This window comes from Lithobates pipiens, unplaced genomic scaffold (assembly GCF_037356315.1).
Source record: "Lithobates pipiens isolate NorthernLeopardFrog02 unplaced genomic scaffold, aLitPip1_a1.2 Scaffold_23, whole genome shotgun sequence".
NCBI lineage: Eukaryota > Metazoa > Chordata > Amphibia > Anura > Ranidae > Lithobates > Lithobates pipiens.
The window spans coordinates 249,899,456-250,187,813 of NW_027507785.1; the positions used below are offsets into that span (position 1 = coordinate 249,899,456).

The 288,358-nt window shown below is 44.2% G+C and overlaps 3 protein-coding genes and 1 long non-coding RNA gene across 6 annotated transcripts; all 4 read left to right on the plus strand.

Annotated features, from left to right (window-relative positions):
* The first annotated feature begins 61,448 nt into the window (after nucleotides 1–61,448).
* Nucleotides 61,449–218,187, plus strand: LOC143928251 (dimethylaniline monooxygenase [N-oxide-forming] 2-like). Of its 3 annotated transcripts, XM_077453013.1 has the most exons (11): nucleotides 130,921–131,063; nucleotides 131,179–131,346; nucleotides 134,476–134,521; nucleotides 138,006–138,145; nucleotides 138,230–138,418; nucleotides 173,402–173,564; nucleotides 175,959–176,101; nucleotides 182,313–182,509; nucleotides 184,927–185,282; nucleotides 186,450–186,522; nucleotides 212,573–218,187. In XM_077453013.1, exons 4-11 carry the CDS (start codon nucleotides 138,014–138,016, stop codon nucleotides 212,916–212,918), a joined length of 1,599 nt encoding a protein of 532 aa, XP_077309139.1. In that variant the 5' UTR covers nucleotides 130,921–131,063; nucleotides 131,179–131,346; nucleotides 134,476–134,521; nucleotides 138,006–138,013; the 3' UTR covers nucleotides 212,919–218,187. The 3 variants fall into 3 exon arrangements, with proteins under 3 accessions (XP_077309140.1, XP_077309139.1, XP_077309138.1); XM_077453014.1 differs by lacking the exons at nucleotides 130,921–131,063; nucleotides 134,476–134,521 and adding an exon at nucleotides 61,449–61,653; XM_077453012.1 differs by lacking the exon at nucleotides 134,476–134,521.
* Nucleotides 138,976–142,963, plus strand: LOC143928252 (uncharacterized). Its single transcript, XR_013262386.1, has 2 exons — nucleotides 138,976–141,937; nucleotides 142,040–142,963. It is a non-coding gene; the product is annotated as an uncharacterized LOC143928252 (long non-coding RNA).
* Nucleotides 203,048–208,488, plus strand: LOC143926781 (uncharacterized). The gene is made up of 2 exons (XM_077450827.1): nucleotides 203,048–204,683; nucleotides 207,887–208,488. Exons 1-2 carry the CDS (start codon nucleotides 203,816–203,818, stop codon nucleotides 208,486–208,488), a joined length of 1,470 nt encoding a protein of 489 aa, XP_077306953.1. The 5' UTR covers nucleotides 203,048–203,815.
* Nucleotides 218,188–225,556: 7,369 nt separating the features above from the next.
* Nucleotides 225,557–260,051, plus strand: LOC143928253 (dimethylaniline monooxygenase [N-oxide-forming] 2-like). The gene is made up of 9 exons (XM_077453015.1): nucleotides 225,557–225,694; nucleotides 229,563–229,699; nucleotides 232,158–232,346; nucleotides 235,558–235,732; nucleotides 236,338–236,480; nucleotides 239,018–239,217; nucleotides 242,084–242,430; nucleotides 256,373–256,445; nucleotides 259,139–260,051. The coding sequence occupies exons 2-9, from the start codon at nucleotides 229,568–229,570 to the stop codon at nucleotides 259,569–259,571; spliced, it is 1,692 nt and encodes a 563-aa protein (XP_077309141.1). The 5' UTR covers nucleotides 225,557–225,694; nucleotides 229,563–229,567; the 3' UTR covers nucleotides 259,572–260,051.
* Nucleotides 260,052–288,358: the final 28,307 nt, after the last annotated feature.

The window sequence follows — 288,358 nt, forward strand, 5'->3', positions numbered from 1 at the left end:
AGCTCTATTTGTGGGAAGAAAAGGACGCAAATTTTGTTTGGGTACAACATTGCATGACCGCGCAATTACCAGTTAAAGCAGCGCAGTGCCAAATTGTAAAAAGACCTCTGGTCATTGACCAGCAAAATGGTCCGGTCTGAAAGTGGTTAAGGTTTGAATTATCGGAGCCATCAGATGTGCACACACTAGCAAAAAGACAAAATATGAGAAATGTGCTGGACGACCCCTTCATCAGAGCATGGAGGAGAAGTTGAGATTTTCCCTCAGAAGAGCTAGAAAAATCTTCTCTGCACAAGCAAGGAAGAAGTTGATCCTCTTCAAAAGGTAGGACCTTTCTTGAGCTATACTTGGGATGCGTTTGGAATTGAGAAGGTGGGGTGTGGATTTGCTGTGTCAATGTGTGTGGATTTGGGAGGGGAGGTGAGGGAGGTTGGGTTTGCTGTGTGTTTCAGGGCTGGCTTAGTCCTTCCTTCTCTGGGTTGGCTGCTCAGCTGTCGGCTAATTGCCAGCTCTCATTTCTCTCCACAGTTACCAGCTGTTCCTGATCATGCTCGTCTGTCCTGCCTACTTAAAGCTGTCCAGCTCACTTCACCTTTGCCTTCGCATTGGTCACATCACAAGAAACCATCTCCTGCGATTCTGTTTAAAAACTGGCTTGCTGACATCTCTTCTGGCTCCTTATCCTGCTTGCTGTTGCTTTACTTGGATCCCTGATTTCTGGCCTGGCTGATTACCCGATCTGGTTATTGAACTCTGGCCTGGCTGACTATTCGATCTGGTTACTGGACTCTGGCTAAGCTTTGACTACGCTTTTTCTATTTACCTTTTTATTTTTTATTTTAACCACTTGCTTACTGGGCACTTAAACCCCCCTCCCGCCCAGACCAATTTTCAGCTTTCAGCGCTGATGCACTTTGAATGACAATTGCGCGGCCATATAACACTGTACCCAAATTAAATTTTTATCATTTTTTTCCTACAAATAGAGCTTTCTTTTGGTGATATTTAATTACAGCTGGGAGTTTTATTTTTTGCTAAACAAACAAAAAAAGATGCAAAAAAATAAAAAAATCATGTTTCATAGTTTGTTATAAAGTTTGGCAAACAGGTCATTTTTCTCCTTCATTGAAATGCGCTGATGAGGCGGCACTGGTGGGCACTGATAGGCTGCACTGGTGTGCACTGATAGGCACAGTTAAGGTGGCACTAATAGGCACAGATAAGGTGGCACCGATAGGCACAGATAAGGCAGTACTGATGGGCACAGATAAGGTGGCACTGATGGGCAAAGATGGGCACAGATAAGATGGCACTGATGGGTGGCACAGATGGGTGGCACGGATGGGTGGCACTAAGGGGCACTGATAGGTACCACTGATAGATGGGACTGATGGGCACTGATAGGTGGCTCTGATAGGTGGCACTGCTGGGCACTGATGGGCGGCACTGATGGGCACTGGTAGATGACACTGATGGGCATGGATATGTGGCACTGGGGTGAAGCACTGTTGTTGAGGCAGATTGTGGGCACTGATAGGTGGCACTGTGGGCACTGATAGGTGGCACTGTGGGTACTGATGGGTGGCACTGTGGGCACTGATGGGTGGCACTGTGGGCACTGATGGGTGGCACTGATGGGGGCACTTTTTTAATATGTAGGTGGCATTGGCAGGGGGCAGGTGGGCACTGATGAGCTGGCCGTGAACGGGACTGAAGTCCCTCTCACGGCCACCGGTGATCAGCTTTTTTTTTCTCCTCGCGCTGTTAGCGCGAGGAGAAAAAATAGCTGATTACCGGCTCTGTTGTGTCACATGATCAGCTGTCATTGGCTGACAGCTGATCACGTGGTAAGGGGTCGGGATCGACCCCTTGCTCCGATCCGTGATCAGGTGAGTCTCATAGACTCGCTGATCACAGAGTGCGCCGCGTGCGCCCCTCAGGGGGTGCGCAGGCCGCTCGTGCACAGGACGACGTCAATAGACGTAGTCCCGGCAAAGCAGGTCCGCGCTGTAGCCGTCATTCGGCTATAGCGCGGATCTCTAGTGGTTAAATTGTATGTTTTAGTGAAAGATTTCAAAATGACATAGAAAAGTGCAACATCAAACACTTGTCAGTGTCATCGATGTAACAAACAAAACAAAAACAAAAAAAAGCAAAGAAAGCAAAGGCCGGAGCCAGACAAAATCAGGTCACAATTTCACCAGTTGCACAAATTTGCACTTTAACGTTGGTGGGGATCAGGGAGATGTAGCAGCAAAAAGGGGGGTCAAGTGTATTAACATATCACATCATAAGAATAGCCACCCATTGGAGCTGGGATACATGGGGTCCCAGAAGCACCTATACCAGACAGATGTACCTCGGGGGGGTCCCACACGGGGGGGGGGGAATGTAAGGGAGCACCAAGGGATCCATATGAGGAATGTAGGCAGGGTCAGGGGATGTACTCCAGCCACACATCTATTCAAGAGGGGAGTTCACTGCTGGAGGGGGCTTGAGGGAACCCTGGGTTAAGATTTGAATGGTCCCATAGGTCCCAAACCCTGGAAAACCTAGGCAGAATGTCATGAATAGTAGCTGTAAGGTGCTCCATTCTGCAGAGACATCGCAGAGGTATGGCTCGCTTCGTCGCCAAAATAAGGAAACCCGCTAGTTTCCGGGCATTTGTGGAGATATCAGGAAAGGGTAAACCTAAAAGGAAGTGGATCGGGGTCAGAGGGAGGTTAGTGTTGAAAAGGATTTGTAAATATGTATGAATAGAGGACCAGAAAGGTTGAATGATGGGACATTCCCAAAAGATGTGAAAAGGGAAGCCAATATTATCCTGGCATCTCCAGCACAGGGGGGGGGGGGCCCAGGATTGTATTCATGCAGGACCTCCAGGGTTCTGTACCAAAACATTAAAATCTTATGTATTGTCTCCCTCTGCTCCATGCAACGTGAAGATTTGGAAGCAACTTCCCATATTTTCAGCCATTGGGGAATGGGAATGGTCTGCTTAATGATCTGGGACCACTTGTGCATATAGGAGTGACTCCTGGCGGGGAGAGAAGGAATGACATGCAGGTATTTGTAAATTTTGGAGATGAGGTGAGTTTGGTATGGGCCTTGGGCACATAGGAGTTCAAAAGGGGTAGGTTTGTCCAGGGTAAGGGTAGGGGTTTTGGAGCTAAAATAGTGTCTAAATTGGAGATAGAATAGGCTTTGGGAACCTGGAATTTCCGTTGGATGTCCTCAAAAGATAGGAGTGTATGAGTGATTGGGTGCACCGTGTTACGGAGTTGGAAGATTCCAGCTTGCGTCCAGGGGAGCATTCGAGTGTAGGACATACTATCTGGGATATCAGGGTTAAACAACACATTTAATAGTGGTGGACATGGGGAAGACAGAGAGAAACGCTGGGAACATTTCTTTCATATGGAAAGAGAGAAGAGCATAGGATGTAGGCAAAGATTTCTAAGCTGGTTTATGGAAGTGTTTAGATTTGCCCAGACCATCGAGCAGGGGTGGACCGGGGTAGTAATACTCATTTCAATGTCTGACCAAACGCTGGACGCCATCCTGTGCGACCAAACAATGATCGGTTTCAGATGTGTAGCAGAGTAGTATTTTAGGAGATCAGGGGCATCCGATCCATCCCCGGCTCTAGGAGTGAACATAACCGAACTGGCTATCCTATGAGCTTTAAAGGTGCCAGATAAAATTAAGAAATTACCTTTGGGTCACTTTAAGTTGGGACATGGGAACAGGGATTGGCAAAGTTTCAAACAAGTAGAGAAGTCTTGGCATGACAGACATCTTCAAGACATTGATGCAACCCAAGAGAGAAATGGGGTAAAGGTCCCATTGTCGCAAGAGTCGGTCAATGTCCCGGAAGAGTGGAGGAAAATTGGCCTGGTAAAGGCTTGAATAGGAGGGCGTTAGATTAATCCCTAAGTATTTAAGGGAGTCTGTGCACCAGTGATAAGAGTAGTTTTGCAATAGGGTAAGAAGATCTGAGGGCGGAATAAGGATAGGGAGGGCTTCCGTTTTGCTAGTGTTGATCTTATATCCGGAAAGGGAGCTGAATTGCTGCAGTAGGGCATGCAGGTTGGGAAGGGAAGTGTGGGGTCTGGTCAGGGACAGCAAAATGTCATCTGCATATAGGGATAGCTTGTATTCACTTTGACGTAAAGTCACTCCCCGGATATATGGGTGATTGCGGATGGCACAGCCAGGGGTTCCAGCCAAAGAATGAAAAGTAGGGGAGACAATGGGCAGCCCTGCCTAGTACCATTACTTAAAGAGAAGGAAGGCGATAGGTAGGAGGATAATTAGACCTGTGAAGAGGGTCGGGAATACAGAGCATGCAAAGCAGCAACAAAGGGACCTTCAAAGCCAAAGCTGGAGAGCATGGCAAACATAAAGGGCCAGCTAAGCCTGTCACTTTTTGAGTGTTGAGGCTCAATATCAGAGCTGGGCAGTTTGTTTTATTTAGTAAATCGATTAAATCTATGGTGCACCTTGTATTATCACCTGCATGTCTGGCCAACACAAAACCTACTTGGTCATTATGAATAAGCTGGGGTATTAAATGGGATAATCTGTTAGCCAGAATCTTTGTAAAAATGTTGTAGTCGGAATTGAGCAGTGCAGTGGGCCTGTAGTTTACCTTTTTATTTTTATTTAATAAACAGGTGTGATTTAATTGTACTTTTGTCTCTGACTCTGGTTTCTGACAGTGTGTGGATTTGGGGGGGAGGTGAGGGAGGTGTGAAGAATCTAGAAGAGTCTTCTCTGCTAAAGCAAGGAAGAAGTTGATCCTCTTCAAAAGGTAGGACCTTTCCAGATTTATACTTGGGTTGTGTTTGGATTTGAGACGGTAGGGTGTGGATATGCTGTGCCAGTGTGTGGATTTAGGGAGGGGAGGTGAAGGAGGTTGGGTTTACTGTGTGTGTGGATTTGGGGGGAAGGGGAGGAAGGGTGGGTTTGCTTTGTGTCTGACTTTGGGCTATAGGCCACAAAGTATTTCTCCTGTCTGATAGCGCATTGTTGCGCTATAAAAGAAAATGGAGGACAGGGAAGTGTTGTTTACCCCTACTCTGCAGAGGAGTGAAGCCAGCACTTCATTAAAATTGTGCGTATCACTGGCCAGCTGAATGTGGCGGCTGAGCGACCAATGGCTCAGACATTAAGCTTTGGATTATCGGGGGCATCAAATGTGCACACACAAGAAAAAGACAGAAAATGAGAAAAGTGTTACACAGACCCCTTCATCAGAGCATGAAGGAGAAGTTGAGATTTTTCCTCAGAGGAGCTAGAAGAATCTTCTCTGCACAAGCAAGGAAGTTGATCTTCTTCAAAAGGTAGGACCTTTCCGGATCTATACTTGGGTTGTGTTTGGATTCGAGAAGGTGGGGTGTGGATATGCTGTGTCAATGTGTGTGGATTTGGGAAGAGTAGGTGAGGGAGGTTGGGTTTGCTGTGCATGTGGAATTGTGCTATCAACCCTTCCCACTGCTCCTAGCAGCTTCAGTTTTTATTTTGCCTAGCAAGGAGAATGACCTAGGAAACCCTGCGGGCCTCTCGGTCCATGCTTTTGCTGCAGGTTTGCTGCTTTTTGCGCAAGATGAAAGATCCTGAGATCTTCTATCAACTGCCGGCTGGGTGAGGGCAGGCCACGACATGCCTCAGCTCCAGAGGTGGTCGGTGAGCTTCAATGCTCCGGGGTATACATATGACCGAGCTACTGATGTCTGGATCACAGTGTACCGAGGCCAGCAGCCACCCTATAACTGCACAGGAATGGGTCTGTGATGGAATGTCTCCCAGCTCTTCAGGACTGTTAAGTACGGCTCTCCCTGCTTCAGTCGGGTGAGCAGCTGGGCATTCCCTTGGGGGTCGATTCAGGGGCCACCTCACCTCCCTATCTTCTCTCCCAAGTCCCTATCACCCATTCTTCCCCCCTTTGAGGGGGGTGGCTGCATGTGCTGAAGGCGGTGAGTGAGTGTGTGTGTGTCGCTGTTTCTCACCTGTGGGGGTCTGTGCAGCTGGCGTTGGTTCTGGTCCAGGTCTGGGGGTCCCAAAACATGTTTATGGAGTTTGTTCTGACTGTCAGCAGGCAGCACGTTTTTATTTTTTGCTCTGTCACTGCATAGCGCCATTCCGGCGGCCATATTGGATTTGGGAAAGCTATAAATTCCCCTGGTGAGCTTCAGCAGCCATTTTGCTTAGGATTCCTATTCATTACATTGGCGGGCATTTTCTTAAAGCCTGAGAGCTTTTTTCACTGCTGGCCTCTTGTGGCAGCATTACATGTGCTTTCTCTAGCTGCTTCCTGTATCCACTGTGTGTGTGCAGAACGCTGGGTGGCTCTTGCTGAACGCTGAAGCTGCTCTGCAGATCGTTGCACCGCTGGTGGGAGTTGCTGCTGCTGACACAGTTTTCTCCTCTCTGCAACAGGGAACCTCCTAGGGACTACAGGCACTGCTGTGGCTATCAAAGAATGCCCCAGGGTGGTGAGTCTAGCACTAAGTAACCCCCCCATGCGGCAGCAGCAGGAGGGTGGGACCTTCACTGTCCTAAGTCCCCTTGCAGGTGGCAGACAGGCTAGGGTCAGCATGGCTTCAGAAACTGGTGTTTCTTCCCCCGAAATCCAGGCTATAGCAACCGGGTCACCTGCAGTTAGCGCGGTGCACATGGACACCCTGACGGCGGTCCTTGACTCCTATGTTGCTAAGAGAGGCGGCACGTAGCAGGAAAGGTGCACACCCTGCCCCCCCCCCGTCCTCTGGGGAGAGCTCTGATGCAGACTCGGGCCCTGCTGCGGCTGGAGGCCCCTGCTCTGACCTATCAGACGTGGCTGACCGGGACCGTTCGGACAGTGAGGATGATTCCCCGTCCGGGTCCGGGCACGACAAGGTGCTTGTTGGAGCACTTATCACAGCTGTGTGTGATACCCTGAAGATTCAGGAGCCAGCGGATTCCTCTGCTGATGTACCGGTCCCTTTTGGGTCCCGCAAGCCAGCACGTTCACCTAAGGTGTTCCTGTATTTGACTTATTTTGACAAATTCATCTACAGGGAATGGGGTCACCCACAACGGACCTTTTCGGTCCCCAAAAATTTGGCAGTGCATTATCCCTTTGAGGAAAGCCTTCTCAAAAAAAGGTTGGCTCATCAGGAAGGGCAGTGGCTCGTTCCTTGTTTACGGTTGTGGGTTCAACCGTGCGACCTGTCGCTCAGGTGTGTAAGGCGGCGACCTGGTCGTCTGTCCATACGGTTACCAAGTTCTACAAGGTAGACATCAGTGCATCGGCTGATGCCTGTTTTGGCCATAAAGTGTTGCAGGCGGCCGTGTAGTTGCAACTGAATTTTTTCCTGGTTTTTCAATAAAAATGCAGTACTTTTTGGTTAACGCACTGTTGCATTACTTCCGCAATGTTGCAGTTTTGGGGATCACTCCTGTTGAGGATACCCGGTTATATAGTGGCGTTTTTCCACACACTGCTGTTTTTTTGTGGGTTTAGTTTCACTAGTTCCCACTTGCCATGGTGGATGAAGTTTTTATGCTGTTCTTCCCACCCCTCGTTTGGCACTGCTTGGGGACGTCCCATTTAGTTACAGAGAAGAGCTGTGTCGGTCGGTGAATATAAGAGAAAATAGTATTTTTTGTACTCATCGTAAAATCCTTTTCTCTGTAATTCACTGCTCGACACAGCACCCGCCCCTCCTTTTTTTCTACGTTGTTGATGTACTGAAGCTGCTAGGAGCAGTGGGAAGGGTTGATAGCACGGGCCCCCCCCCCCCCCCCCCCCCCTCCGGGCATGATTAAAGTTCTGTGTATTGTGTTACAATTTTGCCTAGTTTCTCCTAATGGCAGGCTATACAACCCATTTAGTTACAGAGAGGAGCTGTGTCAGTCGGTGAATTACAGAGAAAAGGATTTTACGGTGAGTACAAAAAATCCTATTTTTTCACAGATCCCTCCTTCCAGCTCTCTCACAAATCCTCCCACCCCCACACACAAAGCTATCTCACCTGTCACAGATTGTCCTCCTTCCCCACAGCTCTCTGTCACCTCTTGCAGAATGCAGCCATCATGGCTCAGTTAGTTGTGCCCGGGCTTTATTTTCTACACAGTGACCTTCCTGCAGCTCTGTCTATTAGCAATGCACCACAGAGCAGGGGGGGGGAGTTTCACACTTTGCTCTTCTCTGTGCTACACACAGTTGTAACAGGCTGCAGGTGGAGAAAAAAGCTGCCTCTCCAAGCCCCATATTTACAATCAATGTGGGTGATTGAGACCTGGGACATCTATTGGTAAACATCCAGCATCATGTGCCCTGGATGCAGTGCCGACACTACTACACAGGCGCTGGTGGAGGAAGTGAGTTCTTTACTTTTCTGTGTTACTGACAAGAGGGAGAGGACAGGGCTGCCGGAGGTGGCCGAAAGAAGGAAAGCCCTGGGAATGTACATGCCAAAGTGATGGAGAAAACTTCGGGGGCAGGCCTGTTCTGGTGACAGGCTGAGCATAGGAGGGGGCAGGGCCTGCTCTAGTGACAGGCTGAGAGTGCGCCCTAAACACAGAGGATGGTGGGGGCGTGGCTTGCACTGTGACAGGCTGAGAATAGGATGGAGGGGGCGTGGTCTCCACTGCTGACGTTAGGGCAGAACATTGGAGATCACCATGTACGGAAGTGTGTCATTCCCTCAAAGGCAACACGGGGAGGTGACCAGGGAGAGAAGCTCAGCGCATTGGATGGTCTGCTTACACAGAAACACGCCCACCGATAACAGTATTTACAGTGTCTCTAGAGGTGAGTCACGGAAGGGGCGGGAATTTTACCGAGGCCAAATCGGCCATTTTAGATATGGGATCGTAGGAGAGGTACACTATAAATCAAGACAACAATCATGTCATCGTGTTCTTCTATGGGCAACTAATATTACATGATGGGGAGGGGCTTCAAGGCTGTTAGGCCACGCCCATCCTGTGTTTCCATAGCAACGCGTTCGCCAGCTGGGAAGCGTTCTATCGGATTATCTGATGGGTAGTGGTAATCTGTTAGAACAGACCCCTACGTTATCACATATGTGCTCCATACATGCTCCATATCAGACGGTAATTACATTACACATTATTCTTATATATTGTAATGTACATGCCAAAGTGAAGGGGAAAACTTTGAGGGGTGGGGCCTGCTCTGTGACAGGCTAAGCATAGGATGGAGGGGGCAGGGGCCTGCTCTCTGACAGGCTGAGCATATGATGGAGGGGGCGTGGTCTGCTCTGGTGACGTTGGGGCAGTGTGTGCGGGATCACCGTGTACGAAAGTGCGTCATTTCCTCAGGGGCACAACGGGGAGGTGGCCAGCGAGAGGAGCTCATTGCATTGGATAGTCTGCTTACACGGAATCACGCCCACCGATAACAGTATTTACAGCGTCACTCTAGGGGTGAGTCACGGAAGGGGCGCGAACGTTACCGAGGCCAAATCAGCCATTTTATATATGGGATCGTAGGTGATCTGAGTGAGTGTCAGGTACCCTGGACAACAATCATATCATCGTGCTCTTTTATGGAAAACTAGGGGCTTGGCTTCAAGACTGTCAGGCCATGCCCACCGTGTGTTTCCATAGTAACGTGTCCGCAGCTGGGAAGCGCTCGTTTGGATTATCTGATGTGTGGTGGTAATCTGATAGAACAGACCCCCATGTTATCACATTCTCCATATCAGACAGAGATTACATGACAAACTATTCTTATATATTTTACATCCAATGGGGAACAAAAAAACTGAGGGGGCGGGGCCTGCTCTGGTGAGAGGTTGGGCCGCCCGCCCGCACGTGCTGAACACTTAGAACTGAGAGGGCGAAGCCTGCTCTGACCACTGTCACTCAGAGCCGCAGTATGAAGCTGGTCACCAAGCTGAGCCCATCCTTTGGCTTTTAAGTTTGCACGAAAATAATCCACGCCCATCCCTAATGTTTGTATAGCAACGTGTCCAGTGCAGAGACAGCAATAGGGGGGGATTGCTGAGGCCAAGTCGGCCATCATAAATAGGGGTAAATATAATAAATGAGCTTGTTACATTAAAGGAACCTTATTTGGTAGCTGGCCAGTAGGGATGAGCTCAAGCATATTCACATGGACCATGTGCAGAGCCCGCCAGGAAGTCGGTGCAGTGCTGCACTCATCCCTACTGGCCAGCCAGAGGAGCGGCATAATACAACTACTGTAGATGGAAATTTTGGTTTGCCAATGTAGTATAATTTCAATATGGTATGGAAAATGTGTATATCAAATGTGCATTGCACAAATCTTTAAATACAGTAATGTTACTTTTGTATGTCATTTTACCGTGTAAATAAAGTTTTATCTTTTTTTGAAAAATCAGCTACTCTGCCTGTGTTTTGTCAGATTAAGCGACCCGGTAGAATGTGGGACGGAAGTGATTTTCATTGCCGCCATCTTGTTACACCCCGCACTCGTCCACAGTAAGAATCGACTGAGAAGCGGACATCTTTTTACACCCACCGGAGTTTTGTACTTTACACATTTTTTTCTTTTTAACCGGAAACTGAGTTTATATAGTGAAATATAGTACTTAGAACTCTGTGTGAATGTTTACTTGTTGAATTTTAAAAGCAGCGGTGTTCTGTCAGATTAGCAAACCTGTGAGATCAGCAGGCTTGCCACAGCTTTTAAAATTCAACATCTAAGCAGTAAGAGGGAGTTCAAAGTACTGTATTTCACTATATAAACTCAGTTTCCTGTTTAAAAAAACGTGTATATCGCAAAACTCCGGTGGGTGTAACGAGATGTCCGCTTGTCCCCTTCTCACTGTATCCTTACTGCGGACGAGTGCGGGGTGGAGCAAGATGGCAGTGACGAAACGTCACTTCAGTTACACATTCTTATGGGTCACCTAATCTGATGAAACACCAGCAAGGAATTAAATCATGCTTGCTAGAAATGTGTTTATACAGGAAATGCATCCGGTGTTGTGTAAAAATAGCCAATTCATTGAGATCTCCAATCACGTCTCTTCCGGGTAAACCATCAGTAAAGTTGCTGTTTTGACACAACACCGGGAAGCGCGTACACTCCGGTACACAAACCGTTTGCTGTTTTGAGAGAACAGCAGGTAAGGCAATCATTTTGTTGGTTAGTATCGGCCGGACTAACAATGTCCGGTCATAATATCGTGTATCAGAGTTTATACGGTTGCGGGTGTTGTGTCAAAACAGCAGCTCTTCAAAATCTCCAATTACTGATGGTTTACAGTAACTGGAAGTGATGTGATTGGAGATCTCAATGAACTGGCTGTTTTGATGGAACACCGGTCGCTTTGACAAAGGAGAGTGGAGACGGTTGCTAGGTGACTCAGAGGAGGGGGAGTTCCTTTGCCAAGGCTGTGGCGCCAGGGGCGTACCTAGAGCATTTGGCACCTGCACCTCTGGACTCCTTTACATTACACAGCACCCTGCACCTCTGGACCACTTTACATTACACAGGACCTTGCACCTAAGAACCTTTTTACATTAGACAGCATCCTGCACCTCTGGACCCCTTTACCTTACACAGGACCTTGCACCTAAGGACTTCCTTACATTACACAGCACCCTGCACCTCTGCACCCCTTTACATTACACAGCCCCTCACAGCTCTGGACCCCCTGCATGTTACACAGACCCCCTACAGTGCAGACCCCCCTCCCTACCGTACAGACCCCCCCTACAATGTAGACCCCCCTACAGTACAGACCCCCTACAGTACAGAATCCTCCCCTACAGTGCAGACCCTCCTACAGTACAGACTCCTCCACCCTACAGCGCAGACCCTCCTACAGTACAGAATCCTCCCCTACAGTGCAGATCCTCCTACAGTACAGACCCCTCCACCCTACAGCGCAGACCCCACTACAGTACAGACTCCCCTACAGTACAGACTTCTCCCCCCTACAGTGCAAACCCCCCTACCGTACAGAATCCTCCCCTACAATAAGAGCTCCCATACAGTACAGACCCCCCCCCTACAGTACAGAATCCTGCCCTACAGTACAGACCCCCCTACAGTGCAGAATCCTCCCCTACAGTACAGAACTCCCCTACAGTGCAGACCCCCCTACAGTGCAGTATCCTCCCCTACAGTACAGACCCCTCCCCCTACAGTGCAGACCCCCTATAGTGCAGGACCCCTCCTACAGTGCAGACCCCCCTACAGTGCAGGACCCCCCCTACAGTGCAGGATCCCCCCTACAGTGCAGGATCCCCTACAGTGCAGGACCCCCCTACAGTGCAGGACCCCCTACAGTGCAGACCCCCCACAGTAAAGACCCCCTACCATGCACAGACCCCCCTACAGTAAAGAACCCCCCTACAGTAAAGAACCCCCCTACAGTGCACAGACCCCCCTAATAATACAGCCCCCCCTACAGACCCATACCTTGGAACACACACGGAGAGCCCAAGGCAATGGCATTGCAGGGGGGAGGTGCGAGCAGCACCTGAGTGACATCTCTTGGCTCAGTGAGACGGGACCCGGTGAACAATCCCCTTCTCTCTGTGGTCGCGTCGTGCCGTTCTGATCACTCTCGGCAGAGGCTGTCACTCACAGCCGAGCAGAGTGATGCTGCCTCCCCCTCCTCCTGCATGCACAGCGCTGTGTAGACATAAAGGAGGAGGTGGAGGTGGCTTCACTCTGCTCGGCTGTGACAGCCGCTGCCGAGGCTGATCAGAAGGGCGCGGCGTGACCACAGAGAGAAGGAGATTGTTGCGCAGGGTCCCGGATCACTAAGCCGACAAATGTCACTCGGGTGCTGCTCGCACCTCCCCCTGCAATGCCACTGCCAGTGCCTCGGGCTCTCTCTGTGTGGTCTGTCACCGCACCACTGCCTAACCCGCGGCGTGGTCTCCTCTTCAGTTGAAGAGGGGCAGGGCGCTGGCCTGACACCCCCCAGTGTGTGGCACCCGGGGTGGCCCGCCCCCCCGCCCCCACTTAGTACGCCACTGTACTCAGGTACTCTGATGGGCTGGTGACAGGTACTTGGTTACTCTGATGGGCTGGTGACAAGTACTCTGGTACTCTGATGGGCTGGTGAAAAGTACTCGGGTGCTCTGATGGCCTGGTGAAAAGTACACCGGGGGCTCTGATGGCCTGGTGAAAAGTACTCGGGTGCTCTGATGGCCTAGTGACAGGTACTCAGTTACTCTGATGGCCTGGTGACAGGTACTCAGTTACTCTGATGGCCTGGTGACAGGTACTTGGGTACTCTGATGGCCTGGTGACAGGTGAGAAAAAGAAAATAGAGGTAGGTGTGGCGCTGTTCATTTAAATAGCTTAAATAATTAGTGATATAATGATGTGCCTAATACAATTAATTAATATAGCTTGTGAAAAATAAAAATAAGAATAAAAATAAAATCTATTGTATGTAATGATATAGATGTAGAAAATGCAGAAAAAAATGCACAAAATTATAGTATAAGATGTGATACTACACACAAAATGCATAAAATGAATCCATAGAAAATGGTGAATAAATATAAAAAAAGCCCATGACCTGCGTGAAAAAATGCAAAATGTATTATATATCTCCAACGCAATCAGATGTTTACAACGTAAATATACTAATGCAATTAAAAATGTTAATATAAAACAATTATAAAAGTTCATAATCCCAAAAAGAAGTAGATGAAAGTGCTTTGTGCTGGTGAAGGAAAAAAAAAACCCAGCTGCTCTAGTTTCTCTTGGAAGGTGCACACAGCATACGTGATTTATTTGTGCTCTTATTGTGACTGCCCTCACCAGAGATCATTCCCCCTCCCGGGGGAAGTAGCATTCACAGTTTATGCCACTGTGCAGCACTCTGGAGAATTATACAATTATACAATCCTAGATGTCCTGGTAATGTTTCCCTTCAGCATTCAGGGTCTTCCAACTCCATGAGAGGCTGAACATGGAGGGGTGGGTTCGGTGGGACAGGTACTCGGGTACTCTGATGGGCTACAGATAGGTACTTGGGTACTCTGATGGGCTGGTGACTGGTATTTGGGTACTATGAAGGGTGGTGACAGGTACTCAGGTACTTGGTACTCATATGGACTGTGACAGGTGCTCGGGTACTCAGATGAACTGTGACAGGTACTCAGGTAATCTGATGGACTGTGACAGGTACTCGGGTATTCTGATGTACTGTGACAGGTACTTTGGGTGGTGACAGGTCCTCTTTAGTGTGATTTGTGTGCACTGTAGGCGGTAACGAGATGTTACTGCAATCACCCGGTAACCTCTCGTTAACGCGGTTTGTTAACATTTAGTGATCTCACAGCCGATCACGTGGTAAACAGACGCCGGCCAATGGCTGTTTACCACTGTCGTGACGAGCAGTGTTCCCGAGAACACACCGCCACTGACGTGCATGAGCATTGAGCTCCCGATCGCTCGCATGTGCCATGCAAATAGGGGCGGTATCACCTGTGATCAGCTGTGACTTCATCACGGCCGATCACATGGTAAACAGCCATGCCCAATGGCTGTTCCCCCCCCTCGGTGGCGAATGGTGTCTCTGTGACACGGTGCCACCGAAGGGACAGGGATGCGCACGCAATCCTACGTATTACCTGTTTAAATGGGAGGCCGTCATATGACGCCCTCCCAGAACTAGAGCCGCTCCGCTTGGCAGCAATCGGTTAAAGTGATTCTAAAAGGCAGAAGATTTTTCAAGGCTTCTTTAAAGGCTGTCCAGGGACTCTGCATTCTCATTGGCTGAGACAACAGCGGGCACTATTGGCTTTCGCTGCTGTCAAAGTAAGTCAGCCAATGAGAGAGAGAGAGAGAGGGGACAAGGCCAAGCTGCAGCTCTGCGTCCAAATGGACACACATAGCAGAGGAAAGGAAGCGAGCCTACTCGGGTGCCCCAACAGCAAGCTGCTTGCTCTGGGCAGGAGGGAGGGGCCAAGAGTGCCAGCAGGGGACCCATTAAGAGGAGGAACATTTCTGCTCTTTGAAAAATGACTTCACAGAGCATGTAAGTATAACACATTTAAGAAAAATAAAAAAAAAGCCCTTAATATCACTTTAAGGATAAGTCCACCTTTGAGAAAACGTTCCACAGGTTTTTGGGGTGGAACATGTAACATGTTCCCAATGCTGCAGCTGCTGCCCGATTTCCCCCTCCCTGTGACAGCAGTATGGGGAGAAGTTCCACGTACTAGTGGTCAGTTTTTCAAATTAGCGTGGCTGTGCGGGGCTCTGCCCACACAGCTGCATCATTTATTCTTAGAGTTCTGTGAATTTAACCACCTTTGCCAAAACTAAATTTTACACTTTAAAAATCAAATGATGGTGTCCTCTATCTCTCAATGACCCCAAGTGTCCCCAAGGGGGGCAGAGTGGAGAGAGTGTAAGTTGGAGGGGGGGGGGCAGAGTGGAGAGAGGGAAAGATGGCTGGGGGGCAGAGTGGAGAGAGGGAAAGATGGCTGGGGGGCAGAGTGAAGAGAGGGAAAGATGGCGGGGGGCAGAGTGGAGAGAGGGAAAGATGGAGGGGGAGCAGAGTGGAGAGAGGGAAAGATGGAGGGGGGGGGGGGGCAGAGTGAAGAGAGGGAAAGATGGAGGGGGGGGCAGAGTGAAGAGAGGGAAAGATGGAGGGGGGGGCAGAGTGGAGAGAGGGAAAGATGGAGGGGGGACAGAGTGGAGAAAGGGAAAGATGGAGGGGGGGCAGAGTTGAGACAGGGAAAGATGGAGGGGGGGCAGAGTTAAGAGAGGGAAACATGGAGGGGCAGAGTAGAGAGAAGGAGAGATGGAGGGGAAGCAGAGTGGAGAGAGGGAAACATGGAGGGGGCAGAGTGGAGAGAGGGAAACATGGAGGGGGGCAGAGTGGAGAGAGTGTAAGATGGAGGGGGGGCAGAGTGAAGAGAGGGAAAGTGTCAGGGCTGGCTTAGCCCTTCCTCCTCTGGGCTGGCCCCTCAGCTGTCGGCTAATTGCCAGCTCTCTTCTCTTTCCACAGTTATCAGCTGTTCCCGATGATGCTCGTCTGACCTGCCTATTTAAAGCCTTCCAGCTCATTTCTCCTTTGCCTTCACGTTGGTCACATAACAAGGAACCATCTCCTGCTGTTTGTTTCAAGACTGGCTTGCTGACATCCTTCCTGGCTTCTCATTCTGCTTGCAGTTGCTCTCCTTGGATCCCTGACTTCAGGCCTGGCTGATTATGCGATCTGGTTTATGAACTTTGGACTGGCTGACTACCCGATCTGGCTACTGGACTCTGGCTATGCTTGACTACGCTTTTTCTTTTTACCTTTTTATTTTTATTAATAAACAAGTGTGATTTGATTGTACTTCTGTCTCAATCTGATTCATGGTTCCTGACAGTACGTGAAGACCATGAATTCAGAAGATACAGTCAATCCACTTGTTGGTAATATTTTTTCCAGATTGGATGAGCAAGATCACTGCATGGATCAGTTTGCCTTGGCATTACAAACGCTCCTGAATCGCACGGCTCACCTGGAATCCCCCACGGTGGCTGCTTCGGTACAACCTGAGTCACAGGCCGTCCCTGCTGCTGTGTCAGTCTCTGTGCAGGCACCTGCCTTGAGTATTACCTCTATAAGAGGTATGTCTGGTTCTGCTCCACTTCCCCAGCGATTTGGGGGGCGATCCAGTTCAATGCAGAGGGTTTCTCAATCAGGTTGAGATATACTTCGAAATGTTGCCCCAGGCGCTTCCCACGAACATAAGCAAAGTAGGTTTCATGATATCTTTGCTTTCTAAAAAAGCTTTGCCGACGGTAGAGCGGTTTAGGAGCGGTGAATACACTGCTCCTTCACCGCTCCAAAGATGCGGCTAGCAGGACTTTTTTCACCGTCCTGCTAGCGCACCGCTTCAGTGTGAAAGCCCTCAGGCTTTCACACTGGAGTGAAAGGGGCTGTTTTTTTCAGGCGCTACACAGGCGCTATTTTTAGCGCTGTAACACCTGAAAACCGCCCCAGTGTGAAAGGGGCCTTAAGGAGCGCTTGCGGAAGCCTCCTGTACGTTTGCCTCCGAGCTTTGTAGTCCCACCCAAGCCTCCCTCACCTCCCATGCCTCCTGGTACCAAGTTGGTCAGTGAAGATGAACCCATGCACCTGGGCTTCACACGTCTCTCTGCGGATGAGAGAGCCTTTAGGAGGAGGGAGAGATTGTGCCTTTATTGTGGCCAGGCAGGTCACTTTTTGAAGTCTTGTCCTACCCGTCCAGGGAACGCCCGAACCTTGAGGTCCTGTCATGGACAGACCTTAGATGGCGTTGTTTCATCCCCAGTTATCCAGAAGGATAAGCCCCTGGTTTTGGTCACCCTTTCTTGGGCTGAGTCGTCCATCGAGATACAGGCTCTAATCGACTCTGGGGCTGCAGGCCTGTTCATTGATGCTGCTTTTGTTTCGCAGCACTCGATTCCGCTGCAACTGCGTGACACTCCACTTGCCATTGAGGCTCTTGATGGGATACCTTTACAGCCTGCCCATGTGACTCATGAGAACGGTTCCATTGTCCATGGCCGTAGGGGCTCTTCACCATGAGATAATCCAATTCCAAGTTATTTCCTCACCCAGATTTCCGCTGGTTATCCTTGGTTACAGAGGCACAACCCCTCTTTTGATTGGTTCCATGCTGAGGTTCTCTCCTGGTCACCACAATGCAGTGAGACATGCTTCCTGAAGGTATCCAAGGTTCTGTGCACCACTTCACTCCCCTCCCTGCTGGAGGAGTACCGTGATTTTGGCAATGTCTTTGATAAAGGTCAAGCCGGTAGTTTGCCTCCACACCAGCCTTATGATTGCGCAAGTGACCTTCAACCTGGTGCCATACCTCCTTGTGGCCGGGTTTACCCTTTGTCAGTCTTGGAGGATAAGGCCATGGAGGAGTATGTTGCTGATGCACTTTCTCAAGGTTTCATCCGCAAATCCTCGTCTCCTGCTGGTGCTGGTTTCTTCTTTGTGTAAAAGAAGAGCGGTGAACTGAGACCTTGTATAGATTATAGGGGTCTCAATCGTGTCACGATTAAGAATGCCTACCAGATTCCATTGATTACTGAGTTATTTGACCACTTCATGTGCATTAAGGAGGGCGACGAGTGGAAAACCGTGTTTAATACCAGAAGGGGCTATTATGAATACCCGGTAATGCCTTTTGGTCTTTGTAACGCCCCGGCAGTTTTCCAGGAATTTATTAACAATGTCCTCCGAGATTTGTTGCAATTGTGTGTGGTGGTTTATCGCGATGATATCCTCATATTTTCCAAGTCCCTGGAGAGCCACCACACAAATGTCTGTCGTGTACTTCAGAAACTAAGAGAGAACAATCTATATTGTAAACTGGAGAAGTGCGAGTTCCATCGTGAACAGGTTACATTCCTGGGCTATGTAATTTCCACTGCTGGTTTTACGATGGACCCAGAGAAACTTTCGTCAGTCCTACAGTGGCCTCAACCCATGGGTTTACGTCCCCTGCAGTGTTTTCTGGGCTTTGTCAACTACTATCGGAAGTTTATTCGTATCTTCTTGTCTCTGGTCAAGCCTCTGACTGATATGACCAGAAAGGACGGTAACCCACAGAGTTGATCTCCGGAGTCCATTAAGGCCTTTGAGACTCTCAAGGCTGCCTTTGTTTCTGCTCCTGTGTTGGCACATCCTGATCCTATGTTACCTTTTATCCTAGAAGTTGATGCTTCTGAGACTGGAGTTTGGCGCCCTTCTGTCTCAACGTCCTAACTCCGAGAGCGCTATGCATCCGTGTGGCTACTTTTCTAAGAAATTGTCACCTGCTGAGTGCAATTATGAGATTGGTGACCGAGAGCTGTTGGCGATCATTTTAGCCCTGAAACAATGGAGACATCTCCTTGAAGGTACCACTGTGCCCGTTCTTATTCTTACTGACCATAAGAATCTTACATTCTTGTCTGAGGCTAAGCGACTCTCTCCCAGAAGGGCGCGATGGGCTCTTTTCTTGTCGAGCTTTAATTACATTGTCTCATTCTTACCCGGAACTAAGAATGTAAGGGCTGATGCCTTGTCACGACAATTTTCCTCCACTTCCAAGTCGGAGTAAGTTCCGGTACCTATGATTCCTCCTGATCGTATCTTGGCTACGGTTCGCACTAGTCTTACTTCTCCTTTGGGTGACAAAATTCTTGCTGCTCAGGTCCATGCTCCTCCTGATAAACCTTGTGACCGCTGCTTTGTCCCAGAGTGTCTCCATACTGCAGTGCTCCAGACTTATCATTCTCCCAAGGCAGCTGGCCATCCTGGGAGGAATCAACTCATTTGGGCCATCTCCCAAAAAATCTGGTGGCCTAGTCTACGGGCTAATGTTACTGCTTTCGTAGCTGCCTGTCCCGTGTGTGCTCAGAGTAAGACTCCACGACACCTTCCAGTGGGCCTCCTACAACCCATACCCAATGGAGAGAGGCCCTGGACTCACCTGTCTATGGATTTCATTGTGGAATTGCCTAACTCCCAAGGCAACACTGTTATCGTTATGGTGGTTGACCGGTTCTCAAAGATGTGTCATTGTATTCCACTTTAAGAAGTTGCCCACCTCTAAGGAACTGGCTTCCATTTTTGCTCGGGAGATCTTTCACTTACATGGGCTACTCAAGGTGATTGTCTCGGACAGGGGCAGTCAGTTTGTCTCCCAGTTCTGGTGAGCCTTTTGTGCACAGTTGGGAATCCAGCTTGTGTTCTCTTCTGCGTATCACCCGCAGTCTAATGGGGCTGCAGAACGAGCCAATCAGTCCTTGGAGCAAATCCTACGTTGCTATATTTCTGACCATCATAACAACTGGTCTGACCTATTACCTTGGGCAGAATTTGCTCACAACAGTGCCTTGAATTCTGCCTCCCGATTGTCTCCATTTATGGCGAAATATGGTTTCCAACCTTCCATATTGCCTTACTGGTTTGTTCCGCAGAGTATTCCTGCGTTAGAGGAGCATCTCCGTGGTCTTCGTTCCACTTGGGTACAAGTCCAGGAGGCTTTGCGCCATGCTAATGATAGGTACAAACTCCATGCTGACCGCAGACGCCTGCCTGCGCCTTCCTACCAGGTTGGGGACAGGGTCTGGCTGTCATCTCACGTTCCCTCACTGAAGTTTGCACCTCGGTTTATTGGGCCTTTCCGTATCCTTCGCAGGATTAACCCAGTAGCTTACGAGTTGGACCTTTCTTCTAGTATGCGCGCCTCAAATGTGTTTCATGTCTCCTTATTGAAACCGTTGGTCTGTAACCGATTTACCACCTCGGTGCCACGTCCTCACCCTATTCAGGTTGAGAACCATGAGGAGTATGAGGTACAATCCATTGTTGACTCCCGTAGGTTCCGTGGTCGCATACAGTACCTGGTGCATTGGAAGGGGTACGGTCCGGAGGAACGCTCCTGGGTTTCATCCTCTGGCGTACATGCCCATGTCCTCCTCCGCAATTTCCATAGACGGTTTCCCCTCAAGCCTGGTGGCCCTCCGAAGGAGAGGGGTTATTGGGGGGGGGGGGTACTGTCAGGGCTGGCTTAGCCCTTCCTCCTCTGGGCTGGCCCCTCAGCTGTCGGCTAATTGCCAGCTCTCTTCTCTTTCCACAGTTACCAGCTGTTCACGATGATGCTCGTCTGACCTTCCTATTTAAAGCCTTTCAGCTCATTTCTCCTTTGCCTTCACGTTGGTCACATCACAAGGAACCATCTCCTGCTGTTTGTTTCAAGACTGGCTTGCTGACATCCTTCCTGGCTTCTCATCCTGCTTGCAGTTGCTCTCCTTGGATCCCTGACTTCAGGCCTGGCTGATTACCTGATCTGGTTTATGAATTTTGGACTGGCTGACTACCCGATCTGGCTACTGGACTCTGGCTATGCTTGACTACGCTTTTTCTTTTTACATTTTTCTTTTTATTAATAAACAAGTGTGATTTAATTGTACTTCTGTCTCAGTCTGATTCATGGTTCCTGACAGAAAGATGGAGGGGGGCAGAGTGGAGAGAGGTAAAGATGGGGGGGCAGAGTGGAGAGAGGAAAAGATGGAGGGGGGCAGAGTGGAGAGAGGGAAAGATGGAGGGGGGCAGAGTGGAGAGAGGGAAACATGGAGGGGGCAGAGTGGAGAGAGTGTAAGATGGAGGTGGGCAGAGTGGAGAGAGGGAAAGATGGAGGAGGGGGGCAGAGTGGAGAGAGGGAAAGATGGAGGAGGGGGGCAGAGTGGAGAGAGGGAAAGATGGAGGAGGGGGCAGAGTGGAGAGAGGGAAAGATGGAGGGGGTGGAGTGAAGAGAGGGAAAGATGGAGGGGGCAGAGTGGAGATAGGGAAAGATGGAGGGGAGGCAGAGTAGAGAGAGGAGAGAGGGAGTGGAGTGGAGAGAGGGAGGGAAAGATGGAGGGGGGGCAGAGTGGAGAGAAGGAAAGGTGGAGGGGGGGGCAGAGTGGAGAGAGGGAAAGATGAAGTTGGCAGAGTGGAGAGAGGGGAAGATGGAGGAGGGAAGAGTGGAGAGAGGGAAAGATGGAGGGGGGCAGATTGGAGAGAGGGAAACATGCAGGGGGGCAGAGTGGAGAGAGGGAAACATGCAGGGGGGCAGAGTGGAGAGAGTGTAAGATGGAGTGGAGAGAGGGAAAGATGGAGGAGGGGGTAGAGTGAAGAGAGGGAAACATGGAGGAGGGGGGCAGAGTGGAGAGAGGGAAAGATGGAGGAGGGGGGCAGAGTGGAGAGAGGGAAAGATGGAGGAGGGGGACAGAGTGGAGAAAGGGAAAGATGGAGGAGGGGGGCAGAGTGGAAAGAGGGAAAGATGGAGGAGGGGGGCAGAGTGGAGAGAGGGAAAGATGGAGGAGGGGGGCAGAGTGGAGAGAGGGAAAGATGGAGGAGGGGGGCAGAGTGGAGAGAGGGAAAGATGGAGGAGGGGGGCAGAGTGGAGAGAGGGAAAGATGGAGGAGGGGGGCAGAGTGGAGAGAGGGAAAGATGGAGGAGGGGGGCAGAGTGGAGAGAGGGAAAGATGGAGGAGGGGGCAGAGTGGAGAGAGGGAAAGATGGAGGGGTGGAGTGAAGAGAGGGAAAGATGGAGGGGAGGCAGAGTAGAGAGAGGAGAGAGGGAGTGGAGTGGAGAGAGGGAGGGAAAGATGGAGGGGGGGCAGAGTGGAGAGAGGGGAAGATGGAGGGGGGGCAGAGTGGAGAGAAGGAAAGGTGGAGGGGGGGCAGAGTGGAGAGAGGGAAAGATGAAGTTGGCAGAGTGGAGAGAGGGAAAGATGGAGGGGGGCAGATTGGAGAGAGGGAAACATGCAGGGGGGCAGAGTGGAGAGAGTGTAAGATGGAGTGGAGAGAGGGAAAGATGGAGGAGGGGGTAGAGTGAAGAGAGGGAAACATGGAGGAAGTGGGCAGAGTGGAGAGAGGGAAAGATGGAGGAGGGGGGCAGAGTGGAGAGAGGGAAAGATGGAGGAGGGGGGCAGAGTGGAGAGAGGGAAAGATGGAGGAGGGGGGCAGAGTGGAGAGAGGGAAAGATGGAGGGGCGGAGTGGAGAGAGGGAAAGATGGAGGGGGCAGAGTGGAGAGAGGGAAAGATGGAAGGGGCAGAATGGAGAGAGGGAAAGATGGAGGGGAGGCAGAGTAGAGAGAGGAAAGAGGGAGTGGAGTGGAGAAAGGGAGGGAAAGATGGAGGGGGGGCAGAGTGGAGAGAGGGGAAGATGGAGGGGGGCAGAGTGGAGAGAGGGGAAGATGGAGGGGGGCAGAGTGGAGAGAAGGAAAGGTGGAGGGGGGGCAGAGTGGAGAGAGGGAAAGATGAAGGGGGCAGAGTGGAGAGAGGGGAAGATGGAGGAGGGCAGAGTGGAGAGAGGGAAAGATGGAGGGGGCAGAGTGGAGAGAGGGAAACATGCAGGGGGGCAGAGTGGAGAGAGTGTAAGATGGAGTGGAGAGAGGGAAAGATGGAGGAGGGGGTAGAGTGAAGAGAGGGAAACATGGAGGAGGGGGGCAGAGTGGAGAGAGGGAAAGATGGAGGAGGGGGGCAGAGTGGAGAGAGGGAAAGATGGAGGAGGGGGGCAGAGTGGAGAAAGGGAAAGATGGAGGAGGGGGGCAGAGTGGAGAAAGGGAAAGATGGAGGAGGGGGGCAGAGTGGAGAAAGGGAAAGATGGAGGAGGGGGGCAGAGTGGAGAGAGGGAAAGATGGAGGGGGGCAAAGTGGAGAGAGGGGAAGATGGGGGGCAGAGTGGAGAGAGGGAAAGATGGAGGGGGCAGAGTGGAGAGAGGGTAGGATGGAGGAGGGGGGCAGAGGGGAGAGAGGGAAAGATGGAGGAGGGGGGCAGAGGGGAGAGAGGGAAAGATGGAGGAGGGGGGCAGAGTGGAGAGAAGGAAAGATGGAGGAGGGGGGCAGAGTGGAGAGAGGGAAAGATGGAGGAGGGGGGCAGAGCGGAGAGAGGAAAAGATGGAGGAGGGGGGCAGAGTGGAGAGAGGGAAAGATGGAGGGGGGCAAAGTGGAGAGAGGGAAAGATGGAGGGGGGTAGAGTGGAGAGAAGGAAAGATGGAGGGGGGAAGAGTGGAGAGAGGGAAAGATGGGGTGGATGTGTTTATATTATAAAAGTAATGGGTGGGGTGAGTAAAAAAAAATGGTTCTCTTGTTACTTGTCCTGGTGGGGGGGGGGGGATGTCATGAATTTACAACAAGGGGATTACAGACACTATAATGTTTATTATAATGAGATCTTCCTGGATTTCTCCCCTACAACCTTTCCTCCCCGAGCAGCGAAATCTCTGCTGCCTCTGAGCCCGAACCATGTAAAATATAACACAATAAATACAGAAACAAACCAGTGGCATGCTTTTGCTGCCCCCCCCCCCCCCCCAGTTGCCCCCGTAGGGTTAGTGTAGGACTGGGGTATAGAGGACACTCTGATAGTCACTGATGTTCTATGGCAGAAATCCCCACACTGCCCCCTATAGTGCTAGGAACATACTGCAGCACTTTCTCTGATCACATCTACCCAGAGGCACTAGGAAAGGCTTGCTGAATTAAGTATTTGTGGTGGTGACTGAGCACCTTCTCCCTCAACTTTCCCTCACCACACATCATAATACATATCGACGCATGCGCAGTAAAGTCCCGAAAAACAGCCTCCTAGTACGCATGCGTCAGATTCCCGGGCGACGCATGAGCAGTAAAGTCCCAAAAAACAGCCTCCTAATGCGCATGCGTCGGATTCCCAGGTGACGCATGCGCAGCACAGTCCCGGAAAACAGCCTCCTAGTACGCATGCATCGGATTCCCAGGCGACGCATGCACAGGAAAGCCCCGAAAACAGCCTCCTAGTACGCATGCGTCTAAATCCCGGGCGAAGCATGCGCAGCAGAGTCCCGGAAAACAGCCTCCTAGTACGCATGCATCAAACTCCCGGGCGTAGGATTCCCGTGCGATGCATGCACAGTAAAGTGCCGAAAAACAGCCGGCTAGTACGCATGCGTCTAGAATGGACAGTCCAACTTTTCTGCTGTCTGTTTCTGTCAGCTCTATGATCAGCAGGCTGTATGGGGTTTCTCAGTAAACACAGTGCGGCAATAACATTATTCAAGGCCTTTATTTTTAAACCCAGGGGAGAGCAAGAGAAGATAGGCCGATGATAGCTAAAAAAAAGCTAACAAAAATAAAAAAGGGAGATTCTGTACCCCCCCCCCTAAATTTCCATGCTGGAATCTTCCTCTTCAGCATCCACACAGTTCACTGCGCCCCCTTGTGGTGGTCCCGATCCTCACATCCCCTGTGTACATTCAGATCTATGTGTATTCCTAGGTACTGACACAGAACACACCTGAAAGGTGATCACAGGGTGGGGGAGGTCAGATTCATCATTACACTGATAAGAAGAGGGATGTGGAGTGTAGATTGGGGGAGGGGCTGTGTTATTGGGCCTGAGATGTATATCCCTTATTATCCCTAATATTATTTCTTCACTCAGAAAACCTCCAACCATTGCATTCCCCCAGTGCTCAGCTCCACATCACATATAGTATGACAGCAAACCTCAACTTCTACATCCGTGGGGGACACACCCGGTGTTCTGTCCAAAAAAGTCTGCCTATCAGATAGTGTCCGCCCCGTACTGCGCCGTGAGTCCAGGTGAAAGTATGCAAGTTGGTCCAGGTGCAAGTTGGATAGTGGACATAGGGCTGCGCATAGTTAAAGGGCCCCTTGCGGGCTTGCTTCGCTCACCACGCTTCGGGCACGGCCTCTTGGTGGGGCTCGAATCTGGACTCATGGTGCAGGCGCCGTTCTTCTTCGGATATTTTCGGATATTTTCGGAATCTGCTTGTCATGTGTACTGCGCATGCACAGTACACAGCGGACACTTTCCGACAGGGGACAGTATTTGACAGGACACCGGCGCTTCCTGAGTGTGGAAGAGAGAGCCCCCCCTCCCCCCATGAGATCAGAAGAAGATGGAGGAGAGGTGTGTGACATCGCAGGAGGAAAACAATTACATCACTGGGAGGGGAGTATGAGAGTTCCACAGGAGAAGAAAATCATAAAAAAAGCTTACAGTTGGTTAAGGTACAAGAGACGGATGAAGAATCTTACCAGGGAGGATACTGAAGAGCTGACAATCTATTGTGGTATAAGGGAGGATACAGAGGGCAGAAGAGCTTGCAATCTATTGTGATATAAGGGAAAAGAGAAGCAACACGGCGATGAGCTAATCTTTCACGCTGCTTTCTCCTCCTAACATTCTTGTTAGTACATGAACCGATTGGCTGCTTGTGCTGCTTATTCTTATCGCACTCCATACTTAGTGTACAGAAACTGCAATAGGCTGACACCAGCTCAAATTTAAGTCCTTACACTAGTTGAAATTTTAAAAATACACTTACTAATATATTACAGAACTGCATTCATGCTTGTATTTAATATCTGCCTAGATTTAAAATTTTAAATTAATCTAACCTTTGTTTTATTTGGATAAAGGCTGAAGAAATCAAAGTGCCTCATGTGAGTTCCTTTTGCCTGTTGCCAACCCTCCAAATGCCATTGTATCTTCATGTGGCTTACACAGTGCATGGCACTTCTAACACTGGATAACATAATGACATATTATCTATACATTACCAATATTTTAAGTGGCAAACTGTTACAGATGGCTGTGACGTGCATTTAAAAGAGAAGTATGGGGTTTGGGGTTTTTGTAGATTTATACTTACCTAGGTGGATGATGCATCGGTCCCCTGCCAGCTCTAACACTGAGAACTGAGTGATCTAACACCGCAGATTGCTCTTTTCTCACAGCTCCCTGAGCAGAGAGCTGGTGACTGTCAGTCACCGCTCACTGGAGTGCTGGGCTGTGGAGGGGGAGGGAGCGGCCGGCTCAGGCTCTAAGTGGTTTGCCGAGAGGCTAAGCCAGGTGCCGGTCCAGGTTTGTGGGCGGATCCCAACTCCAGTGTCGCGATCTTGCCTGGACCGGTTCTGCAACGTCAGGTGACAGCGGACTTCAGCCCACTGCTAAAAACAGGTTACAGGAGTGCAGAACGAACTGCAATCCTTAGATCCACAGGAGAAGTACAGCCAAACAAGCTTTGGCCGTACTTCACCTTTTAAAATATTCAGCTTGGAAGAAATCTGAAGATTCGGCCAGATGCTGTGTACTTCTCTTTTTAAAGTTGGACTTGTGGCATAGACATTTGTTTTTAAATATGTTCCTCAATAGCTGCTTTGTGTGCACCAAAGGTCTTTGCAAACGTCAATATTACCTTGTAAAAGTAGTGCTGGCATCATCATTGTACTGCATGTATCCTGTACAGATAGCAGAGCTGTGGGAGGGGCCCAGCTGTCCTTAAAGTGGTTGTAAACCCTCCCCCACAACTTTGTCCCATGTAAATCAGCATAAAAAACCCTAATGAACACTGCTTGTAGATATCTCCTTACTTGCTTAGTATTGTTGTAATCCTTGTTCTGTAGAATGAAGTCACAGAGCATGCCCAGATCTCCCCTGATTTAAGGCACACTATGTGCTTATCTATCTGCTATCAGGACTTCCTACGGCACAACACTGAACTCTGCTAATCACTCAGAGCTTCCTCCTACACACCATGTGATCATGTGACATGACATACAGTCTAAACTTGCCCATTACTGCAGTCTTATCAGCTGAAGTTTGATAAGTCTGACAAAGGGAAACATTAGACATCGGCACAAGTAAATACTATGAAATAAACAAGTAAGCTATGAACAGGGAAGCAGGGTTGCCATAGAAACATTGGATTGAGAAGGAGGCTTGGTTAACAGTACAGGAAGTGCTCAATGTAAGGGTGGAAATACACTCCACTGTGGATTCAGAAAACAATACTTAAGATGGCACTGCCTAACCCCTGGAAACAAGTTTTTTAAAGTTTCTTTAAACAGTAAATAATATGCGATTTGGGCTGGATTACAGTGGCTATAGTCTGATAATTACTTATTATAATGGACTAAACGAAAAGAAGCATCAGAGTGGGAGAGTTTACTTCCTCTTTAAAGTGGTTGTAAACCCTTACAGACCACTTTTACCTACAGGTAAGCCTAGATTAAGGCTTACCTGTAGGTGCAAGACATATCTCTTAAACCTACACAGTTTAGGAGATATTTTCAAAAGACAGGCACTGCTGTCAGCGTGCCGCTGCTAATGGCGATCATGGCGTTAGTGGCAGCTCCTGTGCGCATGCGCGGGAGTGACATTATCGCGGCTCCGGCCAGTCACAGCACCGGAGCTGCAATACCTGGAAATCACTCCAGGATAGAATGTATTATTGGAGGAGGAGAACAAGGGTCGCTTCGGGGGCTTCCATCTCCATGCCTTTGCCTTGCAGGGTGTATTTCTTTTTTTTTGGCTTTACTTCCTCTTTAACCACTTCCCGCACAAGGCCTTCATATGATGTCCTGGACTTTGAGTGGAGATATCTGAATGATGGGTGCAGCTGCAGGCATCATCCAGATATCTTATTTTATTTTTTTCTGCCAGTGATTCACTGCATAGTAAAAACAATCATAGTGGCTGTTTTTACAGGAGGCAGGAGGGGCCATTTACCATAGAGCTGACCAAGGACCAGATGGTCCCTGGCCATCTCTATGACCTTCGGAGGCCGGGCGCGACGTTAAGATGTCACTTTCGGCCTCAGCAAATGTAAACACTACCGTGTTTTTAGCAGAAAAGGCTGAATACCACATGCGTGGTATTCAGGGATCCGACACACCCAGAAGCATCAAATGTCAATGAGAGTGACATTAGGGAGGAAATAGTCTTTGTAGGTGAACCAGCCCTAAATTTGAGCAAAGAGTGGTCCTATTGGCATCCCCGTCCCCATACCTCCCAACATTTTGAGATGGGAATGAGGGACACCTACTAGCAAATGTATGTAAGCATAGGACACGCCCCCGTCACACCCCCTTAAAGGAGAATTAACCAAAACAAAAGGTTAATTAACCACTTTATCGCCGCACAACGATATATACGTCGACAGAATGGCACGGGCAGGCATATGGGCGTATATATACGTCCCTGCCTTCCCGCGGGTGGGGGGCCCGATCGGGCCCCCCCCGGTGCCTGCGGCGGTCGGTATTCGTTCGGGAGCGATCCGGGATGAGGGGGCGGCCATTCATTCATGGCCACCCCCTCGCGATCGCTCCCGACGAATAGAAATGCTCCGTGACATCACTTCCTCTCCTGTAATGTAAACACAGGAGAGGAAGTGATGTAATCTCTCCTCCGTGTCGGTATTTTTCGTTCCGGCACCGAGGAGAGAGGATCGGTGAGTTGCACCAACGCGACACTACACAGTAGAACATGCCAGGCACACTCACACCCCCCCTTCACCCCCCGATCACCCCCCAATTACCCCTGCCCCCCCAGTCACAGTGACACCAATTGCATTTTTTTTTTTTTGCATTGGTGTCATTTGTGACTGTAATAACTGTTAGGGCAGTTAGGGTTAGCCCCCTTTAGTTCTAATGTACCCCCCTAACCCCCCCAATAAAGGTTTAACCCCGTGATCACCCCCCGTCGCCAGTGTCACTAAGGCTGGGTTCACATTGCAGCGGTTTATGAGAACGAATGTGATTCGCACCGCACTGCAGTGCAAATCACATCCGATCTCTGTGCGATTCGAGTTCAGCCATACAGATAGTATGGCTGAATTCGCGCCGCACCCGCCGCACCCGCCGCAAATTCGCATGGGACCCTTTTTTTGGTCCACAGCAGAATCGGATCGCATGGGTGTTCACACCATGCGATCCGAGTTTGCAGATCGCACTGCGATATGCGAACTGATATGGGGGTGTCATTAACATTTCACTGACACTCCCAGCAGTTCGCATAGGGCAGTGTGAACTGCCGCCGGGAGGCATGCGATGCGGGAACCCGCCGCGGATTCGTGGCGTTCCCGCATCGCTCCAGTGTGAACCCAGCCTAATAAGCGATAATTTTTCTGATCGCTGTATTAGTGTCACAGGTGACGCTAGTTAGGCAGGTAGGTATTTAGGTTCGCCGCAACTTTTTATAGCGCCAGGGACCCCCATATACTACCGCATAAAGCCCCCTGATTGCCCCCTAGTTAACCCTTTCACCAGTGATCACCATATAACTGTTACAGGTGACGCTGGTTGGTTAGTTATTTTTTTATAGTTTCAGGGCACCCGCCATTTATTACCTAATAAAGGTTTAACCCCCTGATCACCCGGCGGGTGTCATTTGTGACTGTAATAACTGTTAGGGCAGTTAGGGTTAGCCCCCTTTAGTTCTAAGGTACCCCCCTAACCCCCCCAATAAAGGTTTAACCCCGTGATCACCCCCCGTCGCCAGTGTCACTAAGGCTGGGTTCACATTGCAGCGGTTTATGAGAACGGATGTGATTCGCACCGCACTGCAGTGCAAATCACATCCGATCTCTGTGCGATTCGAGTTCAGCCATACAGATAGTATGGCTGAATTCGTGTCGCACCCGCCGCACCCGCCGCAAACTCGCACGGGACCCTTTTTTTGGTCCGCAGCAGAATCGGATCGCATGGGTGTTCACAGTGTGAACCCAGCCTAATAAGCGATCGTTTTTCTGATCGCTGTATTAGTGTCACAGGTGACGCTAGTTAGGCAGGTAGGTATTTAGGTTCGCCGCAGCTTTTTATAGCGCCAGGGACCCCCATATACTACCGCATAAAGCCCCCTGATTGCCCCCTAGTTAACCCTTTCACCAGTGATCACCATATAACTGTTACAGGTGACGCTGGTTGGTTAGTTATTTTTTTATAGTTTCAGGGCACCCGCCATTTATTACCTAGTCTCACTAGTGTACCCCTAAATTTAGGGGTGTCTACTTTCCAAAATGGGGTCATTTGGGGGGGGGTTTGTGCCATCTTGGCATTTTATGGCCTTCAAAACTGTAACACCCTTAGAAAGCCTGAAGACTGTGCTTGGTTTTCGGGGCCCCGTACGCGGCTAGGCTCCCAAAAAGTCCCACATATGTGGTATCCCCGTACTCAGGAGAAGCAGCAGAATTTATTTTGTCATTTCACATATGCCCATGGCATGCGTGAGCAATATATCATTTAGTGACAACTTTGTGAAAAAAATAAATAAAAAAAAAGTTTGTAATTTTCCCGCAACTTGTGGCAAAATATAAAATATTCCATGGACTCAACATGCCTCTCAGCAAATAGCTTGGGGTGTCTACTTTCTAAAATGGGGTCATTTGTGGGGGTTTTGTGCCATCTTGGCATTTTATGGCCTTCAAAACTGTAATAGATAGTGAGGAGTGAAGTCAAATATTTACGCCCTTAGAAAACCTGAAGGCGGTGCTTGGCTCTCGGGGCCCCGTATGTGGCTAGGCTCCCAAAAAATCCCACACATGTGGTATCCCCGTACTCAGGAGAAGCAGCAGAATTTATTTTGGGGTGTCATTTCACATATGCCCATGGCATGTGTGAGCAATATATCATTTAGTGACAACTTTGTGAAAAAAAAATAAAAAAAAATTAAAGTTTGTAATTTTCCCGCAACTTGTGGCAAAATATAAAATATTCCATGGACTCAACATGCCTCTCAGCAAATAGCTTGGGGTGTCTACTTTCTAAAATGGGGTCATTTGTGGGGGTTTTGTGCCATCTTGGCATTTTATGGCCTTCAAAACTGTAATAGGTAGTGAGAAGTGAAATCAAAAATTTACGCCCTTAGAAAGCCTGAAGGCGGTGCTTGGTTTTCGGGGCCCCGTACGCGGCTAGGCTCCCAAAAAGTCCCACATATGTGGTATCCCCGTACTCAGGAGAAGCAGCAGAATTTATTTTGGGGTGTCATTTCACATATGCCCATAGCATGTGTGAGCAATATATCATTTAGTGACAACTTTGTGTAAAAAAATAAAAATAAATTTTTTTTGTCATTATTCAATCGCTTGAGGCAAAAAAATAAAATATTCAATGGGCTCAACATGCCACTTATCAATTTCCTTAGGGGGTCTACTTTCCAAAATGGGGTCATTTGGGGGGGTTTTGTACTGCCCTGCCATTTTAGCACCTCAAGAAATGAGATAGGCAGTCGTAAACTAAAAGCTGCGTAAATTCCAGAAAACGTACCTTAGTTTGTAGATGTGACAACTTTTGCGCAAACCAATAAATATACAGTTATTGACTTTTTTTTTACCAAAGACATGTGGCTGAATACATTTTGGCCTAAATGTATGACTAAAATTGGGTTTATTGGATTTTTCTAATAACAAAAAGTAGAAAATATAATTTTTTTTCAAAATTTGCGGTCTTTTTACGTTTATATCGCAAAAAATAAAAATCGCAGAGGCAATCAAATACCATCAAAAGAAAGCTCTATTTGTGGGAAGAAAAGGACGCAAATTTTGTTTGGGTACAACATTGCATGACCGTGCAATTACCAGTTAAAGCAGCGCAGTGCCAAATTGTAAAAAGACCTCTGGTCATTGACCAGCAAAATGGTCCGGTCTGAAAGTGGTTAAATCCACAAGAGCTTTTTTTTTTTTTACCACTACTATTCTTTTATATTGACTTTTAAAATTTACAAATGCACCAATTTAGAATTTGGATGAAAGGTTTAGCTCTGGGAAACACTTTTTGAAAGATAAAAATGACATTTTATAGACAACTATATGGATCCGACCAAAATGAGGGACAAATGAGGGGGAACGAAGGACAATTTAGGGACAGTCCCTCAAAATCAGGGACAGTTGGAAGCTATGCCTTCCCCAACATTCTTCGATCTGAAAGTTAATGGAGCCAGGTGGAAAATAGTCAACCAAACAGCATCTGGATCAAAACAGATGCAGCCATTGTTTGATTATTTGGGTATTCTGATAACTGTGGGTGCCAGCTGTCAGATCACAATAGCCAGAAGGTGAGAGACCTCCACTTATGCTGTGGAATGGGAGACTCAACAGATTTCTCTTGTTCAGCCCACAGTGTTGAATGAGAGAAAACTTACAGTGTATGGCCAGCTTAAGACAGCTGTCTCCATAGAGCAATAAAAGAGGGTGCTCAACCTGTGACCCTCCAGCTGTTGCAAAACTACAAGTCCCATGAGGCATTGCAAGGCTGACAGTTAAACCATGACTCCCAAAGGCAAAGGCATGATGGGACTTGTAGTTCTCCAACAGCTGGAAGCCACAGGTTGAGCACCCATGGTCAAACCTATCCGGCAGTGGCCAGCAGTAGGGATGAGCCGAACACCCCCCGGTTCGGTTCGCACCAGAACTTTCAAACGGACCCCAAATTCGTACGAACTTTAGAACCCCATTGAAGTCTATGGGACTCGAACGTTCAAAATTAAAAGTGCTAATTTTAATGGCTAATATGCAAGATACTGTCCTAAAAAGGGTTTGGGGACCTGGCTCCTGCCCCAGGGGATATGGGTCAATGCCTAAAATGTTTTTAAAAATGGCCGTTTTGGCGGGAGCACTGATTTTAATGACGATTAAAGTGAAAATAAAAGTGAAATATTCCTTTAAATATGGTGCCTGGGGGGTGTCTGTAGTATGCCTGTGAAGTGCCACGTGTTTCCCGTGTTTAGAACAGTCCCTGCACAAAATGACATTAAACGGAAATAACATCATTTAAAACTGCTTGCAGTGCAAACAAGACAGGGACTGTGTAGGTTTGTTGTGTTAAGTTGAATCTGTTTGTAATTTTCAACTGGTACATTTTTAAAGTGTAGCTCCAGTCAAAAAAACTATTTTTAAGCTTTTCGGAAAACATAGGGAAGGGTTATCACCCCTGTATAATTTGTTTTGTCGTCCATCTTTTTTCATCTCACTTGCTGTTGTCTCCTTCCGTTTGCAAGTAGGAGATGCTTGTAAGTTGGATGTTTGAAAGTAGGGGCCTGCCCTATATTCTCTGCAGAAATGGCGGAACAAGGTGTTTGTTTTGCCACAACATTGTAAGCCCTCAAAGTGACTCTTGGTGGGCGCTGGAGCGCCCTGCTGTGAACGATTATATCAAGAATTGTAATTACATGCCATTGTTGAACAGTGGTAGAAAAATTGACCTTTGGTGGTTGTGCTGCTGGTGCCACAACACTATAAGTCCTCACAGTTACTCTGGGTGGGCACAGGAACGGGCCCTCCTGTGAAATATTATATCAAGAATTGTAATTACATGTCCCTGTTAAAGAGGGGCAGAAAAATTGGGCCTTAGGCACTGGTGCTGGTGCCACCAAACTGCAACCTCTCCCATATACTCTAGTTTTATTGCAGGAATTTACCCTGCTGCAAAGCATTGCATCAAAAATTGTAATTAAACGCCCCTGTTAAACAGGGGCAGACAAATTGGGCTGATGGCATCACCCTGAACCAGAAATGTTCTTCCAACATATCAGCGGAGGAGGAAGAGGATAGACAATCAACATAACAGGACAGTCACTCAGCATCAGCATAGGCAGTCTTGAAGGGATGTGATATTTCAAAAAAAATTATTCGGTTACATCAGCTTCAGGTGCTTGGTAGCTGTGGGTGATCCAAGACTGATTTATCTTGGTGAAGGTCAGTCGATCAACTGATGGACAGGCGCACCCCGCGATCGGTAACAAAGCCACCAGCAGCACTGAAGGTGCATTCCGAAAGAACGCTGGATGCAGGACAGGCCAGTAGCTCAATTGCATACTGTGCAAGCTCTGGCCAGTGATCCATCCTCAAGACCCAGTAAGCCAGAGGCTTTTCGGTGGGAAAGGTGTCCAAGTCTGACATTGCCCCTAGGTATTCCTGCACCATGTAAATCAGACGCTGGCGATGGTTACTAGAACCGATCATACCTTGGGGCTGCGGACTAAAAAATTGTCTGAAAGCATCAGTCAGACGGCCACCTTCTCCACCGCTCCTTCTGACCGATGCCTCAGCAACACGTTGTCCAGGACCAGGAGTTTGTAACCTCCCAGTCTCTGGGAACGCGTTGCACAGACCTTTCTGCGAGGCCTCCCGGAGATGTCTCATCCTCTGCTCCCTCTGTGATGGCAAGATAAGGTCGGCAACCTTACCCTTGTACTGTGGATCAAGGAGAGTGGCCAGCCAGTAATGGTCCCTCTCCTTGATCCGAAGAATACGAGGATCCTTCCGTAGGCTTTGCAGGATCAGGGAGGCCATGCAGCGTAGGTTAGCTGAGGCCTTCGGTCCGGAGTCCTCTGGGTCACTAAGGACAACATGATCCGCAGCTACCTCCTCCCAGCCACGTACAAGTCCACGTGTTTCTTGGGACTGTAAATCATCCCTACAAGACTGCTGCTGCTGCTGCTGATGCTGAGTGCCAGCCTCCACCTCCATGCTGACACAATCATCCTCCTCCTCCTCTTCCTCCTCCTCATCCTCTTCCTGTGTGATGGGTGGCACAGCAGGAACACTGTCTGGATAAAGGGGGCCTTGAGAGGCAAGGAAGTCCTCCTCTTCCTGCCTCTGTTCGGCCTCAAGTGCCCTGTCCATTAATCCATGCAGCGTATGCTCCAAGAGGTGGACAAGAGGTACAGTGTCACTGATGCATGCACTGTCACTGCTCACCATCCTTAAAAAAAGAAAATATTTTATATTGGGACTTTAAATGAAGCATAGCTGCAAAGTGGGTATGCAAGGACATGTCTGAAATTGATTGGTTTAGTTATAAGATTCAGAAAGTTTGAATTAATAACATCATAAACAGTAAGTATCAATAGGTTATATTTACATATAGATATATATACAAGCGCATATTGCAACATAATTTACAATAGTAATCAACATCTTGATGAAATCCATAATTGTAAAAAGAACAGGAATAGTCTTCCATTAATTGAAGCATATGACATTGTAGATAAAATAAGGGGAGGGGAAATTTCAGACAGATGCTTGCAGATGGTAGCATAAAAGCGCTCTACGCGTTTCGTGGAGTTCATCCACTCATCAGGAGCAATTCCGGGGGTTAAAATTATCTACAAAGAGATAAATAAACGCATGAGGATCAAACAGGAAAAGCACAAAAGGGCAGAGGAACAGAGGGGGGGAGAAACTCAGCTCCCCCAAACACTCTTACCTACAATGAGAATGTGACTTCATAAGACAAAACCATTAGCAAATAAGGACGCTATGAGGACAAGTCTTCTCCGGAGCTGAGGCAGAAATCTCAAAGACCACAAGGCACCACAGTTAATCGAAGGTGACGAGCTCTATAGCACTGTAATCCCAGAGTGACCATGTGGGGAAATACCGAAGGACCTCTGTAGAGGAGTGAATTAATTAGGTATGAGGATGTGTCTATACATAAATGGGTTAATCTAAAATTAACAGTGCAGGGGGTGATAGAGTCGCTGAATAAAGTGAGGGGAGGCATATCGCCCAACCCGATAGATTGAGTACACTGGGGGTGAACACTAGATTAATGTGTACAGTGAAAACAGATAAACAAGGACGAAAATTATACTATACCAGACAGCCCATAATTGCCAATAAATATAGCAAATAAGTGTCAAACAAAGTGCAAAGAAGTTGTGAAGGAAACAACTCAAACTGCGTGTATCAACTAGTGGTGCGATGCGGCCCCAAAGACCACCTACATCACGCTGCAAAACCTAAGGAAGAGGCGGTGTCGGCGTTCAAACAGCTAACAGCGTTCGGCGGCCGACAGTCGCACTTACCCCAGATTTATAGCAGATGGACACTCGCCACGCCAGCCGCCCGGCGCCAAATGACGTCCGGCGCACGGCGTGCGGGGCGTGGCGTTGATGCGATGAGGGACCCGTCCACAACCCTACGACCATAGAGGTGGAGAGAAGAGGAAGGGGCCCTGAGCGCATCACAGCTCCGGAGATAGAACTGAACATTAGCAGCCAAAACGTAGCAAAAACGATATAATATATGCGATATATAGAAAATGAAAACCCAAGGTGCTGACCCGGTCCAAATGCAATCAAGAATAATGAAGATAGTAGTTAAATGCTACCGCAGGATTATGCTTCCATCCCTAGTGTCATTAGACAAACAGAGAGGGAGAGGGGAAGGGTTGGGACTTTAAATGAGGCATTGAATATATCAATTCAACTGCCTCCATCCCTGGTTCAATAAAAAAAGAAAATATTTTATATTGGGACTTTAAATGAAGCATAGCTGCAAAGGGGGTATGCAAGGACATGTCTGAAATTGATTGGTTTAGTTATAAGATTCAGAAAGTTTGAATTAATAACATCATAAACAGTAAGTATCAATAGGTTATATTTACATATAGATATATATACAAGCGCATATTGCAACATAATTTACAATAGTAATCAACATCTTGATGAAATCCATAATTGTAAAAAGAACAGGAATAGTCTTCCATTAATTGAAGCATATGACATTGTAGATAAAATAAGGGGAGGGGAAATTTCAGACAGATGCTTGCAGATGGTAGCATAAAAGCGCTCTACGCGTTTCGTGGAGTTCATCCACTCATCAGGAGCAATTCCGGGGGTTAAAATTATCTACAAAGAGATAAATAAACGCATGAGGATCAAACAGGAAAAGCACAAAAGGGCAGAGGAACAGAGGGGGGGAGAAACTCAGCTCCCCCAAACACTCTTACCTACAATGAGAATGTGACTTCATAAGACAAAACCATTAGCAAATAAGGACACTATGAGGACAAGTCTTCTCCGGAGCTGAGGCAGAAATCTCAAAGACCACAAGGCACCACAGTTAATCGAAGGTGACGAGCTCTATAGCACTGTAATCCCAGAGTGACCATGTGGGGAAATACCGAAGGACCTCTGTAGAGGAGTGAATTAATTAGGTATGAGGATGTGTCTATACATAAATGGGTTAATCTAAAATTAACAGTGCAGGGGGTGATAGAGTCGCTGAATAAAGTGAGGGGAGGCATATCGCCCAACCCGATAGATTGAGTACACTGGGGGTGAACACTAGATTAATGTGTACAGTGAAAACAGATAAACAAGGACGAAAATTATACTATACCAGACAGCTCATAATTGCCAATAAATATAGCAAATAAGTGTCAAACAAAGTGCAAAGAAGTTGTGAAGGAAACAACTCAAACTGCGTGTATCAACTAGTGGTGCGATGCGGCCCCAAAGACCACCTACGTCACGCTGCAAAACCTAAAGAAGAGGCGGTGTCGGCGTTCAAACAGCTAACAGCGTTCGGCGGCCGACAGTCGCACTTACCCCAGATTTATAGCAGATGGACTCTCTTTGTAGATAATTTTAACCCCCGAAATTGCTCCTGATGAGTGGATGAACTCCACGAAACGCGTAGAGCGCTTTTATGCTACCATCTGCAAGCATCTGTCTGAAATTTCCCCTCCCCTTATTTTATCTACAATGTCATATGCTTCAATTAATGGAAGACTATTCCTGTTCTTTTTACAATTATGGATTTCATCAAGATGTTGATTACTATTGTAAATTATGTTGCAATATGCGCTTGTATATATATCTATATGTAAATATAACCTATTGATACTTACTGTTTATGATGTTATTAATTCAAACTTTCTGAATCTTATAACTAAACCAATCAATTTCAGACATGTCCTTGCATACCCACTTTGCAGCTATGCTTCATTTAAAGTCCCAATATAAAATATTTTCTTTTTTTATTGAACCAGGGATGGAGGCAGTTGAATTGATATATTCAATGCCTCATTTAAAGTCCCAACCCTTCCCCTCTCCCTCTCTGTTTGTCTAATGACACTAGGGATGGAAGCATAATCCTGCGGTAGCATTTAACTACTATCTTCATTATTCTTGATTGCATTTGGACCGGGTCAGCACCTTGGGTTTTCATTTTCTATATATCGCATATATTATATCGTTTTTGCTACGTTTTGGCTGCTAATGTTCAGTTCTATCTCCGGAGCTGTGATGCGCTCAGGGCCCCTTCCTCTTCTCTCCACCTCTATGGTCGTAGGGTTGTGGGCGGGTCCCTCATCGCATCAACGCCACGCCCCGCACGCCGTGCGCCGGACGTCATTTGGCGCCGGGCGGCTGGCGTGGCGAGTGTCCATCTGCTATAAATCTGGGGTAAGTGCGACTGTCGGCCGCCGAACGCTGTTAGCTGTTTGAACGCCGACACCGCCTCTTCCTTAGGTTTTGCAGCGTGACGTAGGTGGTCTTTGGGGCCGCATCGCACCACTAGTTGATACACGCAGTTTGAGTTGTTTCCTTCACAACTTCTTTGCACTTTGTTTGACACTTATTTGCTATATTTATTGGCAATTATGGGCTGTCTGGTATAGTATAATTTTCGTCCTTGTTTATCTGTTTTCACTGTACACATTAATCTAGTGTTCACCCCCAGTGTACTCAATCTATCGGGTTGGGCGATATGCCTCCCCTCACTTTATTCAGCGACTCTATCACCCCCTGCACTGTTAATTTTAGATTAACCCATTTATGTATAGACACATCCTCATACCTAATTAATTCACTCCTCTACAGAGGTCCTTCGGTATTTCCCCACATGGTCACTCTGGGATTACAGTGCTATAGAGCTCGTCACCTTCGATTAACTGTGGTGCCTTGTGGTCTTTGAGATTTCTGCCTCAGCTCCGGAGAAGACTTGTCCTCATAGCGTCCTTATTTGCTAATGGTTTTGTCTTATGAAGTCACATTCTCATTGTAGGTAAGAGTGTTTGGGGGAGCTGAGTTTCTCCCCCCCTCTGTTCCTCTGCCCTTTTGTGCTTTTCCTGTTTGATCCTCATGCGTTTATTTATCTCTTTGTAGATAATTTTAACCCCCGGAATTGCTCCTGATGAGTGGATGAACTCCACGAAACGCGTAGAGCGCTTTTATGCTACCATCTGCAAGCATCTGTCTGAAATTTCCCCTCCCCTTATTTTATCTACAATGTCATATGCTTCAATTCATGGAAGACTATTCCTGTTCTTTTTACAATTATGGATTTCATCAAGATGTTGATTACTATTGTAAATTATGTTGCAATATGCGCTTGTATATATATCTATATGTAAATATAACCTATTGATACTTACTGTTTATGATGTTATTAATTCAAACTTTCTGAATCTTATAACTAAACCAATCAATTTCAGACATGTCCTTGCATACCCCCTTTGCAGCTATGCTTCATTTAAAGTCCCAATATAAAATATTTACTTTTTTTATTGAACCAGGGATGGAGGCAGTTGAATTGATATATTCAATGCCTCATTTAAAGTCCCAACCCTTCCCCTCTCCCTCTCTGTTTGTCTAATGACACTAGGGATGGAAGCATAATCCTGCGGTAGCATTTAACTACTATCTTCATTGTTCTTGATTGCATTTGGACCGGGTCAGCACCTTGGGTTTTCATTTTCTATATATCGCATATATTATATCGTTTTTGCTACGTTTTGGCTGCTAATGTTCAGTTCTATCTCCGGAGCTGTGATGCGCTCAGGGCCCCTTCCTCTTCTCTCCACCTCTATGGTCGTAGGGTTGTGGGCGGTTCCCTCATCGCATCAACGCCACGCCCCGCACGCCATGCGCCGGACGTCATTTGGCGCCGGGCGGCTGGCGTGGCGAGTGTCCATCTGCTATAAATCTGGGGTAAGTGCGACTGTCGGCCGCCGAACGCTGTTAGCTGTTTGAACGCCGACACCGCCTCTTCCTTAGGTTTTGCAGCGTGATGTAGGTGGTCTTTGGGGCCGCATCGCACCACTAGTTGATACACGCAGTTTGAGTTGTTTCCTTCACAACTTCTTTGCACTTTGTTTGACACTTATTTGCTATATTTATTGGCAATTATGGGCTGTCTGGTATAGTATAATTTTCGTCCTTGTTTATCTGTTTTCACTGTACACATTAATCTAGTGTTCACCCCCAGTGTACTCAATCTATCGGGTTGGGCGATATGCCTCCCCTCACTTTATTCAGCGACTCTATCACCCCCTGCACTGTTAATTTTAGATTAACCCATTTATGTATAGACACATCCTCATACCTAATTAATTCACTCCTCTACAGAGGTCCTTCGGTATTTCCCCACATGGTCACTCTGGGATTACAGTGCTATAGAGCTCGTCACCTTCGATTAACTGTGGTGCCTTGTGGTCTTTGAGATTTCTGCCTCAGCTCCGGAGAAGACTTGTCCTCATAGCGTCCTTATTTGCTAATGGTTTTGTCTTATGAAGTCACATTCTCATTGTAGGTAAGAGTGTTTGGGGGAGCTGAGTTTCTCCCCCCCTCTGTTCCTCTGCCCTTTTGTGCTTTTCCTGTTTGATCCTCATGCGTTTATTTATCTCTTTGTAGATAATTTTAACCCCCGGAATTGCTCCTGATGAGTGGATGAACTCCACGAAACGCGTAGAGCGCTTTTATGCTACCATCTGCAAGCATCTGTCTGAAATTTCCCCTCCCCTTATTTTATCTACAATGTCATATGCTTCAATTCATGGAAGACTATTCCTGTTCTTTTTACAATTATGGATTTCATCAAGATGTTGATTACTATTGTAAATTATGTTGCAATATGCGCTTGTATATATATCTATATGTAAATATAACCTATTGATACTTACTGTTTATGATGTTATTAATTCAAACTTTCTGAATCTTATAACTAAACCAATCAATTTCAGACATGTCCTTGCATACCCACTTTGCAGCTATGCTTCATTTAAAGTCCCAATATAAAATATTTTATTTTTTATTGAACCAGGGATGGAGGCAGTTGAATTGATATATTCAATGCCTCATTTAAAGTCCCAACCCTTCCCCTCTCCCTCTCTGTTTGCTCACCATCCTTGTGGCCTCCTCAAACGGTGACAGGACAGTGCATGCATCCCTGATCATGCCCCACTGGCGTGGTGAGAAAAAAACGAGCTCCCCTGACCCTGTCCTGGTGCCGTAGTCGCACAGGTACTCATTGATGGCCCTCTGCTGCGTGTGCAGCCGCTGCAGCATGGCCAACGTTGAGATCCACCTTGTGGGCATGTCACATATAGGGCGGTTCTTGGGCAGGTTCAACTCCTTTTGGAGCACAGGCATTAAATGATCGGCGGAAATGCACACAGAATTTCCTGGCCTGCTTCAGGACATCCTGTAAGCCCGAGTACCTGCCCAAGAACCGCTGCACCACCAGGTTAAGGACGTGAGCTACACAGGGCATATGGGTCAGTTGTCCCTGTCGGAGAGGAGGTTGGTGCCATTGTCACAAACCACCATTCCTGGCTTAAGCTGGCGTGGCGTCAACCACCTCTTGGCCTGCCCCTGCAGAGCTGACAAAACATCCGCCCCAGTGTGGCTCCTGTCCCCCAAACAAACCAGCGCAAGCACGGCATGGCATCGTTTTGCCTGCGTACTTGCGTAGCCCCTAGAACGCCTACGGAGCACCGCTGGTTCTGAGGACAGAGCACTGGAAGAGGCCATGGAGGAAGAAGAAGAGGAGGGGGTGGAGGAGAGAGGTGTGTCACAACCAATAGTAGCATTTTGGAGGCGTGGTGGCGGAACAACCTCCACCACTACTGCACCTTGTCCTGCATCCTTCCCAGCTGCCAGAAGAGTGACCCAATGGGCTGTGAAAGACAGGTAACGTCCCTGTCCATGCCTGCTGGACCATGAGTCAGCGGTAATATGCACCTTACCGCTGACCGCCCTGTCCAGCGAGGCAAGGACATTGCCTTCCACATGCCGGTAGAGAGCCGGAATCGCCTTCCGTGAGAAAAAGTGGCATTTGGGGACCTGCCACTGAGGAACCGCACATTGTACAAACTCACGGAAGGGGGCTGAGTCTACCAACTGAAAAGGCAGCAGTTGAAGTGCTAGCAATTTAGCCAAGCTAGCATTCAACCGCTGGGCATGTGGATGGCTGGGACTGAACTTCTTTCGCCAGTCCAGCAGCTGGGGCAGGGACATTTGCCTGCTATAATCGGACGTGGGTGTACTGCTAGCAGAGTGCCTGGAAGCACTTGGCTGTGACACACCTAATTCTACACCTTCATTCCTCTCAGAGCAGGTTTCAGAGAGGACTGAAGGTCTAGTGAGGTTGGAGATGCCAGCTGATGAGGAGCAAGGAGAGGTCCGCTTTGTTCTTTGGTGTGGGTCTTTGAGGTATGCTTGCCAACGAGCTGCATGGCAGGTCAACATATGTCTGGTCAAGCATGTGGTGCCCAAGCGGCTGATGTTTTGGCCACGCGAGATACGCTTGAGACATATGTTGCAAATAGCAGTGGTGCGATCTGATGCACTCGTCTCAAAAAAGGCCCACAACAAAGAACTTTTAGAATAACGCGCAGAGGCAGCGCCCTGCACAGGCGGAGCTCTGCGGTGTGATTAATTCGATGTGCTGCCCCTAAGCTGGCCCCCGGAGGGCATCCTGCCTCGTTGGACATGTGCCTCCTCCTCCTCTCTCCTACCAGGCACCCACGTGGAGTCAGTGCATTCATCATCCCCTCCCTCTTCATCGCTGTAGCAAACCTGGCAATATGCTGCAGCTTGTGGAACATGACTGCCAGATTGCTGTCCTTCTTGAGCATCCCCTCTCTCTGCATTCACGCTACTGCCTTCCTCTAGCTGAGTGTCATCATCAGAGCCTACAAAACACTGGGCATCCTCCTGGAGCATGTACCCAACACTGTGCTCAAAGAGTTCAGGAGACTCCTCAGGAGGACGTGGTGGTTCTAGGGAAGGAGTCACTGATGATGACATTGAGACGAGGGAAGACGATGCATTGGCAGCTGCTTTGCTAGTACCCTGAGACTGGGTGAGAGAGGATGAGGAGGATGAAGAGGGCTTGGTCATCCACTCTACCAAGTCATTGGCATGTTGCTGTTCAACATGTCCCGCTGCCGAAAAGGAGAAGCGTGTCCCATGGCCACGTGCTGATGACAATGCACTGCGTCCATGACCAGCACTGTTGTCTCTAGACACAGAGCCTGCTTGCCCTCTTTTATCGGCTCGCGCCTGTCTGCCTCTCCTTGCTGGCCTTCCAGACATGGTAATGGCCTGAAGGGAGTTGGGTAAAACAGCAGTTGGGTAGTGTATATTGTGCTGGAGGCACACAACACCCATTAACTCCTGCAGATGCCTTTTTTATAGAACACCAGAGATAAAGGGGTATACTGTACTGGAGGCACACAACACCCACTAACTCCTGCAGATGCCTTTATTATAGAACACCAGAGATAAAGGGGTATACTGTAATGGAGTCACACAACACCCACTAAGCCCTGCAGATGGCTCTATTAGAGAATAGCAATAAAGGGTAGATACAGGTGTATATTGTGCTGGAGGCACACAACACCCACTAACTCCTGCAGATGCCTTTATTATAGAACACCAGAGATAAAGGGGTATACTGTAATGGAGTCACACAACACCCACTAAGCCCTGCAGATGGCTCTATTAGAGAACAGCAATAAAGGGTAGATACAGGTGTATATTGTGCTGGAGGCACACAACACCCACTAACTCCTGCAGATGCCTTTATTATAGAACAGCAGAGATAAAGGGGTATACTGTAATGGAGTCACACAACACCCACTAAGCCCTGCAGATGGCTCTATTAGAGAACAGCAATAAAGGGTAGATACAGGTGTATATTGTGCTGGAGGCACACAACACCCACTAACTCCTGCAGATGCCTTTATTATAGAACAGCAGAGATAAAGGGGTATACTGTAATGGAGTCACACAACACCCACTAAGCCCTGCAGATGGCTCTATTAGAGAACAGCAATAAAGGGTAGATACAGGTGTATATTGTGCTGGAGGCACACAACACCCACTAACTCCTGCAGATGCCTTTATTATAGAACACCAGAGATAAAGGGGTATACTGTAATGGAGTCACACAACACCCACTAAGCCCTGCAGATGGCTCTATTAGAGAACAACAATAAAGGGTAGATACAGGTGTATATTGCGCTGGAGGCACACATAAAGGGGTATATACAGATGTATACTGTGCTGTGCCGGAGGCACACACAACTTCCAATAACTCCTGCAGATGGCTCAAATAGAGAAGAGCTATGTAGGTGGATATAGCGGTGTGTACTGGGTACAGAGCACGCAGACAGCACGCACAAACTCCTAACACTACTGACTGCAAGCTCTATTATAAAAGATAGATCACTAGCTATAAAGGTGAGGTGAATATAGCGGTGTATACTGCGCGCAGGGCACGCAGACAACAACCACTACAAAAGGGCAAGATCGAAAATTGGCCGATAACAATCGGTGTATACTGTGTTGAAGGTACACAGAACTGCTTCAGACGCCAACACACTACACAAGGCCGCCGCGCTGGCGGCCTTATATAGTGTGGGGCGTGTACTACACAGCCTGAGCTATGATTGGCCACAGGCATCCTGCCTGTGGCCAATCATGGCTCTCCTCGCTGCTGGCGTTGTGATTGGCCAAGCATGCGGGGTCACAGTGCATGCTTGGCCAATCATGAGCCAGCAATGCACTGCTATGACGCAGTGCATTGTGGGCCGTGAGCGCCACATGAATTTGGCGCGAACGGCCCATAATGTTCGGAATTCGACTCGAACACGAAGCTCATCCCTAGCCAGCAGCACTGAGGATGGAGTGTCTGGTATGGATACTCTGGTCTCATTCCTATTGCTTCATGAGTGTCGTCTGAGGAGGTGGTCTTAATTAGCCTCTTTGGCAGCATGGGCCTGTGTGTATAGCATAATGAACAATGTTTGCTGTATAGTAGGATCTAATAAATAGTTTCACATAAAAAAGTATGAATGACAGAACAATAATAACCAGCATATGTGCAATTCTAGATGATGAATGTAAAGGATGACATATTGTCAAGCGTCCCTGGACACCCCATCTGGGAGCAAACTGTGCCATGGGGGAACACTAATATTTTTTTTTTATCTTTATAGCTGTGTGCACGGCAGTTTTTCCACTGGTCAATGATGCTTGAATGTCCTTCTCCAACTGGCCCTTCTCCCTTTGACCACCAATGTATGGGACCACTACACTGAATACCAATATAAGAAGGCACTTTTCCACTGACCACCAGGGTAAAGAAATACTACAATTTTAACCAATGGTGTTTTTTTTCCCGGCCATTATTAATATTTGTAACATTTCATGGTTGTTACTAAAACATTTTGTTCTTACAGAGCAAGTTAGTGTTAAAAACTTTCTGCTCTGGATATCAAATATGCTACACAATACATGATTCTTTATTCACTTATTTATTATTATATTTACAACGTACTGACCATGCAAATGTGCCATGGGCTAGAGATGTAATAATTTACCAGGGGCTCCCCATGGCATGCATTTTAAAAAGGTTGAAAAAAGCTATTCTATGTTATGGACAATAAGAAAGTGGCAGGGTTTTTTAGTCCTATCTTCAATCTTTTGTCCTGGTAAAGAAAGACACGTGATTGTTGTCACCCTAGGACTAGAAGTGTGTTATGTGTAGCACTATCCCTACCGGAGTCACTGGTAATTTGGGTCTATTTGCCTGACTCACAGCATACAGAAAGCATTATCAGCATTAGAGTGTCTCGGCTGCCCAGGACTCCCTTCCTCATTGGCAGAGACATCAGCATGATGCCACTGGCTTCCTCGCTGCTGTCAAAGTCAGTCAGCCAGCCAATGAGGAGAGAAAAGGGGTGGGGCAGGCCACGGCTCCATGTCTGAATGAAGCTGTGGCTCGGGTTGGGTGCCCCCCATAGCAAGCTGCTTTCTGTGGGGGGCACTCAACAGGAGGGAGGGGCCAGGAGCACCGACAAGGGACCTGAGAGGAGGAGGATCTGGGCTGCTCTGTGCAAAACCAACTGGAACAGCAAGGAAGTATAACATGTTTTTTTTTTCTAGTTAAAATAACAAACAAGACTTTACAATCACTTTAATGCTGACGCAGTTGGTGTGGTATCTCAGTAACCAGATTTCAAGTGTCCTCTTTCCTGCATAGATTAGAAAGTAAGGCCTCTTTCACACGAGGCGGATCTGTCCAATCACAGGGGGGTCCAGGGTGATCTGGGCTCAGAAGAAGTGGGTTGAATGATGCTGGACATCAAACTCGGTATATATTAAAAGAAAAAAAAACAAACGTTTATACTTACCTTTTATGCTGCAGCATTGGTGGGATTTAAAACAGAGGTCCACCCAAAAGGGGAAGCTCCATTTGTTTGCATCCTCCACTGCCACATTTGGCACTTTTTTGGGGAGGTGCCTGGGCGCCCCCCCATACACACAGGTCCCAGAAGGCTATGGGACCGTTCACAAGGCAGAGTGCGACTCACGCATGCACAGTAGGAGACGGGCTGTAAAGCTTCACTTCCTGTTTCCATTACCAGAGGTGTCGGCACCTGCACACAAAGCCAATTGAAGAATTGTCTCAGGAGAGGAACTAGCTGACTCAAAAAGAGGCAGCGTGCTTCAAATGTGCAAAAATGTATATGCAAATAATAAATAATAAATAAACAGGTTTGTTGGTGGCGGTTAGGGATGAGCCGAACACCCCCCGGTTCGGTTCGCACCAAAACTTTCGAACGGACCCCAAATTCGTACGAACGTTAGAACCCCATTGAAGTCTATGGGACTCGAACGTTCGAAATTAAAAGTGATAATTTTAACGGCTAATATGCAAGATACTGTCCTAAAAAGGGTTTGGGGACCTGGCTCCTGCCCCAGGGGACATGGGTCAATGCAAAAAAAAGTTTTAAAAACGTCCGTTTTGGCGGGAGCACTGATTTTAATGACGATTAAAGTGGAAAAAAAAAGTGAAATATTCCTTTAAATATGGTGCCTGGGGGGTGTCTGTAGTATGCCTGTGAAGTGCCACGTGTTTCCCGTGTTTAGAACAGTCCCTGCACAAAATGACATTTAACGGAAATAACGTCATTTAAAGCTCCTTGCGGTTTTAATGTTATATCTGGTTCCTGCAATATGGTTGAAAACCATTGAGAAAAATGGCATGGGTAGCCCTCCCTGCCCATTACCAGCCCCTTTGGGTCTTGTACGCATATTAAGGGGAACCCTGTACCCATATTAAAAAAAGGAAATGCGTGTGGCCCCCAGGCCCTATATACTCAGAACAGGAGTATACAGGCGGTGCAAACAAGACAGGGACTGTGTAGGTTTGTTGTGTTAAGTTGAATCTGTTTGTAATTTTCAACTGGTACATTTTTAAAGTGTAGCTCCAGTCAAAAAAAATTTTTTTAAGCTTTTTGGAAAACATAGGGAAGGGTTATCACCCCTGTATAATTTGTTTTGTCGTCCATCTTTTTTCATCTCACTTGCTGTTGTCTCCTTCCGTTTGCAAGTAGGAGATGCTTGTAAGTTGGATGTTTGAAAGTAGGGGCCTGCCCTATATGCTCTGCAGAAACGGCGGAACAAGGTGTTGGTTTTGCCACAACATTGTAAGCCCTCAAAGTGACTCTTGGTGGGCGCTGGAGCGCCCTGCTGTGAACGATTATATCAAGAATTGTAATTACATGTCCCTGTTAAACAGGGGCAGAAAAATTGTGCCTTAGGCACTGGTGCTGGTGCCACGACACTGCAACCTATATTGTGCTAGAGGCACACAACACCCACTAACTCCTGCAGATACCTTTATTATAGAACACCAGAGATAAAGGGGTATATACAGATGTATACTGTGCTGTGCTGGAGGCACACACAACTTCCAATAACTCCTGCAGATGGCAAGTGGGCTCAAATAGAGAACAGCTATGTAGGTGAATATAGCGGTATGTACTGGGTACAGAGCACGCAGACAGCACGCACAAGCTCCTAACACTACTGACTGCTAGCTCTATTATAAAAAATAGATCACTAGCTATATAGGTGAGGTGAATATAGCGGTGTATACTGCGGTCAGGGCACGCAGACAACAACCACTACACAACAGCAAGATCGAAAATCGTCCGAAAACGATCGGTGTGTACTGTGTTGAAGGTACACAGAACACCCACTGCTTCAGACGCCAACACACTACACAAGGCCGCCGTGCTGGCGGCCTTATATAGTGTGGGGCGTGCACTACACAGCCTGAGCTATGATTGGCCACAGGCATCCTGCCTGTGGCCAATCATGGCTCTCCTCGCTGCTGGCGCTGTGATTGGCCGAGCATGCGGGGTCACAGTGCATGCTTGGCCAATCATGAGCCAGCAGTGCACTGCGCCATCGCAGTGCATTGTGGGCCGTGAGCGCCACACGAATTTGGCGCGAACGGACCAAAATGTTCGGACTTCGCCGAACGGACGAACAGCCGATGTTCGAGTCGAACGTATGTTCGACTCGAACACGAAGCTCATCCCTAGTGGCGGGGGTCCTCTGGGCTTGTATGGCCTTCTCTATATCTGGGTATATACGGGGATTCCGGTCAGTCAGATTCATGCTCTTTACTCGGCTCTGCCCCTTTCTCCCCCATGCCTGTCCAGGGGATTGGCAGGAAAGCTGCAGGTACCGGGAACAGAGAAGAGGAGTCTGCAGAGCCAATCCAACAGATTGGGTTTATGTGGGATGATGTGAAGAGCGCTGTGTATACCATTGATGGTTTGGGAAGTTTGCAATAAAGAGATCAGTGGGAGCATCCGAAGGCCCAGGAGATATATTATCAGCATATGCTTTCTGTCACCCTCTGTAATGGGGGGTCATACAGTTCCGGTAAGAAGTGAATCTTTACACACTGGTGGTGGATCACACGTTTTACAGTTGAAGATTGGATTGGTCTTTCCTTCATTGATGGACTTTGATATATAAACTATCGTGTATAGTTTGCACGGGTGTGGGTTTTTATGTTTACATTCACATATTTGTATTTATTTTTAGGGGGTTAACTTTTAGTGTATATAAATTTGTCTTCCATTATAAATTTGTTGTGAGGACTCCTAATCATTATTTAATGTCAACATTATCACTAGCATATGCATGTTATATTTAACACTTGTGTTTGATTATTTGAAGAGCGCTGCCTCTTTTTGAGTCAGTTAGCGTGGCTTGGATCAATGGTAGTGTCACAAACACATTTGTGATATTGGTGTGTCATTGGTGTAGTGCAACTTTTTATTTTTCTTCTATTTGGGCACTATAATTATGTTTTATAGCAAAGTTGCAGCTTCTAACAGGTCTGTATAGGCATTATTTTCCCTTAGCTGTATCTGCAGTGTGAACACATTTATATACCGTAGCGCAGTTTCTTTTCTATTTTTTCATACCTGTAACTTCCCTGCCATGTTCGCTGACAGCGACAATAGCCCAAAGCCGACTTCGGGTCACAGGAGTGCAAAAGTGAGTGCACTCTTGTTAACCACAAGAGAATTTTGGCCGAAAAAGCTTTTATTGAATTATGAAACAGAAAATTTTAGTGAACTGTGCTAAAGTAATACTATTGTTTATACATTAGATGTCATAGCAAGCAGCCCAGGTTTCCCAGTAGCTTTGGCACTGAAAAACTTTGGTGATGTGCTGCCACCTGGTGGAACTGGAAAATATCAGCTTTGATCTTTCCTTTTTTAAAGCCGTGTTTCAGCTGTAATTATTTTTTTTTAAAGTCAGCAGCTAAAATAAGTAGCTGCTGACTTTTAATAAGCAGACTTACCTTTTCAGAGGCCGTCATGTCCCTCGGCTCTCGGGTCCCAGCGCCGCCATCCTCACTAAGGGAAACAGGAGTGGAGCCTTGCGGCATACACAATCTTTTGTACTGGTTTCGATCTTACAATGTGATTATGTTTTTTTATGCTTGTGTTTAAGATTTATTTCTTAGGCATTGTATAGTGGTTTTGTATGTATTTTATTTTACTTAATATGGACAAAAAAAATAAAAAAAAAGCGGAGTTCAACCCAAAAGTGGAACTTCCGCTCATTTGTCTCCTCTCCCCCTCCAGTGCCACAATTGGTACCTTTCGGGGGGGGGGGGGGGGCTCAGCACTTTGCGAACACACCTGAGCCCATCATTAGGCCCCTTTCACACTGGGGTGGTTTTCAGGTGCTACAGCGCTAAAAATAGCGCCTGTGTAGCGCCTGAAAAAAACGGCCCCTTTCACTCCAGTGTGAAAGCCGAATCTCCCTGTACATCCTCCTCCTTGCCCAGCCACTACGGTCACTTCTCCTCTCGTCTAATTGAGTCTCATGACCCACTTCCTGACTGGCTGGGAAGGAGAAGCATGAAGACAATAGCGAATATTATATCATAGAGATGATCAGAGATGATCTGGAATTTGGTCCACCTCTATGGCCAGCGGTGCAAACTGCCAGATTGTTTCCTTGGCTTGTCGGTAAGAGTGGTAAGCCCGAGTAACAACAGCTAATGCATCTAAAAGTGATCTAGCAGCTAGTCAGCCGCTTGGATCACTTCTATGAGAAACAATAACAGATGGAAAAAAAAAAAATACCGGGGTTATAGCTGATGGCTTCAGTCATAACCCTGGTAAACCACTTCAAAGCTGCAACGTAAATTTACATTACGTGCGGTCGGTGAGTGGATGATAAATAAGATATCCAACAAAATGACATGTGGGGACCTGCTGTGGGGCCAATGACCTCCCCACAATAAGAGATCTTGACCTTGGAAGTCTGGTCCTTTTTCTTACACATTTCATAGTGCAAAACATAAACATATAGTTTTCTATATATTAAAGAGGGCGTCCACCTGAATTTTTTTTATTAAAAGCCAGCAGCTACAAATACTACATCTGCTGACTTAATAAATGGACACTTACCTTTCCTGGAGTCCAGCGATGTCGGCAGCCGAGGCTGATCAATCTTTGACAGGTATCTGCACCCTCCTCCCCCTTGAAAAATGCCAATTGTGGCAATGGGGGGGGGGGGGGGGAGGGTTCCGATGAGCAGAAGTTCCACTTTAGGGTGGAACTTCGCTGTAAAGGATAAGTTTGCTTTTAGGAGCATATTGAGGGTGTAACATGTTCCCATGTACCCACCTCGCACCAACGCTTCTGTGACAGCTGACTATTCTCCCCATACTCACTGTCACAATTTGAAAACAGCGCGGACATGTGGGGTTCCACCCACACAGCGGGGTCCTTCATTCACAGTTTTCTGTAAATAAAGACTACAAGTACTGTCAGCCATTGCAGCTGATGGATTGTAGTTCTCAAACAGCTGTGAGAGTCCTGATGAGCGCTCCTGTAGTCCATAGCTCTTTCTGCTTTTAGGTAATATCACAGTAGAGTGTAAGCTCCTCTGTCTTCTGTATTCTCCCGTCTGGCTCAAAGATCAGTCTATGGGTTTATTTTCCTTTTTTTTTTTAGAAGAGTAACTTGGATAGGGATGGGGAGCATGGGATAGCTTAGAACTGTAGGCTGCTTGGTTTCTGGCTGTTCTGTACAAAATTGCAGGCTGTGTTGCACATCCTCTGGCTACACTATACTCTCTTGGCTGTCTTGCACAACTTCCTGGCTGTACTGGGCAAATTTCTAAGCAGTATTGCATGCTCCTGGCTGTTTTACGCAACTCATAACTGCACTTACTTGGGGGTGTTAAACTGCCCCACAGTTACTTCTCCTCTGTATAGCAGGATCAGTTACGCACTCACTGTCATCTGCCCGCCCCCCCCGTGTTCTCTCATCTGCCCCCCCCCGCCGTGTTCTCTCATCTGCTCCCCCGCCGTGTTCTTTCATCTGCCCCGCCATGTTCTCTCATCTGCCCCCCCCCCTTCTCTCATCTGCCACCAGCCGACATCCCACCCCCCTAGTCTGTCTGTGCCAGCCAGTCCAATACCCCCCCCCCATCCCACCTTTTCTGCCACAGACATCTAATGTAAGGATGGATAAATGACACTTCCATGACTGCTGATTTAGGGGTTAAAGTGGTTGTAATGAAATATATGATCAAAGCATATCCCTCTATAGTGTGTACTTGTCTCAATCAAGAGCAGTAAGTGCTTTTTTTTTTTATTTCTAGCGCAAAACATAAAAACCGCAGAGGTGATCAAATCCCACCAAAAGAAAGCTCTATTTTTGGGGAAAAAAGGACGTCAATTTTGTTTAAGTACAGCGTTGCACGACCGCACAATTGTCAGTTAAAGTAACACAGTGTCATATTGCAAAAAATGTCCTGGTCATGAAGGGGGTTAAACCTTCCGGAGCTGAAGTGGTTAATACTGTACTTAGAAGTTCTGTCCTCTTCTCCCCTCCCCCAGCTCAAGCCTCAACTCTGAACTACAAGTACCGACATTCTTTGCGGATGTCAGCTTGTAATTCTCAATGAACAACCATGGCGCAGTGGAGGTCTCTAGGTAGTTAATTGATTCTACCTCTCAGTGTATCTGCATTGCCCACATGGGATGTACGGGCACACAAATGCACGGACAGGTTTGCAGGAGATCTGCTGATCGCTAGTGCAATGTTTTACAGGCTCAAAAAAATTTTTTTTTTTTAAATGCACTTTTACCTGCAACCTTTTTTTTTTTAAAGTTAACTTATTTTAACCATTTCCAGCCCAGGTCTATTATGGCATTCCTACATGTAAAACATAATTATTTTGCTATAAAACTACTCAGAACCCCCAAACATATATATTTTTTAGCAGACACCCTAGGGAATAAAATGGCGGTCAGTGCATCTTTTTATGTCACACGGTATTTGTGCATTTTTTTGGGGGAAAAAATTTTCTTGACTAAAAAAAACAAAAAACACACACACACACACCAACAAGCACTAATGTTAGCCCAATTTTTTTGTATAGTGTGAAAGGTGATGTTATGCCGAGTAAATAGATACCTAACATGTCATACATGTCAAACTTCGGTACTTAAAACCCTCCATAGGCAACGCTTTAAAAATATTTACAGGTTACCCGTTTAGAGTTACAAAAGAGGTCTTGGGCTAGAATTATTGCTCTCACTACAACATTCGTAGCAATATCTCATATGTGTGGTTTGAACGCAGTTTTACATATGCGTTCACTTCTGTGTGCGAGCAGGCGGGAACGGGGTGCTCTAAAAAAAAAATCTTTTTTTTTTTAAATCTTTACACTTTTCCTTTCAATTTCTTTTTGAATCTTTTTAAACATACTTTACTAGTGGAGGCATTTTTTCTCTCTTCCCTCCACTGTATATGCTGTGCTGGTATAGGAGCAATCTAGGATATATTTGTGGAGTATTCTGAAAGGGAGAAATGCCTATGACTCTACCTACACTACATATCAACCTAATAGGACCCTGATAAAAGAATTTGGATAATACCAATTATTTATTGATGCAAGATACTACATAGTTACTAGGTGAGAGTTCTGTGAGACCGTAGTCTGGGAGAAAATTTATGGAAGTTTATATGGACAATATTATTCACCTATTATACCAACAACACTAAGTCACATATTTTGGAATTTTCTACAAATATATTATTTTGATTTGGAGTACCTTTATACACACTTTTTCTAGACATTTAATCTATCACTTATAATATTTGAATAAGTTAAGCACTCTATTTTTATTCTTTATTTGTATTATTCATAATTTTTTATAGTTTTTTTTTTTTTTCTTATATTTGATTGAGACACTTTTTTGACATTTTTTTATTATTGTTTGCATTGTCACTTTACATACTGGTATTTCATCCATTATCTGCACTGTGACACTTTATTCATTTTTATATTATTGCACAAGATATTCCTGCACTATTATTTATTTATTAGAGGATTCTATTTCATGTTTTTAGGTGATTTTTCTATTATTGGACGAGATCACTTCATGCTTTTATTATCTGTTTTGTGTTATTGTGAACACTATTCGATTTTGCAGCAATCACTTGAATTTATCACTATATGATATTTTGTAGACAGGCACTTTCACTATTTACTCTTAGTAGCGTGAAGGACACATACATTCCAATTTTCTGGGTCCCGAGTGTTAGTGAGATCTGAGCCCGATCTAGGAGCATGCTGTGTGGCTGTTTCTAGGCCTTATTATGGGTACAAACAACAACTAATATAAACTTCAGGTATCCCTGTGATCATTGGCAACAGGAGAATTTATTTTGGGTTGTTCTTTAGACCAATTTATCCTGAAAAAAACAAGGTATAATCCACCTTCACGCAGAAAGTAGTTGTGATGATAGGTACAGTTTTACTAATACATGTCAAAGCTACAACATTGTGTTCAGGCAGTAACATTTGTTTTACCCTCAGGCACGAAGGGATTAATCAAACACATATTTTTAGGAAAAAAAATTCTCTAAAATTAATTCTGGTACACAGAAATATTATAATACTAACTTTTTGTAAAATAAAAAAGATGGAGTTGCCTTGAGTAAATAGATACAAAACATTCCAACCCTTAAAATTGTATGAAATGGCTAAAGACGATAGTAATCAAAAATTGTACTTTACAGGTTATTAATTCTGAGTAACTGTGAATTATTTCACTTTGATGTTCATGATGATACCTCACAAGCGTGGTGAAATTGCTATAAGGGCTCCAACTTAAAGAGATGGGGTTACCACCGCTCCAGGTAGGTCTGCTGAAACAAAAAGGAAATGAAGAACCCCAGGTGCCGGATAATGCATATAGCAAATCAAGGTGAGTAGAAAATTCTGGACAGCTGCACTCCAAATGAAATTTCTCGTGCCTTTATTAGAACATCAAGATCACACTGTACATGTCACAGCAAAGTAATACAGGACCAAAAAACAGCTGACGCGTCCTGTTTTACTTTGCTGTGATATATACAGTGTGATCTTGATGTTCTAATAAAGGCACGAGAAATTTCATTTGGAGTGTGGCTGTCAATAATTTTCTACTCACATTGAAGGGCTCCAACTTGGGAGATTTTCAAATTTATAGAGTTAGGACCGCAGTTTACAGAGGTGCCTTGAAATGGACATTGCGGTTAACACATATATCTGCAAATATGTGCAAACAAAACCCTCTGTTTTTAATGTGACTTGTTAGACAGGATTAATTTGGTTGTCTTTCAGGCTAGCTGGTGTGTTGTTTGTGATACAGGTATAAGTTACAGAATGTTCTCATAAAAGATTACAGTTGAGTCCCCACTATCATATAACCAAAGTTATTGCCTTCCATACAGCAGTAAACCTTGAGTTAAAGTGATTGTAAAGTCTTTTTTTTTTTTGAAAGGGTACATTTTATTCAGTTTTTCAAGAATAATGTACAATTACATTACTCAATGCTTATACATAAGTAGTATAACAGCGGACGGTCATAACCCTGTAGCATATGTTCATAATATGTGTGTCATATGATGTATCTACTGCATCTGATCAATAAAGTAGAACTTTTACAATATTTTTAGCCTTAGTTCGTGTTTCTTACTTATTACACCATATGCATATGAAAACTTTATATTCTATGAGGTCACATCTGCAGTATGTTTATAACCCTCTCATTCCCACTACCATCCTTTATCACACCACAATGTCTCCTGATACGTATTTTATCCATCCCGCCCACACTTTCTCAAAATTCTTAGGGCAACCTCTAGCTGCGTAGATCAATTTATACATTGGCAGTGCTCTGTTAATAAGATCCACCCAATTTTGAAGAGATGGAGGAACCAAATTCTTCCATATGAAGGCCAATGCTTTCTTGGCATAACAAAAGAGTATTCTCAGTAGGGTTTTCTGTGAGTTAGATATCTCTTCTTCCTCTAGGTCTCCCAACAGACACCTGGCTGGAGAATAGATGTTGGGAAGTGCTAGGGTATCCTCCAGGTATTTCAAGATCGCCTTCCAGAATCTTTCTACCGGGGACACTGCCACACCATATGGAAGAAGTCCCCCGTTGTTCCCCTACAACAATGACATTCCGGTGAGTCCCGCCTACTCATTTTATGCAAATACTGCAGAGTATATATATTGTGTAAGTAGTTAAACTGTAATAATTTGTCTCTAGCTGAGATCATCGAGGGCACCATGGAATCCAGGGCCTCAGACCAAGACTCCTCCGGGAGGGATGGTATATCGGCCTACCATTGTGCAGCCACCCACTCCATCCTAGAAGAAGAGGATATCAGCAGGGTGAAATAGTATTTTGAGATTAGTTTTGAGTGGTTTTCTTCAGATATTTGTTTTTCCATACTAGAAGGGGAAAGCTCTACCTTCTCCCCACCAAACTGTGCTATTGCTGCCTGACACAGCTGTAGGTAGCGGAAGAAAAACGTATTTGGAATCTTATATTCGGTCTTTAACCACTTTCAAACCGGACCATTTTGCTGGCTTAAGACCAGACCACTTTTTGCAATTTGGCACTGCGTCGCTTTAACTGACAATTGTGTGGTCGTGCGACGTGGCTCCCAAACAAAATTGACATACTTTTTTCCCCACAAATAGAGCTTTCTTTTGGTGGTATTTGATCACTCCTGCGGTTTTTATTTTTTGCGCTATAAACAAAAATAGAGCGACAATTTTGTAAAAAATGCATATATTTTTACTTTTTGTTATAATAAATATCCCCCAAAAATATATATTAAAAACATTTTCCCTCAGTTTAGGCCAATACGTATTCTTCTACATATTTTTGGTCAAACAAAAGGGGGGGGGGGGGAATAAATTACAAGGGAGGTGGGACTTTAAATGCAGCACATGAAAGCAAAATAGTAAAAGGGCGAATGTAAAGGAGTTTTATTGATACATCAATAACCATATAAAAATACATAGTAATAGTACAAATAAATAAATACAAAGTAGTAATACAAAGTAACATACATATAATAATAAATTCACTAAATACACTCCAATTAGATGTATTAATAGTATAAAATAGGCAAAACAATATAAATCTAAATAAAAATAATAAATTCATATGGTGTAAACAATAAAACATTCCCTCATTCGCCTCAAAAGGACATGGTATATGACAGTACTTAAGAGGTAATATCTGCAGGACCTATGACCTCACTAAGCCTGAAAGGGGAATAAGGATTCTATAATTACATAAAGGTCTTAATATGATTTGGTAAATACATGGAAACCGGTAGCTCTACGCGTTTCGTGGCTCAACCGCCACCAGGGCTGGACTGTGACAGAAATTTGGCCCTGGACTTCATCCAGACAGGCCCACTTACATTTTGAGTGTCCCATCACCAGCCCCCTTATATCAGAGTGTCCCATCACCAGCCCCCTTACATCAGAGTGGCCCACTGAGCCATCGGCCCACCGGGAAACTCCCGGTAGTCCCGATGGCCAGTACATGCCTGACCGCCACTTATCAAGAGAAAGCACGTATGGAATCTATATAAAAAAAAGTAATAAATTGTAAAAATAGAAAAATTGATTAAATGTATAAATAATATATATGACTAAAGAAGCAAGGTTGGGGAGAGAAACAAGTAATCACCCCAACCAAGGCTAACTTACTGGAGTTCGCTGTGTATCTGATGCGGAAGTTGGACTGAAAAAGCGGTCTGAGAAATAGCTCCAACCGGGAGCTGAGGTGGACAAACACCCAGCACCGATGTGGACGATACCCAGGGTGGGCGACTCGCAAGGACATTCTAAAGAGAAAGGAAAGGGAGTGAGGATAAGAAGAAAAGGGGGGGAGGGGAGGGCAAGGAGGGGAAGGGAGGGGGAGGGGAGGGGGGTAAGATTGGAGCATACCCCAGACAAAGTCACCTTATGACGAAACGTACGTCGGGTGGTCCAGATGTGCTGACGCAATTACATTGAGCGGGCTTTCGCATGCCGGCCGGCATTTCATGCTTTTTTACTGCTATGTTTTGCCCATGCTGATTTAATCTATGGAGTTACCCCGTATGGGACGGTGATGATGCTACAGAAGTTTGAAGTTCTCTCCCTGACCCCCTGTGTTCTCCTCAGAGGCTATATACGCTGTATACCTTACAGCTGTAAGGTAATTACCTAGTGTGCTTAGTGAACACGCGGATATCACCCGGCTGTGAAGATTGCTGCATCATGGATCCACCTTTTCACTATATAGCTTCATTTGTTTGTGACACTTTCACTTTGTAATCCATTTCCTGAACTATCATTTATTTCACTCTGAGTAACAGCACCATTGGCTTATATATTGATTGCTTTTTTTGGCTTATCAATCTATTTACTTATTAATTTATATAGGCGATATAGTATGCACATTAGCACTTTATTTGTTTGATCACTGGTTTTTACACTATTTGATGGGTGACATCACCATTGGTTTATATATTGATTGCTTTCTTGTTTTATCAATTTATTTATTTATTGATATAGAGATATATTATGCACATTAGCACTTTATTTATATTTTTTTCTCTTCACTGGTTTTACACTGTTTGAGTAAGGATATATTCCTGCATATTGGGATACTCATTTATTCACTTCTTTGTGGGAGCGCAACACCAAATTTTCAATATTATTTTTCTATTTATATGAGAGTGTTTAGCTCATAAGGTGTGTGCAGCACCCAGTTAGACATTATTTTTTCTACCTCATACACAGCGCAGGAGCCCATACATACACACAGATACAATCCACCTATGGGAATTCTCCCAAATGTAATGAGAAATCCTGTCCTCTTATTGGAAGAGATGGTCAGTGCACTCATAGGATGTCTGACACAGGGATTTTTTATTGAATCAGCAAAACATCTGTCCTGAAAAGATATTTCCCCATTCCCACAGGAATGCAAGCTTGATTCCCAAACAAAGACTTTCCCATCTGTGAGAGCTGGTGGCACATAAACATGACATTGGGTGGAAGAGGCAGAGAAGGAGTCTGGGATGTGTAATAATATGAATGAACTATCATGACTCATGACATTTTGTGTGCCCCTGCCATCTTATGTAAAGGCTCTTATTGCTGTAGGTTTCTGTTTGTGTGGGAATGTTTGTACAGCAACATATCCCCTATTGTGCTAACTGTGGTCAAGCCTTTTATAACAATGTATATCCTGTTTAACATTAGACAATCAGCTAAGATATGTGACTAATGACCAGGTGTCTTATCTAACTATTTATAGATACACATCAGAGAAACAAACTGGTTTCTTCCTAGACAAGACGGCATTCAACTAACCACCCCCCTCCTTTGATCTATACTCCATATAAGGTGCACTCTTTTTAAAGACAAATAACCTTTGTATTCACATCTTGTTTCACGTGTTTCATGGGGTGTTTCACGGTACCGGGAGTCCTGGTGGTCTGACAAAATTAACCAAGGGTGGCCGTCTAGAACCAGAATTCCTTTCAAATGGGGACTCGTTCCGAGAGCAATCATCCGTGGTAAGTAAAATGTTGTCTTATTTTGACAAATTGTTTTCTTGCTGTCAGAAACCATGAAATCAGACTGAGTGAGACAGAAGTACAGTTAAATAACACGTGTTTAATAATAAAAAGTAAAAAGAACAAACGGAATCAAAACATAGCCAAAAATCATTCAGTAACCAGAACGGATAGTTAGCCAAGCCAGGATTCAGGGATCAAAGTAGTGGAACAGCAAGCAGGATCTGTAGCCAGAAGGGATGTCAGCAAAGCCAGTCTATAAACAGGAACGCAGGAGATCGTTTCTTGTGATGTGACCAAAGCAAAGGCAGAGCTCCTCTGGACTGGATGGCTTAAAGGGGTTGTAAAGGTAAATGTTTTTTCACCTTAATGCATTCTATGCATTAAGGTGAAAAAACATCTGACACTGCCTGCGCCCCGAGCCCCCCCCGTTTTACTTACCTGACCCCTCGAAAATACCACGCTCGCCCCCGCCGTCCTCTTCACCGCTCAGCCTGGCCGCTGATTGGCTGGAGTGGATGGATGGAAAGCAGCGCAGACATTGGCTCGCGCTGCTGTCAATCACATCCACTGACACAGAGCGGTTTCCGGTTCCGGTAAGGACCCACACGTATTAAAATACCAAGGAAAGGTGTTCAAGATTTGGGATAAAAACATTTGATCCGATAAATGGATTGAGATTTTTATTTACTATTTTTTCACAATTTTTTTCAAATTTTGGCTTTTTTCACTTTAATAAGCTTTCTGTTATTATCATCGGACTGGTATAGGATTAATTTATTTTTTGGTCGGTTGTGCAGTTCATGGACTGTTTAAAAAGATATATGAGAGTTTATATAGTTTATTGATTACCCACATGGTCTATGTAGGTTCATGTATCACTATATGTATCACTATAATTAAGCTCATTTGGAAGTGTTCACAAATATTTAGGGCAACACTATTTTTATTTTTATGTTTGTTTTCCATGCTGATATTTAATGGTGTCTTGCTGCAGCTTGTTTCTTCTTTTCCTAAAGTTTTTTCTAGCTCGGTATTATATTTAACTTTTGCTGCATTCGTAATGTATACTCATTTAAATGGCGTTACCAGATCTCCGGACTATAAGCCCCTGTACACACGGTCAGACATTTCGACAACCAAATCTGTCGGATTTTGTCCGTCGGATTTTGTCCGTCGGATCTTGTCCGAAACTATTGCATACACACGGTCGGACAAAGTTGTTGAAAAATCCAATCTTTCAGAACGTGATGACGTAATTTCATTACGATTGGACTACGTTCAGGCTAGTAGCCAATAGCTGTGATGTAGGAATTTGATCTGAGCATGTGTGGCACTTTGTCCGATCGAAATTCTCTACACATGATCGGAGTATGTCCTATCGGACCAGTTGGTCGGAAAATATTTCCAACATGTTGGAAAATTTGGTCCGACGGATATTCCGACAGAAACAGTCCGATGCATACCACACACAGTTGGATTATCCGACAACACGGTCCGATAGGACACATTCCGATGGATTCTCTGACCGTGTGTACAAGGGCTTAGAGATATATATTACAAATATCGCATGGCCACCCCTGTACCATAGGAAAATGGACATTCTTACAACAGATTATTTGTGAGAATATTTCAGTATGAGGATAATTCAGAGCTAATAGATCTGCTCAATGATGACACTTGGTGGTTAAAAGTGGCAATGCCTGATCAAACAAGGAAGGTAAATTATTACCTACTTCAACCAATGGAAAGAAGTTACACCTTCTGGGCTAGGCTTATTATAATTTTTATGAGCCCATTGTCCAGGAGCGGTATATAGGATCAAGATAGAAAGCCATTAGGACACACATTTCATCCATCCACTTCATACACTTCACACAATTCATACACTTTATACATCTTGACACTGCTCATCAACTTACTCTGATCACACACTTCTCATCATGCCTCATCATACTCTGAAACTTTAAGAATGCAAGACGCAAGCTCCTCCTTAACCAGCCACCATTTTGGGGAAGGCAGACATCTTATGGACTCTGGTAATGACCATTGTGAGCCAGCAGCCATTTTGGAAGGGTAAATATGTTTATTGATATTGTAATTGATTATTTGAATATTGACTATTGAGTGCTCATGATTTTTAGATCATTATTCCCCAGTTGTAACAACCATAGTAGATTTTTCTTTAACTTGATTTTTGTTTGTCTAAATGTTACCATCTTTTAGTTTGGTGCTATATTAGCGAACCAGTTTTATGTTTTACGTAATTTGACTTTCACTCCAACTGCAGAGGAGTAATTGTTGGTTATGTAAATCGCAGACATTTTTTTTTTTGCGAGTGTTGCAAATAATTTTGAATTTTATGTAAGATTTTTTTTTTTTTTTATGTCACCCATATCTAATTATTTATTGTGAATACATGTCTTGTGAATAAAATTATATTCCCTATTTAGTTTGTATTCATAATTGCTTGGTGTATGCTTTTAAAAATACATTTGATTGATAAAAAAAACTCGTTATAATTATCATCCGGGAAATTATTCTCAAACGCATTTTTTTAATACTTTGGAGTAGGGTTTCCCTTAAAATCCATAGCAGACCACTCCCCCCCATCCCCCCAACACCCCGCTGTTTTAAAAAATAAACTAGTTTGTTTGCATGCTGCTGTCAGTGGAGAATCCCACTGACAGCGCATGAGTCATCGGTTGTTAAGGACTAGGGATGAGCTTCGTGTTCGAGTCGAACATACGTTCGACTCGAACATCGGCTGTTCGTCCGTTCGGCGAAGTCCGAACATTTTGGTCCATTCGCACCAAATTCGTGTGGCGCTCACGGCCCACAATGCACTGCGATGGCGCAGTGCATTGCTGGCTCATGATTGGTCAAGCATGCACTGTGACCCCGCATGCTTGGCCAATCGCAGCGCCAGCAGCGAGGAGAGCCATGATTGGCCACAGGCAGGATGCCTGTGGCCAATCATAGCTCAGGCTGTGTAGTGCACGCCCCACACTATATAAGGCTGCCAGCACGGCGGCCTTGTGTAGTGTGTTGGCGTCTGAAGCAGTGGGTGTTCTGTGTACCTTCAACACAGTACACACCGATCGTTTTCGGACGATTTTCGATCTTGCTGTTGTGTAGTGGTTGTTGTCTGCATGCCCTGACCGCAGTATACACCGCTGTATTCACCTCACCTATATAGCTAGTGATCTATCTTTTATAATAGAGCTTGCAGTCAGTAGTGTTAGGAGCTTGTGCGTGCTGTCTGCGTGCTCTGTACCCAGTACATACCGCTATATCCACCTACATAGCTGTTCTCTATTTGAGCCCACTTGCCATCTGCAGGAGTTATTGGAAGTTGTGTGTGCCTCCAGCACAGCACAGTATACATATGTATATACCCCTTTATCTCTGGTGTTCTATAATAAAGGCATCTGCAGGAGTTAGTGGGTGTTGTGTGCCTCTAGCACAATATACACTACCCAACTGCTTTTTTACCCAACTCCCTTCAGGCCATTACCATGTCTGGAAGGCCAGCAAGGAGAGGCAGACAGGCGCGAGCTGATAAAAGAGGGCAAGCAGGCTCTGTGTCTAGAGACAACAGTGCTGGTCGTGGACGCGGTGCATTGTCATCAGCACGTGGCCATGGGACACGCTTGTCTTTCTTTTCGGCAGCTGGACATGTTGAGCTGCAACATGCCAACGACTTGGTAGAGTGGATGACCAAGCCCTCTTCATCCTCCTCATCCTCTCTCACCCAGTCTCAGGGTAGTAGCAAAGCAGCTGCCAACGCATCGTCTTCCCTCCTCTCAATGTCATCATCAGTGACTCCTTCCCTAGACCCACCACGTCCTCCTGAGGAGTCTCCTGAACTCTTTGAGCACAGTGTTGGGTACATGCTCCAGGAGGATGCCCAGTGTTTTGTGGGCTCTGATGATGACACTCAACTAGAGGAAGACAGTAGAGTGAGCGCAGAGAGAGGGGATGCTCAAGAAGGACAGCAATCTGGCAGTCATGTTCCACAAGCTGCAGCATACTGCCAGGTTTGCTACAGCGATGAAGAGGGAGGGGATGATGAGGGCACTGACTCCACGTGGGTGCCTGGAAGGAGAGAGGAGGAGGAGGAGGAGGAGGAGGAGGCACATGTCCAACGAGGCAGGATGCCCTCTGGGGGCCAGCTTAGGGGCAGCACACTGACTGAATCACACCGCAGAGCTCCGCCTGTGCAGGGCGCTGCCTCTGCGCGTTATTCTAAAAGTTCTTTGGTGTGGGCCTTTTTTGAGATGAGTGCATCAGATCGCACCGCTGCTATTTGCAACATATGTCTCAAGCGTATCTCGCGTGGCCAAAACATCAGCCGCTTGGGCACCACATGCTTGACCAGACATATGTTGACCTGCCATGCAGCTCGTTGGCAAGCGTACCTCAAAGACTCACACCAAAGAACAAATCAGACCTCTCCTTGCTCCTCATCAGCTGGCATCTCCAACCCCACTAGACCTTCAGTCCTCTCTGAAACCTGCTCTGAGAGGAATGAAGGTGTAGAATTAGGTGTGTCACAGCCAAGTGCTTCCGGGAACTCTGCTTGCGGTACACCCACGTCCGATTATAGCAGGCAAATGTCCCTGCCCCAGCTGCTGGACCGGCAAAAGAAGTTCACTCCCAGCCATCCACATGCCCAGCGGTTGAATGCTAGCTTGGCTAAATTGCTAGCACTTCAACTGCTGCCTTTTCAGTTGGTAGACTCGGCCCCCTTCCGTGAGTTTGTACAATGTGCGGTTCCTCAGTGGCAGGTCCCCAAACGCCACTTTTTCTCATGGAAGGCGATTCCAGCTCTCTACCGGCATGTGGAAGGCAATGTCCTTGCCTCGCTGGACAGGGCGGTCAGCGGTAAGGTGCATATTACCGCTGACTCATGGTCCAGCAGGCATGGACAGGGACGTTGCCTGTCTTTCACGGCCCATTGGGTCACTCTTCTGGCAGCTGGGAAGGATGCAGGACAAGGTTCAGTAGTGTTGGAGGTTGTTCCGCCACCACGCCTCCAAAATGCTACTATTGGTTGTGACACACCTCTCTCCTCCACCCCCTCCTCTTCTTCTTCCTCCATGGCCTCTTCCAGTGCTCTGTCCTCAGAACCAGCGGTGCTTCGTAGGCGTTCCAGGGGCTACGCAAGTACGCAGGCAAAACGATGCCATGCCGTGCTTGCGCTGGTTTGTTTGGGGGACAGGAGCCACACTGGGGCGGATGTTTTGTCAGCTCTGCAGGGGCAGGCCGAGAGGTGGTTGACGCCACGCCAGCTTAAGCCAGGAATGGTGGTTTGCGACAATGGCACCAACCTCCTCTCCGCCCTCCGACAGGGACAAGAGACCCATGTGCCCTGTGTAGCTCAGGTCCTTAACCTGGTGGTGCAGCGGTTTTTGGGCAGGTACCCCGGCTTACAGGATGTCCTGAAGCATGCCAGGAAAGTCTGTGTGCATTTCCGCCGATCATTTAATGCCTGTGCTCGGCTGGCTGAGCTCCAAAAGAAGTTGAACCTGCCCAAGAACCGCCTTATATGTGACATGCCCACCAGATGGAACTCAACATTGGCCATGCTGCAGCGGCTGCACACGCAGCAGAGGGCCATCAATGAGTACCTGTGCGACTACGGCACCAGGACAGGGTCAGGGGAGCTTGGTTTTTTCTCACCACACCAGTGGGGCATGATCAGGGATGCATGCACCGTCCTGTCACCATTTGAGGAGGCCACAAGGATGATGAGCAGTGACAGTGCATGCATCAGTGACACTGTACCTCTTGTCCACCTCTTGGAGCATACGCTGCGTGGAATAATGGACAGGGCACTTGAGGCAGAACAGAGGCAGGAAGAGGAGGACTTCCTTGCCTCTCAAGGCCCCCTTTATCCAGACAGTGTTCCTGCTGTGCCACCCATCACACAGGAAGAGGATGAGGAGGAGGAAGAGGAGGAGGAGGATGATTGTGTCAGCATGGAGGTGGAGGCTGGCACTCAGCATCAGCAGCAGTCTTGTAGGGATGATTTACAGTCCCAAGAAACACGTGGACTTGTACGTGGCTGGGAGGAGGTAGCTGCGGATCATGTTGTCCTTAGTGACCCAGAGGACTCCGGACCGAATGCCTCAGCTAACCTACGCTGCATGGCCTGCCTGATCCTGCAAAGCCTTGGGAAGGATCCTCGTATTCTTCGGATCAAGGAGAGGGACCATTACTGGCTGGCCACTCTCCTTGATCCACGGTACAAGGGTAAGGTTGCCGACCTTATCTTGCCATCGCAAAGGGAGCAGAGGATGAGACATCTCCGGGAGGCCTTGCAGAAAGGTCTGTGCAACGCGTTCCCAGAGACTGGGAGGTTACAAACTCCTGGTCCTGGACAACGTGTTGCTGAGGCATCGGTCAGAAGGAGCGGTGGAGAAGGTGGCCGTCTGACTGATACTTTCAGACAATTTTTTAGTCCGCAGCCCCAAGGTATGATCGGTTCCAGAACCCATCGCCAGCGTCTGATTTACATGGTGCAGTAATACCTAGGGGCAAGGTCAGACTTGGACACCTTTCCCACCGAAAATCCTCTGGCTTACTGGGTCTTGAGGATGGATCACTGGCCAGAGCTTGCACAGTATGCAATTGAGCTACTGGCCTGTCCTGCATCCAGCGTTCTTTCGGAACGCACCTTCAGTGCTGCTGGTGGCTTTGTTACCGATCACAGGGTGCGCCTGTCCACCGAATCAGTTGATCGACTGACCTTCATCAAGATGAATCAGTCTTGGATCACCCACAGCTACCAAGCACCTGAAGCTGATATAACAGAATAATTTGTTTTGAAATATCACATCCCTTCAAGACTGCCTATGCTGATTCTGAGTGACTGTCCTGTTATGTTGATTGTCTATCCTCTTCCTCCTCCGCTGATATGTTGGAAGAACATTTCTGGTTCTGGGTGATGCCATCAGCCCAATTTTTCTGCCCCTGTTTAACAGGGGCGTTTAAGTACAATTTTTTGATGCAATGCTTTGCAGCAGGGCTAATTCCTGCAATAAAACTAGAGTATATGGGAGAGGTTGCAGTGTCGTGGCACCAGCACCAGTGCCTAAGGCCCAATTTTTCTGCCCCTGTTTAACAGGGGCGTTTAAGTACAATTTTTGATGCAATGCTTTGCAGCAGGGCTAATTCCTGCAATAAAACAAGAGTATATGGCAGATGTTGCAGTGTGGTGGCACCAGCACCAGTGCCTAAGGCCCAATTTTTCTGCCCCTGTTTAACAGGGGCGTTTAATTACAATTTTTGATGCAATGCTTTGCAGCAGGGCTAATTCCTGCAATAAAACTAGAGTATATGGAAGAGGTTGCAGTGTGGTGGCACCAGCACCTAAGGCCCAATTTTTCTGCCCCTGTTTAACAGGGGCGTTTAATTACAATTTTTGATGCAATGCTTTGCAGCAGGGCTAATTCCTGCAATAAAACTAGAGTATATGGCAGAGGTTGCAGTGTGGTGGCACCAGCACCAGTGCCTAAGGCCCAATTTTTCTGCCCCTGTTTAACAGGGGCGTTTAAGTACAATTTTTGATGCAATGCTTTGCAGCAGGGCTAATTCCTGCAATAAAACTAGAGTATATGGCAGAGGTTGCAGTGTGGTGGCACCAGCACCAGTGCCTAAGGCCAAATTGTTCTGCCCCTGTTTAACAGGGACATGTAATTACAATTCTTGATATCATTTTTCACAGGAGGGCCCCTTCCTGTGCCCACCCACAGTAACGGTGAGGACTTATAGTGTTGTGGCACCAGCACCACAACCACCAAAGGTCAATTTTTCTACCACTGTTCAACAATGGCATGTAATTACAATTCTTGATATAATCGTTCACAGCAGGGCGCTCCAGCGCCCACCAAGAGTCACTTTGAGGGCTTACAATGTTGTGGCAAAACCAACACCTTGTTCCGCCATTTCTGCAGAGCATATAGGGCAGGCCCCTACTTTCAAACATCCAACTTACAAACATCTCCTACTTGCAAACGGAAGGAGACAACAGCAAGTGAGATGAAAAAAGATGGACGACAAAACAAATTATACAGGGGTGATAACCCTTCCCTATGTTTTCCAAAAAGCTTAAAAATAGTTTTTTTGACTGGAGCTACACTTTAAAAATGTACCAGTTGAAAATTACAAACAGATTCAACTTAACACAACAAACCTACACAGTCCCTGTCTTGTTTGCACCGCCTGTATACTGCTGTTCTGAGTATATAGGGCCTGGGGGCCACACGCATTTCCTTTTTAAAATATGGGTACAGGCTTCCCCTTAATATGCGTACAAGACCCAAATAGGCTGGTAATGGGCAGGGAGGGCTACCCATGCCATTTTTCTCAATGATTTTCAACCATATTGCAGGAACCAGATATAACATTAAAACCACAAGCAGTTTTAAATGGTGTTATTTCCGTTTAATGTCATTTTGTGCAGGGCCTGTTCTAAACATGGGAAACACGTGGCACTTCACAGGCATCCTACAGACACCCCCCAGGCACCATATTTAAAGGAATATTTCACTTTTTTTTCACTTTAATCGTCATTAAAATCAGTGCTCCCGCCAAAACGGCCATTTTTAAAAACATTTTAGGCATGGACCCATGTCCCCTGGGGCAGGAGCCAGGTCCCCAAACCCTTTTTAGGACAGTATCTTGCATATTAGCCGTTAAAATTAGCACTTTTAATTTCGAACGTTCGAGTCCCATAGACTTCAATGGGGTTCTAACGTTCGTACGAATTTGGGGTCCGTTCGAAAGTTCTGGTGCGAACCGAACCGGGGAGTGTTCGGCTCATCCCTATTAAGGACGTGCTGGTAGGTCACCCAGCTCCTTAACAACCTCAATACAGTGCACTTACACCCCCTTCCTGACCAGACCAATTTTCAGCTTTCAGCGCTCTCACAGTTTGAATGACAATTACTCAGTCATGCAACACTGTACCTATATGAAACTTTCGTCCTTTTTTGCACACAAATAGAGCTTTCTTTTAGTGGTATTTAATCACTAGTGGGTTTTTTATTTTTTGTGCTATAAATAAAATAAAACATACATTTTGTGAAAAAAATGCCTTTTTCTTTGTTTCTGTCATACATTTTGGCTAATTAGTCATTTTTCTTCATACATTTTGGCGAAAGTTTATACTGCTACATATCTTTGGTAAAAAAATAACCCACATTAGTGTATATTATTTGGTCTTTGTGAAAGTTATAGAGTCTACAAACTATGGTGCCAATCGCTGAAAATTTATCACATCTGATCAGACCTTCAGTACATCAGGTGTATCTCATTTCTTGAGACACTAACAAGTCAGGAAAGTACAAATACCCCCCAAATGACCCCTTTTTACAAAGTAGACATTCCAAGGTATTAAGTAAGTAGCATGGTGAGTTTTTTTAAGTTGTCATTTTTTCCCACAATTCTTTGCAAAATTAAGATTTTTTTTATTTTTATTTTTTTTACAAAATTGTCATATTATCAGGTTATTTCTCACACACAGCATATGCATACAACAAATTACACCCCAAAATACATTCTGCTACTCTTCCTGAGTACGGCAATACCACATGTGTGAGACTTTTACACAGCCTGGCCACATACAGAGCACCAACATTGAAGTAGTAACTTCAGACGTTCTACGAGCAAAAATGACGCATCTCACTTCTCAACCACCTATTACAATTTTGAAGGCCCTGGAGTACCAGGACAATGGAATTTCCCATAAAATGACCCCATTTTGGAAAGCAAACACCCCAACGTATAATCTGTGAGGCATAATGAGTCTTTTGAACTGGTCATTTTTTTCCAGAAGTTTTTGAAATATGTGGAAAAAAATTAAAACGCATTTTTTTTTTTTTTACACACAGTTGTCAATTTATAAGATATTTCTAACACATAGCATGTATATAGCAAAAATTACACCCCAAAACACATTCTGCTACTCCTCCCGAGTATGGCGATACCACATGTGTAGGACTTTTACACAGCCTGGTCACATAGAGAGGCCGAACATTGAAGAGTACATTCAGGCGTTTTAAGAGCATAAATGACACATCTCATTTCATTCCTACCCATCACACTTTTGAAGGTCCTGGACCACCAGGACAGTGAAATTACCCACAAAATGACCCAATTTTGGAAAGCAAACACCCCAATGTATATTCTATGAGACAAGGGCTGCATATAGGTACTCGGGTACTCTGATGGGCTGGAGAAAGGTACTCTGGTACTCTGATGGCCTGGTGACAGGTACTCGGGTACTCTGATGGCCTGGTGACAGGTACTCGGGTACTCTGATGGCCTGGTGACAGGTACTCGGGTACTCTGATGGCCTGGTGACAGGTACTAGGGTACTCTGATGGCCTGGTGACAGGTACTCGGGTATTCTGATGGCCTGGTGACAGGTATTTGGGTACTCTGAAGGGTGGTGACAGGTATCATATGGACTGTGACAGGTACTTGGGTACTAAAATGAACTGTGACAGGTACTCAGATGGACTGGGACAGGTACTCAGGTACTCAGACGAACTGTGACAGGTACTCGGGTACTCAGATGGACTGGGACAGGTACTCGGGTACTCAGATGGACTGGGACATGTACTCAGGTACTCTGATGGGCTGTGACAGGTACTCAGGTACTTTGATGGGCTGTGACAGGTACTCGGGTACTTTGATGGTCTGTGACAGATACTCAGGTACCATGATGGACCGCGACAGGTACTCGGGTACCCTGATGGACCGTGACAGGTACTCGGGTACTCCGATGGACCGTGACAGGTACTCGGGTATTTCGATGGACCGTGACAGGTACTCGGGTACTCCGATGGACCGTGACAGATACTCGGGTACTCCGATGGGCCGTGACAGGTACTCGGGTACTCTGATGGGCCGTGACAGGTACTCTGATGGGCCGTGACAGGTACTCGGGTCTTCTGATGGACCGTGACAGGTACTCGGGTACTCTGATGGGCCGTGACAGGTACTCGGGTACTCTGATGGGCCGCGACAGATACTCGGGTACTCTGATGGACTGTGACAGGTACTCGGGTCTTCTGATGGACTGTGACAGGTACTCGGGTACTCTGATGGGCTGTGACAGGTACTCTGATCGACTGTGACAGGTACTCTGGTACTCTGATGGACTGTGACAGGTACTCTGATGGAGTGTGATTGACAGGTACTATGAGGGGTGGTGACAGGTCCTCTTTATTGGGGGGGCAATCACTGTGATTGGTGTACACTGTAGGCGGTAACGAGATGTTACCGCAATCTTCTCCTCACACACGATCGGTGTGTGAGGAGGAGAACCCGGTAACATCTCGTTACCGCGGTTTGTTTACATTTTAGTGATCGGCTGTGAAAGGATCACAGCCGATCATGTGGGTAAACAGCCGGCCAATGGCTGTTTACCAGCGTCGGTGACGAGCAGTGTTCCCGGGAAACATGCCGCCACTGACGTGCACGCGCAGTGCGCTCGCGCGCATGCGCCGTGCACTGTGGGGGTGTGACCATCTGTGATTGGCCGTGACTTCATCACGGCCCATCACGTGGTAAGCAGCCATGACCAATGGGTGTTCACCCCCTTCGGTGGCGAGCGGTGTCTCAATGACACACCACCACCGAAGAAACAGGGATGCGCGCGCACGATCGCGTGCATTCCCTGTTTAAACGGGAGGCCGTCATATGCCGGCCTCCCGCCACAATAGGTGCACTGCCTGGCCATCATTTGACGGCCGGCGGTCAGAAAGTAGTTAATATCCAGTTATTCTTTACAATTAATTTGAATGGATTCAATATTTTTCAATTCAAATACTTTGAATCAATTGGAAAAAAAAAAATTGAATGAAACTAATTTTGTTACAAATGCAACATTTTGACTTATCAGTCCAGAGCACCTGCTGCCATTTTCCTACACCCCAGTTCCTATGTTTTCAAGCATGCTTGAGTCACAGCCTTGTTCCCACATTGGAGGTATGGCTTTTTTTGCCACAATTCTTCAATGAAGACCACTTCTGGCCAGATTTCTTTGGACAGTAGATGAGTGTACCTGGGTCCCACTGGTGTTGGCCAATTCTGTTCTGATGGTACTGCTGGACATCTGCTGATGCTGAAGGGACCTAAGCATGATATCTTTCTACTGCTACATTAAAGTTATAATGAAGGCAAATTACAAATGAACAAGCATGACTTATTTACTGTACCTGCTCTGTGCAGTGGTTTTGCACAGAGACCCCAGATCCTCATCTTCTGGGGTCCACCCAGTGCTACTGGCCCTTCCCATCCCATGAGCTGGCAATGTCCAGCATGGGAAGCATCAAAGATGGTACATCTTCAACAAAAGAGAAAAGTATATGTACTCTTACCGGAACAGGTGAACTCAAATGTCAGAGACAACAAGTCATAAAGGGCAGATGTGACGAACACGGCAGATAGACAGAACTCCAAGGGATCCAGGACCTCAAAACATAAATCCAGGGATGTTGTGGGAAACCACCAAACAAACCTCCAATGGAAGGAGCACCAAGGCTGGATCTTAGATGTAAAAAGACCAGCTAGACCACAGGACAACACTCATCCGGATGGTTATGTAAAAAAAAAATGCTTCTATATAGTGTAGGTCAAAATATGTTTTTTTTTTATTTCTAAAAACCAGCATACAGCAGTAAAAGTAAAAAAAAAACTGTGATAACAGAATAAAATTCAGGGCAATGTGGGGGATTCCAACCGTTTGCAGTGTTTGTAGATCCTGGGTAGGGATGAGCTTCGTGTTCGAGTCGAACGTACGTTCGACTCGAACATTGGCCGTTCGGCCGTTCGGCGAATTCCGAACGTTTTGGCCGTTCGCGTCAAAATTCGAGTGACGCGCGCGCGGACCACAATGCACTGCGTTGGCGCAGTGCATTGCTGCCCGATGATTGGCCAAGCATGCACTGTGACCCCGCATGCTTGGCCAATCGCAGCGCCGGCAGCGAGGAGAGCCATGATTGGCCACAGGCATCCTGCCTGTGGCCAATCATAGCTCAGGCTGTGTAGTGCACGCCCCACACTATATAAGGCCGCCTTTAAGGCGGCCTCCTGTAGTGTGTTACTTTGCATCTGAAGCAGTGGGTGTTCTGTGTACCTTCAACACAGTACACACCAATCGTTTTTGGCTGATTTCCTATCTTGCTGCTGTGTAGTGGTTGTTGTCTGTGCCCTGACTGCAGTATACACCACTATATTCACCTCACCTATATAGCTAGTGATCTAGCTTTAACCACTTAACAACTGCCCATTGCCGATTAACGGCTTCAGGGCGGTTGTTTAACTCAGAGAGGCCGTTAATTAACGGCCTCCCAGAATTCTGCTCTCGCGTGCCCCGAGGTGTGCGCACTCGAGAGCATCCGTGACCGCCGGGTCCATAGGACCCGGCGCATCACGGTAAACGGCCGCTCATAGCGGCCGTTTACCACGTGATTGCTCCGTCAAATGACGGAGTGATCACTTGGAAACAAACCGGCGTCATGTTATGACGCCTGTTCCTCTCTCCCCTTTCTGTACCGATCGGTACAGCGGAGGGGAAAGAGATCGGTGTCAGCAGCGATGTGGGCTGCATCTGCAGTGCCCACATCGCTGCTCACCGAATTTAACCCCTCAATTCCCTGCCAATACTCTGCAATACCAGTGCATACTCTGCAGTACCCTGCCATTACTCTGCAGTACCCCGCCATTACTCTGCAGTACCCCGCCATTACTCTGCAGTGCAGTACCCCGCCATTACTCTGCAGTGCAGTACCCTGCCATTACTCTGCAGTGCAGTACCCTGCCATTACTCTGTAGTACCCCGCCATTACTCTGCAGTGCAGTACCCTGCCATTACTCTGCAGTGCAGTACCCCGCCATTACTCTGCAGTACCCCGCCATTACTCTGCAGTGCAGTACCCCGCCATTACTCTGCAGTGCAGTACCCCGCCATTACTCTGCAGTGCAGTACCCTGCCATTACTCTGCAGTGCAGTACCCTGCTATTACTCTGTAGTACCCCGCCAATACCCCGCCAATACTCTGTAATACCCTGCCATAAATTGCCATACCCAGCCATACTCAGAGATACCCAGCCATACTCGGTGATACCCTGAAATACCCAGCCATAGACGCCCCCCACCCCTCACCGCCCTCCGGTGCTTCTACCAACTCGCCAGTACGATCAAAGCCAGAATCTTTTTTTTATTTTTTATTTCAGGCTTCCCAGCCTAGAGGTGAGATGTGGGGTCATATTGACCCCCCAGATTTCACTGTAAAGAGGACCTGTCACCCCATATTCCTATTACAAGGGATGTTTACATTTCTTGTAATAGGAATAAAAGTGATCAAAAATATATTTTTGGGGAAAAAAATGTCAAACTAAAATAAATAAAGTAAAATGAACAATAAAAAAATAAAATAAAAATTAAAGTGCCCATGTCCCCATGTGCTCGCATGTGCCACACATGTGAGGTATCGCCGAGAATGTTAGAGCGAGAGCAATAATTCTAGTCCTAGACCTCCTCTGCAACTCAAAACATGTAACCAGTAAAAAAATATTTAAAGCGTCGCCTATGGGGATTTTTTAAGTAGCGACGTTTGGCGCCATTCCACGGGCATGTGCAATTTTGAAGAGTGACATGTTTGATATCTATTTACTCAGCATAACTTCATCTTTCACTTTATGCAAACATTGGGCTAACAAGTGGTTAATAATAGAGCTTGCAGTCAGTAGTGTTAGGAGATAGTGCGTGCTGTCTGCGTGCTCTGTACCCAGTACATACCGCTATAATATAGGGCAGGCCCCTACTTTCAAACATCCAACTTACAAACATCTCCTACTTGCAAACGCAAGGAGACAGCAGCAAGTGAGATGAAAAAAGATGGACGACAAAACAAATTATACAGGGGTGATAACCCTTCCCTATGTTTTCCAAAAAGCTTAAAGATAGTTTTTTTGACTGGAGCTACACTTTAAAAATGTACCGGTTGAAAATGACAAACAGATTCAACTTAACACAACAAACCTACACAGTCCCTGTCTTGTTTGCACCGCCTGTATACTGCTGTTCTGAGTATATAGGGCCTGGGGGCCACACGCATTTCCTTTTTTTAATATGGGTACGGGGTTCCCCTTAATATGCGTACAAGACCCAAATAGGCTGGTAATGGGCAGGGAGGGCTACCCATGCCATGTTTCTCAATGATTTTCAACCATATTGCAGGAACCAGATATAACATTAAAACCGCAAGCAGTTTTAAATGGTGTTATTTCCGTTTAATGTCATTTTGTGCAGGGACTGTTCTAAACACGGGAAACATGTGGCACTTCACAGGCATACTACAGACACCCCGCAGGCACCATATTTAAAGGAATATTTCACTTTTTTTTTTTCATTTTAATCGTCATTAAAATCAGTGCTCCCGCCAAAACGGTAGTTTTTAAAACTTTTTTTTGCAGTGACCCATGTCCCCTGAGGCAGGAGGCAGGTCGCCAAACCCTTTTTAGGACACTATCTTGCATATTAGCCGTTAAAATGAGCACTTTCCAATTCGAACGTTCGAGTCCCATAGACTTCAATGGGGTTCTAACGTTCGTACCGAACGCGGGGGTCGTTCGCAAGTTCTGGTGCGAACCGAACCGGGGGGTGTTCGGCTCATCCCTAATCCTGGGACACGCACCTGTGTGAAGGTGAAGTGTCTCCACAGAAGTGGTGGGGGGGAGGGGAGTGAGGGAAAGTAAACTTGAGACACTATTGTTGGAAAAGTGTCAGGAAAAGAATTCCAGTCAGCTGGGGAAGATGCTGTAAATTAGCAAGGCTGCGAGATGTAGACAAACTGGGAGAAGGAAGCAAGGATTAACAACGATCTGAGAGGCAGTGTGACAGACACAGATAGATCTGTAAGGATTTAATGGAGAAGGACAAGATAGTGGCCAAGGCGGGAGGAAGATGCCAGGGAGGGAGAGAGAGACATGAAGAATGCTGAGAGAGAGATACTGTAACAGAACTGACCCGTAATGTAGCAAAAGAGAAAGCCAAAGTGAGGGAAACAGTTGCCACTGCTAGAAAACTGCATGGAGGAAACTTCAAGGGCCCCCCATGTACCTAGGTTCCCTGGGCAGGTCGCAGAAGTGCCTGTGCCTTAAGACAGCTCTAGGAAGGGGTCAGTAAATGATATATTCGCCGGCCCCTTCCAGGAGAGGAAAACAGGCAGAACTTCGGAGGGGGGGGGGGGGGGGGCTGACATGGAGGCAGATCAGTGCTCTGTGACACTTACAGAAACAATACTGTGTGTGTCTCTCCCTCCAGCAGCAGCAGCTGAAAGCAGACAGAAGGGAGAGACACACACAGCATTATTTCTGTAACTGCCACAGCGCACCGATCTGCCTCCCTGTCTGGGACCCCTACAGGAGGACCGGTGGTCCCCCCTATCAGTGGCCCTGTGAATATCACAAGGGGTCATAAGTAGTTATTGTTTTTTTTTTTGTTTACAAACTTTTTTATTTAGTACAAAAGGTGGTACAAAATATATAGTACAGTAGTATAAAACAAATCACAGAGAGTTCAATATACATTTGAGCATATAACAAACATATGTGGTATAAATAACCTTCATTGAGAGTAAAAAAAAGGAAAAAAGGGTGAATTCTTTCATACTTTTGGGTATTTATTTATGTTTTTAATTCTTTTTGGGGAGTAACACTTACTTTATATAGGTACGCAGCTAAGGTTTTAAAGACTAGATATATATGTGGACATTATTCAAGGTTGAAAAACTCTTTGCTATGTTCAAACCAGGGATCCCATTTTTTATTGTATATATGCATAGCGTTTTGAACAGAATGAAATATTTTCTCCATTAAGTTAATGTTTAGAATCCTCGTCTTAAGATGTCTTAGTGGGACTGTAGATGATTTCCAGTGATATGCAATTAACCAGTGGATTGCTACACATATAGTATGGATTAATCTCATATTATGAGTGGGGAGATCTGTAATGGGGGAGAAGAGGAGGCAGTTGTGTAATGATAAAACTATATTTTTATCTGATATTTTGGAAGCAAACTTTTCTAGTTGCCTCCAAATATAGGTGATCTTATCACAAGCCCAGAAAATATATGAAAAAGATCCTATAGAGTGGCATTCTCTAAAGCATGTAGGGGAGGAGGAAGGGAAGATGGTGTGGAGTTTAATTGGGGTGTAATACCATCTAGTGAATAATTTTAAGGCCGTTTGTTTAATGGCAATAGATTTTGTACATTTATGCAAATTATTTATACAGACATCCCAATTAACTGTAGTGTACGAGAAATTTGATTCTTGTTCCCACTTAATCATGTATGGGAGTTTGTTTATGCTTGTAGTGTTGGATAGGTTAAAGTATATTTCCGAGATAAGGCCACGTTTTCTAGGTGATTTAAGGCAGAGGTTTTCATAGAAGGATGGAGCTTGAGTATGCGTGGTTTGATACTGTTTAGTAAAACATTGTTTAATCTTAAGATAATTGTTAAATTCTGTTTCTGGGACTTGATATTTTGCCTTGAGGGAAGAGAAAGAAATTAAATTTGAGCCTTCAATGAAACAATAAAGAAATGTAAGGTTATTATTAATCCACTAAGTAAGATCTGCAGGGTCCTGAAGGTAGTGGTGGAGTTTTGGGTCTCCTATAAAGGAGGCGTGTGGTGGGGTTTTGGAGATAAGGTTACATTTTTGGTTATAAAATTTCCACAATTGGTATGACTGCGAGACAATTTGATTCAAAGAGTCAATTTCTAGGTTGGGAATTTTGTTTCCCCAAAGTAAACTTGAAAGGGCGAATGGTAAAATTGAATTTTTTTTCGAATGAGACCCATGGAACCCTTGGGTTCGGGATGTGCCATTGGGCGATTTGGGTTAATCTGGCTGACAGGTAGTATAACCAGAAATCAGGGAGGCCCAGTCCTCCCTGTTTTTGGGATCTATATAGAATTAATTTTGATAGGCGCGGGTGAGAGTCTGACCAAATAAATAAATTAATATCAGATTGAAACGTCGTAATCAATGCTTTATTAAGTCTGACAGGAAGCGCTCTAAATAAATATAGAATTTTGGAGAGTAGCGTCATTTTAATTGCTGTTATCCTGCCCAGGAATGAAATTTTATATGGTTTCCACATTTTCAATGTGGCTCTCAGCTTATGTATCAATGGAATATAATTTTTAGTCCCCAAATCAAGAAAAGTAGGGGTATGGTGAATACCTAGGTAGGGGAGAGAATCTAAAGAATAGGAAAAATTGAAAGAGGTATGTAGGGATTCCAGGTTCGAGGTTGATATATTTATCAGCATACCCAACGATTTAGAAACGTTTACTGTTAAGCCTGATAGAGATGAGAAAATATTAAGCGTTTGTAATAGGTTGGGTAATGCTTCATGAGGTTGAGAGAGGAAGATTAACATGCCGTCTGCATACATGCTTAGTTTATACGTGTTATGTGTTGTGGAGTAGCCCTTAATGCTGTCATGAAGAAGGATAGATGTAGCTAATGGTTCAATCGCTAGTGCGAATAATAGTGGGGAAAGGGGGCGTCCCTGCCGTGTTCCTCTACTAATTTTGAAAAAATCTGAGTTGCAACCTGGAATTCTAATTCTTGTGGAGGGGTTGTGATAAAGTGCATGAAAAGCATGCACAAATGCTCCATCGAAGCCATATCTCAAAAGGATTAGATCTAAAAATTTACAGGAGACACTGTCAAATGCCTTATTAATATCCAGGCTCAGCATTAAAATGGGATTAGAGCGTAAGTTTGCATCCTGTATAATGTTTGTGACTAGTCTGATGTTATCAGTAATTTGTCTTCCTGGGATAAGGCCAGATTGAAAAGGGGAGATAAGTGTAGGGATGATTGAGAAGCGTCTATTGGCAAGGAGTCTGCTGAAAATCTTCAGATCGTTGTTTATAACAGAGATTGGTCTGTAGTTTTGTGGTAGTGTGTGATCTTTATTTGGTTTTGGGATGAGAGACATATTGGCTAGTAACATTTCCTCTGGGAATTGTTCCCCTTTTAGGATCTTATTGAATACTTTCATGAGGTGGGGAATTAGAAGTTGTTGATATTGTTTGTAGTATAGCGATGTAAAACCGTCAGGGCCTGGAGCTGAGTTTTTTTTAAGAGACTTAATAATTTGAACTAATTCTTCTTCTGAGCAGGGTGAATTTAGAGCATCCTTTTGATTTTGATTTAATTGAGGGAAAGGGATATTATTCAGCCAGGAAAGTGAGGAGGGAGGGAGTGGGAGATTAGGTGATGAAAGGAGATCAGAGTACATTTTTTTAAATATTGAGAGTATCTCCTGATGATGTGTGACCAACTGATTTGTGTTATTTTTAAGCTTGTATATATGGGTAGGTTTTATAGATTGATTAAGTTTACGGGCAAACATTGTAGAGTAGGAATTACTGGATAGTAGGAATTTGGCTTTTGACCAACGAAGAGCTTTCTCTGCTTTAAACGTTAGTAGAGCGTCCAATTCATTACGTTTAGTTGTAATTTGTTTAAAGATATCAGGGTCGTGTGTGTGTTTATGGTCTTTATATAGATTATGAAGGTCTTTGGTGAGGGAGTGAATTTTTTCTAACCTTACCCTATTACATTGTGCCGCTCTTTTAATAAAATGGCCTCTTATTACGGCTTTATGTGCTAACCATGTTGTGAAGGGGGAGATATCCGGATTGACATTGGCTGAGAAATATTCTCTAATTTCAGAAGCCAGGTCTAGTTGATGAGCCGGGTCTGATAGTAAGGAGTCATTCAATCTCCATGAATACGGAGTAGGGGAAAGGCCTATAAATTTGGTGTTAAGGGAGGTAATGTGGTGGTCTGACCAAGAGCATGGGTGTATTTCAGCATTCAGCGCGTTGGCTAGTATTATCGGAGTGCAAAAAATAAAATCTAAACGGGAGTATGAATCATGTGGGTGTGAGTAAAATGTATAATCCCTTGCACCTATATTCAACGGTCTCCTAGAATCAATCAATTGTAAGTCATTAATATGGGAAGTGGTGGTTTTAGAGAATGTTCTGGAGTGTTGATTTTGTTCAAGGTGTGGATGAGGAACTGAATTAAAGTCTCCTAAAATGATGTGAGGAGAGTGATATTGTTGTAATATATTAAAAAATTGTGTGAAAAAAGTGGTTTGTGTGTCATTCGGAGCGTATAAATTTGCAATTGTGATATTTCTACCAGCCAACGAACCTTTGACAATAATAAACCTACTCTCCTGATCTTTATAGACCTGATGGACTTCTAAGGGGAAAGAATGATGAAAAACTATCGCAACACCTCTGGTTTTTGAGTTATAGGTGGTATAAAAGGATTGGTTGTATGCTTTATGGAAGAAGGTGGGATGAGTGTCAGTCATAAAGTGTGTCTCTTGCAGCATTACAATTTTTGCATTCAACCTTTTATAATGCAAAAAGGCTTTTTTCCTTTTATTGGGGGAAATAAATCCTTGTACATTATGTGAAATTGTTGTGATCGCCATGGGATGGTATTATAAAGTGGGGTAGTGACAGAGTAAGTAACATATGAAAGCATTTAGGTATGGATAGAAAAAGATTATATATGCCAGCTTAAAATGTGTATGAGATAAGAACCCTTCCGTGAGGCCCAATTTGTATTTGTTGTATCTAGATTGTCAATCAAACGAAAAATTGTACCATAATGAAATGATTTTCCATTAGAGAACTTACATGAAAAAAAACATATTTGAAAGTTAAAAGAACCTTTGGGGTTGGAAAAAAAATATATATCCAACCGACAGAGAAAATATAGAGGACCAGCCGGTCCAAAACTCAGTTTTGATGACTTACAAGTGCACTACAGAATCATCTGCAATAGTAATATAATTGAATATTTGAAAATGTGTAAAAGCTTGCACCCCAGTTGTAAGTCAGTTCTCCCTCTATGGAGAGGGTTCACTCTAACTGAGTGGGGGGAAAATCATGGCGTCATAGGGTGAAGAGCCACATGAAACCTTTTTTTTTTTTCTTATTTTGGTTTCTCTATATCAAAGAAAACTTAACCTGTGCAAAGCAGAATAGTTGGTAGTAATGAATCAACCAACAGGGAGAGCATCAATTATCAGCTCATAGAATGATGTAGAATATAAATAAAAATAGGAGAAGTAAGAATATTACCATGTTATATCTAGAGGGTCAATGTTTAATCTAACATGTGAATATTCTTCATAGAGGCTTAAGAATTCTCCCCAAAAAAACAGGGTTTCCATAGTACAAATATGATGAGCAAATTCTCCAATCTCAAAAAGAGGGAACATTAACCAAAGTTTAGTGAGAACATGTTAGGGGAGGGGAAGAGAAAAGAGTAAAAATAAATAATAAAAAAAAAAAAAAGGAAAAAAAAGGGAGAGCCACTTGAAAGGAGTTCTCGTCACGTGAGAATGAGACAGATGGTACTCTGTATTCAGTGGTTAAACTCATATGGTTAGTTGCTGGAGCATAACTTTTAAGAATTCAAAATAATAACTTTTAGGATTATTAATCTTGCAATACCATCTGTAGGTAACTGATGATAAGTGTGATGTAGTCAGAGTATATATAAGTGGATAAAAAAAAAAAATGAAAACCTGAATAAAAAAAATAAAGGAAAAAAGGACAAAAAGGGTGTAATACCAGTTCCTGTCTGTAGATGTCATTGTTTCCTCCTAAATATGTGAACAGAAATGGTATCTGCAAACTTAATGTAGAGGAACCTTCAAAACAGGGAGATCTAGGGAATCACCATAACCATAAAGTTTGAACCGAGTAAGAAAGCGAAGAAAAAAAAAAAAAAGAAAAGAAAAAGAAAGAGTCAGTCTCTATTGAGCATGAGGATATCATTGAATTAACAGAACATCCAGACAGTCTAGTTTTAATTGAAATTCAGGATTCCAGCCTCATGTCTAAATCTGCGTCTGTCTGATCTCGATGCTGGGGTGTTCTAGATTGGAGCTGGGCGAGATGAAGATGGGGTGCGAGGGAGATTGCCTGCGTCCATCAGCCCGAGTTTAATCAGGATATCCTGACCTTCAGGAATAGTGGTAGTAATGTAGGTTGTTCCTAGGGTTGCCACCTGTACGGGAATGACCCGGACAGTTCGGGTTTTGACAGCTGTGCCCGGGTTTGTGCTCTCCCGACACCCGGACACATTAGCAATGCAGTAGCTCCGCTCTCTAGACCAGTCCCAGGCTCCAGTGAGATCCCCACCCCCGTGTGTCAGACTGTCGGTGTATAAACAGATTTCCTCTCCCGCCAGCAGACTCCCCCGCCCTCCCCCCTCTCCAGAAGAAGAAGAAGAAGATATCCCCGCAGTGTATATTTCGGGCAGCTGCAGAACTCCTCTCTCTCGTCTTCTACAGCCAGCAGCACGGCACCCGCACGGCCCCCCTTCTTCCCCGCTCCAGACAGTGGCCAATGTCCTGCAATAGCAACAGACAGCCGCCCGGGTCACACACTGCACTGTCTGTGACTCTCTGCCTGCTCTCTCTACCCCACCGGCCAGCGCCGATGCCAGCCAGACAGTGCATGGAACCGTCTGGTCTCCTAGCAACCTGGGACGCGATGAGAGAGCATGGTGATAGACTCCGCCCCCACTTCGCATACACATCTTTACAGTGGCTCGTGAAAGGTAAGGGGGGGGGGGTTCTTGCTCTGTGGGTGGTGGAGGTAGGCACTGTATGATAGGATTTCAGCGCTAACAGGGTCTGGGGGTGGGGGGGTTTGTCACCAGGGGGAGGTCTGTAATGCTCAGTGGCTCAAAATCTTTGCTTGGGAGGTCGCAAAAAATGTGAAAAAAATCATCAAACTATACCACTGTGCCCTCAAACACTACCACTGTGCCCTCAAACTATACCACTGTGCCCTCAAACACTACCACTGTGCCCTCAAACTATACCACTGTGCCCTCAAACACTACCACTGTGCCATGCCATCAACCTTTGTGCTTATCAAACGCAGCCACTGTGCCATGAAATTCACACCACTGTGCCCTTCAAATGCTGCCACTGTGCCATCAAACGCTGCCACTGTGCCCTTCAAATGCAGCCACTGTGCCCTTCAAATGCAGCCACTGTGCCCTTCAAACGCTGCCACTGTGCCATCAAACGCTGCCACTGTACCATCAAACGCTGCCACTTTGCCATCAAACGCTGCCACTGTGCCATCAAACGCAGCCACTGTGCCCTTCAAATGCTGCCACTGTGCCATCAAACGCTGCCACTGTGCCATCAAATGCAGCCACTGTGCCCATGTAAAACAGCCCCTGTGCCATGAAACACAGCAACTGTGCCATCAAACGTTGCCACTGTGCCATCAAACGTTGCCACTGTGCCATCAAACGCTGCCACTGTGCCCATGAAACACAGCCACTGTGCCCATGACACGCAGCCACTGTGCCCATCAAACACAGCCACTGTGCCCATCAAATGCTTCCACTGTGCCCAAACACAGACACTGTGCCCACTAAATGCAGCCACTGTGCCCATCAAACGCTGCCACTGTGCCCATGAAACACAGCCACTGTGCCCATGACACGCAGCCACTGTGCCCATCAAACACAGCCACTGTGCCCATCAAATGCTTCCACTGTGCCCAAACACAGACACTGTGCCCACTAAATGCAGCCACTGTGCCCATCAAACGCTGCCACTGTGCCCATGAAACACAGCCACTGTGCCCATGACACGCAGCCACTGTGCCCATCAAACACAGCCACTGTGCCCATCAAATGCTTCCACTGTGCCCAAACACAGACACTGTGCCCACTAAATGCAGCCACTGTGCCCATCAAACGCTGCCACTGTGCCCATGAAAACCAGCCCCGTGCCCATGAAACACAGCCACTGTGCCATCAAACGTTGCCACTGTGCCCATCAAACACTGCCACTGTGCCATCAAACGTTGCCACTGTGCCATCAAACGCAGCAACTGTGCCCTTCAAATGCTGCCACTGTGCCACCAAACGCTGCCACTGTGCCATCAAACGCTGCCACTGTGCCATCAAACGCAGCCACTGTGCCATCAAACGCAGCCACTGTGCCCTTCAAATGCTGCCACTGTGCCATCAAACGCTGCCACTGTGCCATCAAACGCTGCCACTGTGCCTATGTAAAACAGCCCCTGTGCCCATGAAACACAGCAACTGTGCCATCAAACGTTGCCACTGTGCCATCAAACGTTACCACTGTGCCATCAAACGCTGCCACTGTGCCCATGACACACAGCCACTGTGCCCATCAAACACAGCCACTGTGCCCATCAAATGCTCCCACTGTGCCCAAACACAGACACTGTGCCCACTAAATGCAGCCACTGTGCCCATCAAACGCTGCCACTGTGCCAAACGCTGCCACTGTGCCAAACGCTGCCACTGTGCCCATGAAAACCAGCCCCGTGCCCATGAAACACAGTCACTGTGCCATCAAACGTTGCTACTGTGCCCATCAAACACTGCCACTGTGCCATCAAACGTTGCCACTGTGCCCATCAAACGCTGCCACTGTGCCATCAATTGCAGCCACTGTACCATCAAATGCTGGCAGTGTGCCCATCGGTGTGACCCCACCACCTACTCGCTGTCTGCCCGCCACTCACCATTTCTTGGTGGGGCAGCGGGTGACAGCGATGAGCAGGGTCCTGCGTGCATCTCCTGCTATCCTCATCTCCCGTCCTCTCCTCCTGATAGATGTCCAATAGAAGCGCCTGTAGTTTCAGCCAATCAGGTGACAGGTAACAGACCTGAGCACCTGATTAGCGGAGAGGCGGTTTAGTGTTAGTAAAGCGAATATTCATTCACTTTTCTAACACAGCTGAGTGACCTGCGAGCACCATGCTTTTTGTGACGCCTACTAGATCCTATGGCTCTAATCAGGTGCTTCAAAAACTCCCCCAACCCCCCCCCCACCCCCCCCACCCCCCGCCGCTGTGATTCAGGCACCATGTGCCTGAAAAGGGACCAGGCACTTGAATAGGGGGTGGCAGCGGCGGCCATGGATAGATTCATGCAATACATTAATCTATCTATTGGTGATAGAGGGGTGGCTGGAGAGAGGTGGCGGCGCCCGTGCGCTATTATTGACACACCACTACTGATTATGAAGGGGGGGAGGCAGGCACTGTCTGATATTTAAGGGACTCAGAGCTAGCAGGGTCTCTAAGGGGGGGGGGGGGGGGGGACTGTCACCAGGGGGAGGTCTATGCTGCTAATATAAAGGGGGGGGTGAGTCTATGTTGCTTATATAAAGGGAGGGGGGGAGTCTATGTTGCTTATATAAAGGGAGGGGGTTGAGTCTATGTTGCTAATATAAAGGGACACTAATCTAATGGGGGTCACTCTGTAAGGAGGAGTACTGATCACTGGCGTCACTACAGGGGGGCTCATTCGCACTATAGTCGCCACTGGTGCTGATATAAGATGACTCTAATAAGATGAACTAACGAGAAAGTCTGACTGCCAATTTAATGGTTGCTGACCAACCATTCGATCAGCAGTCAGCACCCCCCATTGGAGACCCCCATTATATCAGAGTCACCTTATATCAGTACCCACCGCTTACAGACCCTCATTAGATTAGAGTCTGGTGAAAAGTGTCCAGTAGTAAAGTGGTTTTTGAGCTTTAACTAATAGTGCTTTATTTGTATGATAAATGACACTATTGAATGACACCCAGCATCATTCAAACCACTGAGCCCAGGCTGTCAAAGGTAAAACCCCTGAGGCTGAGTTCACATATGTGCGGCCGCATGTTTGCTTGTGGGGTCCAGATGTGACTGTTCACTGGTTCAGGTGCAAATCAGGTCTGAATTTCTGCATAATTTCGCACCTGATCCAGACCAAAAGACCCACAGAACCCTTTTTGTGTGCAGACTGCAGCCACCTCAGACCTGTGTGAACCGGCTCCATAGAGAGCCGGTCACACTCGCCTGTCATGTGAATTGGATGAGGTGAAAACCACATCCAATTCGCACATACAGTATGTGAACCCGGCCTAAGGGTGCGTCATCATGGGCTCTTATTACACCGGCACAGAATGGCGCTTTTATGTCATTACATAAAATCTGCATTGTGTGCAGGTGTAGAACCACCCTAGATTTAAGGGACTTTTTAAAGACTATGTGTATGGTGAGGAAGTGGTGGCTTTAAGCAGAGAGTGTGGGGAGAATAGTCTAAAGCTTGTTTATAAGGACTACCACACTGCATGAATATGAATATCATCGCTGGTGACAAAAAGTTAAAAAAATTTTCTGGCATTTTATCAAAATTTTTTGTTTGTCACCCAAAGACGTGATGCTTATCAAATGTATATGGCAGACTACAGAGTTTCCTTTTTAACAGTAAAAATACGGTAGATGTTTGCAATTTGTAGAACTGCATCTGTTATATCACAATAACCAGATAGATTCCATGTCACATTTACTAGCAAATATGATTGGTTGCAAACTTCAGTGGCAAGCATAGTTTTTTTTTTTTTTTTTGGTGTGTGCCTTCCTATTCTGGTGTGTTGAGATTTCATAAACTGATGTCAAAGCGGTGTCCCCAAGACACATAATAAGGAAAGTCTCCCCAGTGGGGTCAGATGCAGCATGAAAAACCTAATAGAGGTTCTAACCTTTCCATGCCCTTATTTAAAACTAGAATAAAATTGGTTGGAGTTATGCTGGTCATATATGATACAATTTTCTTTCCTTCCAGCATGGCTAAAAGAAAGAAAAGCAAATAGCTCAATTGCCCCATGAACGCAGCGTTGATTGGAAAATGCCTCCGGTACACTAATGTAGTCTGCATTCTCGTCTTACAGAATATGGTGGTTAGGGATGAGCTTCGTGTTCGAGTCGAACGTACGTTCGACTCGAACATTGGCTGTTCGTCCGTTCGGCGAAATCCGAACACTTGGTCCGTTCGCGTCAAAATTCGCATGGCGCTCACGGCCCACAATGCACTGCGATGGCGCAGTGCATTGCTGGCTCATGATTGGCCAAGCATGCACTGTGACCCCGCATGCTTGGCCAATCGCAGTGCCAGCAGCGAGGAGAGCCATGATTGGCCACAGGCAGGATGCCTGTGGCCAATCGTAGCTCAGGCTGTGTAGTGCACGCCCCACACTATATAAGGCCACCATTGAGGCGGCCTCGTGTAGTGTGTTAGCATCTGAAGCAGTGGGTGTTCTGTGTACCTTCAACACAGTACACACCGATCGTTTTTGGCTGATTTCCTATCTTGCTGTTGTGTAGTGGTTATTGTCTGTGCCCTGACCGCAGTATGCACCACTATATTCACTATTCACTTCACTATATTTATATATCTTTAATACTAGAGCTTGCAGTCAGTAGTGTTAGGAGATAGTGCGTGCTGTCTGCATGCTCTGTACCCAGTACATACCGCTATAATCCACCTACATAGCTGTTCTCTATTTGAGCCCAATTGCCATCTGCAGGAGTTATTGGAAGTTGTGTGTGCCTCCAACACAGCACAGTATACATCTGGATATACCCCTTTATCTCTGCTGTTTTCTGGTTATTGTCTGCGTGCCCTGACCGCAGTATACACCGCGATATTCACCTCACCTATATAGCTAGTGATCTATCTTTAATAATAGAGCTTGCAGTCAGTAGTGTTAGGAGATAGTGCGTGCTGTCTGCGTGCTCTGTACCCAGTACATACCGCTATAATCCACCTACATAGCTGTTCTCTATTTGAGCCCAATTGCCATCTGCAGGAGTTATTGGAAGTTGTGTGTGCCTCCAGCACAGCACAGTATACATCTGTATATACCCCTTTATCTCTGGTGTTCTATAAAAAAGGCATCTGCAGGAGTTAGTGGGTGTTGTGTGCCTCCAGCACAATATAAACTACCCAACTGCTGTTTTACCCAACTCCCTTCAGGCCATTACCATGTCTGGAAGGCCAGCAAGGAGAGGCAGACAGGCATGAGCCGATAAAAGAGGGCAAGCAGGCTCTGTGTCTAGAGACAACAGTGCTGGTCGTGGACGCGGTGCATTGTCATCAGCACGTGGCCATGGGACATGCTTGTCCTTCTTTTCGGCAGCTGGACATGTTGAACCGCAACATGCCAATGACTTGGTAGAGTGGATGACCAAGCCCTCTTCATCCTCCTCATCCTCTCTCACCCAGTCTCAGGGTAGTAGCAAAGCAGCTGCCAACGCATCATCTTCCCTCCTCTCAATGTCATCATCACTGACTCCTTCCCTAGACCCACCACGTCCTCCTGAGGAGTCTCCTGAACTCTTTGAGCACAGTGTTGGGTACATGTTCCAGGAGGATGCCCAGTGTTTTGTGGGCTCTGATGATGACACTCAGCTAGAGGAAGGCAGTAGCGTGAGCGCAGACAGAGGGGATGCTCAAAAAGGACAGCAATCTGGCAGTCATGTTCCACAAGCTGCAGCATACTGCCAGGTTTGCTACAGCGATGAAGAGGGAGGGGATGATGAGGGCACTGACTCCACGTGGGTGCCTGGAAGGAGGGAGGAGGAGGAGGAGGAGGAGGCACATGTCCAATGAGGCAGGATGCCCTCCGGGGGCCAGCTTAGGGGCAGCACACCGACTGAATCACACCGCAGAGCTCCGCCTGTGCAGAGCGCTGCTTCTGCGCGTTATTCTAAAAGTTCTTTGGTGTGGGCCTTTTTTGAGACGAGTGCATCAGATCGGACCGCTGCTATTTGCAACATATGTCTCAAGCGTATCTCACGTGGCCAAAACATCAGCCGCTTGGGCACCACATGCTTGACCAGACATATGTTGACCTGCCATGCAGCTCGTTGGCAAGCGTACCTCAAAGACCCACACCAAAGAACAAAGCGGACCTCTCCTTGCTCCTCATCAGCTGGCATCTCCAACCCCACTAGACCTTCAGTCCTCTCTGAAACCTGCTCTGAGAGGAATGAAGGTGTAGAATTAGGTGTGTCACAGCCAAGTGCTTCCGGGAACTCTGCTAGTGGTACACCCACGTCCGATTATAGTAGGCAAATGTCCCTGCCTCAGCTGCTGGACCAGCGGAAGAAGTTTACTCCCAGCCATCCACATGCCCAGCGGTTGAATGCTAGCTTGGCTAAATTGCTAGCACTTCAACTGCTGCCTTTTCAGTTGGTAGACTCGGCCCCCTTCCGTGAGTTTGTACAATGTGCGGTTCCTCAGTGGCAGGTCCCCAAACGCCACTTTTTCTCACGGAAGGCGATTCCGGCTCTCTACCGGCATGTGGAAGGCAATGTCCTTGCCTCGCTGGACAGGGCGGTCAGCGGTAAGGTGCATATTACCGCTGACTCATGGTCCAGCAGGCATGGACAGGGACGTTACCTGTCTTTCACGGCCCATTGTTCCGCCACCACGCCTCCAAAATGCTACTATTGGTTGTGACACACCTCTCTCCTCCACCCCCTCCTCTTCTTCTTCCTCCATGGCCTCTTCCAGTGCTCTGTCCTCAGAACCAGTGGTGCTCCGTAGGCGTTCCAGGGGCTACGCAAGTACGCAGGCAAAACGATGCCATGCCGTGCTTGCGCTGGTTTGTTTGGGGGACAGGAGCCACACTGGGGCGGATGTTTTGTCAGCTCTGCAGGGGCAGGCCGAGAGGTGGTTGACGCCACAACAGCTTAAGCCAGGAATGGTGGTTTGCGACAATGGCACCAACCTCCTCTCCGCCCTCCGACAGGGACAACTGACCCATGTGCCCTGTGTAGCTCACGTCCTTAACCTAGTGGTGCAGCGGTTTATTGGGCAGGTACCCCGGCTTACAGGATGTCCTGAAGCAGGCCAGGAAAGTCTGTGTGCATTTCCGCCGATCATTTAATGCCTGTGCTCGGCTGGCTGAGCTCCAAAAGGAGTTGAACCTGCCCAAGAACCGCCTTATATGTGACATGCCCACCAGATGGAACTCAACATTGGCCATGCTGCAGTGGCTGCACACGCAGCAGAGGGCCATCAATGAGTACCTGTGCGACTACGGCACCAGGACAGGGTCAGGGGAGCTTGTTTTTTTCTCACCACGCCAGTGGGGCATGATCAGGGATGCATGCACTGTCCTGTCACCGTTTGAGGAGGCCACAAGGATGGTGAGCAGTGACAGTGCATGCATCAGTGATACTGTACCTCTTGTCCACCTCTTGGAGCATACGCTGCGTGGAATAATGGACAGGGCACTTGAGGCAGAACAGAGGCAGGAAGAGGAGGACTTCCTTGCCTCTCAAGGCCCCCTTTATCCAGACAGTGTTCCTGCTGTGCCACCCATCACACAGGAAGAGGGTGAGGAGGAGGAAGAGGAGGAGGAGGAGGATGATTGTGTCAGCATGGAGGTGGAGTCTGGCACTCAGCAGCAGCAGCAGCAGCAGTCTTGTAGGGATGATTTACAGTCCCAAGAAACACGTGGACTTGTACGTGGCTGGGAGGAGGTAGCTGCGGATCATGTTGTCCTTAGTGACCCAGAGGACTCCGGACCGAATGCCTCAGCTAACCTACGCTGCATGGCCTCCCTGATCCTGCAAAGCCTGCGGAAGGATCCTCGTATTCTTCGCATCAAGGAGAGGGACTATTACTGGCTGGCCACTCTCCTTGATCCACGGTACAAGGGTAAGGTTGCCGACCTTATCTTGCCATCGCAGAGGGAACAGAGGATGAGACATCTCCGGGAGGCCTTGCAGAAAGGTCTGTGCAACGCGTTCCCAGAGACTGGGAGGTTACAAACTCCTGGTCCTGGACAACGTGTTGCTGAGGCATCGGTCAGAAGGAGCGGTGGAGAAGGTGGCCGTCTGACTGATGCTTTCAGACAATTTTTTAGTCCGCAGCCCCAAGGTATGATTGGTTCCAGCACCCATCGCCAGCATCTGATTTACATGGTGCAGGAATACCTAGGGGCAAGGTCAGACTTGGACACCTTTCCCACCGAAAATCCTCTGGCTTACTGGGTCTTGAGGATGGATCACTGGCCAGAGCTTGCACAGTATGCAATTGAGCTACTGGCCTGTCCTGCATCCAGCGTTCTTTCGGAACGCACCTTCAGTGCTGCTGGTGGCTTTGTTACCGATCACAGGGTGCGCCTGTCCACCGAATCAGTTGATCGACTGACCTTCATCAAGATGAATCAGTCTTGGATCACCCACAGCTACCAAGCACCTGAAGCTGATGTAACCGAATACTTTTTTTTGAAATACCACATCCCTTCAAGACTGCCTATGCTGATGCTGAGTGACTGTCCTGTTATGTTGATTGTCTATCCTCTTCCTCCTCCGCTGATATGTTGGAAGAACATTTTTGGTTCTGGGTGATGCCAGCAGCCCAATTTTTCTGCCCCCTTTTAACAGGGGCGTTTAATTAAAAATTTTGATGCAATGCTTTGCAGCAGGGCTAATTCCTGCAATAAAACTAGAGTATATGGCAGAGGTTGCAGTGTGGTGGCACCAGCACCAGTGCCTAAGGCCCAATTTTTCTGCCCCTGTTTAACAGGGGCATTTAAGTACAATTTTTGATGCAATGCTTTGCAGCAGGGCTAATTCCTGCAATAAAACTAGAGTATATGGCAGAGGTTGCAGTGTGGTGGCACCAGCACCAGTGCCTAAGGCCCAATTTTTCTCCCCCTGTTTAACAGGGACATTCTTGATATAATATTTCAGAGGAGGGCCCCTTCCTGTGCCCACCCAGAGTAACGGTGAGGACTTTTAGTGTTGTGGCACCAGCACCACAACCACCAAAGGTCAATTTTTCTACCACTGTTCAACAATGGCATGTAATTACAATTCTTGATATAATCGTTCACAGCAGGGCGCTCCAGCGCCCACCAAGAGTCACTTTGAGGGCTTACAATGTTGTGGCAAAACCAATACCTTGTTCCGCCATTTCTGCAGAGCATATAGGGCAGGCCCCTACTTTCAAACATCCAACTTACAAACATCTCCTACTTGCAAACGCAAGGAGACAGCAGCAAGTGAGATGAAAAAAGATGGACGACAAAACAAATTATACAGGGGTGATAACCCTTCCCTATGTTTTCCAAAAAGCTTAAAAATAGTTTTTTTGACTGGAGCTACACTTTAAAAATGTACCAGTTGAAAATTACAAACAGATTCAACTTAAAGTGGTGTTGCCACCAAAAAATTAAAAGTGCTTAAAATTCGTAAAAAAAATAAAAAAAAAATAATTGGCAAAAAAAAAAATTTTTACTCACCTCTAAATACCGGTTGCTAGGGGGTCCCTCGTAATCTGCCTTCCTCATTGCCCAGGCTGGTGACATCACTTCCCCTCGCGCCGCACATTCATCTGGGACCTGTCATGTGTCCCAGGTGACTGTACGGCATATCACGGCGCCCTGCGCCGCTCGCGCATGAGCAGTGGGTGCCCGGCTGTGAAGCCACAGCCGGGTGCCCACAGTATGCATGACGGCGCCGCGAGCGGAGCGGGGAGCGGGGGGGGGGGCTTCGTTCCCCTGCATCGCTGGACCCTGGGGCAGGTAAGTGTCCGATTATTAAAAGCCAGCAGCTGCAGTATTTGTAGCTGCTGACTTTAAATTTTTTTTTTTTAGGGGGTACCCCACTTTAACACAACAAACCTACACAGTCCCTGTCTTGTTTGCACCGCCTGTATACTGCTGTTCTGAGTATATAGGGCCTGGGGGCCACACGCATTTCCTTTTTTTAATATGGGTACAGGGTTCCCCTTAATATGCGTACAAGACCCAAATAGGCTCGTAATGGGCAGGGAGGGCTACCCATGCCATTTTTCTGAATGATTTTCAACCATATTGCAGGAACCAGATATAACATTAAAACCGCAAGCAGTTTTAAATGGTGTTATTTCCGTTTAATGTCATTTTGTGCAGGGACTGTTCTAAACACGGGAAACACGTGGCACTTCACATGCATACTACAGACACCCCCCAGGCACCATATTTAAAGGATTATTTCACTTTTTTTTTTTCACTTTAATCGTCAGTAAAATCAGTGTTCCCGCCAAAACGGCCATTTTTAAAAACATTTTAGGCATTAACCCATGTCCCCTGGGGCAGGAGCCAGGTCCCCAAACCCTTTTTAGGACAGTATCTTGCATATTAGCCGTTAAAATTAGCACTTTCCATTTCGAACGTTCGAGTCCCATAGACTTCAATGGGGTTCTAACGTTCGTAACGAACGGGGGGTCCGTTCGAAAGTTCTGGTGCGAACCGAACCGGGGGGTGTTCGGCTCATCCCTAATGGTGGTTGCTGCTAGTTGCTATAGCTGCCTGTCAGTAACTGTATGTATAAAAATCTGACATGCTGGTTGTACCCAAGTTGATCAATAGGTCAACCTCAGCACAGTCAGCTTGACCTTACATGGATTGAAATTCGGACACAGATTTAATGACATTGCAGACATCCAGCACTCGGTGGCAAAGATATTGCACAACATTCTGAAAAGAATTCTGAATTGTTCTACAATTGTTCTACAAGGGGACTACTTTGAACCTATGTTCATATTGGTGTGGTGCAGGGAACTGCATGTGATTCAGAGGAATCACACTACATTTCTGTTAAAAACACATGCAATTCGTTGCAGTGCAATTTGAGCCTATTCATTTTGTATGGCTCAAATCGCACCGCACCCACACAAAAAAGGTACATACAACTTTTTTTTGCCACACTAGAATCAGATTGTGTGGGTGTTCACACCTATGCAATCTGATTCTGACAATTGCATTGCATTTTGTGAACTGTTTTTGGGGTGTTGTTAATATTGACACAACAGTTCACATGGAAAGACTATGATTGTGACGCGGTGCAGAAAATGCACAGGAATCACTGCAAATCCCACCCACCCTGCATCAGTGTGAACCATGGCTCCAGGTTACATTAGCTGCTTGTGTATAGGTAGGCAAACTTTTTCCCCCCACACTCACTAAACACTTTATTAGGTACATATATTCAAATGCTTAGTAACACAAATTGCTAATCAGCCAATCACATGGCAGCAACTCAATGCATTTAGGCATCTAGATGTGATGAAGACAACTTGCTGAAGTTCAAACATTTTGATGGTAGGGTCAGAATTTGGCGTAAACATGAAAGCATGGATCCATCTTGCCCTGTATCAATAGTTCAGGCTGGTGGTGGTGTAATGATGTGAGGGATAATTTCTTGGCACACTTTGAGCCTCTTAGTACCAATTGAGCATCGTTTATACACCACGGCCTACCTGAGTATTGTTGGTGACCATGTCCATCCTGTTATAACTACAGTGTCCCCATCTTCTGATGGCTCCTTCCAGCAGGATAATGCACCATGTCACAAAGCTCCAATCATCTCACCACTGGACAATGAGGTCACTGTACTCCAATGGTCTTCACGCTCACCACATCTCAATCCAATAGAGCACCTTTGGAATGTGGTAGAACGGGAGTTGGGAGATTTGCATCATGAATATGCAGCCAACAAATCTGCAGCAACTTTCTACTAGCAAGGGGGACCTAATAAAGTGGTCAGTGAGTTGTGTTGTGTGTGTGTGTGTGTGTGTGTGTATATATATATATATATATATATATATATATATATATATATATATATATTACATACAGTATACGTATGTATATATGTATGTATATAAAGCCCTCAGCCCCACATCTCATTTGGCTGATGATAAAGCATTTAAAATGTTTCATATATTGTATCAACAGTAGTCATAATGTCTTCAGAGGATGAACAGCAGCCCTGTACTAGTAAAAAAGCCAGGTGGCTTTGCAAGTTTCGGGATGAGTGGCTTGAAAATGCTGATTTTAAAAGCTGGCTTGTAAGGGAAAAAAGGTGACGATACATTGGGAAGATGCAGAGTGTGTCGTGTTACATTCAAGGTAACATATGATGGCCTTAAAGCTGTTAAAGCGCACCAAAATTCAGACCGTCACAAGCAAGCTATGCATGCTCAGAAAACATCAGATACTCTGCAGAAAGTTTTTTGTCAAAGTCAACACAGAGGAAGAAGACAAAGTCCTTGCTGCTGAAATCAGCCTAATCTACCATGGGGTTACACATCACCACAGCTATTTGTCTCAGGTGAGAAAATTATTTGATTTTTTATAATGCTACATTTTCCTAGTAGTTTAGTTCACATAAATTGTGTTCTTCCATCAATACAGTTAATGTATTTTAAGGCTCGGTTCACACAGGGGCGACTTGTCCAGGCGACTTAGCCCCCTGACAAGTCGCACTCCGTTCTGTACTATGGAAACTTTCTAATAGGAGCGACTCAAGTCGCTCCGACTTAGAAAAAAGGTTCCTGTACTACTTTTGGGGCGACTTCAGGTGACTTGCATTGACTTCTATACAGAAGTCATTTTGCAAGTCGCCGCTGAAGTCGTTTGTAGGTCGCGTCTGTGAGTTGCGCTGCAAGTCGTGCCGCCCCTGTGTGAACCGAGCCTTACTAATTATTTATGGCATGTATTTGAATAAAATAATAATTTTTTTTTAAATGTTTGCCCCCCTTCAAAGAAGTAGTAAACTTTAAAAATGGTGCATGTTTAGGAGATTCTCATTTTACCTACAGGTAAATTATACAGCTTTATTATAAGCTTACCTGTAAGTAAAAAAAACTAATTCAGGAGTTTCCTGACGCTTTCATAGTAACCTTATAAGGTATGTTTGCCTACCCCCTGTAATAGTAGCATTATAAGGTATGTTTGCCCCCCTTTAATAGTAACATTATGAAGTATTTACTTGGAATATAAAGGTATTATGATCCATAATAATTTCGATTACACTATAACATATACTTGTTTTTTGTTTTTTTATATATTTATTTTAGGACTGTGGGAATAAACTTTATTCTAAAGTTTTTCCAGACTCTCAGATTGCCAGGAAAATACACTTTGGAAGAACAAAGTGTGAAGCTATTGTCCAAAATGTTTTATCCCCTTCTTCAGTTGAAGCCGTAGTAAAGCAGATACAAGGTAGAAAACCTTTTTCAGTTTCGCTTGATGCTTCGAACAAAGGTAACTCAAAATATTTTCCACTTGCGGTGACCTATTTCACCAAGGATAAGTGAGTTCAGAAGAAAATTCTGGATTTTTATGACGATGCTGATGAAACATCTGATGCAATATCTGGCCATATATGTCAGGTTCTAAGCTCATTTGATCTGGACCTTAAGCAAATAATTTCTTATGGTGCAGATAATGCCTCTGTCAACTATGGTATCCATCATTCCGTCTATACCAACTTAAGGTCAGAAAATTCTTTCCTTTTAGCTGCAGGCTGCAACTGCCATCTGTTGCATAACGCTGCAAAACATGGCTGTAAAAGGTTGATGTATGATGTGGAAGCATTCATAATTAAAGTCTACAATGAATTTTCCTGCAGCGCTAAGCATGTTAAAGAACTCAAGTCATGCTTTGAATTTTTGGATATGGGTTATCATAAACTTTTACGACATGTACCAACGCGATGGCTATCATTATTTACAGCTTTGGATCGGTTGTTGAAGAATTGGCGTGCTGTGAAAATATACTTTATTCAAAAGGGAGAAGAGAACTGTCCACTTCTCATCTGGAATTTTATTAGGTCTCAGGAACATGGTCTTAATTCCGATTCAGATCTCACACTCCACGAATGTTACCTTTTTTTTGTTCACAATTTTATGAATATTTTTCAACCTGCCATCTTAAAATTGGAGAGTGACACAATGCAGTCAACTGAGATCTTTTATATTCTTGAGGACGTTCTTAACAATCTCAGGTTGCGAATAACAGAGAATTTTTTTGGCTTTAAAGTAAACCAATCACTGAAAAATCTTCCACCAAATTCACAGGAAGCATTCAAGAAAAATGCTTTAGAAGTTTATAATGCATGTGTACAATATTTGGAGAAAAGATTTAATTTCGGATCAGATTCCTATTTAAAGAAAATTGCCATTCTAAGTCTTAAACCTAAAGAGACTTTAACATTTGACAGTTTATGTGACATTAAGAAGATGTTCAACATAGATGTTGATGGTGATGAGCTCTTCAGTGAGTTCACCATTCTGAGTAAAGTTCTTCACACATTGGATCCTGATGGAGAACATTCAGTGGACCAAAGATGGGTAGCATTCTTTGAGAAATGCTCTCCACCTAATCTTCTAAAAATAGTGGAATGTGTTTTAGCAATTCCTGTAAGCAATGCATTTGTGGAGCGGGTCTTTAGCGTTATGCAAAACCTTTGGAGTGATGAAAGAAATCGGATGTCCCCCAATCTGGTGAAAGCAGAAATCTGCATAAAATTCAACTTCAAAATGTCTTGTATGGAAATCTATGACTTTGTAGTAAATAACAAACCACTACTAAAAGCTGCAAAGTCTAATACAAAGTACATATGGAAAAATAAATAACGTGTAGTTATTTTTAGTTTGATCTTGATGTGAAATTTGCATTGTTTGATGTGCACTTTATTTTTTACTTGATCTCAAAAATTTTTTTTTTTAAAGCAATGTCTTATTTAGGTTTGGGTTCTGAAAATCAGTATTTTATTCATCAACATAGGATGGGTTGTCATTTGTTATTTATATTTGAAAAGCACTTTTTGGGGGGGTTTATTTGTTATTTCTACTGGATGTGGTATTTTTGTATTGGTCATTGTTATGTACCAAGTGCACTTTGTTTCCTAAAAGTTAAAATCATATTTTATGTACCCAAGCTGGGTCATTGTTATGTTTATAATGTATAAGTTATGTTGTTGCCATTACAAGGTTAAGAAATAAAATAAATATGTTACTAATTTGTTTTGTTTCTTTCTGTTACTATTTGACTAAACTACAGAAGATAACATTGTATGTAATTAGACTCTTTCATTGCAAGGTGAAAAAGCTTACTAAATCTCTACTTTTTACAAGCAATATATTTGCTTTCTTATAGGTAATAATATCTTTTATACACGGGTCGTCTTCCAATGCATAATTCCAATGCTTAAATATAAAGTTTATTCCATCACAAAATATATGTATAGTTTATACTACAAAAAAAAAATGCCGTGCACCGCTAAAGTGTTCGGGTTTGGCTTGAAGAAAAGGTGGCAACCCTAGTTGTTCCATTGTGGGGAACGATCAGCTTAAAGGGGAAACCCCATCTGTATCTGATCCTTGCTGTGGATAACATTGTGTTGATTTCTTTCATTTTCCTGCGTCTATCCAGAGTTGCTTGTGAGATGTCAGGGTAAATCTGTAGTTGTACACCGTCCAGGACTATGTTTCTCAGACCCCTGGCCGCCCTCATGATTTCCTCTTTGACCAGAAAATCTTTCATGCAAAGCACAATGTCTCTAGGGGGCTTGTCTGGGGGAGATTTAGCTCTTAAGGCACGGTGAATGCGATCACACAGAAATGCTTAAACATTTTGATCAGGCAGCAGGGATTGAAAGAGCTTGTTAGCATATACTGTTAAATCCGTAATGGACTCTGGGACACCTATGATCCTGAGGTTGGATCTCCTATTTCTGTTGTCTAAATCTTCGACATGCTCTTGTAACTGTGTGAAGGCAGATGTAAGTGACTCGTGCTCTCTAGATAAGTCATTAAAAGCAATGGACAGTTCATCATGCTTGTTTTCTAACAGGTCAATTCTTGTCCCTAGTGCTGCAATCTCCTGTGAGAATGTGTTAATGGACTTCTGAATCTCTGTTTGAAACTTATTTAGCAGCTTAGAGCACATGGCTTCTAAACTAACGTCCAAGTCTGCTTTAGTTAGAGGAGAGTACTCACAGTTTTCTGAGGCAGATGATTCAAGCTGTGGTAGAGGTTGTGGCTGAGCAGGGAAGGATGGTGGAGAGGAGGGCAGCATGCCAGCGCCATTTTTAGACATCCTGTTGCGCTCTTGTGATCTCAGGCAATAAAGAGTGAGATTTCCTTGCTTTGGGCTGCTCCTCCTTCCCTTTTTCTTGGCGTTCGGCATGTACAGGTGATTACTTAGTGGCAGTGAGATAAATTCAGCAGATTGCAGGTGATATTAGCCCCGTTTTTGTGGCTTTCAGCTCCCTGTGAGCAGGAGCTCTTTTCAGAAGCTGTTGCTCCGTCCCATGCCGCGCATGCGCCCCATAAGTAGTTATTGTTTATGGTAAATAACATGCTTCATATGGTTACCTGTTTATCTAATTAGTAGTAAAAGAATGCAAGTTAGACAACTTCAAATTAGATTTTATGACTGCAGCTGTCCACGGCTAAGAGGCATTATCTGTTATGCCTAAAAGATCATAAGGGGTTTTACAACTGGCCAAACAGATCGCTTGCCAAATTGAGTAAAATGTCTATAATAGAGCAAGTTCTTATTGGTTAAGTGTGATAGGAGGAACTGGATCCTCTGAAGGTGTCTAAATGCTGCATGAATATTCAAGTATCCTGTCATCTACCTTATCTGTACCTCTGTAGGCTGTTCTGAAGTCTAAATAAATGCATCTCTCTGGATATACTGAAGTTTTCTGCTGTTGGTGCCATTGTGTTGTTAATGGCACCCAAAAGCCAATTGCAAACACATTGCATGGTACTGCGGTGAATTTTTAACAGTAGCGCATGCACCAATGTTTCTGTGTTCTGGTGTGATTTATAGCCCATTCAAATGAATAGGCTCCAAAATTGCACTGCATGGGAACGCTCAGGACACCGAACCCCCCCCCCCCCTCTCAGTACAAATCTCCCCTCCAAGGTCATATTTCAACATAAAGTTTTCCTCCCAAATCCCCATGCAGTACAGCTTTCCCCCCACAATAGTAAACTCACCTCAGCACAGACCCCCCTTCCAGTTCCATCTCAGTACAGACCCTCCAGTAGGGACCATGGTGGGCATAGGAACATAATAAAAACTTAGAAAATATAGACGGAGCTCCTGTTCTCCCAGCCTTCCTTGCAGCTTACCTTTACTAATGTCAACCATCTTATCAGTGCACTTCAGCCAGGTACAAGTGGCTGGGCAGACCCTGTGCCCATCTGAGTTCTGCCCACCGGGCTTCTGTTCAGTTTACTTATGTTAATGTGATTAACCACCTCAATACAAGGCACTTCCTTCCTCACCCCCTTCCTGCCCAGGCCATTTTTCAACTTTCAGCGCTGTTACACTTTGAAAGACAATTACGCGGTCATGCTACACTGGAACTGAAACTGTTACATTTTCTTCACACAAATAGAGCTTTATTTTGGTGGTATTTAATCACTGCTGAGTTTTTTTATTTTTTACAAAAAAAAGATCAAAATTAAAAAAAAAAGTTTTTCTTAGTTTCTGTCAGTAAATTTTGTAAAAAAAGTAATTTTTCTCCTTGAATAATGTGCGTTGATGAGGTGGCACTGATGGGCACTGATAGGCTGCATTGAAGGGCACTAATCAGGTTGCACTCAGGGACGGATCCAGGGGGGGCAACAGGGCAATTGCCCCCTCCGAGAATACGGCCGGCGGGTGACAGTGCGGCCGGTTCCACAGGTGCCAGCGCGGCCGGTTCCATGGCCGGTTCCACAGGTGCCAGTGTGGCCGGTTCCGCGGGTGACTGCGCTGAGTGTTGGTGAGTGGATGGGTGAGGGGGGCAGCTGGGCGGCTTAGGGTCTGAGGGCTGCTGGCCAATCAGGAAGCCAGCGGGCAGGGGAGCAGGGAGATGACATCATCTCTCACTGCCCTGCATCCCTCCAGTTCCACCCTCACTGTGTGGGAAGCTGTGTGCAGCAGAGAGATTACATCATCTCTCTGCTGCCTATCTTCACTCTGGGACACAACAAAAGACCACCTTAGCAGAAAAGTGACACAGTAGGTGACAATCAGTAATGTGTGGCAGACTATGTGGCAAGTGGCAATCTGCAATGTGTGGCAGGCTACGTGGCAAGTGGCAATCTGCAATGTGTGGTAGGTGACATGGCAAGTGACATGGCAAGTGACATGGCAAGTAACAATCCACAATGTGTGGCAGGTGACATGGCAAGTAACAATCCACAATGTGTGGCAGGCTACATGGCAAGTGGCAATCTGCAATGTGGGGTAGGCTACGTGGTAAGTGGCAATCCGCAATGTGTGGCAGGTGACGTGGCAAGTAACAATCTGCAATGTGTGGCAGGCTACGTGACAAGTGACAATCAGCAATGTGTGGCAGGTGACGTGGCAAGTGACAATCAGCAATGTGTGGCAGGTGACATAGCAAGTGGCAATACGCAATGTGTGGCAGGTGACGTGGCAATCCACAATGTGTGGCAGGCGACGTGGCAAATCACAAGCAGCAACTTGTGGCAGGTGACGTGGCAAGTGATGTGGCAAGTGACGTGGCAAGTGGACAATCCACAACTTGTGGCAGGTGATATGGCAAGTGACGTGGCAAGTGGACAATCCACAACTAGTGGCAAGTGATGTGGCAGGTGATGTGGCAAGTGGACAATCCACAACTTGTGGAAAGTGATGTGGCAGGTGACATGGCAAGTGGAAAATCCACAACTTGTGGCAGGTGACGTGGCAAGTGAACAATCCACAACTTGTGGCAGGTGGGATGGCAAGTGACATGGCAAGTAACGTGGCAAGTGGACAATCCACAACTTGTGGCAGGTGACGTGGCAAGTAACGTGGAAAGTGGACAATCCACAACTTGTGGCAGGTGACGTGGCAAGTGACATGGCAGGTGACGTGGCAAGTGGACAATCCACAACTTGTGGCAGGTGATGTGGCAGGTAACATGGCAAGTGGACAATCCACAACTTATGGCAGGTGACGTGGAAGGTGACCTGGCAGGTAACGTGGCTAGTGGACCATCCACAACTTGTGGCAGGTGACCTGGCAGGTGAAGTGGCAAGTGACGTGGCAAGTGGACAATCCACAACTTGTGGCAAGTGACGTGGCAGGTGACATGGCAAGTGGACAATCCACAACTTGTGCCAGGTGACGTGGCAGGTGACATGGCAGGCGACGTGGCAAGTGGACAATCCACAACAGATCAGGCAGAGATTTTGATTGGTTACCAGAGGTAACAGTGTATCATTACTGCTCACTGACTGGCTGCTAGAGGTTACGGCACACAATATGGCTCACTGATTATTTGTTAGGGGTTACAGCACATGACTTCTGCTTGTTGATTGGTTGTTAGAGATTAATGCACATCAATACTGCTCGCTGATTGGTTGCTAGAGGTTACTGGACATCTATACCACTCACTAATTGGTTGCTAGAGGCAGTGCTAATTTTGACAGCAAATTTCGATTTAGTTTTAGTCTTAGGACTAAAATAGCATTTTAGTTTTAGTCCCATTTTAGTCTTCCGCTATTGTTTTAGTTTTAGTCAACCTAAATCTCCAGCACAATTTAGTTCACTAAAATCAATTTAGTCTACTAAAATCTAACGTGTTTAGTTAAAAAATGCATTATTTAAGGATTTCTCTAGAATTTCAAAACTCATTATACACTCTTAGAGTAAAAAAAACCTAATATCATGGTATTATTTATGCTTTAAACAAAGTACACTCAGATTTAGCCGTTATATAAAGTCTTTACTCTGTAAAAGCAAGTTTTGTTACAAAAATATTGCTTTTTTGTATCACACTACTCCATTCCTTGCTATAAGTGCATGCTACTTTTCTGTTGTTGAGAACAAGTAGCCTATAGCCCACCCACACTGCACAGTCAATGAAACCACTGTGTGGACAAATGCTTGGACGAGTGGGACATACCAAAGAGGAAGATACAAAGCGTTATAACTGATAATTACAGGACAATTACAATTACTGAGCATTACAGGCCTCCTCTGATCACTGGCAGTGGCATCCAGGGCACTGTGCATTACAGACCATCTCTCAGACCCCCATCCAGCACTGTACAGAATTACAGGCCTCCTCTGATCACTGACAGTGGCTTCCAGGGCACTGCATTACAGGCCATCCCTCAGACCACTGTCCAGCACTGTGCAGCATTACTGGCCTCCTCTTATCACTGGCAGTGGCATCCAGGGCACAGTACATTACAGGCCATCCCTAAGACATGAGACCACCATCCAGCACTGTGCAGCATTACAGACCTCCTCAGACCACTGTCCAGACTCCAGAGCACTATGCAGCATTGCAGGCCTCCTCAGACCACCGTCTAGATATGTAGCATTATGTACAGGCCTCCTCAGATTACCGTATAGAGCACTCTGCAACATTACAGGCCTCCTCAGACCACCGTCTAGATATGCAGCATTATGTACAGGCCTCCTCAGACCACCGTCCAGTGCAGTATGCAGCACAGACCTCCTCAAACCACTGTCCACAGCACTATGCATCATTACAGGCATTCTCAGTCCACCATCCAGAGCACTCTGGAACATTACTGGCCTCCTCAACCCACTTTCCAGAGCACTCTGCAGCATTACAGGCCTCCATTCCAGACAACTCCTCCCTAATTTCATACAAAGGTAAGCACAGTACACTTAACTCCACTTTTGTTGAGAATAGTCTTATCTATGTACATTGCAGATATTTTTTTTAATTTTTTTTAACTTTCTTGCAGACAGTTTGCATACCTTTTGTTATTTTGTAGTAATAGCTGTTTCTCATGTTGTGCCCTTAGTGCCGGTGTTCTGCCTAATAGAGTCCGCCTATCAAATGCTGTCCGCTCCGTACTGCGCATGCGCAGTACGGAGAAGACGAAGCTTCGGAAAAACTCCGAAGCTGAACGGCGCCTGCGCCGTGAGTGGAGGAGGTAGCCCCACTATCCAAGCGGACATAGGGTTAAGAATTTTAGAGGGCCCCTCGTGGGCGAGCTTCGCTCGCCACGCTTCGGGCTCGGCCTCGCTCCGCTCGGCTCTTTTTTATTCTAGCTCTATGTCCACTTGGATAGTGGGGATAGAACCTGGACTCACGGCGCAGGCGCCGTTCATCCTCGGCAATTTTCGGAATCTGTGTTCCTGTGTACTGCGCATGCGCAGTACGCAGGGGACACCATCTGATGGAGGACACTATTTTACAAGACACCGGTTAACACTAGTGCAATGCCAGACATTGCATGTAATTTGCAGCGCCACTGTTGTTCACATTACATGCAATGTCTGTGCGGTTCGATTTCAGCGATACAGATAGTATGGCTGATATCGCACTGCATTTGGTCCAAAAACGCACAGGACCCTTTTTTTTGTCCGAACAATCAGTTCGCAGTGCGATATGCGAGCTGAAATGGGGGTGTCCTTAACATATAATGACACTCCCCAGCAGTTCGCATCACTCCCCGCAGTTGATTTGCAGGGTTCTTGCATCGCACTAGTTTGAGCCGACATTCAGTCACTGAATCTTAATGAGAGTGATTTCATAATATCTCTCAGCTGCTGCTTTCTCAGAATTGTGAAAGAGGGATTTTGCCTCATCTAAATGACTAGACTGCCTGTGCATCCCATCCTGAAACAGATAGTAGAAAAAGATTCCTCAGAAATGGGACTTTAAATGGATGTCAGGCAGTAATGAGTATAAAAATTACAAAATGTATTGTAAGGAGTAGGGATGAGCTTCGTGTTCGAGTCGAACATACGTGCAACTCGAACATCGGCTGTTCGCCCGTTCGGCGAATTCCGAACGTTATGGGCTGTTCGCGCCAAATTCGTGTGGCGCTCATGGCCCACAATGCACTGCGATGGCGCAGTGCATTGCTGGCTCATGATTGGCCAAGCATGCACTGTGACCCCGCATGCTTGGCCAATCACAGCGCCGGCAGCGAGGAGAGCCATGATTGGCCACATGCAGGATGCCTGTGGCCAATCATAGCTCAGGCTGTGTAGTACACGCCCCACACTATATAAGGCCGCCAGCGCGGCGGCCTTGTGTAGTGTGTTGGCATCTGTAGCAGTTAGTGGGTGTTCTGTGTACCTTCAACACAGTATACACCGATCGTTATTGGCCGATTTTTCGTTCTTGCTCTTCTGTAGTGGTTGTTGTCTGCTTGCCCTGACCGCAGTATACACCGCTATATTCACCTATATAGCTAGCGATATATCTATCTTTTATAATAGAGCTTGCAGTCAGTATTAGAAGATTGTGCGTGCTATCTGCGTGCTCTGAACCCAGTATACACCGCTATATCCACCTATATAGCTAACTATCTTGCTCGTTTTAAATAGAGCTTTCAGTCAGTGTTAGGAGATTGTGCGTGCTGTCTGCGTGCTCTGAACGCAGTATACAGCGCTATATCCACCTATATAGCTAACTATCTTGCTCGTTTTAAATAGAGCTTGCAGTCAGCGGTAGGAGCTTGTGCGTGCTGTCTGCGTGCTCTGAACCCAGTATACACCGCTATATCCACCTATATAGCTAACTATCTTGCTCGTTTTAAATAGAGATTTCAGTCAGTGTTAGGAGATTGTGCGTGCTGTCTGCGTGCTGGTACTTTTTCCACTTCCTGTGATTTTTCCTCTTTGGTATGTCCCACTCGTCCAAGCATTTGTCCACACAGTGGTTTCATTGACTGTGCAGTGTGGGTGGGCTATAGGCTACTTGTTCTCAACAACAGAAAAGTAGCATGCACTTATAGCAAGGAATGGAGTAGTGTGATACAAAAAAATCTATATTTTTGTAACAAAACTTGCTTTTACAGAGTAAAGACTTTATATAACGGCTAAATCTGAGTCTGTGTACTTTGTTTAAAGCATAAATAATACCATGATATTAGTTTTTATTTTTTTACTCCAGGAATGTATGGGTTTTGAAATTCTAGAGAAATGCTTAAATAATGCATTTTTTAACCAGTTCCCGACCAGCGCACGCCGATGTACGTCGGCAGAATGGCACGGGCAGGCATATTGGCATACAGGTTCATTTTCTAATGCCGACCTGCCATGCTGGTTGGGACCCCTGTGAGTCCGGTCGCGGGTCCCGCGGACTCGATCGCCGCAGGCATACCCGCGATCGTCTCACGGGGCGGCTGAATGGAGAGATCTCCCCGTTCTGCCTAGCAACAAGTGACACTGATCTCTGCTCCATGTGATTGGAGCAGAGATCAGTGTTCACTAAATGAAAGCCCAGCCCCCAACAGTTAGTAACACACCCCTAGGAACACTTAACCCCTACATTGCCACCCACTGGTTAACCCCTTCACTGCCAGTGTCATTTACACAGGAATCACTGCATTTGTATAGCAGTGATTGCTGTATAAATGACAATGGTCCCAAAAATGTGTCAAAAATGTCTAATGTGTCCCCCATAATGTCACAGTCACAATACAAATCTCTGATTGCTGCTATTACTAGTAAAAAAAAAAAATATTAATTAAAATGCCATAAAACTATCCCCTATTTTTTAAACGCAATAACTTTTGCGGAAACCAATCAATAATCGCTTATTGCAATTTTTTTTTGCCAAAAATATGTAGAAGAATACGTAATACCTAAACTGAGGGAATTTTATATATATATATATATATATATATATATATATATATATATATATTTTTTTTTTTTTTTTTTGGGGGGGGGGGGGATATTTATTATAACAAAAAGTAAAAAATAATGCGTTTTTTTCAAAATTGTCGCTCTATTTTTGTTTATAGCGCAAAAAATAAAAACCACAGGGGTGATCAAATACCACCAAAAGAAAGCTCTATTTGTGGGGAAAAAAAGGACATTAATTTTGTTTGGGAACCACGTCGCATGACCACGCAATTGTCAGTTAAAGCGACGCAGTGCCGAATCGCAAAAAGTGGTCTGGTCTTTGGCCAGCAAAATGGTCCGGGGCTGAAGTGGTTAACTAAACACGTTAGATTTTAGTAGACTAAATTGATTTTAGTTGACTAAATTGTGCTGGAGATTTAGGTAGACTAAAACGAAAACAATAGCGGAAGACTAAAATGGGACTGAAACTAAAATGCTATTTTAGTCCTAAGACTAAAACTAAATAGAAATTTGCTGTCAAAATTAGCACTGCCTCTAGCAACCAATTAGTGAGTGGTATGGATGTCCAGTAACCTCTAGCAACCAATCAGCGAGCAGTATTGATGTGCATTAATCTCTAACAACCAATCAACAAGCATAAGTCATGTGCTGTAACCCCTAACAAATAATCAGTGAGCCATATTGTGTGCTGTAACCTCTAGCAGCCAGTCAGTGAGCAGTAATGATACACTGTTACCTCTGGAAACCAATCAAAATCTCTGCCTGATCTGATTCAGGAAACAGATTTTGAGTCCATCTGCTATTTATTGAATGTCTTAGAGCAGGTGGAGAGCAAGATTGCATGGGGGGCAAGAAAATGTTTGGTAAGGGGATGCACTGGACACTTTTGCTGCCATAGTACTATATGCTGAGTAGGGATGAGCTTCATGTTCGAGTCGAACGTACGTTCGACTCGAACATCGGCTGTTCGCCCGTTCGGCGAATTCCGAAGGTTATGGGCCGTTCGCGCCAAATTCGTGTGGCGCTCATGGCCCACAATGCACTGCGATGGCGCAGTGCATTGCTGGCTCATGATTGGCCAAGCATACACTGTGACCCCGCATGCTTGGCCAATCACAGCACCAGCAGCGAGGAGAGCCATGATTGGCCACAGGCAGGATGCCTGTGGCGAATCATAGCTCAGGCTGTGTAGTGCACGCCCCACACTATATAAGGCCGCCAGCGCGGCGGCCTTGTGTAGTGTGTTGGCGTCTGAAGCAGTTAGTGGGTGTTCTGTGTACCTTCAACACAGTATACACCGATCATTATCGGCCGATTTTCGATCTTGCTCTTCTGTAGTGGTTGTTGTCTGCGTGCCCTGACCGCAGTATACACCGCTATATTCACCTCACCTATATAGCTAGTGATCTATCTTTTATAATAGAGCTTGCAGTCAGTAGTGTTAGGAGCTTGTGCGTGCTGTCTGCGTGCTCTGTACCCAGTACACACCGCTATATCCACCTACATAGCTCTTCTCTATTTGAGCCCACTTGCCATCTGCAGGAGTTATTGGAAGTTGTGTGTACCTCCAGCACAGCACAGTATACATCTGTATATACCCCTTTATCTCTGGTGTTCTATAATAAAGGCATCTGCAGGAGTTAGTGGGTGTTGTGTGCCTCCAGCACAATATACACCTGTATCTCAGGTGTATCTCAGGGTACTAGCAAAGCAGCTGCCAACGCATTGTCTTCCCTCGTCTCAATGTCATCATCAGTGACTCCTTCCCTAGACCCACCACGTCCTCCTGAGGAGTCTCCTGAACTCTTTGAGCACAGTGTTGGGTACATGCTCCAGGAGGATGCCCAGTGTTTTGTAGGCTCTGATGATGACACTCAGCTAGAGGAAGGCAGTAGCGTGAATGCAGAGAGAGGGGATGCTCAAGAAGGACAGCAATCTGGCAGTCATGTTCCACAAGCTGCAGCATACTGCCAGGTTTGCTACAGCGATGAAGAGGAAGGGGATGATGAGGGCACTGACTCCACATGGGTGCCTGGTAGGAGAGAGGAGGAGGAGGAGGCACATGTCCAACGAGGCAGGAGGCCCTCCGGGGGCCAGCTTAGGGGCAGCACACTGACTGAATCACACCGCAGAGCTCTGCCTGTGCAGGGCGCTGCCTCTGCGCGTTATTCTAAAAGTTCTTTGGTGTGGGCCTTTTTTGAGACGAGTGCATCAGATCGCACCGCTGCTATTTGCAACATATGTCTCAAGCGTATCTCGCGTGGCCAAAACATCAGCCGCTTGGGCACCACATGCTTGACCAGACATATGTTGACCTGCCATGCAGCTCGTTGGCAAGCGTACCTCAAAGACCCACACCAAAGAACAAAGCGGACCTCTCCTTGCTCCTCATCAGCTGGCATCTCCAACCCCACTAGACCTTCAGTCCTCTCTGAAACCTGCTCTGAGAGGAATGAAGGTTTAGAATTAGGTGTGTCACAGCCAAGTGCTTCCGGGCACTCTGCTAGCAGTACACCCACGTCCGATTATAGCAGGCAAATGTCCCTGCTCCAGCTGCTGGAGCGGCGAAAGAAGTTCACTCCCAGCCATCCACATGCCCAGCGGTTGAATGCTAGCTTGGCTAAATTGCTAGCACTTCAACTGCTGCCTTTTCAGTTGGTAGACTCGGCCCCCTTCCGTGAGTTTGTACAATGTGCGGTTCCTCAGTGGCAGGTCCCCAAACGCCACTTTTTCTCACGGAAGGCGATTCCGGCTCTCTACCGGCATGTGGAAGGCAATGTCCTTGCCTCGCTGGACAGGGCGGTCAGTGGTAAGGTGCATATTACCATTGACTCATGGTCCAGCAGGCATGGACAGGGACGTTACCTGTCTTTCACGGCCCATTGGGTCACTCTTCTGGCAGCTGGGAAGGATGCAGGACAAGGTGCAGTAGTGTTGGAGGTTGTTCCGCCACCACGCCTCCAAAATGCTACTATTGGTTGTGACACACCTCTCTCCTCCACCCCCTCCTCTTCTTCTTCCTCCATGGCCTCTTCCAGTGCTCTGTCCTCAGAACCAGCGGTGCTCTGTAGGCGTTCCAGGGGCTACGCAAGTAGGCAAAATGATGCCATGCCGTGCTTGCGCTGGTGTGTTTGGGGGACAGGAGCCACACTGGGGCGGATGTTTTGTCAGCTCTGCAGGGGCAGGCCGAGAGGTGGTTGACGCCACGCCAGCTTAAGCCAGGAATGGTGGTTTGCGACAATGGCACCAACCTCCTCTCCGCCCTCCGACAGGGACAACTGACCCATGTGCCCTGTGTAGCTCACGTCCTTAACCTGGTGGTGCAGCGGTTCTTGGGCAGGTACCCGGGCTTACAGGATGTCCTGAAGCAGGCCAGGAAAGTCTGTGTGCATTTCCGCCGATCATTTAATGCCTGTGCTCGGCTGGCTGAGCTCCAAAAGGAGTTGAACCTGCCCAAGAACCGCCTTATATGTGACATGCCCACCAGGTGGAACTCAACATTGGCCATGCTGCCGCGGCTGCACACGCAGCAGAGGGCCATCAATGAGTACCTGTGCGACTACGGCACCAGGACAGGGTCAGGGGAGCTCGGTTTTTTCTCACCACGCCAGTGGGGCATGATCAGGGATGCATGCACTGTCCTGTCACCGTTTGAGGAGGCCACAAGGATGGTGAGCAGTGACAGTGCATGCATCAGTGACACTGTACCTCTTGTCCACCTCTTGGAGCATACGCTGCGTGGAATAACGGACAGGGCACTTGAGGCAGAACAGAGGCAGGAAGAGGAGGACTTCCTTGCCTCTCAAGGCCCCCTTTATCCAGACAGTGTTCCTGCTGTGCCACCCATCACACAGGAAGAGGATGAGGAGGAGGAAGAGGAGGAGGAGGATGATTGTGTCAGCATGGAGGTGGAGGCTGGCACTCAGCATCAGCAGCAGCAGCAGCAGCAGTCTTGTAGGGATGATTTACAGTCCCAAGAAACACGTGGACTTGTACGTGGCTGGGAGGAGGTAGCTGTGAATCATGTTGTCCTTAGTGACCCAGAGGACTCCGGACCGAATGCCTCAGCTAACCTACGCTGCATGGCCTCCCTCATCCTCCAAAGCCTGCGGAAGGATCCTCGTATTCTTCGCATCAAGGAGAGGGACCATTACTGGCTGGCCACTCTCCTTGATCCACGGTACAAGGGTAAGGATGCCGACCTCATCTTGCCATCGCAGAGGGAGCAGAGGATGAGACATCTCCGGGAGGCCTTGCAGAAAGGTCTGTGCAACGCGTTCCCAGAGACTGGGAGGTTACAAACTCCTGGTCCTGGACAACATGTTGCTGAGGCATCGGTCAGAAGGAGCGGTGGAGAAGGTGGCCGTCTGACTGATGCTTTCAGACAATTTTTTAGTCCGCAGCCCCAAGGTATGATCGGTTCCAGCAACCATCGCCAGCGTCTGATTTACATGGTGCAGGAATACCTAGGGGCAAGGTCAGACTTGGACACCTTTCCCACCGAAAATCCTCTGGCTTACTGGGTCTTGAGGATGGATCACTGGCCAGAGCTTGCACAGTATGCAATTGAGCTACTGGCCTGTCCTGCATCCAGCGTTCTTTCGGAACGCACCTTCAGTGCTGCTGGTGGCTTTGTTACCGATCACAGGGTGCGCCTGTCCACCGAATCAGTTGATCGACTGACCTTCATCAAGATGAATCAGTCTTGGATCACCCACAGCTACCAAGCACCTGAAGCTGATGTAACCGAATAATTTTTTTTTGAAATATCACATCCCTTCAAGACTGCCTATGCTGATGCTGAGTGACTGTCCTGTTATGTTGATTGTCTATCCTCTTCCTCCTCCGCTGATATGTTGGAAGAACATTTCTGGTTCTTGGTGATGCCATCAGCCCAATTTTTCTGCCCCTGTTTAACAGGGGCGTTTAATTAAAATTTTTGATGCAATGCTTTGCAGCAGGGCTAATTCCTGCACTACAACTAGAGTATATGGGAGAGATTGCAGTGTGGTGGCACCAGCACCAGTGCCTAAGGCCCAATTTTTCTGCCCCTGTTTAACAGGGGCGTTTAAGTACAATTTTTGATGCAATGCTTTGCAGCAGGGCTAATTCCTGCAATAAAACTAGAGTATATGGGAGAGGTTGCAGTGTGGTGGCACCAGCACCAGTGCCTAAGGCCCAATTTTTCTGCCCCTGTTTAACAGGGGCGTTTAAGTACAATTTTTGATGCAATGCTTTGCAGCAGGGCTAATTCCTGCAATAAAACTAGAGTATATGGGAGAGGTTGCAGTGTGGTGGCACCAGCACCAGTGCCTAAGGCCCAATTTTTCTGCACCTGTTTAACAGGGGCGTTTAATTACAATTTTTGATGCAATGCTTTGCAGCAGGGCTAATTCCTGCAATAAAACTAGAGTATATGGGAGAGGTTGCCGTGTCGTGGCACCAGCACCAGTGCCTAAGGCCCAATTTTTCTGCACCTGTTTAACAGGGGCGTTTAATTACAATTTTTGATGCAATGCTTTGCAGCAGGGCTAATTCCTGCAATAAAACTAGAGTATATGGGAGAGGTTGCAGTGTCGTGGCACCAGCACCAGTGCCTAAGGCCCAATTTTTCTGCCCCTGTTTAACAGGGACATGTAATTACAATTCTTGATATAATATTTCACAGGAGGGCCCGTTCCTGTGCCCACCCAGAGTAACTGTGAGGACTTATAATGTTGTGGCACCAGCACCACAACCACCAAAGGTCAATTTTTCTACCACTGTTCAACAATGGCATGTAATTACAATTCTTGATATAATCGTTCACAGCAGGGTGCTCCAGCGCCCACCAAGAGTCACTTTGAGGGCTTACGATGTTGTGGCAAAACCAACACCTTGTTCCGCCATTTCTGCAGAGCATATAGGGCAGGCCCCTACTTTCAAACATCCAACTTACAAACATCTCCTACTTGCAAACGGAAGGAGACAACAGCAAGTGAGATGAAAAAAGATGGACGACAAAACAAATTACACAGGGGTGATAACCCTTCCCTATGTTTTCCAAAAAGCTTAAAAATAGTTTTTTTGACTGGAGCTACACTTTAAAAATGTACCAGTTGAAAATTACAAACAGATTCAACTTAACACAACAAACCTACACAGTCCCTGTCTTGTTTGCACCGCCTGTATACTGCTGTTCTGAGTATATAGGGCCTGGGGGCCACATGCATTTCCTTTTGTTAATATGGGTACGGGGTTCCCCTTAATATGCGTACAAGACCCAAAGGGGCTGGTAATGGGCAGGGAGGGCTACCCATGACATTTTTCTCAATGATTTTCAACCATATTGCAGGAACCAGATATAACATTAAAACCGCAAGCAGTTTTAAATGATGTTATTTCCGTTTAATGTCATTTTGTGCAGGAACTGTTCTAAACACGGGAAACACGTGGCACTTCACAGGCATACTACAGACACCCCCCTGGAATATTTCACTTTTTTTTTTCACTTTAATCGTCATTACAATCAGTGCTCCCGCCAAAACGGCCATTTTTAAAAACATTTCAGGCATTGACCCATGTCCCCTGGGGCAGGAGTCAGGTCCCCAAACCCTTTTTAGGACAGTATCTTGGGGTCCGTTCGAAAGTTCTGGTGCGAACCGAACCGGGGGGTGTTCGGCTCATCCCTAATGCTGAGTGTACAGTGTGCCCCTGTGCCTCTAAGGGGGGTGGGATCCCTCCAGCCTCACCTGACCTCTGCCTATCCATCATAATGCATTTGGTTCCACTGTGGAGGCTCTCAAAATTTAGAGTTAGGAGTACAGAAAATACTGGAGTGACATGACGGGGCTCTGTAGCATACACATGTATTTGCAAATGTATGCAAACTAAACCCATGTTTTTTTAACGCTGTCATGTACCTGGTCTAAAGCCGAAGTGCCGAGAGGGCTCCCTTTATGGCTAAGTAGAGCCAGTGGTCACCTGAAGTATATCGGATAATACACAGCTGAGCGAAAGTCTCTAGGGATCCTCAGTAGGAACGGGCCGAACAGATCCCTGTTCGGTTCGCACCAGAACCTCCAAACACAGCAAAAGTTTGGACCTGAATAACAAACCCCATTAAAGTTAATGGGACCCAATCATCAAAAATCAAAAGTGCCCATTTTGAAGGATTATATGCAAGTAATTGGGCATACAATGGTTGTAGGGGTCCAGATCCTGCACTGGGGGGGACATGTATCAATAAAAAGAAAGTTTGTAAAAAACGAAATTTTTAAATCAGTCGTAATTTTTTGATTTTTAACGTAAAAGCATAAAAATAAAAAAATCCTTCCACTATAGTGCCTGGCGAGGGGCTTAGTCTACCTATAAAGTGGCAGATCTGTATCATGTCTAGAATCTGCTGCAGCAATAATTGCATTTATAAAGGCAAAAAAATGACAATTTCCCTGCAAGCTGCCTTTATTTTGCTCAGCAACAGCTGGGGAACCAGTGTGAAAGATGAGACCATAATGTAGTGCACTGGGAACAAGATTAGAGATGTTTTGAATACATTCAGGTGTCACTTTGACTTTGGATAGAAGTAACGGGTGCAGAAAAATTGGTATTTGGGTGTCGGTGGTGCCTTCCCACCGTAACCTTATAGAGGTGCTCTTGATGAAGGCAAACAAAATTGCAATGATATGCATATGGTTGGCGTTTTTGTTGTTTTATGTGCCTGAGACACAGTTTGCAGATAGAAACAGTGCAATCTGCTGCAGATGTGCTGAAAAAGGCCCAGGCAGCTGAGCTTTGGGGAGTGGGCCGGAAGATGACAGCTGCAGAATGTGATGAAATAGGTTGCTGCTCTTGATGTCGGTCTCCTTGGGGTTGTGCCGCCTTACCTTCGGTAAGTTCCTCCTCTGCTATATATGGCACCCAACTCGCATCAGTGACCTCATCATCATCATCATCTCCATATTCTCCATCTTCATCATTACCACTGGAGACAACTTGGCAATACGCTGCAGCCTGGGGAACATGAATGCCAATTAGTCTAAAAGTGTTCCTCCCTCTCTCTAGGCTCATGTTCCTATCATCCTGTCAGAAACCATGAATCAGACCGAGACAGAAGTACAATTAAATCACACTTGTTTATTAAATAAAAATAAAAAGGTAAATAGAAAAAGCGTAGTCAAAGCATAGCCAGAGTCCAGTTACCGGATCGAGTAGTCAGTCAGTCCAGAGTTCAATAACCAGATCGGGTAATCAGCCAGGCCAGAAGTCAGGGATCCAAGTAGTTCAACAGCAAGCAGGATAAGGAGCCAGCAGGGATGTCAGCAATCCAGTCTTTAAGCAGAACCACAGGAGATGGTTTCTTGTGATGTGACCAAGGCGAAGGCAGAGGTGAAGTGAGCTGGACAGCTTTAAGTAGGCAGGTCAGACGAGCATGATTAGGAACAGCTGGTAATAGTGGAGAGAGATGAGAGCTGGCAATTAACTGACAGCTGGACAGCCAGCCCAGAGAAGGAAGGGCTAAGCCAGCCCTGACACATCCTCAACCTCAGAACCAACATCTGAATCCAGTAATGGCTGGGCATCATCAAGGTGCAAGTGGCTGATGCTGTGGTCAAATAACTCAGCTGACTCCTCAATGGCTGATGTTGGGGCTATGGGAGGAATAGATGTGGACAATGAGGTAGGTTTATCCACTCTGGCAACTGCAGGGTACTGCACACTTGTCTCTGCTTGTGTGACAGAGGATGGGGAGGATGAGGAAGGTTTAGTAACCACTCCACCACCTCCTCTGCAAGCTGTGTCTGGATAGCACAGGCAAACTCACTAAACAGAGGAAAGGATGCCTTGCCTGAGGACTGACCACCACGTCTACCTTTGCCTGTGGGCACATTTGTTGCTGGCCCCCTTACAGTGCCAAGGGAACATCTGCCTCTCCTTGTCCTCCCAGACATTATTGGGATGGAGGGGGCAGTGCTTATAAGCAAATGTAAAGAACAAGTTGAAATTTGTACACTTTATATATAGATGCACTTTAATCAATGTAAAGATGTGTTTTTATGCACTTTAATTTGAGTACTCAACCTACACAGACACACTCTGCACATACACTATAATATACTGCAATATAATGTGCCAAACCTACAGTGACGCACAGAACTATATGGTGTTAAACTGGCTGTAACGCACACAGAACTATATGGAGTTAAACTGGCAGTAACGCACACAAAACTATATGGCGTTAAACTGGCAGTAACACACACACAGAACTATATGGCATTAAACTGGCAGTAACGCACACAGAACTATATGGCGTTAAACTGGCAGTAATGCACACAGCACTATATGGTGTTAAACTGGCAGTAACACACACACAGAACTATATAGCGTTAAACTGGCAGTAACACGCACAGAACTATATGGTGTTAAACTGGCAGCAATGCATGCAAAATATATGGCGTTAAACTGGCAGTAACGCACACAAAACGACATGGTGTTAAACTGGCAGTAACTCACACAAAACCATGTGGCGTTAAACTGCCAGTAACGCACGCAGAAGTAAATGGCGTTAAACTGGCAGTAACGCAATCAAATAGATGGTGTTCAACTACACTGACGCTATCTGAACTGTCCCTACTCTAGCTATACACTAATGTCAAGATTACTGACAGTCTTACTACACTACACTGAAACTATATGAGCTGTCCCTACTGGACACTAATGTATGTATGAATGACATGGTCTGACTACACTACAGTGAAACTATGTGAGCTGTCCCTACTATAGCTGCACACTATGCAAAGCTGAATGATGGCCCTCCTCACTACACTCACACTATCCCTAGACTGACACTAAACTAATATTCTACACTGACAATTGAAGCAAAATAGCACAGTATAACACACTAACTGATAGCACTGAACAGAGCCCTGTTCTATCTCTCTCCACGCCAAAATCACACTGAAAATGGTAGCCATTGAAAGAATACTTTTATACTGGGGGGCGGGAATGAGCCATTATTGGCTAAAGTCATGAAAACAGTGTCCAATCATGACTGACAGCGCTCTGCGCCCTGATTGGCTGAAACTTTCACTGCTTCTGCCAATCAGGGCTTGCAATGTAATGTTCAGCACCACAATGCACTGTGGTTGGTTCTGGTCAAACAAACAGTTGAATTACCCGTTTGTTCGGCTGTTTGTAGAATGTCCAAACAGCTAAAGTTCGGCCTGAACTTATGCTCGGGCCGAACCATTTGCACATCCCTAATCCTCAGTAACATTTGGCAATGGTGTGTGCAGGAGACGGTAGTGGAAGCCAGGCCTAGATTCAAACACTGGATCCGACAGGAGGAAGAGGCAGGTAGAAGGAGCAGGGTCAAGCCAAGGTCAAATACAGGAAGGCAAGCCACGAACAGGTAATGGTAGCAAGGTCCGTGATGCAAGTCAGGATCAAACACTGGAGACAGCAGCAAAGTCGGTAAAGCAAGCCAGAGGGTCAAAGCAGGAGAGCAGATCAGACAGGTTAGGAACAAGCAGCAACAACAGGAAATCCAAGTAGAATATGCACAGAGACTCAGGAACACAGGAAGGCTGACGAGTCGACAATTCAGCAATGTGATGGGCTCAGCAGCACTCTTATATAGGCCAGTAAGTGGCCGCATCTGTTACATTGTGCACCTGTTGTGCACGCGCGTTCGCCAATTAGCACAGTACACTCATTCTTTCTTCTTGCGCCAGTGCTCATGGCAATGCACCAGAAGAATTCATTACTGGATTGTACTGTCATGTACCTGGTCGGAGGCCAAAGTGCTGAGAGGGCTCCCCTTTCGGTGTTGGTACCCGTGGTTCAGGAGGAGGAACCATCACCGTGTGGGTCGGGTTGGCACTTCCTTGAGGCAAGGAAGCTGATGCAGTGCTGGTGGAATCTGAAAACTTGAATCTGCAGGGGCTGAGGCAACTGTCAAATGCTGCAGCTGACCCTCCAACTGGAAGTAGCCCTCCTGGAGTCTCTGCATGGTTTGTGTAAGAGTGGTGACTTGTTGGCACAGAGCCTCGAGTGGGGAAGCACCTCCGTCAGTGTCACGTACCTGGTATAATAGCCCAGAATGCAGGGAGCGGCCTCTCGTAAGCCTCTGGCTCGAGAACCCCTGGGAGTGGAGACAGGGACTCAAGAGTTCAGAGGGCACAAGTGCCAAGTTGGTGCAGGACTGGTCCGGACCTTTGAGGAAGCGGAAGAACCACAGGAGCGCTGGATCAGCAGGCACTCGGCAGTCAGGCTCGAACAGCAGGTGGCAGAAGGCACTCAGCGGTCAGGCTGGAACAGCAGGTGGCAGAAGGCACTCAGCGGTCAGGCTGGAACAGCAGATGGCAGAAGGCACTCAGTGGTCAGGCTGGAACAGCAGGTGGCAGAAGGAGGTCGAAGGTACAAACCGGGTCGATAGCAGGCGGGCAGCAACGGTACCAAGGGAGAGGCAAAAGCGTAGTCAGACAAGCCGAAGGTCGGTGGCAGGCAGCAAGCAGACATCATCAGAAACAGGCCTGGTAAACAGGAATCAAAACAACTAGGTAGCAGATAGCAGGATCACCGGACACGCTGTAGACTGGACCGCAAGGAGGCACAGTGACAGGCTCCTTTAAGTAGCCCTTTGGGCGCCAAAAACGGTCGCACAGCGTGTCTGCGTGCACCCGCGTGTAACTGTGCACCCGTTCGTGACCCCGCGCACCCGCGTGCGCCCGTTCGTACCATCGCGCACCCCCGTGCGTCTGTTCGAGCCAACGCGCGCCCATGGATACTGGTTAGTTCTTAGTATGGGGATTCTGCGGACAGGTCTCCCATATGCCACTGGGTTACCGGGAGGACCATGACATTCAGTCTCATGGTTGGATTGTACTATCACGTGCCTGGTCGGAGGCCAATGTGCTGAGAGGGCTCCGCTTGCGGCTGAGTGCAGTACACCCCTGAAGATGGTACAGGAGGTGTAGTGTCAAAATAACCACAGGTTTGTAGATGGATACAGGAGAGTAGAGCCGGTGGTCACCTGAAGTATATTGGATAATACAAGATACACAGCTGGGCCAAAGTCTCTAGGGATCCTCAATAACACTTGGCAATATTAGCGCCTTCATAAACCTGCGTACGCCTGTTCATTTTTCTTGAGCCAGTGATCATGACTATGAGCCAGAAATGTCCATTACTAGTACTGACACTATTGCCAGTTCTCCTATGGCCATTTCCCTGACAGTGCCCCCCCCCCCCACACTCAAGGGGCAGCCTCTGGATGCCCAAACGGGGCCAGTGTTTTGGGATGTCTGTTGTGAAAGTCTTGTACAAGTCTAGGAGCATGCACATTGCTTGCAGACTCCCAAGAATTGTCTTTGGGGGGTACCCCCTCCAGCAGATGCTGGACTTGCCTACCTCTCCTCCAGTAATCCATAATGGCCTCTACTTCAGGCTGGGTTCACACTAGTATGGTGCGAATTGCAGCGCCGGTTTCCCTGCGATGATAAAAATAATTCATTCAGTGGTTCCACTCCATTGTAGCTGCGGATCAGCAGACCAGCGAGAGGGGGGAGGCGTAGGAGGAGGGAGAGAGGGGAGGTGTAGGAGGAGGGGGAGGGAATTCCTGTTCACAATGGAACACATCTGCGAATCAGGTACCTGCAACTCACACCTCACTGACTAGAAAAGGCACACTTTTTTTGTGCAATGCGGAGTGCAGATGCAACGCACATATGTGAACCAGACCCATTGAAAAGAATATATTTTCAAATGTTCTGCAAATTGGATGCAGTATTAGCCGCATCCAATTCGCAATTGTGTGTGAAACCAGCCTGAAACTCTGCTTCTCCTTCCACCGAGACTGGAGGTGGAGGCACATCTTCTCTCCCAGGGAAGGGACAGCTGGTTTGAGCAGAGAGATATGGAACACCGCATGAATTTTGTAGGAATTAGGTAGTGCCAGCTCGAAAGTCACCGGGTTTACCTCTCTGTTGATTTCAAAGGGACCGATGAATTTTGGCCCAAGCTTCCAAGGAACGTGAGAGCTTGAGGTTTACTGAAGAAAATCACACCTTGTCCCCAATTTTAAAGACAGGATTTAATCTTCTCTCAAGAGTAGCAGGATGCGAAACCTGAGCCAGTTCATCCTTGAAGATCTCAGATAGTCCTTGGCAATACTGATGCTTAAGTGCTTCCTCATTCCAATCTGTGTTGGCGGACCATCTGCTGAAGCCAACGGTGTAATCTTCCACTGGGCGTTTTCCTTGTTGTAAAGCATGTAAAGTGGATTCAGCGGAGGCCATACACTGGGGATCATCATACAATTTTCCATAGCCTCAAAGAAAGTGTCCACAGTATTCAGAGCATAGTTATTTTGTTCTATTAGGTCATGAGCCCAGGCTTGGGGTTCTTCGGTTTGTAAGGAGATGATAAACCCTAATTTCACAGACTCAAAAGAAACATTTCTAGGCTGAAGGGCCAGGTACAATAAACAAGCATTCTTGAAGGCCCTAAACTTCTTCCAAGCACGAAGAACTGTTCAGGTGTTGGTACCCATGGTTCAGGAGGAGGAACTATCACCGTATGGGTCGGGTTGGCACTTCCTTGAGACAAGGAAGCTGATGCAGTGCTGGTGGAAGGTGAACTTGAATCTGCAGGGGCTGAGGCAACTGTCAAATGCTGCAGCTGACCCGCCAACTGGAAGTAGCCCTCCTCGAGTCTCTTCACGGTTTGTGTAAGAGTGGTGACTTGTTGGCACAGAGCCTCGAGTGGGGAAGCACCTCCGTCAGTCTCATGGTTGGATTGTACTATCACGTATCTGGTCGGAGGCCAAAGTGCTGAGAGGGCTCCCCTTGCGGCTAAGTGCAGTACAGCCCTGAAGATGGTACAGGAGGTGTAGTGTCAAAAGAATCACAGGTTTGTAGATGGGTACGGGAGAGTAGAGCCGGTGGTCACCTGAAGTATATTGGATAATACAAAATACACAGCTGGGCCAAAGTCTCTAGGGATCCTCAGTAACACTTGGCAATGGTGTGTGCAGGAGATGGTAGTGGAAGCCTGGCCAGGGGTCAAACACTGTGGGTCCGACAATGAGGAAGAGGCAGGTAGCAGGAACATGGTTAAGCCAAGGTCAAATACAGGAAGGATCAAACACTGGAGACAGCATTCAAGTCAGAAAAAGCAAGCCAGAGGGTCAAAGCAGGAGAGCAGATCAGACAGGTCAGGAACAAGCAGCAACAACAGGAAATACAAGTATAATATGCACAGAGACTCAGGAACACGGGAAGATTGACGATAAATCAGCAATGTGATGGGCTCAGAAGCACTCTTATATAGGCCAGTAAGTGGCCGCATCTGTCACATTGTGCGCCTGTTGTGCAAGCGCGTTCGCCAATTAGCACAGTACACTCATTCATTCTTCTTGTGCCAGTGCCCATTGGCAGAGTTCATTACTAGTACTGGCACTATTGGCAGTTATCCTACGGCCATTTCCCTGACAAATGCACACTGTTAGAGAGGTTAATTTGGTTGGTTGTAGACTGGACTGATGAGGTGAGCTGGGAATTTCTTTGGCATTATTTGCATGGATACAAGCCAGCCATAAACCCAAACATAAAAGAGTGCAATACACAATAGGAGAGGTGCCTCTGGGTGTAGATATAAAATAGGTTTAATTACTACATGAAATTGGCAACTCACTCGCGTTTTTTTCCCCCTCACATTCATATATTTACAATATATATCTCATGGCTTGCGGGAAAATCTGTGTTCAGTTCCTTGCACCTATATTTGTCCAAACGTAGAAGAGGACAATGAAGTGCAATGCCTCACATGTCTGGGACTGGGGGTAATTCGAGTGTAGTGTCACGAGCACCCAACACCCCAATAACTTTGGGCTTAGAGCAGCCAGGTTCTTTGTGCCTTCAACATTAAATTTGAGGACTTTTATCCCCTCTTAAAGCTGCACCATTACTCCCACTAATGTGCAGCACGGTTTCAGTTTGGAATAGAGACTTACTGTGGCAGGTACTCAACCTATTCTTTGGAGTTTACATGCTTCTTCAGTTTGGGTATCCCATGTACCCCCACTTCCCATCCAAGTTCTCTGTTCCCAAAATAAACACGATAAAACAAAAAACCCTAGACTGTTTCTTGAGCTATTGGACAGAGTGTGGAAAATTCCTTTTGCCTGGCTGTGAGTGCTGAGTGTGGGTGGGGGGGGGGGGGGGTAGGCCTAAAGTCCAATGCTACACACCTGTAGTGAGTAGGTAGAGGAATAATGCTCCATCCTTGTTGACAATAAAAGAAACAGTGTCCCATCATTGGTATCAGGAGACGGAATGAAGCCCCACTGTTGGTGTCAGTGGAAGAAATATAACCTTTTTGTTGGTTACAGTAGCAGGCATTGTGCCCTATTGTTGGTGTCTGTGTAGACAGTCCACAGGCTGCAGTTAGTGGGTCACTGCTAGAAAGGGAGACTCAGCTAAATTATAACAGTTGACAAATACTAAGGACACCCTTTATATATTTCTACATTTTGCTTATTCTGTTTTTTTTTTTTTCTCCTTCAATGTTTTTATTGAAAGGAGACAAACATTTTGAGCATAACAAAGTAATACCACAAAGGTTATTTACTAAAGGAAAATCCAATTTGCACTGAAAGTGCACTTGGAAGAATAGATCCGAGGGGGACATGCAAGGAAAATAAAAAACAGCATTTTAACTTGCACATGATTGGATGATAAAATCAGCAGAGCTTCCACTCATTTCAGATCTACCCCTTAGATTGAGAGTGACTGCACTTCCAAGTGCACTTTCAGTGGACTTTCAAGTGCACTTGCAGTGCAAAGTGGATTTACCTTTTGTAAATAACCCCCAGTGTGTCAACATGTGCTTTCAGTGCACTTTCAATTGAAATGCAAAGTGGATTTGCCTTTCGGAAATAACTATAGGAGAGTGTATTAAAATACATTACAATAGAACTACAGACAGCAATTGAACATTTGAGAAAGTAAGACCGCAAAGTTGCAAACCATGTTTAAAGGAGGTTGGGGGATAGCTTAATATCACCTCAGTACATTGCTGTTACCTTACATATGTGTACAGAATAGACAGACGGCAGGAGGAGGGAGCAAAGGTAAAATAGCGTAACTTTGACAACATATACTGTATTTCAATACAAAGGTTAAGGGAGACAAGGGTAAAATTCCTCTTATATAACAAACAAAGTGGTCTACTGTAGTTAACACGAGAGTCACTGTTCAAAAAAAAAAAAAAATGAAGGAACATAAACTATAGGGTTATTAGAAATATAGTAGATGGAAGAAAGTCCAAAGTGTCTGTAGTTGGGTGATAAGTAAATCTTATTCTGTTTTTATATGTTTTACATGCCCATGTAAAACTCTGTGTAAGCTTTATGTTACCTCTACAAACAAATATGTTTACCTCTTCTTGCCTTCTACTATACATAAAAGTTACATAAACTACTATAGCTTTGTAAATAGCTGCAATAATCTTTAAGTGTTATCTATTGATTTTATGGCTTTTTCTCATAATCCCAAACACCATTCCAAAGTACATTGCTGCCTTTCATTGCTGTAATGTGGTCCTTGGTGTACAGTACTTCTCAAAGTCAAGCTTCATTTTATCATAGAACTTTAAGGCAGTGGCACATCTGGCACCTGGGGCTGGATATTTTTTTGCACCCCCCCAAGAATAATAGTATTTGGCAATATAGCGGCGCCAATCCAAAACTGTCCGTGTGGTCAGATTGCATCAACAATGGGAAGGGCTTAAAGGGCCATATGCTTTAATGACCATACCACAATCAAGTATGTATCAGACAGTACAAACCTCAGTACACAAATTTTAATAAAATAAAACGTCTATTGCATATCCTTTACTACACACAGCTACTCATAAAGTGATATTAAAGTCTTGTTTTTTTTCTAAATAATACACATGTTATCTATATATATACCGTATGTATAATTCCACGCTTAGGTGTAAATATGGCTGCTGCCTCACCTGGAAACTTCACTGCGTGAAGTAGCTTTCAATATAAATATAAAATGGTAAGTGGCACTGCCAAGAAACGTAGTAATATGTTGACCAAAGCAATCTTGAAAAAGTGCTAAAGTGCATGTGCAAGTGCAAATTGTTACCAAGACTCCAAATTATCAAATTGTGCCAAAAACGTCATAAATAAAAATAAAGAATAAAAAGTGTTTTTCAAAACTGCAAATAGTGCTATGTGTCAAAATCTTCATCCATAAACAGAATAAAGTGCTAATAAGGAAATGTATATATCTATATATATATATATATAGTATCTCACAAAAGTGAGTACACCCCTCACATTTTTGTAAATATTTTCTTCTATCTTTTTATGTGACAACACTGAAGAAATGCTACAATGTAAAGTAGTGAGTGTACAGCTTGTATAACAGTGTACATTTGCTGTCCCCCTAAAATAACTCAACACACAGTCATTAATGTCTAAACCACTGCCAACAAAAGTGAGTACATGGGGAGCAGGTATGTTAAATTTGGTTAAATATTGAGGAAATATGGACTTTAACTGCACATATAGAAAAATAGCAACATTTTAATAATACATGTAAATTCCAGATTTATACAGTATACTTATTTATAAAAACACATGATTTATACATAGAAAAAGGCTAATTGATTGACCCATGGAGAATAACACTTGTATACTTGCTGTAGGCCTGTACTGTTTGTATCAAAAAAGGCCCACACTGAGATTTGGCATTGACTGTTGGGTTTTCAAAGGTCCTTAATGAATTAACATTTACTCAACATGTTTTGCAAGTGTAGTTGTCACTTCTTCAGGAGATTCTGTATTTCTAGTTAAAAGGGATAGACTTCAATTAGAATGAGATGATGATAGAATGTACATTTATTGTGATACATACATACAAGCACGACCATATACACAAACTATATGAACTCACCACGAATGGTGCTAGAGAGGTTTTCGACACTCACCCATGCCGGTAAGACACAGCAGCTTACCCACCACCGCTCAAAAGAGAGAGGGAGACCATGGGACCAGGCACCAAAACAGCAGGAAACCAGCACATAAGTTGGGGTATGGGGGTGCACCGGATAACTATGGATATATGATATATAAATAGTTGCTGAACTGATTCGAATGTTACACGGCATAATACTGCAATGAGCATAGCTTTACTTCCACAGCTAACACGGTATGACCTTAAAAATGTTCATAGGCACTTGGGGAGCCTTATATACAAAGTAGACCTGTCTGTAAGACAGACTAATTAGATATATAGCAGCCAATTTTCAGCACCTGGTCCCGTGGTCTCCCTCTCTCTTTTGAGAGGTGGTGGGTAAGCTGCTGTGTCTTACCGGCATGGGTGAGTGTTGGAAATCTCTCTAGCACTATTCGTGGTGAGTTCATATATTTTGTGTATATGGTCATGCATATATGTATGTATCACAATAATTGTACATTCTATCATCAATAGCTCATTCTAATTGAAGTCTATTCCTTTAACTAGAAATACGGAAGCTCCTGAAGAAGCGACAACTACAACTACCCATGGGTCAATCAATGAGCCTTTTTCTATGTATAAATCATGTGTTTTTATAAATGTATACTGTATACGTTGGAAATTTATATGGTTTATAAAAATTTTGCTATTTTTCTATACATGCCATTAAAGAGGAAGTAAAGGCACATTTTTTTTTTTTTTAAAAGCACACCCTGTAAGGCAAAGGCATAATGAGCTAGTGTGCATAGCATACTAGCTCATTATGAATAACTTACCTGAGAACGAAGCCCCCGAAGCGGTCCTCCGTCTTCCTCTTCGCCGCTGCCATGTATCCCAGAGCGACTTCCGGGTCTCGCTGCTCCTGCTCTGTGATTCGCTGGAGCCGCGATGACGTCACTCCCGCGCATGCGCACGGAAGCCGACACTCGCGGCGGATCGCCGCAATCTGTGGCCTGCCCCAGTGGTGGCTGTCTTCGGGTAAATATATGTTTAGGAGATATTTCTTGGACCTACAGGTAAGCCTTAATCTAGGCTTACCTGTAGGTCAAAGTTGGTTGTAAGGGTTTACAACCACTTTAAAGTCAATGTTTCCTCACTAATTGATCGTTCAAATGTTTAGGATGTGGCACGTGTATATTTGGGGTCTTTGATTGCTACCCCAGGGCATAGCAATGAATCATTTCTTGTGTTAAATTTGGTGTTATCGCTCTCACTCTCTCATACTGGTCACTGGAAGTTCAACATGGCACCTCATGGCAAAAAACTCTGAGGATCTGAAAAAAAAGAATTGTTGCTCTACATGAAGATGGCCTAGGCTATAAGAAGATTGCCAAGACCCTGAAACTGAGCTGCAGCACGGTAGCCAAGACCATACAGTGGTTTAACAGGACAGGTTCCACTTAGAACAGGCCACCCCATGGTCAACCAAAGAAGTTGCTTGCATGTGCTCAGCGTTATATCTAGAGGTTGTCGATGTTTTGGAAATAGATGTATGAGTGCTGCCAGCATTGTCGCAGAGGTTGAAGGGGTGGGGGGGTCAGCCTGTCGGTGCTCAGACCATACGCTGCACACTGTATCAAACTGGTCTGCATGGCTGTCATCCCAGAAGGAAACCTTTTCTAAAGATGATGCACAAGAAAGCCCACAAACAGTTTGCTGAAGACAAGCAGACCACAGAACATGGATTACTGGAACCATGTCCTGTGGTCTGATGAAACCAAGGATAAAGTCATTTGGTTCAGATGTTGTCAAGTGTGTGTGGCGGCAACCAGGTGAGGAGTACAAAGACAAGTGTGTCTTGGCTAGTCAAGCATGGTGATGGGAGTGTCATGGTCTGGGGCTGCATGAGTGCTGCCTTCACTCATGAATGTAGTGTGACATACTGAAGCAGAGCATGAGCCCATCCCTTCAGAGATTGGGACACAGGGCAGTATTCCAACTTGATAACAACCCCAAGCACACCTCCAAGACGATCACTGCCTAGCTTAGGAAGATGAGGGTAAGGGTGATGGACTGGCCAAGTATCCAGACCTAAACCCTATTGAGCATCTGTGGGGCATTCTCAACCAGAAGGTGGAGGAGCACAAGGCCTCTAACATCCACCAGCTCCATGATGTCATCATGAAGGAGTGAAAGAGGACTCCATTGGCAACCTGTGAAGCTCTGGTGAACTTCATGCTCAAGAGGGTTAAGGCAGTGCTGAAAAATAATGGTGGCCACACAAAATATGGACACTTTGGGCCCAATTTGGACATTTTCACTTAGGGGTGTACTCACTTTTGTTGCCAGTGGTTTATACATTAATGGCTGTGTGCCATTATAGTTATTTTGAGGGGACGGCAAATTTGAAATGTTATACAAGCTGTACACTCATTACTTTACATTGTAGCAAAGTGTAATTTCTTCTGTGTTGTCCCATGAAAAGATAGAATAAAATTTTTACAAAAATGTGAGGGGTGTATCTTTTTTTGAGATACTGTATAGCTCATAGGAGTGCACTAAGAGTTCTCTCAGCAGTATTGCATTATACACAGCATTATACAGCATTGACTAATTGCTTAGTCAAAATAACATGATCCACGGGAGGACAAATGGACTAAATGAACATGCGTGCCCCCAGTAGTCAAGGTGGGGAACTTCCAGACACGTCCACCCACTATATTACATCCAGATACTACCTTGTAAAACTATGAGAATTATATGCAAATATTCTATGTACCAAAATCTTTAATCATAAACTGAATAATAAAGTGCTAGTAAAGGAAATGTATGTGTACACAAAGCAACAACAAATATATATGTAATATCCTATAATAGTCCACAGTAACTTGTGCAATCAATGTCCATAAATGTGACTCTCCAAAGTGACTTGTGCCGAATTCCACAATGACTATATACAACAAATTGGTAACAACTTCTGTGCAGAAAGTGATCAACACTCGTGCTTCCCTGTTGGTTCCACACTCACCAGATAACTGCACCCCTACAGGGGTAAAACGCATGTAGTCAGATCAGCCTTTGTTCCAGGTATCCAATGCAGGGACCCTTTCCACTGTGTGTTTAATCTCGGGATATCAGCATGTGGATTGTATTGAAATGAGTGACACTCATAGTGTAAATCCGATAAAAAAAAGGGGTTTTTTATTTATAAAAAAAAGGCACTCACTGGTGCCAAAAGCTTGAACAGAGTAAGTTCACCAGATCTGAGACAACATGAGTTCCACAGACTAGATACAGGAAAGAGTAAGTACTGGAAGTGACGTGATCGCGTTCCAAGTTTTGACTTATGAGTTTCATCCTCTGATGCCTAATTGTCACGTGGGCCAGATAGCAGGAAAGAGAAGATGTTGGGTAATTAAAAGAAAAGTATGGGAATTTTATTTATGAACCATACTTACCTAGGTAGATGCTGCTGTCCCCCACCGGCTCTAAGGCTGAGAACCGAGTAACCAAACAGCCGATCACTCAGTTCTCAGTGCTCCCTGAGCAGAGAGCTGGTGACTCTGTCAGTCTCTGGCTTTGCTCTGCCCCCAGTGCTCACTGAAACACTGGGCTCTGTAGGCGACAGGAGCGGCCAGCTCAGCCTCGTAGTGGGTGCTGGTCCAGGCATGTGAGCAGATCCCAACATATGGTTGCAATCTTTACTCAGCCTAGACCGATTCTGTAACATCAGCCAAGAGGAGGCTTATAGGGTTTGTAAACCCTTGTGTTTTTTCACCTTAATGCATCCTATGCTGGACTCGGGAACGCATACACACGATCGGCATTTTGGTCGGAAAAAGCTCTGATGATTTTCCAAAGAGATTTCGCTCAAGCTGTCTTGCATACACACGGTCACACCAAATTCCAACCGTCAAGAACATGGTGACATACAACACGTACGACGGGACTAGAAAAAGGAAGTTCAATAACCAATAGCCAATAGCTTCCACCTCGTAGTTGAATCTGAGCATGCATGAGTTTTTGCACAGAATTGCATACACACGATCGGAATTTCCGATAGAAAGTTTTTCCGTCGGAAAAATGTAGAACACGCTCTCAAATTTTTGCTGGGGGGAATTCGGACAGCTAAATTCCGATGGAGCACACGGTCACATGTTCCGATGAAAAGCTCTCATTGGTCTTTTGCTGGCCGAAATTCTGATCATGTGTCATGTGTACGCAGCATAAGGGGCTATTGAGACACAACTTTTGAGACACAGTCCTTTATATATTCTCCTTGATCTTAAAGATATTTCAATGGAATGTTCACCTGTGACACCACCATATTATATATGTACAATTTGTTTCCTAACAAACACCCCTGAGGAAAGGAAATAAACGGAAACGCGTTGGGTGAAGGACAATACTGTGCGTCATGCTTGGATTATGGTCTTTCTAAACACAGATTTGTATACATTCCATGTCTCTTTTTATATGAAATAAATAAATAAATGTGCTAGTATGCACCATATACCAGCACATTATGAGAGACTTACCTTAAAACAAAGCCCTCCAGTGGTGTGCTGTCACCGCAGACAGGGCTTTCACCTTCACTTGGTCTTCCTTCTGGCTTTGTGGGCTCCAGCCATTTGAATGGCTGATCTACAATGATGTCACTTCCATGCATGTGCATGGGAGTCACGGCCGGGGCACAACGCTCTGAAAGGATAGCATGCCATCCTTTCAGAGCGCAGTGCTCATGCACTGGTGACATCACACACTGCAGAAGTAGTGACTATCTTCTAAATGGTGCATGCTTAGGAGATATTCCTTGTACCTACAGGTAAGCTTTATTATAAGCTTACCTGTAGGTACAAGTGAGCAAGTGGTGTGTACTACCATTTTAACATATGGTAACCTATTTCCTCAATGCAGGTACAGCTTAATCCTCCACACTAGAAGCTGACATCAGGGGTGTTCCTCTCCACAGTGAGTGATGGCCAGGTAGAGACCTCACTTCATCAATTGTCATTTGATGCAGAGCCCTGTGTAGAAGCTTGTTGATGCAGGCAGGGGGCATGAAGTAGACAAGGGGACATGTGGGACTACTTATGCTGGGCCATTGGTCTCACAGGCAGTGCAGAAGTCCCATTTACTAGGGCACATGATGCATTGGAAATTTTGCAGGTGAGGAAGTAGAACCAAGACACAGAAAAGATGTAAGACAGCATAATATTTGGTTATTAACCCCCCTGACGGTATTCCCGAGTCTGACTCGGGGTGGATTTTTTATACCAAGAGCGGTATCCCCGAGTCAGACTCGGGACTGCATCGCTGGATCCAGGAGGATGTTTACTTACCTTCTCCCTCGGATCCAGCGTTGTCTCCCCGCTGTACGAGCGAGCCGTGTCTCGCTCGATGCATTACATCGCCGATCTCCGTGCCCTGCAAGCGTTGCGACGCACGGGCACGGAGATCGGCGCCAAATTCAAAAAGTGAAACAAACAGTAAACATACAGTATAATGTAATCTTACAGATTACATTGCTGTATGTAAATATTTCACATCCCCGTTGTCCCTAGTGGTCTGCCCACTGTCCTGCATGCAGTTTTATATAATAAAAACTGTTCTTTATGCCTGGAAACTGGAGATTGCCCATAGCAACCAAAACTGTCACTGTACATCAAAAATGATTTTAGACCAGCTAGAAAACAGCGATAATAAATTAGAATCACTCGCAGAATTGAGGGATAATGATTTGTGGGGAGATCCGTCATCAAATACTGAAAAGTAATGACAGTGACAATTCTGCAACTGAGCAAATTTCAGTGTTTTTGATTTGATTACATTATTGAATAATTTTTATTATTGTTATATTATTATTTGGTACAATTATTTATAATTATTTATTATATTATAATTTATGATTTAATTTTTCAAACTTTATCATACCCAGGATGTCTGCTAGACTCTGGTTTGGACAGATTTAAGAGAGTTATTCCTAAGAATTGCAGGACTACAATATAAAACGCCAAATTTTCATGCAAAATAATGGTACCGCTTTTAGCACCTAAAATCCGAAATAATCGTACCGCCAGGGAGGTTAATGTGGTCTCACTGTATTGCAAGTCTTTTCCTGGAGGGTTCATTTGAGCTTTAATGCAATACATAATGTAAAGGACATCTAGGTGACACAATGGTAAGTGTCAAACCACCGTAGGGTAAAAAAAAAATAATAATGTCAATTTCAGGGTTGCACAAAAAGCCCTTTTTACGAGCACAAATTGGGTTACATCTTCCAGCTTTTCTGTTGAAAATGAAAGTACATTAGGCCCTATAAATGACGCAAACAATTACTAAGTGTCCCAATTATTGATGATTACTTAAAAATCCTCTCTATGAAATCAGTATTGGAAAAAAACTGTTAGTACTCCCTTTGAAGCATTATTTAGGCAATATTGCACTGAAGAAAATAGTATATTTCCTGATAGTGAGAAAAAGGGAATCAACAAATGAAAACAGACAGACCATTATAACCCTCAAAATCTGCAGAGAAATTGGAAATAAAGGTGGGGCATCAGTGAGTACAGCTTCCAAAACCATCTTAAAGCAAAGCTTCACCCATTCACACGGATCACAATGCCCATTCGCAGTACATTACTAAAGGGATATTCTCAATTTTTTATTATTATTTCTAAATACCTTTTTTTAATGTCATTTGTACTTCTGGTCCTGGCCACATAAGTGATTAAGATTAGACAATTAGACGATTCCTTTGGACTCCTGGGATAATCTCACTGTATTTGACCACCAATTTTATAGCAACCTGTAGCTCCTCCTTAAGATCTTTGGAAACAGGAGAAAACTCGGACAGAAATAGATGAGGCAGACCTAAAGCCATAACAGAATCAAATCTTATTTAGGGGAAATGTAAATTTGTTACACAGTATATGTTAGAAAACATTTTGACACGTGTGATATGATTTATGTTGCTGGCATTGTGTTCTATGCACATTACACAATAGTGTGATGTCTACTGGGTTAAATATTTTTAGGGGAGGGGTAGGTTGGAAGGCATGTGTATATAAGCAGTGTGCAACTGTATGTGTGTCACCTGTAAAAGCCTTTTCTGAAAAAAACCTGGATTGGAACATAGATGTGATGCTTTTAATCGTAACTTGAATGTGAGTATATTAAAACTTTTCGTTTCTATAACCTTGGGTCTGCACTATTTGTTGATTTTTTTATCTTCATTGCATTTAGTTCCAGCTAGATGACTTTCATTCTATCTCCACACAGGGCATGAATGCACAGATATAGGATTCCATGGTGTAAGTCTGCAGCGAGAGATTGGTGGATCCAATTTATTTTCCAGCAGTTTGCAGCGGAGAAGAGAACACGTTATTCTTTAGTAGAAAGAGATAACATCTTTACCTGCATAAAAGGATTATCATCTGACAGCAATCTGTAAGTAATCTACATTGCTACAGTCTTTTTCTTCTGTTTCTCTCAGGCGCTACAACTAGATATTTTTAATACAGAAAGAGATTATTATTGTGTTTATGATACTATAGAATTAACATTTCCATGCTTGTGGAAAATAGTTGATACTTCTTATAAACTGTTGGATCCGAGGTATGGGGGGGGGGGCATAGTTTGCGCTCTACAGTATATTTGTTTTATTTAATTTGAACTTGGCTGTACACTACACACCTGCTTCTGGTAAAACAGGGGTTGAGTGAAAAATCTGGGGCAGCTTTGCATGGTAGCCAATCAGCTTCTAACTTCAGCTTAACCACTTACGGACCACCCGCTGTCGTTATACATTGGTACTTTAAAGAGGGGAATCGTTGTTATGGCAGCAGCTAGCTACCATAACCCCCATATCCTCTTCTCAGTGGGCGGTCCGCTTTCAGATAAAAGTGGTCTCTGCAGCAGATTCGCTGCAAGATCACTTTTATCGGTGGTGGGAGAGAGGCCCTCCGGCCACGCTCCGGTGCCCTCGGCCACTTACCGGAGCCTTTGGAAGCGCCTTCCTTCTCCCTGTTAGATATGGAGAAGAGTGAGGGGAACATGGCTCCCATCTGTCTCCATACCCTTGCAGGGCATAAGCGATGTCAAAACGTCACTTTTGCCCATAGCTCTTAAAGAGACATTTATTTATTTATTTTTTTAAACTAAGTTTTTTAATTTTTTTATTGCATTTTTGTGTAAATATGGGATCTGAGGTCTTTTTGACCCCAAATCTCATATTTAAGAGGTTCTGTCATGCATTTTTCTATTATAAGGGATGTTTACATTCCTTGTAATAGGAATAAAAGTGGCACATTTTTTTTAAAAGAACAGTGTAAAAACAAAAAATTAAAGGTAAAATAAATAAGAATTTTTTTTTTTTAAACGTGACCTGTCCCGCCAAACTCATGTGCAGAAGTGAACGCATACATGAGCAGCTCCCACATAAGAAAACGGTGTTCAAACCACACATGTGAGGTATCACCGCGATCTTTAGAGCAAGAGCAATAATTATAGCCCTATATCTTCTCTGTAACTCAAAACATGCCACCTGTAGAATTTTTTAAACATCGCCTATGGAGATTTTAAAGGGTAAGAGTTTGTCGCCATTCCACGAACGGGCGAAATTTTGAAGCGTGACATGTTGGATATAAATTTACTTGGCGTAACATTATCTTTCACAATATAAAAAAAAATAATTCAGCTAACTTTTCTGTTGTCTTATTTTTTAATTAAAAAAAGTGTATTTTTTCCAAATAAAGTGTTCTTGTAAGACCACAGCACAAATACGGTGTGACAGAAAGTATTTGTGCATTTGTCTAGGGTGTTAGAAACAAAATATATAATGTTTGGGGTTCTAAGTAATTTTCTAGCAAAAAAAAACTGTAAACAACAAATCTCAGAAAGGGGCTCAGTCCTTTTTTTTAAGTCAGCAGCTACAAATACTGCAGCTGCTGACTTTTAATAATCGGACACTTACCTATCCCAGGATCCAGCGATGCGGGCATACAAAGCACTGCTCATCTCCCCCTCCTCTCTGCGGCGCTGGCATTGTAACTGTAGGTGCCCAGCTGTGGCCTCACAGCTGGGCACCCACTGCACATGTGCGACCCGCACACCGTGACTGGCCAGGCAATCATCTGGGACCTGTGACGTGTCCCAGATGATTGCAGAGAGGGAGGGGGGAGAGGTGATCTCTCTTGCATTGCCGCTGTGTGCCAGGAGGAAGTAGGAGCTGGGACCCTCTGAGGGTATCCCCTCCCCCAGAAAAAAATGACATGCCAAATGTGGCATGTCAGGGGGTCACCTCCCTTAAAACGGAAGTTCTATTTTTGGGTGGGACTCCGCTTTAAGTGGTTAAGCTTTGACAAAAATAAAAAAAATGAAGCTGATTGGTTTCTATGCAGAGCTGCACCAGATTTTGCAATCTCCAGTTTTCAGAAAGCAGCCCCACAGTGTTGCTCCATACATATTAGTAAGTGTCATCTAATGCCCTGTACACACTACCGGACTTTCCGGCAGAAGAGGTCGGACGGAATCATTCTGTCGGACATTCCGATTGTGTGTGGGCTTTCTTTGGACCTTTTCTCTCTAAAATTCTGACGGACATAGAAATAGAACATGTTTCACATCTTTCCGCCGGAACCAGGTCCTATCGAGAAAAACGCTGGTCTGTATGCTGTTCCGACAAACCAAAAATGACTCAAGGGCAGCTATTGGCTACTGGCTATTGAACTTCCTTTTTCTAGTCCCATCGTACTTCATCACGTTCTAAACGATCAGACTTTGGTGTGATCATGTGTAGGCAAGTCCATTTTGGCAGAACTCCGTCGGAACTCCGTCGAAAAGTCCTTCGGCATTCAGTCCGACGAGAAGTCTGCTCGTGTGTACGCGGCATTAGAGTCAGACAGGAGTGCCACAAAATGGTTTCAAAACCAAGAGTTTTTTTATTTAACTATAACCCTCTAGCATGGAGCATGACGAGGTCAAAAAGAGTGGTGCGCCAGGAACTAATTAAAGTTTTTTTATGCTTTAAATTCCACCCATACTTACATCACCACCCACAAAAACACCAAAAGCCTCCAGTACAGAAAATTTGAACTTGGCACATATTTCAAAGATAAATCAGATGGAATATATCTCTAAAGAGCTTGCCAACCTCTATTTCTGTATGTTCCCAATATTTCTTGTTTTTTTTTGTTTTTTGTTTTTTGAGTCATAATTTATCCGTACCTACATAAACTCTGGTATTGCACAGTTTTCATTTAGTTTATTAACGGTTTATTAACACTTTACTAGATATTTGCAAGACTCTACTTATATTATATATTTGGTCACAATAGGAAAATTTTCTTTATGCATTGTTTGTTTTTAACATGATTGGCTGGCTTGACAATAAAGTTTAGTAAGGTGGAGATTTTTGTATAAACAACTTTGATCTATGGGTGTTGCAAAACAAGGTTTCAAAAGCTCATTGGCAAACTTTGTAATTACTAAAAGCCTGGCCCATTTTTTCATTTGAATGAAGTTCATCTTCTCATTGAACGAGGTTGAACGTTTTTGTTTTAACTCTTTTTAACACAGATCATTGAAAGAAAATACAATTTAGGAAATATATTTTTGATTAACTGTAAGTATCTTCACCATAAAGACATCCATGCTTTTTTTTTTTAAGTAACCCTTTTAATACTATTCATAAAGGTGTATCTCAATTCTATTTCTCATTATATTTTTATATTCTTTTACTTTTTTTAAAATTGTGCCTATATTTAGAAATTACATCTCTGCTTTTTCCTTTTGTCTTAATACTATTTGTATTGAATAAATAAATGTAGATGTTTGTATTTCCTTGATTTTCCTGAAAGAAAGTCAAGATATCATATTTTCTTTTTTGTTTACCAACATTTTTTATTGTATCTTAAAAACAAAACAAATAAAATACATGCAGAGATTACATATTTCGAGCATCAGTCTTGTACCAACATTGCTTAGATGTGAAAGAACATACAAAATCATGGCCATTGTCCCTTTTGGGATTTAGTGAACTGATCAGGTATCATTTGAACAAGTTGGCCATGGTAACAATTACATGGAAACCTGTAGTAAATAGGCAGAAAACAGTTGGAAAACTCCAGACAACCAAAAAAAAAAAAAAAGAAAGAAACAGAAAGGAAAAATGCAAGGGGACCATGATTATCTGCTTAATATTGCAGGTATGTTATTATTTATGTGTTTATGTACCCACAAATCCATAGGCAGACCAAGACTCCCATTTTCTATTATATAAAGGCATAGTATCCATAATAGTATGAATGACCTCCATAGGTCTCAGAACCTGATCCTATGGGACCTTAGGGATATGCCAGTGTAGTGCAATTGCCAAGTGAACTGCACTGAATAAGCTATGAGACAATTTTTGTTTTGGCGGTGTGTAAAACCACCTAGTATGGAGCTTAACAACTGTTCCCTTAAGACTGTGCATCTGTGCATATTGGAAAGCATATGCAACCAGTCTTCAGGGGAAATTTCTTGGCCCAATTCTTCCTTCCAGCTGAGCATCGTTGAAGATTGGCAAGGGAGACCCCTCTCATTAAGGTATTTATAAATAATAGAGATTGTACCCTTATCCCTGGAGGAGGATACGCACATACATTCAAAGGTGGAATTCATGCCTGTCACCTCCAGGGAGAAGTGAGTGGAGAAAAGATGTCTCACCTGCAAATATTTATAGAATTCAATTTGAGGGAGAACATAGCTCAGCTGAAGGGAGGAGAAAGAGGAGAATGGGGGTTCTCATGTCAGACTCTAAGGTGACAATGTCTTTCTCAGCCCACTTGGAGAAGTTTTGAGGGGAATGAAAAGAGGGAACCTAGGGTCTCCTAAGAAGGAAGCCAGCCTATGATTGGGAAGCTATCATATTTTTATGGTTACAGCTTATGCTTTGCCTGCACCTTTTGACTCATTACCACTTATTTAAATCATAATGTAAAGGCTTATTTTATGCCTTTAGTAAAAATAATAATTTTCTGACTTTGCAATGATACTGTAAATCATAAGCAGACATATACTTTATGAGAACATTCTGTAAGAAACAATAATTCTATATAATAATATTATAAATCCCATTACAGTATTCCCCGTTCCTAAAAAAAAAAAAGAGGCAAATACACTGGGTCTAATTTACAAAAGGAGCACTTTTTTATTTAACCAAGTGAGCATATGCTCACTATAAACACTGTGACCTAGTCATGTACAGACAAATTACAACAAATAGAAATTCCTTTTTCACATGACTGGATTATTGAGGTGAAGCTTTATTTCAGGCTTACTGAGCTAAGTGAAAGATGTATTCATTTAGTATATCAGTTCCACTGTGTTTGTACTAAAGAATGTTCATAAAGGCAAAGTACGGCTAAAAAAGATCCCTCAACATATGGAATTATTAAAGGAAATCTGTACTGAGAGAAATATGTGGACTGCCAATGTTGACCTGTTTTAAGTGCTAGCTGCCCGGCTCTTCCTGGCTTTAATATTTTCAGAGTCATTAACTTGAAATGAGCATGTCATAAGTGAATCAGAATCTCTTGCTTGTTCAAAGTTAGGGATGTAGAAGATATAGAAGGCATTGGATCAGTGTGACAACCAGGCAATTAGCATTTACCAAAGGATGAGGCAGCAGTGGAGTTATATTACAGCTGCATATATTTTTTGATTAAAGTTAGATAAAACAACACATGATTGGCAACAGTCTTAGCCCTTGTACACACGGTCGGAGATTCCGACAACCAAATCCGTCGGATTTTGTCCGTCGGATTTTGTCTGACGGGTCTTGTCCGAAACTGGTGCATACACACGGTTGGACAAAGTTGTCGGAAAATCCGATCTTTCAGAACGTGATGACGGAATTTTGTTACGATGGGACTACGTTCAGGCTAGTAGCCAATAGCTTTCATGTAGGAATTTGATCTGAGCATGCGTGGTACTTTGTTCGATCGGAATTCTCTACACATGATCGGAGTATGTCCGATCGGAGCAGTTTGTCGGAAAATATTTCCAGCAAGTTGGAAAATTTGGTCCGACGGATATTCCGACGGAAACAGTCCGATGCATACCACACACAGTCGGAATATCCGACAAAAAGCTCAGATCGGACACATTCCTACGGAATCTCCGACCGTGTGTACAAGGGCTAACTGTATGGATTGATGTAACCATGTAATGTGTTATATAAGGTGTATTCTTTATCATATACTCAGCCTGCCCCAGAAACCCGTATCCAACATAAATAAATAAACAATATTGATTAGTAAAAAAAACAGAAACATATCATAAAAACTGTATTTTTTAAAATGAGCATGTTTCACTAATAGTTTAATTTATGTATTTTCAACAAAGATGAAAAGAACTATAGTTTGGCCTTAAAAAATGCACTCTAAAAAACAGGGTGCACCTTTATTAAAGCATTTGAACTGAATACACAATAAGTGGTGTAAAGGCATAGGAAGAAAAATATATGCTGCTAGAATGAGGGAACAAAGTGAACTTGCATGCTCAAAGCACAGTATTGCTTACATTTATTCAGAAAAATTATTTACATAATCAAGTAACCTAAAGCATGTACCCTGTACTGTATGTATGGTTTATAAAGCAGAAGCTTCATAAGCTTTACAATTAACTAAAAAGTCAAGTGCCCCTAAATATTCTAGCAACCCTAGTTTAGAACTGTACATCAAAGCAGGTCCAGCGAGGTTGACCCTTACAGCACAATAGTTCAATGGATTTTCCTTTTAACTTGTATTTGAAAAAAATCTGCCCATATATCCACCCTAAAGTAAGAAGACTTGTTACACGCAGAAACAGGCTTTATGCGTAGTGATTTGGGGAACAAATGTATCTCCACAGTAAACAAATATTATTCTGAAGTTCTAAATATTTACTACAGTTTTGTTTGTCCCTATCTTACTTCTAGAACAAAAAAGAAGTCCCACTTAGAGGGTACTCTTTTTTGTTCTATCTATACCAGGGATGGGACCACCACACTATTACACCTGATATGGTGGAAGCCTTTTCTTTGTCTATATTACTAATGCCATTTCCTTTATTCTATGCTGTAGCTAACATAATGGTTAAGAAAGTAGCAGTAATTGGATCGGGAGTTAGCGGTTTGACTGCTATCAAAGCATGCTTGGAAGAAGGATTGGAACCCACTTGTTTTGAAAAAAGTTGTGATATTGGAGGTCTCTGGAGGTTTACAGTGAGTTCACTCCCATTTTTTTTGTACATATTTTTGCATGTTTTATATAGATGGTATGCTAATCATCTGTATACTGTATTCCAGGATGAAGTGGAGGATAAGAGGGCCAGCATCTATAGCTCTTTGGTTACAAATGTTTCCAAAGAAACCATGTGTTTCAGTGACTTTCCAATGCCCGCAGATTTTCCTAATTTTCTACCTAATCGGAAATACTTTGAATACATCAAGTTATATGCTGAAAATTTTAATTTGACAAAATACATTCAATTTAAGGTAAGTGATACATACTTGATAGATAGATAGATAGATAGATAGATAGATAGATAGATAGATAGAGATAGAATAGTTCAGGATTGCTGCACTTTAAACATTTATTCAAATCAGTGACAAGACCAAAACAAAAGAACATAGAACAAGTTCCATAACTGCTACAGATTCAGGCTAAACATACTAACGCTAAACTCTTAATTAATCTTAATTACGTTCGTGTGTATGCTCCATCGGACATTTGTTGTCGGACTTTCTGCCAACAAATGTTGGCTAGCATGTTCTTAAATTTTCTGCCAACAAATGTTTGTTATCAGACTTTCCGATTGTGTGTACACAAGTCCGTCAAACAAAAATCCAAACTACAAACATGTATGTTCGGAATCAAGGACGAGCCGGAAGCGATCGGTTTTGTAAAACTAGTGTTCTTAATGGAGATATCACATTTGTGACGTGGCAAATTATGAAATCTCTCAATGCAGCGCATTCTCTTCTTCTTTATAATAGGATAATAATGCTGCTTTGCTGGTGATATTCACAGAGTTCTGACAAAGGTATTTCTTTTTTTTTTCTAGTGATCTCCAGAATAATATTTTTATTTTGTGTTTTTTTTTCTAGTGATCCCCAGAATAATATATATTTTTTTCTAGTGATCTCCAGAATAATTTTTATTTTAGTTTTTTGTGTCAAGTTACCACAACACCATTATTAACTTGTATTTTTTTATCCTCAAAGATACAACTATGTTGGTGTCCCTTGTTAATTTGACATTGCATTTTTGAAATGTACCTGCCTACTCACAAACTGTCTTTTTTGAAGTAAAACACATAGCCAAGTATTTTTCAAAACCAAATTTTTTAATTTAATAGGGAGCACAAGGTCATATCAAAATAAAGAGGAAGGCATCGATGGAGAAACAGTTGGAATTGTTGACGCCTTTGTACCCCAGGGCAGACATCAATTATTTGACTGTCAAAATTGGTAACCTGAAGAGTACATTTAATAGGGAGCACAATACGGTCCAGGACTCCAAGAGATCGGGAGCAGCAGCAGATGACATATATGTCCCGAGGCTGTGGTCTTACAACAGTCTGTGTTTTTTTTCCAGACCACATTAGGTTAGGCCATCACTCTCAACACGTCCTTCCAGACTTCCTTCCATGCTGCTGTGTGGAGGTGGGGGAGGAGCATGGTCCAACTCACAGAGGTATGTTTGATGGGTGAGTTTGCCTTGCATATAGTGCTCTGGGCCTCCTTCATCTGTTTTAACTTATTTGCTGTGACGCCTTCAAATGCCTCCTGGCCATCAGGGACCATGTTAATTGCCGCAGTAGCATGTCGTAAGAAAGCAGCCATGGCCTCCTCCAGGTTTCTTGCTTTCCTGGTCCTTTTGGTTGGAGGGCGGAGGGGAGGAACCTGTGATTCGGTCAGGCTGCTTGCCATGGCCTTCTCCTGGCTGAGACTTTCCTGTGTATGAAAATGGTACATAATTTTAGGTTTTTGGTCATCAATCACACACAATTTTGAGCTCATGACTGTTGCAAATTGAATGTTAACAAATGGAAAAGACTATCACCCTAACCCCAGGATTTTTCATTCTTGTCCCAATCATTTTTGGCTACTACTGTCTATTCATATGTAAACCACTTTGTTAAATCAGAAATTTGTGATCAATAACATCTAGTTAACATCATTAAATTTTTGACAAGATGTTATGTTCAACAATGCTATACTTGGGTCAAGCTGGGCTCCTCCACATCTTCTTCCTGGGTGGAAGGCCCAGGGTGGACCTCAAGAGCCTCAGCTGATGTTGAAGGAAGTGTTGAGAGCAATGGCCTTGGTTCCGTCTGGTCAGACAAAAAACGCAGGCTGTGTAGTACCACAGCCTGGAGACATATACGTCATCTGCTGATGCTCCGGATCTCAGGAAATCCTGGACTTTCTTGCGCTCCCTATTATATGTGCTCCTCATGCTACCAATTTTGGCCTTCAAATAGGTGATGTCTGCAGTGAGATACACAGGCTTCACTAATTCCAACAGTTTCTCCAGCTCTGTCCGCTTTATCTTATCTGAATTGTCCCTGCATTGTACTTGCCAGAGACATGGCAGCTCTCTGTATTTTTCAATACAGTCTTGCAGAAAATCTGGGGCTGTAAATTTATCAACCATTTTATCTGCAATAAACAACACAAGACAAACCCTAATGTCAGGCTAAACTCTTCCAATCTTGTGCCAATATAGTCCTCAATCTACAAGCAGTATAGGCCACTAACCACTGATGCCCCAAGTTACAATTGTACCTTCATTTGAATGATCAGCAATAACGATCCTCTGTCCTCCACTCACAGATCGTACGTATGTCCATTACATCGCCTGCGTGTTATGCTTTATATACACTGAGCATGCATGAAACTCCGCCCTGTCCTTTCTAGTGTATTCCCCACCTCTTCTCTTTTGGGGCAGTGGGAGAGCACATAGCAAAGACACAGCAGGTCTGTGCAGAGAGCAGCAATGAGGAAAGCCCGGAGCAAGGCAGTTCCAGATCCAGGAGGAGATATAAGCCCTCAAATATGTCCTTTGAAGAAATGGTGGAGATGGTGGACATCTTAAAGAGGACAGACTATGATGGGAATCATGGACTGTACAGAAACCCTAATGTGAGAAAGACCAAGATCATAGCTAAAGTTGTCAGAAGTCTACACAGGACTTTTGGGGTACGATGATCCAAGGATCAATTGAGGAAACGCTGGACAGACCTGAAATTGAGGGAGCAAGATCAGTATAGAAAGATCAGGAAAGTGCTGCAAAAAAGTATTTGTCATGTGTTTCTATTATTGTTATTACTTTCGTGCTGGTCCATGTGCTTTTCTTTATTGTTGTACAGTTTAAAATGCCAAGTTTGAGGTTGGTGGACACAGGAATCGTTTGTGATAAACATTGTTTGTTCAACCACTAATATGTCTTTATTGGCAGATGCAGGTTAACTACATTTGTTCAGGCCTATTTTGATTAAAATACGTTTATTACATTGTTGTCTAGATGTGTTTGAAACTATAATGAAATGACAACTTTATTCAGTGTCAGGAGAGGACACTCAGCAGCTATTTACACATCTAGACGCATGAGCACTAGTATGGGACACTATAACAACCTTGTTATGGTGTCTCACGCAGGTGCTCCAGTGGACACTAGGGGTCTTGCCATGTGTGAAATTTGCACAAAACAGGTAAGTATTCCAGCTTTTGTAAGTATTAAATTCATGTCTTCAGCTTGGAACTCTGCCAAAACAAACAATTGGATGACACTTCCAAGCAATGTTTCATATTATTATTTCTAGCCTAACATATCTGTCTGCTAAGTATACCTTTTTTGTATTCACATAGGGGAGACAAGAATAGGGACATCTGAGGACACCAGTAACCCCACACCGAATGAAGAAAGAGAACTCACCACACACCATGAAGATGTGGATGCAGATGTTCAGGAAGTACTGGGTGAAGTGGTAGAAATGGTGTCGACAGCAGGTCAGTGTCTGAGATCATAGCTTCAGATAATAGATGGATATAGATGGATAATAGATGGATGCCTACATATTTATAATACATGGTGTGTTTTTTTATTTTTAGGTGATTTGGATGTTGTCGAAGAAGAAACACACAAGTACTGATCAGTGAGATCATGGTGTGCAATCGTGATTTGCAAAAGATTAAACAAAACATCCATGATGTTCAAAAAAGACTGAGCAACATCATCTATATTTAAACCAAAACAACATTTTAAAGTTTTTGTTATGTTGTACATGTTTTTAAATTTTTAAATTAATTGCAAATCCAAATTTTGAAGATGCACACAGTGTGTCAACATGTGCTATCTCCCATCGTGGGATATCAATGTACGTGTTTTGTGGGTGTAACCCCTTCTTCCAAAATAAAGTAGGCGAGAGGAAGGGGTTACAGCCCTGAAACATGTCCATTGATCCCCCGTGATGGAAGCTAGCACATGTTGACACACTGGGGCTTATTTAAAAAAGGCAAAACCACTTTGCACTACATGTGCAATGCAAGTGCACTTGTAGGGCAAAGTGGATTGTCCTTTCTGAAAAAAGCCCCAGTGTGTCAACATGTGCTAGCTCCCATCATGGGGGATCAATGGACATGTTTCGGGGGTGCAACCCCTTCCTCTCACCTACTTTAGTTCGGAGGAATGGGTTGCACCCACAAAACGCATACATTGATATCCCATGATAGGAGTTAGCACATTGACAAAAAATTTAGCTTTTAGAAGGGTGAGATCACCCCATCTGATGAAGGCAAGATCAACACGGTTTGGACATACTAATGTCTCGTATGACCTTCACTTTAGCAAAGTCTAACTTTGTATGTTCATGAGTTGAGGATGTGTATGTAATGTTTTTAAACATGCCTGTTTAGCCCCAAAAAGGCACATTTATATCAAACATACATGCTATAAACCAAGATGTTGGTTTATTCCAAAACCATTTATAACGCACATGTGAATGTGCTTGGAGTAAAATGTTTTATACTCAACAATGTGTGGCTTCTTATTTCGATGCTCAATACCAGTTAATTTGTTAAGTTAGTGTAGTTATATTGACAATGGGGGTTATTTACTAAAGGCAACTCCACTTTGCACTGCAGTGCACTTGTAGTGCAAAGTGGATTTGCCTTTAGTAAATAACCCCCACTGTGCTGTAAAATTTGCCCAAAAGCAGGCTATTTTAGGGACTACAAGCAATTAATTCATGGAGTTGAAAAGGATGATTATTTTTATCATTAATGCATTACATACATTAACAACAATAACATTGTGTGTGTGTAGCAGACCCATAGCACAACATAATAGTTAGCTGAAGAAGAGATTGTCACCTCATGTATCAAATAAGTTACGTTTGCACTGATGAAGAAAATGACCAAAATGAAAAGGCCATTTGAGAACCTAGGAGACAGATAAACACAAACAGTAATTAAAATTAAATATGAGTTTTGTTTTTCGAAAAAAATATTAAACATATGGAATATTATGTTGTAAAACAATTGCTCCCTACTCACAAAGTAATCAATATAGTTTTGCCTGACTTTGCGGGCGCTTTAAGGGGGCAAGCCTGGATGGCCACTTTTGAGAGCCATCATTGATGCAGGTTTTGCAGAAAAGTCGGCCTCAGTCACAACTAAGGCCAGATAGCTGGCTGCATTCTTTCAAAGGTAGTTGTGCAGAATCCAGAAGCTCAACACAACGTGATTAAGTTTGTATTAGGCCAGGTTGATGGACGTAAGGAAAAGTCTGAACCAGCTTGTCACTCTTCTGACACGGGCCAGCTGGTATTTAAAAACTCTCTGCTCTGGGGTCATGTTCCTCATGGGGGATGGCCTCATCAGATGTTCCCCCAGAGCAAAGGCCTCATCTCACAAACACGAAACATTCTGCTCTGGAGGTGGCAACCCAAGGTGCCATTTTGTAGACGCGTGTAACACAATGTCTGTGTGATCACTCCTCCATCAGAGTTACAGCTGTTCTTCCCTATGTCCAGGTAGATGAATTCATAATTGGCCATCACCACCACCAACATCACTATACTACTAAACCCCTTATAATTAAAGTAGTACGACCCAGAGTTGGGTGGTGGGACGATCCCGACGTGCTTCCCACTGATAGCCCCACCACAGTTGGGAAAGTTCCACTTGTGGAGAAACTGGGAAGCCACAGTCTGCCATTTCTGTGGGTTGGAAGTAAACTGTGGAGTCAAACAAGAAAAAAAATTACTACTTTTGCAGATAACATTGCAAACAGATTAGACATAAACATTCTTGGCCAACGTGAGTATAACATTTATTGAAATGAGTATTTAAAGACATAAATATAAGGTCAACTTAATAGATTCCTCATCCCCTCTGGTGGCCAATTGTAAAAATGTTATGGCGGGGGGTGGGCTGGGTAGATGTTTTGGACAGATAACCCTCTCCACTTCATTGAGAGCTGAATGCATAATGTGTGTTACTTTGGCCAGCCCCTCCTTACTTACACTACCTGTCCAGCCCACTGGTCAGGTAAGGAGTGTCATAATCCAAAAATATGAATATACACTGTCCAAATTGAAGCATATTTTTACATTCTGCAATTACCTATCAAAATAATAGGAGAACAAAATTTTAAACAGTACCATTTGAAAGTATTCAGGCAGGCACTTGCACTGCATGCTTTGGTGAATTCATCCATAAATATGAACACAAAAGAGGTAGGTATAGTGTGTATGAGTTTGGCAAAATCAACAGATAGAGTATTTGTATCAGTTGAGCAGATGGGGCAGGGTTCAAAATGAGTTTGGTCCCCCGAAAAACACAAAAAAAACCTCTTGCACTCTGGCTGAATTTAAGGAAAACAATAACATTTGGACACATTTTAGGGGGTGTTTATCGTAAGCACTACAATGGAGCTGACAAAATGCATTGTTACGTTACTAGGCTAGGTGTGTATGGGCCCAGGATAGCATGCTGGGAAGGTTAGTGAAGGAAAATATGCATGATGGACAAAAAAGGAGCATTAAAAGCTTACAGCATGCATGTGGACGAAGAGGACATTCACAGCAGATTACAATCATGGTAATTATGGAATGAAGAAATGAATACAATACATTAGCAAACATTAAATACATAGAATGTGATGTTAAAGGATAAGACATAATATCGTCCTTCTGCAGGACTTGCATTATGGCAGAACAGGTCTTTGGAATAATGATTCCCAGAGCCTGGGGGGAGATCCCAGTCATGAACTTCAGGTCCTGAAGACTTCTCCCCGTCGTCAAGTACTGCAGCTCGGGATAGATGGCTTGCCACATGCAGGTGTCCTGCTTTGTAATATAAGGGGACAGCAAAGCCAATAGACGGTGAAAGATGGGGTCCGTCATCCGGAGATAATTCCTGAAATCATCAGGATTGTTCTTCGGGAGCTCCCGCAGCAAAGGCATATGACAGAATTGGTCACGATTAAGCAACCAATACTTGGTCCAAGAACTCCTGCTCCCCCTGTTCATGGACTGGACTTGGGTCAAAGAAATAACACCAAGCCCAACAGCACGATCTCTCTGATGAGAACGCAACATGGCTAGTTAACAAATGGCTGCTCAGAATGAACTGACAGAACGCACTGAAAATCAGAAAGGACCTGACAAGCACGACCTGAAAATCAGAAATGATCGGACAAGCACGCACTGAAAATCAGAAGCAAACTATAAATAGAATGCACTGAAAGACAGAAACAACCTGACAAGTGCACACTGAAAAACAGATACTGACCAACAAGTACAACCTGAAAAGCAGAAATGATCTGAAAAGCGCGAATTGGCACTCACCAAACTTCTACTATCAAGAGATAAACACGAGATTAGCAGAAGGAGCCCAAAGGGTGGCGCACGACTATTGAACTTCCTTTTTATCAACTCATCGTATGTCTTGTACGTCACTGCGTTCGGAATTGTTGGCCAACATTTTTGTGTATGCAAGCCAAGTTGGAGACAACACCCTTCGAACAAAATTCCACGGATTTGTTGTCAGAAAGTCCAATTGTGTGTTTACACGGCATTAGATTGAGAGCTAACAAGTTCTATTCCATCCCCATCATAAACGGGGGAGGGGGGAGCAGTTTGGCATCTTTGCCCTGGGCACTGGATGACCTTGTCACGGCACAGTTTGTACCACCATGTGGATATGTGAAATGTTTTCCTTTCATTGTGGAATTACATTATATATATAACTCAAATTTAGGAAAATTGTTTTTCTTAATTCCTGTTAAAAATTTTGTAAGTAAGTAATTTTTCTCCTTCACTGGTGTGCACTAATGAGGCTGCACTGATGGGCACTGACAAGGCGGCACTGATGGGCACTGACGAGGCACTGATGAACACTGATATGCGGCACTGATATGCAACACTGATGGGCACTGATAGGTGGCACTGTTGGGCAACCTTTATGGGCACTGACAGGCTGCAATGGTGGCACTGATGTGCACTGATGAGCGGTACTGATGGGCAATGATAGACACTGATGGCAATAATAGGCAGCACTGATGAGGAGGCACTGACAGGCATCACTGATGGGCACTAAAAGGCATCACTGATTGACATCACTGGTGGGCATCACTAGTAGGCATCACTGGAGGACATCGCTGATAGGGCTTCACTGATAATCATTGCACTGATTATCAGGGCAGATGCCCCCTGTCAGGAAAGCCGCTTATCGGCTCTCCTCTACTCACGCGCTGTCAGCATGAATAGAGCAATGTCGATAACCGGCATTTCCTATTTACACTGTGATCATCTCTGATTGGACACAGCTGATCACAGGGTAAAGCCTATGTCATAGGCTCTTTATTGTGATCGGAGATGTATCCGGGGGACACACCGCACAACTGGTCGCTGCGCTGCACGCCCCTAGGGACGCACAAGAGTAGCTTGTTGTGAAGGATGTCATATGATATCCAGTCAGAATGGGAAAGCCACCACCCGGCTGTCATTTTGCTATTGGCCAGGTGGGAAGTGGTTACATTTAAGCACAGACATTTTTCAATTTCACTTATGTAGTGCAGTATCGCTCTTCCAGCTGTGTCAGTTTGTCACATATTGGCATTATGTCTTCACTATGTATCACTAAAGTATACGCTTATATGATGGCACAGTGATTGCGGGCAGCCCCCTCAAAAATGGATTGCTGTACCAATATCAATTGAACCCCAATCAAACATGTAGGCTCCGCTGATTCAGCCATCCAGTGATTCAATCCTTGTCAGGGGCAGCTCTCACAGGGCTCATCTTGCTCGAGTTTTAGAAACTCAGAAGAAATGGAAGGAAGTGCACACCAAAGGCCACTTCAATTTCAGGTATGACAGGAAGGCTTCAGCTCCATGCCCTCCCAAACCATGTCTTCTAATGTGTTTTTCCTGTGCTCTGCGTTTCACCCATGCTCTGCGATTGAGCCCATGGTCGGTGAAATGCCTTAAGCCCCGTACACACGAGCGGACTTTTCAACATCCAAAGTCCGTCAGACCGAGTCCGTCAGACTATCCGATCGTGTGTGGGCTGCAACGGACTTTAGCTTCGCAAAAATTCGCTTGTGTGTGTGCTACTCCGACGGACTAAAACCGACGCTAGGGCAGCTATTGGCTACTGTCTATGAACTTCCTACGTCGAATCCAGTCGTACGTCATCACGTTCGACTCCGTCGGAGTTTGGTGTGATGGTGTGTGGTCAAGTCCGTTCGGTCGAAAAGTCCGCCAGAACTCCGTCGGAACTCCGTCGGAACTCCGTCGGAACTCCTTTGGAGGTCTGTCAGACTTAATCCCTCTCGTGTGTACGGGGCATTAGAGGGTGTGGTTCTGGAAGGGATGGAGTTTAAGCCTTCCTATCATACTTGAAACCGAGTGGCTTTTGAAGTGAACTTCCATCTATCCCTTGTAAGCTTCTGAGCAATGTCAATTGCTTTAGGACTTCACATTACAAATAAAATGGAGATGGTAGTATACACACCACCAGAGAAAAAACACATTTATTTACAGCACAATCAGTATTTTTCTTCATGCTTTCTATTACCTCTTCTCCTTTAGAATCCTAAAATGAAAATATAGTTAAAAAAATAAATATAAATTTTTTCTATGGATCTGTTTATTCAGCAATAACTTTGTCATTACTTAGGATAAAGTAGTGTGTGTATATATATATATATATATATATATATATATATATATATATATATATATATATATATATATATATATATATATATATATATATATATATATATATATATATATATATATATATATAATATAATTATTATATTATTATTATTATTATTATTATTAATAATAATAATAATAATAATAATAATAATAATAATAACATATAATGGTATATATATATATTATTATTATTATTATATATATAATTTTTTTATAGGACAAACAAAGCTTCCTTTTAGTAACCACTTCAGCTCCAGTAACCTACTGGTACATCGAGGGAGTTTGAGTGACTATACTGGGAGGATGCCTAGTATTGAGAGCCAATGGTAGGCTTTCTTTTTAAAGCAATCCTAGTGGCTAATTAGCTGCTGGATTGCTTTTACAAGCAGTGGGAGTGGATATCCCTCCTTCCAGCACCTTCTACAGATTTCCCACTGGGAGACCAGAGCAACCAGCCAGCCCTTCCACCAGTTTATCATAAGGTAATCAGAGACCGGAATGGCCCTTGATCGCCTCTATGATACTATGCCGTGACAAGGTCATCCAGTGCCCAAGGCAAAGATGCCAAACTGCGCCCCCCCCCCCCCATTTACGATGGGGAGGGAATAGAACTTGTTAGCTCTCACTCTGGGAATAAAGATTTGATTGTGCTAGTATTGATTCACATAATTTGTGTATAGTCCTATATATTAGGAGTTTTTTACATAGAGTTTAGTACTTGTTCCAGCCTGAGGAAGGGCGTTAGTATGTTTAGATCAAGCCTGTAGCAGTTTTGAAACTTGTTTTGCATTTTTTTGTTTTGTTCTTTTCACTGATTTGAATACATTTTTATAGTGCAGCAATTCTGGACCATTTCTTCTATACAACACAGCTGTGGGAAAGCCTAAATGCAATGTATTAGGAAATTCACCAAAGCTGTTCACCACACCTGTTGGATATATATACTATATGTATATTCAAATGTATTGGGACACCTGCATTTACATGCATGTGTACTTTAATGGCATCCCAGTCTTAGTCTATAGGGTTCAATATTCAGTTGGACCACCCTTTGCAGGTATAACAGCTTCAGCTCTTCTGGGAAGGCTACTATTTACTATATATTTGTAAGAACCAGGACTTTTGAGGTACCACAAGAACTACATTTCTATTTTTATAAAAACAATATGACTTTATTTATACAAAATCTAAAAAGCAGTGACATAAAATAGGGCAACAAAGGAGCAAAATAATAAGAGAGACCCCCAAATTACATATACTTCTATTACCCTCTTTACTGGAGCACATATACATAATCCACGGGGATGAAACCCCCTCAATTACAACACTTATACACTCCTCTAGTGGTTGTGACAGGTATTTTCAGCTCAACGTGTTTCCCAGATTTAAGACAGTCTGCTTCATCAGGAAATAAATGGTCAATTTGCTCTAAAGTAACCAAAATTCACACTTTAACAACATACATATACAGAGCTGTGAAAAAATATTTGCCCCCTTCCTGATTTTTTTTTTGTTGCATATTTGTCACACTTAAATGATTCAGATCATCAACCAAATTTAATATTACATAAATATAACCCGAGTAAATACAAAATGCAGTTTTTAAATGATGATTTCATTTATTAAGGGAAAAAAGCTGTAAAATCCTGCCTGGCCCAATGTGAAAAAGTAATTGCCCCTTAAACCTGATAACTGGTGATGCCAACCTTGGCAGCAACATCTTCATTCAAGCATTTGCGGTAACTGGCAATAAATCTTCACATCACTGTGGAGGAATTTTGGCCCACTCTTCTTTGCAGAATTGTTTGAATTCAGCTACATTGGAGGGTTTGAAAGCATGAATAGCCTGTGTAAGGTCATGCCACAGCATCTCAATTAGATTGAGTCTGGACTTTGACTAGGCCACTCCAAAACCTTAATCGGGAAGGGAGCAAATACTTTTTTTCACAGAACTGTATATTTTTATACATTTTATGGCATGGTGGTGGCTGTATGTCGCTTAAAAAAAGGCAAGAGTTGTAGAGTAACTTGTGAACTATTGCACAAATATATGTGTAGCACTGACCCCCGAAGGAGCTGCTAATTTGAGTTGGGCTTGCACTCTTCTGAGAAACCCCCGTTCTGTGTAACTCTGTCCCCTTGGCACAGCTGTGGTGCAATAATAATACAGTACAATACAAACAGTATAAGGTGCCTGTATTGATCCCACCTGGTGGGGAAAGACAGTAGACCACACACTTGTACTTCTAACCAGAAATATTTTTTACTGAAAGTATAACAAATAAGTGATTACAGGTATTGCACTGTCGTCCCAACGTAGAAAGTCAGTACAGCATGAATCAACAGTCAGATACAATAAACAATATGCAAGTACATTATTATCTAGACCTGGGAGCTCCCCTTAAAGTCTATGTGAGGCCTCACTTAAAATACTTCCTTTATCTTCTTTCTTCGCTAGCTTAAATGGTTCCTCAGGTAATTGTAATCCAAAGGGGTAAGTGGAGAAAGTTAGCTCAGAATACTCCAGGTATAACTCCAAAAACTTGTAATCGCACTTGGGCGCTAAAGTGAACTGGGCCTCAAGCCTACTAAATGTCAGTTGCTCAGTTTCAATTCCGTGGAACAACAGGTTCCAGCAAGGCCTGTGAATAAGTCTAACTGTGTGCAATAGTACTAAACGATGAGCCGTAACCCGCTCACCAACTGGATCAGAGTTTGGGGTGATGGCTTTGGTCCGATAACTGCAGCTTGCTTACGCTCAGGCTGGGCCAGATGCTCTGTGCCGCTCCACTGACTGGATCCGGTCCTCCGCTACTCCGACAAGGATCTCCGAACCTCGTCAATCCGATCACCAGTTCTCAGGCTCCGTCAAGTCACCTCGCAAACGGTCCGGTTTGCACTCCGTGGTGACTGTCTGCCAATGTGTCCGAGAGCCTTCAACACAGTTCCGCACAGGCAGGCACAGGCAGGCAGCGTGGTCCCAAGAGACCAAGAGACCAAATATGGCCGCTGCAGTCCCTTTTATACTCTACCCAGCATGCACTGCATTTCAGTGTTCATGGGTAGGTCACACAGACTCCTGGGTAACAAAGGTGAAACCTCTCACCAAAACAAACATCACTTCCTATAAAAGTCTTTGTGTTTTAATATCACCATGTCTGTGCATTACCAGAATGTATCAGTAGATGGCTCCAAACAATGAGCCATCGCAATGTCCACAGATTTAACATTGATATGAACATAACTACATTAATACACAATTATGTCCCCGCTACATATGCTTATATAGGATTAGTTCAGCTGGATCCATTTCCATACCGAAATTGTAAACTTGTTTTCCTAGAAATAAAGCCAAAGGCCTTATAGCATACCATTTATTTTATTTGTTGACATCAAATCGAGTCTGAGTCCTGAGACTTGATGAATGATAGCTCTAAGAAGAAGTCAGCTTTATGCTAGCATATAAGCCCAATATCAAATAATGAACAATTCTAAAACTAAAAACAATGAGGAACCAGGGACATAGCTTCACAGGGCACTCCATGCAGGGAGAAGGAAACCTCCTCTCTCCCTGTGTATAAATACCCACAAGATTGACCGCACATGGCCATCATTACTGCCACCAAACTAGTGGCAGCCTAGGACACAGATGTATGATGAGAATGGATGGACACTGTTAACATGCTCATTTAAACTGATTCAGATAATTAGTCCAAAAACTGAAGATCTGGAACAGAGTGACAATTCTACAATTCAGCATGAATTAACAAAATTACAAGGCCACAGCAAATTCTCAGAATTTGATGACAGAATGAGCAGAAAACTTAATAAATTAGAAAACAATGTAATTCCTGGAAAAATAGGATTTTTATAACAGCTTACCTGTAAAATCATTTTCTTTTGAGGTACATCACGGGGCACAGGGACTCAGTAATTACTAATGGGTTATAGGTTATCACTAGGTGATTGGACACTGGCACACCCTAGACAGGAAGTTCAATCCCCCATATAGCCCCTCCCCTTACTGGAGGTACCTCAGTTTTGTAGCAAAGCAATATAAGTGTATTAGAAGAGGGGAGGCACCCCTGTGTCCCGTGATGTACCTCAAAAGAAAAGGATTTTACAGGTAAGCTGTTATAAAAATCCTATTTTCTTTCTCGTATATCACGGGACACAGAGACTCAGTAATTACTGATGGGATGTCCCATAGCAATGCTATCTGAGGGGAGGATAACCACACAACATAGGGTGTAATCAGACCTGAGGACCCTGTACTGCTGCCTGCAGCACACTATGCCCAAAGGCGATATCCTCATGCCTTTTCACCTGATAAAATTTGGTGAATGTATGAACTGATGACCAGGTTGCAGCCTTGCAGATTTGAGCCATAGAGGCCTGGTGATGCACTGCCCACGAAGCACTAATAGCCCTAGTGGAGTGCGCCTTGATCTGAAAAGGCAGAATCTTTTGCTTCAAACCATAAGCTTGAACAATTACTTGTCAAATCCATTTAGCAATGGTAGATTGCGACGCTGCCTGTCCTCTATTAGGACCCTCTGGTAATACGAACAAAACATCAGTTTTGCGAACCTGAGCAGTCGCTTCCAGATAGGCTTTGACTGCTCTCACTACATCCAAAGAATATAGGGACTCCTCTTCCGTAGTGCAGGGATTTAGAAAAAAGGAAGGCAGAACAATATCTTGGTTTAGATGAAAACCTGAGACCACCTTCCGTAGAAAACTAGGATGAGGGCGTAACACCACTTATCCTTGTGCATTAACAGATATGGCTCTTTACAAGAGAGGGCCGCTAATTCTGATACTCTTCTGGCAGAAGAAATTTCCACCAGAAAAATTAATTTCCTTGTCAACAGAACTAAGGGAATTTGATGTATCGGTTCAAAAGGCTGCTTCTGTAAAACTGACAGAACCAAATTCAGATCTTAGGGGTTTAGAGGCGCCTTAACTGGAGAATTAAGACGCGTTACCCCTTGTATAAAGCTTTGGACCAAAGAATGGGAAGCAAGTGGACGTTGAAACAGAGCTGATAAGGCAGCGACTTGGGCCTTGATGGTACTCAAGGCCAGTTTCATCTCTAACCCCTTTTGCAGAAATTTGAGGATTCTGCTTATGACATATTTTCTGGGGTGCCAACCCCGGGATTCACACCAGGAGACATATGCTTTCCAGACTCTGTGATAAATCATTCTGGAAGCTGCCTTTCTTGCATTAATCAAGGTAGAGATCACAGGGCCCAAAAGCCCACGATTCTTCAGAATGTGGGTTTCAATAGCCAAACTGTTAAATTTAGTGTTTGTAAGGTAGGATGGAATACTGGTCCCTGGGATAGCAGGTCTGGACGGGACGGTAGGGTCCAAGGAGAGCCTACTGCCATCTTCACTATTTCTACATACCAAGCTCTTCTGGGCCACGCTGGGGCCACCATAAACACCAACATCTTTTCCTTCCTGATCCTGCAAAGAAGTCGTGGCAGTAGCAGAATAGGAGGGAATGCATAAATCAGAGAGAACTGATGCCACGGAGTTACCAACGCATCTGTCCCGCATGCAAGAGGATCCCTCGTTCTTGACACAAAGTTGTTGAACTTGTTGTTGAACCTGGATGCAAAGAGATCCACATCCAGAACCCCCATCTCTGGCATATGGCCAAGAAGATGTCGGGATGAAGAGCCCATTCCCCTGGGACTAACTGCTGGTGATTGAAATAGTCCGTCTGCCAGTTCTCTACCCCCGGAATAAAGATTGCCGATATGCATGGCACATGTCTTTCTGCCCAGATTAAGATCTGGTTTACTTCTCCCTGAGCTGCACGACTCTTGGTGCCAACTTGGTGATTGATATAAACCACTGCTGTGGCATTGTCAGACTGGATCCTGACAGGGCAACCCTGCAACCTGAGTGTCCAGGCTTTTATTGCTAGATACGCTGCATGGATCTCCAGAATGCTGATGGGTAAGGTCTGATGGTCTTGGACCATCTCCCTTGGACAGTCGACTGTTCCAGAACTGCCCCTTAACCCGAAAGACTGGCATCTGTTGTTACCACTGTCCAGGTAACTGGTAAAAAGGATTTTCCTTTCCACAGATTTTTGGGTATCAACCACCAACTGAGGCTCTGACGCATTGTAGGAGACAGATGCATCGGAAAATCTAACGCCTGAACCTCCTTGTTCCAGGCCGTCAGGATACTGTTTTGCAGCAGCCTCGAATGAAACTGAGCGTAGGGAACTGCTTCGAATGAAGCCACCATCTTCCCCAACAACCTCATACAAAGATGAATAGAAGGACCCTTCTTTGTCCTGACTACCTGAATCAGTTCTTTTATAGCACTGATCTTTGCTTGGGGTAGGTTTGAATAAAACCCCATTCCCTGCTCTTGCATGGGAACTACCATGATAACTTTTTAGTCTATTAGACAATAGTCGCTTCAACGCTAGAAAGAGAGACTTCTTTTTCGCTGAGTCTCTGGGTACATTTGATCTGAGGAAACGTGGAGAAGGGAATTTTCGGAATTCTAGTTTGTAACCTAGCGTTATTGTGGAGACCATCCATTTGTCCCGAAATTCCTCCTGCCAGAGCCCTGAGAACTTTAGTAGTCTTCCCCCCCATTGGAGCGCCCCTTCATAAGGAGGTCTTAGCGTTTTGTTTTGAAAACCTTCTCCCCCAGGACTTCTTTTGTCCCTGGGGTTGACTCTGAGTTTTAACCTTTGAGCCTGACGGAGGAGGCCGTCGTGACTGCCTGGAGGCTGATGACCCTGGCACTGGATAAAGAGACAGTTTAAAAGAGGGATGTTTACTCCTTTTCTTTACTGGTAAAAGGGTGCTTTTCCCACTAGAGATCCTTTGGATATAATTGTCCAAATCCTCTCCAAACAGTCTTGCACCACAAAAGGGAAATCTCGCCAGGAGTTTCTTACATGGTGATTCGGCTGGCCAATTTTTCAACCACAAGATTCTACGCATATGTACCAACCCAAGCGTCAGGCGAGAGGTCTGAAGGATAGAATTTCTGATAGCATCAACAGCAAAACACAAAGCCGCTGGTAGGTTGGCCAACCCCCGAGCTTGCTGTTCAGGTAAAGCTTTAAGCACCTGTTTAACATGGTCTCTCAAATATTGACAGACTCCAATTGCTGCCACTGCAGGTTGAGCTACTGAACCTGCCAAGGAGAACATTTTTTTTAATAGGAATTCCATTTTTTTATTAGTTCGATCCCTAAGCATCTGAGCGTTGTCAACAGGACAAGTCAGGCTTTTATTTACGGAGGATATGGTGGCGTCAACCGCTGGTATACCCCACATCTTAGTAAGTTTTTCCTCCATAGGATAAAGTGTAGAAAACTTTTTAGGAGAAAAAAAAAAATGTTTATCTGGGTGATCCCACTCACAATAGATATGCTATGTTGGAGGAGGCTTCAGTGAACCCAAAGAAGAAGTGGGTTCTTTAACTGACTCAGGTATGGGTAACTTAATGTGGAGCAGACCAATCCAGCAAGAATTTGCACCAACATCTTCTCATCCTGGGAAGCTGAAGAGGGCCCTTCTCCACTAGATTCCTCAGAAGTGGAATCATCAGTCTCCTCCCGATTCCTCTCCTTTATCCCAGAGTTCCTCACTCTGAGGGTCCTGGGTGACAGAGGGGGACCTAGTGCATTTTCTTCCACTGAGTAAAGATGTGATTAAGGCCACCAATCTTTCCTCTAATCCATTTATGGTTAGCGAAGGAAGTCAATGTCGCCGCCTTTGGCGGCGAGAGTGACACGTCGCTGGCCCCGTCACCTGGTATGGCCTTAAAGGGGAAAAATGGCGTGGGTTCCCCCCAGGTCCATATCAGACCCTTATCTGAGCATGCAACCCGGCCGGTCAGGAAAGGAGGTGGGGGACGAGCACCTTGCACCTTGTCCCCATGTTGATGAGGACAAGGGCCTCTTCCTGACAACCCTGGCCGTTGGTTGTCAAGGTCTGCGGGCGGGGGGACTTATCAGAATCCGGGAGCCCCCTTTAATAAGATACTGGCCCCCCACCCTATGTGCATGAGTATGAGGTAAAATGTACTCCTACCCATTTTTAATTTATTGCACAGCTCCGTGGATCTTCTTCCGCCCTGGGGGTTCTTCTCGCCGGACTCCTCCGCTATCTTCTGCTCTTTTGCTAGCTCTTTTACTAGCGGAGGAGCCTGGCTTTCTTCTTCGTTGCCATCCGGGGGTCTTCTTCCGACTTCGGGGGTCTTGTCCCCCTCTTCGGTTCTTCTCGCCGGGCCTCCGCTTTCTTCCTATAGCTCTTTTACTAGCGGTGGCCCGGTCTTCTGTCGTTGTCGCCGTCGCCGCCTTCTCTTTTCTTCTCTTCTTCTGTGCAATAAATTATTTTAAAACCTTGTGTTGTGTTTTATTTACATTTTTTTCACCAGGTGAATGGGTAGGGGTACATTGTACCCCATACTCATTCACATAGGGTGGGGGGCCGGTATCTGGGGGCCCCCTTATTAAAGATGGCTCCTGGATTCCGATAAGCTCCCCACCCGCAGACCTCAACAGCCAACAACCAGGGTTGTCGGGAAGAGGCCCTTGTCCTCATCAACATGGGGACAAGGTGCTTTGGGGTGGGGGGCCCCCTTCCCCAAAGAACCCCCCATGTTGAGGGCACGTGCTCAGGAGAGGGGGCGCTCGCTCGTCCCCACCCCCTTTCCTGACCGGCCGGGTTGCGTGCTCGGATAAGGGTCTGATATGGACCTTGAGGGGGACCCCGACGCCGTTTTTTCAGCGTAGGGCTTCCCCTTTGAGTCCATACCAGGTGACGGGGCCAGCGACGTGTCAATCTTGCTGCCGAAGGCAGCGACATTGACTTCCTTCGCTAGTCCTGGCTACCTGGAGCCACGTTCAAAATGAACGGACTTTCCTCCGTGTGTGGGAAAGTCGTAGTCGTATTGACGTAGTCCCGTGCACGAGCGGCCTGCGTGCCCTGTGATCGGCGAGTCTACGAGACTCGCCTGATCACAGATCCGTGCAAGGGGTCGGTCCCGACCCCTTATCACGTGATCAGCTGTCAGCCAATGACAGCTGATCATGTGATATAACGGAGCCGGTAATCGGCTATTATTCCCCCTCGCGTTGTCAGCGCGAGGAGAAAAAAAAAAGCTGATCACCGGCGGCCGTGATCAGGACATCAGTCCCGATCATGGCCAGCACTGCTAGTGCCCACCTGCAACCCTGTCAGTGCCCACCTGCCCCCTGCCAGTGCAACAATAAAAAAAGTAAGTGCCCCCCATCAGTGCCACCCAGCAGTGCCCATAGTGCCACCCAGCAGTGCCCACAGTGCCACCCAGCAGTGCCCACAATCTGCCTAAACAAAGGTGCTGCACCCGTGCCACATATCCGTGCCCATCAGTGCCCAGCAGTGCCACCTATCAGAGCCACCTATCAGTGCCCATCAGTCCCATCTATCAGTGGTACCTATCAGTGCCCATCCGTGCCACCCATCTGTGCCACCCATCTTTGCCACCCATCCGTGCCATCTTATGTGCCCATCTTTGCCCATCAGTGCCGCCTTATCTGTGCCTATTTGTGCTGCCTTAACTATGCCTATCAGTGCCCACCAGTGCAGCCTATCAGTGCCCACCTATGCAGCCCATCAGTGCCCACCAGTGCAGCCTATCAGTGCCGCCTCATCAGCGCACTTCAATAAAGGAGAAAAATTACCCGTTTGCAAAATTTTATAACAAACTTTTAAACATGATTTTTTTTTTTTGCATCTTTTTTTGTTTGTTTAGCAAAAAATAAAACTCCGAGCTGTAATTAAATACCACCAAAAGAAAGCTCTATTTGTGGGAAAAAAATGATAAAAATTTCATTTGGGTACAGTGTTGTATGACCGCGCAATTGTCATTCAAAGTGCATCAGCGCTAAAAGCTGAAAATTGCTCTGGGACTGAGGGGGGGTTTAAGTGCCCAGTAAGCAAGTGGTTAATGCATGTGTTCCTTTTTTTTTGTTCTTTGCTTTTTGTCTTTTGATGTTTTTACTTCCTATCCATGTTTTTAGAGGTATAGACAGTCATGTCATCAGCAACCATATAAAAGCCATCAAATGTACACACTTCAGTAGCGATTCGGGCTTTATTGTTTAAAATTGCATCAAAGTGGTAACATCGTGTGAGACATGAGTCTTGGCAAATGTGATGTTGATTCAATCAGAGCCGAGTTACCATGTGTAATGAGTATCCACTAATGTACTGATCTCTCAATTAATCAATTAAGCCCACCTCGTTTATTCTGTGAATTTGCATTGGCATGTGTATATAAATTTTTGTCTTTTTCCTAAAGAGTCAGCTATGAGTAAGCACCAGTAGTTATGGTGTGAAACATGTTAGCTGTTGATTCCATCTCTCTCTGTATGGGTTTTAATCAATAAAGAAATGATTATTGGAGTACGGACATTCGGGATTAATTTCTCTCTACAGACCTAAATATTAATTGAAAGGGTTCCCTCAAGTGCATCAGATCTCTATTAATAATGAATTTACTATAGACAAAATTTGAAAGAACCAGGACTTTTGAGGAACCACAAGAACTACATTTCTATTTTCATAAAAAACATTATGACTTTATTTATACAAAATCTAAAAAGCAGTGACATAAAATAGGGTAACACAAGAGCAAAATAATAAGAGAGACCCCCAAATTACATATACTTCTATTACCCACTTTACTGGAGCACATATACATAATCCACGGGGATGAAACCCCCTCAATTACAACACTTATACACTCCTCTAGTGGTTGTGATAGGTATTTTCAGCTCAACATGTTTCCCAGATTTAAGACAGTCTGCTTCATCAGGAGATAAAGGGTCAATTTGCTCTAAAGTAACCAAAATTAACACATTAAAAACATACATATACAGAGCTGTGAAAAAGTTTTGCCACCTTCCTGATTTTTTATTTTTTTTGCATATTTGTCACACTTAAATGATTCAGATCATCAACCAAATTTAATATTACATAAATATAACCCGAGTAAATACAAAATGCAGCTTTCTAAATGATGATTTCATTTATTAAAGGAAAAAAGCTGTCAAAACCTATCTGGGGCAATGGGAAAAAGTAATTGCGCCCTAAATCTAATAACTGGTTATGCCAACCTTGGCAGCAACAACTTCATTCAAGCACTGGTGGTAACTGGCAATGAGTCTTTCACATCACTGTGGAGGAATTTTGGCCCACCTTTCTTTGCAGAATTGTTTTAATTCAGCCACATTGGTGGTTTGAGAGAATGAATTGCCTGCTTAAGGTCATGCCACAGCATCTCAATGGGATTTGGACTTAGGGACTCCTGCCTTCAAGGACCCTGCCGACAGGTGGGCCAAAGCAGTGGTCCGGTCCATGTTTTTGGTGGTGGGGTCAGCGTTATGACTTGTGCTGGCCATGGCCTTGATGTCACAGATGCTTACTGAATGGGCTAAGTTGTTGCACCGTGAATTGGAGAAGCAACAGTCTCCCCCGGTCTGCGTAGAAATGATAGATCAGTTGGTACATGGCCTTAAGCATGTCTGTGATGTGGCCCTGGATACGGTCCCCCTGCTCTCTAGAGCATCAGTATCAGTAGTGGTGCTACAGTGCCTGGTTTGGCTAAAATGCTGGTCTGCGGACCAGCCATCTAAAAAAGCACTGGCGGATTTGCCCTTCCAAGGTGAGAGGCTATTTGGAGCTTTGCTGGATGACATTATTAAAAATGTTACCGGTGGGAAGAGCATGTTGCTCCCACAGTCCAGGAAGGGTAAGGAGCCATGCCGTAGGCAAGGGCCCTCTTTTTCCACTCAGAAGTGGCTTTTTCACCCGCCCGGGTCAGCAGGTAAGCGTTCCCAGTCCGACAAGGCACCTGCTGAAGGACAGAAGTGTCCCTGGTTTCGCAAGCCAGACAAGTCTGCGAACAAAAATGTTACTGCATGAAGGTTTGCCTCACCCAACTCTCGGGTGGGGGGTTGTCTTCAGGAGTTTGCAGCTCAGTGGCCCTCCCTACTGTCCGATCAATGGGTTTGTGAACTGGTTTCATCGGGATACAAGATAGAGTTTCTTTCTTGTCCACCAAATAGATTTTTTCCCTCCAGCCTACCTCTATTTCTGGCTCGTCGGGAAGCCCTATTCGGGGCTTCGTGGGGTGATAGTACCTGTACCAATGCTGGAAAGGTTTCAGGGATTCTACCCCAATCTGTTTGTAGTCCCCAAAAATTAAGGGATACATTCAATCCTGGACTTGAAGGCCCTCAACAGCTTTGTGAAAGTCCAAAGGTTCAGGATGGAATCAGTTCACTCCGTGGTCGCTGCACTCCATCAGGGGGATTTCCTGGCATCCCTGGATATCCAGGACGCATACTTACATGTACCCATATGCCTCAGGCATCAGAGGTTTCTGCGATTTGCAGTCGGGGAAGAGCACTACCAGTTTGTGGCTCTCCCTTTTGGCCTGGCGTCTGGCGCTGTTAAGGCAACGTGGGATAGCAATCGTGAGTTACCTAGACAACCTCCTTCTGAGAGCAACTTCCGCCTCAGAATTAAGAGAGGATGTAGCGATCACTATGCATGCTCTCCGGGAGTTTGGTTGGGTGCTGAACCTAAAGAAATCTGTGTTAGTGCCGACTCAATGCCTGGAATACCTGGGCTTACTGTTGGACTCCTCAGAAGAGAAAGTTTTTCTCTCTTCAGATTAGCTGCAGACTCTTCAAGCTGCAGTAAAGTTGTTGGTGAACCACAGGTGGTCGTCGCTGCGCTTCTGCATTTGAGTTCTGGGCCTCATGGTAGCCACTTTCGAAGTGGTACCGTACTCTCAATTTCACACTCGAGTCTTGCAGAAGGAGATTTTGTCAAAATGGAACAAATCTCCATTATCCCTGGATTGTCAAATTTGGGTGAGCCAGCTAGTCAGGGATTCCCTTCTCTGGTGGCTCAGGTCTCTGGCCCTTCAGGCCAGGAGATCGTTCCTTCCCCTCCATTGGACGGTGATCACAACAGACGCCAGCCTGACTGGTTGGGGGGGGGGTTTTGGCGTACAGTCACCCCAGGGCCTCTGGTCGCGGGAAGAATCCCAATTGCCGATCAATGTGCTCGAGCTTCACGTGATCAGATGATGCCTCTCCACATGGTCCAGGAGGCTACAAGGGCGTCTGGTCAGGATCCAGTTGGACAATGCCACGGTGGTGGCATATGTCAACCATCAAGGAGGAACGAGGGCACAACAGATGTGGACCTCTTGGCCTCTCAGCTCAATCAGAAGGTGCAGAGGTTTGTGTCCAGGACAAGAGACCCCTGTGCGGATGCGTCAGACGCATTGGTGGCTCCATGGGGGTATTATCGGCTGATTTATGCCTTCCTCCCACTCAAACTTCTACCACGTCTGCTGCGCAGAGTGGAGGCCAAGGGGATTCTGGTGATTTTGATTGCCCCAGATTGGCCTTGGCATCCTTGGTACGCTGGCCTCGTACAATTGGTGAGAGAGAATGAAAAAACTCTGGACAGCCGCACTCCGAAAAGGATCTATTCTCTTGTGCCTTTTATTGTAAAATGATGATCACATAACACGATCCACAGCAAATGTGATACAGGACAAAATGCTGATACATGACGAAATGCAGTGCTTACTCATGGCTATGACTAAGCACTGATTTCAGTGTGAAACGCGTTTTAAAAGGCACAAGAGAATAGATCCTTTTTGGAGTGCGGCTGTCAAGAGTTTTTTCATTCTCTCTCACCTGTGCATGCATTAGCCAGCACCTGGGGCTCTCTGTCTGGAAGTGGAGCAATCATCCTGGTGGTTCGACCTGGAGCGGTGGTATCCTTTTCTCCTAGTACAACTGGTGGCTGATGTTCCTTGGCAGCTGCCGATGTGAGAAGACCTTCTATCGCAAGGTCCGATACTTCATCCTGCTTTACCATCGCTGGTTTTAACGGCACGGCTGTTGAAAACCAGGTACTAAGGGAACAAGGTCTGTTGGACTGGGTAATTTCCACTATGCTGAGGGCACGGAAGTCAGCTACTCGAAAGATTTACCATTGTACGTGGAAGGCTTACATCTCCATGTGTGAGGAGATGGGGTGGTGTCTGTGCACATATTCAGTTTCCAGGATCCTGCTGTTTTTGCAGCGAGGAATGGATCAGAAACTTGCCTTAAGCACCATCAAGGGACAGATATCAGCCTTGGCTGTCTTTTTCCAACATCCCTTGGCGACTCACTCATTGGTGAGTACTTTTGTGCAAAGGGTTTGACACGTAGTCCCTCCGGTTTGACCACTACTACCTCCACAGGATCTGAATATGGTGCTATTGGCGCTTCAGAAACCGCTGTTTAAAAACATTAGGGAGATTCCCTTGTTAACGCTTTCTCAGAAAGTGGTCTTTCTAGTGGCTATTACATCTACCAGGAGGGTTTCTGAGTTGGCGGCCTTGTCATGCAAGTCTCCCTACTTGGTCCTCCGGAAGGATAAGGCGATGCTACGTCCACAGCCCTCTTTCCTTCCAAAGGTGGTTTCAGCATTTCATCTAAATGAGGACATTGTGTTACCATCCCTATGTCCTAAGCCGACACATCCAAAAGAAGTTGCCATACATTCCCTATACATGGTCCGGGCTCTACAGGTGTCTGCTACGGCTCCTTCAGGCTATGCCTTAAAGGGGCGGGTGCCCCCTTTTCCTGTCACGGCTCATTCCACCAGGGCAATAGAAACCTCCTGGGCTTTCCATCATCAAGCTGCTGTCTTCCAGGTGTGTAAGGCAAAAACTGGGCATGAAGCTCAGAACAACTAAGAAGGAAACTCAAAAAAGAGAATTTCCTAACAGTTCAGTGGGAACAGGGACTATTGCGGTATCATATATTAGTCAAAGAGATCAATAAAATTCAATCATATTTTATTATAAATTAATCCACATAGAAAAATAACAAACAAACATTTACATAACAAAACCAAGATATATTCAATCCAATAAAAGGACGGAATAGGTTCAAAAATAATTTTAACATTAATTTCCAAACAAAGGGATTTTTTACGGGAGTGCAGAGTTGACGTATAAATCCGACCGGTTTCGTGGCACTAGAAACGCCGCTTCCTCAGGGAACGTCACTTTACAAATCTAATATATGCAAAGAAATATAATTTTTAATAAATACAATAGATAAAGGATTTTGTAGCCATAAACACAAAAAAACCAAACAGTACAATAAAGAAACAAAATTGATAATCATAATCCAGGCATAATAGTTCATTAATAAAAACAATGATAGATCATGACTCACCCCTGGAGCTCGGGGGGTATGTAATAGGTAGAGAGACTCTAGACAGCAAATAAGGGGACTAGAAAAAATGGATAAAATAGTCCATTTAAAAAATATACAATATGTGAAAAATATGTCAAAGACCATGGGCTATTGATCTCTTTGACTAATATATGATACCGCAATAGTCCCTGTTCCCACTGAACTGTTAGGAAATTCTCCTTTTCGAGTTTCCTTCTTAGTTGTTTCATGACCAGTTTTTTTTATATACACTATTTGGGACGATGGTATCACGGTGAATTTTGAGGCTGTCATACTATTTACAGGTGTGTAAGGCGGCGACTTGGTCGTCTGTTCACACCTTCACTAAATTCTACAAAGTTGACATAAGCACATCTTCTGATGCTTGCTTGGCTGCAAGGTTTTACAGGTGGTTGCTTAAGGTTGCAATTTACACCTTCTTTCAGTTACAAGTTGTTGTGAACGCATCTTTGATGCATAAGTTGGCCACAAGTTTTGATGGTGGCCGTTTAAGATGGCAGCTCCTCTGTTGAGGTGTTCCTTTTGTTGTGGGTGAAGTTATATTTTGCTGTTTCCACCCCTCGTTTTTTGACACTGCTTGGGGACGTCCCTAAGGTTAAGAATTAAAGGAGCTGTGTCCATCAATAAACGAAAGAGAAAATGGGATTTTTGTACTCACCGTAAAATCCTTTTCTCTGAAGTTCATTGACGGACGGCTTTTTGACAAATTGAGCTGCAGGAAGCAGGGTGAGGGGTTATAGCCAGAGGGACCGCCCCCTAGGTGGTGTTGTGCAGTCTTGCTGTTTTTACATGTGTTACATGTTCTGCCTATTCCTCTCCTGAAGGTGGTGTGATAACCTAAGGTCTAGAATTAAAGGAGCTGTATCCGTCAATCAACTTCAGAGAAAAGGATTTTACAGTGAGTACAAAAATCCCATTTTCATATAAATAATGCCAAAGGCCTTATAGCATGTAATTGATTTTATTTATTAAAATTAACTGGAGTCTGAGTCCTAGCAACTTGATGAATGATAGCTCTAAGCCCTTGTACACACAGTCGGACATTCTGCCAACCAAATCCATTGGATTTTGTCCGACGGATTGTGTCCGAAACTGTTGCATACACACGGTCGGACCAAGTTGTCGGAAAATCCGATCGTTCAGAACGTGATGACGTTATTTAGTTACGACGGGATTACGTTCACGCTAGTAGCCAATAGCTTTGATGTAGGAATTTGATCTGAGCATGCGTGGCACTTTGTCCGATCAAAATTCTCTACACATGATCGGAGTATGTCCGATCGGACCAGTTTGTCGGAAAATATTTCCAACAAGTTGGAAAATTGGGTCTGACGGATATTTCGATGGAAACAGTCCGATGCATACCACACACAGTCAGATTATCCGACAAAACAAAGCCCAATAATAAATAATGAACAGTTATAAAACTAAAAACAATGAGGAAAAAAAGACCCTTTCTAAGGGAAGTATGTTCTCATATTGTATCTGGGACACAGCCTCATAGGGCACTCCATGCAGGGAGAAGGAAACCTCCTCTCTCCCTGTGTATAAATACCCCCAGGATTGACTGCACATGGCTGTCATTACTGCCACCAAACTAGTGGTGGGATAAGCAAACATGGTAGCCTAGGACATGCCACTTGCACCTTCATGTGTGCTAAAGCTGGTGCTTATTGTCTCAGGCCAGGGCTTTGTATGCTCAATTATGGCAAAGCATTTGGACAAAATCTTATGACCCTTAATCTGCAGAAATAAATCTTACATGAGCGATACAATGGATTTTTTGTGTAAAGACATAGTCTTGCAATCCCAGGTGAGCAGGGCAGGACTTACCATTGGGCTTGACTGGGCTCAAGCCCATGGGTCCCACCCAATAGGGGGCCCCACTGAGATTCATAGCCGAGTGTACTCGGCTTGGCTCCACTCACAGTCACGCCCAGTCCCACCCTATGATGGACATAACACAGGGACTGGGCGTGACTGTGAGCCGCGTACACTTGGCCACTCTCGGCTCTGCTCGGGTCTGCGAGAGGACCCGAGAGTCCCCGAGAGCTGCCGAGATACACAGGACTCTGTATCTCGTCTGCGCCATTTTTAAACTTCAAGACTGCAATGACAAGGCGGCAAATGACACTGGGGCAAGGCTGCAAATGATAAGGCTACACTGACAAGGCTGCAGTGACACTGGACAAGGCTGCAGATGGACACTGATAAGGCTGCATTGATGGGCATTTAAATGTAAGTTTTTTCCTTAAAATTCCCTCCTAAACTTGGGGTGCGTGTTATATGCCGATAAATACGGTAATGTATAGAAGGTAGGGCCCGAAAGTGACTCAAGCCCAGGGGCCCCCACCACCCTAAGTCCTGCCCTGCAGGTGAGCCAATTTGGGTCACCTGGGATTTAGCAAGTCTTAACACCTCTATTAATCGCATGGAAGGATCTACTAAGATCTACTAAAATAAAGTTGAATAAGTACCGATTAACAGATTAAATTATTTCTGGAACTTTAATGTTTGGTTTTGGAAAATAACTATTGTATGCCAGGAGGAGTGGAGCAGCTAAGAGAAGCCATGTCATTCCCCTATGCTAATGCTTTTATAAACATGATAGAAAAGGGTAACGTTGTTCTAATTATATTTTCCATGAACAGTGTGATCTTTAGCTTAGATCAGGGGTGCCCAACCAGTGGCCCGGGGGCCACATGTGGCCCTCGGAGCCCTCTGAATTGGCCCGCGACCTCCTGCTCTGGGATGGCTGGTTGGCAAGCCCAGATCATGGTTTCCTCACCCGGCATCCCAGAGCATCAGTGTTGTGAATGAAGCCGGCGGTAGAGGAAGCAATCGGTTGCATAGCAGAGCCACATAAGACGATGCTTCCTGTATAGCACCACCTCCTGTCACAGGTGGAGTGATACCAAATGCACTCTGCCTGGAACAGCAACAGCTGGCAATACCCGAATCGAAGACTGTTATTAAATGTATGTTTAATTCTATATGGAAAGAGAGAGAAGGAGGGCTGAATGGGATTATTGCGGTGCTAATAAACATAGGAAAAAAGTATGATATAAAAGTAAAAAGAGGAATTTTATTAAATACAGTAAAAACAGCCACAGTAGTGGAGTAAGTTCAAAATTTTGAAACTACAAACAATAATATCCATACAGACAATAATCACAATCCGTCAATTAGTTTAAATGAAGGGGTTCTTGGCTATTTAGATGGAATCCCGACATGTTTCGCCTTTGAAGGCTTCTTCAGGGGAGCCAATGGTTGACAGAGAATGTTTTTAAAAGAGAAACAAGAAGAAAATACACTGTAAACAAAATACAGCAAGATTAGTGGATCTGGTCATAGTAAAGAAGGCAGCCCAGACTCTAGATACGCCCGCCTATTTCAATGGGTCAACAGAGTCAATAATATGTGTCATTATGGTGATAAAGAATAATTAGTTATACCTACCAAACTTAGAATGCGGGCCCTGCCAGCATATTGGAGTGAGAGCGCCTCTAGAACGTGGAGAGCACACCAGTCCCCGAAGCCCCAGAAGGTGACTGCAGGAGACAAATGGAACAGACAAAGAGTCCACTTTTGTTACCAATTATGGGACCAGGAAGGCTCCCGTAGGCAGTTTAGAGAACAGAAAGAAAGATTTCTTTCAATGTGTTACATAATTGAATGATAAAAAAAGAGAAGGAAGACCTACCTGGGTAAATTGATGTAAAGTGTGTCTCAAAAGGGGAACTAAAGGCTGCAGATGAGCGGATTCATAGGATGATCTAATATCATGGTGATAACCTAGGATTGTATTTGAATAAATCACAGGTTTGTCTAGGTAAGGCTAAAAAAAGTGAGAGTAAACTAGATAAGGTAGCGAGAAATAGATATAGTATAATAATAAATGGCATTATGCTCATGTAGTTCAAATAGATCACTAAAAGGAATATGCTTACCATGAACGAAAAAGAGCAGAAACAGATATATCTGTGCTGCACTGGAATGAGTGTGGATTCACTCTAAGATAGAGGGTTTGGATAAAGAGCTGCAGCAGATGGATTAATCAGCTGATGTATGCAGCGCCTAAAGTTGAAAGTCTAGAGGATGGAGAGCAAAAAGGAAACAGCCTCTATAAGCATAAAAAAGAGAAGAGATGTAGCTGAGAAATGGGAGAAGAAACACGGACTGTGTGGACAGGCCGTGTGCTTCTCAATAAACTAACCTTTCCGAAAAGATCACCGCTATAGCGTCAATTGCAGGGCCGACACACCTGCAATGTGGATATGTCCTTTTATCCCCCACACATCCGGCGTCATATCAATGACGTCGGACGTGAGCGGACAGCAAATGCGGAACTGCGCATGCGTGCCCGAGTGGATGCGCCTACAGTCCCCACAGTGCACTGCGGTGGCGGTTCCGTAACTACGGAAACTCAAACGCCGCCCAGGCACGTACGGGGATCGTGGAGAGGCGGTGTCAAGGTTCAATGAACCCTTCAAAGCCCCGCCCATCAACATCAGACGCGGGACGCATTGTGTTGGTGAAGCAGTCCGCATAATTATGGGTCGGGCTTCCACATAGCCCGACCCGTGTGTCCATACAGGCACCGATGCCTGAGATCAAGGGGACAGGCGCGCTCCCACAGAGGGGCTCCCACCCAAAGAACAGGATCAAAGGAATCAAATAAATAAAAATAAATTGAGGCAATTGTGCAAAGTGGAAGCACATTGATTAAATGGCTTTGCAAAAGTATTAATGTAATAATTAGGTGAGCAAAAAGAAAGAGAGGGCTGTATTCATAGACCAAATCCACAATACTACAAAAATTCAAAGCAATTATAATGGAGATATAAGTGAAACATGAAATGAATATTATAATAAGAATCAGTTATGCATATATGGAAATTGACACATTGTTTAGATTATAATGGATCACATTCAGAAAAAGCAAAGATAATAAAGCAAAGAAATACATAACCTAATTGAATAAATTTGTCCTTTAAATAACTTTTACAGCAATGAAATACTGTGAAGTGATCAGAGATACACCAAATGTATAAATAGACAACGAACAATTATTAAATGATTAGAAGTAGTTAAAGGTGGACTCACATCAGCATAGACATACAACTCAACCAATCAAAAAACAAACATACGAAAAGACAGACGAACAAGCAGACAGACAAGCAGGCAACCAAGCAAGCATTCAATTGAGCATACTACCAATCAACTAAATAGACACAGACAAACAATGAGAACGAAAAGGGGGGGGGGGGGGGGGGGGGAACCAGCAGGGGGAAATAGAGGAAATGGTCAAAGATATGGCATTTTATGGAAAGTTGGTGTCTGAGTGTATAAGGTATGATTCTATATGTAAATTTTATCGAATTTGTATTGAAATTGTGCATTTTTGAGCTTAGTCTAGAACAGAGTGGTTAAAGAAAATGCTTATAGGTTATGTATTCATTTAAACCTGGGTAATTCGTTGCCTCTAAAGTGTATATCCACTGTGTTTCCAACTGCAATAAACGGGTATCGATTTCACCCCCTCGAGCATGGAGGGGTACATGCTCGAGGGCCGAGAAATGTACTCCGTTTGAATCAAAATTATGGGATGAGCCTATGTGTCTGTTTAATGCTGTAGTGCAGAGTCGTTTGGATAATGGTAGCATATGGTCTCTGATCCGTTTAAAAAACGGACGCTTGGTTTTACCAATATATATATATATATATACCAATGCATCCGCAGGGACAGCTAGCTAGGTACACTATTCCTACAGTCTTACATGTCACATTTTACTTGATGGTATGGGTGGAACCATCAGGCAGTGTGACATGTGATGATCCAGAGACAAAGCGACAAACATCGCAGTGGCCACACGGGTATGTGCCAATGCGAGTTGATCTAGTAGGTTGTTGAACGCTAAAATGGCTTGTGACCAATCGGTCTTTCATAGACTGGGATCTGCGATATGTAATTTGGGGAAAAGGTTTTATGTATTTGTGAATTGTTTGGTCCGCCAATAATAGAGGCCAATATTTAACAAGAATTTCTCTCATTTGATTGTGTTGACGTGAATATTGTGTAATAATACGTAGGGGTGTGGTAGTGGTGGATTTTGGTTTGGGATAAATTAGATCATTTCTATTCAGCTTTATCACTTTGTTATAGGTACGTTTGAGTAGTGATTTGCTGTAACCGCGTTGGTTTAATCTGATAGATAAGTCCCTTGCAGCTAGTTGAAAGTCAGTGTCTTGGGAGCAGTTTCGGCGGAGACGCAGATATTGGCTGTAGGGAATGCTATTTAAAAGAGAACTCGGATGTGCACTTGCGGCATGTAGAATGGTGTTGCCTGCTGAGGGCTTCCGGTAAAGGGATGAGTTGATTACGCCTTTTGTATCTAGTTTAATACAAAGGTCGAGAAAATTAACCTGGGTCTGGCTATATTCCATGGTGAATTTAAGATTAAATTGGTTATAAGCTAAACCGTCGAAAAACTCATGTAGTTCGTCGAGGGTGCCTGTCCAAAGGATTAAACGGCCTCTCCACGATCCCCGTACGTGCCTGGGCGGCGTTTGAGTTTCCGTAGTTACGGAACCGCCACTGCAGTGCACTGTGGGGACTGTAGGCGCATCCACTCGGGCACGCATGCACAGTTCCGCATTTGCTGTCCGCTCACGTCCGACATCATTGATATGACGCCGGATGTGTGGGGGATAAAAGGACATATCCACATTGCAGGTGTGTCGGCCCTGCAATTGACGCTATAGCGGTGATCTTTTCGGAAAGGTTAGTTTATTGAGAAGCACACGGCCTGTCCACACAGTCCGTGTTTCTTCTCCCATTTCTCAGCTACATCTCTTCTCTTTTTTATGCTTATAGAGGCTGTTTCCTTTTTGCTCTCCATCCTCTAGACTTTCAACTTGAGGCGCTGCATACATCAGCTGATTAATCCATCTGCTGCAGCTCTTTATCCAAACCCTCTATCTTAGAGTGAATCCACACTCATTCCAGTGCAGCACAGATATATCTGTTTCTGCTCTTTTTCGTTCATGGTAAGCATATTCCTTTTAGTGATCTATTTGAACTACTTGAGCATAATGCCATTTATTATTATACTATATCTATTTCTCGCTACCTTATCTAGTTTACTCTCACTTTTTTTAGCCTTACCTAGACAAACCTGTGATTTATTCAAATTCAATCCTAGGTTATCACCATGATATTAGATCATCCTATGAATCCGCTCATCTGCAGCCTTTAGTTCCCCTTTTGAGACACACTTTACATCAATTTACCCAGGTAGGTCTTCCTTCTCTTTTTTTATCATTCAATTATGTAACACATTGAAAGAAATCTTTCTTTCTGTTCTCTAAACCGCCTACGGGAGCCTTCCTGGTCCCATAATTGGTAACAAAAGTGGACTCTTTGTCTGTTCCATTTGTCTCCTGCAGTCACCTTCTGGGGCTTCGGGGACTGGTGTGCTCTCCACATTCTAGAGGCGTTCTCACTCCAATATGCAGGCAGGGCCCGCATTCTAAGTTTGGTAGGTATAACTAATTATTCTTTATTACCATAATGACACATATTATTGACTCTGTTGACCCATTGAAATAGGCGGGCGTATCTAGAGTCTGGGCTGCCTTCTTTACTATGACCAGATCCACTAATCTTGCTGTATTTTGTTTACAGTGTATTTTCTTCTTATTTCTCTTTTAAAAACATTCTCTGTCAACCATTGGCTCCCCTGAAGAAGCCTTCAAAGGCGAAACATGTCGGGATTCCATCTAAATAGCCAAGAACCCCTTCATTTAAACTAATTGATGGATTGTGATTATTGTCTGTATGGATATTATTGTTTGTAGTTTCAAAATTTTGAACTTACTCCACTACTGTGGCTGTTTTTACTGTATTTAATAAAATTCCTCTTTTTACTTTTATATCATACTTTTTTCCTATGTTTATTAGCACCGCAATAATCCCATTCAGCCCTCTTTCTCTCTCTTTCCATATTTGACATACTTGGGATGAGGTGCGCTATTGTATCATTGCCCGACCTGATTTCTCCCATTTTCCCAAGTATGTTTAATTCTATAATTACAGTGTATATGGGCTTATCTTTTCTGCAGTGGTTACCAGACTGCTTTCAAACTGCACTGAGCCATAGACCTCGGTTATTACCTACGGGTTTGGTGCGCTTCCAGAAAGTGCACAACACTGCAGGATATAATAGAATTCTATGGAAAAGTGCAGCTAACCCACAGAAAAGCCAGAGATGCACTGCTCTGGGTAGACCACAGCACATCAGTGTGAAAGTAGCCTCAGGCCCCTTTCACATGATCGGTCCGACTCAATCAGACCCTCCATTCACCTCTATGGAGCGGCAAATGTAAACAGACTTGTGTCCATTTACACCTGCATACCTTCAATCCGATCCGCTAAAAAGAAAAAAAAACAGAAAGGGATCTGTCCCCTTCCATATGGGCAGATTGGAGGGCCCATAGTGTAGAGTGGGCTATGTCCGTGTCCGCTCTGCATATGTGGAGTGTACATGGACCTGTCATCCGCCCACTCCACTCATTGTGGCCCGCGACTGGTTACCAAGCTACTTAAGTGGCCCTTGCTCTTCAAAAGGTTGGGCACCCCTGGCTTAGATTAATAGATGACATTTATGTGATGTTGGTTGGTGACATGGCTTCCTTATATGAATATCACAATACATTAAATAGCTGTACTGAAAGACTAAATCTCAATATGGAATGTAGCACACTTAGTTTCAACTTCTTGGATACTAACATTTGTCTCTATACAACAAGACTACAGATACAAAATCAAATACTTCAATACAGAAACTTTCACCCACATACAATGGTTCAATAGCCAAGTATCCTATTGCAAGGGTTGATTGTATAGTTAGTAATCCAGAAAGGAAACAAACAAAAATTGCAGCAATCTGTGTATCTAATAAAGAAAAGGACAGCTTATGAGACCACAGAATAGACGGAAAAAACAAGAACATTTGCCATTTGTACATTAAAGTGGTTCTAAAGGCTAAAGGTCTATGCATGAAGTTAAAAAACCTTCTGTGTGCAGTGGTCCCCTCAATCCTTACCTGAGCCTTCTCCGATCCAGTGATGTTCACGATAGCCTTGGCTGACACAGCAGTGGGAGCCCATTGGCTCCCACTGCTGTCAATCACAGCCAGTTAGCCAATGAGGAGAGAGTGGGGGACGATTCTTAGGCCGCGTACACACGGGCGGACTGTCTGACGGACTTGGTCCGCTGAAACGTGTTTCAGCGGACAATCCGCTCGTGTGTGGGCTTCAGCGGACTTTTTCAGCGGACAGTCTGGCGGACTAAGTCTTTCGGAATTTCCGTAATATTGTCCGTCCAAACTTGGTTTCAGCAGACAGTCCGCTCGTGAGTAGGCTAGTTCGACGGACTAAGTATGGCGCATGCTCAGAAAGGATTTACACGGCCGAAGGTTGCATTGCAGTGTATTGGACGTCGAATTTCTAGTCCCGTCGTACGTGCCGTACACGTCATCGCGCAAGCTTTCAGCGGACTGTCTGTTCGTCGTGTGTGGTCAAGTCCGTTCATTCAAAAGTAGGACGGACTGTCTGTCGGATTGTCTGACGGACTTAGTTGGACAGATAGTCCGCCCGTGTGTACGCGGCCTAAGTGTCTTATGGACGCATAGAGCAGCGGCTTGGGAGCGAGCACACACAGAGTGATGTTCACCTATGGTGATATACAATAAATATGTGTATGTATACATATACTGTATATTTGGATTTGAACACATACTTTGTTAGTTCTACAATTTTGCTAATTATAAATCTTGTTTGCTGGGCTTCATCTGAACCAGCTATTATTCATGTTTAACATCTACCAGATATTAAAGACATATATTTTTGTGTTTTGCGTGTAGACAAAGGTGTGCCGAGTTGAGAAACATCCTGACTTTCCTGTAAATGGTCAGTGGAATGTTACTACAGAAAGTGATGGTAAAAAAAAGACTGCTATCTTTGATGCAGTTTTAGTCTGCACTGGTCAACATGTAGATGCTGAGATACCAATAGACAATCTCCCAGGTAATGTTTATAAGGATATTACAGCATACATCTTTACATGTCAATGTAATGAACTTAAAGTGTAACTCCACTTTTGTTGAGAAAAAAACATTCCCCTCTGAGTGATCTATGTACATTGCAAGGAGTATAACAAAATTTGTTGCAGATTCCTACCTTTTGTTATTCTGAATAAATCCATGTGTGCATCTGTGCCTCTCTTCTAAGTGGGTCTAATAGGAGTGGTTTCATAATTAACTGTCAGGTGTGCAGCTGCAGGGCACCAATGAGGAAATCTGCTGAGCCTGTATGCCTTTAGACGGGTTCCAAATTGAAAGGATCTCTCCAAAAATATCATTTTTGCGGCAGAGGATGCCTGAAATCTGACTTGTATCTTAGTACAGATTTCTGGGAAAATTGGTGAGACAAAAAAATAAGTTTTCTTTGAGCAGCTTAGTAGATGCCCCCTACTTTGTCGCATGTGGTAGGCAGTGCTAATTTTAAAGGCAAATCTCATTTAATTTTAGTCACAGCCTTTTGACTAAAATGACATTTTAGTTTTAGTCATATTTTAGTCACCTGAATTATTTTAGTTTTAGTCGTATTTTAGTCAACTAAAATAGTGTTAATTTAGTCTATGAAAATATTTTCCTCAATTAAATTAACACTGGTTGATTGGAGGCTTTGAACTCCTATCTGAGGCTGTCCGAGGATACAGTCAAGGGCCTAAGGATTGAGCTCAGATCTGCAGCATTGCAAGATCCAGTCAGAGGACCAGTGTGATGTTTTCTTTTTTCTGGAGGAGAAATGCTAAAAAACCCCTGTAAGGGGACAACATTATGAAGAGGAGAAGCGAGTTCTGGGTAATAAGGTGATTGCGCTCAATAATCCTTGGGTAGTCCAAATCTTGCAGGAAGATGTTCCTGCACTGAGCTGGAGTGAGCTGTGGGCTATCCAGCATTCCTTGTGATCTCAGAGAAGAATGGTATAGGTGTAATAAGTAAGTAAGTGAATCTATCACACATAGTTTGGCTGTGTAGCCCATTTACTAAACCTGTGTCCTTTTGGAAGTGGTGGAGAAAAAAAGTAATTTTAAATATACGTAAATAAAATATGTAATCAGTCGCAAAGCTAAGCGTGATTGTTGTAATGTTTTAACAGATGTGGTATCAGTTTTGTAGTAATTTCAAAGTTGCTAAGAAACCACAAAGGTCTTTTTAAGAGAAAGAAAAGCATGGCTAACACAGAGGTGTAAAAGCTCTAGACTTGTGGCTCATTCTTATAGATGTGGTGGCTGAAAGAGGTGGCAATGTGAAAGCAAATGCACTTAGTTTTTCTGGAAGTGTTGTGCAATAGCTGGAGTGAGGGAGGAAAAGCTGGTTTCAAACCACTTGCTAAGTTGAGCGCAAGAGTGGAACTAATGGTGCGTACACACGACCCGACTTTCTGGCAGAAAAGGTCCAACGGTCTTCCCGATGGAGTTTCGATTGGAGTTACGACAGACTTCCAATCGAACGGACTTGCCCACACGCGAACGCACCAAAGTCTGTTAGTTTTGAATGTGATGACGTACAACGGGACTAGAAAAGGTAGTTCAATATCCAGTAGCCAATAGCTGCCCTAGCGTCGTATTTGGTCCATCGGACCAGCATACAGACAAACGGTTTTCCCAATAGAAATTGATTCTGTCTGACAAATTTGAAAAATTATCTATTTCTAGGTCCTTATGAATTTTTTAAGAAAAAAGTCAGATGAAGCCCACATACGATCGTAACATCCGACGGAATGATTCCGTCTGACCTTTTCTGCCAGAAAGTCCGATCTTGTGTTCGCGACATAAGTGGACATGTGGTGGACACAGAGCATCAAGTACAGTATCAAGTTGTATGCACAGAGCTGAAGACTGTGCATTAACTATTGAACACAGAGCAGAAGGTGCATATCACTGTAATTTGTCACAAAATCCTAAAATAATAAGTAAAAAAAAGCAATGGTGAAAACAGCAAAAAAAAAAAACACTAGCGAAACTCTACTCTACATCAGAGTTGACAACAACAGTACAAGTATAAGCAAACATTCTCTTTTTGAAGCAAGATCGTGAGAATTATGCCTCAAACAGCAGTTCTTTCCATGCCATTTGTACTTAAATCCAAAGTTGACTGAATGGATTATTCAACTGAAATATAAACAATGTTTATCCACTTTTGCTTGATTTTCCATAAAAAGTTTTTCACAATGTTTGAACTGAGCCAAAATTTTAGGCTAATTTTAACATGTTAAAATTTTAAATAAAAACAACATTTTAGGCATGTAAGAAACATAGAGAGAGAAGTAAAGTTTGGGATAAATAATGTTTGGTGTCTATATTAGTAACCTCAACCTACGCTATTCTGGAATTATTTGCTTTGTTTCCATAAGGTATTCAAAATTTCAAGGGAAAAGTCTTACATTCCAGAGAGTACAAAAGACCAGTTGGTTTTGATGGTAAAAGAGTGTTAATTGTTGGAATGGGTAACACTGGAGTCGACATCTCAACTGAACTATGCACGCTTGCCTCACAGGTATCTATTACATTTTATTTTGTTGATTTCAATTAACCATAGCAATGCAATTATGAATTAACTTTATTTATAATGACGATGTTCAATGATGCTATTCAATGATGGGATAACAAAGCATTTTAACTACAACTCTTTAACAATACCACATACTACATAGTAAATCATCATCATCATCTTTTAACCGCTTACGACTGACCCACATACATATACTGTGGGACGGTGGCTTCTACAGGTGAAATCACGTACCTGTACGTGATTGTCTCTTCCGGGATTGGGCCGCTGATGTCCAGTTCATGCTGTAATTGGACACAGTGGGAACCAATCAGCGGGTTCGGCGTACCTGATTTCCACCAGGACCTGCTGATCATTCACGAGAGAGGCATAACGGCAGTCTGCCTTTTAAAGCAAGGCAGATCGCCGTTTTGCTAGTAGGGGAGACAAAGATCCTGTGTTTCTGCTAAGCAGGAACATGGATCTCTCTCTTCCCACAGTTAAAGCACCCTCCCCCCCCCCCACAGTTAGAAAGCACTTCCTAAGGACACATTTATCCCTTTGATTGCCCCTGATGATAACCCCTTCCCTGCCAGTGTCATTAGTACAGTGGCAGTGCATATTTTTTTAGCACTGATCACTGTATTGGTGTCACTGGTCCCCAAAAAGTATCACTTAGTGTCCGATTTGTGTGCCACAATGTCGCAGTCCCACTATAAGTCGCTGATTGCCCCCATTCCTAGTAAAAATAAATAAATAAAAATGACATAAAAAAGATGTTAGGCGCTATAACTTTTGCACAAACCAATCATTTTTTTACCAAAAATATGTAGCAGAAAACATATTTGCCTAAACTGAATTTTTTGTATTGGGCGTGTTTTATAGCAGAATGTAAAAATTATTGTTTGTTTTCTTTTCAAAATTGTCTGTTTTTTTATGTTTATAGCGCAAAAATTAAAAACCAGAGTTGATCAAATACCACCAAAACAAAGCTCTATTTGTGGGAAAAAAGGACATGTTTTATTTGGGTAAAACGTTGCACAACCGCGCAGTTGTCAGTCCAGTGTCATATCACAAAAAATGGCCTGATCATAAAGGGGGGGGGGGGTAAATCTTCTGGAGCTGAAGTGGTTAAATTAAGAGATTTGCTTGTCATTGACATTTATTGTTAAATAATTATAGCAGAGCAAGCGTTTTCACTTAATATTGTTTAGATTTGGTGGACAAGTAAACTGTAAATTGCAAGTAAAACATAAAAATGGAGCTGGCTTGAGAAAATGGACAGCTTTTGCTTGGACCGTATAACTCCTGAAACATAGTTTTCCTCCCTTATATTTAATATGTGTAAAGCTTTTTGTTCAGATTCTAATTTGCATCTAATTTAGTGTTTGTGGTTCACAAAACCTGGATGTCTTGCATCAATGTTTATCTTCTCTGGATCTCTACTATTCTTTACAACTGTAGTAAATTTGCAAATAGTTTATGAAACTGGTTCTTTTTACATATAAAACAAGTTTCAGATTGCCTTACATACAGAGCACAAGTTTTATTGGCAGTCTCTCCATTCAAGAAAATAAAACCCCATGCTCATAAAAACGGTCATGAACATGTACAACAAGTATATCTAAAGCCAAAACTTTTTTTTTTTTTGTCATTTTAGATACTGTATAGTAGAAGGTGGTAAAACCCCACCAGTTTTTTGCCATCTGTATTTAATCTGGGAGATTTTCCTTTACTTCTTATCCTGTACACACAACTGATAAAAGAAGATCACTAAAAAAATGAGGGAAATCTCCATTCATACAGAACACGTGTCCTCGCTGGAACATTTCCCTTATCTTGCTGTTCTGTGGTCAACTCAGAATTTTAGGCTTTAGAAACCTTTTTTTATGTTTCAACACAAAAGTTGCAATTTTACTGGCAGTTGGTGTCAGTTTATCAGAAAGTGTACAGTATAAACTACATCATGCATCTCAATCCATCATGACATTCTGCAATGTTTTGATATGTAGCGATTATTTTGCATCCCAATGTTGTATTCCATCAACAAAACACAATACTGATGTGGTATGTATTTAAAAGGAGAATAAAACACAGCAAGAATGAAACAATAAACAATGAGCTAACCAATCTAATGAGATTATCAGTTTAAGAACATTTACACTTTGGATGCATAAGTCATGCATTCCAACATTTATGGCATTTAGCAGAAGAGCTGTTCTTCAATGCTATAATTTTTTTTTCCATCGTACAATGGATGTTGAGATTGTCATTGATTATTCTAATGCCAGGAAGTATGGGAGACTTGCAGCACCTAGTAACGTTAAGTTTGACAGATAATAAAGTTTTAATAATAATTGCTCTTTTGTCTTTGTTGAACGAATAGAGGCTATAATGGCATGGAGCATTGCATTTGGGAAAACTCCTAGGGAGGTTGCATGGTTAAAAAGCACAGCTAGATAGGGTGCCAATGTTTATTGGTATAGATGATGGCACTCATTAGAGAGTCCATCTGTCCCAGGGAATTTGTGACTAGGCAAGGACTTTATGGTTTGTTCAATTTCTGATGTAAAAGGTGTTGAAAGGGCCTGTGGTTGTTTCAGTTCAGACCGAGACACACATAGGCAGCGGCACATGCAACGCCCATCGCAACACATCTTTTTTGTTTAAAATATTGCCCGTTTAAATAAAAAAAAACTTGTTATTCAGTACAATTTTGAGAAGTTCAGTCAAAAAATTATTTCCAACCACTGAGCCACCACCTGTACCCTCACCTTACAGGTGAATTGAGGTGTACAGAGACACATCATTAATACCTACAAGGAAGCATTCCTTTAGAATCAACACAGTTTTCCAGCCTGTGGAGCACAGCATGTATGTCTAACGTGAATGTTGTAAGACTCACCACAAGATATCAAAATTTTTTTGTCAATATACATTACCATTCCTGACACTATCAGCATCCCAGGGGGTCCCTCTCTACTTTAATGTATTTTTGGTAGAACATAAAAAAATGGGATTATATTCAACCACTTTAAAAAAATTCAATGCATTCTTAGTTAGGAGACCATCTTGGAATGCCAAGCATACTACAGAGTTGGGATTATTAACCAAATTGTGAAAAGGGGTTTGTTGCACATCTTTCCATTTAATTGCCTACTGTATATCTTATCGAGTAAAATTTAACACTTGGATTTATGATAATGTCATGGACATGCTTCAATTCCCGAAGGGCATTTCTTTTACCTGGGGTCAAATTATCATAGTCCTTAATTTCCCAGTTGATTTCCTGGATTTCAAATAATATACGATCAAGAAATGTTTGCAGATACCGTATTTATTATTGCTAAGGGGGCCATGGTTTTGGATTCATTTTTTTAGGTCGGAGGGCAGGGGAGAGTCCAACAAGTTTGGTCTTAAAAAATTTCCAATATATCTAAATACTTTTGATCACATTCAACTGCAGTCTCTAGATATTGTTTAGAGTGGCCCGAACCTGTTATTCTGGGATCCCCAGTCCAGCATTCGGCACCCATAGCCGCAGAATTTATGACTTGGCCAGGCCCCTGTTGCCCGCGTCATTGGATTTGATTGACAGCAGCGAGAGCCAATGTCTGCACTGCTAGACATATGATGCATTAAGGTGAAAAACACAAAGGTTTACAACCCAACCATTTAAGGGATTTACAACCCATTTAAGGGATGGGAGATATATTTGTCCCAGGTTCAAGCAGTACACAGACTGTTTTTCTTTTGTGTTGTGTAGTGAGCTTGCTAGGCTCACTGAAGCAAGGGGAACGAGAGGGCTGACAGACTAAGCATAGAGGTTAAACATTTAGATTTATTAAAACCCAATATATTGGCAACTGGTAGGTAATACCAAGCATGTAAACTATTCCATGGTTGGATTCGGGGATCCCCATGGAGGAGATTGTCAGTGTCTCATCATGGATGGAGGTTGATCTCAGCAGCCAAGGCTGTGGGAGGCAGCCAGCGGGTGGAAACCAGCGTGGAATGCAGATGGTGTTGGATATCAGCGGGAAAGTGTGATGCCATGGATAGTGTGCGGTAACGCGTTTCAAAACTTCCTGTTTCTTCCTCAGACCCATCACTGAAAGGGCTAATGATCTCAGCTAAAGCAAGTCAACTTAGGGAAGATGCTCCATCCTGGAACCAGATCTATGTGCAAGACAGACTGTGGAGCAGCAACTTGCCTGTGTGGTGAAATTAAGTCAGTGTGAAAAAGGACTATGATTTTGTCAGGAGCGTGTAGCGCTCCTGATCCTTGATAGCTGCTTGTCTCATTCCAGTATCCTGGTTTTGGCTGTGATACATTCTTTCTGTCTGCCTACCTGCAAGGTGATTGATGTGGCCAGTCTCTGGGTGGAGACCAAACCTGATTAAAGCTGGCCAAGCCTGCAGTCTCATATTTGTGATAGTATATGTAATACGTGCTCAAGCTCAAGAACTTTGCCTACAAATTGGACCCTGACTATTCTGAACTCTGTCTGCCTTGCACTTGGACTGTCTTTGAACCATTCTGCCTGTCTGCCAACCCAGGAATACCTGTTTGCTTTGTTCAGTTTGCGCCTGCCCCGACGAGGTGGCCAGGCGCTATAGAATTGTGTATAACACCTGGGGGCAACCGAGTATCTACAGGCCTGCTTGCCTTATGGAAAACCACACTTGTGTTTTACCAAGATCCTGCTGTCTGCCATGCCTTTTATCAATGCTGTGAACTCCTCCAGGGAGTCACACACAACCGCTGATTGGCTGCTACCGGCCATGCTGCATTCTGGGAGTTGTAGTCTGAAGGGAGAGGCGAGGCACACAGCGTATCAGGGGACGAATGGAGTAAGGCCGCTCTGTCTTCTGTCTGTGGCCAGGGGAGGGGGCAGGACAGAGCCAGGAGCGCTTCGCTGGTGGGCACTGATGAGGTGGCACTGAAGGACACTATTAGGCTGAACTGGTGGGCACTGATGGACACTGATGGGCTGCAGTGGTGGGCACTGACGAACACTGATATATCATATATATATATATATATATATATATATATATATCCTGCTGGGAGCTGGCCATGGCATTTAGGTCCTGCTGGGAGCTGGCCATGGCCTGCGGGTCCTGCTGGCCATGGCCAGTGGGTCTTACTGGCCTCTGCTGGCCCATAGGTCCTGCTGGGAGATGCCCATGGCCTGTGGGTCCTGCTGGCCGTGGTTGGCGTCTATATCCTACTGGGAGCTGGCCATGGCATGTAGGTCCTGCTGGGAGCTGGCCATGGATCTGTGGGTCCTGCTGGCCACTGGCCTGTGGGTCAGTGGTTCAATGGGCCACTTGACTGGACTTGACCCCCTAAGGCTGTCAGCCCTCCGCTGGTTGGTAATTAATATTTCTTTTAAATATAAGATCTTAAAGTGACTGGTTAGAAACAGAGAAGTTATCAATGGCAGGGGGAAGCGAGGACGTTATGTGCAGGTTGCATATAACAACTGGTGTCCCTTGCATTGCTTGAATCCTAGGGAGTCTAATGGAGATGACCCACCTGACCCTGGATCTTGTGACTCCTCTGCTAGGTAAATGCAGTATCTGCTCCAGTTCCTCTGTGTTTCTTCAGTGTACCTGCTATCTGGTGTTACTGTGTGGAGTGAGGAGCTACAAGATGAGGATGCAACACCATCATGTTTACTGAGGAGGGCCACTAAATAGTAATAATCCTAGACCAGTGATGGCGAACCTTGGCACCCCAGATGTTTTGAAACTACACTTCCCATGATGCTCATGCACTCTGCAGTGTAGTTGAACATCTGGGGTGCCAAGGTTCGCCATCACTGTCCAAGACACACACCCAAAGATCAGCTATGAGAATGACAGTCTGAATAGCACCATTTCATATTTTTTTGATAATTTTGATAACATTTTTTTGATCTATAAATCTATGAACCAGCAAACTTCTAATCCTTCTCTTGCTAAGCACCCATTGCGGTTATGATAAATTCCTGTTTATTCATTTTAATTTTCTTTAATCTAATTGGGCATTGGCTGGCTTGGTGAAGCTGTGTTAACTCAATTGCAAAGTAAGGGGAAAAGGAAATACCACCTGTTGATAAACTGTATTTACATATGAGAAAAAATTAAATCCACATGCATTTAGTCAATTGCTGATCAGATTGTATTTCATTTGTATCCTTGGATCTCAAATAATCTATTGAGTTTTTTTTAGGTATATCTTACAACTAGAGAAGGAGTATGGGTGTTACCTCGTCTTGGGAAGGATGGCTACCCTTATGATCTGTTTTTTCTACGTCGTATTAACAATTGGATAGAAAACTTAGTACCACGATCAGTTTCCAGATGGATGTTGAAACGAAAGTTGAACAATCGGTTTAACCATAAACTGTACAGTATACAACCTGAGGGGTAAAGACACATATACTTTTATACAATACTCCTAAAAGAATAATGTTCTTGTACATATATATATTTGTGGATAGAAGTAGTAATTTCAGGAAGTCATGTACACCAATAATGTATGTGAAGCTACACTGCCACATCAAGGCTGCTTTCTAAAAGGTGATCTAACCTAGTTTATGTGTACATTTAAAAAAATATTCTTTTTATATTCTCTGACATTAAAAATACACTATAATACCAAAAGTATTGGGAAACCTTCCTCTATACGCACATGAACTTTAATGGCATCCCAGTCTTAGTCCATACGGTTCAATATTGAGTTGGCCCACCCTTTGCAGCTATAACAAATTCAACTCTTCTGGGAAGGCTGCCCACAGGGTTTAGGAGTGTGTCTATGGGAAAGGTGTTTTATTGGGTTGAGGTCAGGACTCTGTGCAGGTCAGTCAAGTTCCTCCACTCCAAACTCGCTCATCCATGTCTTTATGGACCTTGCTTTCTGCATTGGTCTAAATCATTTGATGGAGGGGGGGGGGGGGATTATGGTGTGGGGTTGTTTCTCAGGGGTTGGTATTGGCCCCTTAGTTCCAATAAAGGGATCTCTTAAGGCATCAGCATATCAAGACATTTTGGACAATTTCATGCTCCCAGCTTTGTGGGAACAGTTTGGGGATGGCCCCTTCCTGTTCCAACATGACTGCACACCACTGCACAAAGCAAGGTCCATAAAGACATGGATGAGCGAGTTTGGGGTGGAGGAATTTGACTGGCCTGTACAGAGTCCTGACCTCAACCTGATAGAACACCTTTGGGATGAATTAGACCGAAGACTGCGAGCCAAGCCTTCTCATCCACATCAGTCCCTGACCTCACAAATGCGCTTCTAGAAGAATGGTCAAACATTCCCATAGACACACTCCTAAACCTTGTGGACAGCCTTCCCAGAAGAGTTTAAGCTGTTATAGCTGCAAAGGGAGGGCCAACTCGAAATATTGGACCCCCACTAACTAAGACTGGGATGCCCCTAAAGTTCATGTGCGTGTAAAGGCAGGTGTCCCCATACTTTTGGTAATATAGTGTATCTCCACATCTATCAATTTATCCCAATACAAAAATAAAGTTATATATTTTTTCCAGTGCTAGCCTTTGACAGTTCTTTTGCTGTTTAACACTGCTTCCTGCTCTTAGATATGTTTTTCTGTTGTGCTACTATCCCATTTGGGAATAGTTTTCTCTACATAGGGGTACATAGACTGCATATTCATTCTATAAGGCTGGAGATTTTTTGTTTAAGCTGTACAAACTGATGTAAACGGATTTCATCCGTTTTTTGACTGATGATGACATTGATAAAACCCATGTGATGGCACCAATGTGAAAATACCCTAATGCCGCATACACATGAGCGGACTTTTCGACAGACTAGGTCCGACGGTTTTTTCGACGGACTTTCGGCGGAGTTCCGACGGTCTTTCCGAATGAAACAATCACACCAAAGTCCGACGGATTCGAAAGTGATGACGTATGACCGGACTAGAATAAGGAAGTTCATAGCCAGTAACCAATAGCTGCCCTAGCGGTTTTCATCCGTCAGACTAGCATACACATGAGCGGATTTCTCGGAACTGGGTCCGGCAGAAAAAAATTGAAACATGTTCTATTTCTGAAGTCCGTCAGATTTTTGGACAGCAAAGGTCCGATGGAGCCCACACACGATCAAATTGTCTGACGGATTCGCTCTGTCGGAGCTTTGCTGTCGAAAAGTGCGGTTGTGTATATGTGGCATTAAGGGAGTTAGACTAAAAGCACCTGTTCCTTGGTATATTTGACCCGTCAATTCCAAAGATGGCACCAATTATTTCCTATCAGCTCTAGTTTTTGTGATACAGCATAAAAGCCTTATACCACTCTTCACTCTGGTCGCCCATCAAAAATCTGAAAAGGAGAGGAAAGGGGGGGGGGGGAAGGAAAGGGGAAAAAAGGGAGAGAGGGAAGAAGAGGGGGAAATAGATGGGGAAAAGGTGGGAAAAGGGAAAGGATAGGAAGGCAGTGAAGGGGAAAGGGGGGGGGGGACAAAAAAGGGGGGAGGCCGAGGGGAAAAGAGGAAAGGGGGGGGAGAGGGGGGAGGGGAAAGGACAGGTTTAGTGGGAAAAGCAAACAAAATAGATATCACTGATGTAAACTAACCTAGATTGCAGCTGGGGGGAGGAGGAATATGACCAAAAACCACTGGGCACTCCACCGGGGTGGGTGGGTATACTAAGGGTAATTCACAAAGTTACACTTGAAAATGTCTGTAGCACATAATGCATATACCCACAACCGGAATGTGCAGGCCACATTGGAGCCCCTAAAAAACAATATAAATATAAGAAATACCATATACCAATACTGTGTTAGTGAAATTAATTTATATTTATTCATAGAATCATTTGGAAGGAGCCTTTGGTAAATGATGAGATTGCAAGCCGTGTTCTATCAGGCTCAATTATTATCAAGCCAGGAGTGACAAAATTTACTGAGACAGATGCACATTTTTCAGATGGTTCTATAGTGCGTGACCTTGATGTTATCATTTTGTGCACTGGATTTGGCTACAGTTTCCCTTTTTTGGATGAGTCGATTTCTAAGCAAGATGATATTAAAGGAAATTTATATAAAAAGATGATTCCTGTGGGTATTGAAAAACCAACAATTGCATTTATTGCATTTCTCCTACCAATTGGACCAACCATGGTAATTGCAGAGCTTCAGTCCCGATGGGCCACCAGAGTATTTAAAGGTAAGTGGAAACAAATAACAAATCTAGGTTAAAAACAATAGGAGGGGGGGTCTGGGAAGTGATAAGAAATATCGGGGCCCCTTATATAGCTTTAGGCCTGGGGTTACCCGTGTCTGAGCACCAATATTTCCCAGGGCCTGCCCACTGGTCGTCCTGCCGAATCCAACCATTGGCCATCCCACGAGTCTTTCAGTTTACCCACTTTTATTTCAACACTCTTACAACTATATATAGTATATGAAAATAAATCAAATCCAGCAAAGAGATATGCCAATCCAGCAAAGAGACAGCCGAATTCAGCAAAGAAATCCCCATATAGCCAACAGAGACATCCCCATATATTCAGCAAAGAGACATCCCAATCCAGCAAAGAGCCTTACCCATATATTCAGCAAAGAGACATCCCAATCCAGCAAAGAGACGGTTCGATCTAGCAGAGACATCCCCATATATTCAGCAAAGAAACAGCCCAATCCAGCAAGAGACATCCCCATATAGCAAAGAGACAGCTCAATCCAGAAAAGAGACATCTCCATCCAGCAAAGAGACAGCCCAATCCAAAAAAGAGACAGTCACAGCACAGGCCTACATCCAGCAACATTGTAAATCAATTTACCATTGTGATGTCTAACAACTTGTCTCCAGACCAGTCCACAGTGAGCACTGAGCTGTCCTGCAGGCTACACACAGGGCAGCTATTCCCCAAATCAGCATCTGGTTTGCAAGGAGAGGCAGAGTGCAGATGATAGCACCCCGCCTTCCCCCTGCAGCTGGAACTAAGTGAGGTGCATAGGGTCACTCAGCGGCTGCCCTGCTTTAGCAATTGCTAGTTACTACAATAGCAACATGGGTCTGGGCCTAGTTGGCCAGGCCCCTCGGGATGTCAGGGCCCCCTACATGTGTATGAGCTGTTCATCCCTGATGGCAACCCTGGGGGGATTTACTAAAATTGGTGCACACAGAATCTGGTGAAGCTGTGGATAGTAACCAATCAGCTTCTAGATTTTAACTGAACAAGCTGAAGTTAGAAGGTGATTGGTTACTATGCACAGCTGTGCTAGATTTTGTGTTCATCGGGTATAAAACTTCTCCACCTGTGTGTCATATTGTATCTAAAAGAAAATGGCATTTAACTGATACTGTGGCTGATGCAAAATTCTTTTTTAGGCTTGCATAAACTTCCAGATGTAAATGGAATGAAGGAAAACATGCTGAAGGATGAAAAACTACGAGAGAAATGGTAAGATGCATGGCCCATTAATGAACATATTTTGTCATACGCTACCCAGGTGGCAAGAGTAACTTGCCACAAATTTGTGGCAGTGTTAAATTGTAAGTCTGGTAACTTTTTGCACATTTTCACTGGCAAGTTGTACGTTTGCAGAGCACTTTAAGTGCTAGATGGCACTTTTCCAATTTGTAGCAAATTTGCATGGCAAGTCTCTAGCAAGAGCAAAGTTGCAGTGGCGAGTCTACAGCAAGAGCTCTGCAAGTCCACAGCATTAAAATTCAGTCACAGTGACCCCTGTGGTGGGTCTAATTGACAAATTTTGTTTGTTGTATGCACTTCTTCTTTGTCAGAGTGTGCTGCTCCATCTGCTTTGTGCTTTTCATATTGTCTCTGTCCAGTTTCTGTCTCTCTGCAGACTTTCCAAACTGTTAACATATCATCCTGGTAGGTACTAGTAAGTGGCAGTGGTGGTGGCATTAATAGTATTGGCTGTATTTGTTAGTATTAGTATCAGAAAGAGGTGACTAAAATAGTTTACTTATCTGGGCCTGATGAAGTGTTTGATGAAGTCTTTCATCAACAACTGTGGACAATTGTGTCTATTTGATGGTGACAGTTCCTGTTAGATGCAGTGCTCTTTCGGAAAGAACGCTGGAGGGTAGGCAAGAAAAGTAGTTACAAAGCAAACTGTTCCAGTTTGCAGATTCAAAAATACATGGGGTTCCTGGTAAGATTCTTACAGAATAGGCTGCAGTACCAAGAGGATGTGAATTCTTTTTTTGTTGTATATTTGTAAGATTAAAAGGTAAACAGTCACTTAAAGATTTACAGTGCCTTGAAAAAGTATTCATACCCCTTGCAATTTTCAAAATTTTGTCATGTTACAACCAAAAACCTAAATGTATTTTATTGGGATTTTATGTGATAGATCAACACTAAGTGGCACATAATTATGAAGTGGAAAGAAAATGATAAATGGTTTTCAAATGTTTTTACAAATAGATATATGAAAAGTGTAGAGTGCATTTGTATTCAGCCCCCTAACTCAATATTTTGTAGAACCACCTTTCGCTTCAATTACAGCTGCAAGTCTTTTTGGGGATGTCTCTACCAGCTTCGCACATCTAGAAAGTGACATTTTTGCCCATTCTTTGCAAAATAGCTTAAGTTCTGTCAGATTGGATGGAGAGCGTCTGTCAACAGCAATTTTCAAGTCTTGCCACCGATTCTCAATTGGATTTAGGTCTGGACTTTGACTGGGCCATAATATGACAAAATGTGGAAAATTTCAAGGGATATTAATACTTTTCCAAGGCACTGTACCAGTGTTAGATAAAACACACACTAATACTGTGATCCCATTTTAATGAAAATAATTTCTGAATATTGGGGTTATCAGTGAATTACTGGAACTTTAAACACTTCAGCCCTGGAAGGATTTACCCCCTTCCTGACCAGAGCACTTTTTGCGATACTGCACTGAGGCTTTAACTTACAATTGCGTGGTCGTGCGACGTTGCACCCAAACAAAATTGATGTCCTTTTTTTCCCACAAATAGAGCTTTCTTTTGATGGTATTTGATCACTTCTGCTGTTTTTATTTTTTGCGTTATAAACAAAAAAAGCGACAATTTTGAAAAAAAGGCAATATTTTTTACTTTTTGCTATAATAAATATCCATAAAAAAATATAAAAAAACACATTTCTTTCTCAGTTTAGGCCGATATGTATTCGTCTACATATTTTTGATTAAAAAAAAATTGCAATAAGTATATGTTGATTGGTTTGCTCAAAAGTTATAACGTCTACAAAATAGGGGATAGATATATGCCATGCTTATTATTATTATTTTTTTATTAGTAATGGCGGCGATGTGCGATTTTTATCATGACTGCAACATTATGGCGGACACATTTTGACACTATTTTGGGACCATTGTCATTTATACAGCGATCAGTGCTATACAAATGCACTGATTACTATGTAAATGACACTGGCAGGTAAGGGGGTTAAACACTAGGAGGGGGCGATCAAGGGGTTAAGTGTGTCCTTGGGAGTGATTCTAACTGTAGGGGGGATTGTCTCACTAGAACATGAGAGATCACTGCTCCCAACAGGGAGCAGTAGATCTCTGTCATGTTACTAGGCAGAACAGGGAAATGTCTTGTTTACATCTTCCCATTATTCTGCTCCGTGACACGATTGTGGGCCCCCGGCAGACGTCGAGTCTGCAGGACCCGTGGGCACGCTCACGGAGTATGCGGTGCGCCCACTTTGTCACGATTTAAAGGGGACATACCTGTACGCCCATTTGCCCAGCTGTGCCACTGTGCCGACGTACATCTTTGCACGCTGGTTGGCAAGGGGTTAATATGTTTAACATTTTCTCATCTAAATAAAACAGAAAGTGAAAAATACACTTTACATGAAAGTACTGTAAATGGAAGTTCATTGGCACTGAAGGCTGTGCAGCAGAGACATGTTTAACTCTGCTACTCTTAAGAAAGAGCTACTATCCTAAATATAAAGGCACAAACAAATTGGTTTTGGATTCATTTTTATGCAGTATCTCACAAAAGTGAGTACACCCCCACATTATTGTAAATATTTTATTATATCTTTTCATTTGAGAACACTGAAGAAATTACACTTTGCTGCAATGTTTAAGTAGTGAGCGTACAGCTTGTATAACAGTGTAAATTTTCTGTTCCCTCAAAATAACTCATCACACAGCCATTAATGTCTAATCCACTGGCAGCAAAAGTGAGTATACCCCTAAGTGAAAATGTCCAAATTGGGCCCAATTAGCCATTTTCCCTCCCCACGGGGTCATGTGACTTGTTAATGTTACAAGGTCTCATGTGTTAAATTTGGTGTTATCGCTCTAACTCTCTCATACTGGTAACTGGAAGTTCAACATGGCACCTCATGGCAAAGAACTCTCTGAGGATCAGAAAAAAAAGAATTGTTGCTCTACATAAAGATGGCCAAGGCTATAAGAAGATTCTGAAACTGAGCTACAGCATGATGGCCAAGACCATAAAGCGGTTTAACAGGACAGGTTCCACTAAGGACAGGCCTCGCCATGGTCGACCAAAGTAGTTGCGTGCATGCTCAGCTTCATATCCAGAGGTTGACTTTGGAAAATAGATGTATAAGTTCTGCCAGCTTTGCTGCAAAGGTTGAAGGGGTAGGGTGTCAGCAAGTCAGTGCTCAGACCATACGCCGCACACTGCATCAAATTCCTCTACATGGCTGTCGTCCTAGAAGGAAGCTTCTTCTAAAGATGATGCACAAGAAAGCCTGCAAACAGCATGCCAAAGACAAGAAGACTAAGGACATGGATTGCTGGAACCATGTCCTATGGTCTGATGAGAGCAAGATAAACTTATTTGGTTCAGATGGTGGCAAGCATGTGTGGCGGCAACCAGGTGAGGAGTACAAAGACATGTGTCTTGCCTACAGTCAAGTATGATGGTGGGACTGTCACGGTCTGGGGCTGAATGAGTGCTGCTGGCACTGGGGAGCTACAGTTCATTGAGGGAACCATGAATGCCAACATATACTGTGACATACTGAAGTAGAGCATGATCCCCTCCCTTCGGAGACTGGACCACAGGGCAGTATTTATAATGCCACGTACACACGTAGCCGACTATCCGGCAGACTTAGGCCGCATACACACGGGCGGACTGTTCGCCCAACTTAGTCCGCTGAACAGTGTTTCAGCGGACAATCCGCTCGTGTGTGGGCTTCAGCGGACTGTTTCAGCGGACAGTCTGACAAACAAAGTCTTACGGAATTAGTCTTACGTCAGTCCGTCCAAACTTGGTTTCAGCGGACAGTCCGCTCGTGTGTAGGCTAGTTCGACAGACTAAGTTTGGCGCATGCTCAGAAAGGATTTACACAGCGAAGGTTGCATTGCAGTGTATTGGACGTCAAATTTCTCGTCCCGTCGTACGTGCCGTTCACGTCATCGCGCACGCTTTGAGCGGACTGTCTGCTCATCGTGTGTGGTCAAGTCCGTTCATGCAAATTTTGAACGGACTGTTTGTCGGATTGTCTGATGAACTTAGTTGGGTGAACAGTCCGCCCGTGTGTACGCGGCCTTAGTCTTACAGACTTCCCGCCGGACTGTCCGCTGGACTTTCCAAACGAGCTATTTGCCCACGCACGGCACTTTTTCAGCGGACTAATACGTCGTACTAAGTCCGCCGGACTATCCGCCGTACTTTTGAAATGAACGGACTCGCCCACACACGCGGAGGAAAGTCCGCTCACTTTGAGCGCGTCTCCAGGTAGCCGGGGCCAGTGAAGGAGGCGTTGCTGGCCCCGTCACCTGGTATGGACTTAAAGGGGAACCCCTACGCCGAAAAATCGGCGTGGGGGTCCCCCCCTAGGTCCACATTACACCCTTGTCCGAGCACGCTACCCGGCCGGCCAGGAAAGGGGGTGGGGACGAGCGAGCGCCCCCGCCCCCTCCTGAGCCGTACCAGGCCGCGTGCCCTCAACATGGGGGGGTGCCTTGGGGAAGGGGGGGCACCCCAAAGCACCTTGTCCCCATGTTGATGAGGACAAGGGCCTGCGGGCGGGGGGCTTATCGGAATCCGGGAGCCCCGTTTAATAAGGGGGCCCCGGATACCAGCCCCCCATCCTATGTGAATGAGTATGGGGTACAATGTACCCCTACCCATTCACCTGTGAAAAAAAGTAAAAAAAACACAACACACAAGGGTTAAAATAGTTTATTGCACAACTCCGGGGGTCTTCTGTCCGTCTTCAAGGGTCTTCTCGCCGGACTCCTCCACTATCTTCTGCTAGCTCTTTTACTAGCAGAGGAGCCCGGCTTTCTTCTTCGCCGCCGCCGCCCTCTTCTTCCAACTTCGGGGGTCTTGTCCCCCTCTTCGGTGGTTTTGTCCCCCTCTTCGATTCTTCTTGGCGGGCCACCACGCCTTCTTCTAGCTCTTTTACAGGCGGCGGCGCCGCTGTCGCCGTCTTCTGTTCTTCTCTTCTCTTCTTCTCTTCAGATGTTGCCTCATCGCTGCCTCCGCTCACAATGACTGGGATGCGGCGCGCGGCGACTTATATAGGGACATCGCCGGATGATGTCCCCTCCCATTATGATGTCACAGTCCCAGCATCCTCTGGGGGGGGCGCTCGCTCGATTTTTCGGCGTAGGGGTTCCCCTTTAAGTCCATACCAGGTGACGGGCCAGCGACGCCTCCTTCACTGGCCCCGGATACCTGGAGACGCGCACAAAATGAGCGGACTTTTCCGTTAATTTCAAAAGTATGGCGGACTGGCACACACAGCCGGATTGTCCGCCAAAATGCGCATCTGGCGGAAAGATTGGAGTGCAAAAATACTTTCTAAGTCCGCCGGACTTTTGGGTAAAAAAAGTCCGCCGGAGCCTACACACGGGGGGCGCCGGACTTTTCCACTGGATTGTTTGATCGTGTGTACGAGGCATTAGAGAACTATTGGAATATGTTTGGCGCACAATTGTGGCACGGGCAACTGCAGGAGCCAATAGGCACCAATGCCCCTGTGCGGCGGACTGCCGTGCATGAGCATGTCCCTAGTGCCAATTGGCTCCAGACGGCCTATTCAAAGAGTGCCCTGACCCCTGATCAATGCTGACTGGTCTTCAGCTGTTCCCTGATACCTGGAATCCTGCTTGATACCCGTTGCTGAACTCGGCTTTCCTTGACCCTGCTTCTGGACTCTGTTACATTCCTGATTACTGGTTCCTGATCCCAGCTTCCCATTTGACCTTCTGCCAAATGCCTTGGTACCTTGCTACCTGCCCGCTACCAAACAGTCATCATTTCAGTCTCCCTTCAGGTACTTGACAGTATTCCAACATGTTAATGACCCCAAACACACCTCCAAGACGACCGCTACCTTGCTAAAGAAGCTGAGGGTAAAGCTGATGGACTGGCCAAGCATGTTTCCAGACCTAAACCCTATTGAGCATCTGTGGGGCATTCTCAAAAGGAAGGTGGATGAGCACAAGCTCTCTAACATCAACCAGCTCCGTGATGTCATCATGGAGGAGTAGAAGAAGACTCCAGTGGCAAACTGTGAAGCTCTGGTGAACTCCATGCCCAAGAGGGTTAAGGCAGTGCTGGAAAATAATGGTGATTACACAAAATATTTACACTTTGGGCCCAATTTGGACATGTACTGACTTTTGTTGCCAGCGGTTTAGACATTAATGGCTGTGTGTTGAGTCATTTTGAGGGGAGAGAAAATTTACACTGTTATACAAGCTCACTCACTACTTTACTGTAACCCCCTCTACCTAAAGGTTAGTGCTAAAAGTACTATTTTCTAGCTCAGGGCTTAGGTGCAGGTAAATTTAACCTGGCTTGTGTATTTTATTTCAGGCCTGGTGATTTTGAACTGGGAATGGAATTGTCAGTATTGTGGGGGATGTGGCCACCTGTACTCTGGTTCAGAGATCCATTCCTGCTTACAGAAGAATTGTTCTGGAAGGGAGGCTGGACCTGAGACCTGAGTGACAGGCAGCTCATTTGAGGAGCCCTTACCAATTATCTCTTGGTGTAGGCAGGGGGCAGGCCTCCCATATAAGCTGAGGTCACATGCTTCCAGGGGGGAGTTGGAGCACAGGAAAGACAGCATGGATTGCTGAGGCGCTGTACCGGGCGTCCCGATGCGAAGATAGGCGGTATAGGCCTTTGGCTCTCTGATATGTAACAGGAAAACCACATCGGTCTAGAGAGGAATTATTCAGAGTGATTCTTCTTGTCTTAATGGGAAGCAGTGAGTAGAAAATCTCAGTCAGATATGCCAAGTAATAGAAGAAGCAATAGTCTGCAGTGAGGATTCTACAGGGAAAATCCATATACTAGGCCAAGGCCATGGATGATGCCCGTCAAAGTGAAATCTCTATGGGCATCTCATATACCTCCCTTGTTTCTTCCAAGTTATATCCTGGCAATAAAGATAAAGAAAACTAAATCATTGACTGCTTAAAGCGGGATTCCACCCTAAAGTGGAACCTCCGCTGATCGGATCCCTCCCCCCCTCCGGTGTCACAATTGACACCTTTCAGGGGGGAAGGGGGTGGAGATACCTGTCAAAGACAGGTATTTACACCCACTTCCGGGCATAGACTCCCATGGGAGTCTACGCCATTTCCTGCCCTGCCGCGCTGTCTGCTGGGACACACACGGGTCCCAGTGACAGCGCGGAGATTTCCTATTGCGCTGCGCGACTCGCGCATGCGCAGTAGGGAACCGGGAAGTGAAGCTGATTCGCTTCACTTCCTGATTCCCTCACCTAGAATGGTGGCGGCGGCAGCCGAGAGCCGAACGATCGATCGGCCTCGGCTGCCGGCATCGCTGGAACCCGGGACAGGTGAGTGTACATTTATTAAAAGTCAGCAGCTGTAGTATTTATAGCTGCTGGCTTTTAATATTTTTTTTTTTGGTGGAATCCCTCTTTAATGTCTTTAACATGGTGAATGGCGGATTGCTATAACCAACTTACCAGCCCTTACAAGGGTACCTCTACATTTTGGAGGTCCTACCGAGATCTGCCTTCACAGCTAACCTGCTGACCGTTGCCCCTAGCAAATTTTACGAGGGAACGGCTGCATTACATTGTAGCAAAGTGTAATTTCTCCAGTGTTGTCACATTAAAAGATATGTTGGAGAGAGACACACAACAAAATGCTGTGTGAGAGGATCCTTTGCTAGATTGTGTACCCACTGGGGTTAGCAAATCAGTATCAGAGACTGTAGCTTTGGCTAGAGCTGTGTACTTTGTCTATATATCAGTCTGTTGCCTAGAGAGACTGAACTTTTCATATATCTGCACCTGTGTAACAAGACAAGCCTGTCGTTTCTTTTGCTGAATAAAGCCATTTTTATTTTACTGAACTGTCTGAGACAGCTTTTCACCCCTCTGATCCCCTACTATATATATATATATATATTTATGGTATGGAGCCCTCTGACCGATACGGTTAAGGATGACAAACAAGGTTAACATAAACTCGCTTACTTGAAATGGACCTGAAAGTGTGCCCTGGTCTAACGTACGGTATACCAAAATAAGGGGGCATACCCTAGATAGAAAGTGGGTGATAAATGAAATGAATATGAATGGGGAGAAAAGAGTACTCTCATGAGGAGTATGATGCTTGAGAAATGCCCTGAAAAGGGGGATGGGTGGGTGGGTATCGCGCACCGGAACCGACGAGGAGGACAGGCGAATGGGCTGGTTATATATTCCACCGGGCTCCTCCCATAATTTCAGGCCAGCATACTGGCCTTTCTATTTATGGTATGGAGCCCTCTGACCGATACGGTTAAGGATGACAAACAAGGTTAACATAAACTCGCTTACTTGAAATGGACCTGAAAGTGTGCCCTGGTCTAACGTACGGTATACCAAAATAAGGGGGCAAAATCATTCAGGTAGGGGTTGTATTTTATTGATCCAAGTTTGTTACTGGGTGCGCTCGACAAAGGCCTGGGTCATCTCCGCTTGCGGATTGGGTATGTAGCGGGCGAAACAGGTGGACCTCCATCTGCCCCACTTCTTGATAATGTGAGTAGGACAGAGGTGAAGGACACCCGGGAGTATCCTGACACGTTGCACCGGGCAGCGTTCAGGGGTTTAGTGAGAAATGGCAGAAGAGGACTAACTCCTGGTTGATCAGCCAAAAGGGGCCGACAGGCGCGTGAAAATGGCGACCGGGTACCGACGGTTGTTGGACTTATAGCGGTGTATGTCCGAACCCGAGCCAAGCTGCTGCGTGTTGGAGACTGCTAAGTGTAAGGCGAAATGGTCTTTGTATCGGACCAGGTGGTGCTGGTACAGCATGCGTGCCGTGAGGCTACAACAAGTAAACTTGCTTGGCCGTAAGAAGCCGGGGAAGGCGAGGTGTATGGCTGCTTGTAAATGACACCAACGTGGAGAGCGAAAAGGTGAAGTAGCCAGGAAGTCTGACGTATTTCTAAACGTCTCCTGTGATAGGCGGTCGTTTTGGTGCCGGTCATCGGCTGGCGCTTCCTGGATACCGCGCGTAACAGCCCGAACGGCGTGGTAAAATAGGAAGGGTACGGTAGGGTCCTGGAGGGACGTAAGATGTTGTACACCGGTCATGTATAGCCGGATCGTATTAAAGGATGACGCCAACTGCGAGTGACAGTAGGAAATGAAGGCTGTGACTTGCTTGACACGGGACGTCTCTGTACTGTGACACGTGACGAAGTTGGTTAAAGGCCCTCCAGGCTGATTGATAGGCCTTGAGGGTATTGCGGGAAGGGAGTGATCAAACGAGTTGGGTAGCCGCTAGGAAGTGAGGGGCTAACCCAGGGTCAGTTGAGACCAGTCCGGGATAGCTGCTGATGTTGGTCCGGCTCCGGGTACCTGAATGAAAACGCGACAAGGTTAAAGCGGGAGAGGGCGTCCGCTGCCTGATTGAACTTACCGGGGATAAAGGAAGAATGGATGTTGAACTGAAACAACAACAAGAGCTGGACCAGTTGACGTAGGAAGTACATACCACCAGAGAGGGCGCCTTGGCGCAGCCAGGAATTGCCAGTAACTGGGGAGGCCAGGGAGCTGCGAGCCAGAGGTGGCCAAAAAATCAGCGGCAAGCCCGTGGAGGCCGCTGCGTCAGTCATCACCTGGGGAGAAAGGGAAGACGCGAAGGGAATGAACAGAGAGACGTCACTCCTAGACGATAGGAATTCCTCCCGCATAGCAAGGACTGCTATTGCCGCGGGGACCCGGCTGAGGACTTGCTCCGGATCCTGTGAGAGAGACAGTAAGACCAATCGGCGTGACACAGAGGCGCGACCCCTGAGGGATGACGTGCATAGGGACGCTCGACATACCGTGAAGGGACTGTAGGTGTCTCTTGGATGACTAAACTGGGGAATCTGCGAGGGTATTATGTGTCCGTAAAGATGGCAGTTGTAATGGGCGAGCATTGGCCGAAGATTATGGGCTGATGCCTCTGGACGCATCGTAGTGGGGATCTTGCTGTATGGGCTGTAACAACAGATGGTTCTCCGAGCATGTAAGAATAAGAAATGTTGAACGCTGGCTAGAAATAGCCTGGGCGTGCTACGGAAGAAGCCAGTTGCGTGTGACAACATGATCCTGGTGCGGACGGAGGTTGAACTCAACTGTCCCAAGGAAGAGACAGCCGGACAGGCGACAGTGAGTGGCTTGTAAGAAAGGCCACAGGAGACGAGTGGCCAATTAAGTGCTGCTGAAAATGAGGTGTAGCCAGTTAGCGTACCACTGAGAACGTGCTTGCAACAAACGATTGCAAGAAGTTATGCTAAGTCGCGAGCCTTGGCATGAGTAAAGGTTGTGTTTGTACGTGTGCTTGCGACAATTGCCCGGGAGTTTGTCGGAGGAGATGTGTACGTGGTGACTGCGAGCAATTCGCGTTCCGCATGTGCACTGCGAAGACTGCGGGAGTTATGCTTGCATGTATGTTAGGACGCGTGCTTGCGACGGTTGCAAGATGTTACTCAGTATGCGTGCTTACCATGATTGCAAGATGTTATGCTAGGACGCGTACTTGCGACGGTTGCAAGATGTTACCCAGGATGCGTGCTTGCCATGATTTGCAAGATGTTATGCTAGGACGCGTGCCTGCAGCGATTGCAAGGATTTACAGTAGGCTTCGTGGGTAGCCAGGCCGGAAAAGACAGAAGTCCATCCGGTCCAACCACAATTGAAATAATAAGGTATCACACCACCCGACACCCCAATTCTACGCCCGCAGCTGATCCAGAGGAAGGCAAAAAAAACCCCAACAGAGCATGGCCAATTTGCTACAGTAGGGGAAAAAATTCCTTCCTGACCCCTCGAGAGGCAATCGGATTTTCCCTGGATCAACTATGCCTATAAGTATAAGTACCCTGTAATACAACGAACATTTAGGAAGGTATCCAGGCTTCCCCCAAAGCAACCTATTGAGCAGGCAGAAGTGCCTGCCAGCAATGATTGCCATAAGTTGAGCCCGGACATCAGCTTGCAATGATCGCAAGAGGCTTATGCTTGAATGCGTGCTTGTCATGACTGTAAGAGGTCTACGCTCGAATGCGTGCTTGCAACGATCGCTAGAGGTGTATGCTCGAATGCGTGCTTGCGACGATTGGAAAAGGTCTATGCTCGAATGCGTGCTTGCAACGATTGCAAGAGGTTTATGCTCGAAAGCGTGCTTGCAACGATAGCAAGAGGTTTGTGCTCGAATGCGTGCTTGCAACGACCGCAAGAGGTTTATGCTCGAATGCGTGCTTGCAACGACTGCAAGAGCTCTATGCACGAACGCGTGCTTGTAATGAGTGCAAGAGGTCTAGGCTCGAATGCGTGCTTGCGACGACTGCAAGAGGTCTATGCTCGAATGCGTGCTTGTAACGAGTGCAAGAGGTCTAGGCTCGAATGCGTGCTTGCGACGACTGCCAGAGGTCTCTGCTCGTATGCGTGCTGGTACAATGATTGCGATTAGTCTATCTCTGGATGCGTGCTTGCAACGACTGCAAGAAGTCTGCGCTTGGATGTGTATTTACGACGATTGCAGGAAGTCTGCGCTTGAATGTGGAGAAAAACAACGCAACACGCCTAAACGAAGCTGTTTTCCTTTTGAGGCAACTTTATAATGAAATGAGGCCGAGGAGCAAGGCCCCCCTGGTAGGCATCCAGACCGCATGTGATAGTGAGATGAGAGAAGCTGCCATGACAGAGATCCGGATCGCCATGCCACAACTTTGCGACTGAGCACGAAACGGATTCTGGAGCATGTACTGAAATGAGGCCGTTCCTGGGGCACGCCGAGACGAATTTGGTACACCGAAGTGACTATTCGTACCGGAACGTGATAAGGTGAAATGAAACGAAAACCCATGACAAAGACAAGAATCAGAGGACGAGGCCCTTGAACCAAACGGATGAATCCTGTCCTTGGAGCATGTACTGAAATGAGGCCATTCCTGGGGCACGCCGGGATGAATTTGGTACACAGATGTGACTATTCGTACCGGAACGTGATAGGTGAAACGAAATGAAACCCATGACAAAGACAAGAATCGGAGGACGAGCCCTTGAACCAAACAGATGAGTCCTGTCCTTGGAGCATGTACTGAAATGAGGCGTAACAGCTGGGCGCACCGGAACGAATCGGTGCATAAATAAATGCGACAGGATTCGAATCGGAGCGTAATAAGTGACCGAAATGATATGCCATGACAGAGATAAGATTCAACGACTGGACTGATGGTTACAACAAAGAATCCGACTCTGGAGCATGTACTGAAATGAGGCGTAGCAGCTGGGCACACCAGAACAAATCGGTGCATAAAAGAATGCGACAGGATTCGAATTGGAGCGTAATAAGTGACAGAAATGATATCCCATGACAGAGACAAGATTCAACGCCTGGACTGATGGTAACAATAAAGAATCCGTCTCTGGAGCATGTACTGAAATGAGGCGTAGCAGCTGGGCACACCAGAACGAATCGGTGCATAAAGAATGCGACAGGATTCGAACTGGAGTGTAATAAGTGACAGAAATGATATCCCATGACAGAGACAGGATTCAACGACTGGACTGTAGGTTACAAAGAATCCGTCTCTGGAGCATGTACCGAAATGAGGCGTAGCAGCTGGGCACACCAAGACGAATCGGTGCATAAGAGAATGCGACAGGATTCGATTTGGAGCGTAATAAGTGACAGAAATGATATGCCATGACAAAGACAAAAATCAGGGATCGTGCGTGAACCTGCGAGTGATTCAGTCTCTGGAGCATGTACAGAAATGAGGCCAAACCCTGGGGGCACTCCAAAGCGAATCGGTGCACCAGAGGTGCAACAGGATTCGCGCCGGAGCGCGACTAGTGACAGAAATGATTCGAAATGGAAGAAATGACTGGGAGTGAAATGAATTGGAATGAGATCGAATGAAATACATAACATAACTGCATGAATGAAGGGATATTCGAATTGAAGCAGGGCAAGCGAAACGTGCGGACTGCTTGCCTTGTCGTAACAAGCAGTTGGCTGTGAGTCGAACGATTCGACCGATACTAATAGAAATGCTCGGGCAGTCGAACGGTTTCGAATGCCGTACCTGCGAATGAATCGCCTGACGTGGCGTAATCGAACGTGTCGAAAAAGTGATAACGACTGCATCGAAAGTAGAAAATAGCGACATGCGTACGAGGCCACAGAAAACATTCGATTTGAAAGCAGCGAGCGGCTCGTGAGTACAGGGAATGTTGACGGTACATCGAATACATGAATTGAAAAAGGGGGTGCCGAAGCCCTACCTGCGACAGCCAGCCCGACGTGCAACGACAAATTCGACGGGTACGGCGACACTCCGACGGCGAAACCGACGGACGCTGCTGAACGGGAAGACGAGCTGCCAAGACGGGGACGAAAAATGCGGGAACTGACGAACGGGCTCACTGCGTCTGGTCTGAATGGCCGGCGCTTGATACCTGACGTATCGGGTATCGCGCACCGGAACCGACGAGGAGGACAGGCGAATGGGCTGGTTATATATTCCACCGGGCTCCTCCCATAATTTCAGGCCAGCATACTGGCCTTTCTATATATATATATATATATATATATATATATATATATATACAGTGCCTTGCAAAGGTATTCACCCCCCTTGGCATATTTCGTTTTTTGTTGCCTCACAACCTGGAAATTAACATGGATTGTTTGAGGATTTGCATCATTTAATTTACAGAACATGCCCACAACTTTGAAGATGTTTTCTTTTATTGTGAAGCAAACAAATAGAACAAAATAACAGAAAAAGTCAATGTGAATAACTATTCACCCCCCTAAAGTCAATACTTTGTAGAGCCACCTTTTGCAGCTATGACTGCTCCAAGTCGCTTTGGATAAGACTCTATAAGCTTGCTACATCTTACCCCTGGGATTTTTGCCCATTCCTCCTTGCAAAACTGCTCCAGCTCCTTCAAGTTGGATGGTTTGTGCTTGTGAACAGCAATCTTTAAGTCTAATTATCTTTTGGATTGAGGTCTGGGCTTCGACTAGGCCATTCCAACACAATTACATGTTTTCCCCTTAAACCACTCAAGTGTTGCTTTAGCAGTGTGTTTGGGGTCATTGTCCTACTGGAAGGGGAATCTCCCCTAGCCTCAAATTACACACAGAGTGGTACAAGTTCTGCTCAAGAATATCCCTGTATTTAGTACCATCCGTCTTTCCCTCAACTCTGACCAGTTCCCTAGTCCTGACTGCTGAAAAACATTGGGGAAGTTGTTCTTTGGGTGATATGTGTTGGGTTTGCGCCAGACATAGCGTTTTCTTTGATGGCCAAAAAGTTACATTTTAGTCTCATCAGACCAGAGCACCTTTCTCCATACATTTTGGGAGTCTCCCACGTGTCTTTTCGCAAACTCAAAATGTGCCATTTTGTTTTTTGCTGAAAGTAATGACTTTCTTCTGGCACAAAGTCCAACTCTGTGGAGTGTATTGCTTATTGTAGTCCTATGTACAGATACACTAGTCTCTGCTGTGGAATGCTGCAGCTCCTCCAGGGTTACCTTAGGTCTCTGTGCTGCCTCTCTGATTAATGCCCTCCTTGCCCAGTCCATGAGTTTTAGTGTGCGCCCGTCTCTTGGCAGGTTTGCTCTTGTGCCATGTTCTTTCCATTTGGTTATGATAGATTTGATGGTGCTCCTAGGAATCATCAAAGATTTGGATATTTTTTTATAACCTATACCTGACTTGTACTTCTCAACAACATTGTCCCTTACTTGTTTGGAGAGTTCCTTGGTCTTCCTGGCAGTGTTTGGTTAGTGGTGCCTCTTGCTTAGGTGTTGCAGCCTACGGGACCTTTCAAAAGGGTGTGTATATGTAACGATAGATCATGTGACACTTAGATTGCACATAGGTGGACATCATTTCACTAATTCTGTGACTTCTGAAGGTAATTGGTTGAACTAGAGCTTTTTATAGGCTTTATAACAAAGGGGGTGACTGCATACGCACATGACAATTATCAGTTTTTGATTTCTGAAAAAGTTTTATGTATATATTTTTCTAATTTTACTTCACCAACTTAGACTATTGTGTTCTCATTCATCACATACAATTCCGATTAAAAAAAACATTGAAATGAGGCTGTAATGTAACAAAATAGGTAAAAAGCCAAGGGGGGGGGGGGGGGGGGGGGGTGAATACTTTTGCAAGGCACTGTACTGCTGCTAGAAAAAGTGCTAACCACTTAGCCACGGCGCTGCCCAAGAGGGTTTTTCTCCAAGAATAGGTGGAAGAACCCACTCCCCAAGTCAACTCCACACCCCAACTCCGCCCCCATTCCCACAATTCCTTGGGAAAGAAAAATGAACTGTTGCCTGATATAGAATGCCATATATATATATATATATATATATATATATATATATATATATATATATATATATATATATATATATATATATATATATATTATAAAGTGGGTATAAAACATATTTTGTTGCTGTTGCTGTTGCTGAAATTAAGACAGGCATAGTTTTTGTTTTATCCAGCTGTATTTACTCAGTGCAACTTATAAAATCCAAGTGAAAGATATAACACCAACAACAAAAATCAAGAACAGAATCACTGAGTTGGAAAAAGGATCACCCCCCCCCCCCCCCCCCCCATGTCAGTATTTTGTTGGGCCTCCTTTTGCTTAAATTAAAGCCTTTAGTCTGTCTCTACCAACTTTTCACATCTGGTGACCGTCTGTGGGCTGCAGTCTTGAAAGTCATGCCACAGATTTTCAATTGGGTTTAAGTCTGCACTCTGACCACTGACAACTTTCTGGTAGAGGCCAACAGATTTTACGCAAGAAATTGATGGTAATTTGCCCCATCCACTTTTCCTTTGATCTTGACAAGTGCTCCAGTCTCTGCTGCAGAAAAACACCCCCATAATAGGATTTTACCGCCTCCGTGTTTACTGTAGGAATGGTGTTATTTGGATGGTGCGCTGTACTGGATTTCTGCCAGCCTATCGTTTGGTGTTGAGGCCAAATAATTCAAGTTTAGTCTCATCTACCCTCCTTTTTTCCATGTGACCTCAGAATCTTCAAGATGTGTTTAAGGTGGTCAGATGACACTAAAATGTTATTATTTGGCCTCAACAACAAACAATTTGTCTGGCGGAAAGTCAATACAGCAGCCCACAAACGATCACCATCAAATTTAACTGAACTTGAGCAGTTCTGCAAAGAAGAGTGGACAAATATTGCAAAGTCTAGATGTGCAACGTTAGGAGAGACATATCCCAACAGACTAAGAGCCGGTTCACACTTGTGCGATGCCAGAAATTGCATGTAATTCGCAGCGCAGTGCTGTTCACATTACATGCGATGTCTGTGCAGTGCGATATCAGCCATACAGATAGTATGGCTGATGTCGCACCACATTTGGTCCAATCACGCACAGGACCCTTTTTCTGTTCGGACCAGAATCGGATCGCATTTGTGTTCACATATTTGCGATCCAATTCATGTCCGAACTGTCAGTTCGCAGTGTGATACGCAAGCTGAAATGGGGGTGTCGTTAACATATAATGACACTCCCCAGCAGTTCACATATAGCAGTGTGAACTGCCGTGCATGTCGGGTGCGATGCGGGAACCCACAGTGGATTTGCAGGGTTCTTGCATCGCACAAGTGTGAACCGGCACTGAAGGCTGTAAAGTAAAAGGTGGCCCGACAAAATACTGATATAAGGGGGTGATCCTTTTTTCCAACTCAGCGATTCTGTTTTTGAATTTTTGTTCCTGACATGTTGGTGCTATGAGTTTCACTAGAAAATGAGAGTAGGGGGAGCATACTAGCGCCCCCTACATATGGGAATAGGGACAAGGGAATTTCAGTTAGATTTTTTAACAGTAATTAATTGGTTACTTACCTGGTCACCTGATCAATCCTCCAGAATATTCTACAGTTACATCAGGTGACCCAACGAACCTATGAAAATAAACAGAAGGTTATAAAAGGAAAACGACCAACGAATTTCTTCAGAACGACGGTTGCAGCAGAAGAAAAAGGCGCCCCTACGTCGTTCTCTTACCTGCCTTGCATTCTTTGCTGCGTCAGCTAATGGAGAGGGCCTCTGCTCCGGATGGTGATGCCTGGATGAAGTTCTGTTTGTCTTCCGGCCCATCTACGGCTTCTTCACCTCCTTTGTCTACCCCTTTCCAGGCTGTAGTTCCAGGTCTTCCTCCTTCTTCATCCGCTCTGCCCTCCGCAGTTCTGATGCGATTATGCGATTCTGCTTGTCCTCAGGTCAGTCTTCAGCTTTTTCTCCGGCGTTGCCTCCTCCCTTCCATGCCATAATTCCGGGCCTTTCTCCTGTTTCCTCGGCTCTCCCCTCCGCCGTTCCGCCGCCATCTTTTTCAATTTCAGAGGATACAGTTGCTCAGCTGTCCTCTCTTCCTTCACAGTCCCTTCCTCCTATGGCTCCTCCTCCTGTGCATCAAATTATTCCCCCCTCCGGAAACTCAGAAGCTGGCTTCTTGGTTCCTCTGCCAATGAGTGATTCCTCCACTGCAGCGTCATCTGTTGCTAGGCAGACTTCGGAAAGCGATGCTGGAGCATGCGCAGTTGCCACTGGACGTCCACAGAGGAATAGACAGAGGCCGGTTCGCTGGATCGAATCCAGGTACCAGCCTGTGAAGAAGAAAGCAAAAGTTAAAGGTAACAATAATAGCTCCCAATTTCATTGTAATTCTTCTTTTAATAATGACTTTTATATGCATTCTTTGAGAGTAAATGAGCAAGTTGCTGAAGGGATGGAAAATGTTATTTCATCAGCTGTTCAGCTTACTAATAATTCATTCGCTGATAAAGATGATTTATTGCCGTCTGCTAATCTGATTGGTACTACACCTTTACCGAATAATTCTGTGCATAATGTTCCATCTCCTTCATTTTGCAATATATTGCCTTCTGTTTCTTTACCCTTACCTGATACTTTATCTGCTGTTTCTCATTCCACTCCTTCTGTTACAGAATCGCATAACTTATTAGCAAATTCTGCATCGCTTGCTGATGTACAGCCAGGAAGTTCTGCACAAGTTTCGTCTTTGACGACTGCATCTTCTCAGGCTGGTGTACAGCCTGGGGATAGAGGTGAGTCTGAACAATTACGTTCGTTGTTGTCTTCGTTTAATTCCTTTACGGATTATTTTAAGCGTTTCATTAACAATTTTTCGGTTAATTCTGACTCTTACCTATTTCAAATGTTATGCATTCAGAAGTTTTGCCTTCGGCGTTTTCTGCGCCGGCTATTACTCAGTTATCGGTTCCTTCAATCCCTGAGAGTTGCTTTAAAGAAGCATTGGTTTGCGAGTTGTCACCTCTTGGTTTTCATTTGTTAGCAACTGTTAAAGAGAAAATCTGGAAAGGTGATTATGTTGATATTCTTTCCCTTCTCCCTTCTTTTAAAGAGAACCGTTTAGAAAAGAAAGGATCTGAAGATGACAGACGCAAATCGGCTCCTCGTTCTTTTAATAACTGGCTTCAAGCCTTTTGCATTTTTGCGAGCGTTATGGGTGAAAAACACCCTGAATTGTGTTGTGGAATGTTTCAACATGTTGAGATTATTCTTGAAGCTTTTAAAAAAAAAAAAAAAAAAAATTTCTGGTCTTGCATGGTTCTATTATGATGAATCGTTCCGTCAAAAGTTGGCGATCCATAAAAATTAGAAATGGGGTTCCAAGGATGTTGGTTTGTGGCTCAATCTCTTGATTCCTAAGAAACAATTGCTTCCTTCTCCATCTTTGCAACCGGCTCCTTTCAGGAAAGGTCTCTGTTTCGGATTTAATGAAGGACAATGTAAATGGCCTAATTCTTGCCGTTACAAACACGAATGTGCCATATGTTCTGGTAATCACCCGTCTTTTAGTTGTTTTAAAAAATCGGCTACTAATGTCCCATCTAATGTGCGGGATAATTTTCGTACTGGCGGCAACTCCAGTGAAGCTAGTCATGAAAATCTTCCTTCTGTTAAGCGTTTTCAAGGGGTAGTTGCGGAAAAAATAAGTTAAGAAGTCCGCGAAGGCCGTGTGGCAGGGCCGTTTTCTTCCCCGCCCTTTATGAATTTTAGAGTGTCCCCTCTTGGTTTAATACATAAAAAAGATAAGGGTAGTTTTCGTTTGATACATCATCTTTCGTACCCTCTGGGCGCTTCGTTGAATGATAGTATCGATCCTCTTGATAGTTCTGTTACGTATTCTTCATTTGACGATGCGGTTTCTAGGATTCGTATGTTTGGTCAATCCGCTTTGCTAGCAAAGGCGGACATCAAGTCAGCTTTTCGTTTACTGCCTATTCATCGCTCTGCATACAGCTCCTTGGGTTTTTGCTTTGAGGGTGCGTTTTATTTCGATAAAAGCCTTCCGATGGGTTGTTCATTGTCTTGTAAATATTTTGAAGCTTTTGCTTCTTTCCTTGAATGGGCGGTTTCGTTTCAAGCTAATTCCACTAATATTATTCATTACTTGGACGATTTTTAATTTTTTGGTCCCGCTGATTCTTTACATTGTTTTTATTTGTTTAGTGAATTCCGTGTTTTATGTGCACGTTTTGGTATTCCCCGGGCGATGGAAAAGACTGTGTGGCCCACTACCTGTCTGGAATTTTTGGGGATTACTATTGATACTTTTTTGATGGAATGTCGCCTCCCTTCTGAAAAACTTGTTAAGTTGCGTCAGTTGGTTTCCTTGGTTGTATCTACACGAAAGGTCACAGTGAAAACGTTGCAATCTCTGTTGGGAATGCTTGCCTTCGCCACTCGCATAATTCCTATGGGTCGTGTTTTTTTCTAAAAGGCTCTACAAAGTCTTAGCGGATTATAAGTCGCCGTTTCATTTTGTTCGTCTCTCCTCTGAGCTGATCTCGGATCTATTGGTTTGGGATCGATTTTTATCTACCTATAATGGTTGTTCAATTTGGCAAGCCCCGTTTTGGGACTCTTCAGCTATTTCACTTTGTACTGATGCGGCTGGTTCGATTGGTTACGGCGCTTTTTGACAGGGTCACTGGTCTATGGCTTTTTGGCCTACTTCTTGGGTCGAGCAGGGTCTTACCAAAAATATAGTTTTGCTTGAAATTTTTCCTATTTTGGTGGCCCTTGATCTTTGGGGCGATCGACTTAGGAATTGTCGCATTCTCTTTCACTCTGATAACAAGGGCGTTGAATATGCAGTAAATTGTTTGACATCTAAATCGTTACCAGTGTTAGCAGTTTTGAGGAAGTTAGTTTTTTATTGTTTGAATTTCAATTTATGGATTAAGGTCAAGTATATTCCAGGTAATATTAATTTAATTGCTGATTCTTTGTCACGTTTTCAGCTCGATCGATTTCGCAGTTTGGTACCCGAAGCGGATCCAATTGGTTGTCCTTGCACGGAAGCGTTGTGGTCAGTGGTTTGCCCTCCGTAGTTTCGTCCATTTCCAATTCTTTGGCACCTTCCACGCGGGCGCAATACAACGCCGCGTGGTCACTTTGGTGTTCCTTTTTAAACTCTAAACTCGTTGATGTGAATCATTTTTCTGAAGCCTTGGTTTTAGCCTTTGTTGAATTTATGATGCTTCATTCTTATTCATATTCTCATATCGTTAAAATTTTAGCAGGCGTTTCCTTTTTTAATAAGATGGGAGGGTGGCCTCCTTGCACTCATTATTTTCAGTCGTTCAGGCTCTTAAAGGATATCGCAAGTTGCACTTCCGAGTTGATGATAGAGTTCCTATTACTTCGATCATTTTGCAACGTCTCTTGGTTGCGTCCTCTGTCATTTGTTTTTCGGATTATGAATCCATTCTTCTGCAAGTTTCCTTTTGCCTTTGTTTTTTTCGGTGCATTTCGCATTTCCGAATTGTTGCCTAAATCTTCTTCTGCTTCAGGAGGTTTGTTGTTGTCCGATGTTTTTATGAAGGAGGATCACGTAAAAATTTTATTACGCTTCAGCAAAACTGACCAGTTGGGGAAGGGTCGCTGGATTGTAATTCATAAAATGAGCGATTCCCCTCTTTGCGTCTTCTCTTTGTTGTCAAAATTTTTATTGTTACGTCCACTACACGGTAGCCTTCTTTTGGTACATGTTTCTGGCATCCCACTTACACAATACCAGTTCAGGGTTATTTTGAAAAAATGCCTGATATTTTTGGGATTGCAGCATTTGAAAACTACCACCCATTCCTTTCGCATCGGAGCGGCAACTGAAGCAGCTGCGCTGGGTTTTTCTTCCACTGAAATTAAAAGTTTGGGTGGTTGGCAGTCTAACTGTTTCAAATCTTATGTGAGACCTAATTTATGTTTTTCTGCTTTGTAGGGGCTCCTTGTGTGGTGTGGATAATCGGACATTCGTTCGTTTTCTGGGCTGAAACCAGAGCTTCATTGCGCTACTACGGCCTCAACCTAGGTCTTGATGATTCCTCCTATAAAGTACTTTGGTTTGGATGCAGAGGAATGTCGTGGTTTGAACTTCAGTTATCGATTTGTGCTCGGCTTTCTTCTCACCCTCAACCTTCTATTATTATTTTACATGTAGCTGGTAATGATTTAGGTTTTGTTAAAACTTTAGATCTGGTTGCGCAAATGAAAACAGATCTTACTCATCTTCACGATATTCTGCCATCGTCTGTTTTAGTTTTTTTTTTTTTTTCTGAAATTATCCCTCGGTTAAAATGGTTGGTTGATCCAACGCATTTCTTTTTGGAAAAAATTCGTAGACGTGTAAATAGATTTCTTGAGAAATTTATGCCTTTGATAAATGGACTGTCCTTCCGTCATGTCGATTTGGAGGGTGGTTTGCCTGGTTTATATCGTTCAGATCAGGTGCATTTATCTGCTATTGGCAATGATATTTTTCATTTGGATTTTATTGCTTGTATTGAATTGGCCGTGGCCCGGGTGGGGTGCCAGGCTCCTTGAGTTTAAGGAGCCTGGCGTGTGGTATAGTGTTTTGTTATTACTTTATGGGTTCGAGCTTTCAAAGCTGAACCTTTTTTGGTATTTTATAATCCAAAGATGATTATAAAGGTTATATCGTCAATGTGTGCATATTTTCAATGTTAAGTTGGCTAATATGTATATCGTCATGCCAATAAAATAAAGGGCCGCGGCCATTCATACCACAGATGTGAGTTATTAGCTTTATTTTATTTAAAGTCATTAAGAAATTAAATTTGTCCTCTAGTCCCATGAGAGTAGGGGGAGCATACTAGCGCCCCCTACATATGGGAATAGGGACAAGGGAATTTCAGTTAGATTTTTTAACAGTAATTAATTGGTTACTTACCTGGTCACCTGATCAATCCTCCAGAATATTCTACAGTTACATCAGGTGACCCAACGAACCTATGAAAATAAACAGAAGGTTATAAAAGGAAAACGACCAACGAATTTCTTCAGAACGACGGTTGCAGCAGAAGAAAAAGGCGCCCGCCCTCCCCTCCCAATGTCGCGGTCCTCCCCTTCCCTCCCCCGTTTTTACTTGGTAGCCATCTTTTATTTTTCATTGTTGGTATAGTGTTTTGTTATTACTTTATGGGTTCGAGCTTTCAAAGCTGAACCTTTTTTGGTATTTTATAATCCAAAGATGATTATAAAGGTTATATCGTCAATGTGTGCATATTTTCAATGTTAAGTTGGCTAATATGTATATCGTCATGCCAATAAAATAAAGGGCCGCGGCCATTCATACCACAGATGTGAGTTATTAGCTTTATTTTATTTAAAGTCATTAAGAAATTAAATTTGTCCTCTAGTCCCATAAAACTGGATATAACAAAAACTCTGTCTTAATTTCAGGCTGCAAAGCAACAAAATTTTATTATTTTAAAGGTAAAGATTATTTTCTATGCCTAATGTATATATACTTACTGTCTTTATTTTTTTAATTCCCATGACACTGGTGTAACAGATGTCATTATAGGGGAACAATAGAGCAGGAAGGAAGAGGGGGGAGTCACTCATTCAGTTCAATAGCACAAACATAATGTTGTATATAGAACTCTGTAAATTATAGCCTAAGGCTCGGTTCACACAGGAGGCGGCACGACGCGGCACGACTTGCCGCGCCGCGACCTGACAAGTCGCCCCCGTTCTGTACTACGGAACCGTTCTAAGAGGAGCGACTCAAGTCGCTCCGACTTAGAAAAAAGGTTCCTGTACTACTTTTGGCATGACTTCGGGCGACTTGCATTGACTTCTATACAGAAGTCATTTTGCAAGTCGCCGCTGAGGTCTCGGCAGGTCACGACGCTGCAAGTCGTGCCGCGTCGTGCCGCCTCCTGTGTGAACCGAGCCTAACTGCAGCCACGTTTTTTGTTTACATAACGTGAGAAAGATGATTTCCCCACACTTCCTGTTCTTGTGATGCCTGCACAACAGAGGGCAGCAGTTGTCAGCAGAACAGGCAGCCGCAGACAGCAAAAAATAAATAAAAAAATGCAGACATTTTTAACCTTCCTCACTCTTCACAAGAAAGAAAAATGTGTGCCTCTTCTGCAGAAATTTCCCTTCACTTCCTGTCCTGACAGAGCACATCTACTAAATGAAAATAAAAAGTTTTCATTGAAGTTGGGCTATAAAGGTAGCCTGCTAAGTGTGTTAAAAGGAGTATAGAGATCTACCTGCTGGTTTGAGATTTAAAAATAAAATGCAATATTTAATTCTCCCAGTTCTGAGTATTCCTCCTTTCCCTGTTGTGACTCCCATGTTTTTTTGCAACTAATTATTGTATACTTTAATTGTTTAGAAGTCTTCAGGCAAGTCACATGACACAAACAACAGTAATAAGATCTTAAAATGCGCCACCAACAACACACAGTACCACAGAGTTAGTCAATAAAAATAGATTGACTATTGGATATTGAGATATATGGCAGCCACTATGACAAGAAAGACATTTAAAACAATAATATATATATATATATATATATATATATATATATATATATATATATATATATATATATATATATATATATAATATAATACAATACAACACCCTTCTAACTCAGGAATGCACTTTGCCAGTAAACTATCCTCCGGCACAAAATTAATTAGCTGATTGGACTATAAGATTTACTTTGAGTTGACCTTTTGTTTCATTAGATCTTTAAAGAATTACCAAATCATGTCAAATTCATTTGAATTCATTCGTTATATTTCTTTCGTATTCGTTGTTATTCGTTATTTTTTTTTTATTTTTATTTTTTTTTTTTCCATTCAAAATTTTTATTAGGAAAAGAGAATGGTTACAATAACAGGGCACGTAACGTGCGTGCAAAAACAGTACAGTCCAACACGTTATACATATTTGAACATAGTACAATTGATCTGCGTCTGAGTATGACGTATTTCCATGCTGAAATTCCGATGCAGAACCTACTCACAACATGGGAAGGTTAAACCTCCCGCTATCATGTAATAAACATCTCTTGCCATTCCTTCCCAACAGCTGTCGTAATGCGTTTAACAGGTCACATTGGAACGGTCTAATTAAGGGAACGTCTGTATTAGTCTAAGAAATAAAGTAGGGTGTTATTCGTTATTTTTTTATTCGGGCATTCGGATGCATCCGAATGTCCGAAAGATGCAAAATTTGGCCGAATTTCGATTTGTTACGAAACGGATTGCAGAAGCCTAAGTAATAACACTCATATACAAACCCACAGTGATAGGATGTAGAGAGAGTCAATTAATAGTCCATGAGCAGTGTGATAATCCAACACTTCGTTGCTGAGCTCCAGCTGTCACCACACCATGTGAGTAAACGTGGCATCGCTTCCTCAATCAGGTGTACACTCACCAGCTAATATTGTCTCGCTCTGGCGTTTTGGCAAATACAGAAACCATCCCTCAGGGTTAAAACGACATCCCATTAAATAGAAGTCCAAAGATAGCTGTAATATGTGATGGAAATTAGCTCTAAATAGTGTGATACCGTATATAAAATGTTATTAAAACATAGCATTACATCACCAGCCTAACGGCAGTGCACTTACCAGAAGGCAATATGAGTCTCACTCTCGCATTGGTATTGTGTACAATGCCAGAGATATCATGTCGCGGAGAGCATAACAAATATTTCAAATTGTGCTGGACCTACTCGTCAAAACACTTGGAACCTCACTTCTGGCGGTACATGATCGTCACTTCTGGTTGCTGTACAGCCACGTCTATACCGACTTCATCTTGGGATTTGAAATATACCAATGTGAGAGTCGTATTGCCTTCTGGTAAGTGCACTACTATTAGGCTGGTGATGAAAATGCTATGTTTTACTAAAATTTTATATATGGTATCCCACTATTTGGAGCCTATTTCCTCCACATATTATAGCTATCTTTGGACTTCTATCTGATAGGATGTCGTTTTAACCCTGAGGGGTTTTATATTAGTTTTTTAACCCTGAGGGGTTTCATATTAGTGTTATTACTATCTGTAGCACTACTATTTACCTTCCTTATATATATATATATATATATATATATATATATATATATATATAGGTATGTCACATGACACACAGGGTCCTTTTTCTATTCACTTCCTCTCTGGTGTTGGCCAGTCCTCAATTTTACAGAGTAGCACCGATTTGAAAAGGTTATTGTGGCTCTTAACTTCATTGCATGTGAGTGCAAGGCCCTGTGGTAATATCCCCATAATGCTCTGCACTCCCAGGGCATCATTCAACTTGGAAAACTGAAGACACCTAGTGGCCAAAAGAATTGGGAGGGATTGTGCTATAAAAGAGGTGAGTAATGCAGCCAAGGCGTTTATCTAAAATTGTTTTGTAACCTTTTCGGGTACCATTTAAAAAAGTTAGCCTTAAGTTGGGCTTTAAATATTGCCTAAATAATTGCACTCTATCTCCCATGTTCTATGAACAAAGACTGTCACATACTAAGTGAGATAATGCCATACATCACATAATATAGTCTATGTCAGTAACAAAAAACATTTAAATAAATAATGCCAATAAAATTACTCCTTTTTATCCATTAAGGTTTGCAACATCTAAAAATAATTTTCGAAGAACAGATTATGTGACGTACATTGAAGATCTTGCTTCAGATATTGGTGTAATGCCAAATATATTGAAACTGCTCCTAACAGATCCTGTTTTGGCTGCTAAGCTTGTCTTTGGAACCTTCAATTCTTACCATTTTCGTCTAAGTGGCCCAGCGAAGTGGGATGGAGCTCGAGAAGCCATTCTTACCCAGTGGGACCGAATTGAAAAGCCACTAAGCACACGAGTGCCGAAGAGGAATTCTAAATCTCCCCTGACTTCATTTATGCTATTGTTTTTTTGCTTTGTGACTCTTTTTGCAGCTTTTTGGCTAAAAGACTGAAATGCATTACCACTGCTGCTTCCTCAGGAAGCATGTGCACTCTAATGGTTTTAGCTCAATTTTATTTTAAGAAAACACATACTCATTAAGCACACCAATTCTGACAGAAACTTAAAGTGGTTATAACCCTAAAAAAAATGTTCTTGTCCCTTTAAGGAATGAGATATAGCACAGTGCTTTTGCCATGACAATTATCCCTTTCTATGTTGTACAATACCTGGTGGATCCTGCCTGTTCCTGTGTACCCCTGTTTAAACTGACCATGTTTATCATGGCTGCTGATCCATGATAGCGTGGTCAGATTACATGCCTCTGTCATCCAGCTCTTTCCTCAGTGTCTCTGCATCTCCCCCATCCCTCTCTGCCTAACATTTCCGTAGTCTTGTGGTTAGCCAACCACTATTCCCTGGCAGAGTGAGAGAGGAATAACTGCCTATTCCCCTGAAGTCCCTCTGCTCTGGAGTGAGAGCAGACTGAACCATGTGACCGCACAGAAGAGCTCCTATCTAAAGGTGCTTAGAGAATATTTTGAAAAAAAAAACAGACTCCCATTACTATTGCCACATACGAGAATGGATAATAGGAGTAGATTTTACAACCACTTTAACTGAACTAAGGCAATCCTCTGGTTTAAAAAGCATGACCAGTGTAAATAAGATGTCTCGCCCTTTACCCAGACTGCTGCCCAATCTACTCCAAGAACCCCCTTTATAACTTAACTTAAAATGACGATGCCACACTTTAATTGGAGTATAAACCGGCCACAGCAGCCATTTATTCACAAATATATAAATTAACATTATAACCAACAACAAACCCAAACTTCAGTATCTCCCCCTGGTGGTCTTTGAAGGCACTTCCCCAATGAACTTATTACCATACTAGGCCTATGGCCGTGATAACCAGCCCAAAGACTACTCTTAACCGCAGTGTCACCATACCATTTCAGTTAACCCGCGTTAACTGTACACCAAAAAGGGGGGGAGCCTATACCACCTCGGTGTCCCCCGATATTTCCATCTCCATGGGTCAGTTACCAACCCAGAAAGACCACCACTACCGCCACTCCACTGCTGCCATAACAAAGTCCTCACCCAGCACCTACAAATAAATAATTATTAGATGAACGCATAACGTAGGGAGGGCAGATGGGAATCTTCATACCTCAGTCACTAGCTGCTTCTGCTTAGCCCGGGAAAAAAACCCTCCCCCTTAAATAAACTATACCCCTCCCATCCATGACTCACTGACCACTGCCCCAAGCATTTCCAATTTAACCCCTGCCTGTCCCTTATTACACTGTCATGCAGGCCTTCTGACAGCTCCCTTGCAGTCCACCTGCTCCCAGGCCTTTCTATACCAATGTTTCACTCAATGCTCACCTCATGTATAAATAACTCAGACCATAGTAGAATAATGACAGGGATACAATATAAAATAGCTCTACTTACTCATAATCATGAATACATTTGTATAGTTCAAAGATTCAGCTGAAAAATTGCAAAAATAAGGTATGAGTGAAATACACTGTCACTGCTCCAGCTGGGGGCAAAATGACAAGTAGATGGCCTTGCAAAAAAAAAAAAAAACACTTTGTGGGTGGCATACTCAATCCCACAGCATTGCTTCTGAACCATTTGAATAAGTCTGCCTATCTTGCTCAATTTAACAACATTGTGCCTACAGACTCCCGTGATGAAAAACAGCGCTGTGTGGCACTATGCCACTGGCATTTGAAGTAGCCTCCATGTGATTGGAGCAGAGATCAGTGTTCACTAAATGAAAGCCCAGCCCCCACACAGTTAGTAACACACCCCTAGGAACACTTAACCCCTACACTGCCACTCACTGGTTAACCCCTTCACTGCCAGTGTCATTTACACAGGAATCACTGCGATTATATAGCAGTGATTGCTGTATAACTGACAATGGTCCCAAAAATGTGTCAAAAATGTCTGATGTGCCTGCCGCAATATCGCAGTCACAATACAAATCGCTGATCGCCGCCATTACTAGTAAAAAAAATAATAATAAACAATTATTAATAAAAATGCCATAAAACTATCCCTATTTTGTAAACGCTATAACTTTTGCGCAAACCAATCAATAATCGCATATTGCGATTTTTTTTACCAAAAATATGTAGAAGAATACGTATCGGCCTAAACTGAGGGAAAAAAACGTTTTTTTATATATTTTTGGGGGATATTTATTATGACAAAAAGTAAAAATAATGCATTTTTTTCAAAATTGTCGCTCTATTTTTGTTTATAGCGCAAAAAATAAAAACCGCAGGGGTGATCAAATACCACCAAAAGAAAGCTCTATTTGTGGGAAAAGAAGGACGTCAATTTTGTTTAGGAGCCACGTTGCACGACCGCGCAATTGTCAGTTAAAGGGACGCAGTGCCGAATCGCAAAAAGTGGTCTGGTCTTTGACTAGCAAAATGGTCCGGTCTGTAAGTGGTTAAAAAAGACCAAATAAAATAAAAATAAAAAAACAAAACCGTTTTATATTTTGTTAATAAATGTTGCAAACAGGTAATTTTTCTCCTTCATTGATGTACGTTGATGAGGCTACACTGATGGTCACTGATAAGCTGCACTGATGGGTACTGATAGGCTGCATTGATGGGCACTGATGAGGTGGCACTGGTGGGCACTGATAGGTAGCATTAGTGGGCACAGAGGTGGCACCAATGGATGTCACTGATGGGTGGCACTGAAGGGCACTAATAGGTGATGCTGATAGCTGCCACTGATGGATAGCAGTGATGGGCACTCATGGGTGGCAGTGATGGGCACTGATTGGCACTGGTAGGTGACACTGATAGGCAGCACTGCTAGGTGGCACTAATGAGGCACTGATTGGCACCACTGGTGGGCATTGATAGGTGGCACTCATGGGCATTGATAGGTGGCACTGATTGCTGGCACTTATATATTGGCAGGCGGTATTGGTGGGCACATATGAGGCGGCTTCGCCTCTTCCTGTTTGGGACCGATATCCCTTCAACAGAAGCTGGTGATCAGCTTTTTTTCTCCTCACGTCAGCATGAGAAGAAAAAAAAACGATTAACGATCTTCTGTTTACATTATGTGATCAGCTGTTATTGGCTGACAGCTGATCACCTGGTAAGGGGTTGGGATCTCTGATCTGTGATCACCCGAGTCTCATTGAGTCATCGGGGTCTTCAGGGGTCTTCAGGGGGGAGTGAAAAGGGGAGGACATCTATTGAGGGCCTCCCGGCAAAGCAGATCTGCGCTGTAGCCATTATTTGGCTATAGGGCAGATCTGAAGGGGTTCATTTAAAAAAAATTGGACTTTGAAATCAAGGTTTCTTCTTTTTTCACTGGTTGGTTGATTGTTTATCACTTCTTCTGGTTTTTCACAATGATTTGGAAGTTTATATGGTGATATGTGTCAGATTGCGCAATTCCTTTATATATAAATATTGCTGTCTTTATCAGATAATTTATGGATTGCCCTACAAAGATATTTAATAACTGATGTTCCCAGGGGACCAGCTTGAATTGTTATTTTAGTATTTTAATTAAAATGTTAGTAAATCTAGATTATAAAAAAACTCTCATGACATGCTATATAACAGTATTCATACTGACAAAGCCACTAAAGCATTTATTTTGTGTAGAGTGAAATAGCCCTGGTTGATCCTGCCTTAAGTTGTCCCTTTCAGTTCCCCTCTAAGCTCTTAACCACTTCAGCCCAGGAAGATTTTACCCCCTTCTTGACCAGAGCACTTTTTACAATTTAGCACTGTGTCGTTTTAAGTGACAATTGTGCGGACGTGCAAATTAAATTTGCCCGTTTTTTCCCGCACAAATAAAGCTTTCTTTTGGTGGTATTTGATCACCTCTGTGGTTTTTATTGTTTGCACTCTAAACAAAAAAAGACTGACAAATTTGAACAAAAAACATCTTTTTTTTACTTTATGCTATAATAAATATCCACAAAAATATATATAAAAAAAATGAATTTCTTCCTCAGTTTATGATATATATTCCTCTACATATTTTTGTTTAAAAAAAAATCGCCTAAAAAAAAAAGTGTATATTGATTGGTTTGTGCAAAAGTTATAACGTCTGCAAAATAGGGGATAGATTTATGGCATTTTTGTTATTACATTTTTTTTATTTAGCGATAGCGGTGATCTGCGATTTTTATCGAGACTGCGACATTGCGGCAGACACATCTGACACTTTTGACACTATTTTGGGACTATTGACATTTAAACAGCGATCAGAGCTAATAATAGCCACTGATTACTATATTATACCCCTTTCACACCAAGGCGTTTTGCAGGCGCTATAGCATTAGAAATAGTGCCTGCAATCCGCCCTAAAGAAGCTGCACCATTGTGTGTAGTGTGAAAGCCCCGAGGGCTTTCACACTACAGCGGTGCACTGGCAGGACGTCAGAAAAAAGTCCTGCCAGCTGCTTCTTTGGAGCGGTGAAGGAGCGGTGTGTTTACCGCTCCTCCACCGCTGTTCCCCATTGAAATCATTGCGGCGTATTGCCGGAGGTTTTAACCCTTTCGTGGCCGCTAGTGGGGGGTAAAAGCGCCCGCTAGCGGCCGAAATGCGCCGCAAATCCGCTGCAAATCTAGCGGTAAAACGCCGCTAAAAATAGCAGGGTTTTACCGCCGACTCAATGGGCGGTGTGGTGTGAAAGGGGTCTAAATGTCACTGGCAGGGAAGGAGTTAAACAATAGGGGGTGATCAAGGGGTTATGTGTATTCCCTCAGCATGTTCTAACTGTAGGGGGGATGGGCTACCACTGACATGACAGAGATCGATGTTCCTGATAACAGGGAAAGTAGATCTCTGTCATGTTACTAGACAGAACAGGGAAATGCCTTGTTTCCTGTTCTGCCTCTCCTCGCCGTAATCGCGGGCCGCCGGCAGACATCAAGTCCACAGGACCCATGGGAACACTCCCACAGCACGCGTGGTCCGGCTATCCTGCTTTTGTGGAAACAGGTACAGGTATGTCAGTTTGCGCAGGCGTGCTATTCTGCCGTTGGGTGGTATCTAATACACTGATTGATTACATTCACTAAGAAACTCACAAAAATGCTTATTTTTAATATTAATCAGTATTAAATATATCTAATGCAATCGCTAATTACTTGTAAAGTAGGAAACACAATTAAAACTTGTGTCAATCTTCTTTGGCTCCCCCCTACACCATATTATTGCACAAAAATACACATATGATGTTCAATAAAGATTTACTGAAAGCTGTAAAATGGTTATTTGTTATTTTTAACCCTTTCATGACTAAGCCTATTTCTGACATTTGGTGTTTATATCCCTTGTGACAGTAGTATGTGGTGACAGGTACTCTTTATGGAGGGAGCTGGGGTCTAAAAGACCTCCAATCCCTCCTTTGCACTTCAAAGTATTCAGATCACTGAAAACGGTGTATCTGAATAATGTATATTTTTTTAAATCCAGCGCATTTGGCAGCCGAGTAAACAGGAAGTGACGTTGTGACGTCGCTTCCGTGTTTACATCCAGGAGACTGGAACAAAGCCTTTTCCGGCTTCATTCCAGTCTGTCACTAGCTGCTGGAAGCAGCAGATCTTCGATCGGGCATCCCGGTGGGACGGAAGGCCCGGGAAGAGTGGCGGGACACGGCGGGAAGGGGGGCAACGTCCCCTCCCACTCCTCCAGGATAACAATCGAGCAGCTTTTAGCCACATCAGTTGTTATCCCTGGAAAGCCAAATGCCCGCTCTAAACAACGGTACTGGGTTGATACCTACAGCTGCAGGCATTATCCCGGTATAACCCCCAAAAGCCGAGTACGCACATCTGCGTACGCTTGACGGGAAGGGGCTATTCTAATTAGCATTGCTCTTTTTAAACTGTTCTTTTTTTTTGTCATATGCCTGACACAGCACCAATCAGGGTTGTACAGACACAGACTTGTACTGTAGAAAGCATACATCAGCAAAATAATGGAAGCCCCTCCCAAAGATCTTTACCTGCAGATGCCAAAGAACAGGGAAAGATCATGCGAAAGGTCATCCAGCACTGCAGGAATAGAAAAAACAATATACAGACTTGTGATATGCAATTAACATTTCTCTGTTTAGTATCATTTTAATATATTGTGAAAGTGCTCAATAATGTGATAATATGGAAATCATATTATATATATACATGCACTTGCTTTAAAACAATAAAATTATATTATTATATATTATGTGTTTTATTATATTTTTATAATAATTTATAATAATAATAATATAATATAATAATATTTATATATTATAATTAATTATAATATAATATAATATAATATATTTTATATATATATATATATATATATATATATATATGTATATATATATGTATATGTATATATATATATATATATATATATATATATATATATATATATATATATATATATATATATATATATATATATAATATTATTTATATATAATAATAATAATAATATAATTTATTTATTATATTAAATGTATTAAATATGTACCATATTTATCGGCGTATAACACGCACATTTTCCCCTCGAAAATAGGGGGCAAATCAATCACGGGTGCGTGTTATAATTCACTGAGCCATCATCTCCTGTTTACTCGGCTCTCACTCGGCTCTCACGTTATACACACAGTCCCGCCTCTGCCACTGGCATTGGTTCAGTGTTCTGTCTAAAACAGGAGCTGGTCCAATGCCAATGGTGGAGGCAGGTTGTATGTATGACTGCCGACTGAGAGCCGAGTGAGAGTCGAATAAACAGGAGATGATTTCCTGCACTTTTCAGGCTGCATTGATGAGTGATGATGAGGTTGCAGATGAGCATTGAGGCTACAATTGGGCATTAATCAGGCTGCATTGATGGGAGATGGGCTGCAGATGGGCATTGATCAGGCTGCATTGAGGCTGCAAATGGGCATTGATCAAACTGCATGGATGGGAGATGGGGAGGCTGCAGATGGGCACAAATCAGGCTGCATTGATGGGCACTGACCCTTATTTTAATTCAAAGTTGTTTCAGGAAAAAAAGTATTTTTTAAATAAACTTCCCTCTTGAAATGAAGGTGCGTGTTATACACCGATAAATATGGTATTCATTATTCTAATGAAGAGGCAATTTTTAATGTTTTTTATTTAAAAAAATCATTGGTATCCACAAAATTTTCAGAATACTTTTCAACAAAAGGGCAGACAGTACAATTACAATACAATTTAATACAGTAGGAATCAGAATCCAAGACATACAAAAGATAATTAATAACTGTGGGCGATGGGCTGATGGAGAAAATAAATGTACTGTTGTTAGGTGGGGGGATAGGCTTCTCTAAAGAGATGTTTTCAGGGATCGTCTAAAAGTGGACAGAGTAGAAAATAGGCTGACAGATTGGGGTAGAGAATTCTAGAGGATGGGAGAGGCTCTGGAGAAGTCTTGGAGGCAAGCATGGGATGAGGTGACAAGGGAGTTAGAGAGCAAAAGAGAGATAGCAGTGATTGTTTCGCACTGCCAACATCCAGGTAGACAGATACAAAAAGAAAATGATTCCCCTTGGGGTAGGACTTTAATGGCACTCAAATAGTAGTCAAAAATTGGATAAAGATAATCATTTATTTATTAAGAAAATACAAAGGTAAAAACATGAATCATGGAGTGTACATATCAACCATAACTGATTTCACAAGTAGTTGAAATAGATGGCAGCGAGTTGAATCCTTCACCCGATGTGTATCAGAGTCTGCAAGAGATAATCCTTCCTCAGGGGTAGACAGGATATAAAGACTTTATAAGGTAAGTACAAACAATCAAATGCCTATACATGTCATTAGCAAATTATGTTGTATTCCAAAAATCTGTTAAATAGACAACTTACAATTGCAACCATCAGATGCTTATAGCGCACTCCATAAGATTAAAAATAACATCAAAGATAACACAATGGCCACAGGAGACCGCCATCGCCTTTTGGAGACCCAGTATGGAAAATAATGCAGTATAAAGCCCAAAACTCTTCACTACTTATGGGACATGAAAAGCGACCAACTGAGGCCCATGAAAAAGATCCTATAATGAAGAAAAAAGTTATGACAAAAATAAAGAGACACAATGTATGTAAAAAGTATATTGTGTAAATGCTTGCCTAAATATATAAAGGTCTATAAGGGAGCTAGAGAGCAGGAGATCTTGGGAGGAATGAAGAGAACGTTTTGGTTGGTATTTTGAGACTAGATTAGTGATGGATGTAGCTGGGGACAGAGTTAGGGATGGCTTTATAAGTTATTGTTAGTATCTTGAATTTAATTTGTTGGGTGAGTGGTGGCCAGAGGAGGGATTGGCAGAGACGGATAGCAGACACTGAATGGTTTGTAAGGTGGATGAGTCTGGAAGCAGCATTCATGATGGACTTTAGGGGGGGATAGCCTATGTGAGGGTAAGCTAATGAGAAGGAGTTGCAGTAGTTGAGGTGAGAGATGACCAGTGATTGAATTAGAAGCTTTGTGGTGTCATTGGTTAGGAAGGAGTACATCTTGGAGGTGTTGCAGAGCTTGAGGCGGCAAGCTTTGGATAGTGATTGGATGCGGGGCCAAAAGGATAGTTCAGAGTCCAGGATTACAACAAAGACCATGGCATGGGGGGACAGGTTGATAGTTGAGCCATTGATTTTGACAGAGAAATCAGGGGGAGAGGAATGTGGCAGAGGAAATATTATAAGCTCAGTTTTGGACAGAGTGAGTTCGAGGAAATGGTGTGACATCCAGGCTGATATGTCTGTTAGTAAATTGAGAGATTTACCTGTCATCGGGGTAGAAATGGTATTGAAAGCCATGGGAGGCAATCAACTGACCCAGGGAGGAGGTGTAGATTGAGAATAGGAGAGATCCAAGAACAGAATCTTGGGGGACCCTGACAGAAAACGGAAGAGGAGAAAAATAAGTAGAGTTGTGAGTGACACTGAAGGTGTACTGGGAGATGTGGTAGGATGAGAACCAGTGAAGAGTACATTCATGGAGACCAAAGGAGTGGAGTTCTTTGAGGAGGATGGGGTGGTCCAAAGGCAGCAGAGAGGTCAAGGAACAGAATAGTATCTGTTGGTTTTAGCATTTAGTTGATTGTTCGTTTAAGGAGAGCTTGATTTTTTAATTTTAAATAGTTTTTTATTACGTTTTTACAGATAAAAAATCTTACATACTTTGCAAAACAATCTGCAAGTCATTCACAAACATTCTCAAAGTACACATAAATAAATAAAAAAAAACATAAAGGTATGCGAATGGATCTATCCTCTAACATATACTTAAATATAGAAATTAATATATACCGCAGCTTATACTCTTAATTCTTCTGGGCCGTCTAAATACCAAAACAAGAAAAAAGAGAAGAAGAGATGAATGGGAGCAGGCCCATTCCCCTATCCACACCCCCCCTCCATAAAAAAAGAATTAAAAACAAAAAATTCATATACATAAATATATACGCATATATACGTACACACAGATATATGTATATGTACATCTCTATGTGAGAAACATTACCCCAAAGCTATACCCCCTCTTGCCCATGTCTATTTATCTTTACTTTCAGGGGGGGGGGGGGGGGGGGGATTCCCATCTCTCTGTCCCCATTACTATCTTCCTTCAAATTGTGCAAAAAAAAAAGGGGGGGGGAGTTTCCCTCATTCCCTTTCCTTTCCCATTTCTTATATCTTTGTGTGAACTGCATTACCCCAATATAAACAAATGTACACCCCTCTTACCCGTGTCTATTTATCGAGGGGAAGAGAAGAGAAATTCTCATTTATCTATCCCCATTACTATCATACATCAAATTGTGCTAGAAGAGAAAAAGAAGGGGGGGTATTACATTCCCCTCTCCTTCATAAAGAGGGGGGGAGGATGGAGGGCATCAGGGGACAAGGCCCTAAGTGCTCCCTCCGTTCCCCATAATTCCCAGATTGGGGACTGTTTATCTTCTAGCCATTTCTTCCAAGTACCCTGAAATCTTGTTTCTGAATCCCTTTAGAAACATATTAATTCTTCCATTATCCCTGTTCTATCTATTTCTCAAAACCAATCCTTTATCATTGGTATTTCCTTTGTTTTCCAATATTTTGGGATTAGTGCTTTCGCTGCATTCAGCAAAAATGGAGTAAGTGCTGTTCTATACTTCTTCCTAGAGCCCCCATTCGCGTGGAATAAGCATTTCCAGAGATCTTATTCTATTTCCATCCTGTCAATCTTTTTAATTAAATCCAATACTTCCACCCACTATGGCTGGATCAAACTACACTGCCACCATATATGCACATGGGTTCCATCCTTCCCACATTCCCTCCAAAATAAAGGTGATAGATCATGATTCATTTTATGCATTTTGAATGGAACGTGGTACCACTTAGTCAATAGTGTATAATTCATTTATTTTATCCTTGTGTCCGTTGAGGTGGAGGGGATATAGCCCATAACCTTTCCCTTCAGCATCTCTGGTACTGATTGGTTTAGTTCTAGTTCCCATTTCCCCAAGGGACACATTAACCCATTGTCCATAGAGGTTATCAACATCCTATATATTCTACTTACCCCCCCTTAGCCAACTAATCTTTCCCATGGATTTAACCTACTAGCCGAGCGAAGGGGTTTTGGAAGGGATTCTATAAAGTATTGGAGCTGTCTGTATCTCCAGCCATCCCATAGTGTTGTACCATATTTTTCTCGTAACTCCGCTTGTGAACAAAAAGCATTTGCTTTTAGGACGTCTCTTAATCTCAATCAATCCAAATGGGTCCATTTTAAATACAGTTTACTATCTTTCCCTGGGGTGAAATAATTATTTCCCATCAAGGGCATCAAGGGGCTGCTGTATTGCCCTGTCATACCCTTGAGTACCCTTGAGTCCCATGCTTTTATTGTTTCTGTTGTAATTGGGGCCATTTCTCTAGGCAGCACTTTACAATAAAGAAGGAGACAATACAGTTACAATACAATACAATACAATACAAGAGGATTAAGATGGCCCTGCTCAGAAGAGCTTACAATCTAATAGGGTGGGGCAGGTGGTAAAAAAATGTTGTAATTGTGGTGAATGAGCTGATGAAAGTGGTAGGAGATTAGTTTTTAGGCATGGTAGGCTTCCCTGAAGAGATGAGTTTTCAGTGATCGCCTGACGGTAGCAAGAGTAGGGGATAGCCGGACCAGTGGAGATAGTGAGTTCTAGAGGATGGGAGAGGCTCTGGAGAAATCCTGGAGATGAGCATGGGAGGAGGAGACAAGCGAGCTTGAGAGTAGGAGGTCTTGAGAAGAGCAGAGGGGACAATTTGGGTGATATTTGGAGACAAGATTGGTGATGTAGCTTGGGGTTGAGTTGTGAATGGCTTTGTGTGTTGTGGTTAGTATTTTGCATTTAATTTGCTGGGTGATTGGGAGCTAGTGTAGGGATTGGAGGAGAGGGTTGGCAGACACTGAGCAGTTGGCAAGGTGGATAAGTCTGGCAGCAGCATTCATGATAGACTGAAGAGGGGATAGCCTATGGAGAGGTAGGCCAATGAGAAGGGAGTTGCAATAGCCAAGGCGAGTGATAACAAGGGAGTGAATGAGGAGCTTGGTGGTTTCATTTCTTAAAAAGGGGTGACTTTTAGAGATGTTACAGAGGTGAATTCTACAAACTTTTGACAACGATTGGACTTGGGGCCCAAATGACAAGTCAGAGTCTAGGATTACACCTAGTACCCTGTAATCTCTACGCATTTTGTGGGGCAGCAGCCACTTCTTCAGGAGCCAGCCAAAGTTGGATTTTATGTACATCTGTGGAGAGACCATGTCATAACAGGAATAATAAATTAGGAAACTTGAAGTTAATCCATTTGCGTTAAAAAGTGCATCCATTTACAAGGGATAAGGTCAAAATATAAGCAGGGTATACTCATACGCATGCGCAGTAGACAGTGGCGCGCAGGCGCACTGAGAGAGCCGCGGTCAACGGCGATATGGTGCGAGTGGCGGTTCCCGTGCACATGCACGGGAGTGACGTCATCGCGGCTTTGCCGAATGACAGCGGCGGAGCGGCAAGACCCATCGAGAAGATTGATGCGCCGTACTACAGGGGACAGCGGTGACTTCGCTGGCTCCTGTGTCAGGTAAGTGACACATAATGGACTACTATGCGATGCATAGTAGTCCATTATGCTTTACCTTTGCAGGGAATGAAAGAGGAAGTAAACTCATCAGGGTTTACTTCCTCTTTAAAATCAGTGGGCACAAAAATATGTGGCCAGTGGGAAAAATGTTTCATACATTGGATGGTGTCAGTAGGGCAGTGGACTGTGTCAGTAGTTTCTTTTATTTTTCTGTATTTATTTTTTTACAATTTTACTTATTTTGAATTTTTTCACAATGTTTTTTTTTGGGAGGGGGGATTGAGGCAGTGAACAATATTGGTAGGGCGGGGACCCCTGACATCTACCCTTTGAGACAGAGAAAGGGACTGAGGACAGATATTACCCAGTCCCTTTCTCAGCAGCGTCAGCATTGAAAATGAATGAACAGGAGACAGCAGCAACAGTGGAGACAATTTACATATCTGTATTGCAGTGGTGTGTTTAGCTCTTCAGCTTTAAGTCTAAAGTGATTTGGCACACCCGGATCCTCCTACAGGGCAGAGTTTAAAGATCATTCTAAACCACTTCTTGTTTTATTCTGTGTCATACTACATTATATTCTTTGGAGAAAATGTTGACATACTCTACCAAGCACTAGAAAGGTACGATAAGATTCAATTATCTTAAGGCCAGGTTTACAATCGTATACCATCTGTGCAAGCTTTTGTACATTTCATTGTTTAAGAACATACTTCAATTTGCTGAGTGTGATGAATGTCTGCAAATGCAAAACAATGACTACATTCGTTTTAGAATTCCACTGTCATTTAAAAGCATGTTTGTATTATTTTTCACACCTAACAATGAAGCAGAAATTTAAGTTAACATGGTATACACGTTATACTTGCCCTGATATATCAATACCAATATTTGAAAAATATTTTATAGGTATAGCACGCAAGCAGTCTCCAAAACTTTTCTTCCTAAGAGATCTGTAATCCTTTTCTTGGCATACACAGAGAAATGTGATCTATTGAGCCTTGAATATTTTTTTTGTACATCTATTCTTCTTAAGCACATTCCATGCAAACTGCACAATGGCAGTAAAGAAACCGAGCAGCTAATATGTCCTTACATATAATGTAGAAGTGTTGAGACTTGAAATGTTTGTCAGACTGTTCCTTGTTTTTTTGTGTTGTAAACCTAAGTACTCAGTATGCTGTAAGAATATTACAATTGTGCCAAAATTACTTTAATCATATACAGTGTCTCCTGGCAAGACTGTAGCAAATATTTACACATATTGCACTAACATAAGCACATTCTTTATATGAATTAGCACAGTGCCCCTGCAGTCTGCCCCCCCCCCACTTCTAATATCACTCTTCCCTATTCTAGTCTCTGCCTCCCCTTCACAGGTCTCCTACTTTTGGAAGGCCAGAAGCTGTGATCAGTCTGTGTATCCTCTCCCGACTCCCCCGCCCGCTTGACAATGTCATCCTATCACCAGGACAGTGGGTTGGTAGGTGCTCTCCACTCCAATCTGCAGCTCCTCCTGCCCCCTGCCCTGCTGGCTGGATGGCATAATCGGCAGGGTGGGCAGTGGAGCTGTGAGAGGACACACAGGCATGGCTGCACAGCAGGAGGTAAGTGGCAACCGCTGTCTGTGATAGCTCTGTGCGGACCATGGTCACCGCTCATCTCCTGCTGTGCGGCCTCGTCATCAACAGGCCACAGACTGGCACTGGTCTGCAACCTGGGTGTTGGGGACCCCTGAACTGGCCCATACACTCTCATCAGCAGTCATACTTAAATATCACAAAATCCACACCAGCAGACTCTATCAGCCTAGTGTATATTGAACTAATAATAGAGTTGAGAATTGTGGGGATGAAAACCTCTGTAAAGTTGGAAGGATTACTATAGTGGTTTGCAAGTATATGGCTTTCTCACCCTGCAAGAGATCTCCAGAGGTACTTCAACAGCTCATGATAATTGATCATTTTTTGTGACCTATTAGTAATAATTGATGGTACCTGCATAGCTCTGGTGCAAACAAAACATCACAAATAAGGGGATACACTGTACCATCCCTTCTTAGTCAGTAACAGTCAGTAACCAATGACACCAATAATTATTGTAAGGTGGCATTCTTCTCACTAACCATCATTTTATAGGTCATTCTCCCCACTGACTACCAACGTTAGGACCATTCTTCCCCCTGATTACCAATCTAAAGGCCATTCTTCTCCCTATCCATGTAAGGGGAGCATTCTCTTACCGACCACCAACATAAGGGCTCATGTATACATTGCTTTTGTTTGAGAAATGGTTTCTTCCACATACAAGTTGATTGCACCTACAAAGAAGTTTGATGCAACTCAGAAGCAGCTTACAGCAACTCATTGAACAAATGAAAAACAAATTAAAACAACTCAAAAGAGAGACAAAGCATAATGCATTTGACTAACTTCTGAGTCTAAAGTCTGTCTACACAAGCCCTAGGAGGGTCCTTCTCTCACTAATGGAAGTAAGCACACCACTGACTACCAATGAGAAGGCCATTCTTCTCACCAACTATCAATGCAAGAAGAGGAGTTGAGTAAAGTTACATTAGCATACAGTTGATTTATTCAATGAGTAAAAGGAGCAAATTGCACAGTGTACAGTGCTGATAATCACAACTAGCAACTTTCTGAGGCCCCTGTCAATCAGGCGCTCTCCGCTGATCCCCGCTGAGCAGACGGAGGACATGGACACAGTCCCACTCTCCTCTATGGGGCAATCAGATAGAAACAAACCGCCTGTCTGGTTCTATCTGATGTCATTCTATCCGATCCTCTGTGCCGATAGAAAATAGGACCACCACCTATCTGTTTTTGGCAGACAGGAAGGGATCGGGTGGCAGGGGGGTTGTCAGCTGACATGTGTCTACTGACATCTATCGCTCCATAAACGGGAAAATGCAGGGTCCGATCAGGTTTGCCTGAAAAACTGACAGGTGGACCTGATTGGACAGCCGCGTGAAAGGGGCCTAAAGCCAGACCATTACAAAATGTATATTAATGGGCTGTTAATGGTACTACTCTGCACTCTGCTTCTTTTATTGGTTTATTTTAATAAACCCCTTAGGGCAGATTTGCACCAATGTGGTCCATTGTGGTGCATTAACACATGTATCACAGAAGGGATCACTCTCATATTCTTATTAGGGATTTCAGCATTTTCCCCCAAATGTAACATAGAGCAGATCCAACTCTGGCCAATTAGAATAGAGAATAGTTGCCAGTGTAGTTCTGTGGCATTCAAATTTTGAATCCAACATCTTTTTATTTTATAGATACTCTGCTTTCAAGTAAATATAGTTTTGGAGCCTACTTGAGTTTTTATAAGCCAATTATCTAACTTACAATACTACAACGTGCGCTTCCTCACTTTAGAGCCATGTACATCTGCACTCTTTGCCACTGCATCAATGCATACGTCTTCTCTCTCTGCCACTGCACTGATGTGCACGTTTCAGTCTCTGCCACTGCACCAACAAACACATTCATATTTTTCCCATTCAACAAAACATCACTTTTGCGAGTAGACATATTCAAAGAACAATCCAAAAAGAGAGCTCAAGCTTGCTCTTTCCCCCTGTTTCCGCCACCCCAAACAAACAATCCATTCACCTTTATCCAAACCTTGCTTTGAAAACAAAGAAAACATTCCCTGCTCACTTCAAAATCACCACATCATAAAAAAAAAACATTTTTTACGAATTCTGGAACCAGCATGGGCAATGTGATTTTTTTTTCCTTCTCAATAACAGAACCACAAATCACTGTGCTAGCCCATTCCTGATCCTATTTTGCAGAATAAGTTTGTCTTTCCTAATATGGCTGTGCTACTGGGCATGAACAGTAGGTTCTGCTGTGCCAGATGTTTGCTACAGGCCTCATTTAGTTGTACACTGCTTCTGGCACTGCTGTAGCCGATTATATCAGCCTGACACTGTTTCTCTGGTGCCCAGCTATTAGAATTCCCCAAAGTTATGTAGACCTTTGATCAGAATGGAGCCTGGCAGGCAGCAACAAGCAGTGCCAGGACAAGGTCCTCTGTACCTAAGAAGGAGGCACCACAGTGTGCCCTTCACCCAAGCTGAGACAAGTGGGGCTTGCACATTCGCATATACAAATGCCAGGCAATCCTTGCCACTCTGTGTGATGAAATGTGTTGTCATTCTAAACGAGTGGTGACAGGTGCTGTGGGGCACTGCAGTACCCAACAGTGTCCATGGCAAAAAAAGGGGGAGTTCTTGTTTCCATTGTGTTGCTTGGCATTATCAACCACTTCCAAAAAAGGCTGCCTTAATGCAACACGCTTCACTGCCTTAACACAATACTGCCCAAAATAAAAATGTGATAGGACTACAATAGGATTGCAATAGATTGTATAGGCATGGAGAGGCGCTAAAAGATTCCATATTCTAACTAGCTTATGTACTAATTATAACAAATACAACTGTGATTTTTGATGTTTCAGTAACAATGGCTGTGAAAGTGGCTATAATTGGTGCAGGTTGCAGTGGACTTGCAGCCATCAAATGTTGTCTGGAAGAAGGCCTGGATCCTACATGTTTTGAAAAAAGTGATGATATTGGAGGACTCTGGAAATACTCTGTAAGTTAATATAATATTCTGTATGATTATACGTGTCTAATGACCATCTCACTTGCTTTAATTTGTTTAGGAATGTTCTAATTAAATCAAGTATGTTTTTTAGATCATTGGCAAGAATTTTATGAAAGGTAAAGCGTATCTAAACCTAAGAACAATCATCGATGGCAGTTCCCCAGTTCTTAGATGTGGTTGCTGCAATCATTATCTTTTTGTTCTTAATTTTAACCTGCCATTAACACAATTTTTCTACTGAATTTGTCATCTGTTGCTAGGATACAATAAACACACCCTCTGAAAAAGAATCATAGTTGCTTGAAAATTCGTTTGGGGAAGGCTACTTTCTACATCTGCGCACTCTTGTTTCCACAATAGTGATAATAATCATTTATTCCTTATCATTATTTGTTAATATTTACAACATGGGCATGTGTCTATGTGTCAAATGTTCTAGAAGTCATTCGTTGCATATGTAGTGCCCCCCTGGGTCTACTGGGTACCTCCAGCTACAGGGAGTGGGCTTACATTCACTTCAAGGTTGAGTCCATGGCTATAATCGGAAGTTGAATAGAATACCTTGAATACCTCGATAAGTCTCTCTCACAGACTTGGCAGCCAGGAGCACTCTTGGATAAGTCCTTCTCACAGACTTAGCAGCCAGGAGCTAGTTACCTTGTTTAGATTGTAGAACAGCTTAACAGTACCAGAACCTTTATGCCGACCCAGCGGTACTGTAAGGGTAGTTTAGATATATGACTCCAAATGAGTCACCAGGCCCTTCTGAGAGACCAGCCTTCATCCTAGCTCTCTCCAGCAAGGGTCCTCCCCTGGATCTCCTCAGCTTGGCTCGGCTTCCTCCATATAGGCAAGACAGCCTAAGGACCACCTCAGGATTAGTAGGCCCCAGACAGGCTTCTGGGCCTACTGCAGAAGATGCAGCAGCACAGCCTCAGGCCAGAAGGGCCCGATGTAGCAAACTGACTAGAGCACATGGCATCTGCCCAAAAAATACCCCTTCTTAGAATGCACAGTGGCCAGGAACCTCCTACTGGTCTGTTTCCGGAAAAAGAATATTCATTACAGCTCAACCTAGTTGTAATTCTGACACTGTCCTGTGGTACCAATGACACCTACTGGCAACAGTGGGGAATGCAGAACACAGTGAAGTTTAGAACAGAACCAAATATACATAAAATCTGAGCTGTTTACAGAACAGCCAAAAAATAAATTTACACTATAGCCCCATTTTTAGGAACAGGGGGCTACACAAACTACAGACATGTTAGTTTTGAGCAACTTGCAGCAAGTGATTGGTGAGTAATTTGTACTAATTGACAGCTTGTGAGGCCCAGACTTGGATTGCCATTTTTTTTAACACAGGTGTATTGTCTTCTATGAACCCATGCACACAGCTGCATGAAGGTCAATAAAGAAACTTGCTAATTCAGATCCAGATAACTTGCCTGTCTCTGGTCTTTTCTTGCATTTGTAAATAGTGAGAGCAGAAGCTCCTAAAATTTAAATCAGGGTTCTCCAAACTTTCTAAACAAAGGGCCAGTTTACTGTCCTTCAGACTTTAGGTGGGCCAGACAGTGGCCTGCGGGAATAGAATATTTTGCTGGCATCAGTGGGAGTAAACAGTTTCCCATAGTACCCCATTGTTGGTGTCAAAGGGAGAAATAGTGCCCATTGTTTGTCAGAGGCAGGAATTATTCTGCATTGTTGATGTCAGTGAGCAGAATAAAGTCTCAGATAAATGCAAGCAAAGGGCCGCATCTGGCCCCTGGGCCACAGATCGGAGAGCACTGACTTAAATCATCAGTAAGTTCTGCATAAGTATATAGTTACCAATGTTGTTGATTTCCTTTTCTCAAGTGTTTAAAAATGGTTGCATTATGGTGAAAAAGTCTCTACATTAAGGTAAAAAACCTTTTGTGATCAGTTTTCCCCCCAGCCCCCTTAAATACTTACCTGAGCCAGAGCTGTGCCCGTGAACACTCTCTCCACACTGAACATGGAGGCAGCAGCCATTGGCCCTTTCTGCTGTCAATCAAATCCTATGAGGAGGGAGCGGGGGTGTGTCAATGGACCACATAGCCTGGCTTGGGAGCAAGCCCACACATGTGCCCCCATAGCAAACGACTTTCTATGGGGGCACTCATAGAATAGGAGGAGCCAGAAGCGCCAGCAGGGGACCCCAGAAGAGGAAGTTCAGGTTGATTTGTGCAAAACCATTGAACAGAGCAGGTAAGTATGGCATTTTTGTTTTTAAAAAAAAAAAACAGAACTGTTATAATCACATTAAAATAAGAACAGCTCATGTTGCAACCAATCAAATTAAGCCATTCTAGTAAAATACCATTTCTAATTCTGTATAGTGAATTTGGTTGGTGGTCATGTGGTAATGCAGGCAGATGCTATTAATGATATTCTGATTTATAAAATTCCATATGCTTAATAGGAAACAGTAGAAGAAGGAAGAGCCAGTATCTACCAGTCTGTGTTTACGAATACCTCCAAAGAGATGATGTGCTACAGTGACTTTCCAATGCCAGAGGACTTCCCTGTATATCTTCATCATTCAAAGATCTTAGAATACCTTCACTTGTATGCAGAACACTTTAATCTGCTGAAATATATTCAGTTTCAGGTAAGTCTATCATTAGATAGATTACTATAACTGGTAATTGCGTGGTCATGCAATGCTGTACCCAAACAAAATTTGCGTCCTTTTTTTTCCCACAAATAGAACTTTCTTTTAGTGGTGTTTGATCACCTCTGCAGTTTTTATTTTTTTGCAATATAAACAAAAAAAAAAATTATATTTTCTATTTTTTTCTATAAAAAAATACAATAAAAAATTTTTTAGTCATACATTTAGTCATGCATTTAGGCCAAAAAGCATTCAGCCACATGTCTCGGGTAAAAAACCCCCCAAAAAAACAATTCAATAAGCGTATATTTATTGGTTTGTGCAAAAGTTATAGCGTCTACAAACTAGGGTACATTTTCTGGAATTTATGCAGCTTTTAGTTTATGATTGCCTCATTTCTTGAGGTGTTAAATGGCAGGGCAGTACAATATCCCCCCCAAATGACCCCATTTTGGAAATTAGACAACCCAAGGAATTTGCTGAGAGGCTTGTTGAGCACATTGAATCTTTTTTTTTTGTCACAAGTGATTAAAAAATGTAAAAAAAAATACATTTTTACACAAAGTTGTCACTGAAATGATATATAGCTCAAACATGCCATGGGCGGATTTGAAATTACAAAATACATTCTGCTTCTTCTCCTGAGTAGGGCGATACCCCATGAGTGAGACTTTTTGGCAGTCTAGCCGCGTACAGGACCCCGAAAACCAATTACCGCCTTCAGGAATTTTAAGGGCGTACATTTTTGATTTCACTCCTCACTACCTATTACAGTTTCGGAGGCCATAAGATGTCCAGATAGCACAACCACCCCCCCCCCCAAATTACCCCATTTTGGAAAGTAGATACCCCAAGCTATTTGCTGAGAGGCACCTGGCCTGATATCTGGCATCTTTGCTGAGAGGCATGTTGAGTCCATGGAATATTTTATATTTTGCCACAAGTTTCGGGAAAATTACAAGACATTTTTTTTTCACAATGTTGTGACTAAATGATATATTGCTCAAACATGCCATGAAAAAAATATGTGAAATTACATTCTACTGCTTCTCCTGAGTACAGGGATACCACATGTGTGAGCCTTTTTGGCAGTCTAGGCTTGAACAGGACCCCGAAACCCAATCACCGCCTTCAGGCTTTCTAAGGGCGTTGATTGGATTTCGGGGTCCTGTACATTAAATGTACATGTCATAAACAGAAGGATCAGGAAGTAAAGGGGTTAATGTATAGGTCACATACAGAGGGAGCATGAAGATGAAGGCAATAATCTGCAGATATGCAGATCACACACAGTGCTTACAGCAGAATTTACAAATACAAAGAAACCCTGTTTTGTGTTTTTGCATCATACCCTGTCTTTAACCTGGTCACTCCTAGGAGGATTTATATGGAATGAGCAGTAAGGCATGATGTTACAGGAGGCCACAATCAAGTATAGCAATATAGTCCCGATTGTAGCATTACATTATGTACTGTATCTTGTCAGCAGGTAAATAAAACAGTAAGGGCCTGTTCACACTAGAAAGCAGTAGCGGGAAACCCGTGTTCCCGTGTGGTCTCCGGCAATGCATTCCAATCGCGCTGCCCTTGCAACCTGCAACAAAATTACAGACACTCCAAATGCAGGTCGCAAATGCAGTGCGGAAGCCTGCACCGGATTGCATGGTACAAAAGTACCATGCGATCCTGTTGTAGTGCATTTCATAAAGTAGCGCATGCAAAATGAATGAGCTGAAATTGATCGGACTGCACAGAACTGTTCCTGTGTGATTCCAATGTATTTCCTAGTGTGAATGGGCCCTAAATGCTTATTTTAAAAAAAAAATCTATCTAAAATAAAATACATACAGAATCTAATAATGTCTTTTTAAAATAAAATAATTCAGAAAAATACTATGCATTCCTAATTACAGGAGCTTACTAAGAAAGTCCTGGCTCTGGGCCCATTAATGTCTTTAGTGCTCTTTTTTTTTCCCCTTCTTTTTAGTATACTTTTTATTGATTATTTTTCTTTTGTGCATACGTAACATAGAACTTATTTAACACTACAGAGTCATACAAAGCTCTTTGAACTTTAAATACCTGACCCTAGTAAAGGTCTATTGACCTGAAAAGATATTTCCCATGTTTTATTATTTAGTAAAGAAAAACCTAAAATTAAAGGTTATGTCTTCCTCTTAGTGAAAATTCCAAAAATGTCTCTATAAAAAAAACTGCAGTTTTATTAATGTAGCACCCTCCTGGGTTTAGGAAAGGATGTAAAGTAAACTTAGTTTGGTTCCACTGTAATCGACAGAGTATGGGTTGATTGGTTAGGGCTGCTCAGGGTTTCACAGGCTGCTGCTTTGCTACTTACCCCTGTATTTTAGAAAATTCAGGAAAGTAGTGGGAGGGAGAGCAGAGGGTGCAGTCTGAATATTTATGGAACTTCCACAAATTCCTGGAAAGGTGTGCCCAGAAGGCAGGGGAAGAGCCCATAAATAGTCTGTCAGGGGAAATTGTAGCATGCTGGTGTAAGGCCTTGCCTCTGAGGGCAAAAGCCAGTTGTAAGACACTGGGGTAGTAGTTGGGCTTAGCTGGAGGGCCCATTTAGAGAGCATCCCAGTAATCCAAGGGGTCAGAAGAGAGCTCACGGAAGGAGGGCAGGGAAGGAAGCTGTCGGGGGGAGCCCAGGGAGTCTTCATCTCCTTCACGGGGAAAGAGCCTGGTGGATATCAGCAGAAGGCAAGCTATGATCCAGTGGCTGAAACAGTACTCTATAGTGCTTTAGTCTTTGGGAGGAACACAGATTACAGGTGGCATAGAGATTCTAAGGAACAGTTGCTGGGGGAAGTACAGCCTAAAGTGTGCCAGTGCAGCTAAGCAGGGGTGCAATATCGTTCAGGTGCAGCTGAAGGTGTATAAGACTTTTGTCAAGAACCGGACAAGTGCAGCCAATAAATTTGTAGTCCTCAATTTGTTCAAGTTCTACAGTTCCGGGGTATCCCATACCCCTATCCAAGTTCATTGTTCCCCAATAAAAAACACAAAAAAAATCCTAGACTGATTCTTGAGCCAGAAAAAGTATGGAAAATTCTGTGTGCCTGGCTGTGTGTGTGCTAAGAGGTGGAAATAGGCCCAGACTACCAGTGGATTTCTAGGGGGTGCATTACTTTAACCAGCATCTGTAAGTTAATTATATTTCTTCATGTTTTCTGATTCCATGCAGACTGAAGTTTGTAGTGTGAAGCAAAGTGAGGATTTTACTACTAGCGCACAATGGGATGTTGAAATTGAAACACACGACAATGAAAATGTGAAAAGGAAAGTTATGATTTTTAATGCTGTAATTGTCGGCAATGGACATTATAACGACCCTTACATGCCACTAAACAGTTTTCCAGGTGAGTTTTACAAATACACATAAAATTCTGAATTATACAAGGTATAGAGTAATCTGAAAACTACATTATCAAATGAGCATTTCAAAAACAAGGTGAAACTTGGGCTTTGTAAAAACTGATGTATTTTACTACTTGTCAATTAATCTGCACCATGGCGTTGACACCAAGGCAACTAAGAATGTATTTTTTTATTTTTTTATTTTTTATTTAAGAAAGTAAGAAAGGCAATTTCCATATATATATACGCATGTAGAAGTATACACGTGATACACTGACAATAACTTACAATTAGAGCATAGTTGTGTCAAAGGGGTTATATAAGTGGACTGGAGTCACTCAACAAAGAGAAGAGCTCCTGACATTAATCGACCGTAGTATTAATCTTTACTGAAAAGGGAAGTAAAGAAATTTGAATTTAAAGGGAAGCTTTAAAGTATTTTCAAAGATCACATTTTAGCTGTTATTAATCATCCTAGCTCAGCTTGTTCTAAAAATAATATATACACAGTAAAAAAACGCTGCTTTATTAAGAACAAAAAAACTTTCGGTTTGAGTTGTGTCTTAACAAGCCATTCTATTGTCAGAATATTTGTTTTTCTCTGCAGGTATAGAACATTTCAAAGGCAACTACATTCACAGTCGTTTCTATAAAACAAGTGAAAAATATCATGGGAGGACAGTTTTAGTTGTAGGCACTGGAAATTCAGCTGGAGATATATCAGTGGAACTTAGTCACTCTGCAAAACAGGTTTCCATTTTGCTTATCCTACTTGTTTTAAACAGCTCATGCCCTTTCTTTTAATTTTTTATTTTTTTTTGTAATATCTTTTATGGCAAAGATTGGATTTTAAGTTTCTGTGACACTACAGATCTGTGCTTACAATGGTGTAAGGATCAGCTGCACATTGTTTTGTGGTTGATTGCAAAATAGGGGCAGTGACTACTAGAACACACTAGTTCTTTCAGGTTTTCTCTTATTTTTTTAGTGTAGCTTATTAAATGCATTCAAAGTTTACAGGAATATATGCTCTTATATTACATTCGGTTACAAAATCTAAACCTAATTGAAGTCAATTGAAACCAAATGTTAAAAATAAAATGGTACTGACATTTTCTAGGCTAATAGGCAAGGAATTGTTAAAGAAATCATTAGAGAGGGGCTGGACCCTGGGGAAAATGTGCCAGAGCAAAAAAATGCAAAAAACATTAGAAAATATTTGATTTGGCAGTGAGTATCAATTTGAATAACACTTAAAAAGTAACATTAAAAATGCAAAATTCCTTTAAATAACATACCTGGGGGATGTCCTTAACCTGGCTGTGAAGCGGTGTATCTGTACGATGTATACAACCTACAACTAAACTGATATTTACAAAGAAAATGCAGTTTAAATTGCTGGTAAATGGCAGCTTCTGCCTCTTATCTTTGTAAATAAAGCAGCAGTGGCTTCCCTTCATTTATACCATAAACTTTTATTCAAGATAATGATCTGACATGAATTTCAAGGGGGACCACCATACACACAAAAAAAATGGTGTGGGGTTCCCTAAATTCCATACCATAAAAATGAGTGTGAGCGCCCCTCCAAACCTATACCAGACCCTTATCTGCAGCCTGGAAGGCCAGGAAAGGGGGGCTTTCATGTGGCTCCCCTTCTGAAGTATACCAGGCCATATGAGCCGAACACCCCCCGGTTCGGTTCACATCCAGAACATGCGAACAGGCAAAAAATTAGTTTGAACACACAAACACCGTTAAAGTCTACGGGACACGAACATGAATAATCAAAAGTGCTAATTTTAAAGGCTTATATGCAAGTTGTTGTCATAAAAAGTGTTTGGGGACCTGGGTCCTGCCTCAGGGGACATGTATCAATGCAAAAAAAGTCAGTTTTTTCAGGAGCAGTAATTTTAATAATGCTTAAACAGTCTGAAAGCAAAATTACATTTCTAAAGGAAAAAAGTCATTTAAGACTACTCAAGGCTATAATGAATTGTTGGTCCCGGAAATACACATAGAAGCCATTAAAAAATAAAAAACGGCATGGGATTCCCCCACAGGGAAACCCTGAATCAAAATTTAAAAAAAATATGTGGAGGTCCCCCCAAATTCCATACCAGGGCCTTCAGGTCTGGTATGGATATTAGGGGGAACCCCGTGCCAAAATTAAAAAAAAATGGCATGGGGGCCCCCCTCAAAATACATATGAGACCCTTTAGGCTTGGTATGGATTTTAAGGGGAACCCCATGCCAAAATGAAAAAAACATGGTGTGGGTCCCCCCCAAAAAATCCATACCAGACCCTTATCTGAGCAGGCAACCTGGCAGACCGCAGGAAAAGAGGAGGGGACAAAAGAGAAACTCCCCTCCTTAACCGTACTAGGCCACATGCCCTCAACATTGGGAGGGTGCTTTGGGGTAGCCCCCAAAGCACCTTGTCCCCATGTTGATGGGGAGAAGGGCCTCATCCCCACAACCCTTGCCCGGTGGTTGTGGGGGTATGCGGGAGCGGGGGGCTTATCGGAATCTGGAAGCCCCTTTAACAAGGGGACTCCCAGAACTTGCCCCCCATGTGAATTGGTAATGGGGTAAAAATGTACCCCTACCATTTCACAAAAAGTCTCAAAAATGTTAAAAAAGACAATAGATGTTTTTTGACAATTCGTTTATTAATGTCTTCTTCTTTCCCCGCTTCTTCTTCCATCTTCTTCTGGTCTTCCTTCGGTGTTCTTCTTCTTCCTCCATATTGTTCTTCCCCTCTTCTTCCTCTGCTTCTTCCTCTGGTCTTCTCGTCTGGCATCTTCCTCCGGCTTCTTCTTCTCTGCTTTGTCCTCCAGACGATCCACCTCAACATGTCCCCTGACGCAGGATCTAGGTCCCCAAACACTTTTTATGACAATAACTTGCATATTAACCTTTAAAATTAGCACTTTTGGTTTTTCCCATAGACTTTTATAAGGTGTTTCATGGCTTTTGAATTTGTTGTGAAAACCCCAAATTATTCGCTATTCGGCGAACAGCCAATGTTTGAGTCAAACTCATGTTTGACCCAAACATAAAGCCCATCCCTAGTCCCCTGAGCCCCCACCCTGTGTTCAGACTGAAATGAAATTTCATCCCTAGTTGTAGCCTATCTTCATTACATTTGATTTAACTGTTTGGGAATTTTAGGTTTGTTGGTACTGGTCCTCAAATGAAAATTCTAATGCAAAAAGCAGTAAAAATGTTAATTCTAAATTATTACAGTGTATCTGCAATGGCTTATTCAATATTATATTCCTTAGGTTTACCTAAGTACCAGACATGGATCCTGGGTGGTCAGCCGTATTTCTCGTGGTGGTTTTCCCATTGACATGACAATGTCAAGACGCTGCGCTGTGTGGATCAAAAACCTACTGCCAAATATGCTTGCTGCCAAGATAACTGAGAAGATTATGAGTGGGTGGTTTGACCATTCAAACTTGGGCTTGGAACCTAAATTCAGGTAGATTTAAGAATACATTCCCCTGTATAAGGCAAAAAATGCAGTAGCTGAATTATTTTATCTTCAGTGTAAGATTACAATTACATTGATTTTCATGAGTCACATCATACAGTATATACTACATGTGTTCAATAATATAATAAAAAGTCAGACCATTTTACCACTGCAGCAATCTTAAAATATTTACACCTTTCCTATAGTGTTCTAACACTCCCACCAGACAGTACAACTCTCTGAACGAGCTACTTCCCACCCACAGTCAACTACCAGCACAAACTCCTGCAATGAATACTCCCCTCCACTAAACAGTGCTCCCCAGCCACTGTCACTGTGCACAACAGCATGCCCTAACCCTCAGCCTCTGGACCTGATAGCAGAACTCATATGTATGCCTCTGCTTTCACTATCATAAGCAGAAGCCATCACTGACAGATCACAGCAGCCATCTCTTTCTCACTAATCCGAGTCCTGTTTACACTGTGCAACCTGTCAGAGCTCAGGGAGCTATCTGAGTAAGAGACTTCTGCGGTGGCACAGAAGCTATTTATATACATTACAATTGGCTGTAAATCTTTTTACAATCAACTTTAGGTACCCACATTTTATTTAATGTAGCACCTTCCAGTGTGTACTAGAAATAATGTAGGTTATGTTAGAGTAGGTACATTCTAGTTAGCCTAAGCTGTTGAATCTGGGTCAGGGTTCAGTGACTCAGGGCTGGGTGACTCATCCTGACAGCTCCTCTGGTGCCTCCCCATGTTTCTGGAACATTGGAGAGTGTTCTAAAGCCAGTGGGCAGGAGGTTAGGAGGAGCTACCTGGAATATTTGTGAAGGCTCGGCCAATCCCCAGTAGTGGGCTGTCAGGGGGTAGAGCTTACCTCATAAATGGTCATGAGCCATGCCAGCAGGGGTAGTCAGATGGAATATGAAGATACAGTGCTGAGGAGGCTATTGGTGGCCCTCAGGGGTGCCCCTTAGTCTGAGGGGGGTTGTCATGCCTTGGGGCAGAGCACAGGTGCTGGAAGAATCCTGCCATAACACACGGGAGGAAGCCTTTCCTAGAGCCATGTGCAAGATCAAGATCAAGATGTGAGTAGATCAGCACTGCTTGGGACTAACAAGGAGGGGGACTACCACATGTAGCCAGTTTTTCCTGAAGCCAGCAGTGTGTTTAAATCTTCATCCTTCCCAAGTAGATCCCCTGAAAGTCAGCTGGGTGGGCTGGTGAAGAGTCAGCCTGGAGGACTGGTGTGGAGAGTTATCCTGGAGGGCTAGTGAAAGGGGCAGCTTCAGCAAGGTGGGTTGTTAGTGCCTGAAGAGGTGGTGCTGGGATCAGTAGCCACGGGAGGAAAAGTACAAGCTTATCACTGTGTTTTGCTACACAACAAGGGGCTTCGCGTTCCTGCTTGTAAAGAGCTATTGTTAAATCTTACTGAGAGCCTGTCAGATCAACTAACAGTGATCCAGCTGGAGCCAGCTTGCAAGTATGTGCAGGAGGAAAGTAGAGGAGACTGTATATAGACTGTATATAGGAAGATGTCCCTGAACTTATTGCTGAAGTTTTGCTAAAGTCAAGTGGGCATTCCCATAGCCTCACATCCCCATTCAAGTAAATAACCTCTGATAAATAACAAAAACAAAGTCACGGACTATTCCTTGACTGTGAAAGTTTGGTGTGCCTGGCTGTGCAGGAGTGAGGGATCCAAGTTCATCAGCAGTCCTCATGGGGGTGTGTATATGGGAAAAACTTGCACGCTACTATGTGAAAACCTAAAAAGTGAACATCAACAAACCATCAAAAAAAGGGAGTGTTAGACCCCATACACACTTTTTATGAAGATTTTTGTGTTCAGATTTACCCAAACCATATAATATGAGGTCAAACCTTAAGAGTTCCAATTTGTATGCAATCAGGCAGGCCCTTGCACTGCATGGTTTTGGTAAACCTGAAGACAAAAATCTGCAGAAAATCTAATAGTGTGTATGGGGTCTTAGTGTACTCAAAACACTAGATATGCAAGTAGAAAAACAGAAAATAATGGTGCGCTTGTTCAAAGAGTGAACAGTGAATATACTACTCCTAAAGACCAAATGCAACTGCTAAAAAATAAGGTGCAAAAAATAGTCCAAGTGAAAACTTAAATAAAAATAAAAATAAAGTGCAGTTTGTAAACAAAGTGACTGATAAGTCTATAACTTGATCGAAGAAGACCAAACATCAATCCAAGGAAAATATGTATAGATTGGCCGCTCACCTCCAGGAATAACAAAAAGGTCAAACAGGGCTCAACAAGTAACAGATGGGGAATCCTACTGATGCCCCTGCAAAGACCCCCTCCAGTACCAAGCCAAAACGAGACTCCAAATATGGTCCTGGGATCAGAATATCATGCGCTCACCATTGAATCTTCCCACGGATCTAAGCAGGCTCACTCCAGTAAAGTTGAGTCTTGTATAGCCTTCACTCAAAGAGAACAAAGACATCCATAGTGCAGTATTGGCAGTAAAAGTTTAACAAGTTTATTAAAAATCTGCTTACATCAAATCAGAAAAAATAAACAACGGGAAGCCTTTGTGACGTCACTTCCGGCAGAGAGTGTGTCACCACTCTTGTCTGTAAACTCTTTTGGACCATTTACCTGTTTGCCGTGTTTAAAAAGTTGACCATTGGCCTGAACTGACCAAGTTTGCAGAGAAGATTCTTTGCAAAGGGTCACACTGTTGAAGTATACAAATGGTGATATCTAAAGGACTGCACTAACTGTTGGCGCTATACAAATCCTGTATAATAATGTCTTATTGGCAAACTTTAGGAAGTTGTCTTTCCTCTAGTTCACATTATGTTTTTTTTTTTTTTCTGAAAAGGTTAAAACATCCAGTGGTGAATGATTATCTCCCAAGTCAAATCTTGCAAGGATCAATCAAGGTAAAACCTGGCATTACATCATTCTCAGAAACATCTGTCACCTTTGAAGATGGCACTATGGCTGAAGTGAATGAAGTTATTTTTGCTACAGGATATAGCTCTAAATTTCCCTTTCTTGATATAAAACTCATCAAACTTAATGACAATGATGTAACCTTATATAAATATGTTTTCCCAATTCATTTGGAAAAACCAACCATTGCTTTCTTAGGATTAGTACAACCCCTTGGACCAATTATGCCGACAGTTGAACTACAGGCTCGATGGGTGGCCAGAGTGTTTAAAGGTATGTGTTCAAGATACTATTGGGATTTACATCATGTCATATAAAAGAACACACTACATGTATACCTCAAATGAGATTCAGTCAGATTTAAAAAAAAAAACAGGATTATCAGTAAATTGTATTAAAGCTGTTTTGCCGGTGCCTGCATAAACTATATTTTTAAATAAATATTAAGAGCAAAATATATGTATTTGGCATGAATGTGAAGGTTTTCCTTAATCCAGGTCATGGTATAGTTATTAATGACTAGTCAGCTGGACTTGTCCTGTGATGAAGACTTTTCACCACTAATCAAAGTGACTTCTGCAGTTCAAATGAGTGTCAGGGACATATCTTCGCCAGTTATATATCCATATTATCCGTATGATAAGCAAAACAAAAAAAAGAAAAATACTGTACATGCTGATCCTGACAAAAATCTTGTGAGATTATAGCTTCCTGTACCCTCTGCCTCTCCTGACTGTTCTCAGTTAATATAATTTCCAGCTCTCTCTGTGCACGACAAAGCGAGGTGGAGCGGATAGGTGAAGGTGAGGTGTTCTGTAGTCCTGTCTTAGAGTGACAACTCTATTCCTCCATTGACGCAGTATGGTGAGTAGGGATGAGCTTCGTGTTCGAGTCGAACGTACGTTCGACTCGAACATTGGTCGTTCGTGCGTTCGGCGAATTCCGAACGTTTTGGCCGTTCGCGTCAAAATTCGAGTGACGCGCGCGCGGACCACAATGCACTGCGTTGGCGCAGTGCATTGCTGTCCGATGATTGGCCAAGCATGCACTGTGACCCCGCATGCTTGGCCAATCGCAGCGCCGGCAGCGAGGAGAGCCATGATTGGCCACAGGCATCCTGCCTGTGGCCAATCATAGCTCAGACTGTGTAGTGCACGCCCCACACTATATAAGGCCGCCTTTAAGGCGGCCTCCTGTAGTGTGTTACTTTGCATCTGAAGCAGTGGGTGTTCTGTGTACCTTCAACACAGTACACACCAATCGTTTTTGGCTGATTTCCTATCTTGCTGCTGTGTAGTGGTTGTTGTCTGTGCCCTGACTGCAGTATACACCACTATATTCACCTCACCTATATAGCTAGTGATCTAGCTTTAACCACTTAACAACTGCCCATTGCCGATTAACGGCTTCAGGGCGGTTGTTTAACTCAGAGAGGCCGTTAATTAACAGCCTCCCAGAATTCTGCTCTCGCGTGCCCCGAGGTGTGCGCACTCGAGAGCATCCGTGACCGCCGGGTCCATAGGACCCGGCGCATCACGGTAAACGGCCGCTCATAGCGGCCGTTTACCACGTGATTGCTCCGTCAAATGACGGAGTGATCACTTGGAAACAAACCGGCGTCATGTTATGACGCCTGTTCCTCCCTCCCCTTTCTGTACCGATCGGTACAGCGGAGGGGAAAGAGATCGGTGTCAGCAGCGATGTGGGCTGCATCTGCAGTGCCCACATCGCTCCTCACCGAATTTAACCCCTCAATTCCCTGCCAATACTCTGCAATACCAGTGCATACTCTGCAGTACCCTGCCATTACTCTGCAGTACCCCGCCATTACTCTGCAGTACCCCGCCATTACTCTGCAGTACCCCGCCATTACTCTGCAGTGCAGTACCCCGCCATTACTCTGCAGTGCAGTACCCTGCCATTACTCTGCAGTACCCCGCCATTACTCTGCAGTACCCCGCCATTACTCTGCAGTGCAGTACCCCGCCATTACTCTGCAGTGCAGTACCCCGCCATTACTCTGCAGTGCAGTACCCTGCCATTACTCTGCAGTGCAGTACCCTGCCATTACTCTGCAGTGCAGTACCCTGCCATTACTCTGCAGTACCCTGCCATTACTCTTCAGTACCCCCCATTACTCTGCAGTAACCCCCATTACTCTGCAGTACCCCCCAATACTCTGCAGTACCCTGCCATTACTCTGCAGTACCCCGCCATTACTCTGCAGTACCCCCCATTACTCTGCAGTAACCCCCATTACTCTGCAGTACCCCCCAATACTCTGCAGTACCCCCCATTACTCTGCAGTACCCCCCAATACTCTGCAGTACCCTGCCATTACTCTGCAGTACCCCGCCATTACTCTGCAGTACCCCCCAATACTCTGCAGTACCCGCCATTACTCTGCAGTACCCCCAATACTCTGCAGTACCCTGCTATTACTCTGTAGTACCCCGCCAATACTCTGTAATACCCTGCCATAAATTGCCATACCCAGCCATACTCAGAGATACCCAGCCATACTCGGTGATACCCTGAAGTACCCAGCCATAGACGCCCCCCACCCCTCACCGCCCTCTGGTGCTTCTACCAACTCGCCAGTACGATCAAAGCCAGAATCTTTTTTTTAATTTTTTATTTCAGGCTTCCCAGCCTAGAGGTGAGATGTGGGGTCATATTGACCCCCCGGATTTCACTGTAAAGAGGACCTGTCATCCCATATTCCTATTACAAGGGATGTTTACATTTCTTGTAATAGGAATAAAAGTGATCAAAAATATATTTTTGGGAAAAAAAATGTCAAACTAAAATAAAGTAAAATGAACAATAAAAAAATAAAATAAAAATTAAAGCGCCCATGTCCCCATGTGCTCGCATGTGCCACACATGTGAGGTATCGCCGAGAATGTTAGAGCGAGAGCAATAATTCTAGTCCTAGACCTCCTCTGCAACTCAAAACATGTAACCAGTAAAAAAATATTTAAAGCGTCGCCTATGGGGATTTTTTAAGTAGCGACGTTTGGCGCCATTCCACGGGCATGTGCAATTTTGAAGAGTGACATGTTTGATATCTATTTACTCAGCATAACTTCATCTTTCACTTTATGCAAACATTGGGCTAACAAGTGGTTAATAATAGAGCTAGTCTGCGTGCTCTGTACCCAGTACATACCGCTATAATATAGGGCAGGCCCCTACTTTCAAACATCCAACTTACAAACATCTCCTACTTGCAAATGCAAGGAGACAGCAGCAAGTGAGATGAAAAAAGATGGACGACAAAACAAAATTATACAGGGGTGATAACCCTTCCCTATGTTTTCCAAAAAGCTTAAAGATATTTTTTTTGACTGGAGCTACACTTTAAAAATGTACCGGTTGAAAATGACAAACAGATTCAACTTAACACAACAAACCTACACAGTCCCTGTCTTGTTTGCACCGCCTGTATACTGCTGTTCTGAGTATATAGGGCCTGGGGGCCACACGCATTTCCTTTTTTTAATATGGGTACGGGGTTCCCCTTAATATGTGTACAAGACCCAAATAGGCTGGTAATGGGCAGGGAGGGCTACCCATGCCATTTTTCTGAATGATTTTCAACCATATTGCAGGAACCAGATATAACATTAAAACCGCAAGCAGTTTTAAATGGTGTTATTTCCGTTTAATGTCATTTTGTGCAGGGACTGTTCTAAACACGGGAAACACGTGGCACTTCACAGGCATACTATAGACACCCCCCAGGCACCATATTTAAAGGAATATTTCACTTTTTTTTTTCACTTTAATCGTCATTAAAATCACTGCTCCCGCCAAAACGGTAGTTTTTAAAACTTTTTTTTGCAGTGACCCATGTCCCCTGAGGCAGGAGGCAGGTCACCAAACCCTTTTTAGCACACTATCTTCCATATTAGCCGTTAAAATTAGCACTTTCCAATTCGAACGTTCGAGTCCCATAGACTTCAATGGGGTTCTAACGTTCGTACCGAACGCGGGGGTCGTTCGCAAGTTCTGGTGCGAACCGAACCGGGGGGTGTTCGGCTCATCCCTAATGGTGAGTAGTAAAAAATAAGTTGTGCTGAATGTGGAAAAATCGCAAATCAAGTGACATATAGTGCATATAAATAAATAATTGAACAGTGAGCATTCAAAAAATTCATGAACACAGATACATGTTTATAAGTATATTGCACTGAGAAGTTGATAATTGCACCTCAGATGACACAAAAAAATAACCAATGTTTCTACGGTGGTCATCCAAAAGCAATGTGCATATACATAGTCCACTTAATGTATGATGGGTACTCAAATTGATAAATGTGTAGAAAGATGAATAAAGCTCAACGGCAAAAGGATTTTTTAACTGAGGGTATGTATTCCAATGTCCATTAACAATCGCTGGAGGTAGATTCAATGGAGAGAGGAAGACGGGTCTCAATCTGAATATGGACGAAAGCTCTATAAGTGTGAACCCTTACCAGAGAGCATGGACCCCCTCAAGAGCTGAGTCATCAGCACCAGCAGATTGAGCCCTCTGCAAGGACAAGTAGATCTTCCGATACCTCTGTACCTTTCCGAAGTCTTCCCGTGATGAGCGGAGATCACCCCAGCAGGATGCAGGGAAAGAGCCTGACACACAAACGCTACGATCTGAAAAAAATGCACTCGGGCTCAAAGCCACGAGTGTAAAAAATAAAAAGAACTCCAATAGTGAAGTATCGTTTGAAAAAACAGAAAGCCTTGAATGCTAGTTAAACAAGCCCCAGGAAGACATAAGGTATTACGAAACATGTAGGGCGGTGCTTTGTGCTGACGCCATTACACCACATGTGAACCTGGTTCACGGGTGTTTTACTCTTTTTTTAGCTTAGCCGGCTTTTTTGTAATTTAATCTTGTAGATGATTAGTCGTAGTTGCTACCGCTTGTTTTACTAGCATTAAAGGCTTTCTGTTTTTTTAAATGATACTTCACTATTGGAGTTCTTGTGGCTTTGAGCCCGAGTGTATTTTTTTCAGATTGTAGCGTTTGTGTTTCAGGCTCTTTCCCTGCATCCTGCCGGGGTGATCTCCGTTCATCACGGGAAGACTTCGGAAGGTACAGAGGTATCAGAAGATCTTCTTGTCCCCGCAGAGGGCTCAATCTGCCGGTGATGAAGACTCCGCTCTTGAGGGGGTCCATGCTCTCTGGTAAGGGTTCCCACTTATAGAGCTTTATTCCATATTCAGATTGAGACCCGTCTTCCTCTCTCCATTGAATCTACCTCCAGAGATTGTTAATGGACATTGGAATACATAACCTCAGTTAAAAAATCCTTTTGCCGTTCAGCTTTATTCATCTTTCTACACATTTATCAATTTGAGTACCCATCATCCATTAATTGGACTGTGTATGTGGACATTGCTTTTGAATGACCACTGTAGAAACATTGGTTATTTTTTATTTTTTTTATCTTGTGTCATCTGAGTTGCAATTATCAACTTCTCAGCGGAATATACTTATATAGACGTATCAGTGTTTATGAATTTTTTGAATGCTCACTGTTCATTTATTTATTTATCTGCACTATGTGTCACTTGATTTACGATTTTTCTACATTCAGTGCAACTTATTTTTTACTATTTTACTGGCACCATAGAGATATTTGATGTTTTTTGTTGCTGCTATTCTTTATATATTTTTATTTTAGCGTGGTATTTATTTGCTTTGCAGTATGGTGAGTAACTGTGGTCATTCTCATACAGAAAGTGTGTTACTGGAAGGATGTCAAATAGAAAGTAATGGGAAAGAAGTCTGAATAAAAGAAAACGAATGAAGGGCTGATAAACTTTTAAATATTCAGGATTAGATGCACTTTGCTTTGAGTTTCATAGCTGAAAGTTAAAATTGTTGACAGATTGCAAAGGTAAAGATGATAAAACAGCATTAAATGTGGGTGTTGAAGACCTTTGCACATTTTGGACAGAGAGGATAACTGATTCAGAAGCGGTTCAAAAGGCCAGACATGGAACAAGAATACCTAAACAGGTGGGGGTCTTCGACACCATCTGTGCATGTATAAGTTATATAAATGCTAGGGTATGGTCCCAACACTCATTTGATCAAAATGTTATAGAGCAGATGTATTCTTCAATTTAATGTTTTTTTCTTCTTCTGGGAAACTGCATATAAGCTGCAATTGGGTATGTGCGATTTAATGCATAATTAAGGCAACTCAACACATTAATTATTTTTTGATTTCCCTAAGCATACAATTGATAAATAATGACCGTCTGAAATCCTGACCTGGATTATTCTCTACAGATTAAACAAATCCTAACCACTTCAGCCCCAGAAGGTTTTACCCCCTTAATGACGAGGCCATTTTCTGCAATACGGCACTGCATTACTTTAACTGACAATTGCACAGTCGTGCAACGCTGTACTCAAATAAAATGTATGTCCTCCCCCCACAAACAGAACTTTATTTTGGTGGTATTTGATCATCTCTGCTGTTTTTATATAAACAAAAAAAGACTGACAGTTTTGAAAAAAAAAACTTTCTGCTATAAAACACACCCAATAAAACATTTTCCAAAATCAAATTTCTTCACCAATTTAGGCCAATATGTATTCTGCTACATATTTTTGGTAAAAAAAATCCCAATAAATGTATATTGACTGGTTTGCACAAAAGTTATAGCGTCTACAAACTATGGGATATTTTTATGGCATTTTTATCTATTGATTTATTTTTCTAGTAATGGCGGCGATCAGTGATTTTTAGTGGTACTGCGACATTCTGGCTGACAAATCAAACACCTGACTGACACTTTTGACACATTTTTAGGGACCAGTGACATTAATAAAGTGATCAGTGCTAAAAATAGGCACTGCCAGGGGCGATCAAGGGTTAAGTGTGTCCGTAGGAGTGCTTGCTAACTGTGTGGGGGGGTGAACTGACTGGGAGTCCCCTGTCAGCGATCTGTCTATTTTACATAGGCAGATTGTTGTTTTGCCTCTCTGGGGAACAATCGCAGGTGGAAGGCAGACATCTGATTGGCATCCCCTCTGTCAAATGGGCACGTGCGCCCCCCCCCAGTATATATTGCATGAAATGACATACAGGTATGTGATATATGCAGTAGGTGGTCTTTGAGTGGTTAATATAAATATTCAGGTGAATCAAAAATTGATTTTCCATTCTTTGTCATCTTTTTTTTTTTTAAGAAAACATTTTCAAGCCTTGCAACCTCAGTTAATTGCAGATTATTCCATATGGCCATATATTGAGTATATCCCTCATATTGAGTATCTTGTTGAATAGTAGTCAAAATCGTATGTATTAAATTAAAGGTAGGATAACTATGTTTACTATAGAAGTGATGATCTACTATTAACTGCACCTGTGGATCTATCGGAAACTGAGAGAATATCATTTGCTGTATGGTTTCCTCATAATCTTTAACATTCCAGCTATTCAATTGCTGAAGTTGGGATGCAAGATAATACAATTTGGCGTTCTGTACAGCCAAACCTCCTTCATCTTTGGCCAACTGCAATATTTCCAATCTAATTCAGGGGTGTTTATATCTCCATATAAATTCTCTGAACATATATCTATTTGCTTAAAAAAATTCTGAGGAAGCCATACAGGATAGTTATGTAACAAATATAGAAATTGTGGCATCCATATCATCTTTATCAGATAAGCTCTACCTATTATCGTTAGAGGCAATTTACTCCAGATTTTCCCCACTTGCTTAAACTGCCTAAATAATGGGGAAAAATTCCTCTCCAGATATGTATTTACTTGTGATGTAACTTATATGCCTAGATATTTAAATGTAGAAACTACAGCTATTTGAGAATCAGAGTTTGGCAGATTGCTCACCAGGGGGTGTACAGGTAAAAGAGCCGACTTATCCCAATAATTGTAAAACCTGGGAAAGAGCCAGCCATCGTAATTAAAGACATCACTGCCTTTAGAGTTGATCTCCCAAAAATAAAAGTGTATCATCAGCATATAGGGCAATCTTATCCTCTCTCAAATGTCTACAAAATCCAATAATATTTGTTGACTGGCAGATAGAAGCAGCCAACTGTTCCAGGGCCATTGCAAAAAATAAAGGTGGTAATGGACATCCTTATCTTAATCCTCATTGCAGTGAAAAAGATGCCACCGATGCAGCATAAAGGAGTTGTATCCATTTTATAAACTGGGAACCAAATAGACATTTTTTCCTAAACCAGTGATGACAAACCTTGGCACCCCAGATGTTTTAGAACTACATTTCCCACAATGCTCAACTACACTGCAGAGTGCATGAGCATCATGGGAAATGTAGTTTCAAAATATCTGGGGTGCCAAGGTTCGCCATCACTGTTCTAAACAAAGTCAGAAATAATCCCATTCTATGCTATCAAAAGCTTTTGGTGCATCGAGCGAAAAATAAAGCTCTATTACCCAGATTTTCAGATGGGACCTGCAAATTAAGAAATAGGCTCATATCCACTACAGATCTATTTGGAATAAAATCAGATTGATCTATATGCACTATCTTAGATATTACTTTTGCCAAGCTAATGGCGCTAATGGCTAACACTTTTGCCAATAGCTTCACATCTGCCATAAGTAGTGATATTGGGCGATATGATTCAGGATTATTAGGAGTTTTATCTGGTTTTACCAAAACTATAATAATGGCTTCATTCATAGAAGGGGAAAGATGACCACATTCCAGTGCAGTATTAAATACCACTAAAAGTTTGGGTATCAAATCATTTCCATAAACCTTATAGACTTCTCTCGGTAGCCCATCTACACCTGGAGCTTTATTATTAGGCAAGCTAGCAGAGGCAAGTTGGAGCTCCCCTAATGTCAAAGGCTGATCCAGTATCTCCCTATCCGCTAATGAAAGTTTCAGTTCAGCCTCCTCATAAGATACTTTACTACTATATATGTTTTTATAAAAGTCAAACAATACTGATGAAATCTCCAAGGTTGTTTGGGCAATTTTGGTTGGAGAAATTTGTAGTTCTACTACTTGTGTCATTGGTTTCTGAGCTTTTACTATTGCTGCTAAAAGTTGGCCTGTGTTTTCCCCATCCTCAAAATAAGGTTGGTTAAGAAAAAAACGTTCTGTTTGGCTTTTTTATGGGAAATACTGGCATATATCTGTTGTTTTTTTACCCAATTCTGTTGTGTTTCTGTGGTAGGATTCGCTATATACTGAAGTTAGGCCTTTAAAACATTTTCAAATGTTTCCAAGCCCTAGATCTTTTTTTGATCCCCAAAATTTGAGAGATAAATAAACCTCTCATATAAGCTTTTAAAAAATTCCAATAGATCCGTGAATATACAGAGGGCTTGCTATCAGTACCGTAGGCCAAAACGTCAAGCATTATTTTCTGTTTTGAAGGAAAACGGTCAAACCAATAAGGGTAAGTTTTCCATAGAGTATGAATCTTAATTGAGTTTAAAGCTAACTTAAGAACCAGAGGGGAGTGACAATCTGACAATCCTCTAGCTGCATAGGTCACCTCAGATATTACAGGTAGCATCATAGAGGTAGCCAATGCCAAGTCTATTCTATTCCCATGGGTGAATTCTCCAGATATCCATGAGACCAATCTCCCAAAAATAACCAGCAAAAGAAGTACATACTGGAATTACCAGAGCAGCAGCCAAACTAAATCTATCTAAAGAAGAGTCTAGATAATTATTAACATCTCCTACTATTAGCCAAGGAACATCGGTTTTATGAAAAGAAAAATTTAATTGTTTTTCAAGTGGAGTATGGGGTGGTATATACCATATTTATCAGCATATAACACACACTTTTTTTCCCCTGAAAATAGAGGGTAAACAGTGCTTGCCAATATTTTTTATTTTATTTTACCAATGGGGGGTGGGCATTGGACGGTCCACCCTGGTTGCCACACAAGGGGGGTGTCAGGCTGGCCGCCCCGCCTCTCCTGGCCTTGGGACAGCACTGCCAGCATAGTCTGCTGGTAATGGCCTACTAGGTACTAGACATGTGCAGAGTAAAATATTTTGTACAGTCGAATCTGTCTTTGAAGGCTTATGGTGTCTGTCGAATGTATAAAGAAGATTCGACGGAGCTAGTATATAGCATACCTCATGTGAACTTTAGAACCCTATTAAAGTCTATGGGACTCCAACGTTCAAAATCTAAAGTGCTAATTTTAAAGGCTAATATGCAAGTTACTGTCCTAAAAAGTGTTTGGGGACCCGGGTCCTGCCCCAGGGGACATGTATCAATGCAAAAAAAAGTTTTAAAAATGGGCGTTTTTTTTGGGAGCAGTGATTTTAATAATGATTAAAGTGAAACAATAAAAGTGTAATATTCCTTTAAATTTCGTAGGGGGGGGGGGGGTGTCTATAGTATGCCTGTGAAGGGGCGCATGTTTCTGGTGCTTAGAACTGTCCCTGCACAAAGTGTCATTTATGCAGGAAAAAAGTCCTTTAAAATCACTCGCAGCTATTATGAATTGTCGGCTCCGTAATACAGAGAACACTCATTGAAAGTCATTGATAAAAAAAAATTAAAAAAAAGCGTGGGGGTCCCCCAAATTCAATTACCAGGCCCTTCAGGTCTGGTATGGATATTAAGGGGAACGCTGCATCAAATAAAAAAAAAATTGACGTGGGGTTCCCCCTAAATATCCATACCAGACCCGGGCTTCCCCGTGACGCATGGGTGACCCTGCCCCCCTCTGATGTAACAGAAACCTGCCTGTGTTACATCAGAGGGGTGCGAGGTCACCCATACGTCACAGGGAAGCCCAGGTTTCCCCTTGCGGGGTCAGGTGACGGGTGGCCCCGCCCTCCGCATATAACAAACGTCAGGCCGCCGGAATCCCCACACTGTCTCCTCCGTGGAGACAGAAGATGGATGGATTCGCTGCCCTGATTCAGATCAGCCATCACTGGACCCCGGAGTTGCTGGATAGCAAGAGTGGATTACCATCGCTGGAATCTTTTTTTTATTTTTTTTATTTTTAATAAAGGAATTTTTCAAAAGTGTGTTTGTCTTATTTAAATATTTTTTACACTTTCTTTGTGAAATGGTAGGGGTACTTTTGTACCCCCTTACCATTTCAAACAGGGGGGGCGGGATGTGGGGGTCCCCTTGTTAAAGGGGGCTTCCAGATTCTGATAAACCCCCCTCCCGCAGACCCCCACAACCACTGGCCAGGGTTGTGGGGATGAGGCCCTTCTCCACATCAACATGGGGACAAGGTGCTTTGAGGGGTCATAGACCCCCAAAGCATCCTCCCAATGTTGAGGGCATGTGGCCTGGTATGGTTCAGGAGGGAGGGGGGCTGCTCTCTCGTCCCCCCTCTTTTCCTGCAGCCTGCCAGGTTGCGTGCTCGGATAAAGGGTCTGGTATGGATTTTTAGGGGGACCCCCACGTCAATTTTTTTTAAAATTTGACACGGGGTTCCCCTTAATATCCATACCAGACCTGAAGGGTCAATGACTTTCAATGAGTGTTCTCTGTATTATGGAGCCGACAATTCATAATAGCTGCGAGTGATTTTAAAGGACTTTTTTTCCTGCATAAATGACACTTTGTGCAGGAACAGTTCTAAGCACCAGAAACATGCGCCCCTTCACAGACATACTATAGACCCCCCCCCCCCCCCCCCCGTACAAAATTTAAAGGAATCTTACAATTTTTTCGTTTCACTTTAATCATTATTAAAATCACTGCTCCCGAAAAAACGGCCGTTTTTAAAACTTTGATACATGTCCCCTGGGGCAGGACCCGGGTCCCCAAACACTTTTTAGGACAGTAACTTGCAGAATCTTTTCTCTCTGTCAAATCTTTTTTCTCTATCTTTTCTCTGTCGAATATTTTCTCTATATAATCTTGGACTAATAGAGGTAAGGTTAGGCACATTCGACCACAGGTTCTATAGACACAGATTGTTATTGTCAGAGTCATGTCGAATCTCCTATTCTATATCCAACTGTTGTAACAACGAAAATAAAGCATTTATTTATGTCAGATCTTTCGTTTTTTGGATTCTGTGCTTTTGTTATCGTTTGTCAAAACGAAAACGAAAATAGCTGAAATTCGGACGAAAATGCATTCGGACGAAAACTAATGCACATGTCTACTAGGTACTCGATGTGCTCTCTCATCTGAAAAGAACCTAGAAAAATGTTCTTTACCAATCAACTCCCATAGCCATGTTTCCCCAAATTCTGTAATGTTAACCCACCAGCCTAATATTATTATGTCAAAGGCAGTTTTCAAGATCTTCCAGCTTATAAGCATTATTCTCTGGGAGGCTGTGAGGTATCCTCTGTAATTCTTTAACATGACCTTCTAAAGCTGAAAGTTATTTTCCTATTTTCTGTACATCCTGACAAAGAAAAGTAAATTCTTCCTAAAGACCCTGCACTCGCCCTGTTAAATTACATAAAAATTAGGAAAATTTAGAAATAAATTTCATTGTTTTTTTCTAGAAACATAATTTTAGTGTAATTTTAAAGGTAATATTATAGAATAGAAATATGTGTTTTTTTTATTTACAATAAAACTCTTTAACCACTTCAGCCCCGGAAGGTTTTACCCCCTTTCTGACCAGAGCACTTTTTTACAATTTGGGACTGACTCAGTTTAACGGGTAATTGCGCGGTCATGCAATGTTGTACCCACACAAAATCTTCATCCTTCTTTTTCCACAAATAGAGCTTTCTTTTGGTGTTATTTGATCAGCTCTGCGGTTTTTATTTTTTTTTGCCCTATACACAAAAAAGGAGCAACAATTTTGAAAAAAACAAAACAATATTTTTTACTTTTTGCTATAATAAATATCCCCAAAAATGTTTTTAAAAAACACATTTCTTCATCAGTTTAGGCCAAGATATATTCTTCTACATCTAAAAAAAAAATCACATTAAGCGTATATTGATTGGTTTGCGCAAAAGCTATAGTGTCTACAAACTATGGGAAAGATTTATGGCATTTTTATTATATTTTTTTTTACTAGTAATGGAGGTGAGCTGCAATTTTTAGCAGTATTGAAACATTATGGCGGTCAGATCAGACACTTTTGACACATTTTTGGGAGCATTGACATTTATACAGCGATCAGTGCTATAAAAATGCACTGATTACAGTGCAAATGACACTGGCAGGGAAGGGGTTAACACTAGGGGGCGATTAAGGGGTTAAATGTATGTTCCCTCAGTGTGTTCTAACTGTATAGGGATAGGACTGAGTAGGAGAGGAGACATTTCACTGTTCCTACTTATTAGAAACAAACAGCATGTCTCCTCTTCTCTGACAGCACAGGGATTTGTAAAAAAAACTCCTCCTAACCAGTGCTCAGCCAGACACTGATACAAGTCACAAACCTGTTATATACTGCTGATGAGAAAAGGTTTTTAACAGTTTATATTTACTAAAATAATTGCATTGCCCAGTCTTCCTTCCGGGTTCTGGGTCTCCCTGTCCTGATTGCCGAGAAGCCAGAAGCTGATGCTGATTTGCTGGTATCGCAGGGTGGGAGGGTTCATAGCACAGTGCTCTGAGCCCCAAGGACAATCTGAAACTGGCCAATTAGGGCCTAGGGATGTGGTCACGTGCTTGTGAGGGGGTGACAGACCTGGTGGAGACACGTTAGTCCTGCGCCCCGCAGAATGCACGGCCACACAGATGGTGCGGAATGGGAGTGGGGGTGTGAAAACCTTGTGCCCCGGCCACCACTGGTCCTAGATAGTCATGAAACCTGACAGTGGTTCTAACATTTCCATATTCCATATAAATAAATAAAAAAGTTTTGTATATAGATACAGGCTTATAGTGGAAATGTTAAAACTGTTGTCCATAGAGAGTATGAAGTGGTAAAATCTGTGCTACAGGGTGCCTCAGGGCAGCATTTTCTAGTAACCAGCCATTGTTCTTTCCCTTGTTGCCACCCAGGTCAGACATCACTATATTCTGCTATGGGATTTTGCAGTTTTTTTTTATTGCTAAGTTGTTGTTGAAAAAAAAATTGGCTTATGGTAGAAGGTCATTGTTCAAAGTATGCTGTCCTAGTTTCATGTTAACTGCTGTTTAATAATTGCACATACTAAGAATATATATTGTACTGAACTGAAGTTGTGCATAGGTTTCTTCAGCTTCTTGTTGTTTTTATGACATCTTTCCACTCAAATCATTTCTACAAAAAACTATTTTTTTTAAAAAACAGGGGCTGTTCTTCTACCAACTGCAAGAATGATGGAAAATTGTGATTCTAAATGGAAGGACAAAAAGACTAAATGGTAATAGATTAATTTAAGATTCCAGCCAAAACCCCTTTTTGCCTTTCACTAAGTAATGGTTGGAACCAGTGATAGCTGGTGCTCAAATTTTTTGGGGGGCGCAAACAAACTGAAAAATACTGAACCCCCCCCCCCATCAATTGCAGACTCACTGTGCTCATCAAATGCAGCCACTATGCCAATCAAATGCAGCCATTGTGCCCATCAAACGTAGCCACTGTGTCCCATCATATGCAGCCACTGTTCCCCATCATATGCAGCCACTTGTGCCCCATCATATGCAGCCACTTCTGCCCCATCATCTGCAGCCACTCCTGCCCCATCATATGCAGCCACTGTGCCCCATCATCTGCAGCCACTTGTGCCCATCATATGCAGCCAATTGTGCCCCATCATATGCAGCCGTTTGTGCCCATCAAATGCAGCCACTTGTGCCCATCAAATGCAGCCACTTGTGCCCATCAAATGCAGCCACTTGTGCCAAACAAATGTGCCACTTGTACCCAGCAAATGCAGCCAGGAGCATCCCCTGGCTTGGCTGTCACTTCACTAACCCCCCTCTATGGTCGGGCACGGTGGCACTTACCACTCATGTGGCAGGGCTCTGCTCCTCTCCTGGAGTGATGGGGCACTCCTCAGCGGCTCTCCTCCTCGGTGGGAAGCAGTGGCTGTCCTCCTCAGTGTCTCTCCTCCTCTGCGGCTCTCCTCCTCAGCGGGAAGCAGTGGCTCTCCTCCTCGGTGGGAAGCGGCGGCTGCGGGTCCAGTGTTCGTTTTGCTCCACAGGCTTCCTCTGCCACGTTTCCTCTCCCGCCAAAGCGTAGGATCTCCTAATGCTTTGGCCAATCGGGAGACAGGTCTCACTGACCTGCCTGCTGATTGACAGGGAAGAACGTTAGTGTGAAAATTCATTCACTATGCCATACAACAGGGTTGGATCGGGATGCAGTGCTCTGCACCACAAGCCCATCCCATTTTGAAGCCTATTAGAGCCTCTCTAATCATGTGCTTCAAAATACACACCCCCTGCCTATGCCTGACATAGTATTTCATGTGTTCTGCGTCCTGAAAGAGGCTGGGCACATGAATAGGGAGGGCAGCAGAGGTTTCGGGGGGTGACGCCCGTGCACCTACAATGCACGGGCCACCACTGGCTAGAACCACTGTTAGTTTTTTTTTCTATGTGTGTCCCCATTGGATGATTTTTTTACTTCCTAATGGGCTGTCAGGGGATCAGTGAATAGAACATTATGTGAACAGAGACAGTGACATAAGTGAGAAGACATTGCCCAATTTCATAGGCAGCAACGAAGTCAGAGAGACGAGTTAAACCCCCCCCCCCCCCCCCCACTTAAAAACTAACTACAAAATCTTGGCTTGCACTGGGCTTTAAATAGGGCACATTCATTTACATGTATTTGTTAGAATTATATGTTTAAACACGTGTAGCACTACCCCCGTAGGAGTTGCTGATGTCAGGGTTCCCCACTGCTGCACAGCCAGTCACACAGCATTTTCTTCTTGCACCCAGACATAGTGATCGGCTATGCCAAACTTCAAAATGTCCAACAAACAAAACCAGGGGCAACTTCCTCCCTATTTACAGATTCCTCTTCTTCCTTCCACCTGCAGAAACTTGGCTTGGCTCCCTTGCACCTCTCCTGCTGATTCACTCCTGGGGAACTAACAGTCTCTAGTTCAGGAACAGCCTATTACAGGTTTGGAACTGCCTTGGTAAAGTAGCACATGTAGAGTGAACAGCATCTCACATAATCTTCTGCTCTCCGTAGACACTGATCCTAGTTCTACTGCTTTCAGAAATGCTAGCCCACCTTGCTGCTTTCCACTCCTGACTGACACACCCCTGGAGACTCCCCAGGGCAAGGATGGATGAAGACTGTTACAGCTGGTAGTCTCCCCCCTTGTCTGTCCCTGCACTATGCTGATCTACTCACTGTCTTCCCTTGTTCTCTCTGCTGGCTCTCTGGTTATGATTCCTTCAAATGCCTCCTGTGGTGGGACCCTTCCAGGCCAGCACTGCTTCTCCATCTTCCACCCAACTCTCTTACGGGCATGGCTCATGTATATTTAAGGGCTCCTTAGTTCTCTGCCAGGTCCCCAACACTGGGATTGGCTAGGGGCCCTAAATATTCAAGGCAACCCCTCCTATCTTCTGCCCACTACCCTCTAGAACATTCTCCAACTTTCTACAAATGGGGGAGGCACCAGAGAGTTTTCAGGATGAGTCATGCAGCCCTGGCTTCTAATAACCCTGACCCAGATTCATTGACTCAGGTTTATCCCTGGGCCAGACTATACAGTAGTTTACCTACTTTGAATTCTAGTAGCACACACTAGAGGGTGCTACACACGCAAAAGCTACCAGTTGCTCACAAAAGTAGAAAAAGGTTCTACAAATTGCAGGTCTAAAAGCAGGACATTGAATAGAAGTAAAAAAGAAATAGAACAGCTACAAAGAAAACCAATAACAAAACAAACCTATTTGCAAACCATTCACTGCAGTTGAATCCTTATGGTACATGTGCTTTAAATCACATGGATTCACCTGCAGTGACTATTTGGTGGAAGCCACAGTCATTGCTATTTACACCGACCCTTAACTCAAAAGTGAAGTAAATAATTTATTGAGCACTTTAGGTTTTCTTTAGCAATAACAATATGTATTGTTTTTGTAGGTTTGGTGCAGGAAGAACACAAGTTCTGCAGATACACTATATTGATTATATTGATGCAATCTCTAAGGAGATTGGGGTCCACCCCAATATGCTATATCTTTTTCTCACAGACCCAAAACTGGCATGGCAAGTATTCTTTGGACCATGCACACCTTACCAGATGAGGCTCACTGGGCCTGGGAAGTGGTCTGGAGCAAGAAATGCCATCCTTAACCAGTGGAAAAGAACATTTCAACCAACTAGAACCCGTATGTTGAATAAAGAGCCACAATCCTGGACACGATTTAACAGAATGTTAGTGATCTGTGCTGTAGTGACAGCCTTGTGGTTTGGCACAAAGGCTTTTTCACAGCGCGAACAAAGCAGGAATTTTACATGGTTACATGATTTCAGGGATACCTTGTGGACTAGAAATTTCTCCTGGATTAAATGAACATTGGTATAACTATGATCATATACAATAAACCATCAAAAATAAAATTGTGCAAGATGACAAAATAAGAACATATTTAATTAAAAATATTATAAAGTGATGTTTCATAGGATTTTATTTGATGGTATCAGGAAAATAATGAATGTTTGCAACCTTCTGGACCCAAAACCAAGTTTTTTTCAAAGTTTTTTAGTGCTGTAAGTGAATGTGGTCAGTTTAATGGACTGTAAATAGTCCTTATAATTATGGTTAATGTTTCTTTAAATTAGATCTGTTTATAGTTTTATACAGGTGAATAAGCACAGTTATGTTTGTTCTTTATACGGTATATGCAGGCTGTATCTGATAAAGAATATGTTAATACACTCATAACATAATCTGCTAAATTTTCTAACCTATAAAAATGTAATGGTTAACCATGTGTTTAATTGTGTTGAAATCAAGTCTGGCATTTGGTAATAAAGTTTATGTGTAATGGTTTGTCTTGATAAGATGAGTGTCTACTAAGTAAATATAAATTGTCTACGTGACCAAACAGCTTTGGCTTGTTTTTCCAAAAGTTACATAATAGAGAGCTACAATTGGAAAATTCAATAAATCCCTAACAGAACTGCTCTAGCGCTATGACCCTTTAAAATTCAAAATCTTGATAAAATTAATTATATCCAGTTCATATATAATGAAACTGGAGGAAATTAAGACTGAATGTAAGTTGACATACAGAGACAGGCAGAGTGAAATAAAATAAATATGAAATAAAATAACCGTGGGGGGGGGCAGGGAGGGGGGGAGTGGTCAGTAGCAGGTGTAGCTCATTGCATATTGGGGGGGGAGAGGTGCTGCACAGATCCCAGCTGTCCATGAAAGGTGATGAGACCCGCTTGGTACGGTTTTAGGTTGCAGCGACTATCGCCGTTGGCGCATGTCCCTTATGGATGAAGGAGTGGTCCTCAAGGTGGGCTCGTTCCTGTGGGGTGAGTTTAGATGCCATATACAAGCCCCATCTGTTGTGAAAGCGTAGTTTGGCTTTTGCGTGAAGAAGGCTAGTATTCAATTTGTCCCGAAAGAGGAGGTGCATAAGTTCCCTGTCGACTTGTGGGACAGAGGGTTTAGTCGTGGTTGTCCAGTTGGCTAGAATGGTTCTCCTAGCGAGTAACAGGCAGAGCAAGGCCCACTCCTTGCCCAGAGGTGTGGGGGTAGTCGACCAAGGTAGCAGTTTGGGGTCCCAATACCCAAAGATGAGGAGTAGCGGGTCCTTGGGGAGTTTCAGGAGTGTTATCTTGATAAAAGCCAAAATTCCATCCCAGAATGAGGAGATGACCAGGCAAGACCAATAGCGGTGAGTAAGGGAGGGTCTAGGATGCTGGCATAGAGGGCACAAAGAAGTAGCGGATTGACACGAAGGTGAGGAAGGTAGAAAATGTATGTGTGCTCGATGTGCAATTTTTAGTTGGGTTTCCCTCCAAGTTTCATTTGGGACCAAATTATAGACTGATTGGAGTCCGTGTAGGATCTTATCCACAATATCGGTACTTGGGAAATCTTTGGCCCAGTTAGAGACCGAGGATGATTCCAGAGAGGGTGTAGTATTCAGTAGTAGAGGTTTGTAGATATCAGAGATGCCATAAGAGTCTTTGTGGAGAAGTATTTCGATGAAAGAGGATTGGAATCTTGCATGTTCCGCCCTGCAAGTTTTCTGCAAGAAGCTGAGGCATTGGCCATGGTGGAAGGCGGATGAATCTGGCAAGGAGAACTTGACAGCTAGCCGGCGGAAGGGAAGTGCTCGACCAGAGTCCGGGTCACATAAGGAGAAGAAGGTGTCGAGGCCCTGTTGACGCCATGTTTCATAGGGTTGGCGGTCCAGCCCCGGGGTAAAGTTCGGGTTACCCTGTATCGGGAGATGTCTAGAGATGAAGGGAGACAGCTTAAGGCTCTTCCGTGTTTCTCTCCAGGCAATAGCCGTGTCTCTCAGTAAAAGGTTGTGTTGCAGTGACGGATCTAATTGTTTCCATTTGCAGTGGAGAAGAGCAGCTAGGGAGTAAGGATGGGTCATTGCAGCTTCCAGTGGGTAATTTGAGCAGCGGGATTTTTGGGTTATCCAGTCCAGACCTACCCTCAAAAGACATGCTAGGTTATACATTCTAAGATTGGGAAGGTTAATACCCCCTTCGCTCCTGGGAAGGTGAAGTTTAGAGAAGGCTATGCGTGGTCTCTTGCCTCGCCACAAGAATTTAGAGATTGCTGAGTTTAAAAGTTTTGTATCCTTATGCCTAAGGAGTAAAGGTATCGTCTGAAGGGGATACAGGAGGCGTGCAAAGCTGACCATTTTTACCAAGTGGCACCTTCCCAAGAGCGAAAGAGGCAGATCCATCCAGTTGTCCAATTCCTGTATAAGTTTGGCAAAGAGGGGGGGGTAGTTCAGGTGGTAGAGAGACGAGGGGAGCCTCCCTATCTTAATGCCCAAGTATGTGATATGAGTTCTAGCTACTTTGAAAATGGAGTGGTTTGCCCATGTCGGAGGTGGAAGGGATCCCAAGGGGAGTATTTCGCTCTTGGAGTAGTTAATACGTAGTCCCGAGCACTGTCTGAAACGGTCAAATAAGGATTTAATCGTGGGCATGTCTGCTGAAGGGTTGGCGGAAAATATCAAGACGTCGTCAGCAAAGAGGGAGGTTTTTAATTTGTGCGACCCGATTTCGATCCCGTGTAGCGGAGCTTTATATGTCAGGTATCTGGAAAGCGGCTCCAAGGCCAGGTTAAAGAGGAGTGGGGACAGGGGGCAACCTTGTCTGGTTCCCTTATGTAGCCGGAACTCATCCGAGAGGAGGCCAGCGGCCACCAGTCTGGCTGCAGGGGAGGTGTACATGGAGCTGATCAGGTGTAGAAAGGGTCCGGTGAAACCCATATCCCCCAGTACCATGGAAAGCCATTCAAAATTGACATTGTCAAAAGCCTTTTCGGCATCTAGAGTAATAATAGCTAGATCGCTGGTAGGGTTACATCTAGCATGTTCTAGTGCCATCATCACCTTCCTGATATTAATAGTTGCCGTTCTGCCCTTGACAAAACCTGACTGGGCGGAGTGGATCAGGGAGGGGATGATGTCAGCCAGCCTATTAGCTATTATTTTGGAAAGAATTTTGACATCAAGATTTAGAAGCGAGATGGGTCTATATGACCCAGGCTCTTGTGGGTCTTTCCCCTTTTTTTCTAACAACTTAATAATTGCTTGATTACCGGACGGGAGATAGGGGCCACCAGACCATATATGTTGGTAGACATCGGCCAGGGTCGGGGTTAGAAGTGCGTTTAAAGATTTATAGAACTCGCCTGATAGGCCATCCGGGCCTGGGGCTTTGGAGGAAGCTAGCTTACGAATCGTATCGGATATCTCCGAGGGGGAAATGGGGGCGTTTAGCGAATCGAGTTGAGAGGGAGATACTCGGGTCAATTGTACTTCGTCGAGGAAGTCGCGAGCCGTGGGTCGGTTAACAGGGTCCGCCGCATAGAGGGTGGAATAAAAGCGGAGCATCGCCGCATTGATGCCCTTCTGAGTGGTCGTGACTGTGCCATCGGGGTCGCGTAGCGACGATATGACCGTGGGGCGGTAGGTTCCCTTGCATAGTCTGGCAAGAAGCTTGCCAGCCTTATTGCCAAATTTGTGTAGAGTGGCATCGAAGTGAGCTTGTTTAGTGGTTTCCAAGGTTTCGGCCCAAGTGTCAAATGACTGCTTGGCTGTATGCCAGGCCTCACGATTTTTGGGGGAGTTTAAGGCATAGAGCGCTCGCTGGGCCTGATGTAATCTGGAACTGGAGGCTTTGTATTGAGACAGGGCGTGTTTCTTGAATGAGGATGCATAAGAGATAATGCGCCCCCTAAGGAACGCCTTACCTGCGTCCCAGAACAAGTGTGGGTTATCAGCATGTATTGCGTTCGTCTGCGAATAGGATGCCCATTCTTTCGTCATGTAAGCTTGAAAGTCTGCGTTGTGTTGCAAATAGGAGGGGAAACGCCATATTTAGGGATTAGGGTGTATGTCGGGGGTCTCTAGAGTCACTGAGATCGGAGCATGGTCTGATATAGCTATGTCATGAATTTCCGCTTTCGGAAGGAAGGGGATTAAGTCATTAGAGCTAAAAAAATAATCAATCCTAGAAAATACATTGTGGGGATAAGAGTAAAAGGAAAATTCTCGGTCGGTCGGGTGGTGGAGTCGCCAAATGTCATGTAGGTGAAGGGATTCCATAGTCATTGCCAGGCTCGTGGGAATAGTAACAGTCGAACAAGATACGGGGCGCAATGATGAGGATTTGTCATCTACCGGGTGGGCAACAGAATTGAAGTCACCCCCCACCAGATGCGGGAGGTGGGGGAAGCGCAGAAGCCAACTAGTCAATGCGCTGAAAAAGGGTTTTGTGGGGCTATTGGGGGCATAGACGTTGGTAATTGCAAGTTCCTTGGTCCCTATGAGGGCCCTAATCGTAAGGAGTCTGCCCTGTTGATCTGTGTCCGTAGATAGGATCTTACAAGGAAGATTCTTATTGATGAGAATAAGAACCCCTGCTTTCCGGCCTACAGCCTCAGAACCTACCACCTCACCCACCCAGAGCTTCCTCATCCGAACAAAGTCCGATGAGGAGAGATGGGTTTCTTGTAACAGCGCTACGTCTGTTTTGAGTCTCTTGAGGTGTCGCAGTATCTTCAGACGTTTGTTGGGGGAACGAAGCCCTTTAACGTTCCACGAGACTACTTGTAGCATGGTGGAGCGTTAAGTGTAGTAACAGTGGGGATTAATAGTACCATGTGGTAGGAAGGACCCGGGTCATGTAACAACAGGAGCTGTGCTCCAGATAGGGCCAGGGCGGCCCCTGGTAAGGTAGCAGCAAGGGAGAGTAGATTGGGGAAAAGTGCAGCTGTGGGAATAAGTAGAAGGAAGAGGTGGGGAAGGGAGCGGCAAATGTGCCAAGCATAGTAACCAAGAAAGTAAAAACAACTCACTATGAACTTCACTTTTTTCCGCATGGGGGTCACTGTGTAGACCAGCTCCCAGAACCAGGCCTCCGAACTGACATAGAAATGGCTGCCCTAGAAAGAAGGAGCATGGCACGCCGTCAACCCAGGCAAGGATCAGAACGAAGTGAGATGGTCTGCACAGAAGAATCCACAGGGGGAACAAGTGGGTGTAACCTGAAAAAAAAACACAAACATTGAGGAAAAATAGTTATAATAGAACAACCAGAAGCCGATGGCGTATGGGACATGGTAAAAGACATAAGTTCAGTCAATGCAGCACACGGGGCCAGTCACGGCCCTTGGTCAAATATTACCTGAGGAGCGCATGCATAGCGCAAGTGGCCCAGGAGGAAATTATTCAAACAGAAGCCACTTCTACCATGAGAGAACGGGTGGTAGGCAAAGCTTCGTCCCTGGAAGGGAGGGAAGACAAGAAAGGTCACAAGGTCCTGGGGTCCATCAACGTGGGTTCAGAGCGTGAGGAGCTGGACCTGAGGCCCTGAAGCGCTTGGGGGAATCCTTCCGTGGGCTCCTCTGGTCAAGAGCCCTATTAACTGGAGCCGCTTTGGGTGCCGGGCTGAGTGGAGGGCCCGAAAGTAGCGATTTCAGAAAATGCGATGCATCGTCCGGGTCTTGAAAAGAGAGCTGTTCTCCGTTGGGTGCTTTAATCCGTAGGATTGCCGGAAATGCCAGAGTAAATTTCATCTGCCGTTGGAATAGTTCCGTGCAGATATGTTGAAAGGCCTTCCGTTTCTTGGAAACATCCACTGAATAGTCAGCAAAGATCAGGATTTTGACCCCGTCAATCTGAAGTGATCTGGACTGGCGATACTGCTGCAGAATGGAGGCTTTGTCTGAATAATTCAGGTATTTGGCAATTATCGGGCGATGTGCTCGTTCCACGATGAAGGGTCCCACCAGACCCAGAGCCTCCGGGATGCGGCTTGCACACAGGTCTGACAGAGCGGATTGGTGAAGCGACTCGGGGATACCTACAAAACGCAGGTTGCTCCTCCTGGACCTATTCTCGAGGTCATCGAGCTTTTCCAAAATATATTTGTTAGTTCTGTCCTGAGCTTGTTCCAGGGACTGCGTTTGGTATAATTCTTCCTCTAGAGTAGAGATGCGATTTTCAGCCTCATTGAGTCTGGATGCATGTTCCCTGAGCTGGGCTTGAAATTTATGCATGCCTTGGGTGACAGATTTCTCAACAGAGGCAGCTATCATAGGGGAGAGGAGAGCAGCAACAGCTTGTGCCAGAAGCTCTGTCTGTGGATCCTGCAGCGGTGGGGATGGCAGAGAATGCAGCATGGCAACAGGCGCCACAGGCCCAGGTACATGCGTGGAGGTTGGAGATTGTAGGGAAGAGGGTGCCTTGGAGGTTGTCTGGCCTTGTGCTGGGTCTCCTACCTCCATGGCTGGCGCTGTCTCCTCCGGATAGGCCGCGCAGGCCGGAGCGGTGACCAGAGCGGTGTAGGCCGAAGCCGGGGCCTCGATTTGCGGTGCGGCCTGCCGCGCGGTGGCGGCCGCGTACGAACGCGGGCCGGTTTTTTCCACGAACCGGTCCATCCTGGAGCTGGTAGCGTGGGGAAGTCAGCTGGCCAGTGGAGCGGGCGAAATCGCCGGATTTGTAGCCGATTTAGAGGCCGGTTTGCGGGAGCTGTGAGAGAGGACAGCTACTCCATGCGGCGCCGGAACCGGAAGTAATATTCCTTATTTTAAACTATGTATTGCACTTAGATTTCTTACTTCTCAATTTTTCTATTGTGTATTTAGTACTTTACTCTGAGATACTCTACTATCATTAGGCACCGCAATAATCCCCCTAGTTCTGCCATCCCTTTTTTTCTATACATTTTGGGATGAGGTGCCCCATGTATTAATATTTCCTCGCCCAACTTTCTCCTTTTCTGAATTCCCATAATTGTCTTTGTCACTTGCATTTAAGCTGGCCGTAGACTACTTGTTTTTTTTTAATCAACCAGCAGGCTCAAAAAATGAATGGATTCCTCCATCCAGACAAGCGAGGTCTACACTGTTCTGAAGCTGATCAAGAACATTTTTCCAACAGAAGTCAATTGTTAGATCAACTTCTGTCAAGCGGGAATTGCAACTCATGGATCAAAATTTGTCCGGTCCTGGCTCCTGCTGAACTGGCTGAATATTGATCTATCTATGACCAACTTAAATGATTACTGAACCCAGGACCCGGCATTCACTATATCAGGTCTCCTACAGTATATAGAACATGGAAATGCAATTATTTTAGTAAATATAAACAGCTAAATATCTTTTCTCATCAGCAGTATATAACAGTCTTGTGATTTCTATCAGTTCTTAGTGAAGCTTGTAGGAGGAGTTTTCATACTACACTGAGCTGTCCTATTAGGCTGTAGGGTTCCTGACCCTCTGTCTTGACATGTCTGGACAGTGCTGATTGACACTGTGCTGATCAGATGCACTCACCCAAGAAGAACATACCTCTCTAGCAATACACACCAAACTGAGCATGTGCAGCCTGACTACAAAGGCTCTGTCTTATCCAGACTTGTCAAGGGGACAGGAAGGAGGGAATCTGTGCATACAAGAACCAGCAGCCTTTTTACACAATGCAGAGGATTAACCCCTTAAGTTCCACAGTGAGTATAAAGCCTCGTACACACAAACTAATTTTCCAATGAAAAATGTGTGATGACAGGCTGTTGGTGGAAAATCTGACCATTTGTATGCTCCATCAGACAATTGTTGTCAGATTTTCCACGGACAAATGTTGTATAAACCTCGGATTTTATGGGCCATGGTTTGTAAGAAGTTGAGTAAAAGGTTGCCTTGAGCCTGCGCTGAGCTTTTTCAAAGGAATTAAGTAGAAGATCTCTCAGCTCTTGACAGAGAGCAAGGAGGTTGATTTTAAGGTCATGGGAGGAATTACGTTTATTTGGGGATTTTTTTTGAGATTTTGTAATCTCATCTAGACGCTGTGTCCTCTTTTGTTTGTTTGTGAACTTGAATTAACACTCCCCTGGTGAAGGCTTTGTTGGCTAACCACAGAGGGTAGAGGAGTGAGGAGAATGTTGAGGAGAAAAAATTCTGTTAGGTGGTGGTGAATTATCATAGGGAGCTGTTTGTAGAACATGTGCATTGGCACATGTGTATTGGCACAACAAAGCTTGGCAGGATTGTGGGCGGTAGGTGAGGCTATAGTAATGCTCACTGGAGCATGGTCCAACCAGGTGATAAAACCAATGTCAGAGCGACTGATGCATTGTAGTAGCCATTTGTCGACTAGAAAGTAGTCAATAGGGTAGTATAAGGCAGAAAAGAAAGTATAGTCCTTCTCCATTGTGTGGTGAGTTCTCCATACATCGTATAGATCATCAGAGGAAGTTTAGTGCTGGAGAAGAGTGTCTGAGGGAGGGGTTGGAAGCGTCCAGTGAATGATCTGGTTCTACGTTAAAATCCCTGCACATTATCAAGGAGAAAAAGAAGGAGAAGGGGGCGCCTCTGGGTGTAGATTTTTTTTTTTAAAAGCAATTTATTCACAAGTCTAAAACAGAGAGATTTTGCACTCACATTTTCCAAAGAATAAAATGGCATGTAGGATAAGAGGGGTCATCTGATTTGTCCGTCACTTTAAATCCGGTCCGCAAGTGTCCTATTGTCCTCTCCTGGCGTTACCACTGGTTTGTTGTTTCGAAAAAGCCGGCTCGGTGGACGCAGAGGATGTTTATCCAAAGCGAGGCTTGGTTGACTGTGACACGCGGGTCGCGGAATTGTGACGTCACGGTGGGGACTCGTTTGACTGTGACCCGAACGCTCAGGAAACACGTCCCCACCGTGACGTCACAATTCCACAAGTTTTAGACTTGTGAATAAATTGCTTTTAAAAAAAATCTACACCCAGAGGCGCCCCCTTCTCCTTCTTTTTCTCTGTAACAGTCTAGGAGCCTGGTTTCAGCTCCCTGCGGTGGCAGCTCTGCATGTTGAATTCTCACCCAAGGAACGAAAGACACTTTCCTGGGACTTGATAACAAAAAGATCTCATATGTATTATTGTCCCATATAACTCTATACAGACAGCCTTTTTGAGTATATTATTATGTGATTTTTGCGCCTCTACTTGTTGTGTACATTATCAAGGAGCCTTGTTTGATCTTGTTGATTTTTTCATCACTTTGTTTAGAAAGTGGATTTGGCATAAGTTCGGAGCATAAAGGCATACTAATTTATGCTTGTACTCGGAGTCAATCTGTGGATAGTGAGGGAAAGGAACAAAAGAGCAACAGAGAACATAGACCTGAAGTGTGTCGGGGTCACGTGGTCAGTATGCCTAAAAGGGGGCATACCCAAGTATGAAATACAAAGAATGAAATGAAAAGAAAAAGGGAATGGGTGGATGGGACACAAGATCCAATGACCACGAGGAGAGGAGGCAAAGGAGGGCAGGCTTTATGCAGCCTGACTCCTCCTACAAACACAGGCTGACCTGCGGTCAGCCTTACACTTGTACTCGGAGTAAATCTGTGGATAGTGAGGGAAAGGAACAAAGGAGCAACAGAGAACATAGACCTGAAGTGTGCTGGGGTCATGTGGTCAGTATGCCTAAAAGGGAGCAAAAATAAACACAGTAGAATGAAAGCTACCAACCAGACTTTTACACACTGAATTATCGCCTGACCTGCCAAATTTGACAAATGCTTGTGATATGTCAAAAAAGGCACTGAGACATGCCCAGAGAAAACAAGTCGACCTCCACTTGCCCAATTACCAAATAATAAGGCCTAGACCCCCTGGCGCCAAGTCGCAGAAGCTACTCCTGACCTGAAAGAAATAGCCAAAATATGCTTAAAAGGTCCAGACCCCATTTGGCCAACAAGGGGCGGCAATGAAGTAAGCATCTGGCTGCGGAGAGGGTAGCATCAGGAAAAGGCAACAAAGGAGCATCCCAGGGTTTGACGAATATAGTACTGATGGGCTGGTTTAAACCAACACCGGGCCCCACACCCTGTCAGGCTCCAAGAATCTGATGCCAGTGAAGACCCCCGATTACTGCGGCTTGCAAGTATGCAGATGTAACAGAAACCCGGGGGCCAAACCAGTTGATTGGCCAGAAATAAGCGCAACCTTGGCCAGAAGCACAACTCCCCTACTATCAGAAAAGGAAAAGGCCAGCTATAGCGCTGCCTTGAGCTCCAACTGATAACCAATGCAAAAGGAGACCGGAGAGCATGTAAGATATGTTACGGAAAATATGACCCATAATGGGAAGACCGCTGAGCACAGCAGAAAGGCTACTCCTCTGAATCACCTAAGGATGGCCTGAAAAAGTGCGCAGAAAATAAGAAAAGCCTGTCAGGGCTTTCAACAAACATGAAATGCTGAGACTCCGGCAGATACACCCCGAAAGTGCTATGGGCTGATACGATCTGGAAGAGGAAAAAAAAAAAAATAAGCAAAAAGGAACTGGATAAAATCTGTCAGGACTTGGAGACCTAGCCCGGAGAGCCTGGAAAACATCTCAAGCAGTATCCTGAGCCTACCTGATATTCAAAATGAACTAAAAGATCAAGGCTGCTGTGTCAACCAAATGGGAACCCAATGCCTCACAAAGCTGGAACTGAAGAGAAGGTGTAATGCCGGCAACTGCAACCGAGACCTGGACCTACTAGTACTGGCCTAGATACCGCAAGGGTTCCGGAATACACCAAAACCCCTGAGCCAGTAGCAGCTACAGGAGCTGCAATGCTGACTAACCAATGGTACCCTACTATCCATGCGAGGTAACAGTAACCTAAGTAGCAGGGCTAACTGAGCCAAAGCCGGGAAAGTGAACCCCCTTTGTAGAAACTGCCAGAGCATAGAGTGAAGCTAGCTACGTGTAAATAATAAAGCCCTGGGAAGGTCCCGGATCTTCAGAGAGGGTAAGCTACAGATCTCCGACTCCCCCCCCCCCCCCCCCCACTGGTGGAGAAGAAGGGATAGAAGCAAAGCCACCAACATCCAAATGCCAAAGACATGGGAAACAAGAGTACCATGGGAAAATATGAGAAGCATGGGAAACGACAGAAACCTAGGAAAACGAGAGAAACATGAAAACGTGAGCTGGCATGGAAAACAAAAAATAGCATGAGAAAAAGTAAATTGCATGAGAAAACGTAAATTGCATGAGAAAACGTGAGACAGAACAAAATATGTAAGCAGTGTAAGAACAGATGAGGAGACTTGCCACCCCACAAGCCAATTAAAACGAACACCTCAATCTAATAACCCATAGACGTGACGGGAAACCTGCAGTGGAAGAACATAGATAACCCTGCCATGAAAACAACCAGAGAACAAACGGATGACCAGCTCATGACATAACACCCCTGGTACCTGACAAATATGAGGATGGGGGTGTAGACCGAGCTCCGACCCCACCAGCTGGAGAAGGAGGGATAGAAGCGAGGACCCCAACAACCGCTACTTGAAACATGGGACACGAGAGTAACAAGGGAAAATAAGAGAAACCTGGAAAACAAGAGAAACATGAAATGTGAACCGGCAAAGAAACAAAAATTGCATGAGAAACATAAAATTGCATGAGAAACGTAAAATTGCACGAGACACGTAACCTGCACGAGACATGTAATTGCACGAGAAGCAAGGGACTGCATGAAATATGTAAGCAGTGTAAAACAGATGAGGAGACTTGCCACTGAACATCTCAATTAAAAACGAACACCTCAATCCATTAAACCCATAGACGTGATGGGTAACCTGCAGTGGAAGAACATAGATGTCTCAGCTGTGAAAATTACCAGAGAACATAACAGACAACCAGCTCATGACATAACACCTCATGGTACCTGATAAGTATGAGAATGTGGGTGCAGACATGACAAAACCCACAGCGCATGAAAGTGAACCTAAAGACAACACCCCCCCTACTGTATGCAGTAAGCGAGCCCAAGCAACCTGCAGTGCCAAGACAGGAAATTAAAAACGAACACTCAGGGCTAGGGTACCCACAGGGTACTACTACCCACTACCCGTGGCGGGTAGTAGTAAAGGTGTAATGGTGAACATGCACGTATGACGTATGGAATACAGGCGAGAAGATTGCGGGACAACAATCAATTAAAAACGTAACCTCAGCCCATATGGATCTGTAGACGTGACAGATCCTGGATGTAAACACTAGCATACGAAAATGCTGTGAACGCAAGACAACATGAAATGAGAGCCACATGAGAACATAAGAAATGGAAAACCTGAGAAAAGTAAGAAAACATGGGAAATGGGAAAAAAAAAACGGGAAATGTAAGGAAACACGGAAAACATCAGCAGTATGAGAAACGGGAAACGTGGGAAAACGTAAGGAAACATGTGCAAAGGGAAACGTGAGTAAGCATAGGAAATGTGAGATAATGTAACAAAACACTGGAAAAATACGAAAACACAGGAAACATACGAAAAATGAAAACAGTGTATGAGAAACCGTAACCTGCACGAGAACCGTAAACTGCATAGGAAACCAGCAACATAAATTGCATGAGAAACATACATAGCATGAGAAACGTAAACAACGTGAGAAACGTACATAACGTGATAAAACGTAAATTGCATGAGAATGCAAAATGCATGAGAAACGTACCTTGCATGAGAATCACACCTTGCATGAGAAACGTAACAGCATGAGAGGTGTAAATAGCATAAGAACCATACATTGCATGAACGCCGTAAATCACATGAGAACCGTAAATAGCATGAGAAACGTAAATAGCATGAGAATCCGAAAACTGCCTGAGAAACCCGTAAACCTGCCTGAGAAACTGACAATTGCATAAGACATGCAAAATAGCAAGAAACCTAAATGCCTCCCCTCTGAAGCCTAGCGTGAGTACCGGGAAGAGTAAGCGGGGCGGGCCGAACACGGGAGGAGTGGATGGGAAGCCCCCTGCATGAACCTAATGGTTCTGCCTAAATAAATAGATTCTTCCCAGCCCAAATATGTCTGCCAGACCTCCCCTTAAAAAACACGAAAATGACGATTCTCTGAATGTGTGACCTGGTAACCTCTCCCATGATGACAGTGCAAAGCCCTGAGACTTCTGCTGAGAGAAGAAGGCGGGCGGGACAAGCGGCTCCCTCGGAGACAGGGGTCAAACCCCCCCTTCCCACTGGCAGAAGCCAGCGGCAGATTCCCCCCCTCCCCCCAGCAGGACACCGGGAGAAGGAGGCGGGCGGGACCAGCAGTTCTCTCAGAGACAAGAGTCAAACCCCCCCTTCCCTCCAGCAGAAGCAGGCGGCAGAATTCCCCCCTCCTCCCGGCAGAACTTTGGGAGAAGGAGGCAGGCGGGAGTGGCGGCTCCCCGTAGATAGGAGCTGTAAGGAGGAAGACCCCCCTCCTCCGGCAGAAGAAAGGTGATCAAATCATCCCCCCTCCCCCCGATAGTGTCAGAATCCCCCCCTCCCCCGGCCGGCACTGGGAGAAGGAGGCAGGCAGGAGAAGTGGCTCCCCCGTAGACAGGAGCTGTAAGGCGGAAGACCCCCCCTCCTCCGGCAGAAGAAAGGCGACCGAATCCTCCCCCCTCCCCACGACAGAACAATGGTGTGGTGAAGGAGATAATGTACTCACGATCAAGTTGGGACAAGGCATAGGTGGTTTGCCAACATGGGTCCATAGGCTGTAGTTGTTAGTAGGTGTCGATGCAAGACAGTCCCTTGGATAGTTGTCGGAGTTCTCATGCATATAGGGTAAAACAAAAGAGGGATTAGTAACTAAGGTGAGCAAAATAGCCATAACTGGGTGACCTTAACAAAAGCCTGGTAAGTTGCTGCAATGTGGGTGGAGGGAAACAGTTCAAGTGAATCTAGCGCAATGGCTGAGGAGCCACAGAGAGAGACTAAATGTGGCTAAGTGCAATTGCACCAACTTTATCTGTATTTCAGCGGTTTCTGTTTCGAGGTCCTGTTTGGGCTTTAGTCCAGGGGGATGTCAACCTGTCTGGAAGAGTACATCTTCCAGTTTGGGGGGTCTGGATAGGTATGATGCCCCATTCCCTCAACAGTGAGAGACCCCTTTCCAGAGAAGTGATATTGAATAATGCTCCATTGCATTCTACTATTAATTTGGTGGGGTGCTGCCATTTGTATGCTATGTTTTTGTTGCTCAGCGTCTTGGTGACAGTGTTTAGCTGCCCACGAACCTCAAAAGTGTGTTTGGAGAGGTCTGCATAAATCTGAAAGTTTACCTAGGGTTCTGGGAGTTTCCCTAGAGAGCGTGACCTCCGTAGTATTTGTTCCTTTGTGGAGAAAAAGTGTATTCTCATGAGTACGTCTCTGGGGATTTCATTAGGTAAAAAAGTAGGTTTAGGTATGCAGTGAATTCAATCTATTGTAAGATCTAGCGGGGAAAGGTCAGGCGCTAGTGATTGGAAAGATTGGAAAATTCAACATGAAGAGAGAGTAAAGAAAGCAGCATGTCTTTGAGCTGTGTATATAAGACAGCCTGGTTGGAGGTTGGGAAGCTTGCTATGGGGGATTGGAGTTCAGTGTACTCTGTGGCTGGGGCTATCCCAGGACTCACCCCTGTGCCTGAAGCGGATGCATCCAGTCTCATCCTTGCCTTGACTGGGCTATGAAGAGGAGAGGAGGTTCTGGGAGAGGACCTCCCCGTACTGCCATCGACCCTGGTCTCTGCATCAGGAGTTCAGAATAGTGCTCGTCGCGTGATGTGGTCATCTCCACTTGCGGGCCAGAGGAAGTATTCTGTAAATTTTTTAGGTTTGTTGTGCCCTTGCAGCTTCCTCGACATGTCGGGAGGTAGCGGGTGTAGTTGGCGGAGGATGAAGGTGAGGTGATGCGGTGCTCTGTGCCTGTGTTAGATGCGATCGTCTCTCCTTGTGCTCCGGAGCTCCGATCTTATGCTAACAACCCACCCCGTGTGAGCCACGCCCCCTCCACGGACAAATGTTGGATAGCAGGTTTTAAAATTTTCCGCGGACAAATGTCTGTTGGATTTTCCAAGCGCGTGTACACAAGTCCGTCGGATAAAAGTCTAAAGTGCAAACGCGTCTGCTCGGAAACAAGCATTCGTAATGTAGAATTAACATTCGTGGCATGGCAAATTATGAAATCTCGAAATGCATTTTCTTCTTTAATGGGATAATGCTTTTTTTATTTTATTTTTGGGTGAGTTACCTCCGAAAGCTCAACACCATTATCCTGTAGATTTAAGTTCAAAGATACAACTTTGTTGGTGTTAATTTGACATTGTATGTTTTTTAAATGTAACTGCCTACTCCCAAACTGTCATTTGAAGTAAAACACATAGCCAGGTATTATTCTCCACAATTTTTTTGTTTATTGTGCATTAAACAAGAAAACAAATAAAATTAGGCATGCTATCTGCCAATAGAACTTAACTAAAACATGCAATCTATGCTTTCAAAAATATAGAAAATATAACAAATCAAATCATTATTATTCAACCAAAAAATAAAATAAAAGCCTCATGCATGTGTCCTGCTTCTTAAAAAAGGGGTCAAGAATGCCAAGAGTTGGTGAAAGCAGGGGTCTGTCATCTGGAGATAATTCCAAAAAACATCTGGATTTATTCTCCTGGAGCTCCCGCAGCAAAGGCATATGACATAATTGGTCACGATTAATAAAGCAACCAATTTTTGGTCCAAGAACTCCTCCTGCTCTTGTTCCTGGACTGGACTTGGGTCAAAGCAATAACTCCAAGGCCAATAATAAATAACACGTTATCTCTTCCGATTCGGCAAAATGTCTGGTTGACGAACGGCCGTTCAGAAACACACTGAAAAGCATGAAATGAAAAGCGCGAATCATCACTCACCAAACTTCTACTAACACAAAATTAGCAGAAGGAGCCCAAAAGGTGGCGCTAAAGATCTGAAAAACCACATAGTATATTAGTACGTTTGTGTATTTTGGCCGACAATTCCTTGCTGTTTGTATGCAAGACAAAATCCAGGCACACACCTTCAGACAAAAGTCAGAGGTTTTGTCTGCAAAAATGTGATCGTGTGTACGAGGCTTTACAAGTATGCTTTATTGCATATGCAGACTGATTTTACTGTTATTTGTTTAGTAGCACTTTAAGTGCTAAGCTGTCTTGAATATGTCTTATCGACTTCCCAGAAAGTCAGGAAGAAACGTTATCAATGGGCAACCAGATTAACAAAAAACAAAACAAAAAAAAACTCAAAGTAGTTAATGTGTGTTTTATGTGCATTATATGCACATATTTGCCAGCACACAACGGATCGTCATTTACAAATTTTCTCCCCTTCATTTATTTTTTATTTTTTTTGTCCGATTTTCCTTTTTTTTCCCTTTTTTTCTGTTCTCTTCCCCTGTGGTTTTGTTTTAATATTTATTTTCCTTTGTATTCTTTATTTCCCCTTATTGTCTTTCAGGGCAGCCACCTGAGAGTCCTTGGCCCCTCCCCTCTGTAGGCTGCTCTGCTATTTGTGTTTCCTCCAGAGGGGAGACACCACATGTGAGCCAGGGAGACTCAGGATGGATGTCCTGAAAGGGAGCAGAGGCTCCTTGGACAAATAGTCAAAAGGCTTACTTGGAAAGTCGCCACCCCCCGCATCCCTGAAGATGGGAGAAACCAGGGGGAGCCTCGTTTTCCAGCACAGAGGGCGGTAAGAGGAGGTGCGGTCCCCACAAAGAGTCCCCGGAGGCCACAGGCATCCACAGCATGGGGAGCCACACCGGGCTTGATGGCTGCATTCAAACCGGGTGGCGGGACACCATGTCTGGCAGAGGGGATGGGCACTTCCGTTTGAACCGCGGCTTCCAGACGCAGTTCACTGAAAAGAGGCTAGGTGAGGGCTGGAGAGGAGCCACGATTACTGTAGAGACAGCATAGGCTCCATTGGTGGCACCAGAAGAATGTTGGAAGCAGAGGGGAGTCAGACTGCTCCAACAGAGGCCAGCTCCAGCCACACTAAGGTAAGGGGGGCCTAGGGAGGATCTACCCTTAACATATACCCACTTCTCTACTATGGGGGGTGAACAAGATAGAGAGACAACCCTCTTGAGGAGAAGAACATGGGACCCCTGGGGAGGGAAGCCCACATGTGGAGGCTCCATCCCTGCAACTAATGGCAGGGAGGGTGGTGGCTGAAGTATGGCACTTGATACCTGCGCTGTTTTTGTTTTTCAGAGCAAAACCACAGAAAAATCCATAAACCCCCATAGTTCAAAAGAAGGTAGCCTTCTTGTAAGGCTACTCTTATGGACTCCTGGGGAAAAGCTTTATGCAAAAAAAGCATTGAAAAACTGGTATAGGAGCATTCCACTGAACAGGGTAGTGAGTTAGCAGCCTCACTTAAGGAGCTTTCTAACCTTTTTTACCTTTGAATCCTTTAAGAAAGTGGTCGTCAACCCTGTCCTCAGGGCCCACTAACAGGCCAGGTTTGCAAGATAACTGAAATACATCATAGGAGATATCATTTGCTGCTCAGTGATTGCAGTATTCTAGTCTGCATCTACGTACGTGGCTGGGAGGACGTCGCTGCGGATCAGGTCGTCCTTAGAGACCCAGAGGATTCCCTACCGAATGCCTCAGAAAACCTACAGTGCATGGCCTCCCTGATCCTGCAAAGCCTGCGAAAGGACCCTCAGATTTGTGGTATCAAGGAGAGGGAGCAGTACTGGCTGGCAACCCTTCTTGATCTACGTTAAAAGAGTAAGGTTGCAGAACTTATCCAGCCGTCGCAGAGGGAGCAGAGGATGAAACATCTTCGAGAGGCCTTGCAGAAAGGTTTGTGCAATGCGTTTCCAGAGCCTGGGACTGGGAGGTTACAAATTCCTGGTCCTGGACAATGTGTTACTGAGGCTTCGGTCAGTCACAGAAGGAGCAGTGGAGAAGGTGGCCGTATGACAGATGCGTTCAGACAATTTTTTAGTCCGCAGCCCCAAGGTCTGATCAGTTCCAGCAAACATCGCCAACGTCTGATTTACATGGTGCGGGAATACCTAGGTGCAAGATCAGACTTGGAGACCTTTCCAAGCAAAAATCCTCTGGGTTACTGGGTCTTGAGAATGGATCACTGGCCAGAGCTTGCATAGTATGCATTTGAGCAACTGGCCTGTCCTGCATCCAGGGATCTTTCGGAACACACATTCAGTGCTGCTGGAGGCTTTGTAACCGATTACAGAGTGCGACTGTCCACTGACTTGGTTGTTCGGCTCACCTTCATAAAAATGAATCAGTCTTGGATCACCAGCTAACAAGCACCTGATGCTGATGTAACCGAATATTTTTTTTAATGAATGTGAGATCCCTTCAAGACTGCCTATGTTGATGCTGAGTGACTATCCTGTTATGCTGAGTGACTATCCTATTCCTCCCCAATGTTCATATTGATAGCGTGTAAGAACATTTTTGATTCTGGGCAACACCACCAGTGGCTAAGGCCCAATTTTTCTGCCCCTGTTTAACAGGCGTGTGTAATTACAATTTTTGCTGTAATATTTTGCATCCAGGCTTTTTTCTGTACTCAACTAGAGTATCTGAGGGGTTGCAGTCTTGTGGCACTAGCACCAGTGCCTAAAGCCCAATTTTTCTGCCCGTTCCACAGGGGTGTGTAATTACAATTTTTGCTGTAATAGTTTGCAGCAGGGCTTGTTTCTGAACTCAACTAGAGTATCTGTGAGGGGTTGCAGTGTTGTGGCACCAGCACCAGTGCCTAAAGCCCAATTTTTTTGGCCCCTGTTCCACAGGGGCGTGTAATTAAATTTTTTGCTGTAATAGTTTGCAGCAGGGCTTGTTTCTGCACTCAACTAGAGTATCTGTGAGGGGTTGCAGTGTTGTGGCACCAGCACCAGTGCCTAAAGCCCAATTTTTCTGCCCCTGCTCAACATGGGCGTGTAATTACAATTTTTGCTGTAATATTTTGCAGCAGGGCTTATTCCTGCGCTCAACTAGAGTATCTGTGAGGGGTTGCAGTGTTGTGACACCAGCACCAGTGCCTAAAGCCCAATTTTTCTGCCCCTTTTCAACAGGGGCGTGTAATTACAATTCTTGATCTCATATTTCACAGCAGGGCCCGTTCCTGCACCCACCAAGAGTAACTGTGAGGGCATGCAATGTTGTGGTAACACCACCACACCACCACCAAAGGCCCAATTTTTCTGACCCTGTTCAACAGAAGCATGTAATTACAATTCTTGATATAATATTGCACAGCAAGGCCCTTTCCAGCACCCACCAAGAGTAACTGTGAGGGCTTACAGTGATCTGGTATCACCAAAACCTAAGGCCCAAATTTCTTCAGAGTATATAGGGCAGGCCCCTACTTTCAAACATCCAACTTACAAACGACTCCTACTTACAAACGGAGGGAGACAACAGGAAGTAAGAGAAAATCTACCCCTAGGAAGAGAAATTCTCTTCTCTAAGCCCTTGTACACATGGTCGGACATTCCGATCGGACCGTGTTGTCGGATAATCCGACCGTGTGTGGGCTTCATCTGACTGTTTCCGTCGTAATATCCGACCAACAAAGTTTTAGAGCTGGGCTATAAAATTTTCCAACAACATGATCGTTTGTAGAGAATTCTGATCCAACGGATTTGGTTGTCGGAATGTCCGACCGTGTGTACAAGGGCTAAGAGTTAATATAATGTGAGGGGTTAGCTCGGCAGCGGGTGTGTGTGACCCCCTGGATGGGTTCACAACACAAAATCAGGCACAGCAGACAGCGTTGTAGGTGCAAAAAACAAAAAGATGCGGTTTATTTATGCTACATGCAGTGAAACATATAACAGCCAAACAAAAAATAAAACATGAAAATAAATCCTGGTCAGCTTGACCTCTAATTACACACTTAGATTCCCTATCTAATAACTGAGTGCAGCCTTGTGCTGCACCAGTACCTGTCTCTGTTGTAGAGGTTTGCCACACAGGCGTTAACTCACCGCACAGAACAGGTGTCACACTCCCCAGTCTATACAACACAAAACTGGTTCCAGGATGGAGCATCTCCCTAAGCATGCTGTTTTTTTTTGTAGAGGTCTTAATGAGCCCACTTACTTCAGCTGGGCTCATTAACTCTTCCCCTCCAATTGTAAAAGTCTGCATAAAGCCTGAATCTAGGGCACACATATTTCCCATCCTGGATACAACCAGGTGACTTTACCTGCGTGCTGCCACATACCCCCCCCCCCCTCTTGTTTCAACCTTGGGGTTGTAACACAAGCAATCAGACACGCATGTATCCGAAACAAAGCATCCACATTCCCCATTTTAACACCAGGGCGATGCTTAACTGTAAAGTTAAATTCTTGTAGGGCCAGGAACCACCTATTTACCCTCCTATTGGTCTCCTTGTTCTGAGCCATCCACTTTAAAGGAGCGTGATCAGTCACCAGGTCAAAGTGCCTACCTAGCAGATAGTACCACATTCCCCATTTTAACACCAGGGCGATGCTTAACTGTAAAGTTAAATTCTTGTAGGGCCAGGAACCACCTATTTACCCTCCTATTGGTCTCCTTGTTCTGAGCCATCCACTTTAAAGGAGCGTGATCAGTCACCAGGTCAAAGTGCCTACCTAGCAGATAGTACCACATTCCCCATTTTAACACCAGGGCGATGCTTAACTGTAAAGTTAAATTCTTGTAGGGCCAGGAACCACCTATTTACCCTCCTATTGGTCTCCTTGTTCTGAGCCATCCACTTTAAAGGAGCGTGATCAGTCACCAGGTCAAAGTGCCTACCTAGCAGATAGTACCGAAGGGAATCTAGAGCCCACTTCACTGCTAAACATTCCTTCTCAATCGTGGCGTAATTTACCTCATGGGACTTCAACTTCCTGCTGAGGTAAATGACTGGGTGCTCTTCCCCGTTCCAGACCTGGGATAACACTGCTCCTAACCCAACGTCTGATGCATCAGTTTGTACAACAAAGTCCTTAGAGAAGTCTGGTGAGTACAACACTGGCTGGCTACATAAGGCTGTTTTTAAGGACTGAAATGCTTCTTCAGCCTCTGGGGACCATTTAACCATAACAGACTCTTTCCCTTTTGTCAGGTTGGTGAGGGGCACAACCTGAAAAGCAAAATGGGGAATGAATCGTCGATAATAGCCAGCGATTCCCAGAAAGGCTCGTACCTGTTTCTTGCTGTTGGGACGTGGCCAACTCTGTATGGCCTCGACTTTATTGACTTGGGGTTTTATCACCCCCCTCCCAATAGTGTACCCCAAGATATTTGGCCTCCTCCTGTCCAATGGTACACTTCTTTGGATTGGCCGTAAACCCAGCTTCCCGGATAGAGTCTAGGACTGCTTGTACTTTTGACAAATGTGAGACCCAGTCTGTGCTATGGATAATCACATCATCCAGGTAAGCTGCAGCATATTTCTGATGGGGCCTCAGAATCTTATCCATTTTCCGCTGGAATGTTGCCGGTGCATTCTGTAACCCAAACGGCATTCTCTTATATTGGAATACCCCATCTGGGGTTACAAACGCAGTTTTCTCCTTGGCCGACTCGGCCAAGGGAATTTGCCAATACCCTTTGGTGAGATCAAGAGTTGTCATATTGGGCTATTCCCAGCCGGTCAATCAACTCATCTATACGCGGCATGGGGTAGGTGTCAAATTTTGTAACTTTATTTAATTGTCGAAAATCGTTACAAAACCACCAGCTCCCATCAGGTTTGGGCACTAGTACGATAGGACTGGACCAGTCACTCTGGGACTCCTCTATCACACCCAATTCCAGCATCCTTTGAACCTCCCCACGTATTGCCTCCCGTCGGGCCTCTGGTATTCTATAAGGTTTTAGTTTTACCCTTTCTCCTGGCAGGGTGATAATGTCATGCTCTACGCCAGATGTTTGTCCCGGAAGCTCAGAGAAAATCTCTTTGTTACGAAGTACAAACTCTTTAACCTCCTGTTGTTGGGGTTTCGATAAGGTGTCTGCTATTCCAACCTCAGGAACGAAGCAATCAGGCTGTACTTGTGACAAAGTCTCTGCGACTAGGGATTCCCTATCCCTCCAGGCTTTCAGCAGATTGACATGATAGATCTGCTCCGGCTTTCGCCTTCCTGGCTGTCTAACCCTGTAGTTCACCTCACAAATTTTTTCAATTACTTCATATGGACCTTGCCATTTGGCCAGAAATTTGCTTTTAACCGTAGGGACTAGCACCAAGACCCTATCCCCCGGGGAAAAAGTACGGGTCTTGGCCCCATGGTTGTACACTCTCTGCTGTGCTAACTGCGCTTGGGTTAAATGTTCCTTTACAATTGGCATTACCTATGCAATTCTATCTTGCATCAGGGCGACATGCTCAATCACACTCCTGTGAGGAGAACTCTAATTTTCCCAAGTTTCCTTGGCGATATCCAGCAGCCCTACTGGGTGTCTCCCATAGAGCAACTCGAAGGGTGAGAAACCCATAGAGGATTGGGGTACCTCCCTAATGGCAAACATCAGATAGGGTATTAGACAGTCACAATTCTTTCCGTCTCTATCCACCACCTTCTTTAACATTTGTTTTAGGGTTTTGTTGAATCTTTCAACCAACCCATCTGTTTGGGGGTGATACACAGATGTACGCAATTGAGTCACTTTGTACAACTTGCATAATTCTTTCATAACCCGGGACATAAAGGGTGTACCTTGGTCCGTAAGCAGTTCCTTACAAATACCCACGCGGCTAAAAACAAGAGATAGCTCTTTGGCTATGGTTTTGGCCGAGGTATTTCGGGGAGGAATTGCTTCCGGATAACGGGTGGCATAATCCAATATAACCAAAATGTACTGATGCCCCCTGGCGGACTTCATTATCGGACCTACCAAATCCATTGCGATCCTTTCAAAGGGGACCTCAATGATAGGAAGAGGTACCAGCGGGTTACGGAAATGTGGCATAGGTGCCGACTTCTGACACACAGGGCAGGAGGAACAATAATTTTCTATTTCCTTCATGACCCCAGGCCAATAGAATCTCTGCAATATCCTCTCTCTGGTTTTCTCTGTCCCCAGATGACCTCCCAGAATGTGCCCATGAGCCAATTCTAACACCAACTTCCTGTAAGGTTTGGGTACTACAAGTTGCTCAATGGTTTCTTCTGCCCTTTGAGCCACTCGATACAGCAGGTCCCTTTCCCTAGTGAAGTAAGGATAAGTGCAAGTCTTATCTGGGTTCACTAACTCGCCATCTATTTTCACCACATTTTCCCATGCCTTTATTAGGGTGGGGTCTTTTAACTGTTCTGTGGCAAAATTTTCCCTGTGAACCTCAAGATCTGAAAACTCCACAGACGGCATGTTTTCATCTGAGGATGTTGGCTCCTCCCCAGTTTCTCGAGTTTCCCCCGCCAATACCGACAAGGGAAATTCAGGAGAGTCCTCACCACTCCCAGAGGAATTCTGGTCATCTTCCTGGTTTATAGGGGCACCAGTGGGGGCTCAGGACAATCCCAGAGTTCCCAGAATTTTGGAAAATCCCTTCCCACAATAGCATCATGTGGTAAGTGAGACACTAACCCCACCTGATGAGAGAGGTTACCTTTGGGGGTCTAAAAAAACACTGAAGTTACAGGATACTCTCGGGTGTCCCCATGCACACAAATAACAGCCACCCTATTCTTCCCAGAGACCTCTGTAGTAACTAATTCAGCTTTTATCAATGTTACCAGGCTACCTGAATCCAGCAACACATCAACATTTCTACCATTAATACACATTTTACATAAATGTTTCTCAGGTCCCCGAATGGCAGTGCATGCAACTGTCGCAAACAGCGACTGACGTCTCTCCCTTATAAAGTCACATTGCATAGGCTCATCCACAACGGGGCAATTGGCTGCAATATGTCCCTCTTGCCGGCAGCGGTAGCAAATAATCTTTTTTTTCGCTGCCTCTTGCAGCATGGGCTTCCTGGGCTGCTCCCGCCAGACCTTAGGTAGAACTCCCACCCTCTCACTCTCTCCACCCTCACCCCTTGGAGTCATCTTACCCGCCACTGGGAATGATCTGGTCTTAGGGTAGAAAGTCCGTGAGTCCCTGGAAGAGGTGGTCAGGTTCTCTGTAGCCAAGTACCTCTCAACCAGATCCACAAGTTTATCTGCATTTTCTGGGTCTCCATGGCTTGCCCATTTTTGGATGGCAGTAGGAAGAGCTCTCAGGAAACGATCCATAACCACACGTTCCACAATGTTTGGTGCGGTCAAAGTCTCTGGCTGCAGCCACTTTCTGCTCAGGTGAATGAGATCATACATTTGAGACCTGGGGGGTTTTCCAACCTGAAAAGTCCAATTATGCACACGCTGAGCCCGGACGGCCAAGGTGACACCCAGCCGTGCCAATATTTCTGTTTTTAGCACCACATAGTCTTTTGCTTGGTCAGGCTCTAGGTCATAATAAGCTTTCTGCGATTCCCCAGTTAACAGAGGGGCCACCAGTCCAGCCCATTGCTCCTTAGGCCACTTTTCCCTTTCAGCAGTCCTTTCAAATGTGGTCAAAAACACCTCCGGATCATCCTCTCCAGTCATTTTTGTCAGTAAACGGCTCACACCAAAGGATGCGGTATTATTGTAACCACTTGCTTCATTGGTCTGCGGACGTTGCTGTATTAATGTCTCTATTTGCCGTTGAAAACTCTGCTCTTGCTTCTGCAACAGGTCTATGAAGCGGGCTTCAGATTGCTGCTGGGCTTGTTGCTGAGCTTCCAGACTCTGCAGGTGAGCTTTCTGCTGAGCTTCCAGACTCTGCTGCAAAGTTGTATTTGTCTGCTGCTGGGCTGCAAGGCTCTGTTGTTGAGCTGCAAGGCTCTTTTGAAAACCTGCATTTGTTTGCTGCTGATTTGCATTTGCTAGAGCCAGCTGTCTCAGTATCTCCTCCATGCTGGCCTTAACAAAAAAAAAAACTGCCAAAATTCTCCACCAACTGTGAGGGGTTAGCTCGGCAGCGGGTGTGTGTGACCCCCTGGATGGGTTCACAACACAAAATCAGGCACAGCAGACAGCGTTGTAGGTGCAAAAAACAAAAAGATGTGGTTTATTTATGCTACATGCAGTGAAACATATAACAGCCAAACAAAAAATAAAACATGAAAATAAATCCTGGTCAGCTTGACCTCTAATTACACACTTAGATTCCCTATCTAACAACTGAGTGCAGCCTTGTGCTGCACCAGTACCTGTCTCTGTTGTAGAGGTTTGCCACACAGGCGTTAACTCACCGCACAGAACAGGTGTCACACTCCCCAGTCTATACAACACAAAACTGGTTCCAGGATGGAGCATCTCCCTAAGCATGCTGGGGTTTTTTGTAGAGGTCTTAATGAGCCCACTTACTTCAGCTGGGCTCATTAACTCTTCCCCTCTAATTGTAAAAGTCTGCATAAAGCCTGAATCTAGGGCACACATATTTCCCATCCTGGATACAACCAGGTGACTTTACCTGCGTGCTGCCACAATAAGAAAAAGGTGTTTCCTCTACTGATACTCACCTATCCTTGTTTCTCTAAAACCCCCAAATTTTCAAAATCCAATTGTCATTGGGACAGAAAGTGAGGTGAAGTCTTCTGAATAGGGGCTGTTCAGAGTATATAGGGCCTGTTCTTTTTTTTAATTTGGGTGCAGGGTTCCCCTTAATATCCATAGAAGACCCAAAGGGCCTGATAATGGGCTGGGGGGTTACCCATGCTATTTTTCTAAATAATTTTCATCCATATTGCCGGAACCCGACATTACATTACAGCCGCAAACAGTTTTAAATGACTTTTATTCCTTTAGAAATGTCATTTTGTGCAAGGACTGTTGTGCAAGGACACGGGAAACATGCGCCACTTTACAGGCATACTATAGATACCCCCCAGGTACGATATTTAAAGGAATATTTCACTTTTATTTTTTCACTTTAAGCATCATTAAAATTACTGCTCCTGAAAAAACTGCCATTTTTAAAACTTTTTTTTGCATTGATACATATCCCCTGGGGCTAGGCCTTGGTCCCCCAACCCTTTTTAGGACAATAACTTGCATAGTAGCCTCTAAAATTCGCACTTTTAATTTCTCACGTTCGAGTCCCATAGACTTTAATGGTGTTCGAGAGTTCACGCAAACTTTCTGTCTGTTCGCATGTTCTGGATGCGAACCGAACCGGGGGTGTTCAGCTCATCCCTAACTGCAGCTACCTGAATAACCTGCCCGCCAGAAGTATATTAGAAAAAGTACACCAGGAACGGCTTACAGTCAGATATAGCTAAACTGTATGCAGTGAATCTATATATATATACAGTATATATATATATATATATATATATATATATATATATATATATATATATATATATATATATATATATTAATGCACAGTGCATTATGGGACGTTACGCAGCGCTCTAATTTGGAGCGAGCGGCCCATAATGTTTGGTTTTCGACGAACGGGCGAACGGGCGAACAGCCAATGTTCCAATCGAACTCATGATCAACCCGAACAGAAAGCTCATCCCTATTAGACATTAATGGCTGTGTGTTGAGTTATGTTAGGGGGACAGCAAATTTACACTGTTATACAGGCTTTACACTCACTACTTTACATTGTAGCAAAGTGTAATTTCTTCAGTGTTGTCACATGAAAAGATATAATAAAATATTTACAAAAATGTGAGGGGTGTACTCACGTTGTGAGATATTGTATAGATAATGGTTGACAGAAACAAATGTTACATAAAATCAAAAAAAATTATTGAAACACCCACCAATGACAGTGTTGTATTCTTTAAATGACACAGAAATGATAAAACTTCCCTGTAGAGCCAAAAACCATGTATATATAACGATTAGATAGAACGCCTGGATTTCACAAATTCAACTGTCACTATACTGCAGGTAAATAAGTTCTCAACAATGTGAAAGAATATAGACGTCTGCTATGTCAGCAGAAAGAGAAACTGCAAAAATTATTATAAAAGAAATCATGCTTAGAGAAAATATACATGGTAGTTATCAACTCGAGAGTTATCCAACTGTGTATAATTATCAATAAATCAATATTTTCAAAGTAAAACAAATGAACATAAGATAAAAATCAATACAATATAATAACCATTTCCAAAATTGCTGCTTGCCTTAAATGGTGGTTACCAGATTTTTCAAGATGGCTTCAGCTTAAAGAGGAATAACGTATTGCGTCCTCAGAGTTTCAGAGTATAAGGTATCAAGTAATCTTCATGAATGTGGGTGGGGTTATGAGTTGATGGATGAAGTATGTGTGTCTGTGTGTCTGATCGAGTGTCTTGAATAATAGTCAGTGGTCTTAAATAATTAGCATAACCTAATCCACAAGGTGTGTCTTCATTTTCATTGGTGGAAAGATCTATTGATTACCTTTTTGTATGTTTAGTTAATACCGCTTTCAACCACAAAGCGTGTCCTAGGGCAGAAATATTTATCCTAAAATATTTTTATGAGTAATATTTTGTAGAAAGTGTCCATCTTCATGTGTATCTAATTGTATAGTGTTGCTAGTATATATAATATTTAGGAACTCTGGTAACCAGTAAAATGTGAGGGTACAATTTTATACATTAATATCACACGAAATAACTGAATATGAAAAGGTGTTTAGCTACTATAGCTACTATAGCTACTATAATAAAGTCAAAAAACACTGTCAGATTATTCAATAGCAGCTAACACAACAAAACAGATATCTTTGTTCAAACAGTGAAAAAATTACATAAAGTGTAGCGCTAAAAATCTAAGAATAAGTGGCATGACTATATCTATGCCCGAAGACCACATATATGTGTGAAAAAAATGTGTAAATATATAATAATTAATATACCATCACATGTATATTATACTCAATTAGTAATGACGTGACCAATTCAATATATACAGTACATTTATATGTGCCCAAACTAATTAGCACAATACATAAAAAATAAAATTAGTGATGAAAATAAATATAGAACTATGTAAAGTCCTTTCAGTGAAAAGAAAAAAGTCCCACGTGTTAAATTGAATGTTAAATGTCAAATGTCAGATGGACCACCGAATCTCAGGATGCAATATGCAGCCACCCGTGTGACGATACCACCACCTCTATAGATGTGGGCTTACCCAAAAAGAACATACATTCCATGGGTCACACACACTTAATGATGTCAGAAGATGAATGAAATCGCAGGCATTATGTTCCCAAGCATATGGAAGATCTCTCTTCGGATAAATATAAATAATACCAGGCTCTCTCCAAATATATAATGCCAAACTCCAACCTTCTCTCCTGGCGGTGACCAGCGGCCTGTGTCTCTTGTAAGTGTCAGTCGGTGTCTCTCCGGTAACTGTCTGTCCGGTAAATCTCGGTCGGTCTCTCTTGTCACAGAAGCCGCTACAACCGCAGAAGCCTCTCCACACACACCGGCCGCTCCCCCTGAGATATATAGCTACTATAGCCTCTAGCTACTATAATTACATATGCATATAATTACATAATTACATAATTATATATATATATATATATATATATATATATATATATATATATATATATATATATATATATATATATATATCATATTTCTGCATACATGGTTAAGATAAAGATCCTGTATCTCATTCACAAAAATAATAGGTATACTTTTAAATAATTTCTGAGTAAAAAAAATCTGATATTTCTTTGAGTTGAGTTGCTTAAAATGGACAGTCTTACTGACTATTTAGACAGTATTCAGCTGGATAACAACTCTTATGCCCTGTACACACGACCGGTTTTCCCATCGGAA

What these genes read in the sequence shown, in the direction of transcription:
- LOC143928251 (XM_077453014.1), top strand. Translation starts at nt 138,014, where the DNA reads ATGGTTAAGAAAGTAGCAGTAATTGGATCGGGAGTTAGCGGTTTGACT. An exon ending in GAGGTCTCTGGAGGTTTACA is followed by an intron (nt 138,146 to 138,229) that starts GTGAGTTCACTC and finishes ACTGTATTCCAG; the next exon opens with GATGAAGTGGAGGATAAGAG. An exon ending in CAAAATACATTCAATTTAAG is followed by an intron (nt 138,419 to 173,401) that starts GTAAGTGATACA and finishes TTTTGCGTGTAG; the next exon opens with ACAAAGGTGTGCCGAGTTGA.
- LOC143926781 (XM_077450827.1), top strand. Translation starts at nt 203,816, where the DNA reads ATGCGATTCTGCTTGTCCTCAGGTCAGTCTTCAGCTTTTTCTCCGGCG. An exon ending in TGTACAGCCTGGGGATAGAG is followed by an intron (nt 204,684 to 207,886) that starts GTGAGTCTGAAC and finishes TCTGCTTTGTAG; the next exon opens with GGGCTCCTTGTGTGGTGTGG.
- LOC143928253 (XM_077453015.1), top strand. Translation starts at nt 229,568, where the DNA reads ATGGCTGTGAAAGTGGCTATAATTGGTGCAGGTTGCAGTGGACTTGCA. An exon ending in GAGGACTCTGGAAATACTCT is followed by an intron (nt 229,700 to 232,157) that starts GTAAGTTAATAT and finishes TATGCTTAATAG; the next exon opens with GAAACAGTAGAAGAAGGAAG. An exon ending in TTAGTCACTCTGCAAAACAG is followed by an intron (nt 236,481 to 239,017) that starts GTTTCCATTTTG and finishes TATATTCCTTAG; the next exon opens with GTTTACCTAAGTACCAGACA.